General features: G+C 36.3%; 1 protein-coding gene across 1 annotated transcript; it reads right to left on the bottom strand.

Moving 5' to 3' along the window:
- Nucleotides 1–89,539: 89,539 nt before the first annotated feature.
- LOC145674953 (guanine nucleotide-binding protein G(f) subunit alpha-like) lies at nucleotides 89,540–269,037 on the bottom strand. Its single transcript, XM_081745252.1, has 6 exons — nucleotides 268,026–269,037; nucleotides 238,707–238,866; nucleotides 116,457–116,587; nucleotides 110,601–110,728; nucleotides 106,988–107,046; nucleotides 89,540–90,004 (listed from the first exon to the last, which is right to left on the bottom strand). Exons 1-6 carry the CDS (start codon nucleotides 268,043–268,045, stop codon nucleotides 89,798–89,800), a joined length of 705 nt encoding a protein of 234 aa, XP_081601378.1. The 5' UTR covers nucleotides 268,046–269,037; the 3' UTR covers nucleotides 89,540–89,797.
- Nucleotides 269,038–288,358: the final 19,321 nt, after the last annotated feature.

The following is a 288,358-nucleotide window of genomic DNA, read 5'->3' as shown; positions in this document are numbered from 1 at the left end:
ATGCTTGTTTAGCCTGTGCAATTCTGGAACTTACGTCTTTTTCACTTCTTTCGTCCGAGGATATTAGACTTCGTAAATAGGGGAACGTCTTAACGTCTTCGATTTTCTCTCTCTCTCTAGCCATAGGTTTGCCCTTTCCTCTCCTGCTCTTGTGCACTTTATCACTTTGGTTTTCTTCTGTTGAGATGTTAAAAATCGTAATTAATCATTTTCATTCGCTGAGATTTCTTCCCCTTCTTATGTTACACATTTCACCAGGGTGCTCACTTAACCGTGGAACCGTGAATTTCATTATCAAATCTCAAAAATCTAGAAAGTTTTCAAATGAATAGGAATAGCTTATCAAAAAAAGTAAAAGTCAAAAGAAATGCTATTTTCTTTTTAGTATTTATCTGTTTCTTGTATGCACAGTTGACATAAGGCTTAATGAAGACAAGTTTAGTTATTCCATTGCAACATGCCAACCTTCAGACGATTTTTGTTGCCGTTGTGCGGTCAGTAAAGATTAATTTTATGAACTTCCTTCCCTACCGTAAATCTTGGACCATAAAACATGCAGAAGCACTGAATTCGATTATTTAGTTTGAATGGGAACCCTGTACGAGTGACAGAATTACTTCTGTTATAGGGCCCTTACACTATCAGTTCTAACTGATCAGTCCAACTGAGCTAGAAACTTACTTAACCGATCCTACGATGAATTAAATTGACAGTGTGTGGACTACCGTCAGTTAATCGAGTTCAGTCCTTCAGTTTCATCGAAGGTTCTATGGAGTGCACTTCTAAGATCCCTGAAGTACCAAAGTTTTGGAACGTACACTTCCTCACCCCCAGTCCCAGATTTCTTGGATTCGTTCACTTTCCACAGATCTTCCCTAAATGCCGACCGTAGGTTGTTTATTTTTATTTATTTTTTTTTTTTTAATAAAAGTGTCGCGTGTCGCCTGAGGTTCCAACTCTTTTAATTTTGTAAGTAACACATCATATGCCTCCCCTCTTTTATACCTATTCGCATAATGCACATGATGCATATTCCAAAGTTCGGGATGAGCACGATAGCCTTCAATAAAAGTCAATAATGCCTTTCTCTTACTAGCTGTCATGATGAAAGGACCTGAACTGAGACAGCTTTGTGTTTCCTTCAGTTAATAGCACAGTTATAATAGCAAAAGACGGTTGGTTTGTTCAGTCCAAAATAATCGTTCTTCAGTCCAAATAACCGCATGAAGAACTGACTGAACTGAAAGAATTCCTTCAGTTCACAGAGTTTTTCCTTCAGTTCTGACGTCATGATCAGGGTTTCCTTCAGTTAAAGTGATATTGTATTAGTTCTTTCTCTAAACAGTCATGTTGTGAAAGATAAGCCAAATCTCAGTGAAATTTGAGTGGAACAATTCTCTTCCATTACAACCCTGAGTGATAAATTATGCACTCATTCTCATTCTGTGGTACTACTTGTATGATTCTTTCTTCTAAAAAATCTCTAGAAAATATTATAATCTTCGTCCTTCTTCTAATAGCTTCGGTTATCTTTACGTCTAATTTCAGCTATTTCTTTGTCTTCAAGTGGTTGCATAAGTTCTCATACGTCATCTTAACTCATATTGATACATAAAGTGTCTTCAAATGTCTGAAAACCTCTTGATTTTTCGAGCGCCTTAACTACTATAGCACCAATGATGCATTACGTTTCATAATTTTCACAAATCCAAAATACTATAATAAACAGTTAACCTGGAAGTCAACATTACACTTTTACTCTGTTCATTAACACAGTAATTTTGTCAAGCAGTGGCACATAAATGTACATATTTATTATATATTTTTTAAATAAATAAAATCCCCTTCCTGTGGGACGCCTACACGTGCAAAATGATATCTACTGAATTCTGTTCAGTAGAAATCTGTTGCAGCGAGGCAGCTTGTGCAGTTATTTAGAAGTAAACAAAGAAAACCAATAACCAGATAGTGGTTTCCTTTGGACAACAAAAAAGAATTTCTCCAGTTTGCATTCATACGTTTCATATTCAAAGTATAACATCAAAAAGTAATTTGATAGATATTATTTCGTAAAAAAGATAAATTAGTAAATTGCACTATCTTTTGGCTGTTGCTTATTAAAAATTAGAAATTGTACTACTATCTGTTGGCTGTTGCTTAATAATAGTTGTGCAGTGTCTCGTGGCGAAGGGGGTGTCCAGGAATAGCACCTCTTCATATGATGAAGCTATCCCTGGGGCGAAGGGCCCACTAGAGGTAAGAGGTAATTAATATAGTTATAATTAGTGTAGTTTTAACTAAGTTTAGTTCATAAGCATTGAATGAGTTTAGTACAGTGTATTTTTTATTTTTTAATGTAAGCGTAAGAGTAATATTTTTGAAATATCCATAAAAACGACAAAATAATTGTATGTCAGGTTTTCAATTATCTTTGTAATTTCATTGAAAATATTTTGATATATATATGTGTGCGTATTTTCATGTTAGAATTTATTCTAAATATTTATCTGTGTATGTTCTATGAATAGATAATTATGAAATGTTCATATGATTACGCTACTGCGTAATTGTATATTTAAATGTGTTGTTTTGTTCGTTCATATTTTTATTTTATATTTTCAATTTGTATATATCAATGTTTTTGTTTAACTAACTTCTTTGTTAATTTTACTAGTTATTAGTAATATGGTTTAGTACTTAACTCAAATGTTTACTCCTGCTTTTAAATATTGAATGTACCTTAACAGTGAATTTTGTGAAGTGAGTAATTAAGCTCTCAAAGCAGGATAGTCTGTGATAAACTTTCTGTTGGAAAGGAAAACAAACATTGTACTTACGAAGATGTAAACAATATCTTAACAAGATATTGTATTTTGTTTTGTAACTTGTTGATGTGTTATTACTATATAAGCACACACGAGGGCTATTTTCTCAATCTCTAGTAAAATACAAATAAGAACATGAATATATAAATTAATAAGAATAAATCGATTCATCAAAGTAGTCATTTAACAAGTTGACATACACGTTTCAACGACCAACTGTTGTCATTCTCAGTACACGTTTCTTTAAGACATCAACTGCTTGTGGAACTACACATTCTGATCTACTGTAGAAATAGTGTTAATAAATCTTGAATTACTGCCTTTAAATTTCCATGTCAGGTAAAGATGCCTGTGAGCTATATATCTATACAATGCTGCTTTGTTAATACTGCTTTACTTGATATAAAAAATAAAAACTAATATGGATTCCCCACTGAATCACGGGTCGTTTACTTTTTAAATCTGTTTTATTTGTTCACCTTACCTGAATTCAAAATTTCTTCTCAGTTCAATGGGGCCCTGCAACTGATATAAGAATCCTCAGCACATTTGTAAATTCATTAACTTGCTATGACGAACCGGTACAAATATTCCACTGAATCATTTTGACGCAACTTCTAAAGTGTATTGTTTTCAACTTTGCTGATACTCAACTAAAAATTGTGGCAATGCCAACCAAGATACATATCTATGCTCCAAATTTAAATATTCCTCTTAAGAAACTTATAAATCTTCGAACAACACTTTATTTTTCACTTGCTAAACATTGTCCTAATGTTGCTAACTCAAGACACCACACTCTGATATATCACATAGGAGCCGTTGTGATTAAAGTATTTATCATACCTTGGCAAGAGTTCCTTATGTCCTCCACAAAGTAGATTTCTTTCTGATTACTTAGCTATAGACGCCATAAGCTTTTGTTAGCTTTGGGATGGACTTTCATCTCTATAATTTTGAACTGCACATACATCTCGTCTCTCGTAGCAGTTTTGTTCAGGAAACTCTCTCCTTTCGCGTCGTAGCGTTCCAAAAATTTCAAGGCCGAGTCTATTTGCTGAGACTTGTGGTGATCAGTAATCAATTTTTGGAACTCACAGTGGACAAAGTTTCTTGTACTCAAGCATTACAGTCAAAGAGCCATAGAGAGCTGATCTTGAAATTTCAGGGAAGACAGCAGACATTTCAGAAGACGAAAATCTACGTCTTTAATCAACCACATCGTCACAGATTTCCGCCCGTGACTACCATTGCCATTTACCTTGGTACGTCCCTTTTAAAACTTTCTGTGCCCTCGTACACACAACTATCATTCATTAAGTCCTCGCTGTAGAGATCAGTCATTCGATGACAAATTGTGGCTGAAGCCTCGAGAAAGCGATTTACAGCATTAGATCGCACTTTGTGAGCTCTACGATTACAATTGATGTCTCTACGTTTGATAGTCCAAAACTATTAACCTAGAGGTTGAAAAAATAGTCATAGAGCCAAAATAAGATATACCATAAATATAGTTTGTAAGTGTGTTGGTAGGTAGGTAAATACAGAGACAGTCTTAAATCCTAAGAATTGTTTACTCGGGCTAAAATAGGATGTAGTGTAGAGGTAGGTAGGTAGATAGATGTAGAGGTCATCATAAGAATCGGTTACTTGGAATAAAATAGGAAATAATGTTGAAATTATAGAGGCACATAATGCTTGTAAATGAAAAAGTATCCAGTAACATTGGAGCAGATATAAAAATATGTTAATGTAAAAGTGAGTTATTTGGTATAATGTTGTTTGGCGCACTTTTAAAATTAGTATTAAAACAAGTAGTCTTATGAATGAATGAACTGGATTTTGTTTTTTGCTTTCATAGGGTTGTAAAATTAGAACAAATCGCAGTTATTTCCAGGTATATGCTGTTTTTTATTTCGTGTTGTAAAAGAGTATGTATTTTTTTTAAAAAAATGTTAAGTGGGTTAAAGTGTATATGACGTGGTTTGCTTAAGAATACTAACAAGTTAGTGTGTGTGTGTGTTTAAAGTAAGATTAGATGGTAAATGAGTAGCTACTTCATCGCTTTCTACGAAAAATTATATTCTCTCTCTCTTTTTTCCTATTGAAGAATAATATAATAAGCTTGTTTAACTAAATTTTAATTTCGTTTCAGCAGACTGGTAATTTAGAGGTAATTTTGTTATTCAAATTTCATTTATATTGCATATCAGTAAATAAGGTTACATGTGTTGTTTTGATGAAAGATAAATTGTACAAGTTTTTCAACTATGTTTATATTTTGATGGTTTTTAATATTGATGAGGTCATTATGGGTATATATATATATAAGGTTGTAATAAAAGTAATGTTTCACGTAGAAAGTTTTCAATATAATAAGTAATAGTGTGGTTTTATTCATATTGCTTAAATTATCTAAGTAATACGATAATATAATTTCCCTATATGCTACTTTTAAAAGAATTTAGTTTAGTAGGTTTTGTCACTTGTTAATCCATTGTATTAATTTTATACAATGCTCTTTGGCTATCAAATGGAAACCTATTCTCTGGCTTCTACCTTTGATCTGTGGTGTATTAACAACATCGTCAATTGCCTACATATATAATTATTAAGTTGAAATGTGTTTTGTGTATCTTCAGTCTAGTCTTTTTGGGTTTGCCCAGTTTGCGTAAGGTGTTTGTCGCCGCATGTTGAGAGTCCGTCTGTGTTCGTCATTATATATTCTGTTTATTTGTTCAGTAAAACTTTCAGTTGACATATTGTGTATTATAGGTCTCATTTTGTTCCGTTTCTGTCTTCAAATAATCTTGCTTTACTCCTTGGTTATTTAAATAATTAATCTTTTTTCGCTGAGACTAATTTTTCAGTTTGTTCTGGAGTTCTTCATAGGAAGAAACTATTTAAAAGGTATATTTATTGATGACTGACATCGTAAGTATTGTAATCTTCTTTAATTTCTTATTAGATTGGTGCAAAGTAATGCAGGATCTTGGTTCGCAGGTTCAAATGGCCATAATTTACATGAAACTAAACGAAATTAATTAGAAAAAGGTGATAGTGGGCGAGAGGTCTGACAAATATGTTGGACGATATGTTGAGTTTCGTATCCTAATAAGTGTTCTGCAACATCATCTGTACGGCACTATTGTTACTAACATGACTGAGCCCTTTATGTTCAACAATGCTGCCCATAAGCGTTGAAAGTTTGATGCATTTGGTCAATTTCTTGATAATTTTCAATCGTGATGGATTCGCGCGGATTGAGGGGTTCACTCCATCTAAAGATCACTACACAATTGCCATGATCTTCGGGTATAACTGTTGTTTTAGAAAGTGTTTAGGAGCAGAAGCGCAATCTAGCTATCGCGCGAAATGTCATACAAGATCTTCAACGCGTTCTAAAGCGAATCTGTTTTATTGTGCAGGAGCAGCGTTTACCATCATAATCATAGATTCAGTGGTAGAGCGTTCACCTCTGGTGCAGGGGTTCCTGGTTCGATCCTAGCTCACGCCAAGTGAACTTTATGGTGGACAAACCCGTGTGCGATTCTCCCGTTTCCTCCCACTCTTCATTTCACCATTCCATTCATCTCTCTCATCACAGTCTCCTTTAGCTTCGCCGGCATACGCGTGGGACGTAAAACTAAAAGATATCATTTCATTCATTTTATTTCATAATAATAGATATTCTGATATTATTGCAGGTAGTTTGCTGCAATAAAGAAGCTTCCATGCATCACGTTCTTGAGCTAATCTCTTCGTCTTGACGTAGGAATTTTCTCTTTAATACCGTCCATCAGATGTAGGCTCTTTCGCTCTCCGTTTTCCACTTCATTTTAGTTTCTATCATGTCCTTCATGATATAATGCCTTCTCAGCGAATGTTCCAACCAGTTTCTCTACCTCTAAATTGTACTTTTCTCCCTTCACTATTTCTAACACTTTCTCATACGTTTCCCGTTCAACCTAGGTAAGTTTCTCTACTCTTTTTCAAACTATATTTAGAAAGCCTCCAGTCTTTTGTTTTTCTTAATTAAAAGTACCAATTTGTTCGATTCTTTGTACATTCTTGTGCTACGAATGTGTCCATCTTTTAGACATTTCATAATTTTTCCAATGCCATGTGACGGAAATTCCGTACAACTTCTCGCATCGTTGTCCCTGGGTCTGGATGTTCTTTACTTTGTAACCAGCATTAAACCAATGCTCGAGACTTATTGTATCTTGAGGCTGAAATACCGATGACAGAGCTGACATGCTGCTCAGTTATTTATGCATGCTACACTGAAGTTTAAATTCGTGGAGGTAGATTCGACAGAAATGGTTTCAATACACAAACGGAAGCACAATCCATACTTTCTACGAGGTGTATAGCTAAAATAAGTAACACATAAGCTGTTGAACGATATATAACACGGTATATATAGATAACATCACTATGATCACAGTCATGTTTTACATTGAGGTACCCCAAATCCTGCATCACTTGTGCAACAACTCACTGCTTAGCAAATAGTTATGAAGGTACAACAGTTAAAATATTTTGTTAAAACTAAAATTAAAACTAGTAGTTTAGCAAACATTCTAACTAAACGTTTCGTTAAGTGTGATTTTGCTATAATCTTGGTATTTTTGTTTCATGTTTGTGTTTTGTCGCTTTTCCAGGAATGAGAAAGAAGAAAGATATCATCATAGCATTTATCTAGTATATAGGGGAAAGAAGGGACATGTTTAATCTGGTAATAGATTAAGTTTAATAATAATTATAATAATAATAATAAATAGCGATTACCAGGTTCTTTGTGATCCGAGATAAACCTAAACTCACATTTTCTAGTAATTACTGAGTTAAACCGTTGATTTGTTGATTCAGCATCCATTTTCGGCACCGGGGCTATATGAGATGTAGACTTATAAGGTGGAATACACATTTACGTAAAACGATCAAATTTCAAAGCCCTCCCACCGAGAATCGAACTCGAGATCACATGTACTAAAGGCGCGCACTCTAGCCGCTGACCAGTGGAGATGGCTAATAAACGATTGAGGGTTGGCGATTGGTTGCACTCTGTGCATCAAGTAATTCTTCTTCTTTTTGTCCTTAACCATAGGCTGGTTGGCAACATGGAAATTTTAAAACTTTTCCCTCCTTTGAAAAAGCTGTTTTATACTTTGATAAGGTCTCTTCTTCGTAACTGCATCTAGATATTCTATCCTTGGCTTCCTCTTCTTGGTTTTCCTTCTGCCTTTTCCTTTATCAACACGGTGATCCAATCGGAGTGCCGAATAAGATGGTCAAGCATGCTGTTTCTTCTTTTTCCTATTATCTTTATGATCTGCCGTCCTTCATTATCTTCCTTTAGTATGTCTTCATTCCTTTTCCTTTCGATCCATGATATGTGCAGCATTCTGCACAAACACCACATTTCAAATGCTTCGACCTTGGATATTTCAGATTTTTTCAGTGTCCACGTTTCTGATCCGTAAAGCACCACGCTCCATACCAGAGTCTTAATAAATCATTTTCGAACGCCCAACGACACATTTCTTAATATTAGTAGTCGTCGTTTTATATTGAATGCTTGTTTAACCTGCGCTATTCTTGAATTTACGTCTTTTTCACTTCTTCCATCCGAGGATATTAGACTTCGTAAATAAGCGAACGTCTTAACGTTTTCGATTTTCTCTCCATCTAGACATACGCTTGCCCCTTCCTTTCAAATAATTAGACACCATAAATATAAGCAAAAATAGGATTTTTATTTTTACCTTTATTTGAAGGTGGATTTCCCAAGTAAGGAAAAGAGCCTTAAAAATATACGCCGATCTCTGTGTATATATTAAAAACCTCTGTTATATTTCATAATTTTAAATCTAAAAAAAAAAAAAAAAAAAAAAAAAAAAAAAAAAAAAAAAATCTCCGCGGTCGTCGTCTTAGAGTTTTCGGTTCAGTTTTTATTTATTATTATTATTATTATTATTATTATTATTATTATTATTATTATTATTATTATTACCTAATACATAGTGTGTAGTACATTATGTCTATAAGGAAAATAGATGTTGCAAAAGAATAGGATCGGTTGTATTGTACCAGTAATGAGATCTGATGGCATGAACTGATGAATTATTATGAAGGTTTCCGAGCTTGTACCTTATTAATATTTCACTTTTTTAGCATTAATCAATGAAACCAATTCAGTAACAGGAATGAATAGTTAATGTTCTTTAATCGGAATTCATTTGGAAAAATTTAGTCTACAGTTGCACCGAAAACAACTTAAGAGTCGAAACACAAACAAACAAACACATACTCTATGAATAAAAAATACATATAAATGAAATATGTATAATATTCTTTTGTGACTTCTATTTCATTTAGTGTTACGTTAATGTATGTTTTATTTTTAAGGAAAACTGCAGAGGTGACTGCAGTACATTTTTAACTCGCCTAAGCCGGTCCCAAGCCCGGTTGCAAAAGCAGGAGGGAAAATGTACGGCCAACTTCACCTAAAGAAAGATTCGACGGCACCTGGAGTCAAATTTTACGAAGAGGACTACGACTGTGTAAGTTGAGCCTAAAATCAGTAAAGGTATAACAAATTAAAATATACATAATAAAATTGTTATTTACGTTGACTGCGTAGTTATTTTAAATACTCAGCCATGTTTCGTCCTTATACTAACATGGCAATGCCTACAAAATAGTGTGATAACGGATAATAGATAAGTTGCGTATAAAGAGAACTATGCATTCAAGATAAATGACAATGTTACTGTTTATTATTATTAAAGGTATATGCTCATTTTAAGTAGCTTTTACCCATGTTTCAAGGGACTTTCCACTATTGTAACTTATATTAAAAATATGAATCCATCAGTCGAGAATCGAATCGAACCCTGTGTAATATGCGAAATCAACTTCTACTTATAATATATAGGTAGATAGATTTATATGTAAAACTTACTAAAGAATTAGTTTAACTCCTTAAGCTAATATTATAGTTTAATTCAGCCATTAAAAAATAACATCGTTATTTTGATGTCACTTTTATCTAGGCTATTGCTTTTGTTTGTCTCTTGAGGCAAAGAAAACAAAATAGTCTACTTGGTAAGAAAAGTGGCTCACCTTGTGCTCTGCGTTTATTACTAGAACGGAATAGTTTCTTTTTCTCAGGGAATATCAGCACCATTTTTATTACTGTATAACCGGTCCATATCAGGTTCTGACTTGTCACACAATGTGTCCTCTTTTACTGGGCCGTCAGCATCGGTGGCACTCAACGTGCAGAGATTTTTTTCATTAACAAATGTTTATGTAGAATGGAATGCACACTGCCAGTTGAGATGCCACATGTCTCAGCTATATGGCAGACAGTCACTCACCGTTCTACTAAAATCACGGCATGCACTCTTGTAATCATTTCTGATGTGGTCACGTTGCAGCGGCTCATCTTTACAGGTCAGTCAACCACATTAAAATTCATGACATCATCTCTTCACTACGTCATATATAGGACTAGAGTCTCCAAGAGTTCCCACCATATTTGCATGTCCTTCGGTGATAAATTTTTCTTGAGTCAATATTTTATCACTGCTCGGACCTCTGATATTTCCATTTCTTCAAATGTGGCTACACTTCTTACTGATCACCAGCCTGTAACAAAAAAAGAGAAATTGTTATAAAGTCTTGAAACTTTGTGGATATTAGTCTAAAGTATGCTCAATATTATGTATAAAATTACAAGTCTTTATTATCACTAGAAATGGGTCAGGAGCGGACCATGCTCAACCACCGTCGTATATTTCCTATCGTAAATCTTGTTTTCTTTAATTAACAATTAGTGCAATGTATTCAGTGACTTAATTTTGATTTTTGATTACCCTTAATAATTGCGGCAAATGACCTGCCGATAAGGGCAGAATACCTGTGATGATGATGATGATTAATAATTGTGTGTTTTACGTCAATTCTCTATGTTTATAAAAAAAATAGCATTTACATTAACAGCGGACTTCCACAATATGTCTTTATGTTCAATGTGGATGTTCCTCAATTCATTTTCGGCTGTTGTAAACACTAATTCCACTGGCAGATTTAACATTCCGCAAATTTAGTGAATTTTTGTACTAAGGTCATTGAACACTTATTGTAGCTTGTGTAGTTTGTCAATTAGATTTATTCTGAAAGCTAGTTTAAATTTTTGTTGGCATCAAAGTGTGAATTTGTGAAATAATTTTCAATTGACGATTCAACTCCAAGTGAAGGCAATGTTTCCAGACCCAGTGTTTGAAGTAATGTAAAATATCCTCAGAAAACATTTATTGAGATCCTGTTTAGGTCCTTGATAAGACTGTGAATCTTAACGGTGAAGTTGTGTAAACTGGAAACAATCCGTGACAAAAATATAAATAATGTAATAAAATATAAATAAATATTTCCATTAATTTTATGTTTTTCTTGAGATGTTGATGAGAAGTTGTTGTTTCATCTGTGATCTAGGATGTCCTTATCTAAGCTGAGTTTAGGTCTTTTGGGTCTGATGAAAAAGAACTCAAAAACAATTCTTTCTGTCTTGTTGGAATAAGGGTATGAAAACGTAGTGCAATCTATGTTATGTCCTGTATCTTGTAGATGATTTGAGAGACCGGAAGTGGGAGGGTTCTCCCTTTCTTGATATATTCTTTAACCTTGGTTGAAATGTTCCTCTTTGTCATACCAATATAGGATTCATTACATTCACACGAAATATTGTAGATCCCTGAAACCAATTCATCTTTAAAATTATTTTTGTATGTTAATGAGAAACTTTCGAAAGTGGTACCAGATTTTACGAGAAATTAATTCCAAAGGCATTGCCTATTTTCTTTAACCTTTCAAAAATGCTTTGCCAGAGGGATAAGGAACCAATTTTTTGTCAACTTTATTGTTTTTTTTTTTTTTTTTTTTTTTAATAATAATATCCCCATGCTGAACTTTTCCATTTTTCTAGTCATTTTTCTTCTTTATTCAAAAAGTGTTTCGATCTTCTCATTGAGTTCTGTTCCTTTTGTAGAATACCTGAAGACTCTCAAAAGAAGTTTTTTTCCAAATAATCTCTTCGATGGGGTGCAAATGTGCCGATTCTTTGTAAAAAAAGAAAAAAAAATAAAATCTGAGTTTTTTTTTTCCATGGACCGAAATGAAGAATTTGTTGTGCTTCCTATAAATGTGGATGTCCAGAAAATTAATGCTGTTTTCTGAATTTTCTTCTGTGATGAATTTTATACTATTGCGAATGCCCTTCAATTCTTTGATTAGGTCTGAGAAAGTGTTCTTATCTTTGTAGATCAAAACATTCTCAACATACACTATCTACCAAAAAGTCACCGGTCAGTCTGCTAGGACATCGCCGTAAGGAATCCAGAGCAACTTGCACGACGTCAGTCATTTGTTTCGGTGCAGAACACATTATCAGTGATCGTGCGTCATGCGAGGAGTCAATTTGACTGAGAATGGTAGACAGATAAGAATTTAGTGAATTCGATACGGGAGTCGTCATCGGTTTTCATAATGCGGGTTTGTCGAATCGTGCCGTTAGTGCCCAATTACGCCACCCAAAATCAGCGGTGGGTTGATGTAATCCTGAAATGGAAACGTCACGGTGTCATCAGTGTTCCTAAACAACCCGGACGACCCAAGAAATTGACGGACAGGGACCGGAAATTGCTGAAACGAGTGGTATTCAGCAGTCCCCGTCAAACTGCATCTGCCATCCAGCCGGAGTTCCACACTGCATCGGGCACATCAGTTTCACTGAACACTGTCAGGACAGAACTTCTTGCACTTGGTTTCTATGGTAGAGCAGGTGCCCACAGGCCACACATCACTCCAACGAATAAAGCCAGGAGGTTGGCATAGTGGAAGGCTTATCGAAATTGGACCCTAGACCAATGGAAACATGTGTTATGGAGTGATGAATCACGCTACACGTGTTTCATGTCAGATGGTCGAGTGTGGGTGTGGCGACAACCCAGGGAACGTTTCTTACCAGACTGCATTATGCCAACAGTGAAATTTGGTTGTGATGGTATAATGATGTGGGTTCGGCTCAGGCCCGCTTGTTGTTGTACCTGGTAACGCGAAGAGTGCAAATTACCTGGAAGTTTTGGACAATTCAGTGCTTCCCACATTGTGGAAATTCTTTGGAATGGACCCATGTTACTATCAGGATGATAATGCCCCTTGTCATAAAGCTGTCAATGTTATGTTGTGGTATTACGGGAACAATGTGCAACGACTCCAGTGGCCTTCTCAATCGCCATGGAACATCTGTGGGATGAATTGGAGCGGCGTTTAAAGTCCAGACCAACTCGTTCAAATTTACCTGCCGCACTTGGAACCGCCTTGCAAGAGGAGTGCACTCATTGCTAAGAATTTTCTTTTCGAAATTATCCATAACTATATAGTTAAGTAGAGGAGAAAATGGGCTTCTCATCCCAAGATCTTTTTGATTGTGAATATATTCTTCAAATTAGATTATTATTGTCGAGATAGCTTTAAAGGAGTTTTATGACTTCGTAAATGATGAGATCGGATACCTTGTTTCTCTTAGTTTCCTCTGTGTACAGGATATAGCTAAATTGATTAGTATTGAACTAAACACAGCTTTGACGTCCAGCGAAGGTAGATGTAAATTAACTAGTGATGTGATGTCTGGAATGACTTCCATGCCATTCTTGATGGAATATTCAAAAGGTGTGGTGTCAGAAATGAAAGATGTTAGTGACTTAGCCAATTTTGTAGGTTAAAGAATTTTTGCATGACATATAAAAGTAAGAATCCGGTGACAGTAATAAAAGTGGTGCTGCTGACATTCCCAGAGAGGAAGAAAATATTCAATTAAAATATTAAACATAGAGGCAGGCACAAAGTAAGTCACTTTTCTTATGAATACGTGTCCTATAGCTTCTATAAATACGTGGATCAGTCAGAAAGTTAGTTGCACTTCTTCGTAAATATTTTCAGTTAAAGGCTATTTGATGAAATTGTGTGGCAACACTGCAGACATGTAGCTGTATCGTGTGACATAGCGGCTTTCACGAGGCAAGTGGAAGTGCTCTGATAATCAGTCGTAAACATGTCTCGACAGCTGCAAGTGGCGTCCAAATTGGAAATGCATGCAGTGATTCGTTTTTTGTGGGCGAAAAGGCGTAACTGCACTGAAATTTATCAGAATTTAAAAGTCGACGGCCAAGTAAATTGTCTAAAGGCATTGTGCAAGACCACATGCAGCACAACAAACGTGCGAACTTCTGACAAAGTTTAGGTGGGAAGTGTGGGATCACCGTCCTTATAGCCCAGACCATTCACCGTGTGACTTCCTTGTGTTTGGTTCCATGAGAGCCGAACTTTCAAGATTACGATACCACTCGGATGACGAGGTGAAAGCTGCAGCCCAAGAATAGTTATCGGGCATTGGATAGGATTTCTTTGCAGAAGGCATAGAAACACTTGTACCACGCCTCGACAAATGCTTCAATAACGGAAGTAATTACATTGAAAAGTAGATTGTGAATGGAACTTTACGGTACAAATAAAGTTATTGTAAAATTTCTATCCTGTTTTAATTTCTGAAGTAATGCAATTAACTTTTTGACTGACCCTAGTAGAAAGTCTACTTGATATTTCATAACCACAAATCCTTTATATTTTTTCTGTTATATTTGTCCATATTGAATCTTGATATGTCTTTCTATTTTTAGTTTTCAATTGACAACTATGAAACTCACCACAGAGAATCTTACAAGTATACATTACCCTTATTTGATTGACTTGTCGGAATTTAATGTCCTCAGTACCAAGGCTGTAGGTGATTGGGAGTTTTCTCTTGAAGTAAAATCCGAGCCATTCCTTCGATTTATATGTGAGGCTTCGTATCCTCACCAGGGTACAAACCCTGAACTGTGTGCATTAGCTATTTGGAGACAGGGAGTCAAAAAACTGCCACGTTTGAATATAGAGAGGAAAACTGGTAGTCTTTCACTGAGTTCAGGGCCAGACAGTCTTATAGGTTCTAGAGCATTTCATACGAGTGTACCACAAATCATGTGGCCAGGTTCACTAACATCCTGCATGTCGGGTGGAATTCGCGATGGATAATAAACGTTTTTAAAATAGTGACTGTACTATAAAGGGGAAAACGAAATTTTAAATTACGTTTTGCGATGTTGTTAATATGTTTTTCGTGTTGTAATTGATTGAGGTTTATTATCAGAAATAGTAGCTGCCAGAAGAAATGGAGGCATGAATAAATATAGTGGAGACAACGTGAGGTTTTCTATTAGTTGATGGAGTTGTCCTGGGGAGATGGAGATAAAACACAGAATTATTATGACTGAGAATTGTACAGTAGCAGCTGGCATTTAGGTTATTAAGACACTAGAAGAATAATCACAATATTAAGACAAGAGACTCCATCTTAAAACTCGTGTATTATCTAATAAAAGTATCGATAAATTCCCTAGCAAACATTTACTAATGATCAAGACACTTTGGCTAGACCAGTTACACACAAAAGGTATAATAACAATAACACTGAACTATTGTAGATATTTGATCAACACCTGGACGCAGAATAAAGCCATCCGAATAAGAGAGGAAAAAAAGAAATTGTATGACAAAGAGAAACATTGACTCTAGAATGTAACATATTCATATTAAAGACTCTAAGATAAGAATCAGGCGGTTTCAGAACTATCACAACACCTAAGTGAATCTTAGTATTCAATTAAACAAACCAACATTTTGCACAAAATCTCTTTGTTTATAGAGAGACGTAAACGTTTATAGAAAAGAAAGTTCATGAGAACCAAGGACTCAAATTAAATTTAGATAAAGGTAGTATAGACAAGCAATGGGATAAACAAAAAGGAATAGATTCGGTATATATTAATATGCAGTATAGAATGCAAGTCGGAAGCAAAGCTTATTATACAAGTCTTAGTCTTCCGAGAAGTAAATTAGTTTGTAAAAGAGTCAAAGTATTGTACACTTGTACACTCGCACAGTCATGAGACCTATGGTGACCTATGGGGCAGAGATATGGGTTTACACAAGGAAATACGAAATGAGCTTGAAAACATTCTAATGAAAATATATAAATCTGTAAGGCAAGATGGAATCTGGCGCATAAGATACAATGAGGAGTTAGATATATTAATAAAAAGAGAGGATATTGTAAGGTAAATAAAGATTCAAAGAGTTGAGTCACTGGGTGACCTGCAAAGACACGTCAATGCCAAAAAGAATATGTGCGAAAAAAGTCCCGAAACGGTATAATATCTCGCGAAATATACAGATCTGCAAAATAAACAAAAACAGGTGTTAATAGTTAAAAAAAAAAAAAAAAAAAACTATCCAATGATACCAAACGCAACCTCTTGTCCCCACCCCTTTCGGAATTACCGGGGGATAACTTTAAAATTTTAATTGGGAACCCCCATTTCTTATTGCACATTTGGATTCTTCAGAAAAAGGGACAGTGATTTGATCAAGAATTGAGAACAGTGCCTTCACAGATAGCGCTTAAATCGACACACAAAACACGGGGGTTACCAAAACGTTATGGAAATGGGAATTATCAGACCTGTACCTTTTTAGTGTGTCGATTCAATCGCCATCCATGGAGGCACTGTTTTCAATTCTGGGTCAAATCACTATCCTTTTTTCTGGAGAATCCAAGTGTGCAATAAGAAATAAGGGTTCCCATTTAAAATTTTGAAGTTACCCTCCATATCCCCGAAAGGAGTGGGAATAGGGGTTGCGTTTGGTATCATTGGATAGTTTTTCAAAACTATTTAACACGTGTTTTTGTTTGTTTTGTTGATCTGTATATTTCGCGAGATAATGGACCGTTCCGGGACTTTTTCCGCACCCTGTATATAGTTGTATCGAGTTTTGAGGTAATTGTCTACTTTTATAGACAATTGTTACTAAATTCCACTTGGTGTAGTTGAACACTTGCTTTTAGTTAATATTAAATGAAACACCAGATACAGTACGAAAATTAACAATGGGCTGAAGAAACTACAACAAAAGAAAATAAACGCTTGACGCCTACTCCTCATACTTACAGATAAAACAGGATTCGCTCAGTTCAGTAAGATAATTACTTCTCTTACCTTTCAGAAATAAAAGTAAAAATAGTTTTCTATTGAGCTGTTGTTCCTATACAGGGTGCGGCACGTAAAACCGGGCCGTCGTAATATCATGGTATATTGCAATTTTGGCGACAATTAAATTACTTTCAGTTTCCTACCAAGAGATGGCGTGTCGAGCCGGGATCAAGACACGTGACTTGCAGGTGCACATGTAAAGCAGCTGCAGCCCAGCCAGTGAAACGTGACCAAACCAGCTGAGAAGTAAGCCTCGTTGTGTGAGGTCGGGTGAGTGTGTGATAATGCCGTACTCAATAACCGAGCGTCTTGCCATTGTTGAAGCGTTCATTCGTGCTGGACCTTTTGCGAAAACAAAGAATTTGTTTGACGAGAAATTTCCAGAACTGTGTGTACCAGCAAAAGGCACCATACAGGACTTGATTGAAAAATTGCGGCGTATAGGATTTGTTCAAAATACTTCCAGGAACAGAACACATCTACTAAATACGGAGGATACTTTCAGGGTGGAGAACACTTTCAGCGCCTACTGTGAAGGTGAGTAATTATATTCAAAACATTACATTCCATTTTGTGTTGAATTTGTTTAATCATTGATTACTTTCATCTTATGAAGGTTTTACGTGCCACACCCTGTTAAACCATTCTGATACTGTAGGCACATAGTTTCATCTCTTGCAATTTTTCCATGTGGAGTCTCAATGTTCCAGAGGCAAATCGACTTCATTCTTTTGCAGAAACTGAACAAATTGAATAAATTGATTGATTTGATTTGATTTTGAGTTTAACGTCCCTTTCAGCAGCAAGGCTATATGAGACAGAACCTACTGATTAACGTGGAATCCGAACCGCATAAGCTTCCGGGTCTCCCACGCCAAAGGCGCCTAGAAACGAAGGAGCTCATGAGTGAATTGATACTAGGATGAGAGTAGAGATACCATACATTGTCGAACGGATTCTTTAGTTTGATTTGATGTGTTTCGAAGACGAATGGTAAGCTGGAAAACATATTTCTGAGGTGCTTGGTGAGATGTAGCGAATATTAAAATGAACGATGGCACAATTTCAATAATTTCGCGGTATTCAGTTCTCCTTTGCATTATATTAGAAAACGCTACTGCACATGCTATGGAAGCTATGATCACTTCTCTTAGGATCAATGATGCTGTTCAACTGTTAATAAAATAATAGTGATATGAATTGGTAGGAGGAATGAAATGTGGAGTATGAATGCTTCCTTCCTAGAGGTCAAAAAATGTTTTATCTGTAAAACTAAGTGCTGTCAAGTAAATGGTGCTTTTTCAAATTATATAAACAAAACGACAATTCATTTCGGTATATACACAATTTGCAAAATAGCTCAGATAAAGGGTGATGTTTACCAACAAACCCATTGAATTTTTAGAAGTTGTTTTTCGTATCTTGCCTCATTACTTATTTTCTGGAGTCAAAAGTGAATCTGAATCAGATCAAAAACTAGCATATGTTCAAATAATAATCGTTTATACTGTGAGTGTGATACTTGCTGGGGTCAATTGCTTTGGACACAAACCCGAGCAGTGGTTCGAATCCTGCTTTAAACAGTAAATAATGTCTCATATAGCCTCGATGTTGAAAACACATTCAACTCAAATTAACCAAACAATAATCATGTTAATAATAATAATACCAATCACAATAAAGTAATTTACTATTAACTGTACTGTTTCGGTGTTCCCTGACACCTTCCTCAGCAGCCTGGCAACTCACGTGTAATTCAGCTCATTTCTTAGAATTTTGTCTTGCACTATTTCGTATGACAGCAGACTGTAGGCAGGTTATACGAAATTTTCTAACAAAAAAAGAGCATCAACATCATCAGCCAAAATTAAGAAAATTGAAATTTCAGAGTTTAAAAGATTGGTTGGACACAATGGAGTGATGGTCATAAAATCAGATAAAGAAGTTACTTTTACTAATTTAGACAGATAGGATTACGCAAAAATTAAGAACTAAAATTAAAAACAACTACATTCCTATTCTTTCAGTGAAGTTCAAGGAAAGTCAATAACTTATTGGATGAATCGTAGTAGGTCATAGATGAAAAACTAGCTAAGTCTAAAAACACATCCCCCATTTCTGCTACTAATCTTTGGTTTACCGAAAGTGCATAAAGAAGGCGTCCCTATATGATTCATAGTTCCTGATAGGAACTTTATAACTTCCATTTATAGAAAAGCGAAGTGGTTATCCAATTATAGGCCTATTTTTAAACACGGAAGAAATCAAATATAAATAACAGTGTTGAAGTTAAAATAGAAAGTTGCTCATTAGTCAATGTCAACGACGTTGGACTTCGTGCACGTGTATAATTCCACTCCGGTCAATCTTGCTATCGAATGCACTCAGAAAAGGCTCAAAATCAATCCCATTCAACGATTTAGAAATAAGGGAAATTGTAAAAATTTTGGAGCCTTGCCTTACCACCAGCAATAACACTCACTGAAAAAAAAAAAGCCAGGAAGGAGTCGTCCAAGCCAACTGTGATTCAGTAAATTTGTAACGCTATGGAGGATGTGCAGATGATTAGAGATTCAAAAATCAGGAACAACACGAACAACACAGTGCAAGAAAGTCGAGAAACACATAATACCTTGTCGCCGCATTAGACGGAATTACCAGCATTTGACAGCGTTCGAAATGCGCCACCACGAGTCCGGTTGGATATTTCGTGCGATTGAAAATCATGTGTAACATTCTGTTGTAACTGTGGCCCGATGTTGGAGCTAGTGGATGCATGAAAACAACAAGCATGACATGAAGGTTCTGGTCTATCACCACCGATCACAACACGGGAGAATCGTCGCGTTGTGTGTGAAGCATTACGTAACCCTGTCATGACTGCCATCCAAATAAAATAAACTCTGTAGAACACCTTATGCCCCCTGTGTAGTTTTCCATTAACACCAGTGCATAAACGACAGTGTATGGAGTGGTGTCGCACTCGGGTAGCATGGAATCCTCATGAATGATAGGATCGTGTTGAGTGACGAGTCTCGATTTTGCAGCAAAATTTTTGCATAAAGTTGTCGGTAAGTTTTAAAAAGTTGTACTTTTTTTTTTTTTTTTGATAAATGGACTCATTCAGGAGTATATCAAGCAAATTGTGAATGTTGGGAATATTATATTAGAACGACAAAAAGAAACATAGAAACTGAGTTAAAGGAACACATTAGAGACGCATGAAATTAAGATACTGCTGTGAAAGATATCTCGAAACGTCCGTATTTAGACACAATAATGGATAGTTCAAAAGTGTTACATAGATCGTCATCTCACATTCAAAGAATTGTGTATGAATGACTTTTCATCAGAACAAGGATTCGAAGTTTGAATCTGGACAATGGGAGCTTTCAGTGGGATTTCAATATGAAAGTAATAATGTTTATTACTCAAATCAAGTTCAATATTCACAAAGAGGTGAAACGAAAGAATAAATTATCTATAGTAAGCATTTCGTAAGCCAAACATACTCCTTAGAATCCAGAAATAGGTTTAGTAACACAAATCAAAATACCAAAATTTGAATAACATACAAGGAAACCTCGCAACACAAGCAATTGAAAGTTTTTCACAGTAACAAAACTTTGGAAAGGTGATTTTAATGCAAGAAATTTACATGACCACACTAACAAGTTTTTTTTTTTTTTTTACTTTTTTAAATATTATATTTCATTTGATTTTTTTTTTACATCGTGCACACGAAATATTGCAAAATATGATTCTTAGCTTTACAAGTTAGAAAAGTTTTTTTTTTTTTTTTTTTTTTAATTTAAACAAGTTAGAAAAGTGTACGTAAGTTGCAGAGATCTACTGAGAAAGGTGTCATGGAGCGCCGAAACAGTACAGTTAACACATTTTAGTCGGGGCGCTTTTTTGTAAAATTTTATCCCTCAGTTCGGTGGTTCCTATCATGTTTTTCTACAGGCTATTTTTTTTTAAAAAACTCACTGATTACATTTGGGTTTAAAATTTCTAATTGAAGTCCGATTTTCATGGGGTTTGTGGCAAATTATCAAGGATGAATGGGAGATTTATGGAACTATGTTTATTGTTTTAAGTTCATCCGGGGTAATATCGACCACGTCACAAGAAAAACAGCAAATATTCGCAAGTGTAACACAATGGAATGAGGTTTTGCATTTTTAGAGCAAAATTGCAGAATACAAATTAAGTATTAGTGAGAATAGAAAGTAAATGTTAGTGGTAATACCCATAAATTACATGTTGAATAGCTATAGCCGGTTTTTTGCGGCAAACGACAAAGAGATTTCTTGGGTGACGTAACGAGTCGATAGCTGACATTTTCCACAACACCCACCTGCAGAGTCCGATGCTTCCCTGTCTCACTCCGAAGCGATTCTGTTTCTTCCAATTTATTCACTAACGACCATATTATGTTCCTCTTTTGGGCAGAATGTGAGACAAAATTTGTTTCTAAATGCCCTTTGCGTAGCAACAACAGATTCCGTTCTCCAAAAACATTTAACGATAAACTCATGTTGCTCCAAAGAATACACTATTTTCACTGTATCCTGATCATACTCACACAGTAGCACAGAACTGTACAGCACAATTCCCAATACAACGACCCAGCTTTTTGTTTCTTATTGACCTTGGCCATGTTGCCATCTAACGAAGAAAACTCAAATCTCCACATCGCAATGCACCTCATTCAAACTGTAAGGTACACTGGCGAATATTTTCTGTTTTTCTTTAGGCGTGGCCGATATTACCCAGATGAATTTAAACAGTAAATATAGTTCCATAAATCTCCCATCCATCTTTGATCATTTGTCACAAACCGCATGAAAATCGGACTTCAGTTAGAAATTCTAGACCCAAATAAAATACGTAAGTTTTTTTTAAAAAATCACCCTGTAGAAAAACATGATAGGAACCACCGAATTGAAGGATAAAATTTACAATAAACTGTTTCGGCGTATCATGACACCTTTCTCAGTAGATCTCTGCAATTCACATACACTTTTCTCACTTGTTAGAATTTTACTTTGTAATATTTCGTGTGTACGGTATAAAAATCAACCTTTATTTTTGTAATAAACTATTTAGAAAATTTTGGGTAATTTAATATTTATTTTATAAAATATATACAACAGAATATACTATATGCAAGCCATTTATATACTTCAATTGCTCTAACCCAATAATAGAGAGGAAAGGAAACGAATTAAGAAAATAGAATATCTTATGCGCGGTAATTGCATTACGTTGAAGGAATTTTATCATTTCTGAAAAGTAAAAGAATTCTGAAGTTCAACATTTGATTAAGAGTTTGAAGAAATTCTTTGATTTATTCAGATCGCATTTAGAAGACCCAAAGAATAGATGGCGAGAAGTGTAATGGAAGTTTTTAGTTTATGTTGCACTTATTAGCTAAATATGATCCCACAATCTTACAAACGAACAGTTTACCTGAGGATCATATTATACCAGTGCATCCCAGTTCCAAGTCATTCAATATCAGATCATCTGTTACCTGCTTCAAACCTAGAAGGTAGTTGGTACACAATATTGATACTAAAACTTTTGCTTAGTTTAACAGCAATTTTTTTTTTTTTTTTTTTTTTTTTTTGTGAGAGATCCGGATTCGATTCGCAGTGGAAGCTCAATGAATTCTAATCTTAAAGCAAACTGTACGTTCAGCACTCTGAGCAAACAAACAAATAAAAAACTTGTGAAAGGAAGATAAAATAACTATTGTTATTCATTATAAATGTTTCAAAAGAGTAAGAGAAATTTTAAAAATGACTTAGTAGATTTGAGTTAAAAAAAAAATATATACATTTTGGAAAGATTTGCACATGTTCTATAGCAACTGCGATTTTAATTAAAATCGCAACTGTAGTGTTATGATATTTTGAAAAGTTGCATTTGGACGTAAATATATCCTGAGACTAGTGATATAATAAAATTCCAATGATGAGTGATGTGTAGAAATTGAGGAATTAGCTGTATCTGTCCACTGTATAGCGCATAATTATATCTCATTATCAACGGTAGAGGAAGAAGTGAAAGAGAAATATTAAACAACTTTCCAAGCTTTGCACATGTTCTTCGGTCATAGTATCAAGAATTGTAATGCTTTCATCTTTGGCAAGTAAAAAATAAAATGTAAGTTTTAAATGGCTCAACTGCTCCAGATATTACTTTACTAACAAGCTATTACTTTTACAATGTGAAAGTGTAAGTATGAAATGAACTGCCGTATATTTTTTCTTGTACTTTTTTATATAAATTACGAACATTAACGAAAAATAAAAATAAACTAAAAATAAAAATGATAAAACCTTATCATTTTCATATTTCTCTTGATATTTTCATAATTTTATTTATTATTTTCGATACTTTCGTTTGCTCTCTTGCACTCTTACTCGTCCCACTATCTTCCTTCACCAAATTGCATCTACGATAACACTACTACATGATCTTGCATTTCAATATGGCGTCCATCAGGATACCTCTCAGCTATTTATCTGTTCTTTATATCTTTCTTTTTTCCCCAACTTCTTCCCCGTATGGTGAAGTAATTTAGCGAAAGATCTCTAATTCAGATTTCAGTGTTGTGATCATGTTTCCACTATTTTCTGGTAAGTAATTCCTTATGCAAAGCGTGACTTACATAGAAGTAGTACTAAATTTATATTTCATAAACGGAAGCAGATGCACTAAATCGGTTAATGTTGTGTTGAAGCACCATCCTTTCTCTAATGCTTGAAGTTTAAACTCGCCCAATCTTGGTAGTTCCGAATAGGGTGTTACTCCGTCAACATGTATAATCACGCTGTGCCAGAAAATGGATCGTGTGAAAGTGAAACAAAGGATTAACATTTTTTTTTTTTTTTTTTTTTTTGGTGAAAGTTGAAAAGTTGTCAACTAAAACATTCCAACTTATGATCGGAACGTGTGATGGCGTTTGTATGTCCATAGTACAAGTTTTTCAGTCGCGTAAACGTTTATCTGAAGGGAAAGAAAGTCTTCAAGGCAATGATTTTTTAGTTAAACCACGATCTTCAGTTACTGACACAAACATCAACAGATATACGAGGTGATCAAAAATTAACGATGCAATGGCTGAACTAATTGAACTTGGACAGGGAATTTGTTCGGAGAATTATCGCAAAAGAATTAAAGATGGGGAAAATCTGTTCCAAGGTTATACCGAAAAATATCTGGCAGAAACAAAGACAGCGCTTCAAGAATTGTGTACTGCTATGTTACAATACATCGAAAAGGAATTAGGCTTGCTGGAATCTGTAATACCTTCGACTAAACATATAATTTGCTTATAGCCTAGAGACTAAGCAGTAATCCATGGAGTAGAAATGCCCTGCTTTCCCAAGATCCAGAAAAGCACGCAGTGCAGGACGAAGATGTTGTTCCAGAAACCTGCGGTAGTACATTGCATTTACGATCTGGTTCGGAGGAACTACATGTCGTAATATGACACCACGTATATCGTATGCCACTATCAGCATCACCTTCACATTCACCAGTTCCTGACGCAGCTTCTTGGGTCGGGGAAATGATGAGTGGCGCCATTTATTTCATTGGCGCTTAAGTTCTGGCTTATAAGAGCGCGCCCATGTTTCGTCAAGTGCGATGATCCTGTCCAGAAACACGCCACCTTCCGCCTGTAACATGCCAAATTATCATCTATGCCATTTTTGAACATCTGTTAGGTGGTGCGGTACCCACCAGGATGCAATTTTTCGGCAACCAAGGACATTGAGCAACACATTCAACACTGTAGTGGGATGTTCCTACCTCGTTAGGCAATTCCCTGGCAGTCTACTTCCTGTCCATATACAGCAAAAATTGAATCAATTCAATGACTCGATTGTCGACCTCATGTCAACCTCCACCTGGTTCCTGTTGCACACTATCACGTCCTGCACGAAACGTTGCAACCCAATGCGCCACAGTCCGATACGGCAGTGCGTCATTACCGCATGCTTCAGGTAGTCCAGAGTGACATTCCCTGGCGTTTTTTCCACGAGTCACTTCGATCTTTATCAATGCACATTGTTCTACCTTGGAAAACAACCCTTTTAGAGAGGTGTGATTTGACAACCTACATTCAACGCACTCCACTACTATCACTGCAGTGCCTACACTAGCGCCGCCATCCGAGTTGTATAGCTCGACCCACCCTTTACATGTGTTGCTAACAGCAACTTAAACAAAAGTTCCTGTGCGGGGATAAAACAGTGTTGCTTTTTTCTAGAATTAGTAGAATATTATAGAAATTCCCCTATTTATCGTTTAGAAGAGGAATTTTCGAAAACACTGAAGCAAGTGTTCGCTCTCTTTTAATGACGAGTTTATATACCGAGTTTCATCTCTCTAGCTAAAAGGGTTTGTGAGATGCATATCCTTGACAAAAAATTCTCTCCTTAGGATATTATTTCACTTAAAGTTAAATTATAAAACTCCATGTCGATCCACATGCTATGTTCAAAAATTCACGTTTCAGGTTTCAAATAGTACAGTTGCTTGTCGTGACAAAAGACATAATTACAATATCAATTTCACTTTTATATATTGACAGTGACTTTACAAGCACACTTAAATATTCATTCTCATTATTCTCTGTGGAGGCACAGGTGCTCAGTGGTAGAGCGCTCCAGAGGTAAAGGCCCCTGGGGTCCCTCGTTCAATCCCCAGCCAAATAATTTTGTGGTGGGTTTTCTCGGGCTACTTCCGTTTCCTCCCACTAGCTCATTCCACGAATTCTACCATCATCGTTCACTTGCCCTAATCATCCATCTCCCTTAACCCAAAGGACATAATCGTGGGATGTTAAACTGTTCTCTATTATTTCATTGCACCACCTGACCAGGGGCGGATCCAGGACCGACTTCTGGGGGGGCGGTGGGTTGTCATACTGCTACGTTTAAGGGCTCCAAACTTTATGATGAGTTTTATTTATATATATATATATATATATATATAAAATAAGACAGTTTCCTTTTTCTGGGGGGGGGCGATCGCCCCGATCGCCCCCCTGGATCCGCCCCCTGCACCTGACACAAACTCATTACATTATAATCCAAAGCACTTCTTCTGCATTGGAATTGTAGACAAGTCCTGCTAGGACATAAATATGAATAAAATCAAACGTTAAATTCAAGGGATTTGATAAATTCTATAGCAACAAAAGTGTAGCCCACCCTTTTTTTTAAATCAATGTATAAGGAGGGCACGGTGACACAATGGTAGAGCGTTTACCTCTGGTGTGTGGAGTCTGTGGTTCGATCCCCGACCAAGGAAGCTTGTGATGGACAACATCGTGTCTCGGGTACTCCCGTTTTCTCTCACATTCTCATTCTACTAATTATTTGGTCATCATTCATTTGCCTTAATTATCCGTCTTCCTTAGCCTTAAAGGCATAATCGTTGGATGTTAAACTAAAATATTTTACTAAATGTATTATTTTAATATTTTAATATATACTAAATTTATTATTTTAATGATTCATCGGGTTTCAAACTACTTTTTATTTACAAATATACGACGTGCAAAGACGGGTTATTCATGAAAAGATACCTACACTCACCAAGTTTCTGGTATATTCTACAAATGTTCAATATGTGCGCCCTTGGTCACCCGGCATATATCCAAACTATAATCTAGTTCCTTCTTACGTTCACTAATATGTTTTCATTTATGTCCGTCACAGCAGCAGTCATGTAGTTCATGCAACGTTGTTGACATTGGGGGTACATAAACTTTGTCCTTAACATAACTTCACAGAAAGAAACCACATGGCGTGAGATCTGGCGACGTGGGTTTCCCCCCTAGGCAATTTGCCCCATTGCAATGACATTATTTGGCACCCTCTTACCCTCTTTCTCCAGAAAGAACAAATCTTAAAAGACACGATTTTAAGTAAGCTACTCCATCATGAACAACGAAGGGAAGGGAAAGTGCACTCACACTCAGAAAGGCCTAAACACTATAAATACAATCTCATTGTGTCTTTTTTTCTAACCAATAATCGATTATGTTAGACATAAAACAAACATACCTGCAGAGAAAAGATGGTAATCCTTTTTATAAAATTCAATATCGAGCTTCAATCTCAATATATCAATTTGCAATTCCAGTGTAACTAGCTCTTTTATCTTTATTTCTTGATTTTAGTTCTACATTTGTTAAATATATATATATATGGAATTTATTTATGATAAAAGCAAAACTAGTTTTCATATCAAAACTGTGATAACTAACTAAATGGAACAGGTGTTCGCTACTGTTCGAGAATTGTATTCTTGTATTTGATAACAACTAAGCAACTCATGTTGGGATTTGTCTGACCATTTGCTTTAGCACTGTCCATGTAACCTCAAAAGAATGCGACCCAAACACGATATATGAATGTAGTATTCAAATAGGTCAGCTTAGTAAATTTAACTACCATCATTGATAAGTTTGTTTCCAACAAGAAATATCTATTTTGAATAATATAGTTATGACAGGCTTTGCTGCTCCACATGCACGTAGGGTAGAGCCCGGCCCAAGGGCCTTGATTGAACCTAATGAATCATTTGGGCTAACCCTGTATGATTTCCAAAAGAAATCTACGAAGTTATGGAAAAGAATAACAACATAAAATTTTCTTACCAAAGGTAAACCCTTTCTTCCTTCACCTTTCCTTTTTGGAGCTCCAAATACCCGGGGTTTTCTACACAGTTACATTCACTTTTCTAGGACGTCATTCGATTGACAGCACTCTTGTCACCCAAAGTGAAGAAATAAAATCGTTTGTTCATTCATTTTGAGCTCTCTCGAGGTTTCTTCTTTCTTAATGTAGACCTTTGACCTAGATCGCCAAAATCCTTTAATTGAAGCTTTAGTTGTTAATGTTAAAAAGGTTCTTCTTGATTTTTAGGATCTGATGGAGTTTTAGGTTGTTACTTATATCTATTATTGAAGGTTTATATGTTAGTTTACATGATAAAATACGTTAGAATTTCCATTTCTTAGATCCATCCTTTATTGACACTTCGCACCAACACATATTTGCATACTTCTTGTTTATAAGTTAAACAAATAAAATCAAAGTATCAGTCTATCTCTTATACCAACAATCCCTATTTTAAGTATACATTTTAGATTCATTGCCAAAGAAACTCATCATTGTTTGCTAATGAAACTTCTCATTGTATTGTTACATATATAGCCAGGGCCGTTCCTAGGCAGTTTGTTGCCCCGTACAATTGCATCATTTTCCGCCCCTCCTTCTTCAGAAAGAACAAACCTTAAAAGTCACAATTTTAAGCATGCTACCCCATCATGATCAAGAAAGGAGAAGGAAAAAGCACTCGCATTCAGAGAGGCCTAAACACTACAAATACAATCTCGTTGTATCTGTTTTTTTCCTTTAAATATTAATCTACTATGTTAGGGACAGATAAAGAAAACACACTTGCAGAGTAAAGGTGGTAGTTCTTTTTATAGAATTCAATTTCGAGCTTCAATCTCAATAGTCAGTTTGCAATTCGAGTGCAATTAGCTATTTTATCTTTATTTTACGATTTTCCTTCTACATGTTTTGATTTTAAAAAAACTTGTTTCCACCTTCAATGATAAAGAGCTTGTTTGTGATAGAGACATATTAGTCTTCGTATCAAAACTGTGATAACTCATTAAATGGAACAGGTGTTCGCTACTATTCGAAAATTGAATTCTTGTATTTCACAATAATCAAGCAATTGATGCTGGGATTTGTTTGATCATTTACTTAAACACTGTCTATATGACCTTAAACTAAAGCGATATAAACATGATTTGTAGACTGACTATAAAATCCATGCTAAGTGCCAGAATGAAAATGTTGAGTAAAAACATCATATTGTACTTAAGAACTGGTAGCACATAGGCCCACTCGCATTCTTCTGGCGATTATTTGAACTACTTCCACAGTGAATACTAGATAGCCTGATTTTAACTGATCAGTGTTAGGCACATAGACCACATGTTGACATTAAACCCAACTTTTCTATTTTTGACACTTAATACGGATTTCATTTTCAATCTACATTTATGAATGTAGTATTCGAATAGAGACCAGCTTAATAAATTTAGCTACCATCATCATGAATTATTCTAATCCTATATTAAGCTACGAAGGAACTGTAGAATGTCTGGGGAAACCAGGAAGTCAGTTGATGTAGTTTGAATGTAGATGAATCCTGCTTAGCAGTTGTAGAAGCCAATAGAACGAAGAGTTGTGTGACCCTCATCAGGGAGTAATCTACACCCCCCAACACCCCCTAACACCCCTCCAAATTTCTTTACACACACCCCTGGATGGAAAAGGAATACTCCCCCAAATCCAACTGTATCAATCAGTATCATACAGTATAGGATATTTATTACATCAAGTTAAAAAAGGTTTAGCGTTTAGGAAAGAAGCAATATTCTTATTTATTTATTTCGCTTCAAAATACAAAGCGACCTCGTTCTCATGTACAGCTTCGAGAGCCACATGACCTCATTGTTTCGGGGGGTGTTTCGATCGAAACAATTGACAAAACAGACCCGCTCATACCTACCCTCCTGGGCTCCACGGTCGTTTCGGAGAAAAGAGATTGATGGACAGATGCAGCCGACTGAAATTGGCAATGTCTTGAGCGGTCATTCACTTATCTCCTATAGTAATAAGCCTATACCAGATTCAGTTGGTAAGTGCTACTCTGCAATAGGCTCGCAACCAGAGGGAGACTAGGGAGGGGCTGGCCCTCCCTTAATTTTTCATGTCCTCTCCAGACCTCAATACAAAATGCACAATTTAGATATTTGTAAGACAATTTTAATAACTTGGCCCTTCGTAACATATTCATGGCCCCCCAAAGCTCTGTGGCTGTTTCGCGTCTCCTCTGCAAGTGCTGTATCAACGGACGGACGTTAGAAGGGTGTAGTCAAAACATTTTTAGAAATGAAGAGATCGATCGAAGTAAGAATTATATATATTTTAGACTGAGTCTAGTGTTATGCAGGAATGCATTTGGCGCTAGCTTAATTTTTTGTAAACTATATTTTTATTCAAGTAAATTCATTGAGTGCAACAGGGCTCATAGCGAGTCACTTTTTAACTAAAATTTACTTTTTTTTTCAAGTTGGTCACTAAAAGTTACTTTTTTGAGAGGTAAAGTGACTTTTTCGTGTGATTTATGTTTTGCATTGGCAGTTTTCTAAGAAACATATAAAAACAAATGGAAAAAGGCAGAAACTTGTTACTGATTACTCTTCTGAAAGCTTCAGTACTTGCTGCCACATGTGAAACAGCTTTATTTTCACTCCAGCTTTTATTCTTTCTAAAACAGTGAATGGTTGGTGGATGCTTAAGCTCTCAAGATGGGGTTTAGAACCCTTCTGTGTCTATTCTTTCTTCTATCATAATAGTCTTAGTTTTCTCTCGTAATAGTTAAGGCTCCGCTCAACGTTGTGTGTGTGTGTATAGTTCATCATGATCGTGTTCTATTATGCTTTTTGTATGTTCTTTTTACGAGTAGGTGATTAATATTTCATGGCTTTGAGAACTCATAGTGCGAAGTTAAATATAATGTTTGGGATGAAGAAATTCGGAAATAGGCCAGAAATGGTTCCACTTACTCAGAAGCTTTTTACATCTGCTAAGTCTGCTTACCCTAACTACAAAGCTTAGTTTGAAAACCTAAGAAAGGAGGAAGCTCCAAAAGAAATAAAAAAGAAACAAAACAACAAACAAAGAGAGAGGTGATGCAGAAATTGACAAAGGAAAAAAGGGGCATGATGAGATTTTGATCACTTTTCAACTATTTACAAACGACCAGACCACTATGAGCCCAGGGATTATTAAAATTAGGATATATTAAAGAAGACAAAACAGAAAGATACAAAATATTTGTAAATTGAAAAACTGGATTTCTGGAAAACAACTAAATCAATTAATAATTTTTTTACGAAAGATATTCAGAGCCAATAACGTAGCCAGGAAGGGGCAGGAACGGAGATTAAGAGATCAAATAATATTAAAACAATTAACGTTAACAACAGGGTTAGATTATTAAAATAATGAAATTGGAACTATGTACAGTATAAATTACTAAACGAATGTGATTTCAGCATGAGGCGAGAGAAATTTTTCCCAATTAATATTTTGGAAAAATATCACCCACTGAAACTTGCTGGGGGCGAATAAATTGAAATAATAGCGGAATTTTGCAAAATAATTACAATAATTCGTATGTAATCAATTGAAGTATAATTACTGGGAATATAGTTGAGGTTAATTCCTAATACAGTGAAACCTCTCTTAACGGGCATCTCTCAATAGTGGACATCTTCATAAGAGGACAAACTTTCTTATTCTTCCATTCCATAAACATGTGTGGTTGGTGTTATGAGAGAGAACCCTTCATTTTAGGGACACCTCTCATTTACGGACAAATAATCGTGTTCCACCGATGTCCGTTTAAAGAGGTTTCACTGTATTACTTAGTTTCATATTAATAATAAATTCTCAAATGTGTGAATTTACTTTATTGAACCTACCAGTGCGAAGAGCTGAAATTATTATTATTATTATTATTATTATTATTATTATTATTATTATTATTATTATTATTATTATTAGTAGTAGTAGTAGTAGTAGTAGTAGTAGTAGTAGTAGTAGTAGCTGTTGTTGTTGTTGTAGTACTAGTAGTAGTAGTAATAGTAGTAGTATTGCAATAGTTGCGTAACAAAATATACTGTTTTCTTGTTTGTTTGAGTTTATTTAAAAATTATATCACTATTCTGAGAGCACCCCCTTTTTATTTTGAACACCCGCCCCCCAAGTAAAAATTTCTGGCGTACTTACTGACCCTCATGAAGGTTTGGTCCGAATGTATCATCTTCTGTCATCTAGCCAAAATTTGACCAGATGTACCACTGCTTGACGGAGAATTTAGATAAAGTCGGATAACATTTCCAGTAGAATAGTAATTTTACTGAAAGTGTCAGCCGCTTGATGGAGTTGTGGCATCTTCTTCGTTACATCTTGTAAAAAATCTGAAAATGGGAGGTCTCGGAAAATTTGAAGGAGTTCTTTGATTGAAGAACTGGAGTCGTCGGAGGAGTCCACTGTCAGCTGAGAAGGAGGTTGTCTTCTGGATGTAAAAATGAAATGAAATCTTTGAGTTTTACGTCAGACAGTTATGCCGGTTAGGCTAAAGGAGACGGTGATTATGATAAATGAATGAAATGGTGGAATGAAGAAACTGGGAGGAAACGGGAGAACCCCGAGAAAACCCACGAGCACGGTGTTTGTCCACCACAAAGTCCACACGGCGCGAGCTGGAATCGAACCAGGGACCCCAAGCACCGGAGGTGAACGCTCTACCACTGAGCGACCGCGCCCTCCTCTTCTGGATGTAGTTGTACTGGCATAAGTAGGTGCAGAATCAGTGCGTGTTGGTTGAGAAGAAGTAGATTTCGACACCAGCGGTTGGAGGTCTTGTTCAGTAAGTTTGACGTCAGCTGGAGCACGGAAGCGTTTGACGATAGAGCATCCTTTGAAATTGGCTTGATGGTCTTTACCACAATTAGCACATTTATATGTGGTTTCGTCTTTACTTTGGGTGCATTGATAACTAAAGTCGACATCTGCACATCACATGCATTTTGGTGTGGCATAACAGAATGACTGTGTATGCCCTAAACGTTGACATCTAAAGCACTGGATAATTTACTTGGGTCGGTATGGTTCTACAGAAACTTCGTGGAATTCCAAATAAGTGAGTTCAAAAATAGCCTTTGACGTCTTAGCTAAGGTAACGAGAAACAATGGGAGAGGATTTTTACTTCTCCCCGTCATCTATTGGACGTTCAAGACATCGTAGCCTCTGTTAGTGAAAACTGTTTTAATATTATCCAGCTGGGTGTCGATAGGAAGTTTGCAGATTACTACCTTAAGGTAGCGGTCGGTAGGTGCAGTGTCCATGAAATAGGAAAATTTATATTCCTGGCAAAACTTTTCCAAGGTTTGGTAATCTTCTTGATTAGCGCATTGAAACTTCATACCGTTCTTAATGACTGCACAGTAAGGTATCTCTTTACAGCGGGCTGTAGCACCGTGGCTCCTTTATCGGTGGAGTAGTCATAAACACAAAAAGATTTTATCTTTCGTCGGAGTGAGACTGGAGCCGCTGGAGCTGGGTCTTACGGATTTGGGAGTCCTCTGCAAGGGCCATTGCTTCCTCAGTGTCAGTGGTACTTGAAAGGGCCGCTAACTTATTTGAAGTTGGTGACTGTCTTCGGAGTGGGTGGGGTAGAAGGCCGACAAGACTCTCTTGAATAACTGCATTAGGCCGGGAGGTTAAGTTCTCACTGCTTGAGGTGTAGAAGCAACATTAGGGTAACCATAACGGATTTTGTGATCGTATGCCGAATGAGGTCCTTGACAGAAGTTGCATTTATAATTTCCATCCGTACGGGAGTCTTTGTGATTCGGAGTAACTAAAAGCATAGTTTCGACGTAGGTAATAACTAGACTTCGGATTTTTGCATATTTGCATGTTTTTTTTTTCCTGATGTGATATTGATATGCTCTAAACAGAAATTCGTTTAAGGTGTTTTAGAGTAAAAGAGCAGAGTTTTATAGTGCATATATTTGCATATTTCGGAGGTTAGTGCATGTTGATGTCGTTACCGCATATACATGTACATTTCAAGGAACGTCCAAATTTGATAATTTTTAACGTCCAAAAACTTTCCTCATAAATGGAATTTCAAGTTTCTAATATAAATAGACTCAAGATCTTTAAATGGTTCATTGCTGTCGGTTTAGAATTCTTCCAAGATCATGGGAAAGGTGAATAACAAAAGAGTGAGTTATTCATCCTCCCGGCAATGATGCATGACTGTCCCCTTTTTGGAAGAAAACATGAATAACGGTGTCAAATCATCTACAACCAAATTTCCACGTCTCCCACCTCGGAAGTTAAAGTTGCTACTGCTGTGCGTGTGTGGATTTGAAATTGTGTGGTACTGTGGTAGTATAAGAATACCAAAAGAAAAATCTGAGTCCATTTAGTTGTAGTGCGACATCTTCAAATTTGAATTTTAACTAGCTCAGAATTTTGTCCAATTTTTGCCCATTTTTGTCCATCCAAGAAAAAAATTTGCACCATTCAAACTAACAAAAGAGGGTCATTACAAAATTTCGTCCACTTTGATCACCTGTTACAACGAGATACTTTGTATCGATTGATAATTACCTGTATTTTTGGGCAGAAAGTGCTTCTACATAAGCACTATACCTGATATAATGTTAATTTAAAAATAACAAAAGAAGAATGTTTTTAATATATGTAAGAAATATACATTATTGTATAGTTGGTTGCTATGTAGTTGTTTATAGATACATAATTAACATGTTTGATTGCAAAACAGTTTGTGTGAATATACGTTAAAAGAGAATTAACGAATAAATTATTTTACTACTCATCATCGACTTGTAATTTCAGTATAAAAGGTGAGAATACTAGTGGATATAATTACGGAAGATATTTTAAGGTGTGAACAATTACGGCCACTAAAGATTTACTTATGTTATTAGCCGAACCAGGGTTGGCGACCATCTTTGGTGAGTCGTTGTAAAATTTTGGTTTACCTCACCCGGGATCTTTGTAAATTCATATCCTGAAGTACAAAGTAAGGGGTGAATTTACTTCAGTAATAAGGTTCATGTCTACGAACTTAACTATACTTAGAAGTGGTAAAATAATCACAAGAAAAATTATGCTCGGTGAGGCAATGGAGAAAGAAACTGGTGACAGTGGTAACGACGAACAAAATACAGCTCCTGTTGTACCTGAAGTGTTGACATTTGAAGACAAAATCTTAATGGCTTTACAGCGACAAGAACAAAAGTTAGCCCAGATGTCGGAAGAATTAAAGCATACGGTTCAGCAGAAATCCGAGGAATCCAGTAAACAGTACGAGGAATTAAGTAGACAATTGGAGCAGAAATCCGAGGAATCCAGTAAACAGTACGAGGAATTAAGTAGACGGTTGGAGCAAATAGACCAAAATTCAGAAGATACGAAACAATCTGTGATCCAGGCCGTGAAAGACCTTACATTACAATTTGATGAAAAGTTAAAAAGAGTATCAGAAGATTGCCAGGATAATTACAACCATGTAATCCAAGAAGTCAATTGTGTAAAAAAGGATTTGGAAGTAATAGAATCTTCTGTACGGCAACAAAAGATTCAGGTTACGGATAATTCTAACCAAATACGTACGAATACTCAGTGGATATCTACATTACAAGAGGAAATTAGGACATTGCAGATTAAGGACAACGCATATCACAACAACATGACTAATGATCGTTCGGAATTCCCTTGTTCTCAAGAGATGACCTCGCATTCACCCGTAACAGATCAACGTGGACCTCATATTATCTCATCTTCAAGTAATCCATCCGATGAGGACATTATTTTGGAAGGAATTCATCCAAGGAATAAAGATGGGCGGAAAAGAGATGGTGGAACCACAGATAATGCAGTAGGTAAAAATTGTCACTCAACACGAACACGAAATGGTGAAAGGAAGGTAAAGTTAAGTGTAAAGATGAGTGAAATACGTGCTATGAGTAAGTTTAGTGGTAAATGTAATGAAAATGCTACCTCTTTCTTAGAAAAATTTCAAGATGAGTGCAATATAATGTGTATAGATAAATCGCAATATATGAAACTAATCCCTCATTTATTACTCCCACCATGTTCTTTATGGTTTAAAGCAGTACGAGATCACATCAATACATATGAGGAATTCAAAGCAGCGCTGATTGCAAATTACGAAAACGACTTTTTGCTTGCAAACAGAGATGCCACGATTAGAAACCAACCTTTTAATCCTCGTTTGCACAAATCTGTTGTCGATTTTGTCGTAAATACATATAACGAATTAAAAGTCGTAAATCCGTTGCAATCGGAATCCAGAGTAATTGCATCAATTCGAAATTTGCTACCGTTTAAAATACAACAGATCCCGTTTTCTACCCAGTGTATGAGTCTTAATCACCTATTAACGCTTGTCCAATGTTATGAATCTCAATACCACGCTCAGAATCATCAAGCAGGATTAGGCAAAATTAAACACAATTCAGATCACCTTGTACCTGTTCGGAATCTAAATATCCGTAATGCAGACAATACGGAATATAACCTAAGTCGAGCAAATTTCAACAATCAGAACGGACAAAATAGGCGAAGATATGTTGGGAATACACCTAACCTAATTAATCGTGACAATAATTATGTTAGATCACTTAATCGAAGTAGACTCAAAAATAGTCGAAATACATGGCGAAATTCTAGAAATACCGTAAATCCTATGGATAGACGTAACCATAGTTCAAGAGATGGCACTTCATATCAAAATCAAGATAATGACGCAATCCATGTACAAAATAACAACGCGGAACATAATCACGATTGTGCAGTACAATGTACTTTATTAGAATCATATGCAGGTACGAATTTAAATTGACTGCAATTGATGAAGTAAGGGTTGAGCCCATATCAGCTATAGATTCTTATCAACATTTATCTTCAAATTTATGCGATAATGTCAAACTCACATCAGCTATTGATTCTTATGAACATTTATCTTCAAATTTACATGTTCATGTCAATTGGACTTCGTAATATAGACGAGTTGAAGGTTTGGAGGCCTACCCAGTATACAAGAGAAAAATGGATGCGTTTAGTGAAAAGACTAGTTGCACCTGACATTCTTGCTCAAATTAATAAGAATGAAGGAGACTAAAAGAAAAAAAATAAAAGGGTGTTTTCTGTTTGTGTAAAAATAGATTTATTTTCTTCCTTTTGCTCGTTCGAACGTAGGTTACGTTTAATTTTTGATTTTTACTCAATTTAATTTTCTTTAATTCTCGTTAACCAATGATAGTTTTCAAATGATTTTAATTCTTTCTTGTTAATGTGAAGAATTATAATTCGATTCGTAATTGATTAAAAGCAAAGGTTATTTATATTATATTGATCTGTGTTGAAACTTTGTTGTCAAAGATTATGTTAAATATAAGATTCATTCTATTAAGCTAATTATTCGACGGCTGTCTTTATGAGCTACCTTATATGTTATTCGAATAAGATCCTTTTGTATCATGACGCCTTATTGATATAATGTATATTTTAAAATATCATCTAACATAATTACTATATAATGCGCCCTGGAAAGATCAAACATCTTTTTCTTAATATGATCGTTTTTAATAATGATTGAAACTATTGATCATTGTGATTTATGTTTTAAAATGTAATTGACTTTTACAATTTTTGACTTCGCACCCTTCAGTGATTAGATTAATAAGCGACGACGTTTCTATAATAAAAGATAAATATTAATGAAATAAAAGATTTATTATAAATGTATTTCTATAAAGGAAGCTTAATAAAGTTATATACGAGGGTCGATCAAAATGTAAAAGGACGTAATTAATAGAATATCATTATTATAAACGGACCAGTGGTTCTTAAATATAAAAGCCAAGCTCGCTTGTAACTTTTATATTCAGTCCCGTCGTCGGGCGACATTTTATACAACGAGATACTTTGTATCGATTGATAATTACCTGTATTTTTGGGCAGAAAGTGCTTCTACATAAGCACTATACCTGATATAATGTTAATTTAAAAATAACAAAAGAAGAATGTTTTTAATATATGTAAGAAATATACATTATTGTATAGTTGGTTGCTATGTAGTTGTTTATAGATACATAATTAACATGTTTGATTGCAAAACAGTTTGTGTGAATATACGTTAAAAGAGAATTAACGAATAAATTATTTTACTACTCATCATCGACTTGTAATTTCAGTATAAAAGGTGAGAATACTAGTGGATATAATTACGGAAGATATTTTAAGGTGTGAACAATTACGGCCACTAAAGATTTACTTATGTTATTAGCCGAACCAGGGTTGGCGACCATCTTTGGTGAGTCGTTGTACTGTAGTGCGACATTTTTAAATTAAAATTTTAATTAGTTTAGGATTGTGTCGAATTTTTGAACATTTTTGTACCTCCAAGAATAAATTCTGTACCATTGAAATAAATCAGAGACGGTTACTGGTTTATTTCAATGGTACAGAATTTCGTCATTTGGATCACCTGTAGTGAGACGTTTTCAAATTCGAATTTCAACTATCTTGGTGGTAGAAAAATCTACAAAAAATAGGGAAAATTCTAAGCTAATTAGAATTCGAATTTAAAGATATTACAGTACTGGTGATCGAAGTGACCATAATTTTGAAATGACCCTCCTTTATTAATTTGAATGGTACAAAATTTCCTCTTGGGTGGACAAAAATGGATAAAATTTGGACAAAGATGTCGCACTACAACTAAATGGGCCCGAAAAATCTAGAAATTATCTTCTGAAACAATGGATTGAAGTTGAGATACATTAACAATTCAAGAAGAAAATATATTTTGCAAAGTATACTAAACAAGTAATATTTTCAAAGTAAGCAAGCTTGTTTTCCGAAGAGGACATTTCAATTTTGTTCGACAGCAAAAGCTCAATCTTCAGCAGAGCTCAATTTTTTTGGCTTTCTTATATTTTCATAGCATTTTCAAGTCTAATAAGGAGTTTATACAACTATAAAACAACCCATGTGTTGCCTTTTTTCATACTCAGCAGAATTAATCCCAAAGAAACCATTAAAGATTGTGTTTCGGGAAGAAATAAACAACCCTTTTGAAAATGAGCTCTAAATTATTTAAAATATTTGCTTTACAAAATCTAAAACTTTATCACAGCAGTTACTTTCTGAGATAAGGAGATAAGTTCCCAAGTTTTTCTTTAAGGAGTTTATGAGAGTATTTAAATATAAGCTTGTGTTGCTTTGATACGCAGCTCGGTCTCTCGAAACGTAACTTTCGTACTAAGTCTTCTGTTATGTTTTCGATAACTTTACCTTCTTCCCATTCATGGTCCATGTCTCACTCAAATTACTTTATTCCATTTAAAGTATCAGTATTATACGAGTACATTGTTAATTCTTACTGCCCTAAACGAACAACGTAACGCTAGAAGAAAATATTCTAGGATTCAACACAATTGGATATAAAAAGTAATTTCAAATGGATTTATTTTCTTTTAAACAAGAACACAAGGTTTTTGAATACAGGCTTTTAATACAGCAAAAACTGCCTTCAACCAGGTCCCTTATTAAACAGAAATTTATTTTAAACGGAAATATTTCACAGTTCCATGAATTTAAAGGTTAAAAAAATGATTAAATTCTTTTGAATAGGCGGAACCTGTGTTGCGAACAATGGATGTTAAAGTATACTCTTTAACGAAAATTTTCAAGTTCCGGAATGTAGCGTTTAGAAAAATTTTAGACATTCTGTGAGATGTTAGGTATATGAACTACGTTATCTGTAAAGGTCTTCGTTTACTTGTTACTCTACACATTTAACCTTTAGTCCACCGCCATATAATGCCCTAGATACTGTGCGACTTTTTGAACGAAGTGCAATTTACACAGTAATTTCCAAATACCAATAGCTCGTTCTCTAGCTGGTCTAGAAATATGGAACAAGGAGCATAATACTGTATGTATTTACACTCATGTCCAAAATTGTTGTCGTATGTCTATAAATATGTTGTTGTAGGAATATAATTTGATAACGAATTTGCCCGGTATTTCTTATAATGTTAGTATATGTATAATCGGCAAAGACATGTATGTGGCAAATTTCATGTCAAAAGAGCAGTAAATAAGAACAATAAAACGAAAATAAAACGTTCTTGTCTATTTAGCAACATTTTGTTTTGCTCATTATAATTTTCATATTTATAATTCTTTTCCTATGAAATTTACCACAAATATACATTTCCCGATTATACACATAGTAAATACACATAGTATAAAAGTACCCTGTAAAATCATTATCAAATTATATTCTTACAAGAAGACAGTTATAGATATGCAGCAATTATTTTGGACATGAGTGCACATTAGTTCTTTTTTTCAAAGATCTATCTACGTTAACTCTAAAACCTTTCACGGAAATTTTTGCAAGTCCTGTTCAAGTTCGCTAGGCAGGTTCTACTGTATGCTTATGTCAGATATGTTTATTTACTTCTCTGAGTATATTTGTTCTTTATTGACAGATACTTGGCACATTCTTTGATATATAGATATATATAGATATATATAGATATATATAGATATATAGGTTATATAAGTAGATGTATATTTTGATTTCCATACTGACTGTGAGCTGTGCGAATCCGAAGAAATCAAATGTATTCAAGAAGCCTTGGACGCTTGCGGAGTTGAAAACATTAAAAGCGACCTTGCGTTTATCAATACTCATTTCAGTTCAATTTCAAAGATCATGACGAGATTAGAAGAACGATGATTAGCACCTTGTAGTGCATTTGAACTGTTTGATTCAATAAGGAAACAGACGCCACCAAGACCAATCGGACACGCATTTCTTCGAAAAGCACAGTCAATACACGCGAAAAATCCTGGCATAATTTTCCGGAAAAATTGAAAAAATATGTTTCTATTAGGTTAATTTTACTAGTAATGATATCTCTTTTTTTTTTTAAACACGCGAAAAATGTAAGTTCGAAAATTTCATTATTGCGAATATTAAAAAATAGCACTCGAAAATAAAACTATTCCAATTATTATCTATATATTAAAATACTAGATTTACGCGTATATGTTTCTCCGCACAGAAAAGTTTATATGTTTGTCTCCAATCCTTTCAACAATGAGATCTCGAACCCACAAGTGCTAGAAACGTGCCGCTTTCATTTGTCGATTCCAAATTTTATGTAAATTGTCCAGTTCTAATTGAATATTTAAAAAAAAACATGGCCATTAGTTCTTTATTACATTTTTAGGGGTACACTAGAAACACTGTGGGGGCGCGGTGGCTCAGTGGTAGAGCGTTCAACTCCGGTGCTTGGGGTCCCTGGTTTGATCCCAGATCGCGCCGTGTGGACTTTGTGGTGGACAAACACCGTGCTCGTGGGTTTTCTCGGGGTTCTCCCGTTTCCTCCCACTTTCTTCATTACACCATTTCATTCATTTCTCATAATCACCGTCTCCTTTAGCCTAACCGGCATAACCGTGGGACGTAAAACTAAAGATTTCATTTTACTATAAATACTGAAATTTTTGAAAAAGTAAAGCATCATACCCTACGAGTTATATATTCCAACATCACTTAATTGTATACAGGGTTTGTATATCTGTCAGGCGTTTGTTTCATAGCCAAATGATCATGAAAACGAAGGATAACCATTTCTCCAGTCTAAGATTAATCTTCATTGTTTGGACACTTTTTTTCAGTAAATACCGTTTATCACTGACAATTAATTGTGTGTGTAATTTATTTACTTATTAAATAATACATGCAAATGCATGCATACACGATATGGGCATTCAGTAAATGGATACTTGAAAATTTGAATTCAATTATCTATACAAGCCGACTATGAGTCTTTTGCAGTCCAAACTTCTCCTCCTACCAATTTTACAATTAGGATTTAGCTTCTTACCGGATGTATAGCCTACCGAAGGATCACACAGATGTTATCGAAACTATTGTGCTATTGTTTCTTTGTATGCTTTGGCACAAACTTCTGTAGATATCGAAGCCCGCTAATGAAGCCATATCTAGAATCTTGGTGCTAGATCTAGCATAATTCACTCCGATTTAGCATCTAGCATCTTGACTTTAGCATCTTGGCAAAATCTCATTCTTTCCTCTGGAGAACAGAAAAAGAACGAAAATTTAGATGTCTCACTGACCATTGGGAATTATCCCTTAGTTGAAGCGATGGTTGGAGCAATAAAACCAGTTAGTATTTCCGCTGTTGTATTGTTGAATTCACAGAAATGTTCAAAAATAAGCAAAACGTGACTCTGCACAAGATGTTAACTTACCCATAGTTTTATTATTGTCAACTGAACCCTGAGTGTGAGGTTATCTGGGATGTTTCTGTCCCTTCTCACTTTACAACTTGAGAGGGGAGGGGCTAAAAGAAATGCTTCAGTGCTGCGTCGGAAGCGGCATGTTTTGTATATATTTCTTAAAATGTTATCCATTCATAAAATATAAATTCCCCCTTCCTCCTCTGATTCTCTTTCCAATACAGAGAACCGACTCTTTAAATGAAGAAAGAACCCTGAATCCTCCCGAAAATGCAAAAATGAATGATGCTTACAAATAACAAATCTGTGTATGAATCAAATAATGCAAATACATGAGAAGATGATGACGAAGATAACAGTGCTTGATGCAGCGCAGTCCACCACATGTAAATAGATTTGAAGTGTTCATATTTGTGTATGTGTACGTGTGTATGAGCTTGTTTCTGAGTATTTATATGCGCGTGTGTCTTGTAATTGTTATATTAATATCCACTGGATTAAGTGTAAGTATAAAATGGATTTGATGACTGCCAAATTGAAGTCACGTTGATAAGTCATTATTTTTTAATATTTAGTAATATTAAATTAGATTATAGTTTAGCGTCGTTTTCAGGAGCAAAGCTCTACAAGACGTGAACCTACAGTTTAACGTCGGATTTGAAACACATGAGCTCCTACCATGAATCAAACCTCGTTCGAGAAACATAGCTAACAACATAGCAACGGGGAGCTCAACATTTAGTAATATGTATATTAAGTTGTAAAATTATATTCGTTTAATTTTCACTAATAAAATCTTCACAATGTAAAGCATTCGCCACGCATGTTATCTTTCTTGAAAACAAAAAGCCTATCTCTTATGTTTCCGTCTCGGGGTTGGACTGCGGGATGATAGAAATCCGAAAGAGATGTTTTTATTATATTTTGTACAGTAGATCTGCTCCTTCATAATCTCCGTGTTTGATAAGAATGAACCTCCCTGGCTCACAAAAATGTATACGTAATATAACAAACCATGCACATTAAATGCCAGACTAATATAGCAAACATTGAAGATGCCCCCTACTAAGTTTTCTTCCGCCGCCCATGTCTGGAGGTACACAATTTCGCAACTCAGTGGATACGATGTGGATGTATTCAAAGTCCACTGATTTACCCATCAAATTTAAATTTTATAAAAATATTCTCAGTGAATACTAACCTGAGGAGAACTTTTTTTTTTAATTCGATCGCTAAAAAGTAGGTTTTTTTCTTCAAGTCTCGGTAATCGTCCGGCACGAAAACTGCAGTTTCTACAAGTGTTTTCCTAGCAAATTTTTTGAGAATGGGGTCCTCCAGGAGCGTTATTTAGGGGGTAATTCCTGCATTTGTTATATACATATATAGATATAGATAGATATAGATATACTGTATATATATATATAAAGATAAGTAGGAGCAGGTCTTTAAAATTAGTTCGGAAAGATAATATGAAAATCTGGCATAATTTGCAAGAATCTATCTAGTCTAATATAAATAAAATACATAGTTTGTTTGTGTGTTTGTCTGTCTGTATGCGGCCTGGGGACCAGACGAATGGACCGAGAGTTACCAAATGTTGGTCAGGGGTACCTTGGCTCAGGCCCCAGATCAAGACGAATCTTTTTTTTTTTTTAGAATTCGAACCAGGGGGTCTCAGGGGGCGCTTACAGGGACATGTAAAAGTGGTAGAAAAAGGCCAATATTACTGTCGAATTCAGTTTTCGCGGTCGCTCAAATCAATGGTAAAACTCTGATCACATTAAATTCCCAATTCAGCCTATTCGGGCCGGGGGTCGCCGCGGGGGGGGGGGAGGAGTTGAGATATCGAGACATATAAATGTAATCCACAATGACCGATATTAGTGTCAAATCTATAGTTTTCGCGGTCGCTGAGATCAATGGTGACAATTCCATTAGCGATGATATGCAAATTCAGCTACAATTGCATGCGGGCCGGGAGTTTGCGGGGGGGGGAGGATACCGAGACATGTAAAAATAATCCAAAATGACCGATATTAGTGTCAATTCCATAGTTTTCGATGTCGCTGAGATAAATGGTGACACTTTCATTAGCGATGACTTGCAAATTCAGCTACAATTGTATGTGGGCCGGGAGTTAGCGGGGTCTCAGGGGGGTGGTATCCGCCCCCCACTGACCCCCGGCCCAAATAGGGTAAATTTGGAAGTTAATTCGATCAGAGTTTTACCATTGATTTCAGCGACCGCGAAAACTATGAATTCGACAGTAATATCGGCCATTTCCTACCACTTTTACATGTCCCTGTAAACACCCCCTGAGACCCCCTGGTTGGATTCTGAGACATGTAAAAGTAATCCAAAATGATCGATATTAGTGTCAGATTCATAGTTTTTGCGGTTGCAGAAATGAATAATAATACTTCAACCGGCGTTGTCTTCCAAATGCTGTCCCCATGCGAAGAATATTCAGCTGTCTAATATAAATAAAATAAAAGAGTTTGTTTGTGTGTTTGTCTGTCTGTGTGCGGCCTGGGGACCAGACGAGTGAACCAAGGGTTACCAAATTTTGGTCGGGGGTACCTTGGCCTAGGCCACAGATCAAGAAGAAAAGTTGTTTTCAAATTTCGAACCAGGGAAGTCTCAGGGGGCGTTTACCGAAACCGGCTTGGGAACCAGACAAATTAACCGATAGTTACCAAATTTTAGTCACGAATACCTTGGTCCTGGCTCCAGACTAGAGTTAAACGATTTTGTTAAAATTCGAACCAGGGGAGGTCTCAGGGGTCGTTTACCGGGACATGTAAAAGTAGTAGAAAATAACCGATATTAGTGTTGAATTCATAGTTTTCGCGGTCGCTGAAATCAATGGTAAAACTCCGATAGCATTAACTTTCAAATTCATGCTATGCGGCACCGGGCCGGGGGTCACCGGGGGGGGGGGGAGTTGAGATATCGAGACATATAAAATTGATCCACAATGACCAATATTAGTGTCAAATCCATAGTTTTCGCGGTCGCTGAGATCAATAGTGACACTTCCATTAGCGATGATTTGCAAATTCAGCTACAATTATATGTGGGCCGAGAATCAGCGGGGGAGGGGGTATACCGAGAAATGTAAAAGTAATCCAAAATGACCGATATTAGTGTCAAATCCATAATTTTCGCGGTCGCTGAGATAAATGGTGACAGTTTCATTAGCGATCACTTGCAAATTCAGCTACCATTGTATGCGGGCCGGGAGTCAGCGAGGGTGGGGGTGGGGGAGGATACCGAAATATGTAAAAGTAATCCAAAATGATCGATTTAGTCTCAGATCCATAGTTTTCGCGGTCGCGGAAATGAGGGTAATACTTCCACAGGCTTTGACTTCCATGCAAAGAATGGGTATATTTAGCTAATACAGTGAAACCTGTCTATGTTGGCCATCATCGGTTCCATCGAAAAGTGGCCAACTTCGACAGGTGGCCAACTTACAGAAAATAAGTGTGATTTGTGTATTTTTTTAAGAATATGATTTCTAGTATTACTTGATTGTAAAATTTTAATAAGCAGTGGCACGACAGCTACTTATAAATAATGTATATAGAGTAATCATAAAAATATACAGTACTAGAAAATATTACTATAGTATGCAAAAGCGCCGATTTCTCTGTAAATTTCGGGGGGGGGCACTCAAATTGCACTCAAATTATACCAAATATTGTATACTCATAAATAAAATAGGGGCCACATGAGCTTTGGCGGGCCCGGTCCCCCTCGGTTCCCCCAGGATCGGCGCCCTTGATAGTATGTTTAATATATATGCATACCTTTCTCTTCCTGAAAACTAGTCGGGTACATTGGATTATTCGGATTGAAAACACAATAACACAAACAACCATGAAATAGAAGTGTATGTACGCAGTTTATTGAAATTGATATTATAGCACACTGAGTTATTCAGATTGAAAACAAGAAAAGTAAGTTATAAATTGAGAAATTCATATGCAATTTATATGACTTCTTTTCAGTTGTTATTGAATAGTGGTTCATTCTAGACATATTTGCTTTATTCTTTTTGGCAGATATGCACATTCTAATATTGTAGTTAACTACCTCTTGTTAATGAGCTATAAGTGTTTCCCTCGGAGCAAAAGATGCTTTGAGAAAATCTTGAGGGAATTCATATCTCAAAACCTCCGCTACCTTTTGACATGCAGTCAGGTGCCAATAAATGACAATTGAGCTTTAACCTTGAGAATTTTCCGGAATTACTAAAGCTTCCCACTGATGAAAAGAGCCGATATAGCTAATGGTTTTACCAAAACAGACAGGGTAAACAAATAGGCTACGTACAACCATTTCCTGAATTCCTGTACGTGTTTCTTCTTATTCACATCTTCCTTCACCACCCTTTTATGAGGGTAGTGTTCTGGCCATTGACCTCCAAGAACAAATCGTGCGAATCTACGCTTTTTTGTGTCCAGTCACAAATACAGAACATCTGCCTCTCATATGGGAATTCGAAAGAGTTAAGAAAAATAACAAAACTGTATTTTTCGTGGCCAAGATACGCAGGTAAATTTATCATTATCATCATAGGGTAAACATTGCTTCAGTGTGGCCAACTTCCAAGATAGACAGGTGGCCAACTTATAGAGTAGTAAGTAACGAATGTCTTATGGGAAAATGCAGGTTCAAGACGAACTAGGCCAAGATAAGCAGGTGGCCAACTTAGAGAGGTGGCCAAGATATATATATAATATACTGATCAAAAAATTAGGGAATCAGATGAAAACACATGTAAAACTTCTTACGAATAATGTGAGAACACTGTATCTTGTCCAGTTCAGATTAAAATCATGAAGGCCCAATGTGCAAACGAACCGTTTGGAACATCAGTGCACGTGATCAGTGACGTGGCGCTACCAGATATCATTTTGTAGTGTGGCGCTGCCAACACATTCTAGCTCCAGGATACATTTGTTCTCATTGTGTATAGTGCGTCACAAATCTACGTTGTGAAATTGCGCAACAACGTGATTTGCCAGAATCGTTGGCATGGCAAGCTGTCGGCAGGTTGGAAGCTGGTCAGTCATAGCGGGAGGTGGCACATGCCATAGGAGTGGCACAAAGTGTGATTTCCCGATTGTGGAATCGATTTCAAACAACTGGAAGTGTTCAAAGAAGACAAAGACAGGGTCTCCACTAGCAAGCAAAGCCAGAGACGATCGTTATCTCTTGTTAACAGCCCGTCGAAACCGGCGTCAGAATACAACTCTGCTCCCGCCAGCCTTCCGAACAACAATAGGGCGCACAATATCCACTCAAACGGTCCGCAATCGCCTTCGAGAAGGTGGTCTCTACGCACATAGGCCTATGGTGTGTGTCCCATTAACTGCACGACACCATGTTGATCGAAGAGCGTAGGCGGAGGAACATCGTGGGTGGGGACGCAATGAATGGGGCAACGTTTTGTTCTCTGACGAGTCTCGATTCAGTGTGGAGCCTGATAATCGACGTGTTTTCATCTAGAGAGAGTGTGGAACACGACACAATCCCATGTTTGTGCGAGAAAGATCCCAGTATCATGGTGGTGGACTGATGGTGTGGGCAGGAATCAGCATTGGTGGGCGTACTGAGCTCCACATCATTCGAAATGGCTCTTTGACTGCTCTCGGATGAGATATAGGGATGAGATCATGAAAACTCTTGTTCTTCCTTATGCTGGTGCCACTGGTGATTCGTTCCTTTTCATAGATGACAATACTCGTCCTCCCAGAGCTCGGTTAGTGGATGAGATGCTGGATGCTGAAGGTATCGCTCGGATGAAGTGGCCAGCATGCTCTCCGGATCTTTTTCCAATTGAACATGTCTGGGATATGCTTGGCAGACGAATTGCCGCTAGGCCAGTAAATCCAACAACCATTCCAGAGCTGGAAGTCACTCTTCTGGATGAGTGGCACAACATCCCCCAAGAACTCATCGATAATCTGATTGAATCCATGTCACGCAGGTGCGAGGCTCTGTTGGCTATTCGAAGTGATCATATGACATATTAAGGAACAATCAGTGTTGTTGCCTTGCCTGTTTGTGAGCAGTTCGAGAGGTGCACACATAACCGTCTTGTGTCATGAGTAGACTTCGGAATTTTAGGCACCAAAAAGTTTAATTTTAGGCGCCTAAAATAGGTACTAAAAATAGGAAAATAGGCGCTAAAAATTAAAAATAGGCTCTAAAAATAATAGTATAAATTATTACATACCCCTTTTTATTAACATCTTTTGTTTTCAGTGAATCAGGTGATTCATTCAGTACACAACTTGCTCATTCGTAATTTTGGAAACAGTAAATTACCAACAGTTTCTCAAAGTTTTCGACTGTCAATCTCTCTCTTTTGTCTGTAAGGATCATCTTTGCTGCCGAAAACGATCTTTCCACTGAGACAGATGTTACAGGAGCATACTTAAATTTCGATACATTTTTCATTTCCACTTCGTCGGGGATGGTTTCATCCTCTCCCATCAAAACTTTCCCTATACGAGCCAACACAAGAAATCCCTCATTCTTCTTCACTACACTTTCCCACTTACACTGCACTTTTTCCCCAACTTTCCCCGTAGCACTTTGGATTTTCTTTTCGGCTTCGTTAACTACTGACACCTGTTCACTAAGTGGCTTTCCCGTAGCTTCCAACTTAGTGATCGTCGTAGGTAAGAATGAAAAATTTGACTTGATATATACAAGATCTCTTTTGAGAATGGGATCTTTGAAAAGTTCCTTCAAAACTGAAACACTTGCAATGTTTTCCACACCAGGAAGTTCGCCAACAACACCAGCAATAGCGTCCAAGTTCTCTGCGTAATACAAAGCTGCTTCAAGCCATGTTCCCCAGCGCGTTAGGACAGGTTGTGGAGGAAGAGAAATGCCAGGCAGTTTTTCTTTAAAGACAGCGATTCTCGATGGGGCTTTGCAAAAAGTTTTTTTTCATGTTAGAAATGAGGGCATTGACTTGAGGAAATTCGTTCCTGATTGTTTCAGAAATTCTATGAAAAGCATGTGCTACACAGGTAACATGGATGAGGTTGGGGTAGAAAGGTTTTAGGTTCTTAAACGCAGCAATCATGTAAGAAGCTGCATCTGTGCAAAGAAGAAGAATTTTAGAATCATCCACACCACTAGGATACAGAAGTTGCAAACTTTTGTTCACGGTGTAAGCAATTGTCTGGGCACTCACTTTCTTAATTTCCTTGCTACTTAACAAGTGAGGAGTTGAAGGTCCATCTTCATCAAGTTTTCCTACAACAACATTCACTATGTATCTATTGCATGCATCAGTAGTCTCATCGACGCCTACCCAAATGCTGGAATCGCCAATATCCTTTCTGATTGTATCAAGTGTATTGTTGTATTCAGAATCCAAACACGTTTTCCTGAGTGTTGACTCACACGGTATCGATTGCTGGCACCACTTCTGTAAAAACTGTCGGAATGTTTCATTTTGAAGTGTGTTCCATGGGATGTTGGCAGCGACAAGGGCTCTAGCAAGATCCGCATTAAATGTGTTCGCAGTTCCAGATTCAGATCCAGATCCAGAAGGCTGAGTTAACTGTGTCTGTTTCTGTTGTTTCTTCGCTTTAGATTTGGCAAGATGTCCAGCACCATCAATGTGTTGCTTTAAGTGGCACTTCTTTTCCTGAGAAACCTTAAAAAAAAAAAAAAACGCTTAGAAATATATTTTCAAATGCTTCTTACAAAACTAGTGAAGATGGTGGCGTTTTAACTTTAATTTCGGTTTCAAATTCTCTAATTTTCTTCGTGTACATTGCGACTAGTATTTTCAAACGGGTCAGTTCGGGTCAGCTTATTGTTGGACACCCTCAGTAACGGGTCGGGTCAGGTCAGCCTAACTCGGGTCACGAGTCTGGTATCGTTAGACCAACTCAGTTCACCAGTCGGGTCGGGTCAAACTATCTCGGGTGACCCGACTCGACCGGTGAACTGAGTTGGTCTAACGCTACCCGACCCGTGACCCGAGTTAGGCTGACCTGACCCGACCCGTTACTCGAGGGTGTCCAACCAAAAGTCGACCCGAACTGACCCGATTGAGAGCACTAATTGCGACAACTACCATCACTGTTTGCTTGCCTTTCTGGTCGTAATGTGCTTTTTTTTTTTTTTTAATCGGTGAACGTTACATTATTGATTTAAAGTTGACAAAAAGGCAAACTTGTTGGTCTACCTCGTTAAAGACCAATATACCCCAGTCCCATTTCGAATCAGAACAGATCAAATAAAAGACTAATCGATGAGCATTTTACTTCAGAATAATCCCCAATTTACAGACAGAAGCAATAAAATTGTATATCAATATCTGAGAAATAATATTTAATTTTAAGCACTGTAACTAATTTAATTTTAAGCACTATATTTTATTTAATTTCGAATGCTGACACACTCCAACTTGGCAAAAATTAAAACATAATTTGGCAATATTTTGTTTGAGATTTGGATGCCAAAATAATTGCATGAAAAATTTCAAAATATCGTCCCTTTAAAATTTTCTTTAAAACTGTAATTTACAAAATTTTTAACTGATTTGAACCAAATTTTCCCCAAAATATGATTAAAATGTTTCAGTGTGAAAATCAGTGACCTGTCAAAAATTTAAAATAAGGGCCGTTTTAAAATTTCAAAAATTCAAAATTTTTGCAACTATCAACTGACAGAAACCAAAGTTAGAACGAAAATAAAGTATTAGCAATGCCTTAGTTGAGCGTGAACATCAGCATGATACAATAAATAAAATTGGCGTTTTTTAATTTTTTTTTTTGGAAATTAGTTGTCTCTTGCGGCCCTGCGACAAAAGGTGTATGGATATTCTTCATCAGGAGAGAGAGAGAGAGAGAGCAATCGATTAGAATTCCTTTTTTTTTTTTTTTTTTTTTGGCTTTGGGGAGAGAACATCAGAGACAAATTCTTCCTTTCTTAAGATCTGTCCTAAAATAAAATTATCCGCAATTGTAATTCTTGTTAGACGAGTGTCAGACTGTTCTTTTCTTGCCCCTGTGTGGAATTTATTTGTCTGTAACTATGGATGGAAATCAATAGCATCTTAAGACAATAGACAGTAGCACCTCGAGCAAAATTGATAAATAAAAAAACAAAGAGACAAACAAGTTTCTGCTTCGTAAAACAAGTTCTGAGACAATCTATGAACCTCAAACGCCGTTATTTAACTATTAACAGATCTTTTCTTTCTTTTTCGAGAAAAATAACAAAAAAAAAAAAAAAAAATGGCCTTTAAACATTTTTCCTATCTTTTATGCTTTTCAAGATATTGACATTTCTAGTTTTTCTTTCAAACTGAAATCCTCGTTTTTAGATATTTTCGGGATGAAAGGATATATCCAGTTTCCTTAACTTTTTAAAGATAATCAATATTGGCATTGCACATTTCTTCTTTCAAACTTTTGGAACTGTTGGCATTTAAAAAAAATTGAATCCCGCCTTTCTTAACTTCTTTCGTATTTTTTTTTTCTTTTGAAAAACGAGATAGCAAAAATATGTTTTCTTAAGCTCCTGAAACTGTCGAGTAATTGCTGGCATTAAACATTTTTCTCCGAAAAGAGGACCCCTTTTGGAGTTACTGACACAATATGTCAACTTTAACTTACATTGTTTTTAACCTTTACCGCTTTTTTTCGGGGGGGGGAGTCCTTCGGAAAGAACCGAGAATGCCATGTCCGCTTTTCTCAAGATCCCCGAGAATCCCTAAAACTGTTGAATGTGTAAGTCTAGACACTTTCTTCCATTAGCACTTTCAAAACCATCGTTCATATATTTCATTTAAGCAGGCTGCTAGAAGTCTTTACATTTTAAAGATTTTCCTGTGTTACAGGATTATTTTTATGTTTTTTCTTAACTGATCTAAATTCCATGTAAATTAGATTTTCACGAGTTCAGCAGCTCAGTAACGTTGTCTCTTAAAATAGTTAACCTCCCATTGATAAAGGTTTTACTTTAGCTAGCTATACAGAAACAAGGAGGGGGGGGTGTACAATTGATTTAATTAAATTTATAAATTCTGTAAATAAAAATAGCTTTTCTTACCTGCTTGCTGCACAATGGACAAAAGATTATTCTTCCATCGTATGTTAGATCTGGAAATTCTTGCAACCACTGGCGAATCAAGGTACTTTTTGAAGACTTCTCCTTTGGCATTGTTGCGTATGATACAAAACTTCTTTTTAAGAATCCTCAAGATCTGTGACTGGGCTGTAAGCCGTTGAGTCCAATTGTTCATGCGTTGTAGAGACGATGTATCGTTCTTGAACTACGTGTTTAAGATAAATCACTGCACTGACCCGAAAATGATACATGGATGGATACTCCAGTCAACTGAACCGCGTCACTTCATGAATCGTTTCTGTTCGTGGACTTTGGTTTTTCCCAAATATTGAAAGCGAAGACCCGAAGAGATTCTTGCTTCAATAGAGCTGTGTGTTGATTTGTGAATGTGTGTGTGTAAACTATTGTCCAAATTCCAGAGAGCTGAACGGATCACAGAAGAGCTGAAGTGAGCCGCTACAGAAGAGAAAAGGTGGAATAGTTCCAAGAATGCAGAACGGCAGGGAGGGGAATATTGGTTACTGCGATATGCACTTAGCAATAGCTTTGGTTTTGCCCCTGGGGAAAGAGAGACAGACAGAAAGAGATAGAGATCTTTCAGTACAGTGTCTGCAGGATGCAAAGGGATGGTTTGTCTTTGTCTTTCACAAATGGGCTTGACCTTGAGCAGAAATAGCTCAACTTTTAGAAACAATTTTTTACATACAACCACCCTCTGCGTTTCACTTCTTCATACGAGTTAGACTAAAATTAGCCTCGACAAACACACTCACTCTGCCTTCAGATTTGTCAATTAAATTTCACTCAACACTAAAAAAAAAGTTTATTTAAAAAATACAGGAATTTTGTATTTTTTGCAGTTTTAGGCATTTTTAGGCCAAAACGGCCAAAATAGGCGCTAAACTCCATTTTAGGCATTTTTAGGGCACTTATAAAGTGTTTTAATAGGCTTAATTCCTCATGATTCGTAAAGATCCGAAGTATTTTTTACTTCCTATAAAGGGAACAAAATAGGCATTTGCCTTAAAATCCGAAGTCTAGTCATGAGCCATGTGAACAAGGTTTTCCGTGCCGCAAAACCAGTATGTGCCCCATTTTTCTAGTGTATCTTAAAGCATTCCTTCTTGTATGATATATATGAGTCAAACACAAGCTTATTCATACACTATCTTAAGGTCTTGTGTGATATTTCAGCTGAACCCCTAATTTTTTTGAACATTATATACAGTATATATATATATATATATATATATATATATATATAGTGGCGGATCCAGGATATGATCAAGGGAGGGGCTAAACCATAGTTTGCAGTTTTATCTAGTGTAAAGCAGGATTGAAGCCCATTTTATGCAGTGTATACTTGAGTGTGAAGGGGGTGGGGCCTATAGCTCCCTTGGATCCGCCTCTCTCTCTCTCTCTATATATATATATATATATATATATATATATATATATATATATATATATATAGATAGATAGATAGATAGATAGATATAGATATATACATGATCGAAAATGGCCTCGAATCCATACTCGCTGAGATGAACAGACGATGCCGTTTAAATCCACAAATTCAGCCCCATTAGTACTCTAAGGAGGATGGTGACATGTAAAGATAATTGAAAATTATCGATATTAATGTCAAATTCATAGTTTTGGGGCTCCACAAGTTCATTGGTGACAGTTTTGGTGCCCTTTGTGTCCAAAATGAAACGTATTATCCCCGTGCGAAGAACGGATATTCTGCTAGTCTGTACTAATAACTAACGGAAGTTTCACTTAATATATTTCTCGCTGCTCAAATTTACTCACTTGTGCGGTATATATGTGTAAAGTAGAAATAAAACCTGTTGCTTTAAGTATTTTTCCGTTAGCGAAATACATTGTGTATACAGTAGAACGTCGATAATCCTAACGTTAAAAATCCGAACGCGGTCCCTAAAAGCTTTTTACATTTTGTCTTAACGCTATCGATAAACAAACAATGGCGTGTCCATCGACGTTATGTGAAGTCAGTTTTTTTTTTTTTTTTTTTTTTTTTTTACAAAAGTTCATTTATATGTAATTGTTTGTCATGTATTTTTATTTTTTCTTAGGCCTATAAGGTTTAAGTGTGACTTACAAGATCAGTGTTATATAGACTACAAGCAGGTTCTTCAGAAACATTAAATGTAAGTAGCCTTACGTACGGTATTGTAATTACTGTATGTACTGAATAACCACTGTATCGACAGAAGAACATACAGTACAGTTTATGTAGGCCTAAATGGCATTTTCTTGGTCATTTTCGAAAATCCGAACAATTTGAAAATCCGAACTACCTGTGGTCCAATTAGTTCGGATTTTCGACTTCCCACTGTATATGTTGCAGACATGTTACAGCAAGTAAGATTACTAGCATCAGGCCAACAAATAGTTTTTAAATTATATTTTCCTGTTTTTGCCAATATTTCCGAACAAATGATTTTTTCTAATGGTTTCAAAATTTCCGGAATTTTACATAGAACAATGAAAATATCTCTATGAAATATATGTTTGATTTAACATATTAACTAAAATGATTCTATGATAACAAAAATGATGATTCTGATAATACCCAAATTTTCCGTTTTTTCCCCAGCTCGGGAAAACCGTAAAAAAAACTTTTTTAACCCAAAATTTCCGTTTTTTTCACAGGCCTTTACAACACTAGTCTGAGCACAGTGCACCGAACACTCCTAACGATGGCGAATGTTAACACCACGACATCGGCAACTATAACTGAAATGAACACGTGACCATCACCACTAGACCTTGGCACAATGGCAGAGCGTTGCATTGTCTGATGAATCCCGATATCTTCTTCATCATGACGATGTGAGGGTGCGAATCCGTCGTGTTCCAAGGGAACAGCTCCTTGACATCTGTACTGCAGGACGGAGACAAACTGGCTGCGGCTTAATTATTATCTGGAGAACATTCAAGTGAGCATCCATGTGTCTAGTGGAGCTCAAGCAAGGCACCATGACGGCTGAGGCGTGCACGCTGCTTGCAGACTACGTAATCCCTTCATGACGGCCATGTTTCCCATCGGTAGTGGCATTTTTCGACAAGATAATGCACCATGCCACAAGGCCAGGAGTGTGATGGAGTGGTTCGAGGAACATAGGATCGAGTTCCAAGTGATGTGCTGGCCCCCAAACTCTCCGGATCTGAACCCAATTGATCACATCTGGGATGTGATTGAACGTGACGTGAGGGCGCATCACCCCCTCCCCGGAATTTACGGGAATTAGATGACCTGTTTGTGCATACGTGGTGCCAACTCTCTCCAGCGACCCACCGAGAAACATTGCGACCATGCCAAGACGCGTCGCCGTTGTTATTCGTGCCAAAAGGTGGACATACTAACAATTAGGTAGGTAGTCATAATGGTCTGGCTGATGTGTGTGTATATTTTAACTCGTATATTTTGTCTCGACTCGAGTCGAGACAGAGACTGTCGAGTCGAGACAGCAACATATTTTCGAGTCGAGACACGAGTCAAGACAACATTTTCTCGAGACGAGCCGAGACAGGCTTAAATCTCGACTCGACTCGACTCGTGCGCATCCCTAGTGACACGGAAGGAACATTTTCAATGTATAGTAATGTTTTGATTGATAAATGCAGTTTGTTGCCAGAAAACACCGGAAACTAAATAGTTGTGTATTGTAGCATGAATGCATCATAATTATACACTAAGTATATGTAGTTCAAGTAATACATTTTTTTTCTCTAAAGATAATAAAATTCCTAATTTAAGTTTAGCTTTTGATTGGCGCATATTTACAATTTTAGTGCATATTTGCATATTTTCAGTGCATATTTTTGTGATTTTTAGCGCATATTTGCATGTACAGTGAAACCTGTCAACTTGGCCACCTCTCTAAGTTGGCCATCTGCTTATCTTGGCCTAGTTCGTCTTGAACCTGCATTTTCCCATAAGACATTCGTTACTTACTACTCTATAAGTTGGCCACCTGTCTATCTTGGAAGTTGGCCACACTAAAGCAATGTTTATCCTATGATGATAATGATAAATTTACCTGCGTATCTTGGCCACGCAAAATATGTTTTGTTATTTTTCTTAACTCTTTCTTATTGCCATATGAGAGGCAGATGTTCTGTATTTGTGACTGAAACAAAGAAGCATAGATTCTCACGATTTGTTCTTGGAGGTCAATGGCCAGAACACTGCCCTCATAAAGGGGTGGTGAAGGAAGGTGTGAATAAGAAAAAGCACGTACAGGAATTCAGGAAATGTTTGTACGTATTTGTTTACCCTATCTGTTTTGGTAAAACCATTAGCTATATCAATTCCTCTCATCAGTGGGGAGCTTTAGTAATTCCGGAAAATTCTCAAGGTTAAAACTAACCATCTCAATTGTCAACTATTGGCACCTGTCGGTTCTTCAAAAGATAGCGGAGTGTTTGAGATATCAATTCCTTTTCTCAAAATATCTTTGGCTCCGAGGGAAACACTTTTAGCTCATTAACAAGAGGTAGTTAACTATAATATTAGAATGTGCATATTTGTCAAAAAGAATAAAACAAATACGTCTAGAATGAACCACCATTCAGTAAGAACTGAAAAGAAGTAATATAAATTGCATATGAATTTCTCAATTTATAACTTAGCTTTTCTTGTTTTCAATCTCAATAACTCAGTGTGCTATATCAATTTCAATAAACTGCGTACATACGCTTCTATTTCATGGTTGTTTGTGTTATTGTGTTTTCAATCCAAATAATCCAATGTGCCAGACTACTTTCCAGGAAGAGAAAGGTATGCACATATACTAAACATAGGCCTACTATAGTAATATTTTCTAGTACTGTATACTTTTATGATTACTCTATATACATTATTTATAAGTAGCTGTCGTGGCACTGATTATTAAAATTTTACAATCAAATAATACTAGAAATCCTATTCTAAAAATACACAAATCACACTTATTTTCTTTAAGTTGGCCACCTGTCTAAGTTGGCCACTTTTCGATGGAACCGATGGTGGCCAACATAGACAGGTTTCACTGTATATTTTGTGATTTTTTAGTGCATATCGATCCGAAGTCTAGTAATAACTCACGTTTGTTTTATCTTGGCACATTTCCCGCCAATGCACTTGGTTGACTTTTAAAGATTTTCTGCTAGCACTCACGTGAACGTTTTAATCCAATAGACGTCTTATTGGCTTTGTCTTGTAGGTGATGTTAATTGCCAGCAGTGTTGCCAATTTGGGGGAAAAGTCGCTAAATCTAGGAGATTCGCCTTCCACGATAGCGACAAAAAATATTTTTTCCTATTAGCGACTTTTTCGGTTATTTTGTAATGACGTTTTGGCGACTTACCTACAAATCTAGCGATTTTTGTGCTGCGAACAACTTGTCCTAAAATAAGTACTATTAGCTCGAATCAGTTCAGATATATATGTTTATTTTCCTTTTGCTTATTTGAATCAGTGCAGGTGTTGACGAGCTGGAAAAGTGCATAACATTTATCTCTATATTCTCACTTTTATTGCTGTTATATCTAACCTCCTCAAGGGTACCAATCCCAGCTTTTTATGTCTTTTAGTTTACAGAGCTTCCTTTAGAGGCACAAATAATACATTGCCGATAGCAAACAGATCTGTAGAAGCGAGAGTAGAAGTGAAGTGTGTAAGATTTTTTTCCAAGACCTTTAATTTTGTTCGTTTTTCTAAACTCATTTTTGATTTCGCTGAAGAAAAATTGATCATAAAGTTGTAGCGTAGATAGTACTATGGTTTGAATGGAATTGATCACGTATCTTATATATATATATATATATATATACACACACACACACACACACACACATATATATATATATATATATATATATATATATATATATATATATATATATATATATATATATATATATATATATATATATATATATATATATATATATATGAAAGAGGCAAAATTCCACGAAAATTTTTTTAGCGACTTTTTACCCAAAATTGGAGTCATTTCATATGCTATTTAGCGACTTTTTGTATTAACTTGTTGGCAACACTGATTGCCAGCCAGTCGATCAAATGAGGTCATTGCTATTTGGCGGGTAGTTAAAGTGCTTTGTTACCACACGCACACAAGTGTCCTATAGTGACTTGTGAGTGGTATGGCGTTTTGCTGTTTCCTAGCGTATTGTAACTCACAACTTAACCATACGTATGTCAAGTTAGCATACACAAATTTAGCCAACACGACTAAAACTATACAATAGTTAGTGCTACGTTAGTGGTGGTTAGTGCTAGCTTTCCAACGTTAGTGCTGCTATACTTAAAAAACAGAGCGACTTTTTTATTGTATGCCAACTTGACGTCAAGTTAGCATACGCATATACAAAAATTAAGCACTAACGAAAGTAAGTATACCAATCGTTAGTGCTACGTTAGTGTTGGTTAGCATAGGCGGAGCCACAGTGGGTGCAGCTGCACCCACATTAACTTCAATTTTCATATTTTCCTACCAGAGTTGGCGTGAGTCAATGAAAACTTGACCCACCACCCACCGTGACCCACGACCCACTGACCCACCACCCACCATGACCCACTCTGACCCACCATCCACCATGACCCACCACCCACGGTGACCCACTCTGACCCACCACCCACCATGAACCACTCTCATCCACTTTGACCTGCTCTGACTCACCAAAATCCATCGTCATCAACTCGGAACACGATCCACGGCCTCTTCTAAACTGACTAAAGAGTTTACACTTGTAATAAAACAAGAGTGTGAAATTGTCACTAATTTGAATTTCTAGTCAATCGCTCAAGCACCACTCTGTTACATTAACAGTGGATCTGACCTTTAGGATATAAAATGGTAAAGTGTTTGTCAGTGAGGAAATTGAAACAGTTCGAGGAGGGGAAAAATTAGTGTGTGCCTAAAATATACTTGTACTAAGAGAGTATTCTTTCAAGTGTTAATTTCTGAACGCATTCCACAAGAAACTTCTATTCGCAGGAAAATACCTCTGTACAATATGGAAAAGATTATGGTTTCTCAGTTCACAGTATTTTTCTCACAAAAGACTTGAAAAATCAGTTTTTCATAGGGTATAAAGGTGCTCGGTTACCCTCTGTGAGAGCATCTCCATAAAGTATGCTCATAATTGTAATTTGTGTAATCACCAAAACACCATGTTAAATTTAAGTTACAAATATGCATAATTGCATTTATTCAAAGTAGTTTACCTAAAGCAAAGAAGAGACTTACTAAAAATTAGGTACAAAGTTGAATAACACAAATAAGTCATTAGTAGACTTCGGAATTTTAGGCACCAAAAAGTTTAATTTTAGGCGCCTAAAATAGGTACTAAAAATAGGAAAATAGGCGCTAAAAATTAAAAATAGGCTCTAAAAATAATAGTATAAATTATTACATACCCCTTTTTATTAACATCTTTTGTTTTCAGTGAATCAGGTGATTCATTCAGTACACAACTTGCTCATTCGTAATTTTGGAAACAGTAAATTACCAACAGTTTCTCAAAGTTTTCGACTGTCAATCTCTCTCTTTTGTCTGTAAGGATCATCTTTGCTGCCGAAAACGATCTTTCCACTGAGACAGATGTTACAGGAGCATACTTAAATTTCGATACATTTTTCATTTCCACTTCGTCGGGGATGGTTTCATCCTCTCCCATCAAAACTTTCCCTATACGAGCCAACACAAGAAATCCCTCATTCTTCTTCACTACACTTTCCCACTTACACTGCACTTTTTCCCCAACTTTCCCCGTAGCACTTTGGATTTTCTTTTCGGCTTCGTTAACTACTGACACCTGTTCACTAAGTGGCTTTCCCGTAGCTTCCAACTTAGTGATCGTCGTAGGTAAGAATGAAAAATTTGACTTGATATATACAAGATCTCTTTTGAGAATGGGATCTTTGAAAAGTTCCTTCAAAACTGAAACACTTGCAATGTTTTCCACACCAGGAAGTTCGCCAACAACACCAGCAATAGCGTCCAAGTTCTCTGCGTAATACAAAGCTGCTTCAAGCCATGTTCCCCAGCGCGTTAGGACAGGTTGTGGAGGAAGAGAAATGCCAGGCAGTTTTTCTTTAAAGACAGCGATTCTCGATGGGGCTTTGCAAAAAGTTTTTTTCATGTTAGAAATGAGGGCATTGACTTGAGGAAATTCGTTCCTGATTGTTTCAGAAATTCTATGAAAAGCATGTGCTACACAGGTAACATGGATGAGGTTGGGGTAGAAAGGTTTTAGGTTCTTAAACGCAGCAATCATGTAAGAAGCTGCATCTGTGCAAAGAAGAAGAATTTTAGAATCATCCACACCACTAGGATACAGAAGTTGCAAACTTTTGTTCACGGTGTAAGCAATTGTCTGGGCACTCACTTTCTTAATTTCCTTGCTACTTAACAAGTGAGGAGTTGAAGGTCCATCTTCATCAAGTTTTCCTACAACAACATTCACTATGTATCTATTGCATGCATCAGTAGTCTCATCGACGCCTACCCAAATGCTGGAATCGCCAATATCCTTTCTGATTGTATCAAGTGTATTGTTGTATTCAGAATCCAAACACGTTTTCCTGAGTGTTGACTCACACGGTATCGATTGCTGGCACCACTTCTGTAAAAACTGTCGGAATGTTTCATTTTGAAGTGTGTTCCATGGGATGTTGGCAGCGACAAGGGCTCTAGCAAGATCCGCATTAAATGTGTTCGCAGTTCCAGATTCAGATCCAGATCCAGAAGGCTGAGTTAACTGTGTCTGTTTCTGTTGTTTCTTCGCTTTAGATTTGGCAAGATGTCCAGCACCATCAATGTGTTGCTTTAAGTGGCACTTCTTTTCCTGAGAAACCTTAAAAAAAAAAAAAAAACGCTTAGAAATATATTTTCAAATGCTTCTTACAAAACTAGTGAAGATGGTGGCGTTTTAACTTTAATTTCGGTTTCAAATTCTCTAATTTTCTTCGTGTACATTGCGACTAGTATTTTCAAACGGGTCAGTTCGGGTCAGCTTATTGTTGGACACCCTCAGTAACGGGTCGGGTCAGGTCAGCCTAACTCGGGTCACGAGTCTGGTATCGTTAGACCAACTCAGTTCACCAGTCGGGTCGGGTCAAACTATCTCGGGTGACCCGACTCGACCGGTGAACTGAGTTGGTCTAACGCTACCCGACCCGTGACCCGAGTTAGGCTGACCTGACCCGACCCGTTACTCGAGGGTGTCCAACCAAAAGTCGACCCGAACTGACCCGATTGAGAGCACTAATTGCGACAACTACCATCACTGTTTGCTTGCCTTTCTGGTCGTAATGTGCTTTTTTTTTTTTTTAATCGGTGAACGTTACATTATTGATTTAAAGTTGACAAAAAGGCAAACTTGTTGGTCTACCTCGTTAAAGACCAATATACCCCAGTCCCATTTCGAATCAGAACAGATCAAATAAAAGACTAATCGATGAGCATTTTACTTCAGAATAATCCCCAATTTACAGACAGAAGCAATAAAATTGTATATCAATATCTGAGAAATAATATTTAATTTTAAGCACTGTAACTAATTTAATTTTAAGCACTATATTTTATTTAATTTCGAATGCTGACACACTCCAACTTGGCAAAAATTAAAACATAATTTGGCAATATTTTGTTTGAGATTTGGATGCCAAAATAATTGCATGAAAAATTTCAAAATATCGTCCCTTTAAAATTTTCTTTAAAACTGTAATTTACAAAATTTTTAACTGATTTGAACCAAATTTTCCCCAAAATATGATTAAAATGTTTCAGTGTGAAAATCAGTGACCTGTCAAAAATTTAAAATAAGGGCCGTTTTAAAATTTCAAAAATTCAAAATTTTTGCAACTATCAACTGACAGAAACCAAAGTTAGAACGAAAATAAAGTATTAGCAATGCCTTAGTTGAGCGTGAACATCAGCATGATACAATAAATAAAATTGGCGTTTTTTAATTTTTTTTTTTTGGAAATTAGTTGTCTCTTGCGGCCCTGCGACAAAAGGTGTATGGATATTCTTCATCAGGAGAGAGAGAGAGAGAGAGAGCAATCGATTAGAATTCCTTTTTTTTTTTTTTTTTTTGGCTTTGGGGAGAGAACATCAGAGACAAATTCTTCCTTTCTTAAGATCTGTCCTAAAATAAAATTATCCGCAATTGTAATTCTTGTTAGACGAGTGTCAGACTGTTCTTTTCTTGCCCCTGTGTGGAATTTATTTGTCTGTAACTATGGATGGAAATCAATAGCATCTTAAGACAATAGACAGTAGCACCTCGAGCAAAATTGATAAATAAAAAAACAAAGAGACAAACAAGTTTCTGCTTCGTAAAACAAGTTCTGAGACAATCTATGAACCTCAAACGCCGTTATTTAACTATTAACAGATCTTTTCTTTCTTTTTCGAGAAAAATAACAAAAAAAAAAAAAAATGGCCTTTAAACATTTTTCCTATCTTTTATGCTTTTCAAGATATTGACATTTCTAGTTTTTCTTTCAAACTGAAATCCTCGTTTTTAGATATTTTCGGGATGAAAGGATATATCCAGTTTCCTTAACTTTTTAAAGATAATCAATATTGGCATTGCACATTTCTTCTTTCAAACTTTTGGAACTGTTGGCATTTAAAAAAAATTGAATCCCGCCTTTCTTAACTTCTTTCGTATTTTTTTTTTTTTCTTTTGAAAAACGAGATAGCAAAAATATGTTTTCTTAAGCTCCTGAAACTGTCGAGTAATTGCTGGCATTAAACATTTTTCTCCGAAAAGAGGACCCCTTTTGGAGTTACTGACACAATATGTCAACTTTAACTTACATTGTTTTTAACCTTTACCGCTTTTTTTCGGGGGGGGGGGGAGTCCTTCGGAAAGAACCGAGAATGCCATGTCCGCTTTTCTCAAGATCCCCGAGAATCCCTAAAACTGTTGAATGTGTAAGTCTAGACACTTTCTTCCATTAGCACTTTCAAAACCATCGTTCATATATTTCATTTAAGCAGGCTGCTAGAAGTCTTTACATTTTAAAGATTTTCCTGTGTTACAGGATTATTTTTATGTTTTTTCTTAACTGATCTAAATTCCATGTAAATTAGATTTTCACGAGTTCAGCAGCTCAGTAACGTTGTCTCTTAAAATAGTTAACCTCCCATTGATAAAGGTTTTACTTTAGCTAGCTATACAGAAACAAGGAGGGGGGGTGTACAATTGATTTAATTAAATTTATAAATTCTGTAAATAAAAATAGCTTTTCTTACCTGCTTGCTGCACAATGGACAAAAGATTATTCTTCCATCGTATGTTAGATCTGGAAATTCTTGCAACCACTGGCGAATCAAGGTACTTTTTGAAGACTTCTCCTTTGGCATTGTTGCGTATGATACAAAACTTCTTTTTAAGAATCCTCAAGATCTGTGACTGGGCTGTAAGCCGTTGAGTCCAATTGTTCATGCGTTGTAGAGACGATGTATCGTTCTTGAACTACGTGTTTAAGATAAATCACTGCACTGACCCGAAAATGATACATGGATGGATACTCCAGTCAACTGAACCGCGTCACTTCATGAATCGTTTCTGTTCGTGGACTTTGGTTTTTCCCAAATATTGAAAGCGAAGACCCGAAGAGATTCTTGCTTCAATAGAGCTGTGTGTTGATTTGTGAATGTGTGTGTGTAAACTATTGTCCAAATTCCAGAGAGCTGAACGGATCACAGAAGAGCTGAAGTGAGCCGCTACAGAAGAGAAAAGGTGGAATAGTTCCAAGAATGCAGAACGGCAGGGAGGGGAATATTGGTTACTGCGATATGCACTTAGCAATAGCTTTGGTTTTGCCCCTGGGGAAAGAGAGACAGACAGAAAGAGATAGAGATCTTTCAGTACAGTGTCTGCAGGATGCAAAGGGATGGTTTGTCTTTGTCTTTCACAAATGGGCTTGACCTTGAGCAGAAATAGCTCAACTTTTAGAAACAATTTTTTACATACAACCACCCTCTGCGTTTCACTTCTTCATACGAGTTAGACTAAAATTAGCCTCGACAAACACACTCACTCTGCCTTCAGATTTGTCAATTAAATTTCACTCAACACTAAAAAAAAAGTTTATTTAAAAAATACAGGAATTTTGTATTTTTTGCAGTTTTAGGCATTTTTAGGCCAAAACGGCCAAAATAGGCGCTAAACTCCATTTTAGGCATTTTTAGGGCACTTATAAAGTGTTTTAATAGGCTTAATTCCTCATGATTCGTAAAGATCCGAAGTATTTTTTACTTCCTATAAAGGGAACAAAATAGGCATTTGCCTTAAAATCCGAAGTCTAGTCATTAGTAATACAGGTATAACACAAATAAGCCATTAGTAATACAAGTATACATTTTCCGTAACTCGTAATATTCCACCTTAAAACAAATCTGAAATCAGATTTATTTCCTGTTGGTAACTTTTTGGCGGTAAATCATCTGCAGTGGAATGATGTCCATCCTTCAGCCAAGAAATAACTAGCTCGTCTACTTTGAGCATGTCTAGCGGTGGGCCATTAACATTGATGAGCAACAAGTTAGACAATGTTTGAGCACTTCTATTTCTAATATCAGTCATCTGTAAATTCATAAGGGGAAATCCCCGTTCGCACTCTGTCGTGGAAATTGATAATACTTCTACCCGATTTCTGCAACTTCTCATCGACAATCTACTTGTTAGACTTAAGTCTGATAACGATTTTTCTTGGTCAGGTTTGAAATACTCAGCAAGTAGTATCATCTCTCTATCACCGTACAACATCTTTTCCATATCGACCATGTCAGTTGGCAATGTTGACTCATGTAGATACCATTACCAAGTTCCCTCCCCCGTCTAGAAAGCGAAAGGAAACGAGGTTCCTGGAAAGTGTTCAGAGGTGAATGGGAATTTCCCTCCTTCTTCAACTTCAATTACCACACTGCTGTTTGCCATGTGCCAAATTACAATGAATTTCAATTAAATTATCATAGTATAATTATTTCCTTGTTGAATTATCAATAATTTTCAGTGGAAAAAAGGATGAAATTTCAAAATTTCAAATCAAGGTAAGTAGACCAACGTAAAGGGAAAAAAAGTGTAAAATTTTCCATACAATCATGCGTACAATCTAAACTTCAAATTTCCGTGTAATTAAGCTTACAGTACAAATTTTATGCCAATTTTTCTCACAATTTTATGGGTTGATTGCCCTGTGCTGTAAGCGCTCCAAATAATAAACATAAGCTTCAGCAATTATTATAGCAGAAAGCAATGGATATATGAAGCCAAGCACTGTATTTTTTGTTTCTAATTTTTTTTCTTAAATAACATCGATCGTTTTCGATCATTTTTACAAACCAACTCACTACCAATTTTCCATATATAGAAAGTCCCCCCCCCCCGCATAAAGGAGAATTTAAAAAAATGCTAGGACACACACTGTTTATTTTCAATAAAGAGTTAATACACTGAATTTCATCTCCGTAAGTTTAACGGCTTGCGAGATACTCATTTTTTTTCGCAAAAATTCAGATCCTCACTACCTCCTTAGGATATTATGCATTATAATAAAAGCAATATAACATCCCAGTTTGGATTAAGGCCTAACTATATACCAAAAGTAATTTCATTTGACTTAGCAATTTGACCGTGATGATCAGGCACACATAGTTACATTCAATTTTTTATATAATAATTTATATATTACAGTGATTCAAAAATGTATTTTTTCCAGTAGTTAGGTCTAAAAACTCACAGGTCTCGAAAGCCAAGTAGTAGTGTAAGTCCTATTGCTATTATTACTATTAAAAATATCAATATCCAAAAGTGCCTGTTCTTTTTTCACTTGGTTAGATATACTCACCTCAGGTAAGTAGACAGAAACAAGTGGAAAAGATAGGGAAATGAAGGTCTTGAAAGTAAAACGGAGACAAATTTACCAGTCCTCAGAAGATACTGTCTACAATGCAGTGAGCAGAGAGGGTCGGTAGATCATGCTGAGTCGGTGGGTCGCAGTGGGTCACGATGGGTGGTGGGTCACAGTGGGTCACGGTGGGTAGTGGGTCACAGTGGGTCACATGCTGTTGACCCACGACCCACTGACCCACCCAGAAAACTTGACCCACTGGCCCACCGACCCACTGACCCACTCCATCTCTGTTTCCTACAATAATCCTTTCTATTTTGTATATTTATTGTTTCCTATGTTTAGATATATTTGAGTGACGACGGATATATTTGACTGAAAGGGTGTATGTGAAATTCTACAGATTGATGTGAAAGTTTTCAGTGATTCCGGTTACTAGTTGCTCATGCGAACGGAGTTTCTCGATGATGAATTATGTCAAGTCCAAATTAAGATCGACTATGCTTCAACAGAGATTCAACTCTATAATGTTGTTTTATGTTGAAAAGTCTATTTAAGTTAGCAAAGATATTGAAGATGTCATTAAAGAATTCAAAGCCATGGTTCCATTCAACAGAAGAATGCCCTTATAAAAGCTCTTGTAATTGATGCCATTAAAAAAAAAATCCTTGTACACTTAAAAATTCTGATATTTCTTTGATATATCCATAACTTACACATATGTGTATCCATGTATGTAGTTTCTTTAAATATGAACATAAAAGTTTGTATTGTGTAGGCTACCATGTTAATATTTTTTACTATGTCTTATCCCTTCCCAGTCTGCACCCACATTATCAAAATCCTGACGCCGCCTATGCTGGTTAGTGGTAGCTTCCTAACGTTAGTGCTACTAGTCTATACTTAAAAAAATAGAGCGACTTTTTTCTTGTATGCCAACTTGACGTCAAGTTAGCATACGCATATGAAAAAATTAAAGCACTAACAAAAGTAACTATACCAATCGTTAGTGCTACGTTAGCGCTAGTTTCTCAACGTTAGTGCTGCTATACTTAAAAAATAAAGCGACTTTTTATTAGCAAAATTAATTATACCAACCGTAAATGCGAATACGAATCTGATATTCTCTAACTTGACTAGAAAGTTACTTTTTGGTAGGTGAAATTTTTAAAAAATAACATTTTGTTAGTTTGTTAGAAATTATTATTTCATTTATTGAATCTAATTGTTGAAACAATTTTTTTATAATATCCTTGTCAAATTTCTAATGTTAATTAAATTTTGAATGTTAGAAATTTGAATGAGGCCGTGGGTTACAACAATATTAGATTGTTAAATTTTAAATGAAAATAATTAGGCAAAAAGCCTTTTTTTGTGATTATAAACAAATGGTAATTAAATATTTTTTTAATTATGACAGTTATATCAAATGTGACAGTAATAGTATCTATCATAACATAAATAAAGTAAGTTGGCCCAGACAAAGTCGATAGTTTTAGCGTAAAATCAGTATTTTTTAAAAATAAAAAATCCTTTTTTGGTTTTATTATTCATGGCGGACAGATTTACCACACATCTAACACAAAGTTTGCATACTGGTTTCGTATTAGTGTGAACGGAACATTTTATGGAGATTGAAACAGCCTTATGCAATAATTTGGAGAACGATTATCACGAATCTAAACCGTATTTTTCTACATCCGTGAACTTGGCCCTCACTTAAGATACTAACAATAAAATTACACTTGTTAGTGCTTCTTAGTGCACCAATCCCTAATGTTAGTGCTTCATTAGTGTAGGTGATACAAGTAAAAATCTTTGGGAGGCTAAGTTCATGCTGATCCATACTTCAAGCACTAACGAAAAATTTAGTTAGTGCACCAACCCATAACGTTAGTGCTTCATTACTGTAGACTCTAGAGCCAAAGCAATGGTACATGCTGGCCCCACTTCAAGCACTAACGAATAAATTAGTGCCAGTCGTCGTTAATGCTTCTAGAAAACACTAATAGTTTCGTTAGTGCTTCACTATTATCACTAATGACCATATAGTAAAGTGGTTACTACTTTGTTAGTAGGTCTTATTGCAGAACTCCCATCATTAGTGCTTCAATACTACGGACGCTAGAAAATAAAACTTAGGGGAAGCTAACTACACGATTGCCCCTCCGCACAATAGCATTCACGATGAGAAGCAGTAATGTTCGGAGTTGATGCACTAGCAAGTACTAACGAAGAACTAACGATTGCACTAGAATAGATCATTACTACTTTTTAATTTGGCGAGAATTTGACCCAATGAAAAATTTCCTGCTTTTCTTACGGGAGTTTCATGATATATATAATTGGCAATATCTAAACTAATATTGAAACACTAACTGAGCTATTAGTGTTTTCTAGACGAAGCACTATCGATTGCACTAGGTTTCATCGTCAGTGCTTTCTTGGTGGCTAAAGCTTTTTGCTTCTAGCGTCTAACCTATTGAAACACCAATGTTGGGAGTTGGTGCTCTAAGAAGCACTAACAAAGCGCTAACGATTGCACTAGAAGAAATTATTGGTGTTTTTGAATTTGGCGGGAATTTGACCCAATAAAAAATTCCCTATGTATTTATTATAGGAGTTTCGTGACATAAATGGCTATATCTACACTAATAGTGAATATCTAACGAAACTATTAGTGTTTCCTAGAAGCACTAAGGATGCACTAACGACTAGCACAAATTTATTCGTTAGTGCTTGAAGTTGGGACCAGCGCGTAAAATTGTTTTGGCTCTAGAGCCTACACTAATAAAGCAATAACGTTAGGAGTTGGTGCACTAAGAAGCACTAACGATACACTAACGAATGGCATTAAATTTTTCGTTAGAGCTTGAAGTAGGGCACCAGCGTGAACTTGCCCCCCAAAGGTTTGTTACTTGTAGCACTTACACTAGTGAAGCACTAACGTTAGGGGTTGGTGCACTAAGAATAAGTAGCATCCACTAATGATTGCACTACAAGAGGTCATTAGTGCTTTTGAATTTGACACAATAATAACTACCTCATGTATTTCTTATGGGTGTTTCGTGACGTGTAACTTACCATAACTGCACTAATACTGAAGCACTAATGAAACTATCAGTGTTTTCTAGAAGCACTGACAATCTATATTATAAAAGAGAACGCACAAATCCTTTGTTAGCTCATCACGCTAATACGGCTGAACCAATTTCTTTTATTTTTGGGGGGTTATTAGGATTTGGACCCTAGATGGTTTTTATCATATCACTTTAATTTTTAATTACCAGTGTCTTGAGATAATTGACCATTCAAGTGTCCATACGTACAAATCCTTTGTTATTAGTTCATCATAGGTAAAAATAAACGTATGTATATGCAACCCGCATGACCGTGTCACTCGGCGGGTTAACATAAATGACAGGCGCTATAATGTTAAAATTTACTGCAATTTGAAAGCGAAAAAGTAAAAATTATCTAAGTAACAAAGTTTATTGCGTTCCGGGGTGACCGCAGCGAAGCGGGGTGAACGCTGCTAGTGCATAATGAATGGCGATAATTTTTCGTTAGTAGTGATGAGCGCAAGAGTCTTGGTCTTGCAGTTTTTGCAAGAGTCTTACATGCAAGACCAAGACCAAGACCAAGACCAAGGGGTGCAAGACCAAGACCAAGACTCTTGCGCAAGAGTCTTGCACAAGTACCGGCACTACTTGAATTTTTTTATAGAATGTAAAAAAGAAGGAGATATGGATTTCTTGGGTTCAGTAAAAATGCTGCTGGAGTGAATGTGTTCTCAGTAGTTTATGCAATCCGTGCGAGTCGATCTGCCCCTGTAGCTTATAGCAACAGTATGTCGTTTTCTGAATTGGTTGTTCGGGTTTTCTGTAGATATTACTCGTTTTCAAGCCACACAGGTGTCATCTCGCACCATGTGAGCTTCTTTTTTGTTGACAAACACCGTGTTCGTGGGTTTTCTCGGTATTTTTTCGTTTCCTCCTACTTTCTTCATTCCACCATTTCAGTCATTTCTCATCATCACTGTCTCCCTTATCCTTGGTGCACAGTCGTGGGGCATTAAACTAGATACTTCATTTCATTTCAAAACATATTAGTGGTGTTCTTCTTCCAAAACTAAAGACATGTAGTATTGAATATCGTAATAGTTAATTTTGCTAAAAAGTCGCTTTATGTTTTAAGTATAGTAGCACTAACGTTGAGAAGCTTGCACTAACAGCACTAAAGTAGCACTAACGATTGGTAGGCCCTATAGTTACTTTCGTTAGTGCTTTAATTTTTGTACATGCATATGCTAACTTGACGTCAAGTTGGCATACAACAAAAAGTCGCTCTATTTTTTTAAGTATAACAGCAGTAACGTTGGAAAGCTAGCACTAACTAGCACTAACGTAACACTAACGATTGGTATAGTTACTTTCGTTAGTGCTTTAATTTTTGTATATGCGTATGCTAACTTGACGTCAAGTTGGCATACAAGAAAAAGTCGCTCTATTTTTTTAAGTATAACAGCACTAACGTTGGTAATCTAGCACTAACCAGCACTAACGTAGCACTAACGATTGGTATAGTTACTTTCGTTAGTGCTTTAATTTTTGTACATGCGTATGCTAACTTGACGTCAAGTTGGCATACAATAAAAAAGTCGCTCTAACTTTTTAAGTATAGCAGCACTAACGTTGGAAAGCTAGCACTAACCAGCACTAACGTACCACTAACGATTGGTTAGTTACTTTCCTTAATGCTTTAATTTTTGTCATCAAGTTGACATACAACAAAAAAGTCGCTCTATTTTTTCAAGTATAGCAGCACTAACGTTGAGAAGCTAGCAGTAACCAACACTAACGTAGCACTAACGATTGGTATAGTTACTTTCGTTAGTGCTTTAATTTTTGTACATGCGTATGCTAACTTGACGTCAAGTTGGCATACAATAAAAAAGTCGCTCTAACTTTTTAAGTATAGCAGCACTAACGTTGGGAAACTAGCACTAACCAGCACTAACGTAGCACTAATGATAGTATAGTTTTGATCGTGTTTGCTAAATGTGTGTATGATAAGTTGACACACGTCATAACACATATCTTTTTCATATAGTACGATCCTAGAATTTCAATAGTTCAACGTTGTATTCTACATGCTTTATAAGTAATACAACGAAATGTCACACACACCCATAGATTTATTTAATTCTGAAGCTGCGTATATCATAGCTCTGCACCAAAACGTCATTTTAGTGGATAAATTCTAGTCAACTATTGTCAACCTTTCTTGTTATTATGTGGATATTGTTATTGCCTTAAGTTATCTCATAGATTTGTTAGATATTCTTGTGTAAACTGGCGTTCTACTGTATGTGGAATTATGTTCGTAAACAAATAAAATAAATATTATTTAGCCCTCATTGTAATTTAGTCAGAGGCGGATCTAACCTGGGGCCTGGGGCGTAGGCCCCCTGTTTTTGATTGACAAAAATAATTTGAGCTATTATTTATATACTTTTGTAAGTTTATAGTAAACTCGTGATATATCCATAGGCGCCGACTTTGGGGGGGCAGGGCACTTTTGGCCCCCCAATATTTAAAAGTGGGGTCCTCGACCACCCAATATAATTCAGTTGAGGAAGAATTACCAAAGAGGAGCAAGAATTTCTGTCGTAAATTACGTCGTACCTTTAATTCAATATTAGGAACAGCCTTCTTATTCGATAAAAAGCTTCGTTTTCAAATCGGCGTTTAACCATTTTAGTACTTCCACTTTTTGAGGTAAATTTTAGACTTTCACTCAAACAGCTACTGCTTCCTTACTATTTATTGTAGGATCGTGGTTCATACCTCGTTTATGTCAGGATAGCTCATACTTTCCAACGGCACCACTCTCTTGTCCGTATTATACACTAGAAATAAGAAAATTGGAAAAAAAAACGAGATTTTTCGAAAAAAATCGATATTTTTGTGCCCCTCTGGCCCGTGCCTGGGTTCACGTAGGGATCTGAATCTTAAAAAAAAAAATCTTGTTATGTACATAATACGTGCGCAAAATTTTGTTCTTGTATCTTGAAAACTGAGGTCGGGAGAAATTTTTGAAAGTCTGAAGGTGACCCATCTTTTCATATAAGTATATAATAACAACCTTCCACCGTCGTGCCTATATAGCATGGGGATGAAATGTAAAATGACGGTCGAAGATCGCTGCTACTCACCATCTAGAATGAGTAGGTACAGGATGACGGAAAGAAACCACATTAATTGACTTTGAACTAAAACTTTGTATTTTCATTAAGCTTGTGTATTATTGTGATTGATCGTCGACTGAATATAATCGCAAGATCACATATCTTTAAGCAGCTAGGAAGTTAACCACGATGAACTCAAACATAGCTGAGATACACGTACCTTTATACAGCTGATGACTGGAACTGCTATCGATGTTCTGGACGATCTCTGTATTGCTGCCAATAGTCTAGAATGGTCGACTATTGTGTACCATTATCTGCTATAATGGTCTGCTGAACTATTAGATCTCCTGATCTAATACTGAACGTAGAATCACAGAGAAGTGACTACTGTGACATGAGCAACTATGTGACTACTAGACGTACGATGATCTCTTAGACTCAACTCTGAGACAAATGCTCGAAGACTGCTCCCTAGAGACTGATCCTCGAATTCCCCCATCTCTAAAAACTATAAGGTTTTATACGAAGATTCCAGACATCTTGGAATTCATTCTCGTCGACTTTCTGTATATCTCAGCTATTGGTAAAACGTTGGTTTCACCCGAATTACATCGTGATCAAATTCTCAGACTTACAAATTTCTGCGAACTCAACGATTATATCACAGTCAAAGTGTGTCAATGTTACAATGTGACAATCTGATGACAATTCAAAACATTACAAATACAAATTACAATATCTTACAAATCGACGAGCAAGCGTCTAGCCGTAGAACATTCATTACATACACACAACATTGATGTCAACACATAAGCACACACACGTGTTTACGTTACGTGATAACACTTAGTTTCTTAACATTCAATTTTATTAAATATACTTTCCTTTACCAAAATAATATCTTTTTGAATAAAATCAATGACATGCCTCAACATGCCCCTCCTTTAAAATAAGAGAACTCCGTTCTCGACTCAATTTCTTCCCTGAAATTGGCCGAAAACTAATTACATATATTACATAAAATAATCATATATATTCAACCATCACCCTGTATATATCTTTATATTCATTTTTTACATTCAAAAGAAATCATCAAAACATTATTTATTTACAATCATTGTTTTCGTTTAAAAAGAAAATACTTTTCAAGAGTCCTCATCAGAGTATGAGCTCCTGCCATCTATTGAGTTACATATATAACTACTTGAAGTTGTGTTGCATTTCCTGTGCTCGGAATTGCTCATATATATACATTTCCGTTCTCGTTCTTGAAAACTTTCCACTGAAGTTAGTCGCAAAGTTCAACTTAGTGTTTATTGACTCTGCATAGTTTCCACTAATACCAGTGACCATATCACTGATGCTTTCCATAAAAATAATGCACTTCATTATACACTAGATTTGTTGTTGTAAACCACTAATACACTAATGAACAACGTCTCCTATCGCTGCATGATTTTGAAACACAAAAACAAAATTTAAAAATATTATTCACTTCACTTATGGTAAGTTTGCTATCTATAGAGTTAGCAACTCTTGATGCACTTCCTTCCGCAAAATGTTAAGTCAGCAAACGTTTTTGACACTGATCTTGAAACCTCCACGTCTCATCCTGTTTGTCGCGTTGCTTGGATGGTTAAAGTTAACTTCAAATACGTGCTCCGCATTGTTCGTGAAAATTTCGGCAAAATGTTCACAGGACCAAAATGTCGCAAGGACGCATGTATAGTTTTTCGTGTTTCAAGTTTGTGACTAAACGTTGATCCGTTTTTTCTGCTTCAAAACCGGATAATTCGTAATTTGTGCTACATCCCTCTTTGGTTTTGGTGCAGTGCATACCAACAATGTTTAAGTTACCTTGTGTTTCCTTTTTCTGCTCAAGATAGTGATCTGCTTTGTGTTTTGTGCAAATAGTGTGCTTTTTAGTGTGGTTTTTATTAATTTCTGCATAGATTGGAAATAATCCGCAGTTGTCTACGTTACTAATATCGTCATATACTTTTTTATCCTCTACTCTTCCTTCCTGTTTTTTCTTTCTACTAAATCTACGTAATTTAATAATTAAATAAATGATAATTATAGACGTTGCTAGTACTAAGGTTATTAACGATGTTAAAGCAATAGCCATTACGGTAAACTTCTTTTCCATAATACCTGTAAATATATAACTAAGTGTGAAATCGTGTTTTTATTTTTCTTAAAAACTTATATAACTATACCGCGGTCTATGACTCTCTTCTGAACAATATATTCATAATTTCAGCATAGACCTAATGTTAATGTTCATTAATGGTTCATTATTTTCTTTAAAATGCATAATCGATGCATATTCTAAATAATGAATAGTGTTCTAATCACTATGTAACCTATTCGGATACAAAACTGCTATCCTTGTTACATTTTCATTCGTTTGACGCTGTTATTGTCTTTTTTTTTTTCAAAGTCGGAAAATCCTACATTTTCGTGCATATTTCAGCTCTTAAATACACTTTATTACTAGTTTTAACGTTGTTTGTAGGTACAGTTATCTTTATTGATGTTTAATCTATCTTATTTTAACATTCCAACACTCTCTGTCCTTAGAATTCATTCATAACGCATCAAAATCATTGTGAATACAAGTAGCTAGTCTCCCGTGGGTGGGACTTGTTGCTATGCTGGCGGCCATCTTCTCGTAAACCACGCCCCTTAGCAACCGCTCTCTGCTTGCATGAGCGCACAGAGCCTCGCCAGGATGCAATCGTCTCGTAAGTAGTAAACAGAAAACTACTCAACAGAGTACAGTACCCTCATGAATATCAAAGATACTCATGAACTAAATACAATAACTTATTATAACACAAATAATCTATATACCAATTGATCATTTGATAATAATAATGAATCAATAATTCCTCTCTCATTTTAAAAAAACGTGAATTTAGAAAATGAATTTTGATAAAAATAATGTGTTTTCATACAACTTAACGTTGATTATTGATATGATGCATTATGATTTTATTCTATTTGCGACTATTTCTCGTGTCTTATCTATGATTTTCCTACTTTTCTATTAACACTATTTACTTCTTTTCAACGACTTTTTCGTACTTTTTCCGTACTTTTAACGACTTATTATTGTAGATTTGTAAGCTTACTTGAACTAGTTTATAACACTAGTATCTACTCTATCTATGATTTGTCTATTTATCTAGCTTTACTAATAGACAACTTTTCTATTTTTCTTCTTTTCGCTTTTGTTTTCTATAGCTTGAAGCTACTGATTTCACTAATATTCTGATGTTATTTAACTTAGCTATTATTTATTTACATGCTTTTATCTATGCTTGTCTATGATGATCTATTATCTATGCTTATTTTCTATTGCTTCTTTTCTACCAAAAACAAAGAGTTTTGCCGTACTAGTTCTACGTAACCATTTTTTTTCAACGATTTAATCGTTTTCACCGACTCAACTAGACCAATCCTAGTTTTATCTAGGATGACAACCAAAAGACTTTTCAACTCACAACTACCTCATGCTGTAGGTAAGTATGTCTACATATTACCAATTGTTTTAAATGTTAATTCGATATTCCTTTTCAGGTTTTATTGCAACTTAGATTTTTTTTCCAAAATAAACTCCATTCTTCTTCATATCCATAAATGTAAAACTTTTTTTTTTATAACCCAAGGCACATACGATATTCATTTACATACTACGCTTACTTTATTATTACTTTCTGATGATTATTATTATTATGATTATTATTATTATTATTATTATTATTATTATTATTATTATTATTATTATTATTATTCCTGATTTTGTATTTTATACTTCCGTATTGCTCTATACAGCTTACAATACAGTACTAATAACAATATTGTTGTCAAAATTAATGATATTATTACTCCAAAAATTACATACATGATATAGTCTGTTTTTAAATGTAGTTCTGGGATCGCAGTATCGACTTTCAATTTTAACAATTTTTCAGTTAAACTATTTAGCTCTTGCGTATGCAAGGTGAAATTTATTTGTCTCTCAGTCCAATTACCGATCAATTTAATGTGTTTATTTTGAATCTGAATTATCCGTTTAGATGGAATGACCAGCTCTCCAATTATTATATTATCAAATTTATCATAGTTTATGAAATTTGATTTAGCTTTGGTTTGATCAAGTTTTGTTGAAGTAACTTCTTGATGTACACCCACTTTTGTCATGTACGCTTCTTCAATAGAAGAATACATCACACCAGCGTGTGTATATCTGAATATCACATTCCCCAAAAATTTTTCCGAATTTTGCTGGCATCCTCCTAGAGATTTATTTAAAATAATATTATTCAAGCATCTCGATTCATGGTCCATAGTTATGCTCTCGCAAAAATATAGAAAACTTTTAAATTCGCATTTACTTTTATCCAATGAGTGAAATTTACCTTCAGCCAAATAAACTGCTTCTGGTAATTGATAAAATATTCTTGTGTTATTTATTAAGTAGCCCATTGATGTAACGTCATACATTATTGAAATGCTAGTATCATATATTATCGGAGTCTTTATTATTAAATCAACATTATTATCTTCGTAATGGTATTTTACTAGATATACGCTAGACATTTGGTAAAACATTCCAATGTCTGACCTATAAATAGTATTTTTCAAAACATCATGAAAATTAATTAACTTTTTAACATCAGCATTAGATAATATATGATATGTTAACTCATTATTTAAAATGCTATTTACTATTTTATTTACTCTCTCCTGTACAAGATGAACAAACAAGTTTGCCATTATCCTGCGTTGGGATTGATGTAAATAACAGTATAGCTCCTGAATTTTATTTTTAAAATCTTGCAACACCTGTTGCACTTTTACGACTATCCCGTGGACTACTGTTATCTCATTATTAAATGATTCTTTTAGATTTTTAATTTCATTAGTTAATACATTCTCATGCTTACTTAACTTATCAATAGACTGAGACAATTGTTTATTATGAATTAAATTATACGTCGATAAACCAATGGACGACAATCCCAGTAACCACGAAAATATAAATCTTTTATTTCTGTGATTATTATTACATCTTGTTATACCATTTTCATAAACAAAATGGCAAGGTAATAAATTCACTATATTCTGTCTAAACTCTCTCTCTTTTACTGCATAATCATTTAAAATCTCATATGCGTCAGTACATTTGTCGTGTACTGGCACCGATTCTTGAAAATTTAAATGCATTTTAACGGTCGTAAACACCATGTTCGTCGCATGAACAGCATAAGCATTCTGTGTCAATGCTAGTCCAATATCTGATAACGTTATTTGTTGATGTTCTTCTTCAGCTACCCCAATACTAATCAATAGTAGTAGACAAACGACAATCTTGAACATGATGATAACTGTAACAATTAAAACTTAGAATTACTATTCTGAATTTTACTTATTTATTTTAATTATTTCTATATCTCTTATTTTTTTTTTAACAGTTATGTTTTCATTTATTTATTTTACTTTGTATGTGTACCTTGGATTATTTTACCAATTTAAATATATTTACTAGATATCTCTCTAATTTAAAAAAAATTCTCTAATTTCCTAGTCACTTTACGCTCTGTAAACAATATACTTTTGCCAGTTAAGGGATTTTTTGATGGAAATCAACATTTACTTTGATTTCGGGTACACGGACTTTTGTTGATAAACAGCGGTCCACCTCGCTGTCTCACTGACAAAAACATCTTGTTTGCAGATACCTAACAAAAAAAAAAATATTAAACTTTTACTAAAAACTTATTCGTGTTTTCGTAGTTGCAAAAAAAATTTTTTTTTTTCGTCGTGATGTAGTCCTTTTGAAAAACTTTTTGGTTTTTCCCACGCGTTGTTCTTTTTTTTTTTCCATTAGACATCACTGTCTAAATCCGATTCTTCTTCTGGTCTATCCGAATCTTCCTCCTTTGCACTTACAAATGGTTTCAAACGTCTTATGTCAACAGAATCTGTCTTCTCTTGTCCTTTCTTAGTCTCGTATCTCACTTTATATGAGTTATTATTCAACTTTTGCACTATTACTCCTCGAATGTTATATCGCTTTCCAAAACAAGCTGGAATGCCTGCTCTTGGCATTTCACGAATCCAAACTTTTTGTCCCACGTCGAAGTTTGGTTGAGAGAATTTCTTCTCAATTTGTTTCTTTTGGGATTTGAACCGCTTCTGCAAATTCTGGTACGCGACCTTCCTTGCTTCCTTCACATTTCGTATCCGCTCTTCGTTTTCCACATACTCACAAGGTATGTCCAGATCCTGTTCCAAGAACGTTCTGGGTTCACGCCCTGTAAGCAAATAGTAAGGCGAGTGTTTTGTCCCGTCATGAATCTGTGTATTCATGGTAAACACAATTGAAGGTAAGATCTCGTCCCAGTTTGTAAACTCACGGTCTATATAGTGCTTCATAATTTGTTGAATTGACCCGATGGCTCTCTCCGATGTTCCAATCTGGTAATGGGCATCTGTATTGGCAAAATTTAACCGCATACCAAACCTTTCAGCCATCTCTTCCATCACTCGGCTTCGGTGTGTGCTATGCCGGTCCATCGCAAGAATTTCGGGAATTCCATGTTTTGTAATTAATTCTTCAAAAATTGCTTCCGCTATAATTTCAGAAGTTATAGCAGGAACTGCTCTTGCAATTACGTATCGAGTAGCGCTATCAACAAATACAATAACATATTTATTCCTGTGATTCTTCGATCTTTTAAATGGCCCAATCTCATCCATAGTTACATGCTGGAATGGCATATAACTCGGGTATGTTTGCGGATGCAGTGGTGTCCTACCAGCTTTACGTTTTTGGATTTGGCAACTGATGCACTGGCTGACCTTCTCTTGGAAAAATCTTTTCATGTTTGGGAAATAGATGGATTTCAATGCTCGATTATAACACTTGGTGTAGGAATAATGTCCTCCTCCGTATATCGAACAATGCAAGTTTTTGAAAACTTGTTCCCTCAAAGAAAAAGGAATGCATAATAGGAATTTCTTCCCATTAGCCATCTTCTGAGTTCTGAAAAGTTTTCCGTCCTTAATTTCATACCAGCGTGCCTGCTTTTCTGCTTTTTCATCTGCTTCTTCCGGATGTTCTATAGCCTTCATTATTGAACCGAAGAAAGGGTCTTTCCGTTGCAACTCAGCCACATTCACATCTTCGTCGAACGTGATGTTGACTTCAAGGTCTTCTGTCTTGACTGGTAATGCATCTAGATCGATGTCTTCATCAGTTGGTTGGATGTTCGTGTTTCTTGATAATACATCGCTAGGATTTTTCTCTCCTGGACAATGTACTGGCGTGTACTGGTACTGCGCCATCTCTAGACTATACCGTAACAGTTTCGGCGATAATTTTGGCGTTGTTTGAAGATACTTTATACACCTGCAATCAGTGTATAGCTCAAATTCTTTATTGTATATATAATAGTTAAATGCTTTGAAAGCACTAACCACGGCCAAAATTTCTAGTTCCACTATATGTCTTCGTGTTTCGTTTGGTCTCAATACTCTACTATAATACGCTATAGGTGTCCACTCTCCATTCAATTGTTTCTGCATTAGTACAGCCCCTATTGATTTTGTAGATGCATCTGTATACACTCTAGTTTCCAACTCTTCACGGAAAGGTGCCAATAAAGGTGCACTCATCAACGATTCTTTTAGTTTTTCAAAACTAAGTTGGTGTTCTTCCGTCCACACAAATTTATGGTTTTTTCTTAATAATTGTTGAAAGTTAGATGTCATTTCCGCGTAATTTTTACAAAATTTCCTCACATAATTAGTCAAACCAAGGAATGATTTCAACTCTTTCGCGCTTGTAGGTGGCTTACAAGCTTTTATTGCTTGAATCACTTTAGGACTGATTTCGTAACCAGCTTCGCTCACAATGTGACCTAAAGCCATTACCTTCTCTTCCATGAAGTGACATTTCTCTACTGATAACTTTAACCCATATTTCCTTAACCTTTGAAAGACTGAGTGTAACACAGATACCATTTTCTCCTGATTATTTAAATATATAAATATATCATCCATGTAAAATGACACCGCCTCCGGATGAACGTTAGCTAATGTCATTGCCATGATTTTTGTATATATAGCGGGCGACTGAATGTAACCCATTGGGAGCTTAGAGTATTGATACGCTCCTACGCCAGGGATATTGAATGCAGTATACTTCCTAGAATCCTTAGAAATTGATACCGTATGATAGGCACTCTTAATGTCCAACACACTAAAGTATTTGTGACCACCCATACTTGTAAGAATTTGATGGGTAGGCGGCAACGCCACGGAATGGAACCGTACATGCCGATTCAGCATTCTACAGTCCAAACAGGCCCTAATCGATCCGTTTGGCTTCTTTACGAACAACATAGGTGAGTTATACGAGCTATTACTTTCCTCGATGATGTTTTGTTCGAGTAAAATGTTTATCTGTTCTTTAACCTTATCCTTCATGGCTATCGGTATTGGATACTGTTGACGTCGAAACGGAACTTCCGTTTCCAACTCTATCTTGTGTTCTACTCCCTTGACTCTTCCTAATTCGTTTTCTCGCCACGCAAAAACATCTGCGTAATCGTAGCACAATTTCTCTAATTTCTTTTTGATTTCTGGTTTAGTATTATTGCCAAATTTTAACCGTGATTTATCGTAGTTTTTTCTCGCCTCTAATACTTCTTCAATTTCATCCTCTGATAATCCTTCTTTTCTTAATTCCGATTCATTCATGCATGCTTCTGCATCTCCAATTTTTAAATTTTTTGTCAACATGATCGTCTTATTTGACGGATTGATAACTTCTAAACACTTATTTTCATTCGACAAAATTACTCTAGGTACAAATATGTTATATTGAGACTCTAATAACTTATCTGGCTCTAATAGAAATTCATTGTTCTCCCAAGAATTAACTAGGTTAACCTCGACAGTTGTCCTAGTTCTTGGTAACAACTTCACCCTATGACCAAGAACCCATTTTGGCTTTAAACTTGATTTAATGCTAATTGCAACATTATCAGAAACTGTTCTGGTTTCCTGATCGTTTCGACAATGTTTAATTGGTTTCCCAAATCTTTGAACAATAATTTTACTAGTTCCATAATCAATTCTACAATTTGCAAAAAGTCATTCCCAATCAACATTTGATATGGGAAGTCTTTTATTATTCTAAAAGCCTGATGAAACGTTTGATTTAAAATTTTGAACTTAACTATGGCTAATTTGTTAATTACCAGCGTGTTCTGCGTGATCCCTTTGATCTTAGTTTGTTGTGGGATTATTTTTGCACTCGGTGGCACTAATTTCTCGTTTATAATTGAAATTTGCGACCCACTATCGAGTAACGCTTTGATCTCTCTATCATCTATTTCTAATGGTAAATATACCATGTTGTTGTCTAAATTAACTGAGGCAATTATTTCTCTTATTCGGACATTTCGATTGCCTGTAAATGCGCCTCTCCCATTTACAGATGTGTTCCGTTTAAAGTACTCGAGCCTGGTGTTTGATAATAAGTAGTACCATTTACTTGTGCTGGTACCACTTGCACAAATCTCTGCTGATTCGGGTTTTCGAAATTATACGACTGGTGACAACACGAATTCTGACAATTCCCTTGCCAGTTTCCTTGCTGACCACGTCCTCTATTGTTTCTCCAAAAATTTCCTCGATTACCACGCTTACTGTAATAACGGTTATTACCTCTATTGTTGTTTTGATTCCTATCACTATTACTGTGCCAATTCTTATTTCTATTTCCATTTCCACGGTAATTATTTCGATAACCACCTCTATTCTGCTTATTATTCCTATAATACTGATTTTTCCCTTGTTTTCTCGCGTTATTCTCTTGTTTCTCGTCGTCTTGTGTTTTCGCCGACAATGCTAACTGTAATTTGTCTATTTTCTTTTCTAATTCCGCGATTTGTGTAATACTCGGAGGTTCCTGTTTAATCTTACTTTCTTCTTTATGTTTTCTTACAACCACATGATCTGAATCAGATCCACTCTCCTCATCTTCTACCTGCTCTCTAATTTTCTTTACAAGATCTTTAATTGTAACTTTGCCGGATTCCTTTTTCACACGCTTTGCTATTTTACACTTATTCTTTTCTATCTTTTGCAAATCCTCCACGAATTTGTCTAAGCTAGAATATTCACGCGTTCCTACCTTTTCCATATAGTATGGATGTAGACCTCCAACTATAATACCTATCTTCTTGATATCATTCATTTTTGAATCTAGTCGTTCACAAAGAACGAGCATGTCATAAACGTAATTAATTACAGCTTCGTCTTCATGCTGTAACCGCTCCTTAATTCTATCTTCAATGTCTATAGTTACATTAGATTTCGTAAACTCGTCTACTATTTCAGACTGCAATTGTTTATACTGTATTTCTGCCATGTTTCTCCGTTTCAGGAACAACTTTATCCATTGCCTCCCTACTCCTTTGAAAATATTGGGCAGTAACTCCTTTCGTTTGCTTTCGGCGATGCCTGCCATTTGACAAGCATCGTCGAATTCATCGAAAAACGACACAATGTCATTATCGTTCTTGAGATCGAATTTAGGCAATTTATTAATATCTGCGTAAAACGTAATGTTAGACGCCATAGTAAAATTCTTATTTTCACTATTTACTAATTTCGGATCTAACGTTATGATTGAAGGAAAGTCTTCCGATACAGATTTCGTCACCGGACTACTTGGGAAATTAAAAACTGGTTCTTTACTCAAAACAATTTTAGGACTCGCGACTTTATCGTGACTACACGCAGTATTTTGTCTTTCTGGTGTCCTCACACCAAATAAATTCACATCAATATTTATTCCCTTACTCGCTTTCTGTGCTCTAGTCAACACAGTTCTTTCATTCATTTAACTTAATACTTAAAATCAACTTTAATTTACGAAGTGAGGGTGGGTGGTGAGGGTTAACGTATTACTTATTCTACTTGAGTCAATTGCCTTTAGTCATTCGAGATCCGAACCATATCTCGTCTTTGAGTGGTGAACGATTATAATACAAACTCTTAACATACTAAATAACTTAAATATAAACCGAACTTAACCATAACCTAATAAAATATCTTCTTAACACTAAAATTATTCCATTTCGGGATTCGAGTCATAGCTAATTTCACCATAAGACTGGTGCGACCTACTTTTAGCACTGTTCGGGAATCGAACCAAAATATCTCCACCATAAAACTGGTGCGAACTACTCTAAAATACACATCCCGGGTCTCGAACCAATAGCATCTCCACCATAACAACCTTCCACCGTCGTGCCTATATAGCATGGGGATGAAATGTAAAATGACGGTCGAAGATCGCTGCTACTCACCATCTAGAATGAGTAGGTACAGGATGACGGAAAGAAACCACATTAATTGACTTTGAACTAAAACTTTGTATTTTCATTAAGCTTGTGTATTATTGTGATTGATCGTCGACTGAATATAATCGCAAGATCACATATCTTTAAGCAGCTAGGAAGTTAACCACGATGAACTCAAACATAGCTGAGATACACGTACCTTTATACAGCTGATGACTGGAACTGCTATCGATGTTCTGGACGATCTCTGTATTGCTGCCAATAGTCTAGAATGGTCGACTATTGTGTACCATTATCTGCTATAATGGTCTGCTGAACTATTAGATCTCCTGATCTAATACTGAACGTAGAATCACAGAGAAGTGACTACTGTGACATGAGCAACTATGTGACTACTAGACGTACGATGATCTCTTAGACTCAACTCTGAGACAAATGCTCGAAGACTGCTCCCTAGAGACTGATCCTCGAATTCCCCCATCTCTAAAAACTATAAGGTTTTATACGAAGATTCCAGACATCTTGGAATTCATTCTCGTCGACTTTCTGTATATCTCAGCTATTGGTAAAACGTTGGTTTCACCCGAATTACATCGTGATCAAATTCTCAGACTTACAAATTTCTGCGAACTCAACGATTATATCACAGTCAAAGTGTGTCAATGTTACAATGTGACAATCTGATGACAATTCAAAACATTACAAATACAAATTACAATATCTTACAAATCGACGAGCAAGCGTCTAGCCGTAGAACATTCATTACATACACACAACATTGATGTCAACACATAAGCACACACACGTGTTTACGTTACGTGATAACACTTAGTTTCTTAACATTCAATTTTATTAAATATACTTTCCTTTACCAAAATAATATCTTTTTGAATAAAATCAATGACATGCCTCAACAATAAATAGAGGAAGTTCGGGTATTATGGAATAGTCGGATAATATGGAATACCTCATTATCTCGCCTGTGATGTGTTGCTTCCAAGCGGAAAGAAACTACTACCTCACGTCCCCATGATGCTCTACAGCTAGTCTCCATGTGATTGTGACATTCGTTGTGTTGGTAGACGTGAAAATCTGATTTCTTATTCAGGAATACTTTTACAGATGAATGGTTTACAACCTGTATTTTCCTATTGAAATGTAATAGAACAACAAATCTTTATTTACTATGATGTTGGATATACATAGGTAATTTGATAAGCGCCATTATCCTATACGCCTTCGAATGCGTTTAACAGCTCTTTCGTTTCCAAGCGTGGAGGGCAATATGGAATACCCGCAAGAAAAGCATGGTATTCCGTATTCCGTATGGTATTCCGATTACAAAAATATCTATCGGTATTGGGCAATTAAACATACATTTATGATGACAACAATGCTAGGGTCTAAGTGTATTTTTTATTAAAGCAAATTTTCTGATGATACAAGGGGTGAGCTTGGTTCCAGCGTTCATCATGTTTAATGTGAGCATACAATGACTGTGCCAATCCTGAAGCAGAGTATTATATTTATGACTTTTGCAAAATAATCACAATCAGGTATGGCTTGGCATTCAGAATTTTCATATATTGTCAATGTATTCATTGTATGTTCAACAGAAAACTAATTTCTTTTCTGTATAGCATTTGTATTCCATGCTCGACTATTTCATATTACCCTCCAAAGTGGTTTCTTTACAAATTATAAATTTTACCCAACCCTGTAACGAAACTTCTTTATCAAGATATGCATAAATAAAGCCAAATATGTAAGGCGTATACTTGTTTTCCTTTTTGTTTCAATGTGCAATTTTTAACTGAGTTACAAGCGAAACAAAAATGGTATTCCATAATACCCGAACTTCCTCTATATATACCTAGGCATAAAATATTTTAAAAATGTACTGCGTCATTCCTATTTAGCCTAGAGTCATGGTTCAAACGCCATTTTCTTCAGTATAATAAGCCCTTTCCAACGGTATCACTTACATGTCAGTATCATACACCTAAACCAGATAATTAGGGAAAAACTCGGAAGTATTTTTGCAAATCCAACCAAAACATTTTGCTCCTCTGGCCTAGGCCTGGGTTGACGTAGGGAGCTGATTTTTTTCTAAAAGTACACTGTTATGTACATAATAAGGGTGCAAAATTCAAATCTTGTATCTTAAAAACAAAGGGCAGAAAAATTGTTGAAAGTCTGAATTTAGGCTCTCTCTTTATACACACACATACGTATATATTTATTATAAAAATTTACTGCGTCATTACTATTTAGCCTAGAGTCATGGCTTAAACGTTATTTTCTTTAGTATTTGGTCTAGGAATTAATTCGTGCGGTTGGTACGCACACATTGAAGCTGTAGTACAAACACAAAATACATAAATACCTTAAGAAAAATATTGTCCATCGCTAGCCACCACTTTCGCCCATCTGTCAGGCAATGTACGGATTCCGTGGCGAAAGAAGTCCTCATCCTTGGAAGCGATCCAGTCAGAGACCCATGTTTCGATATCTTCTGAAGAAGTAAACCGCTGTCCAATCAAATCGTTGTTCATGCAATCGAACAAGTAGTAGTCCGAAGGAGCAACGTCTGGTAAATACGGCGGGTGGGGTAAAACTTCCCATCCGACATTTTCTAAATAGGTTTTGACCGGTTTTGCGACATGTGGGCGAGCGTTATCATGTTGAACAATAAGTTTATCATGTCTGTTCTCCCATTCTGGTCGTGTTCTGGCCAGAGCTTGCTTCAAACGCATTAATTGTCGTCGATAACGTTCTCCATTCATAGTTTCACCCGGTTGCAGCAGCTCATAGTACACCACACCTTTCATATCCCACCATATGCACAGCATAACCTTTGCACAGTGAATATCTCGTTTTGGTTGTGATGGACCTGGTTCACCTGGTTTCACCCAGGCCTTTTTTCGTTTAGGGTTCTCGTAATGGATCCACTTCTCATCACCCGTAATAATTCGATGCAGAAACCCCTTTCTGCTCTGTCGTTGAAGCAGCAATTCGCAAATGGTTTTTCGTCTTTCAACGTCTCTGTCTTTCAATTCATGTGGAACCCAATGTGACATCTTTTGAATCATTCCCATGGCTTTCAAGCGTTTGGAGACTGTTGTTTGATCAACGCCTAATGCTGCTGCAAGTTGTTCCTGCGTTTGACACGAATCCTGCTCGAGCAATGCTGTCAATTCTTCGTCTTGAAATTTTTTTTGGCTGTCCAGCTCGCTCTTGGTCTGCCAAGCCGAAATCACCACTTCTAAACCGTGCAAACCACTTCTGACACGTTCGCTCAGCTAGAGCATGGTCACCATACACTTCCACCAAAATACGATGACTTTCAGTCGCACTTTTCTGCATATTAAAGTAATGCAGCAGGACACCCCGCAAAAACACTTCATCAGGCACAAATTGCGCCATGTTCTCTTAACTACAAACTGGTGTTGTTGACGCTTTAATCCACTGCCCTATACTACGAACGACACGCGATGACAGGGGTTTGCAACACATGTGTGGATACACAACTGTGGGATGCTCCGTTCGTTGCGCCATCTCTTGTCCACCCGCACGAATTAATTCCTAGACCAAATATAACAAGCCGTTTCCAACGGTGCCAAACAAATGTACGTATCGTATTCCTGAACCGGAAAAATCGGGAAAACTGATTTTTTTTCGAAAAAATCAGCCCCTCGGAACATTCGCGCCCCTCGTGCCCGAACTCGGCTTCACGTAGAGATCTCAGAAAAAATTGAGAAATATCCAAAGGTACATACAATTCGAATCTATATCGTGAAAACTACAGGCGTGAAAAATTTTTGAAATTTGCCTTAGAAAAAGTAAAAAGTCACACCCTTCCGCCCCCACTTGGCGCAGCCAAGTTGACCATCCGGTTCCAAAACGCATCTGGGGTGTTCTTTGGTCTATCCTTGATTAATAAAAAAACGACTCAAGTACCTGTTATAAAACCTAAATAAGAGGTCAAAGACCATAGTACACCATGGTAACAAGAGTTACCAAAAATCCTAAAAGAGTTAATAGAGCACTGAAGCTTCAACCAACACTATGGCAACACTGATATGAGAAGTGAAGATCAATGTGGTGCAGTGAAGTTCCCAGAATTTGAACTTGAATTTGTTTTAATGCGACAAATTTGACTTAGGTCATGAATTTAGCAGTGGAGCGGATGCAGCAGACCGAGATCTGGAGGGAAGGGGGCCTTTATCCAGCAATTGGTAGAAAACGGATGAATATGATTATATATTTATTCTTGTTTTGGATCCCCCAATATTTTCTTCAAGTCGGCGCCTATGGATATATCTATCATAGTCTTGGTTCTGGCTGCCCGCCCCTCAGTTTTTACCTTTTAGATCCGCCACTGAATTTAGTATCTATATCAGTGATAGTCAAAGGAAAGTTAAAAAGTGTATGATTTGTTCCTGTTTCTTTCAACTCCATACGCATTGGAAACAGTATATTTGGTCCTCATAACATACCTGAATCGAAATTTGATTTTCAACTATCAAAGATTTTTTCTGTAACCTTTTGGTACCAAGCTTATTCTGGAAGGTAAAACCGTTGACACCCAGCAGAGTTTTGTTCTACAATAGGTTATAGAGGATGATCTAATAAAACTTCCACCTTTATTGATGAGCTCCTTCGTGGCTAAGCGGTTAGCGTATGCGCCTTTGGCGTAGGAGACCCGGCTTCGATTCCCGGCGGCAATTCGTGTGGTTCGGATTCCAACGTTAAACAGCAGGTCCCGTCTCATAGCCTCACTGCTGAAAGGGACGGTAAACTCAAAATCAACTCAACTCCACATTTATTGATCGACTATCAGTGCACCGTCAGTGGAGGGGGAGAGGAGTGGGGGTCGTTGCTTCCGCTCATCATTCTCCTGCCATTTCAGTTGACGTAGTTTGATCAGGAGCTCATCGCACGTACGCAGTCGAAATCTTTTTCAAAAGCATCAATTTTGTGATTACAATGCAAAGAGTTTTTCGCTTAAAGTTTGCTATTCCACGTAATGAAAATATTCCTGATGGGAAGATTATCTTGCAGTGGATTAAGACTTTCCGAACAACAAGTTCAACACTGAAAAAAGAATCTTCTGCAAGATCTAAAAGTATTCGTACGTCTGAGAATATTGGGAGTATGAGACAGTCTATTTTCTAATCCCCAAAACGTTCCGCAAGGAAGCATGTTGCAGCTATTGAGCTTCCTAGGCAGAGTGTAAGAATTTTACAAGAAGGCCTGGAGGAATTACAGAAATGTTTTCAATTTCACTTTATATTTTTGATGGGACTCCGTGGCTCAGTGGTAAAGCTCTTACCTCTATTGCGTGGGGTTCATGGTTCGATCCCCAGACAATTAATTTTGTGGTGGACAACATCGTGCCCGTGTTTTTTTTCAGGGTACTTCCGTTTCCCTCCACATTCTCATTCCATCGTCTCCCTTAGGATAAAGGGCATAATCGTGGGACGTTAAATTCAAACATTTCCTTCATTTAATTTCACATATTTTTGAACAAACAACTTTCTTTCCACAATACTCTTTTTTTTATTTTACTAGTTTTAAAATGTGGCAGGGTGCGAGCGATCCCGGGTTCGATTCCTGATGGTGACACTCGGTTGAAAAAGTTTAAAAATCTTTTTCAGGCCAGCTATCCTGAATGAAGTGTTCCTTGGTTTTCCTCATTCACACCAGGCAAATGGCGGGGTGGTACGTAACTTACAGCCCCAGGCTGCGTTCTCCCTTCCCTTTCCTCGGACAGTGTGCTCGCCGTGGGACGTGACGGGCTAAATAGCGTTAAATGCCGGAAGCCCAGAAATCTAAATCTTAACCCTAATTCTAAAACGTAACAGGTCTTGTTGGGTCACCCTGTATTTGTTCAATTACTTTGAAAGCATGGGTACAGAATGAATTTTCTTTTATTATTATTATTTATATATATACACACAAATCTTATAATTTCTTCAAGTTCCCATTGCTTTGAGTGAGCTTACCGGGATTTATAGTGTTAAAAAAAAAAAAAAATCATTACAAAAAATAAAGCTAAACAGATGAAGGAATACATTTGAGTATTTCGAAGCGTCCTGATTTCTAAGGTTCACTTTCTGATCGGTGACATGATTCTTGTAGTGTTTGTTTACTTGAACACTGCTGCCATTTTTGATCTAATCGAGACCTGTGGATTTTAAATTCCATTGCACAATCATACTGTGAACATCAATGAACACTATCCGAATATTATTGGTATCATTGGCGGTCGTGAAATGCCAATATAAAGTCCTTTCTTTCGTAGATATGTCAGCCATTATCTGAAATCCTGGGCCGAAACTGAGTCTTCGATCTTCCTGTAGATCCTTTTGCTTTGTAACATTCTGAAAATAAAATAAAAATAAGCTTTAATGTTGCTCTTATACACAAATAGCATCTTCATCACCACTACGACTACAACTAGAATCACGAACACCTCTAGACATGAATGAATTGGATCACGAACACAATTTCGGACCAAATTTTGACTCGACCCGCGAACAATGCCTCGGAGCACGAATGCACGTACATATGCGGCTTAGGCAGTGTTCGTAGGTTTCTTTAAGAAAATTTCCCTTAACTAACACAAATTTTCCCTTTTCTTATCAAAATTTCCCTAGTTTATTGAGTGTCCAATTCGTATGACAGAAGTTATGTAATAAGATTAATTTAGTTAATTAAAGAAAGTGCCAATCATATTTGTTTCGTTCACTTGTTTTTGTTTATATTTCTTTTACTTTTTTCCTTAATTTGTTTATATATGTACGAAAAAACAAAGAATGGGTACAAATTATGCTTTTTTGCTATTATATTGGTTTATTTTTGAAGAACACAGAAGAGTTTAAAGATTTGTCAACTAGTCTGCGCGAAAATTTCCCTGGATTTTCACATTTTATCGAAAAAAAAAACATTTTTCCTTTTTGCTAAATTTACGTACGAAATTTCCCTAGATTAGGGAAATTTCCCTCAAACTACGAACACTGGGCTTAGGCGCCATATAGTGCTGCCGTGTCGTGACAAAACGCTGTAACTTTGGCGGAGAAGTTTTGCGAAAATGAGCCGTAAAGTTTTCGTTCGAAAATGTGATCTGTATCGTGTAGAACCAGTGTAACTAGGCAATAATGGTCAACCAATCAATTTTCACCAAATTTAATCACACAACATGCATTTACGTAACATTACATGTAACCACATGTTTCCAAAGTCAAGATACACTGGTTCTACACGATACAGATCACATTTTCGAATGAAAACTTTACGGCTCATTTTCGCAAAACTTCTCCGCCAAAGTTACAGCGTTTTGTCACGACACGGCAGAGTGATGCCAACCCGTGGGAAAAAATCCTATATGATGGGATTTTTTGACGATAATTTCTCGAAATGGGATAAAGGGAATTTTCGTAAAATTGACAGGATTTATGGGATTTTTCATATATCTATTTCATTGACGGAAACAAAATTGTCTATGGGCGAGTGGACAGACGAGTGTTCAATAAACATGAAATCATTGCTAATTGTCCATTGTTTTAAAGTATAAAATGCGTATTAGTGTTAAAGTGATTTATATAGTGACTTGTAAAAGTAAAAAGAAAAATTGAACCTAGGAACTTTCGTTCTAGTCTGCTATTAAACAGAAATGAAAAACAGAATTAAGGAAATAAAGTGAAACAAGAAACGTCAATTTCCAAAACGTTCCATACGAAATAACTGAAGAATAAAGCTTGTCTAGATTGATTACGTTCAGTGAAAGATCATGGCACAAAAGTTTGATGGAAATACTAAACTCACGACAAAATTTACTTATTTTTATCAGCCTTTTCAATTCTCTCTTTCAATTAAGGAAAAATACGTGTTCATAAGCTGTCTGATAAACATAGACGATCGGAATCTAGGATAATTCACTCGTATATTGTAGAAAATGAGTACATTAATTTCACAGTTCATGTTTTCTAAGTTTAAGAAATTTTGTTATTAGTATAGCGTAGGAAACTAAAAAGCAAAATGGGAATTTCTGCGTCTCAAAATAGGATTTTATAACGTTTCAGGTTGGCATCACTGGTGCCATGTTTTCGGCTTGCTAACAGCAAAAGTTGTACTGCTAACAGCAGCAACATGTGCAGGCACTGTTGCCACACTTGGTACAATTGTACCAAATTCAGCCCTTTTTGTCATTCATCTGCCCGTTGGTACCACGCTGGCATTTTCAGCCCCTTTTGTGAAAAAGTTGGTACAATTCTGCCCAATTCAGCACTATTTAACAAATATAAATACACATTTTCAAAAGTGTCAGTAAGACTTTTCCTACATCTCACGTTACTCATACTGTGTGTTGGACTCATTAAAAAAAATGATGTTGAACATTATTCTGTGACGTTGCATCGCATAACGCCATGAACTTTGTGTGCGAAATTCGTAATTCGAACTATACCGGGAAAAAAGTGATGTAAGATGGGCGCATCCTGATAATTTATATTTTAATATTTTATTATAACGTACTGTGTTTACACGCGAACTCGGAGATGATTGATTTGTTCCTCGTTTTATGTATGTTGTCATATATAGCCATAATACTCTTTAGGTTTATTGGTAATTTTGAAATAGAGGCGCAATTTGTTTCCTTACAATACATACCGAAGATGATAACTGTTTTCCCTTTTAATCTGCGACTTCTGTTATACTTCCTACGTATGAGAAAAGCTTCTTATATTTCCATGGTTGTTCGGGATCCTCCTATTTGAATGTTTTTATTAAAGTAATTTTTAAAAAGAACACTCTTTATTTAGACTCATGGAAGAGGGGAAGAGTGTTCTAGAACGTTACATTTTTTAGAGCCATGTATTACAATTAGTATAAACAAATAAATTCAGCCCTTTTTGTTTCAATTTGGTACTATTTTTCAGCCCACTCCAGGGCTAGGACTGTGGCAACACTGTGTGCAGGGACGGCGCCAGAAACACTTGATTGGGTGGGCGGAAAGAGGCGGACCTAGGTGCTGGGTGGGCGGACAATGAAAATGAGAACTGGGCAATGTAAACTTTTTTTTTTTTTTTTACAATTTAATTAAGTTTCATTTTTTATACTCTTTAGTTAGCTAAGGCTCAAATTCAAATAAGGGAGCAACAAGGATGTGGAAAACAGCTGTCTTGCCCTATAGAAGGTACAATTCCGGCATTCGCCTGATGGGACTGACGAAATGCACGACTTAGGATAGGCTGAGGGAGTTCGTGGCTATATGCTTGACCTAATGAATTCCACGTGGTAGACACACTGGGCCTTATGCAGAGTCATTTGTTACCTTATGCCCAGCATAACGTAACATGGCCCGATGCTTTTGAGCACCTTGTATGTTGGTAGGAAAATTTTAAAAATTTATTTAGAGTGTAAGAGAAACTTTTATTTTATAGTGGAAGAACAGTAGGTCGAGAATTTTGCGTAATTTTAGTAAAACAGAGCGTTTCAATAGATAGTATATGAGGATTACATGATTATTAATTATATTTTATATATTTTACGCATTTATCCATGAATATATTATTATTTTAGACAAATAAGTGTATATTTCAGCTTTTTCAATGGTTTTCAATTCATTTCTATTCATATTTTGGCATAGGGAATCTTCACAAGAAAGCTAGAAATTTTATTTCGTAAAATCTTCTTCAAAATTCCAAATTAATAAAGTCAGCCATAATTTCTTCTTGGTGCATCTCTTTGTTTCGAAGAAAAATTATCTGATTGGATAATCCACAATCACAGCTGCGGCTGAGATTTCGGTTTTCTTTGATCTTCACACAGAAGCCTATCATCCTATCATTACGTCATGATTATCTTCCAATTAGGGATCATCTTCTTGTAACTCTTTGTCTTACGGCGTCAGCCATTTCAAGAGTCAGACGTGCAGTGTTTAGCGTCTGCAGAAAAGTGGAATAATTTGTGATCACGTTAAATTGTGTTAAATTCTTCGTTTTGGCGAATATTGAAAATTGTCATAAGAGATAAACGTACGGTGTTTGGTGTCTCAACAGATTATTAATCCAGAAATAGTCCAATTGTGAAGCGACTTCGTATAACATAATGGATACTAGCCTGTAGATGTCTAGTGTTATGGAATGAGCTCCTTAGAAAATTTTGCGTTCTCGATCAGCCAGAGAACCTAAGAGAAGCCAGGGGAGACGGTGAAGGAGAGAGAACGTTGAGTAGTGGTGCAGACATCGAGGAAGAAGAAGTCAAGCCACGCTCGATGCTTTTTCCTGGATAGGTGCTGTAGGAGTTAGTATCCTAAAACTGTTTTTGAGACCACGTTTTACGAGTTTCCCAGGAATCTCGGGTGGAAAAGTCGTCAGGAACCTTTTTTTTTTGTTATTAATATATCCGTTCAGTCGCGGTGTAAGAAGAGGATTCAAGTAAGTAAGGAATAGTGAAAGTGAAACTCAATCCAGGTATTTGGCGTCAAAATTTCCTTGTTCTGACAAACATGTGTGAATATATTTTCTGGTGTACGTGTAATATTCGTAATATGAAGCATTAAGTTCGTAAAGTTTCCCTCAACGCCGCACACATGTAGATTCAGGCAATGTGACATCGTGTTTTCATTCGATGGGGGGAAAAGAAAGCTAGAATCTCAGCACAGAGCGATTGTTGTAATCTCAAGAAAATGTGTGTACCACACACACATTTTCCCCAGTGATGAAAAGATGTTTTAGATTCCCCAAAAATCTAGAAAGTATTCATTTCGGTAATTCTGCTCAAAATTCAACCTTTATTTATTTTGGCATGTTTTCTTTGGTTTTTGAAATAGAATGATTATGAATGTTGAAGATGTAAACAAGTGTCAGATTCACGGCTACTGTCAAGTGCAAGGGTACATGCATTTTGCGTACCGATAACTGAAAACTTTCATCAATGGGCTAAACCTACGTAATATTTTTAAAATTCTGATACCCATCAAGTTAGAAATTGCAATTTTGTTAATTACTAGTAAATATCTTTTCCTTCTTTTTTTAAGAAATTCAATATATTCAGAGCGACACTGATGCAAAACTAACCACTGCGTCTTCGGCAGGATTGTGGTAACGAAACTAAACAAAATATAAATGCGAAATAAGTATGGTGCTTTATGAAATATATATGTGATTTTTTTTTTTAATATATATATGCTTGTCTAGGTTAAGTTAGATTAGTTAGATTAGGGCTTTAGGTTTAAGTGTGATGTCGATTGTACATGAATGTTTTGCCTGTGCTAGATTGTCATGTGGGTCCGAGCTGAAGAGAGGTCGCGAAGAGCGTAAATCCTCTACGCCGGCCACAATCTCGACGCACAGAGGAGTGTAAGCACCAAAGAATATGTAAACAGAAGCAAAATAAGCTAACCACAACATGTAGGCAGTGAAGTTATTATTTTCAGTAGTGTTTTGTATTTTCTATTGTGTCCTTTTGTTTGTTTTTGCGTGTCGATACAATGTCAATGTTCTAGAAGGCAAGAATATTAAATGAATATTAAAGAATATGAATATTTCGAGAATATGAGCAAAAGTAAAGAATGTTTCGGCTTTGAAAAGTATAGAAATCGATTTTATTAATTTTATTTTGATGGGTATGTCAGTTCAATGTAAAATATTTTCCTGTTAATGAATATTTTGTCCAATAATACATTCATGAATATTTTGGAAAAGAATAAAACTTACTAGCCGTGAATGCATCTTTCTTTTCGAATACGAAAATCTAGTTAGCTTGTAATTTTAAGAAGTCATAGAAATACGTAGTTGAGGTTTTGGTATGCATGCGAAGCATGATCAAAACAGAGAGCAGTATGTACAGAATAAGTTTGCTGGGGAAATGAAACAGCTGTGAAATTCAGGGAAGAGACTTTCCTTAGTGTGACCGAGTTGAAAACAACCGAATCTGTAGAAATTTCTCATTTTATCAGTTTCGATCAAAATCTCAGTTTAGACTTTTTTTTTAATTACAAAATTCTGTTTCGAGATTTTTTTTTCCCAAATTCAGATAGGGCTTTCACAGACAACATCAAGATCTTCTTTGTGCTCCGTGCCAGCTCCACTCGGAGGTCGGTGTCCTGTGTCTGTAGTCGTGATTCACAACCTATTTCCGGATGGGATGTGGATGATGAACTGCAGGCCTGGATATCGGACTGTGAGTCGAGATGGAAGAGAGTCTGGAAGCTTTACATTTCGGGCCAAATTTGAGTTCTATTTTCCGTAGATGATTGGCTTGGTGAGTGTATCAGTGACTGTTGATGACGAGCCCATACGGGCCCAGTAGGTTCGGTGTCACTAGTCAATGATACATTCAACATAGCATGCAATCTCAAGGAAAGGGAACATCATACAAGAAAACACAATACAATTCATTCAATAAATATTTTATTTATTTACATACTTTTTTTTTTAAAGTTAAAATGGCGACCCATTATCCAGGATTTCTGTTGTTTCAATCCTACGCGAGCGCTAAGGAAAACAAACAATCACAGCGAAGTATTTGTAATGGGGATCATTATGACAATCGCTGCATTGAATGAAACATGGTCACTTCTGAATCTGTATGTGCGTGATGTTGTGGGAAACAAACTTCATGAAAGTGGAAATGTCTGTGGGTAGCAGATCAAGTAACGAATCTCGTCATCCGAGTGAATACATATGCTGTTCTGACGAAATTGCAGGGTTTAGTGTTTATTGTGACAGCTGTTTTAGATGGGTACATGCCCAGTGTTATGGTTTGTCAGAGGAACAAGTGCAGGAGTTAGACAAAAGCAGTGAGCCGTGGTTATGTAAGCCTTGCCTGGCGAAGCAGGTGACAGTGTTGCCACTGCCGAAATCTCCGGAAACTGAGAGTGATGAAGGCGAACGTGGAACGCGGGGTAGTCCGAACAATTCTGACAAGGAGGAAGGAAGTCGAGGAAACGTAGCTTCCGGTCCAAATGTACAATTAACGGACTTTGCGGCCATGATGGAACGCTTCAGTCAAACTTTAACTGTAACCCTAAACGAAAAATTTGAAAAAGTAGACAATAAATTCCAGGCGATGAGCAATCAGGTAGATAGTAAATTCCAGGACATGAATGAAAAATTCGATAATGTAAAATTTGAATTGTTACAAACAATTAATGAAAAAGTAGCCCATGTGAACGAAGACGTAGAGGCTGTTAGGTCGGAAGTTCGCGATTTATATACCTCTGTTGGGAACTATCAGAATAAAATAGACGCGCGGGTAGATGCCGTTGAGGAAGGTCTCCGGTTATCGGTTGAAGCGCAGAATCGACGATGTGACGACTTGACTAAGGAGTTCTCACATCTCGAACTCAGTACCCAAAGGTCGTGTCAGGCACTTGAAGCCAGGATTCAGACGTTAGAGGGAAAACAAAACCAAAGAAAAGATAAACGGTGTAGTCGTAAACGAGCGCGAGACTTTGTTGTCGGTGATGAAATCGAGTCTGACGGGACCGAGTCAGACATCCAAGTGGATGTACCGGTCTCTTCAGTTGGGGAGACTCGTACTGTTCCCACGGTGACTGTCTCTGTCTGTCAGCCGACCAACATTCACGGCACAAATGTCCTTCCCTTTGAATTATCTACACGTACGTTGAACTTAAACAAGTCACATACGTCCTGTGTTGAGACAATAGGTTGTCAGGCGTTGTCCAGGAGGTCGAATCCATTGCTAGTTTCACCTCAGGTGTCAGGATTTTCCAATCCTAGTTGTCGGTTGAACCATGTGGTGTCCTCTAGTAATGTAGCAGACATGACTCCTTCGTGTGCTGGAGTTCAGGAGGGAATATGTGGTCACGCGGTGGTATCAATGCCAGACAACTTAATTTCTGGACAAAATTACCAACACTATTCCATTTTCGGTCAAAATCACTTGGCCACAATTCTCCCGTGAACCCCAGTAGAAGCGAGGAAAGCATTGGCAAGCGAACTCTAAATTTAAGACTTTCTGAACTAAATCACTTACCCACATTTTCTGGTGAATACGGTTTGGCTAGAACATTTCTAGAAAATTTGGAACAAACTTTTAAGGTAATTTCGGCATCAGAACACGAACGTCTAACCTTGGTACCTTGTTGCTTAACAGCTGGGGCCAAGACATGGTTCCAGACTGTATGTCAAGACATTAATAGTTATGCGGATTTTGTGCGTCTGTTCCGAGAACACTATTTTTCGGCGAGAATGGAAAGGTTGCAAAAGAAGTTCATTCAGGGAATGAAATACGATCGAGCGAAGTACAGCCGATTAACGGACTTTGCATGGAAAATTGTAGCAGAATATTATGCTGTGGCACAACACCCGGATGAAACCGAACTGATTGAGATAGTCTTGGATTGTTTACCAGCTGGTGATGCCAAGTTGTTGAGGGCTGTTGAGCCGAAGAACATTCAGCACCTTATGGTGAAAATAGCTGAGATAGAGGGACATCCAGAGCCTAGTGAACCGGTCACGGACAAGAAGTTTAGACGCTTTCAGGTGCGTCAGGCGAAAGTCGTCAAAAAGACAGAAAAGTCAGGGAAACAAACCACCAAAGATACTTCGTCTCAGACGGAGGAAGACGAAAGCAAGAGGAAGGAAGGAAGTTCCAATGGCAAAGGAGATGACCGATTTTCCGGAAACCGGGGTCGAAGAAGGAATTTTCAGTCTCAAAGACCATGGCCCAATCAAGGAAGACCGAATTGGGTAAGAGATGGTAATGGAAATCGGAATGCTCCGTATGGGTACAACCAACGCTACTATCCAGCAGCGATGAGTTATGGGTATCCGCGGGGTACATCTCAGACATGCGCGCCAAACGCGATGAACTCAGCAGGAGCGCAAGCCTATCCGGGATACGCGCCGAATTTACTTCCTGGAGGGGGAGTGGCGGCTCCCACGTCCACTTCTTCCCCAGGAGTAAACATGGCGATGTCCACTGGATGGCCTCCGCAATATACGACATTCGTACCTACGATGGCTCAGCCACCGGAAACGAACGGGAATAGTTTGGGAAATGCATATCGCAGCCCTCATTAGGGGAGAGTGTGGACTGCGATGTGGATTCCTCAACTCCCCAGAAAGAACAAGATCGGTTCGCGAGTAGTCAAAATTCCAATTTGGTAACAACCTCGTTCGATTTTAATTCTAACCTTCCAAATTCGAAATTCAATGTTTTGGCAGATTCCGAAAATCGGGAAACAAAATTGGGCACGCCTCTGTTCTCGATTCGTTTCGTGATCGACGAGAAGGAGTGTGACTCCAGTGCGGGAAAAGGTATCCTTCTAACGTATCCTTCGCCCACGTTAAGTTGTTCAGTTGGAAGTCTAACTCTGGTTTGCATTCTGGATTCTGGAGCGGACACGAATTTGTTGTCTGGAGACGTTTGGAGGAGGATCAAGGAGATTTATCCGTCAGCTAAACTTCGTCCAAAATCCAACATTTCATTACGAGGTTTCGCAGGAGACGAATCTTTTCAAGTCAAGGGTTTTCAGATTCTAAATTTCACGATTCAAGGTTACGTTTTCGAGGTTCCGGTATATGTGATTCAGAAATTGAAAACAGATTGTATTCTAGGTTTTCCCTTTTTTATTCGGTATCATGTTCTTCTAAATTGTAAAACGAAAGAAGTCTCTCTTGAGACTGATTCTGGTCAGACCATCTCCATCAACATGGAAAAGCAGCATTGTTGTCGAGTCACAGTTGCGGAAGTATCATCGGATAAAGAGGAAGACTCTTTATACCAACCAGCTATTTCGAAAGAAGATATTCAAAATTTTGTTTCTCAGAGAACTGATTTAGATTCGGATTCTAGGAATCGTTTATTTTCTTTGTTGATCAGGTTTCGTTGTCTTTTTACAGAGAATCCCAGAGTCGTGAAGGTTGAGCCGTATAGAATACAGCTTTCAGACGACGTTCCCGTGGTAGGAAAGTTGTATCCTGTACCTGTTCACCTGCAGAAAGAATTTGAGCAAGTGCTGGACAAATGGTTGAAACTCGGAATCATCATAGAAGGTCCTTCCCCTTACAGATGCCCTGTTCATATTGTGCGTAAGGCGTCTGGAGAGCTAAGGCCTGTAGTTGATTTCCGTGGTATCAATGAGCGTGTGATTGCACCAAAGATTCAAGTCGAACCGATCTCCGATCTAATCGCGCGAGTCAGTGGTGCAACCATTTTCACCTCATTGGACTGTACGCAGTCATATCACAGTGTCCCGATCCATCCAGACTCTTACAAATACGTCAGTTTCATTTACAAAGGTCGTCAGTATCAAATGACACGTCTAACCATGGGTTTGAAATCATCTCTTGCAGTTTTCCAATCAATCATGCATACTTTTTTCGGCTTAGAACCTTTCAAAAACTTTCTCATTGTGTACCTGGATGACGTCCTTTGTTTTTCATCATCTATTGACGAACACTTTCAGCATTTGGAAAAGGTCTTTGAAACTCTTCGTTCGGCAAATCTTTCGCTCAATTTTCAAAAGTGTAATTTCCTTCAATCACAAATTCCTTTTCTTGGCCACATAATTTCAGGATCTTCAGTCGAAATTAATCCCAAAAGTAACGAGGCCATCCGTCACTTTCCTCTGCCGCGGACTAAGAAAGCTTTACGAAGATTTCTTGGTCTCGTGGGATGGCGAAAGCGACATTTTCCTGACTTTGCGGGGTTGACAGCTCCATTTTATGATCTTCTGAAAAAGGACCGAAAGATTGAATACTCTCCGGAGTTACTGGAAAAATTCGATCAGTTGAGAGAACTTTTAAGTAGTCCTCCCGCACTTGCGCAACCGGACTTCAATCTTGACTTCCATTTGTACAGCGATGCATCTGCGGAGTCGTTGGCCGGCTATGTGGCGCAATATCCCCCGGGACAGGATGATCCGGAGGTTATTGCATATGCGAGTCGGCGAATAAAACCGCACGAGGCCTCGTTGTCAGTGTTCCAGTTGGAATTAGCTGCAGTTCTTTTCCTTTGCGAAAAATTTTCATACTTCATATTAGGTCGACGGACTACGGTCCATTGTGACAATGCAGCAGTCACATATGCTTTCAGTTTAAAGAACCTAGATGCTCGAACTACTCGTCTTCTGCTTAAACTGCAACGCTTTGATCTTCAGTTCGTTCACATCAAAGGCACGGACAATGAAATCGCAGACCTGTTGAGTCGCTATCCTCCAGAGATTCCTCAGGCAGAAGAGGATCATTTTGTAAATTTCTTGACCGCGGAGGACACGGACTTCTTGAATGTCACGGAACTGAAGCGAGAACAGCGGAAGGATCCGTATTGTAGAAAACTACATGCCATTTGGAAGGGTTGTCAAAACAATACTAGGGTACGTGTGGAGAATAATTTAGTTTACGTCAGAAATTCTCAAAATTCTGTTTGGTTGCTGGTCATTCCTTCCAGCTCAGTGAAAAATATTGTTTCGGCAATTCATAACAAAGGCCATTTTGGAGTGAAGCGATGTTTGTCGTTCGCTAAGGCCATGTTCCATTGGAGAGGTATGCGTGAGACTTTTACAAAGTATATTCAAGAGTGCCTTCTTTGTGCACGAACCAAGTACTCCTACAGGGTGATTAGAAAGGAGCCCTGTCATGTTGAGGCGTCTTCTTCCTTCGAGAAGCAATGCCTCGACCTGGTCGGGCCTCTTCCTAAGAGCCAGGGATATAAATATATCTTGTCCATCTTGGACGTCTACAGTCGTTTTGTGTGTTTCTTTCCTCTTCGGACGGCACACACAAGAGAGATTGTGGCGGTCCTGGAAAAGAGATATTATTATCAGCTACCATACCCGAAGTATTTGGTGAGTGACCAAGGTCCACAGTTCTTATCGGGCGTCTGGAAAGAGTTTTGTCAAAAACACCGGATAAAACATATACTTACCACGCCATACCATCCGGCTTCACATGGTATTATCGAACGCAGACATCGTGACCTTCATCGCATTCTCCGCCTATATTGCAGTGACAACCAGTCCAAATGGAGTAATTTTCTAAAAGCAGCCCAAGATTTGTGCAATCACTCTTGGTGTGATGCTCTCGGATGTACTCCAGCGGAGCGTTTCTTAACGTATTCAGCATCCAAGAGCTTCAAAGAAAACTTCATTTGGCCCAAAGAGACGGTGCAAGTAAATGAAGACAAGAAATTTGTAGTTTCTGTTCCGGCAGCAGAACCGAAGAAGGAGAGAAAGCTGCGGAAACAGCAAGACATCGTCACAGAAGGTTCTTTGGTGATGGTGAAAACTCATCATATATCGTCAATACCCAAAAAGGTGTTTGCTAAATTTATGCACACATACGTCGGACCTTACCAAGTGGTATCTTTATCTCGAAATTCGGCGAGATTGCAGACTCTGCAGGGAGAAAACATAGGAGTTCAGAGTTTTGACAATCTGAAACTGTTTCGCTGCTCAGAAGAGAAAAGAAAAGAATTATTAGAAGGATGAAAAAAAAACTTAGTTTATAGGTTAAGGTTAGGTTAGGCTTGATTAGAATGTATAGTTGTAATTAGAATTGAGAGAAAAAAAAGGATGTTTTATCTTGTATAGTCTAGTAATTTAGTAGTAACAAAAAAAAAACCCAACTTAAGAAGAACTCATAAGTTCAGATTTTTTTTTTCTCCGAAGCTCCCGGAGGATGTTACCTTATGCCCAGCATAACGTAACATGGCCCGATGCTTTTGAGCACCTTGTATGTTGGTAGGAAAATTTTAAAAATTTATTTAGAGTGTAAGAGAAACTTTTATTTTATAGTGGAAGAACAGTAGGTCGAGAATTTTGCGTAATTTTAGTAAAACAGAGCGTTTCAATAGATAGTATATGAGGATTACATGATTATTAATTATATTTTATATATTTTACGCATTTATCCATGAATATATTATTATTTTAGACAAATAAGTGTATATTTCAGCTTTTTCAATGGTTTTCAATTCATTTCTATTCATATTTCGGCATAGGGAATCTTCACAAGAAAGCTAGAAATTTTATTTCGTAAAATCTTCTTCAAAATTCCAAATTAATAAAGTCAGCCATAATTTCTTCTTGGTGCATCTCTTTGTTTCGAAGAAAAATTATCTGATTGGATAATCCACAATCACAGCTGCGGCTGAGATTTCGGTTTTCTTTGATCTTCACACAGAAGCCTATCATCCTATCATTACGTCATGATTATCTTCCAATTAGGGATCATCTTCTTGTAACTCTTTGTCTTACGGCGTCAGCCATTTCAAGAGTCAGACGTGCAGTGTTTAGCGTCTGCAGAAAAGTGGAATAATTTGTGATCACGTTAAATTGTGTTAAATTCTTCGTTTTGGCGAATATTGAAAATTGTCATAAGAGATAAACGTACGGTGTTTGGTGTCTCAACAGATTATTAATCCAGAAATAGTCCAATTGTGAAGTGACTTCGTATAACATAATGGATACTAGCCTGTAGATGTCTAGTGTTATGGAATGAGCTCCTTAGAAAATTTTGCGTTCTCGATCAGCCAGAGAACCTAAGAGAAGCCAGGGGAGACGGTGAAGGAGAGAGAACGTTGAGTAGTGGTGCAGACATCGAGGAAGAAGAAGTCAAGCCACGCTCGATGCTTTTTCCTGGATAGGTGCTGTAGGAGTTAGTATCCTAAAACTGTTTTTGAGACCACGTTTTACGAGTTTCCCAGGAATCTCGGGTGGAAAAGTCGTCAGGAACCTTTTTTTTTGTTATTAATATATCCGTTCAGTCGCAGTGTAAGAAGAGGATTCAAGTAAGTAAGGAATAGTGAAAGTGAAACTCAATCCAGGTATTTGGCGTCAAAATTTCCTTGTTCTGACAAACATGTGTGAATATATTTTCTGGTGTACGTGTAATATTCGTAATATGAAGCATTAAGTTCGTAAAGTTTCCCTCAACGCCGCACACATGTAGATTCAGGCAATGTGACATCGTGTTTTCATTCGATGGGGGGGAAAAGAAAGCTAGAATCTCAGCACAGAGCGATTGTTGTAATCTCAAGAAAATGTGTGTACCACACACACATTTTCCCCAGTGATGAAAAGATGTTTTAGATTCCCCAAAAATCTAGAAAGTATTCATTTCGGTAATTCTGCTCAAAATTCAACCTTTATTTATTTTGGCATGTTTTCTTTGGTTTTTGAAATAGAATGATTATGAATGTTGAAGATGTAAACAAGTGTCAGATTCACGGCTACTGTCAAGTGCAAGGGTACATGCATTTTGCGTACCGATAACTGAAAACTTTCATCAATGGGCTAAACCTACGTAATATTTTTAAAATTCTGATACCCATCAAGTTAGAAATTGCAATTTTGTTAATTACTAGTAAATATCTTTTCCTTCTTTTTTTAAGAAATTCAATATATTCAGAGCGACACTGATGCAAAACTAACCACTGCGTCTTCGGCAGGATTGTGGTAACGAAACTAATCAAAATATAAATGCGAAATAAGTTTGGTGCTTTATGAAATATATATGTGATTTTTTTTTTAATATATATATGCTTGTCTAGGTTAAGTTAGATTAGTTAGATTAGGGCTTTAGGTTTAAGTGTGATGTCGATTGTACATGAATGTTTTGCCTGTGCTAGATTGTCATGTGGGTCCGAGCTGAAGAGAGGTCGCGAAGAGCGTAAATCCTCTACGCCGGCCACAATCTCGACGCACAGAGGAGTGTAAGCACCAAAGAATATGTAAACAGAAGCAAAATAAGCTAACCACAACATGTAGGCAGTGAAGTTATTATTTTCAGTAGTGTTTTGTATTTTCTATTGTGTCCTTTTGTTTGTTTTTGCGTGTCGATACAATGTCAATGTTCTAGAAGGCAAGAATATTAAATGAATATTAAAGAATATGAATATTTCGAGAATATGAGCAAAAGTAAAGAATGTTTCGGCTTTGAAAAGTATAGAAATCGATTTTATTAATTTTATTTTGATGGGTATGTCAGTTCAATGTAAAATATTTTCCTGTTAATGAATATTTTGTCCAATAATACATTCATGAATATTTTGGAAAAGAATAAAACTTACTAGCCGTGAATGCATCTTTCTTTTCGAATACGAAAATCTAGTTAGCTTGTAATTTTAAGAAGTCATAGAAATACGTAGTTGAGGTTTTGGTATGCATGCGAAGCATGATCAAAACAGAGAGCAGTATGTACAGAATAAGTTTGCTGGGGAAATGAAACAGCTGTGAAATTCAGGGAAGAGACTTTCCTTAGTGTGACCGAGTTGAAAACAACCGAATCTGTAGAAATTTCTCATTTTATCAGTTTCGATCAAAATCTCAGTTTAGACTTTTTTTTTTAATTAGAAAATTCTGTTTCGAGATTTTTTTTTTCCAAATTCAGATAGGGCTTTCACAGACAACATCAAGATCTTCTTTGTGCTCCGTGCCAGCTCCACTCGGAGGTCGGTGTCCTGTGTCTGTAGTCGTGATTCACAACCTATTTCCGGATGGGATGTGGATGATGAACTGCAGGCCTGGATATCGGACTGTGAGTCGAGATGGAAGAGAGTCTGGAAGCTTTACATTTCGGGCCAAATTTGAGTTCTATTTTCCGTAGATGATTGGCTTGGTGAGTGTATCAGTGACTGTTGATGACGAGCCCATACGGGCCCAGTAGGTTCGGTGTCACTAGTCAATGATACATTCAACATAGCATGCAATCTCAAGGAAAGGGAACATCATACAAGAAAACACAATACAATTCATTCAATAAATATTTTATTTATTTACATACTTTTTTTTTTTTAAAGTTAAACGTTTTGACGTGAGATTAGTGATATGCTAAATAGTTCGACTAACATATGTTTCCTGCAGTAGTCAGGCTTTTAGTATGACTCTAATCATATGTCAAAACGACTCTGCATAAGGCGGACTACCTCTACTTCCATTTTTTAAAACATTAATAACGGTATGTACTGTGTAGTCGATGAAGCTCAAGACAGCTTTACCTCCTCTCCCTTCAAGAATGCACATGAATGCATAGAAATGAAAGAAGGTCAAACAACACATTCTAACAGATAATACTCTACTTTTCGTTAATAACATAAAATACACAATAAGTAGGTAAAGTAAAACAAGGATAAAATAGGTTACTGCAAACATTTTTATCTTTGAAGGATTTTATGTCTATTTATAAAGGAATTAGTAACATCTAGGAATTCTTATTGAAACTCCTGTAAAGAAAGATTGAACTCTTTACTTACCGAAATTAGATCATATTCAATAGACAATAATGTTGTCAACGGCTCGAGAGCCTCGGCTGACAGCTTAGTCACCACCGAGCCGAGCCGAGCCAAGCCGGTGGCTCACCTGAGCCGAGTCGAACCGAGCCAGTGGCTCAACTGAGTCGAGCCGATGGCTCATCGCAACCGAACCGGCTCAAGTCTATAGCTCAGTTGAACCGAGCCGGTTGACATCACTATTTGAAACCGGAAATCGTATATTTGTAACACTACCGGTTTGAATAGAACTGTAAGAGTTGAGACGAAACTTATTTTGCAGACAGCAAATGCATATCAAAATTCCGTTACTTACCAGATCTGAACGCTTTTGCTATAATGAGATTAATATTGAAATCTAAAGATGTAATACAGTTTCAGTTTTAGTAGATAGATAAAGCTAAAAATGGAACTTATTTTTTGGGAAGCTGAATTTATTCAAATAGCTGTTTTACTCTAAGGTGATCAAAATCGAAACTGGAAATGGTTGACTTATACAATTTCCGGTTTGAACAAACGGTTAAAGAAGCAGATGGAACCTATTTTGACAACAGAGAATCCATATCAATAAACGGTTTGTCTCAATCCTTTACTGTTTTTGCTCTGACATTGCCGACAGAGGGAAGACTTGTTTCGCGTAGCATCCCACAAAGCACACTACGTCCCTAGGACGTCCCATTTTATGCCAATTATATCATATAGTTCTCGGGATTATTTGGACAATAAGTGGACATCCCATGGACGTCGTAAAGGATTTCCACGTAGGATGTCCCGGATGGGACAGGAGTTCCCAGGAAATCTCACACCGGACATACCTAGGACCACATTATCCCATGATTTACCAGTGGACATCCCTTTGAGCTCCCGTTGAATATCCCGTTTTCCGGAATATTAGCGAACATCTGGATATCTCGTGGAGGTCCTGTGGATGTCCCGGGAGCCAATTCGGATGATCCCGGGATGTCCCGTTGTCACTATGAGATCAGTTTCGGACGTCCTGTGGATGTTCGCGTGCTATGTGGAATAGTTTGGAAGACTAAAACTAAGGGAGAAACTATACCACTAATTAATACAGACTCATATTAAAAAAAAAAAAAAAAAAACTTGATCCAAAGAATACTTACAATAAACAAATCTCGAATAAAGCATTTTGATTTTGTATATTCGTCCTTCACAGCTCCATCTGGAAATAAAAACAAAATGAGTATTTAATCGATAATATTTCAACATTATGAGAGTCAACAAATTGTTTAGAGAAACCTTAACTAATTTTGTGGGCAAATCATCTTTCAAGTGACGTCATCAGCCACATGATGCTGAAGTTAATCGCTTGTTCCACTGACAAGATTATATGCATAACACAAATCTACTCTACCTATTAGGACTAAGTTTTAGGTAAATAGTGTTTAAACCTTCTAGTTATCGAATTAAAATTACAATTATTTGAAAATGGTCAAGCATAATGTAAATATCGTTTACGCCCACTTTGTGATTTACTAGGCGGCGCAGAGTGCAGAAAAGCAGCTTTCCAGTTACCAGTTCTCTAATAACGGAAACAAACAAACAAACAAAAATCTTCCTAAAAGAGTGTTCGGATTTTCGAAAAAAAAAAAAAGAAAACTATGGTTTACCTAAACTTTCACATAAAAATCGGAGTCTAGAAACCTGCTCACAATAAGGATGCGCACGAGACAAGATTTGAGACTGTCTCGACTCGAAAATGTGTTGTAAAAGTGATGCCTCGACTCGAAAAATATATATTTTTCTATTGGAAGAGCTGTGTCTCGACTCGAATTTTGTCAGGAAAATTCTGTCTCGACTCGACTCGAACGCATCCCTAGCTCACAATGTATCACTTCACTAAATAAATATAAGTAATTAAAGGGTGTCTCATAAAAAACGCAACTTTTGAAACACCCGCTTTTTCTGTTCTAGTAAGTTGGCAGCACTGAGCGTTACACGATTTGCATGTGTTGTATTTGTGGTTAGTATTGTGCTCCCAAAATGTCTTGAGCCGTGGCAAAAATGCGAACTGAAGCTCACACCCTCACACACCCACGCGTTGAGCCAATAAGGGTTGAGCTGTTGCTAAGCGAGAGAAAGCGAGTGGAATTCCTTCAGCCGATAGCAGCGCTTGCAACGGAAGACTAGGGATCAAGTCAATGTGGTATGTTTATAGTCAGGGAACGCCGAATAGCGTATGATCGCCATCTGTTTTCTGTAAGGGTAGGAATGTAGCGCTTCACAACGAAACGGGGTGTTGTCATAGTGAAAACTTAAGTTATTATAAATGAAGTGAATATTGTGCAGAGATTGTTCTCTGTGGAATGTTTGGTCAACGTAATGCACTGAATAAGTCGACTGTGATCAGACTGACTGCTACATTTATGAAAACAGATTCGGTTGTGGACATTAAACACTCGTGTTAGTCGTTCTACCGAAAACATCGCCATCGTAAGTGATAATGTTGCTCTAAGTTCAGTCCAGAAATCAGATGACGATCATGCGCTGGTCCGCGCTGCGTGAATACTAACCACAAAGACAACACATGAAAATCGTGTGATGTTCAGTGCTACCAACTTACCAAAACAAAAATGATGAGCATTTCAAAAGTTGCGTTCTTTGTAAGACACCTTTAAGTTTTCGGTACCTGAGTAGACTTAATAATAAAGTGTAGTAGACAATATAAAGGATCACAGAGTAGAAGTTTCAATTTCGTCCGGTAGATGTCAGCCCCTGGAGTATGTGTGCTCCTATCTATCGGAGAAATGTGTAACTTCTACTGCCTTTGTCTCAATAGTAGAAAATCGGATATGGATAGCTACTATCAAAGTCACCATTACCCCTGAAGATTAACGGATTGTCTTAAATATCTAATTTGGCAGAGATACTCCCTCTAGCTACCTACTGCAAAAATAGAATTCAAAATTTGATTTTGTTCTAGAGTTCCTTCGTGGCTAATTCATTAGCGTACTCGTTTTTGGCGTAGGAGACCCGTGTTCGATTCCCGGCGGTAGTTTCGTGTGAAGTGGTGTACTCCATGAGTAGTGTGGATACTATGCTAAAGCATGTATAAACGAGCGGACGCTTCTGAAATGTGGGTGTGGAGAATAACGGGGAAAATTAAATGGGTTCGAACGGAAAGCGCATAAGGAATAGTTAAGGACTATTGAATAACACAGAAAATAATAACTTTTAGATAAAATTAGAAAGAGAATCTGTTCCAAACGTTGGCTAAGGAGGAAGTGTATTATGAAGACTTGAAGAGTGCAGTGGAACGAAAAGAAAGGGAGAGAATGAAAAGAGGCTACAATTGATGCATGATATTGTAAGAGGAGATTGCTACGTCAAGACGAAAATATTATTCAGGGAAGCCTACGAGATTGTGGAAGTAACCTACCGCTAATGACAGAATATTTATTATTATTATTATTATTATTATTATTATTATTATTATTATTATTATTATTATTATTATTATTATTATTATTATTATTTTAACTTTAATATAAGATAAAGCATTAATTCTATTCGGCTTTGTAATTCTTATAATCTGATAACTGCATAATAATGAATGCCACAAAAGTAGGTATTAAAACTTTTCCCTAAGAGTTACACTACGTGCTTGAGGCAACATGGCGTCGTTTATAAGCAGCCGTGTCTTGAACTCAAGTTTGATACAATATATTATTTTTTACAAGTGTTATTTTTAGTTCAATTTATGTTTGTTTCCAATTTTAAAAAGTGTGGACATTTCTAGTGTTAATAATTTTCAATAGCATGAAAAGTTAGCTATCAGAAAAACAGTTTAATACGGGCGACTTCGGGCTCTATGCTTGCGCCATTTTATTGCAACTCCGGTTGTGATTCTAACAATTAAAGTGTATAACAATTTTAATTTGAACCAATTTTTACTATTTAACAATCATAGAGTAATAGTCGACATGGCTTATAGCTGCGACATCCCTATTATCAAACCACCAGTGTGGTTATAGAACAAGAACAAGAGTTACACTAAGTTTTTGAGCGGAAGGAATAAACTATAACTATGCTACAAATTATTCTTAACTTATATTCAGAACTGAGTATCACAACATTCAATAAAGTACATGCCGTCGCTCTGACTTAGGCTTAAGCGTCTGTACAAACCAAATACATATAGGCACACTGTTTACTCAAGAGGTATTTACTACTCTGTAGGCACTTACATATTCCACAATAGAGATTCCGTTACTAATTGTTACGCAACTAATCCTCATATAATCATATTAACATAATAAGAGAAAGATATTCCAGTACATGAGAGAAACTAAGAGATTTCTTGAGTCCTAATCCATCTTGATCCGATAGCAATCCAATATTATTTGTTTGCACAGAATCTAACCTAGCAACATATATTCAATATATAGGTAAGTACATTATTCCGTAACAATACGTGTCCGTAGCCATGTATCCTAACTCCCAACAATATAAAAGCATATTTTTATATAATTTTATATGCAGTAAAACGCGAATAGATGTAACATATAAATTAAATATTGATAGTTTAAATCGATCAATTTTAACACAAAATGGCATTAGTCTCCATTTTAACTGAGTTCTCAACAACCCGAAGAAGTTTCAATAATAAATGTAGGTTAGAAAACTGAAGTTTTTTTTTTTATAAGTATAGAAAATAAACCACAAGTAATCAATTCGAATAACAACTAGACAGATGCTAATGATAGTAAAATGTACCTTCTGGTTTAAGTTTGTACGAGTGATATTCAGGGAAGTAATCTCCTAATCTTCTGCCTTGTCTAATCTTTGCTTCCAGAATGTCCTGTTTATTAAAAAATATGATCACACCCGATTCCTTCAGAAACCTGTAAAGGAAACATAATTTAGAACAAAAATTATATTGGATTATTGTACAGTTTTTAGGTAAACGAAAAATTTATGATTTCGTTATGGAAGTATTATCCACTTATATCTAGCAATTTAGATACAGTAGTCTCGTTTAACCGAATTTGATGGGGCTGATAGTGTTTCGGTTGTATGAAATTTCGGTTAAAGCGGAGCAAATGTTTTTTTTTTTTTAATATACAGTACTGTATATTTGATATATTTTTTTATTGTAATATTCGGTTAAGTAACAGTAGAAGAGTGTTCCTTCATCTTTCTTTTTATTACAAAACATGTTTATACAGTTCGTACACAAAATTACAAGTAACTAGATGTCCAAAAGTTCTCTTCCTTACAATTGGAACTCCTGCCCGTTGGAGCTCGGAGGTTTTGAGGTTTGTTTGTTAAAATGGTCCTCTCAGTTGCAGCTCGGTTAAAGAAACCTCTTGCCTGTTGCAGCTGGTTAAAGAAACCTCCTGCCCGTTACAGCTCAGAGATAGGGTAAGATGTCCTGCCCGTTACAGCCCGGAGATGGGTGAGAATTCTTCTTGCTCGTTGCAGCTCAGGGATAGGGTTAGAGGAGTCTGTCTCGCCCGTTGCAGTTTGGAGAGAAGTATATGTTGCACATTGCAGCTGAGAGATTGGTAGAAGATGACCAGTTCACAAGTGATTTCTTCTGCCTCTAGATGTTCTTTTATATAGCCAGTCTTCACAGGTGGAGCCTGTGGACAGGTCAAAAGCGTCTTCTTCGTATCTTTTCGGGTTCCATCGGTGACGACATCCATCGGCTGCTTCCTAGTGCTTGTGCCGATGTACGTGGTTGTGTTTGCTAACATGAGGTGATACTGCAATATTTTCAGCGTAGATGGAGTTGGGCGACTGGGTGAGTATGGCTAATAATCACAACAATGGACTTTTCTTTGATAAATAACTTTTACTGTTAGACTAACCGAACACTACTCATTGTTGATGTTTTTCGATAAAAGTCATTCACGAGTGAAGGCTTTCTTTAAACGAGTCGGTTAACTCAGTTTTGGTTAATCGGAATTCTATTAAACGATAGTCATCGGTCATCAGATTTGGAGTTTCGACTTTTCACAATTCATAAAACTCACCCAATCTTGACCAAACTTGACCCAATCTTGACGATGGTAGACCTTGACAAGTTTAGTACACATATGGAATGATTTGTTCATGGAATGTTAAGTTTGGTTTCCGAATTATGGAGCATCAAATTCCGGATTCGATAGTACAGCTTAACGGAACGCATCCGAAAGCAGTTAAACTTGGCATAGTGGTAGATTTTGACCTCTTATACAAACATGTGTAATATTATGGTGTTCAAACGTTCGAGTTAGGGGCCATCATATTTAGGGTTTGGAAATTTTCGCAAAATATTTTAATTTTAATAAAAATTTGCTTTAAAATCAGAGGACAATTTCTTTGCGAAAGGGTTATGTTCCAAAGTTGGGCGTCCGTTTCCAGCAAAATTTTTAAAATTTACAGGAAAGATATGGATAATTTGATCGTTTGTGTGCTTGATAATATATAAGAGTCTCGAAAAATCTGTTTATGTGTTATATATAAGCGGTTATAAAGATGGGACTATACGGCGAGCGGAGGGAACTACTTGGCGCAAGGTAACCGAACAGTTGCATACTGGGAAAGAAACGAGCATTTATGTTATCAACATGGCGAATGTACAAGGGCAATGAACTAAGTTTTAACATTTGTGAAGCAATACGTTGATAACGAGCAAAATGTTTTAAAAGTTTGTGAAGAGCACGGATTAATGAACCTAATAACAAATTGTCGAAAGTGTTCAAAGGAGATAACAGCGAAAAAACGTGGAGAAAGCGGACGCCCAACTTCGGAATAAATGCCTTGCGAAATAGGAGAGACTAACATTGATATTTAGGATCAGTTTTACGATATATATCAGAACGTGATTAGAACGTGTCTTATATGAGCTGACGAATTTTCATGTTTTATTTATTTATTTATATCCGCACCTTTTTTTTACTCCATGCATCTTCTCCCGCCCCGAAAAACAAACAGGGAAAACAAAACAAAGCATTTTTAATTTCACATTCACATAACCACTTATGCTGTTCGTACAAGTTGAGATTAAACTTCCTTGTAAATGTTCGTTTCTGACTTCTAATTACTTGCGTTATATTGAGAGTCTGAATCGATCTTCCGATGTCTTTCACAAGTAGGTTTGCTTCTGAAGTTCTTTTCGAAAACGGCTAATTCAACAGAGACGTTACAGAATTCATTGCTAGAATAGTTCACGTATATCAGGGACAGACGCGTAATTATGCAGTTACAGCAACAATATCCCAATGAACAACGAAGACCGGCACACACACAGAAACATAGAACACTACAAAGTCCGCTACCCGCTTTAAAATCTCACCCCTTCCCCAATTAACACTCTTTTTCTAAAATCTGCTCTCCAACTTTCTCATTCACCCGTACACACATGAAAAGGAAAACATTGTATCTATGCTGCCAAATTTCTACTCATTCAGATATGAGTGTATTAAATATCGATACCCTCAATTTGTCTTCACTCTTCACGGGGTCGCCTTTATTGTCTCCATAGCTGCCTTGACCTTACTTGGTTTACAGAACCAATTGTTATGACCACTTGGCAATTTCGCATTTAGGCAAGGCGCAAGGTTTTTTCCCCCTCTGTAGCGACTTGGTTACGGTACGCAACATTGTCACTAACAGGGGGGGAGGACGGTGGAGAGTTCCAGTTCCAAAGCATTATATTTTGGAAAAGCTGTTTTTGTTTGATAGATTTGTTTGCAACAGATCTGCAAGCATATGGATCCTTATGAGGCAATGCACGGCGTGATAACCCCTCCTTACTGCGCAGCCCCGCAGTGGCCCAGAAGCTGTTATGCTGGGGAGTTTGACAAACTCTCAAGCAGAAAGCAACTAGCCAGCTCCGTTTCAAACGCACTTGTTTAAGAAAAGATGATGTTGACAATAACACGAAATGTGATTTAGCACAAATAAAAATTGAAAATAATGGAAGGAGGTTTGTACAAACATGCAAACATTAAGAGAAATGGCCACTGATATATATATATATATATATATATATATATATATATATATATATATATATATATATATATATATATATATATATATATTGCAAATTCCTAATAAGCAAACAGGGTACAAGGGCTGGCTGTAGTGTATATTCTATGGTCTGATTGTAATAAATAGCATAATAACTTCTTTGATAGTTTTATCTCGCAGTTAGCAAACTGAATATTTATCAAAAGATCTGAAAATTATCTCTTAGACTGAACGATGGTGAAATCTGATAGTTCAAATTCTATCATTAAGTATCCTATAAATAATTTACTTAAAGTAAGCTATTATAAAACATACCGTATTTATTGTGGGAAAATATTTACCCATCTACATCAAGTAAATAATTTCTTAATTTAAATAACCGATTTGTTACTCTAATAGCGCGGAATTTATTGTAACAAGGTAACCTAAAAAGTGTTTGTCACTTTGGACGTCTCATTCAATGAAGTGCTCACAGAGAGGAAGATGGGCCAGTCAGTCAGCAGCCGTATCGAGTCATTGAATAACATCAGGGATTTGGGAAAAGTGTCCTTGAATGAACGCACCACCAGATATTGGTTGCAGAAGTACAGGTCAGGATCTTTATGGCCTCGTGACGAACTCACACTGGGCGATCTCAGATGTTGAATGACAATGACAGGAAAGTAGCCATGGAGGAGGACAGGAATCAAACGTGTGGTGAACGTAACGGACGCCTCACGGTTTACAAGAACACACTCAGATTTTTCCTGCACCACATGAGAAAGTCGACCCCACACGTTGTCAGCAGCCAAGAAGAAACAATGACTAACAGCCTATTTGTGGTTGCTGTCTCGGCACCGCAACACACTTATGTCTGATCAGTGTTTACGAGAGACGAAGTGTCCAGACGGTCCAGTATGACATTTCTAAGTAGTCACCATATTACCCTGTGCCTCACACGTCTATGCCTATATAAGATCATACTTTGTGAACCAGTCGCCAATTAATGTATTAAGAGCTCCTACCACCAGGCCGCACCATCACTGTGGACGTACAGTATACTTACAACACTTGCAACAGATGTAACATGCATTGCAGCAGAAGTAGGCAGAGTTGGTTAATCTCAAGGGTGTGCTTTTCTTCCACAATAGTGCGAGATGACACGTAGCAAGGACGACCAGGAGTACCATTCAGTTACTTGGCTTTGAGACACTGTCTCAGCCACAAGATTTATCGGACCCAGCACCATCAAATTACCATCTGCTTCATTACCTGGACAAACATTTTCATTGAAAATCCTTCGATAATGTGTCAGATCTGCAGCATGTAATCCGGACTTTGTTGCATTCAAGATTTCCCCGAATTTCATCGCCAGAGCATTGCGCAGCTGCAGGGACGTTAGCAAAGGGTGCTGGATGCTGATGGAGATGACTTCGAGACCTGAGTACCATGAGCTGTGTGTATTCTGTTTCTGACGATCACGAACTGTAGGAACTTTTTTGGCCACTTCGTACGGTACGTATGTTAAATATTATCTTTCTTGAATAACTAAACCTAGACGCATGGATTTATCTTACATAGATTAACTTAACCTCATCTTAAGCCAATAAATACAGTTGAATTTGCTAATTTTAAAATGTGGAAGTGCTCTGCCCCAAGGGCCCTGATTTCTGTATAACTTCGGGGGGTATTCAGATGTGTGTTTGGTTGCAGACAAGGGTCTAAGAAAGCATAATGAGGATTTTAAGAGAAATTGAATTCAAATTGTGCCAAATATTGTATATTCATAAAAAATACATATAAAAATTACACATTCATAAAAATATATGGGGCCCACATGAGCATTAGGAGGGCCCGCCCCCATAGGGTTAGCACCCTTGCTCTGCCCGTAGGTTTAATGGGCAGTCAGTGTGGTGTAGTCTAGCAACCTGAGGCGTTAGGCTGAGGCAAAAACCAGGGGGAATTTCGAGTAGCTCTGCAGAGCACAGGCGAACTCTCAAGTGTTCTTCGAGTTCTGTGTTCGTGTCCGTGTCATATCAGATTAGGCACAAAAGAGATTAAATATATCATCATAGACATACATGTCCGGTTTGAGCGGTTTTTCTTAAAAGAAGAAGACAGCCTTTGGATTACGAAGTCCCGAGTTCGATTCTCGGTGGCGGGGCCGCGGTGGCTCAGTGGTAGAGCGTTCACCTCTGGTGCTTGGGGTCCCGGGTTCGATCCCAGCCCCAGCCAAGTGAACTTTGTGGTGGAGAAACATCGTGTGCTTGGGTTTTCTCGGGGTTCTCCCGTTTCCTCCCACTTTCTTCATTCCACCATTTCATTCATTACTCATTACTCACCGTCTCCTTTAGCCTAACCGGCATAACCGTGGGACGTAAAACTCAAAGATTTTTCGATTCTCGGTAGAAGAGCTTAGAAATTTGAACGCATAGAGCAGTTCAGATATCACTTTAAACTGTAGGTCTATGTCTCATATAGCATGAGTGTTGAAAGAGACGCTGACCTCTAAACATAGCAACGAACCTAAATCTATAAATCATTTATGTTGTTAACTTCATTACAGAATTGCTTATTATACTACAGTAACAATGTACATAATAGAGTAAACTTAATAAAATAATCTGTTACCTGCTTCTCCATACATTTTCGAAAAGCTTAATAGCTTCTCTTAAACGATTTATAGATGTGTCTTCTCGAAGAGTTTGGTCGAAACTACTGGACGCTACTAGAAACACAATCGCATGTATTCCTTCAAATACCTGCAAAAAATATTATAGAGTATTTCTAAATGAACAACAGAAGTTTATTGCAAAAGAAAAACAATTTGACAGCATAATTGTACATCAGATAGAATTATAATTTAACATCACCACGAATAAATTACTAAACATCTTTGTTTTTATTTATTTTTCAAAACTTGATATAATTGCTTGTCGTGCAGCCAAAATAGACACGTTACACTGGTTTTCTGTGCCTGTTTCAACTGGTTTTATATTACATTTCCAAGTAATGTTTGTTTTACAATTCAAAATTATACTTTCGATATGGTTTTTCACAATGTACTTCCAGTGTGGTTTTGTAGGCTCAACATGGTTGATGGAGACAGTAGATTCACAGTGCTGCGAAGTCGTTATTGTGAAAACAGAAAGGTCTATATCTTAAACAAGCGAGATGAAACCACAGTAAAATTGCAAACTACTGTATGTGACTTGAATACTGGATCCAGTAATAGTAGATCTGTTACTTTCAGATCATGGGCACCCGAAGGGTAGGGCATGAGCCCCTCCTGGCACACGAAAATGTATTAAATTTCTTAAGATTATTTAAATACAAACAAAAAAATACCAAAGTAATATAGCAACCAGAGAGATGAGCCCCCCTAGAAAAATTTTCTTCGAGCGCCCATGTTCCAGATTCATTAGAGAGGGTACATTCTTCGGACGTTGAATTCATAACAAAAACATTTCTAACAATTTTGATATTATTATATAGGAATCAATATTTAAACCAGAAATTGTACTAGTTTATACCAGTGGTTCTCAACCGATGTGTCGCGACATACTGGTGTGTCAAGCAGTCCCTTAAGGTGTATCGCGAAATTTTAGAATTTAAAAATCATGAAGAATTTAATAATAATAATAATTAGTTAAAATCGAGACAGAGTGTACTAGTCAACAGCTCCAGCGGTAAGAATAATGCTCAGTGCTAAATAGAGTCGTTATAAAAACTAATTGATTTCACTATTATCATAGGTATTATTATTATTATTATTATTTATAATAAAAATACCAAACAAGTGTGTCCTGCACGTTCAGTAAAGTGTGCCGTTGGTCAAAAAAGGTTGAGAACCACTGGTTTATACTACTACTGGTTTCAGTGGAAGAATAAGAACTAAGATGAAATAAATCTATTCTTGAGATGCCAATTGCGTATTAAAAAAAATATTTATCACTTTCTGTTACCATTTTCGCCCTTTAAGAATTAATGTGAGAGCCAGAACTGGTTGTGGATTCTTACCATTTTCGGTTGTAATGGAGAAAGTCAGAGATGATACTTGTTCTTGTAGTACTGAATCCACATAAAAATCAGATTATTGGTATCTATGACCGTTCTCTCCTTATGGCGGTCAGTATTGGAATCGAAAATTGTATAGATACATTTCCTTTTTTCAATAGAGGAAACAAGGTCAGGATGAATCGGTTCCGGAAAACTGGTTCTCATTTTACTGTTTTTGCTCTGACACCTGTTGACAGACGGATATGGCCGTACTACAAGTCTCCATACTTTTCCATATAGCATAGTTTGGAACTGTAAGACCGTTTCTCACCCTCTCTTAACTGTTTTTCTTCTGTGGCTATTAATGTTGTAAGCCGGAAGTAGTATTTTCTGCTACTTCCGGTTACAACAAATGGATTAGAGAATACATTTAACGTATTTCTGGAACACTTAATTCATATATATATATATATATATATATATATATATATATATATATATATATATATATATATATACGGTGAAACCTGTCTATGTTGGCCACTATCAGTTCTATTGAAAAGTGGCCAACTTACAGAAATAAGTGTGATTGTTGTATTTTTAGAATAGGATATCTAGTAATACTTGATTGTAAAATTTTAATAAGCAATGGCACAACAGCTTCTTTTAATAATGCATATAGAGTAATCATGATAATATACAGTACTAGAAAAAAGTACTGTAGTATGTTTCATATACATGTACTAGTCTGGTACCCTGAATTATTCGTATTGAAAACACATGAGCACAAATAACCATTTTTGAAAACACATTAATACAAATAATCATAAAATAGAAACTGTACACAGTTTAGTTTTTATCTGATATTGTAGCACACTGAGTTATTCAGATTGAAAATAAGAAAAGCAAAACTATAAATTGAACAATTTATATGCAGTTTATATGACTTTTTTTTTTCGAAAATGACAAATATTTTCTGTAGATACCTTTCGAAAAAATAGCAAATCATTTATTATACAAATTTATTTATGGTGGTTCATTCTAAACGTATTTCTTTTATTCTCTTTTGGTATATATGCATATTCTAATTTTATAGTTAACAATCTCTTGTTAATGAGCTACAAGTGCTTCCTCGTAGCAAAAGATGTTTTGAGACGGATGTTAAGGAAATTCATATCTCAAAACCTCCGCTACCTTTCGACAAGCCGTCAGATGCTAATAGTTGACAATTGACATGGTTGGCTTTTATGAGAACTTTCCAGAATTACAAAAGCTCCTCAGTGATGAAAGGAGCCGATATAGCTAATGGTTTCATCAAAACAGGTAGGGTAAACAAATACGTACAACCATTTCCTGAATTCCTGTACGTGCTTTTTCTTATTTACATCTTCCTTTACCACTCCTTTATCAGGATAGTGATCTGGCCATTGACCTCCAAGAACAAATCGTGGGAATCTATGCTTCTTGTCTTCAGCCACAAATACAAACAGAACATCTAACAAAACGGTACTTTGCGTGGTCAAGATACGCAGGTAAATTTGTTATTATCATCATAGGGTAAACGTTGCTTCAATGCGGCCAACTTCCAAGATGAATAAGAAACGAATGTCTTATGGAAAAACGCAGGTTCAAGACGAACCAGGCCAAGATAATCAGGTGGCCAAGTTCACAGGTTGAATTAGGGCTGTTCCGATAATCGAGTAATCGATAACAATTCGATAAAATTTCAAAACCGTTTCATCGATAAAGAATTTTAATTTTATCGAATTATCGAACTTTCGAGACTCCCGAAATGTTTGAGACTCTCGAAATGATCGAGACTCCCGAAATGTTCGAGACTCCCGAAATGATCGAGACTCCCGAAATGATCGAGACTCCCGAAATGTTTGAGACTCCCGAAATGTTTGAGACTCTCGAAATGATCGAGACTCTCGAAATGTTCGAGACTCCTGAAATGTTCGGGACTCCCAAAATGTTCGAGACTCTCGAAGTGTTCGAGGCACTCGAAATGTAAGAAACATTAGACAACTTCGAGACACTCGAATTCTTCGAGAGTCTCGAATTGTTTGAAAGCACCGATTACAGAAATATATCAATATGATCGCATTTGTCTAGTCGCTTGAATATTTTGAAAAGTTCGGGATTATCGGAGTGTTCGGAAGAAACAATGAATTCGAGGTTATCATAGTTGTATATAATATGTATTACATATATGCAGAGTGTTTATTTTAAAACTTCTCTCCTTAGCAATGAAGTGAAGGAAAAGTTTTTTCCCCACAGATCTGTATAAGGTTTAAGCAGTCTGTCAGAAGAGAGAAAGAGAAAGAGAAAACATGCATCACCTGAATGGAATTGGAATCCAAGACACCATTAGTCTACTAAATCACTTTGCCGATTGCGCCAATAACGGGGCAGGCAAAAAAATAATTTTAATATGATTTCGAGGGTTTAATTTAAAGTTCTGTATAGAGATAGGTACTGATATAGGTAGAGGTAAGGAAAGTCGATAAGGCTGAAGACTTATCAAACTTCCGTTTCGAAAATTTACTCTCCGGCGCTCGAATGCCTTCGAGTATTTGATATTGTCGTGAAACAAACCTTGAGAATTTTGGGTGTGAAGCTCCCTATTACAGGCCGTTCTGTCTGTCTGTTTGCATGTGGCATCCGACGATAACTTTCGAACGGATTGTCCGATTTTGATGGAACTCATTTTAAAATGCTCTCTTTTGCTTTCACCAGACACCTATTGTTTTGGTTGCCATACCACAAGGGGATTTTTCCCGAATTGAAGTATTTGTTCTTACTTTGGGCGTAGGCGTGTGAAAGCTACGATAACGTTCGAATGAATTATCCGATTTTAAAGAGGATTGGTCTAAATGCATATGTCAGGTATCTGTTGCTCTTGGTTACTTTACGATATTTGATTTTGTGCATAAGATGCCGTGCGGCTCTGGGTATTACCAACCTCAGATTCAATGCGTACCTGGGAGGGGGGGGATGCGGCGAAGCGTGGTGCCGACAACACCACATTCATCTACGACTGAGGGCACACTCCCTACATGCCCTCATGGCATGGTGCTATGCACAAGGGAGAACTTTACATATGACAGAACGAAGACTAAAGGAAAATGAAATGAAGTGAAATCTTCCAGTTTAATGACCTACTATTATGGCTGTTAGGCTAAGGGAGAAGTATGATTAAGGCAAGTGAATGATGATGGAATAATTGGTGGAATGGGAATGTGGAAGGAAACGGGAGTACGACGAGAAAACCCACGGACACGATGTTGTCCACCTTACTTGGTCGGGGATCGAACCAGGGAGGGACAAAAGGGATGAAGGGGGAAGGGGAGAAAAACATACATGCTCTGTCTTACATTTCAATGGCTCTGATTCAATTTCCATATCAAATTAAAATAACTTCCGATCACTTCTTAAGGAAAAATAGAAAACATTATTTCCTCAAGAGTTCTTTTAGCTGCTTCGTATATTGTTGCAAACAGCCTTTCAAAGAAAGATGGTCGTGCAGTTACTTGCTTTGCAGTTGTTGAAAGAAATATTAGACCCTATCTCTCCTGTTGTGTCCTGCATACAATAGACTACTTATCATTGTTTCTTTCTTTTAAGAAACAAGAAGCCAATGTCTTTAAAACCGATTACGATTACATTGCACTTCGGTTGTAATCAGATTTCTCTATGGGAAACAAGGCTATACTGCTAATTCAAGCTGAAACAGTACTGGAAAGTGTGTTCAAGTTACTGAAGTGAAAATGTCAGCGAAAAGATCATATGGGATATTTGGATCATTCTGAAACTTGGATATTTGGATAGGGAACATACTAGTTCCTAAATAAAATCTTGACCGGACTACGGTAGATCCTATAGTATTGGAGCTATGGACCTATAAAATTCATTTATTCATGTTTTCGGCATCCTATAACTCCAAAAGGAAGAATTTGTGCACCCAGGTTGGTCTATACTTTTTGTTTTATCTTGGTCTCAGGATAGGGTTGCCATATTTTGAAATTAGAAAAGCGGGGGATTCTAAACCGTAAGTACTGATGTGAATTTGTGTATTAGAAATACTGACGATCCTTCTGACTTTTTTTTTTTAGTGATTTCTTTGTTAAGTGACACTTCCAATGTACTTTTCTAACAAAACTAAAGTAAAGAAAATTTAGTTTTTGCCTTTAATGTTTTATTAAGTTCAACAAATGTGAGTCTCGAATTGTAAAGTAAGTATTAAATAAGTATTACAGTAAAATATAAGAATTTCTCTAAGACAAGTTTTTTTTTAAAAAAAAATGCAAACGATATATGGCAGATGTTGTTCATACGGTTTTCTCTCTAAGGAATACAAAATAATTTCTAAACTTTTATCGTAAGAAAGCTAAAACATATTTAGGAGTCTTGGTCCATCTCTTATAAAATTTCTGATCATTTTCAAAGATTTCTACTTGAAATCATACTAACATACGAAAATACCACAGTTTCACATTTTAAAAGAAAAAATACTAATAATGAATCTAATCTAAACAATATGCTAAGGATCCGTAGGTTCAATTTGCAATCATTTCTGAATATATAAAGACTAGTTGAACATATAGATTACGTAACAACATAGACGTGTTCAGTTGAACTGGACAGAATGTTATCAAAGAAATACGCACCCATGAGATCATACATTAGTATTCATGGGTTGAACCAAAATGTGTATGATTACGCCAAATTTTTTACATTTTACATTCCCTTTAACTTCCTTTAAAAAATCTCGATGGCATAAAATCTTATCATAAAATTCTACGCATGATACGTCTTTTATATTGTACAAAACCAGTAGTAATAATTTGACAGTTCTTGCGTTCATCTTGTTTCTGTCATCTGTCCATTCGCGATTGAGATTAACACAGAAATGTAGCGGTTTACGTTGAATATAACAACACTTTATCAACAAAGTCGCCTTAGATTTTTCTCTAATCCGAAAAAGCGGGTGGTTTTTCATGATTAAGAGATGATTAAGCGGGGGACGAATATAAGACCTGAAAATCTGGTGGTATCCGCTAAAATTAGGTAATGTGGCAACTCAAACGTTGGCGGTGTTGTTTTGAAACACTCTATACAAAATAATGCACCACGTTATTCTAAATTGATGCAAAACTCTTACGTTTTTAAAACCTACATTATTCGTCCAGGAAGCAATCTAACGACGCCAAACGACGCTTCTGGATCCGCTAGTGTGTGGATTCATCATAATGTATATACAAACCAACTGTATAGAACATATGGTACACTGTATATTCACTGTCGAAGAAATAGATTTATTTCCGTTTTTCACCTTCATTAAACTTAGTGATGATTTCAAGGTTTCCCCCGCGTAGTCTTATCATACGTCCTAGATTCAAGCCCGATCCGGAAAATTGTCTGGGATTAACTAATGCCCGAAATTTTAGGGAAAATGGAAGACTGGGAAATTTCGCTGCAATTCTGTCTTGTGCTGATATTTATGAAAAAATCAATAACGATAAGGTGTTCTTCGCAAGAATACTTTACTCAGGAAAATAATTAAGACAATAATATAAAAAATATATTTTAAGTATAGAAAATGAGCATAAGCATTTTAGGAAGTTAAGATTAGACTTTTCTTAACTTCTCAATAAACAGACACACCATTCTTAAAAATATCCAGAAATTATGGTAATCCTACCCCGGGAGATTTTGAATACACGGACGGTGAAAGTAGCAAAAATACTGGTAAACCACGGTGAACATGATCAGAGATATGTTTGTGGGGAAATATTCCTCCTAAACAACCCCTGAAATCACCACTGATTTGACTAACATTTATTTTACTGAAAGGCTAAAGGGGGAGTTTGCGCCCAAAGCATAATCATATCTGATTGCGGCAATGTGTGAACTAGTGGCCATTAAGAGAAAGCAAACACGACAGAAAATAATACATTTGGCTTAAAAATAAAATTTTGCTATAACATTTTAGCAACACCGTGCGTGATTAATATTTTTGAGGTGTTGGGCGTATACTATATCGTATGAAGAGCAAATTACCATATTTGTACGTTTAAGACCGTATCTCTGGCAACACTAATACACTAGCTGTTAGCAAATAACAAACAAGAGATAAAATTCAGGGAAAAATGAACGCTTTCTGTGTGTGGGGGGGGGAGGGGACGAAAAAGCAATCCCTTTGTGCACGCTTTCCTTTCTACTCGCTTTCCTTTGCAATAACTTATCAGATAAAAAAAGTTGTTTGACTAGTTTGGCTGCAAGAAGGAATCATTGGAGAGGTGAAGGAACCGAACTGTCCATCATTACTTTTGATAATACCCGAAACTTCGATAATACTCGAAATTTCGATAATTTCCGAAACTTCGATAATACTCGAAATTTCGATAATACCCGAAACTTCGATAATTTCAAATACTCGAAAGGTTTCGAGTAACCGATGACAACTCGATAAATTTTCAGTCCCGAAGTTCGATAGGTCCTCAGCCTTATCGAACACCCCTACGCAGGAGGAGACTCCGGGTTGTCTTCTTGAAATTGGGCTATTTCTCCGTTTTGTAATTTCTGTAGTTCGTATCCCAACCAATCGTCTTTCAAAGATTCACCCCCATCTGAATCTGCACTACTAATATCTCCGTTTGACCACTTAACTTTAGAAACTACACTGAGTATGTTATCTATACTGTCCAAATATTGCAGTTTCTCTTGGAGGGTAAGGCTATTTTCAAACATGACAGGGTTGGTTTGAGTAGCGGTTGTCCGAATAACCTTAAGTTCACGATCTGTGTCAATCCTGATCATTTTAGGAAACTTATATTCGGTCTGAACGCTAACATCTTTCTTCTGAGAAACGTCGGTCTGTATTTCCATATTAAAATTTCCAACTACATTTTCCTCAGGTAATAAATCTTCAAAGGGAGCTGAGGGGTCAGCTTGAAATAGAATACCTAATTTCTCTTCGTCGTCACCTTGGCGACGAACAACTGTGACCTGTACTTTCTTGTTCCGTAGTTGTTTAGTTAAAGGTCGAATTAAGTTTCCTACGGCATGAGACAGTTCTGTTTGCAATGACTGCCTAATCTGGTCTATTAACGCTTCCTCGTTAGGTTGTGTCAGAGAGCGCAATTCATTTTCATTATTCTCGTCAGGGCTCTCAATTTTCGTTTCCCTTGGTACGGTTCCTATATTTGCATAAATTAGCTCTTTATTCGAGAAAGCCTGGGGTTCGAGACCAATATTTTCATAAATTGGTTCTTTACTCTTTGAGATTCGTGATTCAGTATTTAAGTTAGCATACCTAGTTCTAGGACCGATCTCAGCATAAACAGTTTCATCACTACTACCATCATAAAAAGATTGAAAGGTCGGTCTTTGCATTTCTAACGGCGTTGTAGGATCTGACAGTTCGTATTTAATAGGAAAATATAGCGCTACTGGGCTATCTGGTTCTTTTGATACACCAATATCTTTATTTCCTGAACTTAACACTAAGTTACTTAATCTATTTTCCTTATCAGCTAATTTATTATTATCTAAGGGTCTTTGGTTCGAGGGGACATCAGGTATTACACCTGCTGTTGTTTCTACCTCAATTGTTGCTTGAGGGCATTCCTGACCTGCAGTTATTAGCTCCGCAATTTCTAGTTCATCTTTTAAATTTACCTAATTCACTAGAGTTTTTAAATCTACCCCCGGTGGGGTCTCGTCAGTATCTGAATTTACATATATCGTCCTAGGAGCTGGTGTTGGTTTATCACTCGAACCAGCACTTTGTATTTCTGTATCATTTCTAGTCGAGATAGGACTAGACGCGGCAAGCGGCGTTAGATCGTAGCCACCCGCCGGCGCATCAGGAGTTTGCGGGCTAGCGGTCGTTGGTTCAAGATATCTGGGCTGACTCCACGTATCCAAGTATCTCGGTAACGGGTTCTTTTTCCAACGGCCAAATTGAGGGGGAGAATGCCCATGTACTTTTATTTTATTGCATTCAATACAATAATAATTATTCCACCAATCCAAAATATAACGGTGCTGGCCCGTGGGTGTCTTAGGACAATGGGATTGCCCTATATCTAATAGCTTTTCTTTTATTTTCTGCGCGAAACTCAGTTTTGATGAATAAATCTGTTTTTCAAGTCAGTGGCCTCTTAAACCAGGGCAGTGGGTAATCAACCTATTTCCTCTGATATAATAGGAATGTAATCACTGATAGCTACTTCCCTCGGAAATGCTACGTCAAATATTTACGTATTATGAGACTTATTATTATTTCAATATCTTTATTTAGCTTCCTTTGAACTTGAATACTCAACTTCCCTTTCTTTATAAAGTTTGCTTTACTTTTTAGAACGGGAAACGGAAAGTGACTAGACAGCTGTTTATAAAAGTCAATGTTTATTTGTTCACTTATGATGAGTTTACTTTTTACTTCTAGTCTTTAACTTGTTTTTTTAACTTCATTTTTTTTAAACTATTTTTTTAGATTCACACAGGGGGATTACGAACATCCAACCATTAGATCATGTACCTGCATTTTGATTTTTAGGTTTGTTGCATTTGCATAAATGAGAGTTTTAGGCAGTTATTCCCAGGCAGCCGTCGGACATGCACCCCTATGCAGGGGGGCCCTGCTGGACCAAGAGATTAAGATACCTGTGACCCCCAAGCTTTGCATGGGAAAGGATTTTAGACACTTATCGCCAGACAGACCGTCGAACTTTCATCCCGTGAAACGGGCGGTTCTGCTGTCTAGAGATAAACTGCCTGTGATCCTCCCCAATTAAGTGGTGGGGATTTTAGCCACTTATCGCCGGACAAACGAGTCGAACTTTCATCCCGTAAAACGGGAGGTTCTGTTGCCCAGAGATAAAACTGACTGTGATCCCACCAAAGCTAGCAGAAGCATAAGCAGATTTAGGGTTTTGCAAGTACATGAGACAAAAGCTGAATTCTGTCTTAACACTCGCGTTCCGATTTTACTTTTCTATCACTACACAAGAAAACGTCGTGAGGTAAACTGAGGCTTGCTCTGCGGAACCTAGCAGCTATCCCGCTGACTTATAACAACTTAAAGCGAGAGAAGTTGAGAATAGAAAATTTTCGTCGCTACTTCACTCCTTGTAAAACGCACTATTTAGAGCAGAAAATTTATACTTGTATATCAGAGTCATAAGCTGAACACCGCCTAGGCCAAGTACGCCACTGAACTTTACTGACTTTACATAGTACAGATACACCACTTGACTAGTCAGAAGAAAAACTTCGCGTACACTTTACACTTTTATGTATTGAAAACTCTTCGATAAAAAAAAATCACTCGCAATTTGCCCTAAAACGCAACTGAGATTTTTGGTTCCCCTATAAAGTGAACGAGCACCAGAGATTTGTTTAGAGATTCAAGAACACACAGTTCGTTACCCGGCGAACACCGAACACCATAAAACTGTTATGCTGTGTTTTCTGAGATTGTTGTTATATTGGTATACACTTTCTTTCGTGAAATTGTATTTGAGATCACTCCTCCACTCTCCACCCAGTATGACAAAGTTGGTTCTGAGTCCAACTTCCTTATAGCGTCAGTATTGAAACGTCTTTGCTTACTGGTTCGAAGATGATGAGAAAGTGCACTAAAAGTCTCAATAATGGGGGGGAGACTCGTATTTCAGAGGTAGAGCTTGTACTGGAAATCGAAACCCAGGTAACATATGAAGACTGTGAGCTGAATCTAGATAGGGAGGGATAGCTTGACTAAATTAAAGAGACCATTCCATTGTACGGTTTATTTATAAGAATAAAAAATAAAAATGAGAATACAGATGAATCTCACAAATCGGTTACTTGGAATTACAACTTGAACTTATTACTACATCACATTTATGGGCACAACCCCTTCATTACCAAATGGGTGCTAGAAGGTTTTACGCTAAGCCGCGATTTATTGAAAATAGTGAAATCGATAATCCGTACTCGCAACTTGCATTGGCCCAAAAGGAAAAGTGTTAATTCTTGAAGAGGGAATTTGGTCTCGTGTTGGAATTTAACTTCATATTTATCACTAAACAATCTCAAGGTGCTCATCCCGAGTCGAGGGGGGACTTAGAAAAATAATTATATACCTGATTTTACGACGAGCGTCCGGGTTAAAGGAGCGAAACACACTGGATGACTGCTGGGAAGAGAATCAAACGAGCTGGGCGACAGGCCTCGCTTATAAAGGCGACTTCGTTTCACGCATTTCTGCCAGTTCTGACGTCGCTCGAAAGCTACGTCACGAGCCTTGACGAGCTTGGAGAAGCTTCTTCACGCGCATGCTCAATAGTGGCCAAGACTTCTAGTATTTCTATGATTTTTCCCCCATCACGCCGGGGTTGAAGTATCTATTTTACATTTACATTTACATTTTTATTTCACGCATAGCTCCAAATACATAATGTTTTTATGTACTTATCGCTTGCGTGGTATTAACTAAATTTGCATCCGCGACCCGGCACTGTGATTTGAGTAAATCAAAGCCAGGGTCATACCACTATTACATGTGTGTGGGTTGGTGTCAATGAGGCATCAGATTGCTAATACAATCAAAGCCTCACCTGACTCCGTTCTCCCTTTCTCTCTTTTCCTTGCTGCACACACAATTTGAAAAGCGCGGGCGTCTCGCCCCATAATTTGAGTCCGGCTTAGGACTTCGAGGCATAACTGTGTAACAATATATATATATATATATATATATATATATATATATATATATATATATATATATATATATATATATATAACTTCCAACTATGTTATGCTAAGTATAAGAAATCTTAGAGAACGGCTATCTCCGTCCGTCTTTCCATCTGTCAACAGGTATCAAGCAAACACGGTAAGATCTGTTGACAAGAGGTTTTCGAGAATTAATTCAGCATCCCAAGAATGGGTTCCATGTCCTTCAACAACCTCTTACTTAAACCGGGGGTGATAGAAATCGAACACTTCCGGTTTCAACATTATGGGAACGGCAATAACTAGAGACAAATGGTTTTCGGAAATCGATTCAGGACTTCATGGAAACAAACTACCTCTATTCCTGTATTTTACTAAAACCGGAAGTGGTAGTCATTCACTATTACTTCCGGTTTCAATGTTGATATTAACAAACCTAAAACGGTAAAAGCTATCGACAAGCGTTTTCTGGAATTTACGTAAAGGGTCACGCAAAAGTGAGCCTGAACCCAAATTTTCGAAAACTGTCAAAACCAATTCATTTTTACATATATATGAAGTAAATAAAACGAAATTTACTTTTTCACAAAGAAAAACTTATTTATACTTAGAATTTAAGTAAAATTTTAAGTCTAAATTGTGAATTTGTAACATGTCAGCTGCGAACGATTTTATTCTTGTTATCGGCAATTTTTTACGGTATATTGTGCATGTTTGGCTGAAGTAACTTCGAGCTATTCAAGATGCTTCTTTTTGCTACAAGCTGCAGTTGAAAAAGTGTTTACAGGATAAAAATTGTTTATGATTTCATTAAAGATATAAACGTCAACTTGAGTGTCCTGCCCGTGACAGAAAACTACCAAAAGTTATTGTACTGAATTACTAAATTTGAGAATGTGGTTCGTACTTAGTAGAAGTAACAATTTGCATTTGTAATTCACATTTACCAAATTTTGGACTAATGCTGATAATATATTTCGATTTATTTCAATTTGAAACGTTGTCCTGCCCGTGACAGTGGGCGTGGCACTGGTGGGAATGCTTGTGTACATTGGTTATTCAGGATAGCAAATGATTCCATGTGTACTAAAATATCGTTGTCTAAGCAGAAACATTATTTTCTTAAACAGAAGATTATCTATTACTGTCAGTATGATGTTTTAACTTAAAATGAGTGTCATATAACTATTATCATTAGCGTCACCTTTTTGTTCGTTTCAAGGGAGAAGTGGATGGGATTGGAATACATATACAAAGGCCAGTATGGAACTTTGTGAAATAAAAGAAAGTAATTGTAGAATGTGCTGCTGATTTCGTAGCAGCTTTAAGCTCTTCGTTTCAAAATATATCTGTTTTAATATTATCATCAGCAGAAATTGAAAAAAAAAGACGCTTTGATTAAAAGACGGGAAAATGCTCTTGTCGGTTGAATGTCTCCAATGAAAACACTTTTTTTCCTGCAATTTGACAGCGAAAATTTGTCATTGGTCGAACTTTTAAATCAGAGCTTCATCCGTCTAAAATCTTTAAATTCCTGACAAACTTTTATTGTTATTATTTCGATTCTGAAAATGATAATTCCGAAAGCCATGAAGCTATCCTGAGCGACGACTTAGGTTTGCATGTTAACAAAGCTTGTGCTAGGTCAGCTGTTGAAGATATAACACAAATAACATTTTTGTTGATGGAATTTTTATGTTCTGGAGAGAGAAAGAAAACATGCAGACATGCAACTATCGCACAAAGTCCAGTGGAAGAGGACGAAGAAGTCAAGGAAATTCGTATGAAGACCGTAAGTGATTACGGTAAAATTTTCAAGACTCTTGAAGATGTGTCTTACGGGCGTCAAAGTAAGGGGGGCAAAATTCAGGAGGAAAAAATAAAAGATATATATAAAATGGAAGGAAAAAGTATTAAAATGTGCTGAAAATCAAGGAAAAGCAGCGTTTATTTTTGAAAATTTTCTTACGCGTCGCGCCAACCATGGTGACGTTTTGCGCCTGGTCTATCGACCTCACTCATATTTACGGGGGCTCCGTCGTATACTCTCGCCCCGGGCGCTGATTTTCCACGACCCGGGCACTGGATACCAGCACCTAGCACCTATTTTATATAGTTAGACAGTGTTTTGTACGAATTTCCCTACGGGGTGCTTGGAAATGGGCAAATAATTATTATTTTATGTGATAAAAACGAGACTCAAATAATATTGTGTAAATAGAATTATGTAGTAAATAGAATGTAGAATGTAAATAGAATGTAAATAGAATTATAGAATGTAGTAAATAGAATTATTTGTGTACAATGCTATAAGAGAACAGCAGAAATTGACTTATTTTCGATTTTATTTCGTTTTTGAAATCATTCTTATTGAGATTTTGTTTGTTGATTCACACGATGTCTTGCCCGTGACAACCTGTGTCCTGCCCGTGACACAATAAAGTTTAGTTTTTTTATTAATATAAATATTTGGCAAATTTCTCTTATGTGAAGTTTGTTTAAAAGAAAATAATCATTTATACATTTCCGTTTAAATAAAAACATTTTGAGGTAAGAATTCACAGAGTTTTGTAACATTCACTTGCTGTATCGAAAGTCACTTCTCTTTTTTGTCCCTGCCCGTGACAGACGTTTGGAAATTAATATTTTCTATTCTAAACAGAAAAAAAAAATACTGAAAACATCAGCTAAATATACTCCTAAATCTGTATTGCTCATATATCATAAAATTAGCAAAATTTATGTTGTACTTTTAGAAATATACAACTATAAAGTATCAAAAATGTAGTGTAAATGTCCTGCCCGTGATGATGGAATGGCCCTTAACCAAAAGACATGGTACCTCAGGCTTTCGTCAATTTCCTGAATGTCGGGTTGAAATATTCCTTGTAATTAAATTATTAACGCATTGGAAACAAGAGAGTCCAAAGCAGAGAAAATTGTATTACTGTATACATTTTGCGTGATTATTTCTTCCGGGTCCCAGTGATTATTTCTTATCTGAAAATGTTAAAGAAATTATAAACTAAATTTCATGAAAATTGGATAACTTTTACGAGAGTTATAGTGAAACAGAATGACAGATGGACATATGGACATACGGACAGACATATAAATGTCAATCGAGTCGAATGGTAGAAGCTTCACTACAGTTCCCTTCAATGAAACTTTTAAAAATATTTATCATGTCCGTATGTCTGTGTGTGTGTACGGGAGACAAAAGAAAAAAAAACTCGGGAACTATTTAATGGATCACCAAATTTTGGCCAAAATATATAAAAAAAAAGAGTTAAAAGTCATGCTCAAAAATTGTTGTTAGAACCATATACTCAAAACGGAAGTGGTGCAAATTAAGAAATTCTGGTTTTGCCATTGATCAATACAAAATCGGTAATAGATAGCGAGATTCCCCCCCCCCATCAATTAGGTACTTCAAGAACACGTTTTCCATTCTCAACTATCTACTATATATAACCTTAAGTAGCTAAGTCCACTACAACTTCCGGTTTCAGTATTAACTACATACAGCAAAAGAGATTTTAAAAGTGTAGAAAGAGGTGGGTTTGCTCAATGGATTAAGCGTCTGAAGAATAGGTTCCATCTTCTCCGTTAATCCTCTATTGAAATTGGAAGTAGCAGAAAGCTACCACTTCCGGTTTTAACGTTGAAGGTTACAGACTGAAAACTGCAAAAGATAGCAAGAATCAGTTTTCTTTAATCAATTATGCGTCCCAATAATATTAATCAATCTCTGTATATATAGCCTACTTAAACCGGAATTGGTACACATACTCCCGGTTTAAATATTAAAGAATAAAATATTACAATATAGATATCAAACTACTTCACGTGGTGTACAAGTGGCTCTACTATTAGTTTGTAAATGTGTTCAACGATTGCCATCGGAAAAGCTTTTTTTTTTTTTTTTAATTTTATTTTGATGTAGTACGGTGCATATTTTGTGAGGTTTCTTTATAGCCATATTTCTTGGGTTCAAACTCAGACGTGAATGAGTGAATTCATCTATTCCATTCCCGATTTAAAAGGAAAAAAATCCGGGTTAACTTTAGTTTTAAAAATCTGATTTTCAAAATTGAGAATTTCTCATGCTAGTTGCAATCGAAATTGATTAGGAATAAGGCGATAAAAATATTTTATAATAATAATAATAATAATAATAATAATAATAATAATAATAATAATAATAATAATAATAATAATAATAATAATAATAATAATATCTCTCGCTTTACCATGCACTACATCACTAGCCCTGTTGAAACAGTAAGATTTCTGCTCCGAACCGATGGGTTTCTGTCAGTACAGGGAGACTGTCTCCTAAAAGTATTTTTCAAGCAATGCTATATTTGGCTTAGTCCATCATGGTTTTCATAATGTATGATTACAAATTTATTTATTTATTTATTTTATTTATTTACGAACATAATAAAATAAAATGAAATAGCAAACATACATTATGAAAATTATAATGCAGTAGGCCAAACAGAGCATTGCTTCAAAAATACTTTGGAGACAGTATTATTTTTCTTTCTTCAATACCTGCCTGCCTTTTCTCCTGCTTGCCACTATTTGTTTTTCCATTTCTTACTACGATCATATCAATACAATATTCTATAGAAGCATTGTAGAATCTAAAGGCCAAACTTTACTCGATTACTGATTTACAAAGGTTTTGAGTTTATCGTCCCTTTTCACCACCAGATCTACACCTACAGTTTAAGGTGGAATCTTAATTATCGTAATGCATTTAAAACTTCGGCAACCAGGATTTGAACCCGGACCACGTGGACCAAAGGTGCATCAGGATAATAAGAAGTGTTATATTTTGCTTAAAAAGTTACTTGTACTCTGTTAACTATTCATATAGACTTCGGCCCGGATGAAGAAAGAAAAGTGCGAAAATGTTATATTCATTGCTTCAGCTTTGTTTTTTTTCTAACTGCAATACACATTCATACCTTCCTTCGATGTGGACAGCAATAACAGGTGCAAAAATGCTATTGCTTTGTGACAACAGACAGCATTTCCAAGAATTATTTTACCCCTCTGTGCTGTGTGTCTTCAACCGTAAATACCGCGAATCTTGGTAAATACAAAGCATCACATGATCTGTTCATCTTTAGGAATGATGGGAGGTTGAGCCACCCTTGAACAGAGATGGTCATCCTCCCTCATTTTGCTCTCATGAGGGCCGCCCTCACCCTCACCTCACCCTCATTTTAGTAGTTGAGAGTGAGGGCGATAAAGTAATTGACGTTGAGTGTGAGGGAGGGTGAGTGTGAGGGCGTCAATGGAGGGTAAGTATGAGGGAGGGTGAGTGTGAGGGAGGGTGAGGGGAGGGCGTCAATGGAGGGTGAGTGTGAGGGAGGGCGAGGGGAGGGCGTCAATGGAGGGTGAGTGTGATGGAGGGTGAGGGGCGTCAATTGAGGGTGAGGGTGAAGGAAAATTAGGAAAAATGACCATCTCTGGTAGATTATGCTAAAAAAGTAGTCAGACATCCTTAGGGGGCGCAGAAGGACAGGAGCGGGCGCTTTTTGCTGTCAACACTTTTACTCATAAACATATTGGAGTAAGTAAAGAGCTTGCAGCACATTGGGTAGATTATATGACAGTGACATTACATCATTTATTGTCGTACAGATTAAGAATATACGGTTAAATTGATATAACAGTGACTCACTCCTTCAAGAGAATAGTGTCATCATGCGTTCTAAACAACTCTTTTCTTGGCGTATGCCAACACTCTACTAGGAACAGGTTATGTTGAAAGGCGCCAATAAAAGTTATAAGCAATGGTGCATTTAGAGGGAAGTCACATCGGTTAAAATTAGTTCCATCGTTTCAATTCAATTTAACAAACTTCCTAATGTTTTGATTAGGTATACTATACAATGGTTAGTAAGTTGGGTAAATTTTGTTATCTTAATTTGAAGTGATAAAAATTTAATTTTTACTGTTGTAACTTCGCTTAAGGTTCGCCATTGATTACAAGTCTTTCACTATTTTCCTCCTAATACTTTCTACTCTGTTATTTTCTTGGTGCCTACCCAGAAACTGCACACGGATTTATAGTATACTTGCAAACTTTTTATATATTTAAAAAGACAAGTGCAAAGGCCGTACCAACCTGTGCTACGTGGCCAGCAAAAGTAGCATTACATCTACTCCGAATCAGAGCAAAGCGAGCTTGAACGACCTGCTCACGCGTCCTTATCGAACACGAACGTGTGATGATGGATATACGCATAAAGAAAAACAAATGTGAAATCTAAGGACTAACTTGTGATACTTGTTCAAATAGGTAGCTTTGTATTATGACTCCATAGTATTTAACTACATTTTTTACGCTGTTTTTATCTCTACATACGACTTACATGTTCTCTATTTACGTCTAAACGTTACTCCTCCTTTGTGAATTGGCCTCGTACTCTTAATCTGCGCTCCCATTTCTACCTAAATTTATTTAGCTCGATTACAGATTTTACAAGTGATATTTCTTTTTTATTTACCTTTGATATTTTCTATTGGCATAGATTTACCTCTTAATTGATATATTTTATATTCGACATGTTACTGTAGTCATTTTTACAAACATATCTTCTGCTTAAAGTTTACACATACTTAGCTGCCTAATCCAGGGAAAAATTAGAAATAATATGATACCAAACTTATTTTCATTGGTAAACAGTAATATTGGTTTAACATTGAACGTAAGTTTCTGCACGCACAATATTGTAAATATTAATATATTATAGCCTACTAGCAGCGTTCACCCCGCTTCGCTGCGGTCACCCCGGAACGCAATAAACTTTGTTACTTAGATAATTTTTACTTTTTCGCTTTCAAGTGATATGATAAAAACCATAGAAGATTGCAGTAAATGTTAACATTATATCGCCTGTCATTTATGTTAACCCGCCCCGCTTCGCTGCGGTCACCCCCGAACGCAATAAACTTTGTTACTTAGATAATTTTTACTTTTTCGTTTTCAAGTGATATGATAAAAACCATTATAACGCCTGTCATTTATGTTAACCCGCCGAGTGACACGGTCATGCGGGTTGCATATAAATACGTTTATTTTTATACCTATGATGAATACTAACAAAGGATTTGTACGTAATGGACACCTGAATGGTCAATTATCTCAAGACACTGGTAATTGAAAATTAAAGTGATATGATAAAAACCATCTAGGGTCCAAATCCTAATAACCCCCCAAAAATAAAAGAAATTGGTTCAGCCGTATTAGCGTGATGAGCGGACAAAGGATTTGTACGTTCTCTTTTATATATATAGACTAGCAGCGTTCACCCCGCTTCGCTGCGGTCACCCCGGAACGCAATAAACTTTGTTACTTAGATAATTTTTACTTTTTCGCTTTCAAGTGATATGATAAAAACCATAGAAGATTGCACTAATGTTAACATTATATCGCCTGTCATTTATGTTAACCCGCCCCGCTTCGCTGCGGTCACCCCAACCCGCCCCGCTTCGCTGCGGTCATCCCGGAACGCAATAAACTTTGTTACTTAGATAATTTTTACTTTTTCGCTTTCAAGTGATTTATAGCGCCTGTCAGTTATGTTAACCCGCCGAGTCACAGGGTCATGCGGGTTGCATATAAATACGTTTATTTTTATACCTATGATGAACTAATAACAAAGGATTTGTACGTATGCACACCTGAATGGTCAATTATCTCAAGACACTGGTAATTGAAAATTAAAGTGATATGATAAAAAACATCTAGGGTCCACATCCTAACAACCCCCCAAAAATGAAAGAAATCGGTTCAGCCGTATTAGCGTGATGAGCGGACAAAGGATTTTTTGTACGTATTGACACCTGATTGGTCAATTATCTCAAGACACTGGTAATTGAAAATTAAAGTGATATGATAAAAACCATCTAGGGTCCAAATCCTAACAACCCCCCAAAAATGAAAGAAATCGGTTCAGCCGTATTAGCGTGATGAGCGGACAAAGGATTTTGTGCGTTCTCTTTTATATATATAGATATGTAGAAAATAACCATAACACTCACCTAGTATTCATCAGTACTCTAGAATGACAGTCAGCTGCATTTCAGATCTTGTACTCAATCAATGTACTAAAAAATGAGCATTCTAGAGTATGTCATCCACTTGTTCAATCTTCTAAATTATTATAAAATATATCCTTTGAACCAAGCATCTATCTTCTATAACAAAACAGCCTGCTACGGGTTACTAAGGGGAGCTTTCTACATATGTCATCCACTTGTTCAATCTTCTAAATTATTATAAAATATATCCTTTGAACCAAGCATCCATCTTCTATAACAAAACAGACTGCTACGGGTTACTAAGGGGAGCTTTGAAGCTCCCGTAGCCTTTCCCTTGACTTACGGGGAGGTTGCGGGCTAGTTTGACCCTGTGGGAGAACTCTTCAACGCAAATTATCAAGTGTCGCGTACGTGGCCCTTAAGTAGCCCACAGAATAACTATGCATATGGCTCTTCGCCCTACTACAGAAAACACTCCAAAGAGATGAACCCTGCATTTGTGTCGTCCTCCCCACAACTCATCTGCCACGAACAAAGAAAACATATTATTTCGTTTGTACTACATCTGTTCTAATTTGTTCCAAAGCAACAGAATTAGTTCTGTTATACTCTCCAAGTAAATTGACAATCAATAGTGGTGGGGCTAGAACGACTTCGTCAACCTTGAAATCATCAGTTAATGTAATAAAGCATTTTAAATCGTTTGTGCTCCATTTGGTCTAATTTGGTCTACACTATCAACGTTTCTAATTTAACCGTTTCAGAAAAATTAAGAAAAAAATTGTGGTGAATCTAGAAAGAGGGCGCTCTGCCCACCCATATCCTTCAAATCAACGGTTTATATTGTATATATATATATATATATATATATATATATATATATATATATATATATATATATATATATATATATAGATAGATAGATAGATAGATAGATATAAAGACTTAATCGTTCGTTCTAATTTGTTCTAGAGTATCAAAGTTTGTTCTTTAACCGTTTCAAAAATAAAGAAAAATAATTGTGGTGGATCTACAAAGACGTCGACCTGGCCCCCACACACCGGCGCAAATCTGTCTTCAACATTGGGGGGAACGAGTAAGACCGTTCCTATATATATATATATATATATATATATATGACCCATGTTTAAAATATTGAGGAAGTTGAAAAACAATGATGTAGACGATCTAGGGAGTAGAATTGTCTTCAGAGGCGTATTTAGGGGGCTATGGGGCTCAAGATCCCCTGAAATAAATTTGTTAGTTTTTCGCATTTCACGTACAACAATAATCTTTCTTACCATTTCTAAGAATGTCATTGATTTTCCATTTTCTTATGCTCTGTGTTCAGAAATAATGCTGTATTTGTCAAATTTCATTCCATGTAAGAACTGCGTCATTTTGCTCTTTCTTTCGTTATTTCTACTTTTCTGTATCTTTTTCTTGATGTTATTTTCTTTGTTTCGCCTATGATATTTTATCGGCCATTGTCAGTTGTGATTCAAATCGACCGTCATCAGTAACACCAAAACTAAGAGGAGTTGATAAGAGAAACTGGTATTCCACACCAACTTGCGCGGATATCAACATGACGGGACTTTAGCTATTATAACAAAGAAACAATTATATCGTTTAGTTATTTTTAAAAGGAAATGTTTGAATTAAAGAAAATCAAAACGGTTGAATAATTAGCCCGGGAAATTAGGTAGGCCAAGAGGGTGCTTCCTTTTTCTTGTATAAATAGAATAAAGGATTAGATTCACTCCTAAATTTTTGAATCATATTATATAGGATTCTCAAACTCAGGTAGGCAATATCCATCCTTGTGTTGGGCATAGACCCTCCAAAAAAATCCTAAATTCGCCTGTCTTAATATTGGGAAGTGAGCAGATTTAAGGCTTATTCTAGGGAAGGGAGATGAAACTCATATTACGGTAGATGAATCTGACTTCTGAAGTGAACCTGTTGAAGAGTATATTATATATTAGGCGATGTAGATGAAAATGAAATGAAATCTTTAGTTTTACGTCCCACGATTATGCCAGTTAGGCTAAAGGAGACGGTGATGATGAGAAATGAATGAAAAGGTGGAATGAAGAAAGTGGGAGGAAACGGGAGAACCCAGAGAAAAACCAGGAGTGCGGTGTTTGTCCACCACAAAGTCCACACGGCGTCAGGCGATGAAGATGAAGTAGTAGTACTTATCAGTATTACAAATCACTGCAGTGAACACATTCTGAACTCTGAATACATGAATACTTATAATTGGTATGTTTCTAATTAGGCATCCACAAAAATCAACGTTAAAATTGTTTTATAATAATATAATAATATAAATAATGACTTCTCTAAAACTATGAAGGAAGAATATCAATTATGTATGACGCAACAATACTCTTATTTGAGCAAAATGATGATAATCTAAATAGCATTACAGGAATCGTTACAGAAATATAACGCATGTTATATTCCCTTTAGTTAACAGATGTAATCTTTAGATTTTGGAGAAAAATATTCCTTTAATTGAATTCTTTTTTTGCTTACGAAGTATCCTCTTTCAAAAGAAAAATTGGTACACGGGGAAATACGTAGGAGCAGACCATGGTTCGACCAGGAATACATTAAACTTGAAGAGAAGAGAAAATAGGCAAAGTTACGTTGACTACAATATTCGAAACAAATAACTACACAAAATTCGTTGACATCAGGCGGGAAACTTCGAAAACTTTTAAAACAAAGAAACGCGATTCTTCTTTCACTTCTCCCGCTCTCTCACGTACACACGCACTTCACGTGCGTGTGCATGTTCAAAGTTAACAAGGAAAAGAGACCGATACACCTGGTCTGGAAAATGTAGGTGTCCAGACTTTTTGTAGGTGTCCACAAATTTTAAAAAATCCCTGAGTTTAAAATCACGTGACCTCTACCAACCAATCATAATCGAGGTACCAAAGTACTCATTAAAGAAGATACCCAAATTTCATAAATCCATGAGTAGTAGAAAATGGATCGATCTGGCTCAGACCTGGATCAGTTTTAGCCAACTCACAAGCCACTGGGAAAATGACCACCGTGCACCGTGAGCCCACGGTCTTTTACGACCTCCATTTTAGGGGTGAATTCGTTCCCTTTTATGACCTCCATTTTAAGGGGTGACCTCGTTCTCTTTTACGAGCCCATTTTAAGGGGTGAACTCATTCCCTTTTATGAGCATATTTCCAACACATAACATAACATCAGACTACGTAACATAACGAACATACAGAAGGGCAAATTGAACTCGTTCTCTTTTACGAGCACATTTTAGGGGGTGAACTCATTCCCTTTTATGAGCATATTTTCCAACCAACCCCTATGAACAAACAGCAGAACATCAGACTACGTAACATAACGAACATACAGAAGAGCAAATTGAACTCGTTCTCTTTTATGAGCACATTTCAAGGGGTGTACTTGTTCCCTTTTTCAACCCCTATTTTAACATAGCACATAGCACAGCTAATAAAAGAACATGGTTTATTTCAGAAATTACACTGAGACTACGTAACACACAGCAGAACAGATAATACATAAGAATACGTAACACACAAGGGATGTATTCGTTCTCTTTTATGAACTCGTTTTCCAACCCTTATTTTAACATAGCATAGAATACATGGAGACTATGAGCAGATAACAAACACAACCACCTCCATTTTAGGGGTGTATTCATTCTCTTTTATGAGCATATTTTCCAACCCCTATTTCAACATGACAGAGACTACGAAACATGGCGGACATAGCACAGGGGGTGTATTCATTTTCTCCACCCCTAATTGAACATAGCAGAACTATTAAAAGAGTATGACTTATTTTTCAACCTTAATTGAAGACAGCAGAGAATAGATAATATTTAACCTCTATTGGAACATAGCAGTGAATACATAAAACATAGAAAAAGTTACATAAGACTACGGGGGTGTATTCCACCCGTATTTGACCATAATGAACATAGCAGAGAATGGGGGTGTATTCGTTTTGGATTCCACCCTTATTTGAACTTCGTTACCTCTTACGAGCATATTTTAGGGGTGTACTCGTTTTAATGTAACATAGCAGTGGGCCTATTTTTCCACCCTTATTTGAGCATAGTCCATTTTTAGGGTGAACTCGTTTTCAACCCCTATTTCAACATGACAGAGACTACGATACATAGCAGAGGTGAACACACAGCAGATACATAAGACTTGTTCCACCCTTATTTAGAGTATGGTATATTTTCCAACCCTATTTGAACCCATGGTCTTTTAGGGGGGTGAACTCGTTCCCTTTTCCAACCCTTATTTTAACATAACAGAGAATACACTGAGACTATGAACACACAGCACAACAGATAATACATAGCACAGCTAATAAAAGAACATGGCTTATTTTCCAGCAACATATAGCAGACATAAGACTACGGAGGGAGGGTGTACTCGTTCTCATTTTTCAACCATTATTTGAACATAACAGATAATACATTCGAACCCTATAGCAAAGATTCTTTTAAGGAGTGAACTTGTTTTAACCTATATTTGAACATAGCAGAGATGATTATTTAAAGAATGCGAAACTTCCGTGTTTTGTTATCAGTTACATAATAACTTCCGCCATATGTAGATAATTCTCATTACGTCATTTATCCGGATTTGAAAAAACATTGACCTAGTTTTCTCTTTAACAGACAATAACTTGTCATTCAACGATAGGAATCCCTGAACGTAATGTAATCAATCACAAAGGTATAAAAAAAAGAGGGGAATTCCCGAGGATGACTCATACTATTGCGCAATATGATGTAATGCTGTCAGACAGGTATAAAAGACTGACCGACATGTTTTTTTGTAATCACTTCCTGTTCACCATCCGAAGCGTAAAGTTCAGATATTTTTTGTGTGTGCGTTTATATTATTAGTGTGGTTTATTAATAGTGTGGTTTTGTTTTCTTTTGTAAGTAAGACATTTTATAATAATACTATTAATATTATATTATAAAAACTCAGTTTAAAATTATTATAGTAACTTTGAAGAGTTAGTTTTTTAAAAAAAATGGCAACAAAAAAGGTTAAATCAAATACTATTAATTCTGATACTCTATTTAATAATAATTTAAAAAAAAATTATTTTAAAATGTGATACTGATTTAAATGAGGATAGTGGATGTTTTTTAAAGAATAAAAGAAAAGACTGTTTAGATATATTACAACAAGAACAAACTAAGACATCGTTTAAAGTAAATTTTTCTTTGGGTACAACTTTTGTAAAACCAGTAGATTTAGAAACATGTAGATTCTTTGTAAATAGTGGTAACGAAATTATTTTACCGAGTACAGATGTGAATTCTATAATAGAAAAACTATTTAATAAAATTTTAGTTGAACAAGAAAATAGGGCAATTAAGAAATCAGGGTGGTCTTTATGTTCTGAACCAAACCATCACTTAGAAATTAAAATCAGTAAATATGATCCGCTTTCCGCTTCTTCTTTTATAAAATTACCTCAATGGATTTTATCCAAAAAGAAATGTGTTTTAAATATTCAAAATAATGATAATAGATGTTTTATGTACTGCATTCTAGCTGCGTTGCATCCAGTAAAAGAACATCCAAATCGTGTGAATAATTACATACAATATAGTAATACTTTATTACCATTATTTGAAAAAACCAATATACAATTTCCAGTCAAAATAGCACACATATGCAAATTTGAACATATGTATAATTCCGTATTTCCTAAGGAACAAATTTCCATTAATATATATGGCATTAACTATGATCATGAAACTATTTTCCCGTTACATATAAGCGAAAACACAGCTGTAGGTAAACATATTGATTTACTGTATTGTGAAGAAAATTGCAACAGTCATTATTGTCTTATAAAAAATATCAATGCGTTATTGAAGAGTCATAAAGAGAAAACTTATGTAAAATTGCCTCAATGGATTTTATCCACAAAATGTGTTTTAAATATTCAAAATAACGATAATAGAAGTTTTATGTATAGTATTCTAGCTGCTTTATATCCAGTAAAAGAAAATACAAATCGTGTGAATAATTACATACAATATAGTAATACTTTATTACCATTATTTGAAAAAAACAATATACAGTTTCCCGTCGAAGTAGAACACATAAGCAAATTTGAACATATGTATAATTCCGTATTTCCCAAGGAACAAATTTCCATTAATATATATGGCATTAACTATGATCATGAAACTATTTTCCCGTTACGTATAAGCGAAAACACAGCTGTAGGTAAACATATTGATTTATTATATTTAAACTCTCATTATTGTCTAATAAAAAATATCAATGCGTTATTGAAGAGTCATATAAAATTGCCTCAATGGATTGTATCCACAAAATGTGTTTTAAATATTCAAAATAACGATAATAGAAGTTTTTGTATAGTATTCTAGCTGCGTTGCATCCCGCAAAAGATAATCCATATCGTGTGAATAATTACATACAATATAGTAATACTTTATTACCGTTATTTGAAAAATTTCCAGTCGAAATAGCACACATAAGCAAATTTGAACATATGTATAATTCCGTATTTCCCAAGGAACAAATTTCCATTAATATATATGGCATTAACTATGATCTTGAAACTATTTTCCCGTTACGTATAAGCGAAAACACAGCTGTAGGTAAACATATTGATTTATTATATTTAAACTCTCATTATTGTTTAATTACAAATTTAAATGGTTTAGTCAGACATCAGTTAGGTAGTCATCAAACATTTATTTGTAGACGGTTTAATATCTTTTTATAACAAATCAAAATTAGATGAACATGACAAATTATGTAAAGAACACACTCCAACCAAAATTAACATGCCGAAACAAGGAGAAGTTTTAAAATTTCGAAAATTGAAATTGTTATTACAGAATGATGTGATAATAATTGCAGATATGGAAAGTTTATTAAAACCTATAAATAAACAAAGTGGATCTCATACAGTACAAATTCACCAACATATACCATGCAGTTTTGGTTATATTGTATGTTGGAGTAACAACTATATGAAATCAGATTTAGTTATTTATCGGGGAGAAAATGTATCGATGAAGTTTATGTCTGCTATGGAGAATGAATTAAGAAAAATCATAAACATATTAGATCAACAAAAACCATTAATACCATTAAATAGTTCTCAGTTACAGGAGTTTAACCTATCCACTGAATGCTGAGTTTGTGATAGTAAATATACGAGTGACAATAGAAAAGTTAAACATCATAACCATTTAACTGGTCAATATATCGCCACGGTATGCAACAAGTGTAATTTACAAATTAAGCGTCAAAGTAATTTTATCCCTGTCTTCTTCCATAATTTGTCTGGGTATAATGCACATTTATTTGTGAAAGAATTAGGTTGCACCCCTGGAAATATTTTTGTAATTGCTGAAAGCACTGAGAAATACATAACATTCTCTAAGCACTTTAATTTTAATGGTAGACCTATCGAGTTACGTTTTGTAGACTTATTTAAATTCCTGCCGTATAGTCTCGAAAATTTGGTGTCAAAATTAAAACCTGAGCAATTTGTCTATACAAAGCAATATTTTTCTGATGAAAAGTTTCCTTTAATTCTCCGTAAGGGAATTTATTTTTATGAATACATAACAAATTTAGATACATTTAAAGAAACTGAATTTCCTGGAAGAGAAGCGTTTAGTAGCAAATTGAATGGAACACAAATTTCCGAGACTGATTATCAATATGCAAAACTGATTTGGCGTGTGTTTAAATGTGAAAATTTAGGGGACTACCACGATCTATATTTAAAATGTGATGTACTTCTCACAGCAGATGTGTTGGAGAATTTTAGAAAGACATGTTTAAATGCTTTTTGTATTGATCCGATTAATTGTTTTACTGCACCTGGGTTGGCATGGCAAGCCATGTTATATAGAACAAAAATTGAACTTGAACTTTTATCAGATATCAATATGTATATGTTTGTAGAAAAATCGATTCGCGGAGGTATTACTCAAGCTGTGTTAAGATATGCCAAAGCTAATAATCCTTACGTAAATGATTTTGATGCGGAAAAAGAAAAATCTTATTTACTGTATATTGACATGAACAATCTGTACGGACTATCAATGATTGACTATTTACCATATGGTGGTTTTCGGTGGGAGGATAAAATTGACAATTGGCAAGACAAACATAAAATTATCAATTGGCCCACGGATAGTGAATGGGGATTTTTTCTAGAAGTGGATTTAGAGTATCCAAATTATTTACACGAATACCATTCTGATTTTCCGTGTGCTCCAACTAATGAAATTCCACCGAATGGTAAATATTCAAAATTACTATTGACACTTAAATCGAAATCGAATTATATCTTGCATTATAGAGTATTACAATTTTATCTAAAACAAGGTTTAATATTGGTAAAAGTACATAAAATATTATGGTTTCGTCAATCTAAATGGCTTGCATCTTATATTCAAGAAAATACTCAACGCCGTGCAAATGCTACAATTGAATTTGAAAAAGATTTCTATAAGTTATTAAATAATTCTGTATACGGAAAGACAATGGAGAATGTACGAAAACGAATTGATATAAAATTAATTAACAATGAAAAAAAGTGTAAAAAATTAGTAGCGCAAAATCAGTTTGAAAATTGGGTAAAATTGGCTGATAATTTGGCATTGTTTCATATGGTAAAAAAATCGGTAACCCTTAATAAACCAATTTACGTAGGAGCAACAGTTTTAGAATTATCAAAATTAGCAATGTATGAATTCCATTATAATATAATGAAACCGCGATATGGAGATAAAATTAGAATTGCATATATGGATACTGACTCTTTCATTTACCAAATTAAAACTAACAATATTTATAACGATATAAAAGATATGAATGAGTATTTTGACACCTCAAATTATCCTGAAAATAATTCCTTATATAGCACAAAAAATAAACACGTTTTGGGTAAAATGAAAGACGAATTAGGTGGAGTTCCTATGATTGAATATGTTGGGTTACGAGCAAAAAATTATGCTATAAAAACTGGTGAAAATAAAGAATTGAAAAAATGTAAAGGGATCAAGAAAAATATAGTTAAAGAACAAATTACGTTTGACGATTATAAATCATGTATATTTAAAAACGAAACGATCTATAAAACACAATTTGAAATTAAAAGTAAATACCATAATTTAACAACAAATCAGGTAAGAAAATTAGCATTAGATCCGTATGATGACAAAAGAAAAATTTTAAATTGTAATATACACACTGTTCCTTGGGGGTATTATAATAATAAAGATGTAAAATGTACGATTTGTATATTGTAAATACGATATAAATTTTTTTTGGATATATTAGTATTAAAAAAAATGTCACAATCAGTTCGAGAACAAATAGTTGCAGAATTACATAAAAGTGCAAGACGAAACTATCCTCGAATACCCGTTATAACGAAAGGGATTCATGATTTATGGCAAGCTGATTTAGTTGAAATGAATAGTGGAAAATTGAAAGGTCTAGCAAAAATTAATCGAAATTTCAAATATTTATTAACTGTGATAGATACATTCTCTAAATATGCTTGGGCTATTCCTGTGAAAAATAAAACTGGGAAAGAAATTACACAAGCATTTATAACAGTACTGAGAGAAGCAAACAAAAGCCCTAAATTTTTACAAACTGACAGGGGTCGAGAATTTTATAACTCAGAGTTTCAGACGACGATGAACCAAAATAACATTAAACATTATTCCACGTACAGTGATGTGAAAGCAAGTATTATTGAAAGATTTAACAGATCATTACGTAACTTAATGTGGAGACAATTTACACTGCAGGGAAATTATAAATGGATTGGCATTCTGCCGGAATTACTACATAAATATAATAATACTATTCATTCTACTATTAAAATGAAACCTATCGACGCTATTAAAAAAGAAAATGAAAAACATCTATTGACAAACATCTATTGCAAAAAGTTTTCTGTGATAAAAAGAAAAAGTAAATTTAAGATAGGTGAATATGTAAGAATTAGTAAACTTAAGCGTCCTGGTTTTGATAGAGGTTTTACACGCAATTGGAGTACAGAAATTTTTCGAATTGCTAAAGTTTTCTTCACTAATCCTCCGACATATCACTTAGTAGACTCAAATAATAAACCTATTGAAGGAAGATTTTACGGACACGAATTACAATTAACGAAATTTCCAAAAACATATTTAATTGAAAAAGTGTTGCGAAAGAAAAATAATAAGGCCTATGTGAAATGGTTAGGTCTGCCAAAAAGTGAAAATTCTTGGATTGATTTAAAGCATACTATATTGTAAAAAAAGAGAAGTCAAGAATTTATAGGTGAAGCATGTCATCACAAGTATTTCTTGTAGATTTTATAATTTCAAAAAGTGAATTTTATATTTTAAATTCTAGCAACACTGTAAATTTTCGTTGCTTAGTTAAATTGTCATCATCATCATCATCATCATCACGAGGTCTATCAGTATCACAAGTAAAAAGTATATTAAATCAAATTTGTTCTTCCACAAACGCTGTTTTTTTATGTAAAGGAGAAAAGAAAGCAAAATATTTAAAAACGCTATTTAAAATAAATGCAATATATCTGTAATAGAGATGGAATGGAAAATTCCTTTTACATGTATGGTAGCAGGTCCTACAGGTTGTGGAAAATCATATTTTGTTAAAACATTTCTTGACCATTATAGCAAGTTATTTAAAAATATTGTATGGTGTTATGGTGAATGGCAACCGTTGTATGATACTCTTTCAAACTGTACGTTTAAAGGAGGTTTACCTCAAAATAATGAATTTCAAGCACATGAGGGTCCACATCTTGTCATTATAGATGATTTAATGCGTGAGTGTGACCATCGGATTGTAGATATATTTACTAAGGGTAGCCATCATAGAAATATAAGTGTAATATTTATCACACAGAATATTTTTCATCAACAAAAAGGAATGCGGGATATTTCGTTAAATTGTCATTATATTGTTTGTTTTAAAAATCCTAGAGACCAAGCTCAAATTAATTATCTCGCACGACAATTGTATCCAGGTAATACAAAATTTATTCAAGAAGCATATCAAGATGCAACTCGAATTGCACATGGTTATTTACTCTTTGATTTAAAACAAAATACTCCTGATGAGCAGCGAGTTCGAACAAATATCTTTCCAACAGATTCTTTTAATTATGTTTATGTACCTGTAAAAAAATAATAATTGTAATATGGTTTATATTCTAACAACTATTTGTGCTTTAATAGCCGTAAAAAAAATGATTAGTAAGGAAAATGCACACATGTTAAAACTTTTAGCAAAGTCAAAACCGAAAGCACGTAAGGCAATTTTACAAAATGCAGATCCTGATTTAATTCGCTCTATTTGTGAATGTTCCTATAACGTATTACAGGGAAATGTTCCATTAAATAAAACAGAGATAAATAAGCTAAAAAAATATAAAAAGGAACTGAGATATTTGGCGAAAAAAGGTCCGTCATTAAAACAAAAGAAAAAACGAATAATTATACAAAAAGGTGGTTTTCTTACTGCTTTGCTTGCACCTATTATTGGAGGTATACTATCTAGTTTAATTAAATAATTATGCAAAACGCACAAAAACTTATTTTAATCTCACCAGAAAAATTACATCATTATCAAACGATATCTAATCTTGATGATGAAATGAAAGAAATTTTAAATAATAAAAGTTTAAATGCAGACGAAAAATGGACAAAATATAGAGAAGTCTTACAAAAATATTTAAATATTATTCAAAAACCGGCAGCAGTTACAACAACAGCAACTACCACTACTACGGAGGAAGAAGAAGAAGAGGATGATGATGAGGAGGATGATGATGAAATAATATCTACTCTCCCTGAAATTTGTAAACGTAAAGCAAGACCTTTATTACGTAAATTGAAACAAAATCCAAATATTCAATGGGACGATAATGGAAATGTGAATATTAATAATAAATTAATTCCAGGTGCAAATATAGTGGATTTGATATCCGATTTTGTTAGATGTCGTAAGAAAAATATTTCAGTTGCTGGCTGGAAACCTTTTGCTACATTATTAGCAAAAGCCAATATACCCTTAGAGTACATTGGTAATCCTCAACGAATAGATTATATTAGAAAACTAACAGAAGACGAAGAAGACGAAGAAAATGGTCCTCCACCCCGTAAACGCAAATGGTGTACTTATAAGCAATAATAATAATAATATTCTATTGTAATCTATTGTTATTTTTAAGTATATAGAAAGAAAGAAAGATGAATGAGCCCTACCTTAACTATTACATATATCAAGCAGGAGGTAATTATAACGTGTATAGAGGTACACCATATCAAGAAGGTTATGGCATTGGTAGTTTTCTAGGAGGTTTATTTCGTACTGTATTTCCTTTATTAAAACAAGGTGCAAAAACTGTTGGTAAAGAATTGATACGTACAGGAATTAATGTAGCAGGAGATGTATTGGGTGATAATAGACCTATTGAAGAGTCTTTGCATGATCGATGGCAAGAAGCTAAAACAAATTTAAAAAATGAAGCTCAAAATAAATTAAATCAAGTGTTGGAAGGATCTGGAAGAAGAAAAAGAAAGAAAGTTCATTTTACTGGTGCTGGTGTGAAACGGATAAAAAGATCCAAAGATATTTTTGATTGATTAACTATGGAGCAAAGTGATAGTTTTTATCTCACACTTCCTAGCAATAGTTCTATGAAATATTTTCCTCAAAATACTCTTGCTTGTTATACTACTAAATTATATCAACCTATTGTACTGGAGAAAGGAGTGTGGGAAACAGCTGTTGTTGAAGTGCATTATACAAGTTCATTTCAGAATGTTTCCAAATATACAAATAATATTTATTACCGTCTCATGAATACAAAAAACTGGAACATAACTCAAATCTTACCAGGCCACTATTATCATGTTGATGATATTCTATCTCAAATTAATCATAAAAGTGATATATTAAATTTACAGTTAAAAGTCAAAGCATCAGTGAAACGAATTGAAGTTAATAGAGTAATAAAAGATCAAGAGAAGCATATACAAGTACGCCTATCTCCTGAACTAGCCAGAATACTAGGTTTTGATCATATTCAACAAGAAGATATTGCAGTTGTTCATCATGCTCGTTATCCACCTGATTTACAAAAAGCGCTACCTACACTTATGTATATTTACAGTGATATTGTAGAACCACAAATGGTGGGTGACACCGTAGCTCCATTGTTACGTATTATAAATACAAATATTACAGAGCATGGTATTAATAATGTACATATTTTTGATAATCCTCATTATGTCACCGTGCAACGTAAACAATTTGATCAAATTATTATTGATTTAAGAGATAGTACAGGTAATCCACTTCCGTTCCAATATGGCAGTGTATGTGTAAAATTACATTTTCGTAGACGTAATATGGTATTATAAATTTTACCATGTGTGGATATTAATAGTAAGAAAAAGACAAAAATGCAGTGTGAGTGTATGAAATCAGAATTAGATTTATTTGCTGGTTTACCCACTCAAACCAGTATTATAGGTAATAAAATAGTTCCATATAAACCTGTGGCTTCAATAGCTGATAATGCACCAATAGAATTTGTAGTCCCCGGTCATGGGGATGACTATATTGACTTACCGCACACAATGTTATATGTTAAAGGTAAAATTACTAAATCAGATGGTTCTAATTTAACTTCTGCCGATAAGAAAATCGGCCCTGTAAATGATTTTCTCAATGCAATGTTCAGTGAATTGCAATTATATTTAAATAATCAACTTATTTCCTACTCTTCACATACATATCCATATCGATCGTATATTGAAAAACTACTAAATTATAATGCTGAAGCTAAATCAACGCATCTTCAAACATCAATGTGGTTTAAAGATACTGCAGGACATATGGACAGTGTGACCGATGCTAATGTAGGATTTAAACAACGTTTTCTTCTCACTGCTTTAAGTCAGTCATTTGAATTATTGGGCTATATTCATGCTGATATATTTAATCAGGAGAAATTTTTACTGAATGGTGTACAATTGCGTATTAAACTAATTCCAGCTAAACCTACATTTTGTCTAATGGGTGACGCAGATGCTGATGGAAAAGTTGTAATTACAGATGCAACATTGCTTGTGAAAAAGGTTGATGTATCACCAGCAGTTAAAATAGCACAAAATAAAGTATTACAAAATCCTAAATTTAGAGTAAAATATTCTATAACAAAAGTGCAGGTGAAGACTGAAACGCTGCCACAAGGAATTATGGATAGTACACTTCCAGATCTGTTTTCAGGCCTAGTGCCTAAACGTATTATTATTGGTTTTGTTAGTAATACTGCTTTTAATGGTAATTATCAAACAAATCCATTCAATTTTCAACATTTTAGTATGTCATTTTTTACATTGTATGTTGATGGAAATCCAATACCCTTCAAACCTTTACAGCCAGATTTTGATAATAAGCTATATGTACAAGCATATTCTACGTTATTTACAGGTTCAGGTATTTATTATTCTAATCAAGGTAATGATATTTCACTTGCTGAATATCCTAATGGTTATACTCTACTGGTGTTTGATTTAACTCCTGATTCAAGCGCAAGTGCTGCATTTCATACTAGTCCGCAACGGCAAGGAAGTGTACGTTTAGAGGTTCATTTTAAAGAAGCACTGCCATCTCCTGTAACAACAATTATTTATGGTGAATTCTCTTCAGAATTAGAAATTGATTTTCAGAGAAAAATATATATTAATTAAAGAAAATGTTAAATACAATTGAGCTTTATGAAGCATTACAACAAAATTTGCCTAAAGATCATTTTATTGGTGTATATGCTGCTGATGAGTTACCTTTGTTTATTCATACATTTCCAGCCGCCATAATTATAAACACTGATTCTAGTGATAAGCCTGGTGAACATTGGGTTGCTGTTTATATATCTAATATGTGTGTGGGAGAGTATTTCGATAGCTATGGTATACCTCCCTATATACAACATCATATAAGGTTTTTAAAACGAAACTGTCTGTATTATACATGGAATAATAGACGTATTCAAGGTGATTTATCTCAATTTTGTGGACATTACTGTTTCCTATATTTAGCATGTCTTGCATCTGGTTATTCGATGCAGGATTTTTTAAACAAATTCTCACTCACTACTATTGATGCTAATGATATTATGCTTTATTCATTTATGAGAGTATGATGATGTTATTTTTTTAAACTCCGCCATTGCCGGTCCCAAGCCCTGGATGAGAAAGGAGGAGGGTTGGGGGTCTTGCTACCCCCGTAAAAGAAAATAATGTTGGGTTGAAAACGAGTACACTTCTATTCTCTGCTATGTTAAAATAGGGGTTGAAAAATATGCTCATAAAAGGGAATTAATACACTCCTAAAATGGAGGCGGTTGTGTTTGTTATCTGTTCTGCTGTGTGTTACGTACTGCTGTACGTTACGTAGTTTTATGGGCTCTTCTATCTGTTCGTAATTAACATAGGGGTTGAAAAATATGCTCATAAAAGGGAACGAGTTCACCCCCTAAAATGGAGGTCGTAAAAGAGAACGAGTCTTATGTGTTATCTAATCTGCTGTATGTTACGTAGTGTCAGTGTAATTTCTGCTATGTTAAAATAGGGGTTGAACGAATACACCCCTTCTATGTTTCATATTCTTATCTGTTATCTGTTCTGCTGTGTGTTACGTAGTCTGATGTTCTGCTGTTTGTTCATAGGGGTTGGAAAATATGCTCATAAAAGGGAATGAGTTCACCCCCTAAAATGTGCTCGTAAAAGAGAACGAGTTCAATTTGCCCTTCTGTATGTTCGTTATGTTACGTAGTCTGATGTTATGTTATGTGTTGGAAATATGCTCATAAAAGGGAATGAGTTCACCCCTTAAAATGGGCTCGTAAAAGAGAACGAGGTCACCCCTTAAAATGGAGGTCATAAAAGGGAACGAATTCACCCCTAAAATGGAGGTCGTAAAAGACCGTGGGCTCACGGTGCACGGTGGTCATTTTCCCAGTGGCTTGTGAGTTGGCTAAAACTGATCCAGGTCTGAGCCAGATCGATCCATTTTCTACTACTTCCATGGTTCTAAGATCATGTGACCTCTATCAACCAATCAAATTCAAGGTACCAAATCGCTCATCTTACCCATAAAATGAAACGAATTTTAAAATACCCCAGAGCCTAAGATCACGTGACCTCTATCAACCAATCAGCATCGTGGTACCAAAGCATTCTTCTTACCCCGTAAAAGGGAACGAATTTCAAATATCTCAGGACCTAAGATCAGGTAACATCTGCCAGCCAATCAGAATCAGGTATCAAAGCACTCATATTACCCGTAAAAGGAACGAATTTCAAAAATCCCGGCCATAAAAGAGAATGGGGATTTCCCCGACTCATGACGTCATAACTAGTGATGGACAGTGGGAATATTCCCGGCCGGAAGGAATTTAAAAAATGGGAATAGTCCCCGGTTTTTTCCCTGGCCTATAAATTCCTGGGAAGGAATTTATTTCCATTTTTCTACTTTATCTTCCAAATTATAAGAACCATATGACTAATTACTTTATTTTAATATATTATGATTTACTTCTAGGTTTTAAAGAATTTGGAGGTTAAAAAATTTAAAATTCTTTGACAGTACGTATATAACTAGTAATATGTTTTTTAAGTTCCATTTCCATTAGCACTAAAAAGTAAGGTGATTGTTTAGTATTGGGCGGGCAAAACTAGCAAAAAGTAGGATGATTTACACAAGAAATGAGTTGATAGTGGTGTTCAAGTAGTCAAGAAAGTATCAAACAGAATTTGTTAGGGCAGTGGGGGATTTATACAAAACAAAAAGGTAAGTGGTAGTGATTATGTGAGAAAAGATAGTGAATTTTTGGTAACGAAGATAGAAAACAACGTGTCATACAGGGCTCTAACCCGCTTCATTCGCTAACGCTGGCTCCGCAATGCTGTCTGAATTTAATGTTAATAATGTAATTTAACGTATGAAACCATAAAACAACCGCATCCGAATAGAATATCGCAAAAAAGTAGGTGCAAAAACTGGCCCCCAATGCTAAAGAACAGCCAAAATTACGAAAGTACTAATTTACAAATGATGAAAAGTAACCACTTTGTAAAGTAATTTAGAATTATGTAGAAACAGAGATGAAGTATTATTAATAAACACTGAACCACCATTAGTAATAGACATCGGTCTGTCTCCTCTCTCTGACTCGAATTTCTGAAGAAGTACTCAGACTTCTTTTGCATGTGAATTTACGTATGGAATTTCGAGAAATAGGTAGAATGCAAGGTGGTGTATAGCAATGTTACGTGCTAAAATATAAAGATAAGTAAGTACCTTGAAAATTTTGTGAACATAAACTGTATGCGCAAATGTTGATAAATTGGTGAGAAAGGTATCATCTAACATTTACCCAATTTAATTGGTTTATAACAGTTATAAATTTAATGTGTTTAAAATATCAGTAATACAGTCAAGTTGAGCAAATCCACTTACATATAAATTTAAAATGTTACTATATAATTTTTTCACAATATTTAATTGATAGAACATATTGTAAATAAATATCCATTTATGCGTACTCTCTAAATATAATAAAGTGTTAATAAAGTAACATAGTACCGCTCAGAATATACATTTTAAAGAATCCTCTGGGGAAAACAGTAATAATATCCTGTGATATAAAAATGAATTTAACTTTGAAATCATAATATAGTAATAGAATGCAATTTTCTTTCTCATTGTACATAAATTCCCTGATAAATTCCCATTTTGGGAATCTTTCCTGGGAATATTCCCGAAAATTATCTTCCCGGAATTTACCCATCACTAGTCATAACACGTGACCTAGAAATTTGAACTTCCCGCATGGGCGGGGCCTAAAGTCACGTGACTTCTCTCAACCAATCAGAATCGAAAAATTTTTTGCTGACTTGGCTCGATATAATGCGGCAACTACTAGCAACGTGGTTAATAGCAATAAAGTGCAAGGGAGAAACATGCAGTCAAACATAGTAGTAGATATCCCCCTGAATAGACGGCCGAGTCAGCGAAATTCGATCTTGTTTTTCTAGAAATCGATATCATTTCCTGGAATTGGGAGGCAAGTTTCGACAAGCCTTTAGTTGTTATGTTCATAGCCTTTTACGTCTACGAAAATTTTGGTGATGGGAATCTGCTGTTGCTATGCTCATAGTCTTGGACGCCTAACATAAGTGTTCTCATCTTATATTGTCTAGTTATTTGAACCCCCGTCACCCCCTACTCCTCCTGGAAAGCCAAAGAGCATAAGCGATTTAGCCCCTTGGTCCTATTCCCACGAAATGTCTGTAGGTTATGAACTGAAAGCATGATATTCAAATGATCGAAGCTTCTCAGCAGATTGTATGAAATTGGTGTTAGTTGCTAAGGTAAATATTATATTTCATGATATTTTTTAAAAAACGTGGGATTAGAAACAATATATGAGTCTCATAACGAAACACATACCCATGCAAAATCGTGTTGCTTAGCCCCTTGGTCCTATTCCCACAAAGTGTCTGTAGATTATGAACCGAAGACGTGATATTCAAATGATCAAAGCTTCTCACGAAATTGACTTAGTTGCTAAGGTAAATATTGTATTTCACGATTTTTTTAAATACGTGGGATAAGAAACAATATATGAGTCTCATAACGAAACACATACCCATGCAAAATCGTGTTGCTTATCTGCTTGGTCCTATTCCCACAAAGTGTCTGTAGATTATGAACCGAAGACGTGATATTCAAATGATCAAAGCTTCTCACGAAATTGACTTAGTTGCTAAGGTAAATATTGTATTTCACGATTTTTTTAAATACGTGGGATAAGAAACAATATATGAGTCTCATAACGAAACACATACCCATACATTCCTCCCCCCAGACCTGCTGCGAATGGATTCCATTGATTGAGCATATTCTAATAGCGGAAGCTTCTCATAGCATATTATATTGTTTTAAAACGTAGGATGTGAAATGTGTTATATGGATATTCACATGATGTCTGTTATGACAAGTAATTAAAATCACTTATGTAGAGAAATTAAAGATCAGATTATTCAAAATGAATTTGCTGCTTATGTTAAAGCCGTGACGAGAAATTGCAATATAACATATTCCCATAGCACAAACAACTACGTCAACGAAATTTAGAATTGAAATACAGTCCCATATAGATATCTGTATAAACAGAATGAAACATGACTTTCCCAAGTCTTGATGTGAAAGATATTATCTTATGTATTGAAATCGTAACGAGATATGTTTTCGATTATGGTAGGCATGATCGAACTTGTTATGACATGTTTTTTGTAAGACAAACACACACACACACGCGCGCGCGCGCGCGCGCGTGTGTGTGTGTGTGTGTGAGTTTGTATACAGAGAACATTTGTGATTCAGTGTAAACGTGTGTGTGTAGATCCTCTTCACTTCATATTTGTAATAGTGAGTGTGTGCGTGGTTGATCCGTTGGATGACTAGAGCTGTGAATAAGTGTTATCATAAGACGATTTTATTAAAATAGGTAAGTAAAAAAATATTATTAAGAATATTACGGTCTATGATTATTCCTCAAAGAATAAAACAATATGTTAGGTCTTCATTTAGCTAAAAAATATACTTCAGACAGTGCATTTTCTTTGCGTTTCCGTGTTTGATAGTGATAAAATTCTAACGTTAAAAACACATATTTATAAGCGAGTTTGTATTATGCTTCTGTTCGCTGTACGTTGATTTCTGAGAAAATGATAAGATGGAATTCTTGAATGTTTTCTGACTCGCATTGCAATTAGATATCAGCTGACGCAAGAAATGTCTGTAGACTTGGTGTTTTAATTTTGATAATATCATGCATACCTGTCTGTCTTTCTGTCTGTAAATGAAATCCTTGAACAATGAAATGAAATCTTTGAGTTGTACGTCCCACAATAAAGCCAACAAGGTCTGTCTGTCTTTCTGTCTGTAAATGAAATCTTTGAACAATGAAATGAAATCTTTGAGTTTTACGTCCTACGATTCTGCCAACAAGGTTAATGGGAAATCTTTGAGTTTTACGTCCCACAGTTAAGTCGGTTATGCTAATGGAGACGATGATGATGAGAAATGAATGAAATGTTGGAACGGAGAAAGTGGAAGGAAATTCACGTACACGGTGTTTATCCACCAGAAACTTCATTTGATTGGAACAGGATTTTGAACCTGCGACCTTTCATGTATACGGTGTTTGTGCATCACAAAGTTCACTTGATGGGAACAGGATTTTGAACCTGTGACCCCATACACCAGAGATGAACCCACTATCAGTGAACTACCGTCATCCCCAACCCCACCCTCCCCGAGCTAAGATCGAACGAGAGGAACAATGAAATGAAATCTGAGTTTTACGTCCCACTCTTATGACGATTAGGCTAATGGGAAATCTTTAAGTTTTACGTCCAACAGTTATGTAAGCTATGCTATTGGAGACGGTGATAATGAGAAATGAATAAAATGTTGGAAAGGAGATAGTGGGAGGAAATTCACGTACACGGTGTTGTCCCCCCCACAGAGTTCACTTGATTGGAACAGGATTTTGAAACTATGACCTTTCACGTACACGGCGTTTGTGCACAACAAAGTACACTTGTCGGAAAGAGGATTTTGAACCTGGGACACCCATGCAATGGGGAGTCAGACAAGGGAGCCAAAAAAAAGTTATCAAAATTTGGTTATGGTATTAGACAAAAACATGGCGTTTTTGGGAGTTCAACCCGGGACCCATGCACAACAAAGAACCGAAATCCATAAAACGAGAGAGAGAGAGAGAGAGAGAGAGGGGTCAAACCACAACACTCATGCAGGGTCGCTGTGTTTAATGATGATACTCTGAACTCAATAACACACCATCTAAGGGGCTGAAGTTGGGGGGTCTCCAGGGTGGATATCGAGACACTTAAAAATAATTTAAAATAAACAACATTAGTGTCAAATACATAGTTTTCGGGGTCGCTGTGTTCAATGATGATACTCTGAACTCAATAACACATCATCTAATTGGGTTAAAGTTGGAAGGTCTCCAGGGTTGATATCGAGACACGTAAAAATAATTTAAAATGAATGATATTAGTGTCAAATACATAGTTTTCGGGGTCGCTGTGTTCATTGATGATACTCTGAAACTCAATAACACATCATCTAAGGGGGTTAAAGTTGGGGGGTCTCTAGGGTTGATACCGAGACACGTAAAAATAATTTAAAATAAACAATATTAATGTCAAATACATAGTTTTCGGGGTTCCTGTGTTCAATTATGATACTCTGAACTCAATAACACATCATCTAAGGGAGTTAAAGTTGGGGTCTCCAGGGTTGATATCGAGACACGTAAAAATAATTTAAAATGAACAATATTAGTGTCAAATACATAGTTTTCGGGGTCGATGTGTTCAATGATGATACTCTGAACTCAATAACACATCATGTAAGGAGATTAAAGTTGGGGGGTCTTCAGGGTTGATATCGAGACACGTAAAAATAATTTAAATTGAACGATATTAGTGTCAAATACATAGTTTTCGGGGTCACTGTGTTCAATGATGATACTCTGAACTCAATAACACATCATCTAAGGGGGGTTGAAGTTGGGGGGTCTCTAGGGTTGATATCGAGACACGTAAAAATATTTTAAAATGATCGATACTAGTGTCGTGATAGCTTTCGTAATCATTCAGACATCATACCATGTTAAAAGAGAGAGAGAAAGAGAGAGAGAAATATTTCAGTTTAACGTCCCACATGTATGCTCCTTACGTTGTAAAACGGACGATATTAGTGTCAAATACATATTTTTCGTGGTCGCTGAAACTCTGAACATACATTTGTTTCACTCCCATGGAATACGAAAAAAAGTTACAATTAATTTTAACTACATAAAAGGTATGTTATTTTTTCCCTTGAAATTTCTGCTTTTTCCGTATAATGAATTGAAATTTATGTGTATATATACTGTTTATATTTATTTGGAATATGGTTATAAGTAACCAGTTCATTTCTTTTTTTATTTTAGGTTGAATACAAATAAAGTTAAGTGTATCAGACTTTCCTTATCCTTACCGATATTATTATTCCATTGTTAATAACATATATATATAGCCCTTTTTTATTTATTCATATATTCTTTTAAAGCGCTTTTATTTATATTCTATTTGAAATAATACTTATATATCCACTATTTACATATACATATTGGAAAATTTTTGTTTTGTATTACGTATATACATCCGAGGAGTAAAAATGGAAAACAAGTGTACGCAAGAATTATTAAAAGAAATTACCGCATTTATTAAAGACATAGAAGAAGAAGAAGATGTGATCGAAGTAAATTTAGAGACGCAAGTTCTTCTAAGAGAAATAGATGCCGTAATCGGAATAGAAGAAGATCATCATGAAAGGAAGGAAGATGATGATGAAATGAAGAAAGGTACACAAAAGGAGGAAGAACTCATAGAAGAAGAAGAATAAAAAGAAGAGATGATCATCAATACCGAAGAAAAAGAAGAAGAAAGAGATGCAGCTAGTGAAATTCAAATTGCAGGAGAAAAAGAAAAATATGAAGAAAAAGAAGAAGAATTATTAGAAATATTGGAAAGTGCAGGTAATAGAATGATAACATAAGAAGAAGAATAGGAAACATCCGACCGTATTGCCCAAATTAAAAAATGGTTACAAGAAGGAGCAAAAGAAGAAGAAAACTTCGAAGAAAGAACAAAAGAAGAAGAAGAATTGCTAAATCTAACGATCTCCCAAATAACAGGAGAGACTTTCAATGAGGAAGAGAAGACAGAAGAAGATGAGTTCTATGAAACTGAACTAGAAAAATGAATTACCAATTTATTTTCTAATCCTCAAAAAGAAGAAGAAGAACAACAAGAAGTAATATATCCATCAATTATGGAAATATTAGCTGAGGATAATACAGAACATACAGAAATAGAGATCGATTTAGACGAAATAGAAAAAAGAATGGACGAGTTGCTATCCGTATTTGAAGCAGAACGAAACTCAAATGTACAAGTAGGATTTGGAAATAACAGCCGTAATGATGTAAACAATAGATTTCATATAATAGAAGAACGCAGAAGACAATACAGAAGATACAATGTGACTGGTACAATGCTAAGATTCCGTCTAGCCCCCGTGCGTGCAGGTGAAAATCATTTTACTGCAATTGAAACAAGTCTACGTCCTTTAATAGATTATTTGCTACGTGATGTGGACCAGCATGATTACGTAGGAATAACAATCTCAAATGAGAGAAAAGGACACCGCCCTTTTTGGTTATCGTTCAGAGAAGCAAGAAATCTCTCAGCAGAAGTTCTATGGACAAGTTATGAGAAAGTACTGCAAAGTAATGCGGCTTTTCTTATAAATGAAGATTGCATCGTGAATTTTCATCATGTACGCATGCCGAGAGGACAAGGGGGATTGAAACAACATGTTATGAATACTGAAGAATATGTAAAGGCAAAACGTGGTATTGTCACAATTAAGAATAAAGGCACAAGATGTTTAGCACATGCAATCGTAGTTGCCATATGACTGAAAAATACAAGGGAAGGAATCAAACTCAGTACAATAGATATGTATAACATCAAAGTAAATATATCATAGAAAAAGAAGCAGAAGACCTATGTGAATCTACTGATGTAGATCTTAGTCATGGTGGTGGAATTCCTGAAATTCCTAAATTTCAGGAATATTTAAAGGATTATAAAATCACAGTATAAAGGGGGTTTTCAGGAAGTGATGTTATGCTTGAAGCACCACCAAGCGATAATGAGAAAACTGCTTTAAACTTACTCTTCATAGATAACCATTACAACGTCATTGAAAGCTTGACATCATGTTTTAGCTGCAAGTTTTATTGCGAAAGCTGTCATAAGAAATATGAAAAAGCATGAACATTTGAAACATTGTACAGCTGTATGTTTTCGTTGTCATCAAAAGCCACCATGTGACTTTAAAGAAACCCATATTACATGCAATGATTGTAATCGAGATTTTAATGGTCAGTCATGCTATGATTATCACAAGTCAGCGCCGTATCAAAATGGAAAGCCTTTATGTTCCATTGTGAAATGTTGTGCCCAGTGTTTGAAAATGTATGTAGTAAAAGAGAAAGGTTCTCACGTATGTGGAGAAACTTATTGCAAAATTTGCTATGCTATAGTACCACCCAATCATGAATGTTAGAGGAAAGTGAATGAAAGTAGAAAATCAAAAAAGCCAATGAAAAAATTATCGTGGAGAAGAAAGCTATGATTGTGTTTTATGATATTGAATGCACACAAGATACGAAAATAGAAGAGGAGGACGCAAACATATATGAGCATATACCTAATGTCTTGGTTAGTCAGAATACATGTTACAGATGTTATGAAGACAACGACATCAAAAATAATTGTATCGTTTGTGGAAAACGAGAAAATATATTTGACGGAGAAAATGTAATAGAAGACTTTCTAAAACACCTTCAACAGCGACGTCCAAACATTAAATCAGTAACATGTGTAGCCCATAATTCTATGGGCTATGATGCACATTTCATCATTAAGACCATGGTTGAGAAGATGAATTGGACTCCAGAGTTAATCATAAATGGAGCGAAATATCTATCTCTTAAAATAGGGAACGTAACATTCATTGATTCACTAAGCTTTCCTCCTATGCCCTTAAGTAAATTAAGTGGTGCATTTGGTCTTCAATCGTGCAAAGGATATTTCCCACACTTTTTCAATCGACGTGAGAACCAAACATATGAAGGTACACTTCCAGACATTAGATATTATGGAGCAGATACCATGAAAGTAGACGAAAGACGCAAGTTTCTCCAATGCTATACTGAACATCGAAACGATACCTTTAAAATGAAAGAAGAACTCATCAAATATTGTGTACAGGATGTTGAAGTATTACGCCAAGCATGTATTTCCTTTGTGAATACATTTGAATCTGAAACAAATGTAAATCCCTTACTTGAATGCATTACAATCGCCAGTGCATGTAATTTGGTATATCGTAGAAATTTCTTAAAGGAAAATACGATTGGTATCATACCAAAGAACGGGTATCGATGGAGAGATGTCCAATCAGTTGAAGCAGTACAATGGATAGCTTGGGAAGAGAAAACAAGAAGCATACAAATTACAAATGCTGCACGTACTAAAGAAAAACGAATTGCATCAATGAAAGTAGATGGTGTATGGACAGATCCCAACACAGGAAGAATACACGTGTGGGAATATGAAGGCGATTTCACACATGTATGTATCTACTGTTACCCTAAGGACAGACATAAACCCATCTATAGCAATGCTACAGATACCATGGAATTTCGATATGAAGCAACAAAGAAGAAAATCCAGAAATTAAATGATTTTGGCTGTGAAGTGCATGAAATATGGGGCTGTGAATTTAAAAAACAATTGGCAGGAAATGAAGAGATAAAGAAGTATGTTAATAATCATCCGTATACAAAGAAATCACCATTAAATCGTCGTGACGCTTTTTATGGAGGACGTGTGAATGCCATACGTTTGTATCATAAAGCACAAGAATCTGAAGGAGAAACCATTGAGAATAAAGATGTTATTTCGTTGTACCCATATATCTCTAGGACTAAGAAGTTTCCAATTCATCACTCTACTATCTATCTGCCTGGAGATTAAAATATTCCCACCATTGAAAAAGTTGAAAGATTAGTTAAACTAAGTATTCTACCTCCAAAAAATCTCTTGCACGCAGTACTTCCTTACAAGTCAAATGATAGATTGATTTTTCCACTTTGTCGTACATGTTGTGATGAATTAAACCAGTCATCTTGTATCACAGCGATGAAAACCGACTTCTACATGGTACATGGGTAGCAGATGAAGTAAGAAAAGCATTAGAAAAAGGATACAAAATAATAGATATTCATGAAATTTGTTCATATGATGTTGTTCAATATGATGAAGAAACAAAAAGTGGCGGCTTATTTGCAGAGTACATAAACAACTTCCTGAAAGCAAAAACGGAAGCTAGTGGATGGCCATCATGGTGTGAAACAGATGATCTAAAGCAGAAGTACATTCAGCAATTTTATGAAAAGGAAGGAATACGTCTCGATGAAAATAAAATTCAACATAATCCAGCACTTAGAAGTTTAGCTAAATTAATGCTAAATTCATTTTGGGAAAAATTTGGACAACGTGAGAACATGGGTCTTGTAAGCATTATTAATGATCCAAAGGAATTATATGAGAAAATAACATCTCATGATATAGACGTCCATCAAATATTTCCAGTAAATGATGATATGATATATGTATATTGGCGATACACAGATGAAGTTCCTGTTTTACTATTAACAGTAAACGTCGTCATAGCCCCATACACAACAGCTCTAGCAAGATTAGAATTGTAGAATTATTTAGAACAACTGCAAGAAAGAGTATTGTATTTTGATACAGATTCAGTCATTTATACGCAAAAACCTGGTGAAACTACAATTCCAACTGGTGACTTTTTAGGCGATTTAACAAATGAAGTACTCGAAGTATGGTAAAGAGGCCTATATTTCGGAAAACGTCTCGGCTGGACCCAAGAACTATGGATTACGTATTTTTGATCCCAGTACGAAGAAGGAGTTTCAAGTATGCAAGATACGGGGCTTTTCATTAAACTATGAATCTTCAAACCACCTAAATTTTGATGTAATGAAGAAAATGATAGTAGCTAATGAAGAGGATGCGGAAGAAGAAGAAAAAGAATCTCGTCCCACTGAAGTCAAAATTACCAATGAGAAAAAAATTTGCCGTAGGAAAGACCATACTACCGTGAGCATGCCCGAAACAAAAATTTATAAGATAAATTATAAATAACGACGTAGAATACCAAATTCATATGATACTCTTCCATATGGCTACACTACTTCCAACAAAAGAAGAAGAGAAATGTAATAAGGCCCTTTATAAATATACGTATGAAGAAAGAATGATCATACTCTTTAACATGGACACGACGTGGAAACATCCCTTTTCATGTATTGTTGCCGGACCAAGTGGATGTGGAAAAACTTCCTTTGTAATACGATTCCTGTTCAATTTATCACTTATGGTTAATACATCATTTCGTCATATTTATTGGTACTATGCAGAATGGCAAAATGCATACAGAGAAATTTCGACAAAAGTACAATTTATTGAAGGATTACCTCGAACAAAAAACTTTTTACCTTAAACTGTACCACATCTTATTATTATTGATGATCAAATGTGTGAAGTGAACCGCAATATAGTTGATTTCTTTACAAAGGGTTCTCATCATAGAAATCTTAGTGTACTATTTATTACACAAAACATATTTCATCAGGGAAAAGGAAGCAGAGATAAGAGCTTGAATTGTTCTTATCTCGTATTATTTAAAAATCCAAGAGATAAATCACAAATTAAACATTTGAGTTATCAACTAACTCCTGAGAATCCAAAATTTCTTCAAGAAAGTTTCAACGATGCAACAAAATTACCATATGGATATTTGTTTATTGATTTAAAACAGGATACGCTAGATGAACTTCGTTTTCAAACAAATATCTTTCCTGATGATATTTATCATTACGTTTATGTTCCTACGAAATAGAAAAAGAGGTGTTTATAATGTTTGTTTTAAACTGTGTTTCTTCATTCTGACAATATGTCTCCAAGAGTAAAACACGGAGATCTTCTTCGTACGCTGAGCAAAGCAAATCCTAAATTACGTAAAGCTATACTGGCCAATGCAGACTCTTCAGTGATTCGAAGTATTTGCGAATGTTGTTATAATGTATTAAAAGGGAATGTACCTCTTACAAAGACACAGAAAGCAAGATTAAAGCGATACAAGAGGACGCTTCGATATCTTGTGAAGAAAGGAAACTCCATCCAAAAGAAGAAGAAGCATTTATTAGTGCAACAGCAGGGTGAATTCCTACCGGCATTATTAGCTCCTATTTTATCTGGTGCATTATCAAGTTTACTATTCCGTTAGTTCAATGGAACACGCAAAGAAGATGATTTTAGTTCCACCTGAAGTTCTTAATCGTATACAAACACCAGCATCATCATCATCGTCAGCCTTGGAGAAACGTGAATCTGATTTGGATCAAGAAATGCAAGAGATTTTACAGTTATCATCGCTTAGTGATGAAGAAAAGTGGAATAAATATAATATTATTCAAAAATATTTACATTTAATACGAAAACAAGAAGAACCTGTGACACTTTCGATTACGTCAACTAAATCAGAGAATCCTGAAGTAGAAGAAGACATTTATTATCTATACCCAAAATGTTTCGTAAAAGAGCTGAATTACTACTACATAGAATGAAACATGATGATAATATCACGTGGGATAATAAAGGAATTGTTTACAGCAGAGGTGATAAACTAGAAAAATGAAATCTTTGAGTTTTACGTCCCACGGTTATGCCGGTTAGGCTAAAGGAGACGGTGATGATGAGAGATGAGTGAAATGGTGGAATGAAGAAAGTGGGAGGAAACGGGAGAACCCCGAGAAAACCCACGAGCACGGTGTTTGCCCACCACAAAGTTCACTTGGCGGGGGCTGGGATCGAACCCAGGACCCCAAGCACCAGAGGTGAACGCTCTACCACTGAGCCACCGCGCCCCCAAGGTGATAAACTAGAAAAATCTCACATTGTAGACTTAATTTCTCATGTGTCGCGACCCCGGAAACACACAAATCCACCGGGATGGGAGAAATTTTGTAATTATTTATCTTCTAATAACACACCTCAAGAACTTATAGAAAATCCAAAACGTTTGTCATATATTTTACGACGAACTGAAGCATCACAAACAGCATCATCGTCAAGGGAAAAAATACCTCTGAAATCGTTTTCAGAAGACGACGAAGAAGCAGAAGAAGAAGAAGAAAAGGAAAAAGTAGTATCTCCTATAAGGAAAAGGAAACGTGCCTGTAAACGTCCAGTATGGTCAAGGTGGAAACCGTAAACAAACAGTTAAGCAAGATTTACTACAACCCTTCACATTCTGCCTCGTTTTCAACTGTTAAAAAATTGTGGATAGCTACAAAGAAGAAAATTTCTATACATTGTATAAGAAGATGGTTACTGCAACAAACAACATATATGTTACACAAACCTCTACGTCGTCGTTTTAAAAGAGATTTCTATGTAGTGAATAACATTTATGATGAGTGGTAAAGTGATATTAATGATCTTCAGTCTCTTCATAAATTTAATGATGGATATCGTTATATTCTTACAGTGATAGATGTGTTCATTCGATATGCCTGGGCGGTGCCATTAAAATCTAAAAGTACAAATGATGTCTTAAAAGCATTGAAAATTCTGTTCAAAGACAGAAAACCAATTACGTTCCGAACAGATAAAGGAAGTGAGTTTGCTAATAAAACAATACAGAAGTATTTAGAGGACAACAAAATAAAACATATTACAACTAAAAATCCTGATATAAAAGCTAGTATTGTAGAACGTTTTAACAGAACTCTAAAAGAAAAATGTGGAAGTATTTTACAAAGTATCAAACGTATAATTATTTAAATGTATTACCTCTTCTTGTGAAATCATACAATGAAGGTTATCATTCAAGCATAAAGATGTCACCTGCAAATGTTTCTCAAAATAACCTATTACAAGTATGGAATAATCAATATGATAATAAAATAAAGAAGAAGAAAAAGAAGAATCCAAATTTCTCACAACATCTTAAGACTAGTGATACAGTACGAATTAGTAAAACTAAACGTACATTTGATAAAGGATATATGCAAAATTGGACTTGGAAAATATTTAAAGTGAAGAAGATCATACCAAGAGATCCACCTGTTTATGAAATTGAAGATTTAAACAAGGAACCACTGGATGGATTATTTTAAAGAGAGGAATTACAACCTGTGATGTTATAAAAGACATTTTACATAGATTAAATCATACGTACAAGAAGAAAAGGCAGCAGAAAAGAAAATCTTGTTCATTGGAAAGGATATCCTTCTTCTTTCGATTCTTGGATACCTGCATCATCCGTAAAGAAGATCGAGAAGTACAATGGAACCTGATGGAAATTTCTACGTTACAATTCCCAGTAATAGTTCTATGGAATATTTTCCTGACAACACCTTAACATCATACACTACGAAACTTCATCAAAGAATAGAATTCCATGAAAAGTGGGAAGTGGCTATTGTTGAAATTCATTATCCTCATTCAATATTAATTATTAATGAAGAAAATAATAAATTTTTTTACAAACCTGTAAAAAATGATGAATGAAATTTATAACTATTCCTTTACGTTATTACACTGACATATCAGAATTGATTAAGGTAATAAATACGTACAACAGATTCACAAATTTACATATTTCTTATACTCGTGAGAGTAATACCTGTTTTATACGACGTCTTCATAAAGACATAGATGTAGAAGTTGCATTATGTGCCGTGCCGTCTTCGGCCGGATAGAGGCCGACGAATATGGACGCGACACAAGAGTAATCAATCTAATAAAGGATAAAAACACTGCAAAATAGACTGAGTTAATCATAATTTGTTGTAAGATCACTATAGGATGTGTGAGAATCATTGGTTTGGTTTATTATGTTCTTCTTTTTAAAGAAAAGAAAAAGTAAAAGAAGTTAAAAAAGGAGGAAGAAAAACTCATAAAAATATGTGGAAAATTGAAGTAATGACAGTTGGAAAGACTGTTAGAGTAAAATATTGCAGTCGCGATAGGGGGCGTGGTCAACGTATCCGACTCTACAAGCTAAAATAGGGTTCCGTTCCTACTTTACCTGTATTCGTATTGTATACTCGGAAGATTGTATAACTGGAAGCTTGTCCAGCCAGAGGATTGTTCAGTCTATGGATTGTAGTTTCGTTTCAACAGGATTTCTCTTTATTGAGAATAGTTCACCGTTGTTCTTCTTGTAAGTGTGATGTGTGTATTATCGACGTCTATCGATAAAATCATATTGGTGATATGTCAGTTATATATTACAAAGTGATCAGTGGAAAAAGGAATGTTTTATTCCTTGATTATTCAATTCTCGCAAGCTAACTTAGTGGCAAGTCAAACGGGCTCTTTTTCTTTCCTCTTTTTGTGGCTACTAAGTTATGAAAGTGAATCGGAGAGTGAAAGCTTTCTTTGAGAGTGTGTTATATGCTTGCGAATTCATAGCACAGATAGCTATTTGCTTTTTAAGCTTATGTTCTCAATTTCTTTTAATTCTGTGCAGAGAAATAGTGAATTTAAAGGGCAGTGTTGTGCAGGGCCTATTGTGCCAAGTGAAAGCCCGATTAGATCACATTAACAGTAATTCCTATTGGGCATTAGCTAGTTTAGTTGGCTTAAAAACCAGTAATAAATCTTTCTTGCTTTATATTTTTGTGAGAAAACTAAGGCACGGAAAGTTTTTTGTGAGGAATTACGTTACATAAGAAAACTGGCGTTTTTCCACCAATTTGATTTTATTCGAATAACAGAAAAGCTTAGACTGAAGCCATATTACCTAAAGAGAGAGAGGGTAACACATTGAAGGTAAATCCGTATTCCAAACAAGTCAAGGTGAGTGAAATTTCTGACTTATTCCAAGTAGTCGCTGTGGCTTGTTTAATTTTATGTTTGTCCGTTTGTCTGACTTGTGATCCACTCCAGGTCGTATTGCTAATGCAATTCCAACCTTTTTCCACCCTTACAGAAATTCCCAGATTTTTCTGCAATTTTGATCTTTTCCGGAGAGCTAAGTAGTAAGGGGAACAAACCACTTTTTTTGGTAAAATCGTTTTAGTTCCAATATTTCCAGATTAATTTGGTTTCTTTTTCAGTTTATAGTTAATATTCGTTCCATATTGAGCTTTCAGGGTATTTTTGCCGTAAAAAAACAGACTGCAAATAATTTTCCTCTAGCATTCTCATTCCACGTTTATAGAAACGAGTAATTAGAGATATGAATATATTATTGACTGAGAATTGCGTTAAATGTTGAATAAGATATGTGTAATCAAGAATTGAAGTTTTCAACATTTTTATTCTACTGTTCTAAATTTGAGACTTAGAGTTCAAACGAAAGAAGAATTATTTAATACAGCATAAGAGAGATTATATATAATTATTTTCTTGAAATTAATTGTCTCAGTAACTTGGATCTTGTTAGTTTTCGAAGAGAAAGAGAAATTTAGAAGCGCGCTAGTAAATTGTTAAAATTTTGCTTAACTTTGAATTCAGATTTGAAGTAACGTTGATAGAATTATTATTGAGAATAATCTTTGGCATTAAGAGGAAATTAACTTATTTCTAACTTATTAACTTATTAAGTATTTTTTATATTTAGTTTGGAATATTATTGTTATTGTCAATATTTATGAATAGATCTCAGTCTCCAATAATTTCTTTGAGTATTGAATTATACTTTAAAAATAATTTTTGTAGGAATTCAGAAGTTTTGAAATTGAAATTGAAAAAAATATTTTTTCCTCCAACATTATAATTCCAGCAATTTTTTTGGGAATTTGGAATACAGAATTAATTATAGATTTACTTTTTGAAAATTATAGATCAATTCAATTCAATAAAATCGTTTTTTCATTGAATTTAAGAATTTATGACAGAAATATTCTTCCAGGCTTTGAAAAATTTTTGTATATATTATTATAATTATTGGAATATTTGAGTAATTTCAATTTTCCTTCCAGCGTTGTTGCTTTGGTCGAGTAGATTTCCATGTTAGTATTATTGTAGAGTAGAAAATAGTAATATATGTATATGTATAGTTATAGTATACTATTCTTATATAGTTTTGTTGTTCTTTATAACATTGTTTATTTAAATCCTGATCAAATAATTGAGTCTCGACAAGAATATGTTAGTATTGATATGTCGAATACAGATTTCTTAACAGTAGACGCTACTGGTTATCCTAGTTTAGATCAAAATTCAAGTTTTAGTCATATTGGCATGGAACTTACTCCTCCATTAGCGAATAGTTTTAATGCAAGTCCTTTAGTGTTCCTATTAATAATAATCAATCACTGATGAACTCAGTTGATCTAGATAGAGCCAGTCGTATGGCTAATCCATCCAATAGTCATATTGAGAGAAATAATCCTAGAGTGACTTTTTCGGAACCGCCTTTAAGTAGAAATATTCCGAATACTTCTTCTAGTAGTAACTCAGGAGAACGAGTTGGTATACAGAATAAATATCTTAATCTAGGAAACTATTATATAAGAGTTTCTAATGTTTTGAGTTCGACTCCGAAAGTGGGTTTAAATAATCCTAGTCTCGGAATGTATGATCGTAATCCGAAATATAGGAACCAGAATAGTTCTGAAGGTGATAGGGTTAATAACTTTCCTACGAATAGACAAGATCATGTATATTCAGATCTTAACTTAGAACACAAGCTGATGACTAAATATACCTATCATAAATGTTTAACATATTTAGAGAATAAACTGTCAGAATTTAAGAACATTAGTGGAAATAATAGCATTCAAACTATTGATATGTTATTTAAAATCGAAGAAATATTAATGGATACTAGTTATTCATTTAATATGATTCCATCAGTACTTCCTTCTAAATGTGATGGTATTATATTAAAGGAAGTTACATCAGCCTTGAATAATAACTTTTATTTTAGGAATAATATTATGTATAGATATATTAAACCCACAGTTTTGCATTCACTAATAAGTGAAAAGGTCTATAGAAAACAGGGGTTGACAGAATTAATTAACGATTATGTTAAATCCGTAATGATATCTATGGATATTTTACAACTCGGTTTAAATGAAGGACAACTAGTAGGTATCATATTAAATGGCATGAAATGGAATCAACGATTTCGGATGTTAAATTATTATTGTCCAGCTAATAGACAGGAATTGTTAGAAATATCCGAACAATATGTTTCGCAAAATAGAGAACAAATGGAGTATATTAAATTGTAGAGGAGTAATAAAGGCAAGGAGAAAATGTCTTGTTCGAATATAGGTTCTTCAACAAATACGAAAGAATATTGTAATAGTAATCCGAATTCTACTTTACCCAATGTACAATCGAATCTCATGAAGAATAGTTTTAGGGTTTCGGATACTTCAAGATTTTCTGGGAAATTTGATAAGAATTGATTTGCTCCTCCAGTTAAAAAGAATATTAGTGTCCCATCAGAAATGGACGGATTTGTGGCAACATTCGTCATTGGAAAAATAAATAATATTTTAACAAATATTTGTGTTGATGGGGGCTCTAGCTTCAACCTAGTTAATCGAGATCTAGTGAGAAGATACAAAGTGGAAGAGCATGTTCGTAAGGTGGAAGAACGAACCATCAATGCGCCTTCTGGTCTTAACTTTGTTACGGATGAAGAGGTGACTTTGGTGATAAACTTATCCGGATTTTTTCAATCTGTGATTTTTAGAGTAACTGATAATCTTCCTTGCGACTGTTTATTGGGAATTCCATATCTGCGTTTAACGTCGGCGATAGTAGATTACGATAAACATGTTGGTTCTGTGTAATGGAAAGAAACGTGTGCGACTTAATTATCGCAGGGATTTTGTTGAATCATTCCGAAAGGGATTTAGATCTGGTGAACAGCTTAGTCAACAAGAATGGATTGGTGGAAAGTTTCGAAAGAAGAACTTAGCAACTAAATCAACTGGAATATCTTCTATGTTTATTAGGGCAGATTCGTATTCAATCCGTCATAATGAAAAGGGTGTGCAATGTGACCTTGATCTTAAAGATCTGGAAAAACATTTATTGACTGTAAATGCTCCTGATGCTTCGCAGCTTCTTGGGCTACGAAATTTAATTGAGGGAGAGTTATCGAGAGACAGCATTAGTGTGGACCAGCAAATTCGGAAGTTGGATACAGATCAGGGTTGTCCAGAAACCTCTTCCATTACGCATAGGTCAGTGGATAGGGATCAAGATTGCTTACATCAGCGATGGTTTCGACAAATGTTGGTGACATAGGAGATAAGAATATTTCCAAAGAAGATATAAAGTGTGACACCGGTTATCAGACTGTTCCAGATTTAAACCGTTCAGAGGAGGATCTCAAAGTTAAGAAACAGAAAACATCGAAGAAAAAGAAGAAGCTAAAGAAAAAGAAGAAGAAGCTAAAGAAAAAGAAGAAGAAGATAAACATTATGGATGGTGCAAATGAACAACAGATTAAGCGCGATCGTAGTATTGTGTGTGAAAAGGAAAGAAGAACGTTATCTTAGTTCCTACAGCGACCTCAAAGTTAAGAACAGTGATCCAACTAGATCCTCGGAAGCTTCTGACGTGGGCGTCGAGCAGTCACAGAAATTTCACGATTTGTTAAAGAAGAATAAGAAATATATCGGGGAGGAAATTAATCGAGATTCAGTTAACAATTATGATCGATTCCCGCAGGTGAAAAACCCAGAAAACATACAGGTGAAAAACTCTAATCGAGAATCGTGGAGTTTTCGGAATCCTGATATAGATTCTTTCATGAGTTCGATAAGAGATCAGTACTCTGACGTAATTACCAATAGAATCGGATGTATTAAGGGTTGTATAGGCAAAATTTATCTAGCTTAAAACAAACCTTTTAACCAAAATCCGTTCCCTGTTCGTAAGAATAAAGAGTAAGAATTTGATGCTCAAATTTCAGAATTAGTTAGGCAGGGTATTTTAATTGAAGTTGACCATTCGAACTACGCCAGTAGTTGTTTTTTAGTTAAGAATAAGGATAATAGTTATCGAATTGTAGGGAACTTTGTTAAAGCTAATGAACTTATTGTAAATGATCCTTTCCCGTCTCCGAACATAGAGGAATGTTTAGCTGGCCTATCAGGCAAGCAATTCTATTCAAAGATAGATCTAAAGAAAGCATATTTTCAAATTGTACTAGATTCAAGTTCACGTGACATCACTACAATTGTTACGCCAAAGGGTCTTTTTCAGTCCCACTAGGTATTAAAACTGGTAGTAACATTCTTAACCAAGTGATGCATAAAATACTTGGAGATTTGGAAGGGGAAGAAGTACGATCATATTTTGATGATGTCCTTATATTTTCAGATACTATTGAACAACATAAAATACTATAATAAAGGTATTAGAAACATTTCGGGAATTTAACGTTGCCATATCTCCGGATAAATATTTGTTCTTTCAGACAAAGATTAACTATCTAGGTTATTTTATTACCGGAGATCAGATGGAAATCGACCCGGCTAGGGTTTTAGCAATTAGAAATATACCACCTCCACGGAATAGGAGAGGTCTTATGAAGATCTTGGGGCTTTTCAGTTATTACGCGAAATTCGCTCCTGAGTTCCAGGAACTGATGGGACCTCTCAGTGAATTAAAATCTCCTAAGAATAAATTTGTCTGGAGTCCAAAACACAAAAGGATTCTAGACAAATTAAAACACATATTGGTGGAAAATATTGTATTAAAGACCCCAGATCTAAATAAACGATTTGTATTAAATGTGGACGGATCAGAAAAAAGCATAGCTGCTTGTTTGTCTCAAGAGAACAGTAACGGAGAACTTCAACCTGTTTGTTTCTTTAGTAAAAAATTATCAGAAGCAGACAAACATACATGCATATACGAAATAGAGTTTATAAGCCTAGTAAAAGCTATATCCCGATTCAAACACTTTTTGGTTGAAGAATTTGAGGTCCTGACGGATAATAAGGCCCTGACTTGGATTTTAAGCAACTCAAAGCGCCTATTAAAGTATGGCCCTCTTGTTGAGACTTTACGTCAATTTTCATTTAAAATTAAGCACGTTAGATCTGCAGATAAAGTTATAGCTGACACTCTCACAAGAGTTTATGACCCTTTTGAGTTTAGTTTAGTAGACGGATCTTTGGGGTTAGCGGCCTTTGATAGCAACTTGAGATTAGCTCATAGATGGAAGTTGCCTCTGATTCAAGAACCAATCGAAGATCTTCAAAGAGAAGACCCAGAATTGAAAGCGATAATAGAGAGATTAGAAAATGGCGACATCATTCCTGGTTTTGTTTTAAACAAAAAGATTCTTACGAAGAAAACTAATTCAGTCCATAACCCTTTTAAGATGTTTATCCCTAAGGCTCTACGAAGAGTTCTGATAGAATACTACCATGATGATGAGCTTGTAGGAGGTCATGCTGGTACATATCGGACTCTAAAAAAGCTAATGAAAAGATTCACGTATGGAAATATGAAAGAGGAAGTGGCTGAATTTGTAAGATGATGCCATAGGTGTCAGCTTTCAAAGGAAGAGAATAAAACGAAAATGGAGTTACTGATATCAGAATATAGTAAGACGATCGGATCACACTGGTACTTTGACATTATCAGTGTATTGCCTAATTCAAAGGGATATAAGTACATATTAATTGGGTTTGATAACGCTAGCCGCTTTATAGTGCTAGAGAAATTGAGATTGTTTTCGTCAGCCTCGATAATGGACAAAATGTCTGATATCTTCAGTCTTATAGCATATCCAGAAGCTATTTCCACCGATAACGCTTCTGTGTTTATATCAGAATTCTTTAAGAATTTTTTGTTCGGACATAAAATAAAACGGTGTCACGTCAGAAGGGCCCGGACAAAAGGGCGAGGACAAAAAGGCCCGAGTCAAAACGGCCCCGCGTCAAAAGGGCCCCGGTCATAAGGGCCCGAGTCAAAAGGGCCTCACGTCAAAAGGGCCCCGCGTCAAAAGGGCCCGGGTCAAAAGGGCCCTGCGACAAAAAGGCCCGAGTCAAAAGGGCCCCGCGTCAAAAGGGCCCCGGTCATAAGGGCCCGAGTCAAAAGGGCCCCGCGTCAAAAGGGCCCGGGTCAAAAGGGCCCCGCGACAAAAAGGCCCGAGTCAAAAGGGCCCCGCGTCAAAAGGGCCCCGGTCATAAGGGCCCCACGTCAAAAGGTCCCCGCGTCAAAAGGGCCCGGGTCAAAAGGGCCCTGCGACAAAAAGGCCCGCGTCAAAAGGGCCCCGCGTCAAAAGGGCCCCGCGACAAAAAGCCCGAATCAAAAGGGCCCCACGTCAAAAGGGCCCCGGTCATAAGGGCCCGAGTCAAATGGGCCCCGCGTCAAAAGATGCCGAGTCAAAAGGGCCCTCGGCAAAAGGGCGTGACTCAAAAAGGCCCTGCGCCAAAAGGGGCCCGAGTCAAAAGGACCCCGCGATGAAAGGGCCTCACGTCAAGAAAGCCTGAGATATAGCCTGAAAAGCATGAGAAATATAAAAATGCTTATTAGATTAAAAGTATTCAGTGGACACCACCTGATTTGTGTTGAAAGAACGTACATGTATATCTGTATACAGTGTTAATCAAAGTTATTACGACAGCCCAGTTACGATTCATGTGAACAGAGAAAAGTGTTGCAGGTAGGTATTGATCAGTGCCGTGTCATGGTGCGGGTGAGTGGGGCAACGGCCCTGGCTGCCGAAGTAAGGTGGCGCAAAATTCGGGAGTATGAAATAAAAGGAAAGAAGGAAAGAAAAAGAAAGAGGAAAAATTACTTGGAATATTTTAGATCAACAGCAGATAGTGTTACTCGTGTTAGGAAAATCTATGTACACCCAACCACAAAAGTCTCTCCCCCCTAAGTACTCTAATTCCATATCTTGGGGTCCAGGTAATTTGCAGTTGTGAGAACGCCTGGACAGATGCAACCCAATTTACACGTAACTTTTCTCGGCACTGACAACAGTTGGTAGCACTGAATCCAGTCTTTTTGCAAGTGAAATTGTGAGTAGATGATGCAAGAAACATTTCTCCATTCTGAGATGAACCTCTCTGGTTCAGAGCGTGTTTTCCAATGAACATCTCAATATTGTTGTGTATGTAATGTATTATTTCACTATATACCTTATATTCAAAGAAATAAAAACACTGATCACACATGAATCAGAAAATGCTTGAAAGTAGACGAAAATATCAAATCTAGAACAACTGCTGGAAATAAGTTAGTAAATGATTGCCTTCATTGAGAGACCTTCTCCAATTCTCCTCATTCCAACATTTTTTCTTTCTGGAGGAGAGAAAATCTTGCTTGTCACACTGAATATCCCTTTGGGCTCCTTATAGTATAATTTGTACCATACGGGTGTTTCATGGTACATTGCGTTATTTCTCATCTATTTGAGCTTTTTCGTCCGTTTTGTTGTTTATCAAGTACAGAGGCATTGTAGAAGACATTACGTACGGTTTCAGACCGTCCTGCGTCCAGATGTAGGAGGTGATGACGTCACAATTTTGAAATATATATTTTCTCTTATGAAGCCTATGTTCATTATTTTTTAGCGGGCTTATTTTTGAGCGTAGAAGATTGAAATTTTGCACAAACATTCAATCCACCAAGTAGTATTTACCAGATTTTTCTCAGATTTCTGCGTTAAAACAGGGGGGATCCAGAGGGGCAAAGTGTTGAAAAAAGGATATTTTTACTCCCAAAATCTCGTTTTTCGTCATTTTCCCGCCTTAGATAATGATCGAGACAGGTGAGTCATAACGTCTGAAAGGCAGTTCTATTCTGAAGAAAATGATGTGCAAACCATGATCCTAGGATAATTAGGGATGTCTCAGGGAATTTTTACGAAATATCCCTCTGTATACGGGAATATGGTACATTGTCGGTATATATATTTTTGGCGGGCTTACTTTTGTTCCTAGAAGATTAAAATTGTGCACAAACATTCAGCCTACATAGTAGTATTTATCAGATTTTTTTCAGATCTCTACGTTAAAACAGGGGGGTCCAGAGGGGAAAACTTGAAAAAAGGGATATTTAGACCAAAAAATTCCCGTCATTCGTGATTTTCCCGCCTCACATACATGATGGAGACAAGCGAGTCATACCGTCTGAAAGGCAGTTCCATTTTGAAGAGAATGACGGTCGGATTATTATCCTAGGGTAATTAGGGATGTCTCAGGGAATTTTTATCAAAATATACTTCTGTATAGGGGAATATGGGGTATTGTCGGTATATTTTTTGCGGGCTTATTTTTGCACGTAGAAGATTGACATTTTGCACAAATATTCACTCCACCGAGTAGTATTTACCAGATTTTCCCCCCGATTTCTGCGTTAAAACGGGGGGTTCAGGGGGGGAGAATTTAAAAAAGGGAAATTTAGACCCAAAAAATTCCGTAATTCGTGATTTTCCCGCCTTAGATACATGATGGAGACACGTGAGTCGTACCGTCCGAAAGGCAGTTCTATTCTGAAGAGAATGACGGTCGAATTATTACCCTTGGGTAATTAGGGATGTCTCAGGAAAATTTTTCCCTGAGATCATGGTGTTTTGCGGTAATTTGGGGCATTGTGGGGATTCTTGATAAAATTTCTCCGGCCCTTACTATTCAAGATAGAAACTTGAAATTTGGTACACACATTTAGTCTATCTAGTACTATTTATCAGATTTTTTTGAGATCTCTATGTTCACACAGGGCCGCTCCAGAGAGGCCCAAAATTTGAAAAAATTCCCCCCTGAAATTTTCCTTTTGACATCACTTTTCCGTCTTCTGGTATATGGTATAAGCATGCAAGTGATACCATTTGAAAGCCATCTCTATTCTGAAGAGAATGAGATATGAACCATGATCCTAGGATAAACAGTGACGATGCAGTAGCTGCTTGACTGAAAGTCTAAAAAATAGCCCAAAAAGCCAGGATCCCCAAGGGGGTATGTATTGAAATTGAAATTGAAACATTTGAAAAAGTTAGAACCTGACCGTGATTCGAACGCGGGTCTGCCGAATATAAGTTCAATGCGCTAAACACTTACCCACCTCGTCACTTCATCTTCCGCCTAAACTATTAGCTAGTTAAAAGCATTGCATGTAAGACTATACACAAAATACTCGTACTAAAACTCGTATAAGGAGACGTTCCTTATAAGTATCACAATGACTTACTCGAGGTTTCCTTCTTTAACTCAAAAACAAGTGATATAGACCTTCGTCAATGAGGAAAATATCGCGAAGCGTTCTTCAAGATGAGGCTACCTCATTGTTTTTAACTGGTCCCGATTTATATTACTGCAATTCTTCCTGACCGTAACTTCTAATTTCTAAAGAAGAAAAGCCGGCAGAGATTATTTTCGCATTCTTTGAATTGCATCAACACGTGTAAAAATAGTGTGTGCTATGTTTATGTAACATAACTACTAGTTTATTTTCTTATCTTTGTATCAAGTGAAAGCAGAGAACTGCCATTTCAGTGACCCGGGTTCGAATCCCAGCGTGACAGTTCTTTTTCTTTATTCGAAGGTATTGTTCACGTAATTGATATTATTATTATTATTATTATTATTATTATTATTATTATTATTATTATTATTATTATTATTATTATTATTATTATGCGTATAACTGTATGAATTTCGATGGCAACTATCGCCGAATATTAAAAAGTGAATATGGTAGAACTATGAAATAAAGTAAAGAGATGCGCGCAATTTTATCATAAAATTATATGGCGCAACGAATTTTATCTTATCGCAAAGGGTTATCGTCGAATATACACGGTTAAACGAGCACTCTGTTGATCAAATTAATAGAAGTTGCTAGACAAGTATTGGCCACCGGCAGAAAAAAATACAGAGTAACTGGAAGTCGAGTACGTACTATTGTACAGGAATATGCTCAAAGACCTTTAGAGAACTACAGATGGTGATCAGAAAAATGGAAACACCTGTAGTTGGCAACACGTCAGTTCTATGGGTTGGCAGTGGTGTCGTGGCGCCCGCAGAGCCGGACCGCTGGTAGTGGTGTGTTAGGTCGGTCTCCATACTACGTCAGGCGCAGTGGAATAGCAATGTCCAGTGGCTGCAGCAGACGGAGGTAGTGTAAAATGGAGACCCCTCAGATTTTCAAAGAGGGCAAATTGTTGGTGCGCAGTTATGTAGAGTGAGTGTGACGGCAGTGGCTACAGTGTTAAGTGTGTCGCGTGGGACAGTGTGAGGTGATAGGTTGAAGGTGATAACGGCCTACACAACACACGGGAAAACCACATCGGGGAAGCGGAACAGTGGGCGGAAGAAAATCATGAGTGACAGGTCACGCCGGGTATTAAAGCGCATTGGCACGCAGAACCATCGTGCCACTGCGGAGTAAGTGACGGAGGAGCTCAATCAGCACCTCCCCCATCCTTTTTCGACAATCACAGTCCGCCGCGAGTTACATAACATGAACTTACGGGGTCGTGTTGCACGGGCCAAAACGGTCATCAGGGACCATAACGCTTTCGCATGCCGCAAATGGTGCCGCGACCATGCAATTTGGACCGTTGAGGACTGGAAACGTGTGATATGGTCGTGAGTCATCCTTCACCCTATTCCCAACCACGGACCGTGTTTATGTGTGGAGAACGCCCAAAGAAGCTTATGATCTGCAGTGTCTCCGCCCAACTGTGAAACATGGCGGCGGCTCGGTGATGCTGTGGGCCGCAATATCATGGTTTTCATTGGGTCCTGTGGTCACACTTAGCGGACGAATCACTGCCAACGATTTTGTCGCAATTTAGGAGACCACTTGCATCCTATGGTCCGGATGTTGTTCCCGGACACCATCTTCCAGGATGATAAAACACCCATTCATACAGCTGGCGTTGTTGCAGTGTGGTTTGAGGAACATCGGGATGAAGTTCAACACCTCCCTTGGCCCTCCCAATCCCCAGATCTCAACACAATTGAACATCTGTGGTCCGTCTTGGAAACCCGACTCCGGCGACGATTTCCACCTCCATCCTCTCTCACAGAACTGGCCGATGCCCTGCACGAGGAATGATGTAAAATTCCACTTGCTACCATTCACGACCTCTATGCCTCCATCCCACGTCGCATCAAGGCTGTTCTGAAGGCGAAATGTGGCCCGACACCATATTAATCTGGTAAGTTGCAATTTCGTTCAGTTGTTTCCATTTTTCTGATCACCATCTGTATCTTCGTGGCTTGGCTCACAATTTTAATTTGCAATCCACGTAAGCAGTTTGAGACAAATGTCAATCGTATTTGGCATTTGTAAAGTTAAGGAAAAATGATAATAAACTTATTCCAATATAAGTTGGAAGAATTTCAAAACAGATTAAAGTAGCCAGAATTTTTCAATGTAAGTTCACATACTTTATATATCTGCGACTTGGGACTAAAAGGTCTAATGTCAACACGAAGTAGTTTGGAGTATATATACTATTCATATTATCATTTGCTTTTCTTGCAAAAGAAAATATCCATTTATAGGCGTTAAAATTTGACGAACATCTCATTTTTTGCCAAAAAGTGACACTCTCCCTTTTACACCCGAATCACATATTATATATATAATTTAATCGACAAGATATGAAGATTTTTCTTTGTTTGTAAGGATTCATGTTAAGTAAGTACTTTTCAAATATAATAAATGTAATATGTTTGTCTCAAAAATACTTTTTGTTAGTAATGTCTTTTTCTTTCACTCTTTTTATCTTATTAAGACTTTATGCAACATTGGTACTTCTAAAATATAATGATCATAATGTAATGTTAACCAATGTCAAGTTGTTCAAAAAATATACTGTAATGTAAAATAAATATATACGTATAAAATCTGATCAGATGCAACAGAAAATACAAACAAATGCTATTTGTTTGTAATGTTTGTCATTTGTCTTTCAACCGTTTTAAATCCTTATTATAAGGCTTCGTGTTAGGTTAGCACCGTTAATATATAATAAGAATAATGTAATGTTCACCGAAGTCAAGTTGTTAATATTATATATATATATATATATAATTTGATGAGATTTAGTGGAGAAAATATATATAATAGTTTTTAGTAAAAATTTTTTGTTTATAATATACTTCTTGTTTCATTATTTTTTATTTGATTCCATGCCAGTAAGGCCTGGACAAAGAACGACGTGTACCGAAGGGGTTGTCCTCAATGCAATATCGTATATCAGTGGCTCCCAATCATGTTTACCTGGCACCCTCAATGCAAGCCCTTAATACTTCACACATTTCTTACCGCTTGTTGGCTACACGTACTTTTTTCTGATCTTTTACCTGATTTCAGATGCACCATTGAATTTTCAATTCGATAATAATAATAATAATTATAATTATAATAATAATAATAATAATCTCAATATATTTATATTTCCTCTAGCAAGACTTCTGAATACCTTTCTTTGTAGTCCAATATTATTATTTACCAGCTGTATTCCTAATTAAACCACAGTTCGTATTCAAAAAATATTTTGCATTCCTACTTTTAATTTAACATCTCTCTTATATCATTTGTAATATTTCCAATTAAGAATGTAGTTTATTTCTGTCAGTAGCTTCTGCACTTTTGTTCTTGGAAATAACATCCCATCAATGTGGGTTTTCATCACTCCAATAGTGATAATGTTTTCGGTTCACCAGATCATATAAGGTAAATATCACTTCATCAAAGAATACCAGAGAGAGGGGCACGGTGATTCAGTGGTAGAACGCTTAGCTCTGGTGTGTAGGACTACTGGTTCGATTCCCGGCCAAGTAAGGTTGTGGTGGACAATATTGTATACGTGAGTTTTCCCGGGGTACCCTCGTTTCCTTTTGATTTCACCCGTTCTTTCATAATCATTCACTTGTTTTAATCATCGTCATCCTAAAGGGCATAATGTGGGACGTTAAACTGACAGTCTGAAAGTTACTAGAGAATACCATGTCATTTACGACAATATTGCTGTCATCGATATTTCATATCATTACTTCGCAAAACTCAATGCGGTGATCAAAGTCGTCTTCCGTTATTTCATGCACTAAACGCATTCTCATAGGGTTTAAACTTATACCGCCTTATGCAGAGTCGTTTTGACGTAAGATTAGCGTATAATTGACGTACAATTAGTGAATAAAGGTTTGACTACTGCAATTAACATATGTTAATCGAACTCTTTAGTATGGTATTAATCATACTTCAGAATGACTTTACATAAAGAGCATAGCGTACAAAAATTTATTGCGCTGAACTCTGGGAAACACCTAGCTTGTTAGCAACTGGTTATCAATGAATGCGGAATTTCCACAAAAGATTGTAAATTCAAAGAAACTGCCAAATTGCTACATTGTTTCGGCCTTCGTGATCGCATGCGGTACCTTTCTGCAAACCATTCAATGGTCTCTTAGGCAGTTTACTTCGAAATTGGGTTACGTTCGGATAATGTAGCATTAAATAACTGTTGTACCTCTGTATATGATCTCTTTTTATCCTATAACCGGTGTCACGTCAGAAGGGCCCGAACAAAAGGGCGAGGACAGAAAGGCCTTAGTCAATAGGGCCCCAGTCATAAGGGCCTGAGTCAAAAGGACCGTGGTCAGAAGGGCCCCGATCAAAAGGGCCCCCTGACAAAAAGGCCCCACGTCAAGAAATCTGAGATATAGCCTGCAAAACTTCAGAAGTATAAAAATACTTATTAGATGAAAAATATTACGTGGACATACGTGTTTATTTGTGTTGAAAGAACATACATGTGGAAAAATATAGAGTTAGTAAAAATGTTACGACAGAGCAGTAATAACGATACGCTTAGACGGAGGTAAAGTAAATATTGCAGATGGTGGATTCTGCGATACTTGATATCACACAATATGTTTTGAATTGAAAGAAGTTGGTTTGACACATCAATTTAGGCTAGAATGTTCCCACAGATGAGAAGAAGAACTCATTTTTTTAAAAAAAATCTATCTTCATTCGTTTGCGAGATAGGGTGCTACGTTTGACATTTGTATCTAGTAGACCAAAGTATCTGGGCAGGCAAAGAGACACGTAGACGTAGAAAAGTAAAAGGTTGCAGATGTGTTGATGCGAAAACTGCACTGAGTGAGGGCGTGGACATAATGACAGCCATCCTAGATTCCGCCATATTGGATATTGCATAATATTTTTAAATGGAAAGGAGTATGTTTAGCACATCAATTTAGGATTGAATTTACCTACAAACGAGAATATGATTCATTCTTTACCAATCCTCATCCTTTTACGAGGAAAATGGGGTATGTTTGACATTAGTGTGTAGTACACAAAAGTATCAGGACAATAAAATAATAATGTGGCGGAGGAAAAGCAAATGTTGCAAGTGTGTGTTGTTGCAAAAACTACATTGAATGGGAATGTGGGCACTGTTGATCACATAAATATTCAGATATTATTAAACAAACTACTATAAAATGTCCTCCAAAATTATTTTATCCCTCCAAGTTAATACAGTTAGTATTTAATAGCAAACACACAACGATTTATAACTTTCTTTAAGCATTTCGGCATCGTTGTTACAATTTTCCTGGTGTAGTGTGGGGAAATATTGTTCCAATCTGTACGTAATGCTTTTCTCAAACCTTCTTTCACCATAACTCGTATATATTGACCTTACGTTGCAATTCTTTCCAAAGATTCTCAATGGGATTAAAGCCGGTACTGTGTGGTGGAGTTTAGCGCAATTTTGGACAGTTTTAAAGCAATCTTTTCTTTACAACATATACTTTGTTTGGGATCAATATCTTGATAAAATTAGAAATCCTTCTAAGAACGTTAAGATATATTTCTTCTGTATTTTAAAGTAGGCTGGAAGTTCCTGACATTTATTTCTGTATTTACTTGTCGAAACACTATTATTCTACCATCATATTCATGCAGCTTTAACTTAAATTCGTCGATAAAAAACATTCCCACCAGTTTTTGGGTTTATTTTCAAAATCTCTAGAAAATTTAAGTATCTTATATTTCTTAATTGGGGTAATACATGGTTTCTTTCTAGCAATTCTACCATTATATCCTTCCCGTATTAACTCTACATGGTACAATACACTGACCAGAAGAAACATCGTTATCATCCACTACTATTTGAACGACGTTGTTGAGCTCTGCCAAATATTCGAAACTGCACATTAAAAGCATTCTATTGCTTTATAGTCGTAAAGTAACAATTAATCACAAATATACTTACTATTAAAATATGTTATACATATGTGGTAACTTTTGAATATTTTAAAAACGCAAGCAAACGAACAGAAACGTTAAGAACACAATGAAGTACTATTTATTAGTTACCTGTCTAAATACTTTCTTCTACTAGAAACAAATGTCAAACTTAGCACACATTATCGCGTAAATGAATAGAGATCGGTCAAAAGTCGACTCAGTAAGGGATGCGCACGAGACGAGTCGAGACAGAACTTTCTTGATAATACTCGAGTCGAGACACAGCTCTTCCAATAGAAAAATGCACATTTTTCGAGTCGAGACATCACATTTACAGTACATTTTTGAGACGAGACAGCCTCAAATCTTGTTTCGTGCGCATCCCTAATTCAGATTATCGTTTGTAGCAAGATTCTAGCCTAAATTTATGTGACGTAAGTACCCCTGTCTATTTGAAAATATTTTATGGTATATAATATGCGGAATTCAAGTTGGGTGCCATGATCATTTAACGCAATTTTAACACCAACACCAACCTGTAACATATAACGACTTATCAAAAAGATAGTCGTAAACCTGGTTCGTTTGCTGAGATAAAAATTCGAAGTGGTAGTATTTCTTCCTCATGTAAAAATTAGCTTCGATATGTAAATACCATTAATCTCACCTTTTTTAATAAATATGACAACGTCTATAAATGGTGTTAAACTGGTTTATTATTTGATATAACTTAAATATCCTTTTCTTTAAACTGTTAAGTACACAAACTCACTGACTAGGTAACCATAAAACATGTCCATATCAACAACTATCCCATAATAATCACTTACATATATTAAAAACATTCTTCTTTTGTTAATATGAAATGAACATTCTACTAAGTATAGTGCATATGTATGAGTACTTTCTGCCCAAGGTACAGGTAAATATTACACAAACCAAAGTATTTTGTTATATAAAATGTCGCTCGACAAAGGGACTGAATATAAAAGTCATGAGTAGGCTTGGCTTTTATCTTCAAGAACCACTGGTCCGTTTACATTAGTGTTCTTTACATTGCTTATGTCCATCATATTTTAATCGCGCCTTGTATATCAATTCATTACATTTTACAATTACATATATAAATAAATACATTCATAACAATTCTTTCATTTCATCAATATTTATCTTTAATTACATTAATTATATTTATTTCATTATATTATTATTACATTTTCTTATTAAAAATATCGTCGCTTATTTAATTAGTCGTCGAAGAGTGCGATTTCAAAAAATGTAAAGGACAAACGTGGGTTACAAATAATATTAATCTTTACGGGCGCATTAAATAACATACAAGTCAGATGTTGCATTTAAAGGTATACATAGTAGCACTAAGATGTTATAATAAAGAAGAATCTTGTTCAAGTTAGTCGTTGAATAATTAGTTTTATAGAATAGAGCTTCTTTTTAACATAATCTTTGACAATTAAATTTTCAACACAAATCAATCTAATATAAATAATCTTTGCTTTTAATTAATTATAAATCGAATTATAATTCCTCATATATTAAAAACATTTGAAAATTATCATTGATTAATGAGAATTAAAGAGAATTAAATTGAATAAAAATCATTTGAAAATCAATTTTCCAGTCTACTTAAAACTCTATTTAAGCATTTCAAGTATTTTTAAGAATCGTTTTCATTATTGATATTAACACATAAACTTAAAAATGAAAATTTACAAGAATCTACAACTAACATGAATTTAACCTAATTTCAGTAACGGTAATCAGGTTACATTCGAACTTGCATACGGTTCTAATAATGTACACTGTACTGCGCTATCATGATTAGGTTCTACATTGTTTTGTACATGTCTTTCATCGTGATTCTGACTTTGGTATGAAGTCCCATCTCTTGATCTCCAATTACGTCTATCCACGTAGTTCGCTGCATTTCTGGAATTTCGCTCAGTACTTCGATTATTTTTATATCTACTGCTGTTGAGTGATCTGACATCATAATTACCATGATTAGCTAGGTTAGGCGGATTCCCTACATAACCTTGTCTATTTTGTTCATTTGGATTGCTAGAGTATACTCGGGTTAGGTTAGGTTTCGTATTATTCACACTTCGAATATCTAAATTCCGAACAGGCACCAAATGATCTGAATTATTCTTATTTTTACCTATTCCTGATCGTAGATTCATGGATTGTGGATTCATAGCATGGTATTGAGTTTCGTAGCATTGGACAAGCATCAATAAGAAACTCATACACTGTGTGGAAAATAAAATCTGTTGCAATTTAAATGGAAGCAAATTTCGAATCGATGCTATTATTCTCGATTCCGATTGCAAAGGATTAACGACCTTTAATTCGTTGTAGACATTTACAACAAATTCTACAACAGATTTGTGCAATCGAGGATTGAAGTGTTGATTTCTAAGGGTGGCATCTCTATTTGCCAGCAAAAAGTCATTTTCATAATTTGCGATCAATGCCGCTTTGAATTCCTCATATGAACTAATGTGATCACGTATTGCTTTAAACCATAAGGAACAAGGTGGGAGTAATACATGGGGTATTAATTTCATATATTGTGATCGATCGATACCCATTATATTGCATTCGTCTTGGAATTTCTCTAAGAAAGAAGTAGCATTCTCATTACACTTACCACTGAATTTGCTCATAGCTCGGATTTCACTCATCTTAACACTTAATTTTACCTTCTTTTTCTCATTCCTTGTTCTTGTTGAGTGATAGTTCCTATCCGTGACATGCTGTGTCGTCAAACCATCTATGTTTCGCTCATCAGTACTCTTCGGACAACTTTCTTCTAGTATAATATCTTCATCAGACCCCGGCGAAGGCGAGTTCATCTCTGGTGAGTTGGGAAACTCAAAGCGATCACTACCCAAGTTATTACGGTAAATGTTGTCTTTAGCCTGTAACGTTCTAATCTCTTCCTGAATAGTAGCTAACAACTGTGTATTTACACGTATGTTATTAGAATTGTTGCTAACCTGGATCTTTTGCTGTTTAATGGAAGATTCTATTACTTCTAAATCTTTTTTTACTGCACTAAGTTCTTGGTTTTGGTGATTGTGCCTTTCTTGACAATCATCGGATATCTTTTTTAACTTTTCCTCGAACTGTGAGGATATGTCGTTCACCACCTGGACAATTGTTTGTTTCGTTTCATCTGATTTCTATTCTATCCGTCTACTTAATTCTTCATATTGCTTATTAGATTCGTCGAACTTCTGGTCCATTCGTCTACTTAATTCTTCATTCTGCTTGTTAGCTTGGTCAAACTTCTGTTCCATTTCGTCAAACTTCTGTTCCAATCGTCTGCTTAATTCTTCATTTTGCTTGTTAGCTTCGTCAAACTTCAGTTCTATCTTCTGTTCCATGGTCTGCTTTAATTCTTCATTTTGCTTCTTTATCTCGGTAGACATCTGCATTAATTGTCGCTGTAAAGCTAACAAGATATCTTCCGATGTCAATCCTGGTGTTACACTAGTCTCATCACTGTCACTAGTATTTGATTCCTGCTGCATTGTTTCGTTGTCCATTTTTCTAATGATTACTTTACCACTTCGCAATATGGTTAAGTTCGTATTCATAAAAGTAAATTCAACCTTACTCTTCTTCTTCGGGAACTGAATTTACAAAGTCCCGGGTGAGGTAAACCAAAATTTTTACAACGACTTATCAAAAAGATAGTCGTAAACCTGGTTCGTTTGCTGAGATAAAAATTCGAAGTGGTAGTATTTCTTCCTCATGTAAAAATTAGCTTCGATATGTAAATACCATTAATCTCACCTTTTTTAATAAATATGACAACGTCTATAAATGGTGTTAAACTGGTTTATTATTTGATATAACTTAAATATCCTTTTCTTTAAACTGTTAAGTACACAAACTCACTGACTAGGTAACCATAAAACATGTCCATATCAACAACTATCCCATAATAATCACTTACATATATTAAAAACATTCTTCTTTTGTTAATATGAAATGAACATTCTACTAAGTATAGTGCATATGTATGAGTACTTTCTGCCCAAGGTACAGGTAAATATTACACAAACCAAAGTATTTTGTTATAAACATTTGCTTTTCCTTTGTCCATTTGTCTCTTTGTTACTGCCCTGTCATGATACTTTTCTCTATTAGATACATATGTCAAACACCCTGTCTCATAAACAAATGGTAATGTGTCAAAAATGAGTTCACATTCGCATTTGTGGAAATATAAGCCTAAACTGAAGTGTAAGATCATATCCTTTTCCATTAAAAAATGTACGATCCGCAATATAGTGTAATTCAAAATGGCTTCCACGGTAACCACACTCCAAGCCAATGCAATTTTTGCAATAACACCAATTGCAACATTTGATTTTCCTCCGTCCACGCGTGTCGTTATTATTGTTCTGTCCCAATACTTTTGACTAACCCTGTATGGAGATCCACATGTATGTTCTTACACCAAAATTAAAGAAACGTTTTCAAGATAATATTATTCATATAATACGTATTTTTCTACTTTGATTCAGGGGCAGAAATTTAATTTTAGAACTAAGGAAACAGTCATTAATAGATAGTCGGATTAGGCTAGGTCTCGAGAATACAAACTCAGAAATATGATATGATATGATTTTCACTTTAGCATCCCTTTCAGCAGCGAGGCTTATGAGATGTGGACCTACTGATTACGTGGAATTCGAACCACATGAGATCCCGCCGGGAATCGAACACGGGTCTTCCACGTCTACAAACTCAGAGAGACGCGGTTGAAAGCAAACTTTCATCGAGAACCGACTTAAGTAATAGGGATTGTTGCAGAACAAACAGCAACCAAACAAAATTAAGAACACCATTCAAGTTTCCTTTTTGTCTGTAATAAAAACTGATATTCTTCCTTCTATTGGACAATCACTTCTTCTTATTAAGGTGGCACTATCCCCTCGTGCATCTTTGATTTCCACTTCTGTTTTGATTTCAGGCTTTCTGGCCGTGGGACTATTTCTACCGGGGCTCTTTCGACTCAAGCTCTTTCTCGCGGGGCCCTTTTGATGTGAGGCTCTTTTGACTCGGGCCCTTTTCTCGCGGGGCCGTTTTGAAGCAGGGCCTTTTAGACTCAGGCCCTTTAGACTCATGCCATTTTGACCCGGGCCCTTTTGTCGCGGGGCCCTTTTGACGCGGGGCCCTTTTGACCCGGGCCCTTGTGACGCGGGGCCCTTTTGACCGGGGCCCTTTTGACCCGGGCCCTTTTGACGCGGGGCCCTTTAGACTCGGGCCCTTTTGACGCGGGGCCCTTTTGACCGGGGCCCTTTTGACGTGGGGCCCTTTTGACCCGGGCCCTTTTGACGCGGGGCCCTTTTGACTCGGGCCCTTTTGACGCGGGGCCCTTTTGACCCGGGCCCTTTTGACGCGGGGCCCTTTTGACTCGGGCCCTTTTGACGTGGGGCCGTTTTGACCGGGGCCCTTTTGACGCAGGGCCCTTTTGACCGGGGCCCTTTTGACGCGGGGCCGTTTTGACTCGGGCCTTTCTGTCCTCGCCCTTTTGTCCGGGCCCTTCTGACATGGAATCAAATAAAACATATTACTTTAAGTCCATACCACCCTGAAGCGAACGCTGCGGAGCGTTTTATCAAAACGCAAAAATCCTCCATTCGAGCTTACTTTGACGACAAGCAACATCTTTGGTCGTCTCTAATAGCAGACCTACAATATACGCTCAATATTAGCGAGCATTCCGGTCTTAAGTTGTGCCCTATTGAAATATTTTTAGGACGTCCTTCTTACACCCCATTAAAAAATCGATGGGACATCTCGGAAGCAGATATTACCGGAAAGTCAACAAGAGCCTTATGGATGGATGCCATAAAGAATATGGAAAAAAGCTCGATTAGAAGAAAACGACTTATGTTGCAAAGAAGAAGAGAAGTAGCGTTCCAGGTAGGCGACAAAGTATTAATTCGATCGCATGTGAAATCTTCTTTGAAAGACAAAGTTGCTAAATCACTCAGTGATAAATGGAATGGACCATCTATAGTCAGGAGATTCTTGACACCAAATACTGTTCTAATTTCGGACGAGAAAGATACTCCTGATTCTTATAAGCGGAGTCACGTCTCCGAGATTAAGATTTATCGGGTCCAAAGGAATTAAAAGTCAAATGAAATGCTGGAAGCGAAAATTGGAAACAATGGTAAAGAAAATTGTAAATATTAAATATTTGTATATAATGAAATGTAATATAAGTGCTACTACTTAATTGTAAATAATTATTTATATTTTATAAATCACGGCCGTGATTATCAAAAAATCTTGTAAATAGAGTATTGTGTATAATAATTAAATTTTATCCCTTGTATATTATATAATAAAGTAGTATGACTTATATAATTTTGTAGATTCATGAGATATTTAATTGTATTTTGTATGTTAATGATATTTTTCTGTATTTATAGATTCCATTATTATTAAAAATTTCTGGAGCAGAATTTTTTTAAGGGGCTTGTGGATGTGCCGTGCGGTCTTCGTGAGGCCGACGAATATGGACGCGACACAAGATTAATCAATCTAATAAAGGATAAAAACACTGTAAAATAGATTGAGTTAATCATAATTTGTTGTAAGAGTCACTATAGGATGTGTGAGAATCATTGGTTTGGTTTATTATGTTCTTCTTTTTAAAGAAAAGAAAAAGTAAAAAAAAGTTAAAAAAGAAGGAAGAAAAACTCATAAAAATATGCGGAGAATTGAAGTAATGACAGTTGGAGAGACTGTTAGAGTAAAATATTGCAGTCGCGATAGGGGACGTGGCTACTCTACAAGCTAAAGTAGGTTCCGTTCCTACTTTACTTGTATCCGTATTGTATAGTCGGAAGATTGTATAACCAGAAGATTGTCCAGCCAGAGGATTGTTCAGTCTATGGATTGTAGTTTCGTTTCGACAGGATTTCACTTTATTGAGAATAGTTCACCGTTGTTCTTCTTGTTAGTGTGATGTTTGTATTATCGACGTCTATCGACAAAATCATATTGGTGATATGTCAGTTATATATTACAAAGTGATCAGTGGAAAAAGGAATGTTTTATTCCTTGATTATTCAATTCTCGCAAGCTAACTTAGTGGCAAGTCAAACGGGCTCTTTTCTTTCCTCTTTTTGTGGCTACTAAGTTATGAAAGTGAATCGGAGAGTGAAAGCTTTCTTTGAGAGTGTGTTATATGCTTGTGAATTCATAGCACAGATAGTTATTTGCTTTTAAAGCTTATGTTCTCAAGCTTGGCGGGGCCTATTGTGCCAAGTGACAGCCCGATTAGATCACATTAATAGTAATTCCTATTGGGCATTAGCTAGTTTAGTTGGCTTAAAAACCAGTAATAAATCTTTCTTGCTTTATATTTTTGTGAGGAAACTAAGGCACGGAAAGATTTTTGTGAGGAATTACGTTACATAAGAAAACTGGCGTTTTTCCACCAATTTGATTTTATTCGAGTAACAGAAAAGCTTAGACTGAAGCCATATTACCTAAAGAGAGAGAGGGTAACACATTGAAGGTAAATCCGTATTCCAAACAAGTCAAGGTGAGTGAAATTTCTGACTTATTCCAAGTAGTCGCTGTGGCTTGTTTAATTTTATGTTTTGTCCGGTTGTCTGACTTGTGATCCACTCCAGGTCGTATTCCTAATGCAGTTCAAACGTTTTTTCACCCTTACGGAAATTCCCAGATTTTTCTGCAAATTTGATCTTTTGCAAAGAGCTAAGTAGTAAGGGGGGAAAACATCACCTTTTTTAAAAATCGTTTTAATTCCAATATTTCCGGATTAATTCCAATATATCCAGATAAGAACTCTATGAACGAAAGGACTATCCCCCTCTCAAAACTCCGCCCCCTTCCCGTACGGAATATCTCGTACGGAAACAATGAAATAACTGTGACAAGGCTCCGGTAGAAGACCAAGAATGTGTAAGTATAGATAAAGACTCTCTAAAAATATTCTATCGAAATGCTCGTAGCTTACGTGGTCGAACATGTGATTTCTTTTGTGGTGTATTAACTAACAATTACGATCTAATTGCAATCACTGAGACATGGATTAACGAATCTCATTATGATGCTGAGTTATTTGATAACAGATATACTGTGTTGAGGCAAGACAGAAACTCTATCAAAACCTGTAAATCAAGGGGTGGGGGTGTTCTTATTGCAACCCTAAGTAAATATTGCATGTTCTTATTGGACAGGTGTGATGATAATTATGACTGCTTGATTGCCAAAATAAACAGTGAGGGGAAAACAATATATATTTGTGTTGTGTATTTCTCACCGGGATCTAATATTGAATTGTATAATGATTTATTTACTCGACTTGAAATTAATTGTCCTCAAGGTTGTCCTGTTCTCCTGATTGGTGATTTCAATTTATCGGAAATAAACGGTACGGAATTTAATTTTGAAACAAGCTCTTCTAAATGTAAGAATTTATATGAATTTATCTCCTATTATAATTTGCAATCATTATATAATTTGACGAACGAAAATAATCGTACATTAGATCTGGTTCTCTCTAATATAACTAATATAGAAGTCAGTAGGGAACATTGTCCACTAATTCCAGAAGATGTACACCATCCATCCTTAGTAATAAACGTGTTGCAGCAGGAGAGCGCGAAGATTAAAAAGAAAACTAATATATCAGGATATAATTTTAGGAAAGCTAATTTCTTAGAGTTGTATCTTGAATTCTCATCTATTGACTGGAACTGCCTAAATAAATATGAAAACGCCAATGACCTAGTTGATAATCTCTATTATATTATTTATAGTGTATTTGACAAGTGCGTGCCACTTAAAACAACTCAAGAACAGCTTATCCGTGCTGGTTTACACATGAAATTATCAAAAAAATCAAAACTAAAGCAAGTTATTATAAAAAATACAAATGTAATAAAGAAGTAAATTATCTCAATAAATTCAATGAATTGCGTAGGGAAATAAAGAAAGAAACTAAGCTGGCATACAGAGCGTTCATACAAGATTCTGAAAATAACATTAATAACAATGCTAATGAATTGTGGAATTTTATAAAAAATAAGACTAACATCTTCTTGGGGGAAAATTAAATTATGAGGGACGCGAACTTTATCATAATGATGAAATAGCCAATGCTTTTGCACAGTATTTCTCGTCAGTATATGTGCCAGATACAGGTTTCACTGACATTCCTACGAACAATTTATTAACTTATGTAAGTAACAAACTAGAGTCACTTACCATTGAGGAAGTCACTCAATCTGAAGTAGTAATGGCAATCAAAAAATTAAAGCCCAGAACTGCTGTTGGCCCTGATGGAATACCTCCATATATCATAAAGTGTTGTATAGATGCGTTTACATATCCGTTAAGGATTGCATTCAATCTCGCTTTAAAAACATGCGTTTTTCCGGATAAATGGAAATCATCTATAGTTTGCCCAATACCAAAAACCAATGATAAACACGAAATAAATAACTACCGGCCTATATCAATTTTACCTACTTTTGCAAAGATATTTGAACAAATATTATACCGACGGATAATTGACCACATCCAACCCGAAATCTCACCTTATCAACATGACTTTATCCCACACAAATCAACAACAACAAACCTTGCACTTATCACAGATTTATAGCAAATTCGTTAGATGTAGGATGTCAGGTTGATGTAATATATATAGATTTTGAAAAAGCATTTGACAGAGTCAATCACAAGGTATTATTACATAAGCTAGGCGAATATAATTTCTCTTCTCCCTTGATCAAGTTCTTTTCATCATATTTAAATAATCGTAAACAAACTGTTATCTACAAGGAATATAAACCATCTGATTATATTGCATATTCTGGAATTCCCCAGGGCTCTAATCTAGGTCCGTTATTGTTCCTTTTATTCATTAACGATCTCCCTGATCATATATTATTAAGTAACAAATTGCTTTTTGCTGATGACCTCAAAATATACGGTAGGATAAAGACCATCCATGACTGTCTCGATTTACAACGTGACATGGAAAATATTGCTAATTGGTGTTCTCTTAACATACTTAATGTAAACATTAACAAATGTAACATTTTATCGTTTACCAGAAACGAAAGTCTAATAGAGTTTGATTAGTCAATGAATCAGATCTTACTAAATAGATTAAATTCAGTCAAAGATCTTGGAGTTATATTTGATACGAAACTGACATTTAATAACCATGTAGAGAACATAGTTAACGAATCTCTCAAGATGTTAGGGTTCATAATTAGAACTGGAAAGGAATTTAACAATAGTACTACACTAACAAAAATGTATTATGCCTATGTCCGATCAAAACTGGAATATGCTGCTGTGATTTGGAACCCATCACAACAGCAATACAGACACCAAGTGGAAAATGTCCAATCTAAATTTATCAAATACTTGATGTACAAGACAACTGGAATCTATCCATATTATGAAAATTATCTAACATTAATAGACAACTTCTGTATCCCTACACTTGAGCAAAGGCGAAATGTGACAGATTTGATTTTTCTCCATAAAATAGTACAAAACGAATTTAATTGTACGGATCTCATATCAACATTAAATTTTCATGTCCCGACACTTAAAACTCGTGCTAATAACTCTGGTCTGTTTTATTGCAAAAAAGCAAGGACCAACGTATTATTGAAATCACCAATTTGGAGAATGTTTTCTACTTACAACAAAATATGTATCAAACACAAAGAAATTGACATCTGCAATATGAACTCTATGATTAAGAAAACTATTGTAAATGTATTATGTAATACAAAAACACTATAATTGGGCTTATGCCTGTTGTGTTGATCGCAAATAAATAAATAAATAAATATATAAATAAAATTAATTTGGTTTCTTTTTCAGTTTATAGTTAATATTCGTTCCATATTGAGCTTTCAGAGTATTTTTGCCGTAACAAAACCAGACTGTAAATTATTTTCCTCTAGCATTCTCATTCCACGTTTATAGAAAGGATTAATTAGAGATATGAATATATTATTAACTGAGAATTGCGTTAAATGTTGAATAAGATATGTGTAATCAAGAATTGAAGTTTTCAACATTTTCATTCTACTGTTCTAAATTTGAGACTGAGAGTTCAAATGAAAGAAGAATTATTTAATACAGCATAAGAGAGATTATATATAATTATTTGCTTGAAATTAATTGTCTCAGTAACTTGGATCTTGTTAGTTGTCCTAAAGAAAGAGAAATTTAGAAGCGCGCTAGTAAATTGTTAAAATTTTGCTTAACTTTATGAATTCAGATTTAAGTAACGTTAATAGAATTTTTATTTAGAATAATCTTTGACATTAAGAGCAAATTAACTTAAGTTTTTCCAGTTGTATTTGCTTAGCAAATAGAATATTTTTTGAAGAATAATTTTTGAAATTATATTTCTATTTAGAATTCATGAAAATTAAAGAAACTCTACTGCATCTTAGAATCATTCAGATTTTTCATTACTATATATTTTTTAATATTTTTCTTGTTATGTTATTTTGTTAGTGCATCTACATTATTCTAACGGAATAGTGTAAATACACAACCCTAATTTTGTTAATAAAATTGTTATATAAAATTGAATTTCTTTTGTGGTTATGCATTTATATATAATATTTTATTTCCTATATATGTTTGAATTTTCTGTGGTATTTGGAAATATTGGAATAAGAATTAACTGTCACACTGACGAATTGTACGATGGAGAATTAAATCTTCCGGTCCAAGTCCCATCGACTAGGTATTATCGGATTGCATTCGGACTGACGATTATTATTATTCTTTTCATCATCATTATTATTATTATTATTATTATTATTATTATTATTATTATTATTATTATTATTATTATTATTATTATTATTACTTTGAATGATAATAGTTGTCGGACTGGAAGCTTTCTATAGATGCTAGGTGGAAGTGGCGTTGCAATTATCACCAAGTGTTAGTGCGATGTTGGGGTTTGATCCAAACGTTGATTTAAAGGATATGCAACAAGGCCAAAGCATTCCAAATTTACCTTTGGGACTTCCATCTACAATGTATGGGTATTGTGATATAATTCAATCTGTATTGGTTGGAGATACAGTAGCACCATTATTACGTATCATAAATATGAATCCTGTGAATCATACATTTGGAGGTAGTGTTATAGAAATTTTTAATTCTCCACATTATGTGCGTATAGTGAAGATGCATTTTGAACACATCAAAGTAGATATAAAAGGTAGTACAGGCTCTCCACTGGCATTCACTTTCGGAACTGTATGCATTAAACTACATTTTCGACCAGTGCGTCAACATCGGCAATTATGAGTAATCCATATTTACAATATTATCGAAAACAAGCTCTTTCTGGAACTGGAAACATTTATGTTGGTTCCCCTTATCAAGTTGGACATGGTATTGGTAGTTTCCTTGGAGAATTGTTTCGTTCTGTCATGCCACTAGTAAAAGAAGGAGCTAAAGCAGTAGGGAAGGAATTATTAAAATCTGGAGCAAACGTTATTACTGATGTCATCATCGATAATCAACCTATTAACGAATCCTTTCACCAACGAATGGGTGAAGCGAGATCCGTCTTGCAAGACAAAGTAAAAAAACTGAAATCTATGCTAGGATCTGCATATCAACGAAGGAAAAGAAGAATTACACATCATTCCATTTTTAACCCTCCATCCTTACACATCATCAAGCGCAAGAAGAAGAAGGACAAGAGGAAACGTACACAGAAAACAAAAAAAAATCAGTCTTATAAGAAGAGGAAGTTATCACACGATATCTTTGATTAAATCATCACCAACATGGCTTTCTTACATCATCAATCCTGCAAGTGTGTAAAAAGTGAACTAGATATTTTTTCTACAAAACCAACGCAAACCAGTATATTGGATAATCATGTTGTTACATACAAACCAATCAGTTCACTAGCTGATAATGCTCCCATAGAGTTTGTCATCCCAGGAACAAGTGATGAATACATAGATTTACCACATACTCTTCTTTACATCGAAGCTCAAATCGTTAAGCCTGATGGATCAGCATTTGCTGAAAGTGATAAAGCTGTGGCTCCTATTAATGACTTTTTAAATTCTATGTTCAGTAAAGTGGAAGTGTATTTAAATAACAAACTGATTTCATTTTCATCTCATAATCATCCATATCGATCATACATTCAAAAACTGTTAAATTATGATGATTCTGCTAAAAATACTCATCTTCAATGTGCATTCTGGTTTCAAGATACTGCTGGACATATGGACGCAACATCTAGTGGTAGTAGAGGATTTCAACAACGTTATGAATTAAAAGAAAAGTGCAAAATTCGACATGCTTGGACATCTTCATTGTGATATTTTTAATCAAGATAAATTTTTAATCCAAGGAGTAGAATTACGTCTCAAGTTAATTCCTGCAAAGCCAAACTTTTGTCTCATCGCTAGTGATTCGTCTGTTGAGGCTAAAGTGAAAAATTTTAGACGCTCCTTTACATATTAAAAAGATTAATGTTAGTCCTACAATAAAACTAGCAAATAACAAGCTTCTACAATCAACAACAGCCAAATATTCTCTCACAAGAGTGCAAATGAAGTCATTCGTCCTTCCAAAGGATCTTCAATCAAAAACAATAATTAATTTATGGGAGTATTACCAACTCGAGTGATAGTGGCATTTACACAAAATGATGCCTATACAGGAACAATAACTTCAAATCAATTTCATTTCAAACATTTTGACATCAATTTCTTCTCTATATACATTGATGGAAAACCTGTACCTTCAAAACCATTACAACCAAATTTCGAAAACAACCTCTATGTTTCCTCATATCATACCTTATTCTGTGGATCTGGTATTCACTTTTCCAATCATGGCAACAATATTCCTCGCCTTGCCTTTCCTCAAGGATACACTATATTTGTTTTCGACATTACTCAAGATGGAGAAGCCAGCGCTGTGCAGCATTGGAACCTTATACGTCACGGCTGTGTTCGTTTGGAAGTTCATTTTACGAAGAGTCTACCAGCACCTGTCTCATGCATAACGTATGGAGAATTCCAATCTCTCTTAGAAGTGGATCATCAGAGAAACATCATCATGGATTTTTAAAGGTACGTTATTTAAATATCATATCATATATGTGCATGTCTGCATTTTTATACATGATGTCCTCTACACTAGATTTATTGAATGCTTTGCAAACAAATTCTTTATTTCACAATCATTTCGTTGGCGTATATGCAGCCAACCAATTACCAACACATGTTCCACTACCTGCAGCTATCATCATAAATACAGAAACCTCGAACAAACTTGGCACACACTGGATTTCCGTATATATTCATACTGACGGACGTGCCCACTACTTCGATACATTTGGATTTCCTCCATATGTAATGCAACATATTCAATTTCTACGTAGAAATTCCATTTCTTATACATTTAATAATAAACAAATTCAAAGTGTGAAATCGTTCCTATGTGGACATTATTCATATCTTTTCCTGTGCTTCAAACCTAAAGGAAAGTCCTTAAATGTATTTCAATACACTTTCTCATCAACTCCAGAAAAAAATGATCGTCGCTTGCTGTATTTACTTTTACAGGTAATCATGTCTTCATTCTTCTTCTTCGTTTGTTTTGATTACTTTCTCTTCATATTATTGCCGGTAGTCATTTCTTCTTCTTCTTCTTATATATATTATAATGTGTTGGTATATATTATCATTTGTTGTTTTATTTGTTCATGATTATAGATAAAACAATTTTAAGTTATGTTTTTCAATTTTTTTCATTTCAGAGAGTAAAAGATCGTCATCGTGTATATGGACATCATCATTGTACAGTATGACTTCTATCTACGTTTCATCACCATCATCAGCAGCAGTAGTATCATTAATTGAACTGTGTATAGACAGCATCAGTGAACAGTATATGGCAGCTGTGAAGTGATCATCACCTGAACAATGAAAAAAATTCTAACGTTCTTTTTTAGAAAATGTACTATACTTACCGTCCTTTTAATTGTGTAAATAGTTTCATCAGCAATAAATACTTTGTATTCTTTTTCTCTTTGAAAACATGTTTTATTTCTTATTTTCTCCGTTTCCTAATAAATAAATATGTTTTATGATCAATTATGTAATTAAATACACATATCATAAAACATATTTTTAAGTCATTGAATTAAAGAATTTCATAGTGTTTTTTTAAAAACATTCTAAAACTGATTTTTTTAATTCAATGATGTAATCACATAACTACATAATAATAATGAATTCAAATACTTAACCAGTTATTCTTTCGTAGATTAAATCAAGTATGTGAATTCAATATTATTATTATGATAGGACTTTCGTTCTTAAAATTTTAATATTAATTATTTTAGTTCCTTTTTCTTTAAAAAAAAGAAAAAAGTCCTATCATACTTAAGACAAAGTTGTATAAAAATAATAATAATTTCAAATACTAATTTTTATTTTAACATTCATTTCAAGAATTTGAATTCATTATGATTATGATTATTATTATTATACGTATCACTTATACGAGGAAAAAATATGTTAGGATTTTTTTCTTATAAAAAAAATTAAAATCCTATCATACTGCGGTGTATGAAACGAACACAAAACACACACACACAAATAAAACATTTCACTTTCAGTATATATATATATATATATATATATATATATATATATATATATATATATATATATATATATATATTTGTTACATTTGATATTACGTTGATTAGTATACATGAAAAACAAATCAATTTTCTTCTTTTTTATGAAGAGACGTTCACATCATTGATACCCTCCGAAGGTTGAGTATCGGTTTCCCCCACCATGGCTGTGTCGATACACTATCAAATAAGTCAGCCATAATTTAATGTAGGTTTTTGTTTGCAAAATACTTTTATTTCCAATTTTAATCGTTCACCATCAATGTTCACATCACTGTTCTTATCAAGAGAGACACTTGGAAAACTGATGTTCATACCATTAATAATACTCTGTTCATCTACACAGGTATGGATTCCGGCAAGTCCTCTGCATGTAAGACACTTCTATTGTACATGATTACGAATAGTATCTGTACACAAGTCAAAATATTCACGTAGCATAACACTACAAACTTTACTGTTTTTCACAGCATGTTCAATACATGGTAATATTTCCAAGAAATAAAGCCAATCACTTGAAGTTAAGTACACAGTGTTTCGAGGAGCATGAAGTGTTCCTTTCTTCTCTAACATCACTAATTTTTCACCCATTAGTTCTCGCACCATCAGTTCTTTTTTTTGACCAAGAGATTTTATAAATGTAATTTCCACTTGAGAATTTAAATAGTCCGTAACAAATGGGGTCAAATGTACAAGTTTCTCCCACTCTGCCAAATTTAACTCCACTCCAAACACAAGTCCTTTGCCAACACGAATCACTGGTTCAAATGTATCACTATCCAGTCCAATACAAATTAATTTGGTTTTCATTGAATTAAGTCCATATTCAACATTTAACAAGTACTCATTCTTGGTATCCATAGTTGATGCACAAGCACTCAAAGACATGTTACTCCAGTCGCTGGCCAGCACAGAATAACGACACTATGCATACAGATGACTGCGCATGCATGAAGAGGAAGGGGGGCGAAGAGGAAAATTCATGTTTCATCTAGTTTGTTCATGCTACCATACACTTACGATGAGTAAACCTGTTCAGTAAATTCAAGATCGTGCATGTTACGTCCAGATACATTAATCTTCGTTCCTTTATATATTAAACAGACATTCCCACTTTTTAAATACGTTAATAATGCACCATTATCTGCTTCCAATTTTGCAGTACAACGTCCAGGTAAAATCACTTTTTCGCCTCCTTCAAATGTCACACATGCCTTCCTGCCATATACCGTTGTAATTATCTCACAGTTTACAACACGAAATGGTACTCCAATCTCCAAATCTCGCATTTTTGTAAAGGGTACCATTGATGGCTTATGAAGCTTATCTAATAAACTCATTGACGATAACATCTTTAAATTTTGACGTTTCTTCCTTTGCAACAGCTGCTAACAGAATGATCTACACAAGCACATACGTTCTGCTTACGCTCTTCGCAGGAGGGGTGGTGGGGTTTGGGGATTCAAATTATTAGCCAATACACGACAAGAACACGAAAAAGGCATGTTTTATCTTGTATTTTACATCTGGTAGGCGTAAAAGACTATGAGCATAGCAACAGCGGGTTCCCATCACCAACATTTTCCCACGTGATTCTGTGGTAGCCATAAAAGGCTATGAACATAAGAACTAAAGGCTTGTCGAAACTTGCCTCCCAATTCCAGGAAATGATATCGATTTCTAGGAAAACAAGATCAAATTTCGCTGACTCGGCCGTCTATCCAGGGGGATATCTACTATAGTAAACATCAACCATTGTGATGTTAATGAAGATATTGACAGCGTTTTACAAATAATGAATATGTTACAGGAGGACATGAGGACACTAAAATCAGAAAATGAAGTATTGCAACAAAACATGAAGTCCGTAGAATTATTTGTTGAAACTCAAAACATCTCCAACCAGTGGACAAAAGTAAGTTAGAGCACGCTCAGACCCAAATATTCTAATGTGGTATCGGGTAAAACAATTGTATGCGAAAACAGATAGAGTGTGTTTGAAACGTCGGAAGTGAAGGAGACGTGAATTCAAATGAAAAACCGGTAAGAAACTCACAAAAGAAGAATATTGCAAGGATGCAGAAGGGAAAAACTATTACACAACCAAACGTGCCGAAAGTTACAAACTATAAAGCTAATGCAAGAAGAAAGCCTAAGACAGACGCGTAAGTGTACACATATATGGTGATAGTCACGGTCGTGGACTGTCCGAGAAAGTGAATAGTAATTCTAAACACAAGTTGGCAGTGCAAGGAAATATCAAGCCTGGAGCTAAAAGCGTTGTTGGGTTGTCTGGTATTAATCCTAACATCGTAAATAAGGAAGATAATTGTGTAGTAATATTAAGTGGAACAAATGATGTGTCCAAGAATGAAGGTAGTGAGGCGGTTAGTAGAATTTGCTAATCAACTCTCTATGTTGAATAACTGTAAAACTATTGTGATAAATATCCCTTATTGCCATGATCTTACTGAAGACTCGTGTGTTAATAAAGCTGTACAAAGCGTTAACTCAAAATTAAAAACAATGTGCAATCACTTTAAGAATGTTGTAATTGTAGATATCAGTAAGTTAGGTAGAGAAATGTACACTCAGCACGGTATGCATCTGAATCAAAAGGGTAAGGATGAATTAAGTACTAAGATTTGCGAAATAGTTGATAAGGACGTAGCCAGTAACTTTGAAAGTAAGAAAGAAATAGCGATGCCATGGGTAGCACAGAAAAAGTAAATTCACCTGACTCCGTGAATAAAATTGCTTGGGACCGGGTGAAAACTTCAAGTTTAACGACGTCTCTTCATTTTGGTGATATAAGTCGTATAATAGAGGCAAGAAATAATAATAATAATAATAGCTTTTCTATGAACTATGGTACTAACAAAGCCCTGCAGAATGTACTAAGACTCAAGTTAAATTTCCAATCAATAAGAAACAAGTTGGCTGAACTTGAAATTTTCTTAGATACATTTCCCTGTGATATATTATACATCAATGAACACTGTCTTCCAAATGAAGAAATACATTTGTATGTTCCAACAGGATATAGGTTAGCCGCTATATTCTGGAGAGATTCAATACTACAGGGTGGTGTAGATATATATCTGAAAAATTCGTTTAATATTGAATATACTGTGTTGAATTTAGAATGTTTTGGAATTGAACAGAGGTTTGAAGTAGTTGGGTTATTACCAAAAAGCACAAAAGTAATAGGCCTAATTGTTTCTATATACCGAACCCCAAACTCAGATATCAATATTTTCATTCCTAATTGGTAAGATTTAAACAGTTACCATAATAAATACAAAAATTATTCTTTATTGGTGACGTGAACATTGACGTTCTAATTAATTCACCGGTGCAAAGTCTTTTCTGTGATATCCTCAGCTTTCACAACTATTATTACGTTAATGATCAACCAACTAGAAAATCTGCATGCCTAGATAATGTACTTACTAACGAAGATAAGACTAAAATGACGTGCGGTATCATACAGCCGCTGATCATGAAGGTTTATGGCTTCTGATTCCTGTGACAGTGTGCATGAATTTTAACTATATTAGAACTAAAATGTTTAGAGTAATGGGGAAGCCGACATACAAACATTACGAAGTAATCTAAGAGGAACTAACTCTCTTAGTGTAGTTTTAAACGGTAAAAATATTTCTGAAGTATTTCATAATTTCATGTGGACTTTGACTAAATGATGTGTTGTCCTGTAAAAGAAAGAACTACTTCCAACAAGAGCGTTAACAAATTGACCAGAGGAAATACCAAATGTTTTACACCTCGCCTTCAACTGCTCAGGAATAAAGTAATGGCTCTTTATAACATAGCTAATACGACAGGTCAGCCAGTAACAAAGAGAAATATAACATGTAAACAAAATTGTACAGAAAAGAAATTAAGATGGCCAAAATTGCTGGGAATGAGAATTTCATAAATAATTTTAAAAAATAAGTGCTCTGCGAACTGGTCTATTATTTACAGGCAGGTCGGAAAACAGATGGTTGAAGACTCGATAAAGGTATTCCCAAATAAATTCAATGAATATTTTGTAAATAGTGCAAACAAAAAGTAGCACTCTCATGACTTGACCTAACTTTTGGCGCCCCCCTAGTGGCGCAGGCGCCAAACCAAACTTTTGCTCCCGGGCGCCCAGGTCAATGACTTAGGGTACTTAGGACCACCCACTGGTAGGGGTACCTTGGCCCACCCCCTAAATTTTGGCATGGGCACTTAGGACTACCTCCTTAAATTTTGGAATTTGTCAAATTTAAAGATTTCGTGTGGTGCCCTAGGACCATAGTATGTATATCTAGTAGTATTGGGGGTCTATGTCGTTCCCTATCATGGGTAAAAAATTGTCAACAATCCAAATTTCGGGGTTTTTAGACCTAATTTATCCCCTTTCATGAGATATTATTACCTTATATGGTTATGTGGGTGTATACAGAAGTCCATTCCCTTTTATAAGACATGAGTATGTTAATCCATCTCTTTAAATTTTTGGGAGACGTACCTTGGCCCACCCCTTAAATTTTGGAAATTGCCGAATTTAAACATTCGGTATAATAGAATAGTACCCTACTATGTGTCATGATAAATTTGGGTGGTTCACCTCGTTCCCTTTCATGGGTAAAAAATTGCCAAAAATTAAATTTCGGGTTTTTTTACGTAATTTATCCCCCTTTGATGAGGTTTAATTACCTATATGGTGATTTAGACGTATACAGGTGTTCATTTCCTATCATAAGACATAGGTACATTTATGCACCACTTTAAAATTTTGGTAGGGGTACATTGACCCACCCATTCAGTTTTGCAAATTTACCAATTTAAGCATTCGGTATTATAGCAAAGGACCTTAATATGATTCATGATAAATTTGGATGGTCCACCTGGTTTCCCTTTAGGGGTGAAAAATGTTGAAAACTGTTACGACCATGTGTTTTGTTTCTGGCCCAATTTATCCCCTTTGATGAGGCCTTATTACCTTATATGGTTATATGGTCATGTATAGGGGTCAAATTCCTATCATAAGACATGGGTAAATTGATGCACCTCTTTAATTTTTTGGAAGGGGTACCTTGGCTCACCCCATCAGTTTTAGAAATTGTTCAATATAAGCATTTGATATCATAGTACAGAATCTCAATATGTACCAGTATAAATATGGATGGTCCACCTTGTTTCCTTTTCGTGGCTAAAGAACTACCAAAAATCAAATTTCGGAGGTTATTGACTCCCATTTCATCAGGATTTAGCACGTTATATTGGTATGTACAGAAGTCTGTTACCTTTATATGTTTATGTTCCCTTTTAAATTTGGGAATTATCAAATAACAAAATTCGGTAACATTTTCTAGGATCCATTTTAAATGTTGGTGTCCCTTTTATGGCCAAATATTCAAATTTTAAATGTTATTGACCTATTTTATCTTTTTCATTATTGAATGCGTACGGCTTTATTATTGAACGAGTACAGGATTTTTTACTTTTTCATAAGTCACATGTGTATTAGTGTACCAATCTTAAATTTTGGGAGGGGTACATTTCTCATTGTTAAATTAGAATTGGGTGGTATCTCATCCTTTGGGTAAATCATTGTCAAATATGAGAATGGTCACGTGATCTCTTATTGACATATGATGAGATTAGAAGTTCAGGACATTGGTACATCTAAACTTTGTAGGATAATTTGAGAATTGTCAAAATGAAATTACGTCATTGGTTTTGATTATTCCCGCCTATGGGCCAAATATAAACGTAAGCAATACGATGTACCATGTGATTGAATTGTGTACAGGGATTCATTTCCTTTTGAAAATTTGTGAAAGTTATCAAATAACACGTTTCTAGAAAACAGTTGGTTCTGCTAAGGTAAACAATTGAGCAAATTGAGACAAAACTACAACATGTAATCATATTATTAATTCTAAGACTTAAGTATATCGAGAGAGATACGTAGGACCATTCTTTAAATTTGGGAATAGTGATAATAAAATTTTAGTATGAGGCGCGAAAATTTGAAGCAATACTTTGAACTTTAGTCATAGCTCATAGTCTAAGATCATTAGTGGTCGTTTATTTTACGTTAAGTTTTCAGAAATCTGATAGGTAATCTTATTGAGTCTTATGACTCATAGACGAAAGGCAACACATATTACAAAACTGAAATTTAATCACAAGGGGACGTAATTTGATTCGTTAATCACTAGCAAAGTTATTGTTGATGCAATTTGATTGTTTGATCACTATGTTTCACACAATTTGATTGGTTGATCACTATCTTTCTTGCAATCTGATTGGCTGATGATTTTCAAATCTTTGCTGCATTCAATTTTAAGTTTTGTTTAACATTTATCGATTACTGTTTAAAAATCTTGGTTTGAATACTTTCGTTCAACATTTTGCACTGACTGATAAATATGATCAAAACTGTTTATTTGTTAATCGAATAGTTAAAAACCGGATAATGTTTGACGGTTAACCGTGAAACAAATTATTTTAGTTGAAATTTTTGGTTTGAAAATTTTTTCGTTTGAAACGTTTGAAAAATTTTGTTTCAAGTTTTTGTTTGAATTTTTTGTTTCAAAATTTTGTTTGAAAATTTTTTGAAATTTTTGTTTGACAATTTTTGTTTCAAAATTTTGTTTGAAAAATTTTGTTTTAAATATTTTGTTTGTAAATATTTCGTTTGAAACTTTTTTGTAAAATTATTTGTTTCAAATTTTTGTGTGAAATTTTTTGTTTCCGAATTTTTGTTTGAAAAATTTTTTACTCTTTGGTTTGACATTTTTTAAGTTTCTGTACTCATTAGTGAAGAACCGTTTCGTAACTGTTTAGAACAAAAATAGATGGCAACATTTTTTTTCATGATGCAATAGTACACGTGAGAACATGGGGTTGTATTTGAAATGAAAAAACACAAATCATTCAAATGGATCATTTTATTACACTTCACTGGCTAATCACATACATCCATAACTGATATAGAAACTGGATATTGTCGATACAATGTGTTTTGAACTTCTTGCACTAGTTTGTCTTTAGCGCACAGGGAGTAATCTACACCCTCCAAACACCCCCTAACACCCCTCCAAATTTCTTTACATACACCCCTGGATGAAAAAGGTATACTCCCCCAAATCCAATTGTCTCAATCAGTATCATACAGGTTATTTATTACATCAAGTTAAAAAAGGTTTAGCGTTTAGAAAAGAAGGCAATATTCTTATTTATTTATTTCACTTCAAAATACGAAGCGACTTCGTTCTCATAAACGGCTTCGAGAAACACATGACCTCATTTGTTTCGGGCAGTGTTTTGATGGAAACAATTGACAAAACAGACCACTGATACCTACCCTCCTGGGCTCCGCGGTCGTTTTCGAGAAAAGATGGACAGATTCAGATGACGGAAATTGGCAACGTCTTGAGCGGTCATTCACCTACCTCCTGCTCTATAAGGAAAAGTGTGACAATATAGTAATAAGCGTACACCAGATTCAGTTGATAAGTGCTACTCTGCAACAGGCTCGCAACCAGAGGGGGCTAGGGAGGACCTGGACCTCCTAAATTTTTCATGTCCCCTCCAGACTTCAATACAAAATGCACAATTTAGATATTTGTAAAAGAATGTCTAATGACTTGGCCCCTCCTAATATATTCATGGCCCTCCAAAACTCTGTGGCTGGTTTCGAGCCTGCTCTGCAAGTGGTGTATCAACGGATGGACGTTAGAAGGGTGTAGTCAAATCTTTTTTAGAAATTAAGAGATCGATCGAAGTAAGAATTTTATATATATTTTAGACTGAGTCTAGATTTATGCAGGAACGCATTTGGCGCTCGTTTTTGTGAAGTATATTTTCCTTCACGTAAATTCATTGAGCAGAACAGAGCTCATAGCGAGTCACTTTTTTAAAAATTAAATTTACTTTTTTTCAATTTGGTCACTGAAAGTTACTTTTTTTCAAGTTGGTCACTAAAAGTTACTTTTTTCATAGGTAAAGGGACTTTTTCGTGTGATTTATGTTTTGCATTTTCAGTTTTCTAAGAAAAAAATAAAAACAAATAGAAAAAGGCAAAAACTTGTTACTCATTACTCTTCTGAAAGCCTCAATACTTGCTGCCACATGTGAAAGAGTCAACTTTATTCTCACTTCAACTTTTATTCTTTCTAAAGCACAGTGGACGGTTGGTGGATGCTTAAGCTCTCAAGGTGGGGTTGAGGACCCTTCTGTATCTATTCTTTCTTCTATCATAATAATCTTTTAGTTTTCTCTCGTAATAGTTAACACTCCGTTCAACGTTGTGTGTGTGTGTTTGTGTGGTTCATCGTGTTCATATTGTGCTATGCATCTTGTATTGTTTTCTTAAGAGTAGGTGATGAATTTGAATATTTCACGTTTTTGAGAACTCTGTATGCGAAGTTAAATATAATGTCTGGGAGTAATAAATTCAGAAATAGGCCAGAACTGGTTCCACTTACTCAGAAGCTTTTTACATCTGCTAAGTCCGCTTACCGTAACTACAAAGCATACTTTAAAACCTAAGAAAAAAGGAAGCTCAAAAAGAAGTAAAGAAGAAACAAAACAACAAACGAGGAGAGAGGTGATGGAGAAATTGACAAAGGAAAAAAGGGACATGATGAGATTTTGGTCACTTATTCGTGTGCTTTCGGCCATTTTTTCGTCACGTTTCAAATATTTACGAGAGACCAGACCACTATGAGCCCTGAAATCATTAAAATTAGGGTATATTAAAGAAGACAAAACAGAAAGATACAAAATGTGTGTAAATTGAGAAACTGGATTTCTGGAAAACAAGTAAATCAATGAAATTTTCTTATGAAAGATATTCAGAGCGTAAAACGTAGCCAGGAAGGCGCAGGAACGGAAATTAAGAGGTCAAGTAATATTACAACAATTAACGTTAACAACAGGGTAAGAATATTAAAATAATGAAATTGGAACTATGTACAGTACTAATTATTAAACGAATGTGATTTCAACATGGAACGAGGGATTTTTTATCCAATTAATATTTTGGAAAAAGATCACCCACTAAAACTTGCTGGGGGTGAAAAAATTGAAATAATAGCAGAATTTTGCAAACTAATTACAATAATTCTTATGTAATCAATTCACATGTAATTACTGGGTGAAAAAATTGAAATAATAGCAGAATTTTGCAAAATAGTTACAATAATTCGTATGTAATCAATTCACATGTAATTACTGGGTAAAATAGTGGAGGTTAATTCCTAATACAGTGGAACCTCTCTTAACGGGCATCTCTCAAAAGTAGACATCATAAGAGGACAAAATTTCTTATTCTTGCATGCCATAAATGTGTGTGGTGTGGTATTATGAGAGAGAACCCTTCCTTTTAGGGACACCTGTCATTTACGGACAAATAATCGGTTCCACCGATGTCCGTTTAGTAATAATAATAAATGCTCAAATGTGTGAACTTACTTTATTGATCCTACCACTGCGAAGAGCTGATATTATTACTATTATTATTATTATTAAACGCCTAAGGCGAAACAACCAAGAACTGCCGAGTGGAACAAAAACTACAACCTTATCTGACTCTGACAACAGGAATCGTAATACTTTAATGGAAGGAAAGAATGCCACGGGCAAATTGAAAGTAAACAAAAAAGGTCCTCGTACGTCTGCACTGTTTGTGACGAGACTCGATCCTAGTGTTTCGTGTAAAGATCTTTCTGCATTTGTGAAGGAAAGTGCTAATGTTAATGTTACTAAATGTGTACAGTTAAAAACAAAACACAGTAGTTATTCCTCGTTTTATGTAGCTGTAGAAGAAAATGATTTTGATTGTGTCTATAATCCGAATGTCTGGCCAGATGGTGTGTTATTTACTAAATTTATGGGTCGACTAAAGGAAGAAATTGTGTGCCATGAAGTTAGAGCTGAGAAGGTGGATAGTAAAGGTAAATAAATAGCATAAACTAGTATAAAATAAGTATGACGCACTTGCGATTATATTATCAAAATGCTAATAGAATTAATAGTAAAGAGAAGGTATTTATAGATGAAGTAAATTGTAATGACTTTGATATTTATTGTATCACTGAAACTTGGTTAAAAGAAATGAATCAACACTGTAAAATTGTCAAATAATTACAATACTATACGTAAAGATAGAAACTTGGCACTAGTAAACAAGACTAAGGGTGGGGCTGTATAGTTATCATAAAAAAGGAATATGCATATGAAATTATAACTCCCCAGATGATATTCTCGATATTATTATAGTTAAAGTTTTAATCCCTGACAACAAGCCATTATTATTCTGCTTGCATTATATTCCCCCTGACTTTCCATTGAAGAATTTTATTAACTATTGTGAATGGTTAACCACTTTTCTAATAACAAGAAATTGTAACCTTATAGTTTTAGGCGATTTTAACGTAGGTTGAATAGATTGGACTACTGGAACTATAACCACATGTAACTATTACACTATGGAAAAAGCTGACAAAGTAATTGAACTAAGTAATATACTTAATCTAAAACAATTGAATAGGTCGTATGATCCTAATAGGAAAGATAAAGTTCTTGACCTGTTGCTAACCAACATGGATAATAGTTCCATTGTGTATGATGTCCCACCTTTAATAAAAATTGACAGCTTCCATCCACCTTTTGTTTTTGAATGGGAAGTAATTAATAATAACAATCAAGACAATATCTATAACCAAACAAAAGTTTTTGATTTTAAGAATGCTGACTTCTTAGGTGTATATCAGGGTATCAAAGCAATGAATGAATTGAATGTAGATACAAGTGATATTAATACTATGACCAACAGTTTCTATGATAGTATATATAATGTTCTAGATATTTATGTACCTAAGAAAGTAGTCATTAATAAACCCAAGTTTAAAGACACCTGGATGAATAGGGAACTGAAAACTTTAATAAATAAGAAAACAAAATGTTTCGTCAAAGCAAGACAAACCAATGACAGTATGTGGTACCAAAGGTATTCTACATTACGTAAAATTGTAAAAAAGAAATATCTAGAAGCGAGAAAGGCCTATTATCTTAATTTAGAAAACAGCATTGTTAGTGACAATAAGGTCTTCTGGAAAGTATTTAAAAACTCAGATGACAAAAAATTACCTAATGAAATGAAATATAATGATACAGTAGCTACTGCACAGACTGATGTTGTGGAGCTGTTTAAAGAAATGTTCAGTGAAAATTTTAATTTGGGACTAAGTCATGTAAATGGCCATAACATGTATTCTACATTACCTATTTGTAGCGGAGATATAATTAATATACCTAATATTTCTGAATCGGATGTCCTTAGTGCAATTAAACAGATTAATGGAAGTACCTCTCCTGGTCCTGATAACATACCGTACTATATAATAAAAGCATGTGATACTGAGTTATCATCCATTCTAGCAAATATATTCAATGAATCACTCAGATGTGGAGAGTTTCCATCGACATGGAAACAAGTATATATTGTACCTGTACATAAAACAGAAGATAGAAGTAATATGAAAAATTATAAGCCAATCACATTAGTTTATGCATTTAGTAAGATATTTGAAATAATAATACATAACCATATATACTTTAATGTAAAAAATAAACTAACTGAATTTCAGCATGGGTTTTATAAAGGCAGATCAATTGCTACGAATCTTGTACATTTTACATATTTTACGTACTTAGTTCTTAAAAACAGACTACAGGTTGACACTATATATATATTGATATGTCAAAGGCTTTCGACTCTATAGAACATGGACTTCTAGTTCGTAAATTATCCAATGTTGGTCTATCTTCTCAGTATATTCGATGGTTCCAAAGTTATTTATCAAACAGAGAATATAGAGTGAAAATTGGTCATATAACTTCCAGTAATGGCTGCATAAAGAATGGTATACCTCAGAGATCTCCTTTAGGACCACCTCTTTTTTCATTATTTATTAATGACCTGACGGAAAAGGTTAAATTCTCAAATATATTATTATATGCGGACGATTTGAAGTTATTTAGAATAGTGAATAGCGAATACGATAACTACTTACTCCAAAAAGACTTGGATAGTATTAGTATATGGTGTAAAAATAATCTACTGAAAATAAACTGTGATAAAACTAAGTTTATTTCATATACCAATAAGACTCAATACTATGTTAGCAAATACCGGTAATTTGATTCGAAAAACATAAGAATATAACACTAGTTAACAAAGGTTTTGTTCCATAAAAGGAAATACCTGTTCTTAAAGGAACTTTTTGCGCTGAATTCGAATATGCACTCGGTTTTTCTCCATCACGTACGATTTTCCCGTAACAGAGGGATTTTCGGGAAAATCCCTCAAAAATTTCCCTTTTCGTTTATTTTACACCCCAAGATCTTGTCCCCTTGCATATACTAACATAGAAATTATACCTAAGTATACTTTGATTCATATTTAACAAACCCTCCAAGTTTCGTAATAATCGCTTTATTCTTTCTAGAGAAATAAATATGTTTGTATGTATACTGTGTGTACTGTTTATTGCACCTTATAGTAATGCTTTCAGATCTCTTAAGTTGAGGTAAAACGTTTTGCTTTATTACCACAAACACATATATAAAATATAATACAATATAATTTACAAGTGTGACAATTTACAATAAACAATAATACAAATGTACCAAAAGGTCATGAAAAGACAATCAAAACTATCACAATATATGAAACTTCCATTAGGTTACAAAAACGTACACTACTTCCTTCTTTTGTAAGAAATGTTGCATTCTCTAACAAGACCCCAACAATAGTCCCCCATCATTGAAGGATCCCATCGTCCCTGGTACCTTTTCTCCATTGCCATTATATCTTGGTGGAATCTTTTCCCCTGTTCGTCGCTGAGAGCACCTAGGTTAGCAGGAAAGAAGCTGAGGTGGGAGTGCAAAAAGTGGATTTTTAAAGACATCCTACAACCCAACTCTTTGTATTTCTGTATCATGTCCTGTACGATTTCTGTGTAACTCTCAGCTTTGTTATTGCCCAGAAAGTTGCGCACAACACACTTAAATGCTGTCCAGGCAGCTAGCTCAGCACTGTTTAACTTGCTGTCAAAGCTATCATCAAGCATTAATTTCCTAATTTGGGGACCAATAAACACTCCCGCTGAAATCTTAGCATCACTCAGGTTAGGGAACTTATCTCGCAAATACTTGAAACCTTCACCAGATGCGTCCATGGCTTTGACAAAGCTTTTCATAAGTCCTAACTTGATATGAAGTGGCGGTAGTAATATCTTATTAGGATCTACCAAAGGAGCGTATTTGACGTTGCATTCTCCAGGTACGTAATTCACTCTAGGTTCGCATTCCTTCACTTCATAATGTTTGTCATCAGCTCGGCTATCCCATAAACATAAAAAATATTGGTACTTCGTGTAACCGCACTGCAGTCCTAATAAAATACCAACTACCTTGAGATCACAACATATTTGCCAACAATGGTCCTTGTAATTTATAAGATTTAGCAAAGTTGACATGGTGTCATAGGATTCCTTAATCTTCACTGAGTGCGCAAGTGGTATAGAAGGTTTTTTATTTCCATTATGTAAAAGGACAGCTTTAAGGCTGATCTTTGACGCGTCGATAAATAACCTCCATTCTTCTGGAATGTAAGGAATTCCTAGCTCCGCCATCAACCCATTTATATCCGTACATACGCACACATTATCTTGCATTGAGAAAAGAAATATACGTTGGAAGTACATTCTATTTTTATACACGTTTCTAATTTACAGAGAGCAATACAAGTGTGTTGTTGACTATTGTAAATATTTATTTTTATGTCTGTGTTTGTAGTAATAAAGCAAATCGTTTTTACCCCAACTCAGGAGATCTGAAAGCATTACTATCAGGTGCAATAAACAGTGCACACAGTATACACACAAATATATTTATTTCTCTAGAACAGCGTTTCCCAACCGGTGTGCCGCGGCACAGTGGTGTGCCGCGAATGGGTCGCTGGTGTGCCGCGAGGAAATCGAAACAAAATTATTAATTCTATAGCAATCAAATTACAAGACATAGAGAAAAAGGTATATTTGTATACTACTATGAATCTAAAATTTAAAGTTTCATACTGTGTTACTTTTCTGTAGAACATTTTTAATTTTCTGTAGAACCTTTTTCTGTACATTTCTAATTTTGAAAAAAAGTATTTGTTATCATTGTTATGACCATTATTGCAACTTTATTGTTGCAGACTATTTCGTAACTTGAAATTTTAAAATATTCAATCCTTCCGGCGCGGTTTTGGAAGGATGGCGCTGCTGTTGTGTTTACATCAGTTTGTTGGCAAGCGCGGTGGGACAGGGGAGCGGAGAGTTTCATTCTGCAGTGTATCCAACGGTTTTTAAAAGTTGCAGTTTGGATGTTATGCATAGCCTAATCTCTTTCCGCTTAATAAAGAACGCCGTAAGTTATATGGTTGTAATGAACCATTCCTGCAGTACTGCAGATGTATTGTGAATAGTGATATATGAATGAAAATTACCAATTTAAGAACAACACAACACAATTGACAGTTCAGTGAGCTTCTACCGTGTATTAAGCAGATTGTATAAAAAATGATTGCGTTTTATTCGATGTCATTCGATGTCTGTAAAAGGCTGCTCGCTAGTTTGTTCGCAAGTTATGGAGGGTGTATTTTTGTTGTAATTTTTTTTTCTTTTGCTTGTTACTTAAGATGTTCTGCAAATAACTTCAATAGCTTTTGAAACTGTTTGTCTTAACGTGAGGCAGGGGCGGATCCAGGCTGTATATTTCGGGGGAAGTCGTTCGAAGTCAAATCAAGGTGAGAGTGTATTGCAAAAAAAAAAAAAAAAAAAAAAGTAAAACAACTTTAGAAAAGGAGAAGTAGCTATTGTCTGCAATTTCTAGAACAGAAATGGCCACCTGCGATTTCGAAGGTGGACATTTTTTTTTTTTTAGCAAGAACGCCAATGTAAGTAATTTCTTGCAATTTATTGCTTTATTTGACTTCTGCAACGTAAAACAAAAAAAAGTAAGGCCTACTTACTTTAGGTTTTATTTTACCTTTATAATGCAAAGGTGAAAATTCTTAGGTTTTATTTTTAAAATAAAAAATATCATATTCTGAGGGTGGGGGCAATCGTCTCGATCGCCCCTGACTTGAGCATATACGTGAAGTGGTTTATCACGAACAGGACAAAAAGAACTGTGATAGATTGATTACAAGTAATCCGGTTAGAAACACTGCTGCTTGCATTTTAGTTCCAAAACCGGCCGCCCGCACTCGTTCGCTGGTCAGGATATACCTACATTTGTTTGTTCGTTCGTTATTTAGTGATCCTCCTTCTTAATGAAAGGTTGGATACAATTTTCGAGAAAGAAAGTGTATTTTTAACAACTTGAGCCCTATATCTGATTGCAGTTGTTTTCTATTTTTAAATTAAAATGAAAAATAAGCATAATGATTTACCATGGGGAAAAAACAGTGATCGAGCTTTCTTCTCTGTTTGAAGGATGTCAGTAATCAGAAAAAAATACTACACTATTTTATATTTTCAAATAATAATAATAATAATAATAATAATAATAATAATAATAATAATAATATGTGTGCCGCGAGAATTCAAGTTACCCTGAAGTGTGCCGCAAGTTGAAAAAGGTTGGGAAACGCTGCTCTAGAAAGAACAAAGCGATTTTTACGAAACTTTTAGGGTTTATTAAATATAAATCAAGGTATACTTAGGTATAATTTCTATGTTACTATATGTAAGGGGACAGGAGCTAGAGGAATAAAATATCTGAAAAAGGGAAATTTTTGAGGGAATTTCCCGAAAATCCCTCTGTTACGGGAAAACTGTACGTGATGGAGAGAAACCGAGTGCATATTCGAATTCAGCGCAAAAAATTCCTTTAAGATCAGGTGATTTTTCTCATGTAAGAAACAAAAAGTTTAAATTTGTTAACTAGTGTAATTAAGAAATAATGTTGATGAAGGTGATTTGTTTCGGGGCGGGTTGCTTATTTTGAAGAAAAAATCACTTGTTTCAAAACAACCAATAAAATATATCTATTTGCAGGATAGATTTGGTGGTCAACTTCATACTGTTTTTTCTGCTCTTAAATATCGATTCAATACTCAAGCTAATAACGTGTTTTCCTTTCTTATTGATTGGTTTGAAGAGAAAATTGTTTGTTTTGAAAATTATTAAGAGGCATTTACAAAATAAGGTTGGGTGGGCCAAATTTTTGGTGGTATTTCAAATTTCGATTCAAAATCAAACTCAATCATTTATTTTTCGTTCGTTATTGATTGTTTTGAAGAAAAACTGAGAACCATTAAAGAAACTTTGTTAGTAAAGGTGGTCACCTTCACAGGGTGCCTGCACTTCAAATTTCGTTCAAAGCATAAAACGGTTAAAATAATAAGAGAAACACAATCAGTACTCTACGCAAATGTTTAGGGGGTTCAGGGGCTTTAGGAACACAAATTTATATAATATCAAGTGTTTATATATATAAACGTGCTAATATGATAAACGTGTTTAATTTTGCATAATACCTTGCTCAAGGGGGGTTTCAAAGTTCTTAATCCCTTTCCTTCAGTACGCCACTAAACATCAATTATAAATCATTCGTTATCCAAATTGTACTTCTTGTACTGATTCAATTCTTAATTTCAAAGTTTAAAATTATATGAGCACTTATTATGCTATTGGAAAAGAGCACATATTTTATGACAGTGCAAGGCAGTTTCTTCTTTTAACAATTAAAAGAAAGGAAAACACCAATAAAAGTAATAATAATACCTGACACGAATTCCGATAGTAAATCATATTTCATTATCTTATTTGAAACTTTGAGAAAATTGAAGCTCTACACCGAATACAAATTGGATAATAAGCAATGCTTTATAATTGCTTGATACATTTCAAATTGAGAACAAAGAGAGTGATACTGTTTAAAAGAAAGATTGGATAAAAACAAGAATTTTAGGAATGATCTAAAAAATGGATCAAAATATTATGATCTTGGCTAATATTAATTTTTGGATCAGTTACCATAAAATATTCGAACGGTCTCTAAATCGAGTTTTCTCCAGATATGTAGTTCTCCAGGTATAAGGAGTACAAGAAAAATTTCGATTAATGAAATATTTTGGATCTTTTTAATAACGGGCCACAAAATTTTTGGACGGTCCCTAAATCGACTTCTCATATTTTTTACGCAATAAGCATATCACACTGAGTTAAGTGATATCTTGGGTTGGGTTACAGTATATGTAGTTCTCCATATATAAGACATACAATAAAATTATTGATTGAATGAAATATATTGGACTTTTTGAATCAGGGGCTACAAACGTTTGGACGGTCCCTAAATCAATGTTTCGTATTTCTTTCGGAATAAGCACATCATGCTGAGTTAAGTGATAGTTTTGGTTTGGCTGCACTATATGTAGTTCTTCAGATATAAGACGTACAAGATTTATTTTTTATTGAATGAAATATATTAGATTTTTTGGATCAAGGGCAACAGAATTTTTGAATGGCCCCTAAATAGAGTTTTCGTATTTTTCAGGCACTAAGCACATCATACTGACAAGGTGAGTTCAGTCATAGTTTAGGTTTGGGTACACTATATGTTGTTCTCCAGATATAAAGCCTACAATAAATTTTTTGTCTGAAATATATTGGATCTTTTGATCCAATAATAGTCCTTCATCCTCCATTTATACATTAAGCAAGTAACAGTATCACATGTACATTACGTGATACACTTTGTATTTTATGGTGTGATGTTTAATAATAAATTATTAACAGAATACCCATTCTTCGCACGGGGAGAATAGTTTCATTTTGAGCATAAAGGCCAATGGTATCTGAGTATGGATTTAAACTGCATCGGAAGTGTTACTGTTCGTCTGAGTGACTCCAAATACTATTTCATCGACTCTAATATCGGTATTATTTTTTATCATTATATATATAGGGTGTAACTTAATTAATGTAATGAACGTCTGGAGGTGATTCTTGGACTCGGAAGAAGAATTTAAATGAAACGAAGTCTTTAGCTTATCACAATATAACTACTATGCTAATGGTAACGTATGATCAATGAACGGCTTCCTGTTCAACTTAAGAGTGTCTAAAAATGGAAAAAATAACTTTGATCCAGAGTAGGTTTATAACGACTGTGCATAAGACAGTCGGGGGCAAAAGATCATGTATGATGAACTAGAGTATAAGGGATTCTTCACATAACAACAGTGATTCCCACAAATTATGTGAATATAATTTGAGCCAAAGTAAGCTGCATTAAAAGATTTCCTCCCCGTAATGCGTAAATCCGTGGAAGATAATAACTACGAGTACAGAAGGAATGAAATTCGACGATACTCAAGGTGTTGCGCGTGTTGCACAAGGAAAGAAAGAAATACAATTTCAAATTATCGATTTATTCTGTTTCGTACAAGGTAGGATAACTGTGAAATACTCAGAGGTACCTTGTACAGTATTTGTGCAATGCAGTATGTGTACACGAGACAGCTATGAAGAATAACAGTTTACAGTCTGATATTGCCGACCGTTGACCGCATTGCAAAGATGACATCGGCGAAGCAAATTTTTCCGCGTGTGGTCAGCACATCTGAAATTTCGTAGATGATTGCCGCAGCTATATTAAATCGAGCTACAAGTTCTTCGACTGTCGTGGCCGGACTTTCATACGTATCCCCGAAATAAAAATCAAGCAGCGTGAGGTAGAATGAACGAGGTTGTCATAACACAGGTTTTTCTCTCCCAATCAAACGATCTGAGAATGTTTCATTTAGGCAAGTCTGCATATTCCTGTCAAAATGTGCAGGTGCACTGTCATACTGAAATCACATCTGCTGTCTTATGTTCAAGGGCACATGTTCTATCAATTTTGGGAGAAAATTACGTAAAAATAAAAGATACGTACTCCCACACAGGCAGGCCGGTAATAAATAAGATCCTACCACAAAATTATCCACCATACCACACCAAATTTCTGCTGCTGATCGTTTACTAGAGTTGCATGTGGATTTTTACGCCATACACATGATAGTTTCAAGACGGTCTCTGATCATTCGACGTACGCTGTCTTCAAGTTCAGCTGTCCATATGGGGCTATTTCCTCCGATTTCACGTACGAGAAACTGAAGGGACCCCTCTCTCGAAGTCGAATATGGAGGCGTGAAAAAATACAAGGAAAGTTACTCTCTTTTGAGAGCGACGGTCACGATATAAACGCCTCGCCTCTGGGCTATTGCTCCTTGCTACTCCATAAATGAGTTGCATATCTGCCAGCTCGTGGACAGGGTAATCTTCCATTGCGCAGGCGTGTACAGGTTAACACAATCAATGTTACTTAAACACCAACGTCTACACTTTTACACGACCTTAAATACCTGGACACAACCCTCTACCGTTGAACGCAACACTTCCCATTCTGTTATACAGCAATTACACATGTAACAGTAGAGCATCTGACTATGTATATCACTCACAAGTTGAGTAGATGCTTATTACAACTCAGCCATGCTAATTGATGCCATTCCACAATAAAACTGCAAGACAGCCTTCTGCAAGCCACTCGCAATTGGCACACAAGGGACGATAGTTCCGTATGTATTCCTCCGTGTAGGTATTCCATACAGCTCTAAAGTACAAATGGTGATCAGAAAAATGGAAACACCTGAACGAAATTGCAACTTACCAGATTAATATGGTGTCGGGCCACCTTTCGCCTTCAGAACAGCCTTGATGCGACGTGGGATGGAGGCATAGAGGTCGTGAATGGTAGCAAGTGGAATTTTACACCATTCCTCGTGCAGGGCATCAGTCGGTTCTGTGAGAGAGGATGGAGGGGAAATCATCGCTGGAGTCGTGTTTCCAAGACGGCCCACAGATGTTCAATTATGTTGAGATCTGGGGATTGGGCGGGCCAGAAGAGGTGTTGAACTTCATCCCGATGTTCCTCAAACCACGCTGCAACAACGCCAACTGTGTGAATGGGTGCATTATCATCCTGGAAGATGGCGTCATTGTCCGGGAACAACATCCGGACCATAGGATGCAAGTGGTCTCCTAAAATTGCGACATAATTGTTGGCAGTGATTCGTCCGCTAAGTGTGACCACAGGACCCAATGAAAACCATGATATGGCAGCCCACAGCATCACCGAGCCTCCACCATGTTTCACAGTTGGGGGGAGACACTGCAGATCATAAGCTTCTTTGGGCGTTCTCCACACATAAACACGGCCCGTGGTTGGGAATAGGGTGAAGGATGACTCATCCGACTATATCACACGTTTCCAGTCCTCAACGGTCCAAGTTGCATGGTCGCGGCACCATTTGCGGCGTGCGAAAGCGTTATGGTCCCTGATGAGCGGTTTGGCCCGTGCAACATGACCCCGTAAGTTCATGTCATGTAATTCGCGGCGGACTGTGATTGTCGAAACAGGGTGGGGGAGATGCTGATTGAGTTCCTCCGTCACTTGCTCCGCAGTGGCACGACGATTCTGCGTGACAATGCGCTTTAATACCCGGCGTGACCTGTCACTCATGATTTTCTTCCGCCCACTGTACCGCTTCCCCGATGTTAGGCATGGTACCGAGAAAGAGACTAGAAAGAGAATTATCGAGACGATACCGAGACCGAGACGGACTTTTATATACCGAGACGAGACCGAGATCGAGACAGACCTCTATAAATCGAGACGAGACCTTGGTCAGTCTCGAAAGTCTCTGTCTCGTCTCGAGTATTGATATCTGTTTTGCCTTTACTCAAAATTTGTTTCGTTGCTGTGTGAGCTAATATGGGAACGGTTGACTGATGTACAGTGGCGTATTTATTGGTAGGTATAGGGCTCAAGCCCCTCCCGAAATATATTTATGATCATTTTTTCGCATTACACGTACAACACAAAGGTTTCTTACCCGTTCCTCAAGCCTCTCCCGAAACAAAATCCACTGCTGTTGTACATAATCTCCTCTCTCTCTCTCTCTCTCTCTCTCTCTCTCTTTATATATATATATATATATATATATATATATATATATATATATATATATATATATAGGCGCAGATCTAAGATATGAAAAAGGGAGGGGCTTGAGGGCCGGGAGGGGAGAGGAGGGACCATACTTTGCCTCTTTATCCAGTGTAAAGCAGGAATGAAGCTCATTTTATTCAGTGTATACGTGAGCGTTAAGGGGGAATATAGCCCCTTGGATCCATGTGTATATATATATTCAAAATGCTGAAATTTTGTACCATGTTGTGTGAAATATTGAAGGAAAAATTCTTCTAGATACCCTACAATACTACTAGATAAAGAAGCAGTGTTGCTAACGCAAAATAAAGTTTTATTTTCTCAAATTGCATTATGTAAAGTATTACCTATTTCCAATTTAGATATTAAATAAAACCACAATACCACATACATTATTCCGTGTAACAAAGGACAATACAGTATCACTAACATCAACATTTTGGAGATGACTAATAACTCAAATGGAATGGTGCAATGCTCATTATTTGTATCTTAGCATCAAATGCTATGATCATGGCATAATGCACTTCGAATGAATGAAGGAACAAAGTTATAAGAAATGAAAAAAATAACTTTTTCTGAAGACTTTACTTCGAAAACGTGCTGACATATCACGTCTTATCATGTAGATTCTTCCAAAAGACTTAAGTGATCATAATGTCATTTACAACAATTGTTATTTCAAACCGTTTCAGAGATACCAAACGCTTGGATAGTGATTGTTATACTGCTTAAAATATCGTATTTATGTTAAATTTTTATAATGATTGGTGCTTTAGTTTGCTTCTATAACATTACAACAATAGTTTCTGGTGGTTTTCATTACAAGTCGCAGTTCCATTATTTTAAGCAGTGTTGGCATCTTAAATAAATGCTAGATATTATTCTAAATACAGTGAAAATAACGTAGCTAAACTGCAAAATATTTTTAAATTACACGTAATTTGTTTTATGGTACAGGAATGTTTTCAAAAGACGATATTTTTCACAGTCTTTATAGTGTTAATGTTAATGTCAAAGTTTTGGTTCCAGCAATACATGTAAATGCAAATTGTAACTGAAATTAAATGTAACTGATAACTTTTTAGTAACACTAGTTGTTCCCCTTAGCCTTAGGCCTGATATACACAAAACCATACTTAATTAAAAGTTCTAATTACACCCTACTTACATTTCACTTGTTGTTTTGTTTGACTACCGACCACCTCAAACTCGATCCATACCATATAGCTATATGCAAATTATTTAAGGACTTACAGTTAGTAATGCACACTGTGTTGATTTTTGATTTGGTTTGTTTTAGTTTAACGTCCCACGATTATGCTAGAGCGTCTAAACCAGACGTAAAGCTAATGATTATAATGGAATTCGAACCACTTCGGTCGTTCAACTGTACCCCCACCGGAAATCGAATTCGGGACCACGCGAAACGAAGTCAAGTGTGCTAGCCGCTAGACCAAATGGAGGTCCTCATATTGTGTTGATTTAAATCATTGAATCAGTGTTGTCAGATTCAACACAAAGATCAAACTCTAGCGTTTCTGTGCTCCAAGAGTAGCGGATTTGAACTATTTGTAGGCCAAATGTATAAAATAGAAAGAATTATTTGGCAATTAATGACTGGTACTAATAAAATTATTTTTAGCATGGGCTGGAAAATGTGCTGGACATATTGCAAGAAATTATGATCGATGGACAAAAACAATTCTAGACAGGATACCACGAGATAGAAACAGCCTAGGAAACGTCCTTATACAAGAAGGTTTGACGAAATCAAGAACAACTGGGGAGTGACCTGAAAAAGAATTGGTCAAGATAGATAGTTGTGGAGAAGACTTGGAAAGACCTTCATCCAGCAGTGGATTGATAATGGTTGATTATGATTATGGCTATGACTTTATTATATCTGGACCTCAGAGGTAAACTAAACCAAGTCACAATTTTGCAATTTTACAGGAGAAGCGAAAATCCGGTTCCTTAACTAAGACCTATAGTACTGTTTTCAAACTATACTAACAAGGGACATCAACCAATTGTCCGGCTCCGATTTCAATGAAATTTTTATTGCTGATTAGAGGACATGTATTCATTACTTGTGATGACAGAAATTTTTGCCATGGTGCAAGTTTTCTATTTTTTAATAATTTTTAAAGCTTGTGATGTGGTTAATAGAGATTACTACAGAAGTCCCTTACTACCCTTTGTAAATGGAGTGTTAATGAAAGAACAACCATGCAGATACGTATAGGGCCTAGGGGAAAGTCGTATGGTACGTATGGCCTTGACGGAAGCCATCTTGAAATCCGCCATTTTGAATTAAGGTCAAGTTTTTTAAATAGGAATAGGGCAATGTGATACATAATTTCGGGCTAGAATTTAATCAGGAAGACAATGGTGAAGTTAGTTTTAAGATGCGACCATTTGGTGAAAAGTTATAGGTATATTAATTGTTTATACTTACTATGTGCGTAAGTCCCTTACCTCCGCTTCTAACCCGCGTATTAATGATAATAAGTGGATAATGGTTTCGGTAATACATATTATGCCTAGAGGGAAGTAATACGATAAGGGTATCATTGACGGCAGCCATTTTGAAATCCGCCATTTTGAATTAAAGTGGAAGTTTTGAAAACTGAAAACCATAGCATGTAGCACCACATTTTAATAGTAAATTTTCCCCAAAAGCCAATGGTATGCTTATTTTTGTTCTATAGTTAACCAATATGAATTTATGACTCTTCTAATGTGCACGAAACGTCCATTATTCGATCTTTGAAATTGGCAACACTCCTAATTTTCATCGGATGTTTTAAGATTCCAACTGGCACTTTGCAATTGTTTCCATGGCTCATGTTTTCTAAATTTATTTTCCTTTTTTAAGAGTTGCGATTTGTCAGTTCATGAATAGTGTTGGGATAAGCATCCAGCAATCTTTCTGAATTTTGAAGACTTGAAAAGTAATTACTAATTTCATAGGCAATGTAATTATTTATTTCCTATACCTGCCCTTCAAAAACTCGTTTACTGACATGAATCATCGCAGAACGAAAGAACTCCAACTTTGCATTCAGACAATACCGTAGACTTAGCTTGTAATGGATAATAGATTAGACGAGAAATAAGTTGAAAATTCACCTCAAAAAAGGAAACGAAATATGATTGTTGTGTAAATCAATGGTCTTTTGTTTTGTTTTATATTTATTTGTTTATTGTATATTTATTTATTTATTTATTTATTTTCTATGGCAATATTTTAGCTAGTCAGACAAAAAAGTCATTCGTTTTCTAGCGATTGTTGTCGATGGTTCATGTTTGTAAGATTTATAATCAGTATTGATCGGGAACTCGATTAAGTTATACCTCTTTATAAACAAGTTACCTGTTTTCATATTTTGTTCACGGTATAAACAGTGTGTTGGGAACAGTCATATTATGTCTCTTTGATATTTTCTATCATTGCTGCTGTTCCTTTAAAGTTATAAAGTCGTATTTTTTTTTAAAAAAAAAAAATACTGTTTGTCGTTTGTGCAACATGTAGGCTACATTTCATGATAATTTTGAGTTCTTGTTACACCAATTTCTTATAATTTCATTTGTATTTCTTTACATCGCATAGGTCCATAGGTACCTCATGTACTCTGGGTTAACATAAATAATTACACTGCCTAGGAAATTAATAATTACATGGCAAGTCTTCAAAATTCAGAAAGATTGCTGGATGCTTATCCCAACATTATTCATGAACTGACAAATTGCAACTCTTAAAAAAAGAAAATAAATTTAGAAAACATGAGCCATGGAAACAATTGCAAAGTGCCAGTTGGAATCTTAAAACATCCGATGAAAATTAGGAGTGTTGCCAATTTCAAAGATCGAATAATGGACGTTTCGTGCACATTAGAAGAGTCATAAATTCATGTTGGTTAACTATAGAACAAAAATAAGCATACCATTGGCTTCTGGGGAAAATTTACTATTAAAATGTGGTGCTACATGCTATGGTTTTCAGTTTTCAAAACTTGACTTTAATTCAAAATGGCGGATTTCAAAATGGCTGCCGTCAATGATACCCTTATCGTATTACTTCCCTCTAGGCATAATATGTATTACCGAAACCATTATCCACTTATTATCATTAATACGCGGGTTAGAAGCGGAGGTAAGGGACTTACGCACATAGTAAGTATAAACAATTAATATACCTATAACTTTTCACCAAATGGTCGCATCTTAAAACTAACTTCACCATTGTCTTCCTGATTAAATTCTAGCCCGAAATTATGTATCACATTGCCCTATTCCTATTTAAAAAACTTGACCTTAATTCAAAATGGCGGATTTCAAGATGGCTTCCGTCAAGGCCATACGTACCATACGACTTTCCCCTAGGCCCTATACGTATCTACATGGTTGTTCTTTCATTAACACTCCGTTTACAAAGGGTAGTAAGGGACTTCTGCAGTAATCTCTATTAACCACATCACAACCTTTAAAAATTATTAAAAAATAGAAAACTTGCACCATGGCAAAAATTTCTGTCATCACAAGTAATGAATACATGTCCTCTATCAGCAACAAAAATTTCATTCAAATCGGAGCCGGACAATTGGGTGATGTCCCTTGTAAGCAGTTACAAAGTAATAGGTTGCTTTTAGGCTTACATTATTACACCACTGGAAAGAACATAGTATATTTTAAAAAGTATAGTTAACTCAATTTCGACCAAAAAGTGACTTAGCATAGTCTACCTCAAAAATTTAAAATTCACACATATATATATATATATATAACTTTTACTAGGTAAGGTAGGGTAAAAACGGATCCAAAATTTAACGAAATTCGTAAAGCGAAAAAAAAATATTGTTGATCCTTCATATTGCAGCAAAACTACGAAAATTAATAGAAAAGAAAACTAGAAAGTTAAGAATCACTTCTTTTGCCGGGACAGAGAAAATAGATACAGATAGCTCGAATTACCTATATACTTATATAATATGTGTGTCCATGTTTCGCAAGTAATTTTCAATCAATATGAAATTTCAGCGTAATGAACGCATGATTAGTTTTCTCTAATAAAGATAACATGCAGCGCTGAGAGCTCAGGAATAAGCTTAATCTATGTTACGACACTGAGTATATGCTAATGTAATACATTACGACATTATGAACTTGTATAAGAAACAGAATGTACTTAAAGTGAGACGCATACTATACGAAGCATCGGACTTTGAATCTAACTTGTTTGGTGATCCAACCAGAGACCACAGACAGCAAAGATGAGTGTCGTAAGCTTCCACCACAAGGTTAAGGAGGTGCCTGTTTTAAAGTGTCAATTAAACACTGGGATGTAAAACGGTAATAAAGCATTTGATCAATTTGAAACAAAATATATTGTAGTAATAATTTACTCTATTTGTTAAGATAATGACCGTTATATTCTGTTTTTAAAATGACAGTCAAAGCAGAATGTATTGGATAGTAACTGAGAAATTGTAAAATTTCAATTTCGGTACGATTAAATACATTCGTGTTGCTATGTGTTGCGTTATCCGTTAGGAGGTATTGAACAACTCAGTTTCAAAGGAAGGAAATAAACTACTGTATAGTACTGGAGTTACTTTAATAGGTTTTAATTGTATAGGCAGTACTGAGGCTATATGAGACAAAGTCTATTACTGAAAGTGAAATATAGGTTACTATTAGTGTTTTATCCCAGGTATATTATACCCACACTGATGATTGAACCTGGAACACACGCATGGAAAGCATTAGCGATAGCAAATTAGCTACGAAGAGGTACATCATACCATAATTCTAAATCAAGAATGAAGGCAAAAAATAAGAAGCGAAAACGACAGACTGTACGATAATAATACTTTCACAATTTTAATTTCACACTATTTATTTCGAGACTTTCGAGACGAGACCCGAGACGAGACCGAGACTTGGCCTTCGAGACCGAGATCGAGACAGGCATCTGCTGACCGAGACGAGACCGAGACCGCTACTTATCTACCGAGACGAGATAGAGACTGTACAGTCTCGTCTCGTCTCGTCTCGATACCATCCCTACCCGATGTGGTTTTCCCGTGTGTTGTGTAGGCCGTCATCACCTTCGACACTGTCCCACGCGACACACCTAACACAGTAGCCATTGCCGTCATACTCACTCCACATAACCGCGCACCAATAATTTGCCCTCTTTGAAAATCTGAGAGGTCTCACATTTTACACTACCTCCGTCTGCTGCAGCCAATGGACACTGCTGTTCCACTGCGCCTGACGTAGTATGGAGACCGACCTAACACACCACCACCAGCGGTCCGGCGCTGCGGGCGCACGACACCACTGCTAACCCATACATCTGACGTGTTGCCAACTACAGGTGTTTCCATTTTTCTGATCACCATCTGTACATTAGAATGTCGAAAAAGACTATCCTTTTTTTTAAAATGTACTTTCAACGAGCTTCCTTTTAGAAAATTTCTCCAGCAATGACAAAATCAAAATGTAAGTGGTCTACACTAGGATAGTATTTTGGTATATTCACAATAGCAATGAAGTTTTTCATAGCTCAGGGAAAAGTTGAGGTTTGCCAACTCGAAGGAAGGGGAAAATGCCATCAAAAGTATTCCTGGGAGAAGATTCACCTAACGGATAAATCAAGTATACTGTTCCAGCGCACTTCTTGGTATCCTTATGCAACGTGTACAACATCCCTTGTTTCTCCACTTTTGTTGCTTCTGTGCACAGAAGTACCATATTCCACGGAATTACATATTACGAGGAGGAAACCGTTTAATGCAGCTTACCTTTGCCCCATATGTATTCACACAATATTTGGAATCCCTGGGTCATATGGAGAATTCTTTATAATCAAGTGTGCAAGCGGGACATAGAGCCCGGTTCCTCTATTTACACCTAGAATTCTTTTCCTTTGCTTCAAGAGAACTTGGTTTCTCCTTTATACCAGCGTTAGGGTCGAGTCGAGCCAAATCTGGTGTGTAGTTTCGAGTATTCTCTTCAAGTATCTTGCATAGACAATATAGGTTATCAATGATACTAGTACTACTACTATTAATAGTACAACTTTTATTATTATTATTATTATTAATAAATAATAATTATAATTATAATTATAACAACAGTGTGATTAAACATGAAAGATACGCGGTCTGTATTTGAATAATAAAAAACTAGTTGATTGCTAACCTCGGTAGTCGTGAATCCTAGGAGTCAAGGATATTGTTCACGAGCTTGTGAATTTGGGTTGAGGGTTTAGGTTGAGTATTCGGGCTCGAGCCAAACATTGTTAAAAGTTATAGGGCACTGGCCAAATATCTTCAAAACTGTTCGCCCCGAGTTTACAATTGTCGACAACTTGAGCAGCTCGGCTCACAGCGCACTCACTATCGACCCGAACCGAGAAGTGAGCCGAGCCAACAGCTCACCGAACCGAGTCAGCTAGATCCTTCGGCCCAGATGAGCCGAACCGAGCAGATGGCTCATCCCAACCAAGTCAGCTCGAGCCGATGGTTCACCCCAAGCGAGCCGGCTCGAGCCATTGGCTCAGTTATTACTTCCCAACTGAGTTTCTTATTAAAACTCTCTTGTGGTCTCGATATCGAGACGAGAAGACATGCGAGCAGTGTTTCCTCTAGTGAGCAACATTAAAAGTATTCCATATTACTACTTAGCTTACATTTCTCATGGCTTTCGCTTTCTAGTGTAATCAGGCCATGATTTCAAAACGAGTTAAAACGTAATAATAATAATAATAATAATAATAATAATAATAATAATAATAATAATAATAATAATAATAATAATAATAATAATAATAATAATAATAATAGTAATAGTAATAATAATAATAAACATAAGTATTCCATACATATAGAAATGCTTTCGACCAAGCACACAAGAAATTATATTTTGTCCATTTAGCACTATCATTCTTTTGCCACTCACAATTATTAATATTCATATAGTAAATATCTTATAATTCTTATATTTTAAAATCAATTGACAGGGTTCTGATTGCTTTTATGAGAAATAAATCTTTGGTTTTATAGATCCTACGCAGTGGCGATGATCGTGCGTCGTTTCGGTCCTATGCCGTTTCGGTCCTGCGCCGTGTCGACCCTGTGCCGTTTCGATCCTGTGCCGTGTCGATCCTGTGCCGTTTCGTTCCTATGTCGTGTCGATCCTGTGCCGTTTCGGTCCTATGCCGTGTCGATCCTGTGCCGTTTCGGTCCTATGCCGTGGCGGCTCTATGCCGTTTCGATCGTACGTATTCTATGCATATAACTTGCAGAGGCATAGAATCGACAGGAGTTTATAATTTGTAAGAGCAAAGATTAAACAGATAATAAAAATATTATTTTTTTAGTCACATGATTAAAAGTTAAATTATTTCAGAGCAGCGGCGTGAGAGCAAAACGGCACAGGACCGAAACGGCATAGGATCGACACGGCATAGGACCGAAACGGCACAGGATCGACACGGCACAAAACCGAAACAGGTTTCTGAGCTGAATTGTCGGTCGTATGCCGTGTCGATCCTGTGCCGCATCCCCCATCCAACGCCGTTGAATTCATTCTTGTAGTCCGTGCCTTAACGAAGAGTGTAGAATATTCTAGCAACACTGTAATGTCTATAGATGACACCAATGGCAAGTCTCCCGGAGCGCCTTCGTGGTCCTAAAGAACATTGTTTGTGAATGTGGTAAGTTATATTTTATGATATATTTCCACGAACAACAAACACTCAAAAAAAAAGGGGGGTATGTAATATTATGTACATGTTTACTTGCAACTATAGATACTAGAACATATGTTTTAATTACGGAAACAGAAAAAATCAAGAAAGCATATGTACTTGGGTCGTACGAACAAGAGAGTTTGTGTTCACGAAAAACACCAAGGCTGTAAACAATTTATTGCAAGTAAACGACGTGAATACTTTCAGTTTGTTCAAGGTTTGTTCTTGCAATAAATCGTTTACAGCCTTGTCACCAGAAAACAGTTTGTGTGTCCTTGAGCTATTATGGATGCGAGAGTTTGTGACAAACACAGCGGAACTATATTCTCTACTGCATGATATACCGTACTGTAGTGGGGTTTTGCCGTCATTCTGTTGGAGATGGATCCAGCAACAGTTGTTAGCGCTCTCGTTAAGAGATTAGGAACAGCTGATCGCCCGTTGAATGCAACAGAACAGGCTGTTTTCAGAGAAATTGAGGAAATCCTTGCTGGCGATATGGACGTAGTGAAAATTGTTAGTACTCGAGGATTTGACGCCACATATCCATACAGTGCCTGTCATGATGATTCGGATGTCGATGACGGTGCAGATGCCATAAGTAAGTTCGCAGGCCATGCCTCCGAAACCAGCAGCGAGCAGTGGATCCTCATACGAAGAATAGTCCCCCTCCCCGATTAAGAGGGCAAAGACAGCAGATGAGAGAGTCGGCGACGATTACAAGAGACAAGTGTATGAGTTCATGATGCGCAATCCCAAAACCGGGCAAATGCGAGCAAAGTCGGCGAAAATACGCACTGTTTTGAATCAGTTCCGACGCCTTTCCAAAGCATCATTGTACAACTTCATTCAAAAGATGGCTCTGCCAAGGCAGTCTGGCATAAACAGAGCAGTGCTTGCCAAATTTCTGGAAATGGTGGACCGTTGTGCCATTATTCATGACAGGACTCTCCGAATTCGGGCAATGGAAGCCAAACGAATGATTGATCCAGACAACAAGCTGAACTTCAGGGCTTCGCAAACCTGGGTCAAAACCTTTAAGCGGAGGAACAGGATTGTCAGTCGTGCAAAAACACATGAGGTCAGTCGCGCAAGTCGGAACAGTGGCCATGAGGACCAGCTAAAAACCACAGCTGATGCGTTCGTCACCAATGTTTGGACCTAGATGGAGGAATTGCAATTATTACCTGAAAATCTCATGAACGCAGACCAGAGTCGGTTCGATAAGGAACTGCACAGTCACCGCACCTTGAATCCAAAAGGAGCCCGTCCTGTTCGAGCGGTTGTGGGATCTGATGCATCCACCAGCCATTCATATATAATCATGCCCGTTATCACCGCTGCTGAGGAAATTCTGACGCCAGTGTATGTCCTGGTGTTCGAACGGCAAATTCCCCCCACAAAAAGCCCCCGGGTCCGCCAAACATCAGATTCTTTGCCGGGAGGACAGCGAATATGTCGAAAGCGCAGCTGTCGGAGTTTTATAATAAAGTGTTCTGGGATAGCATTCCCAACAACAGGGAGAACATCTATCTCTTGCTACACTCGTGGACCCCAAACAAAGACGACGAGCTTTTCGATAAATTTGTTCCTGCAAATGTCACATTCAGGAAGCAATTGATCCCGGCTGGATGTACAGGACTGGTGCAGCCCTTGGACGTGTACTTTTTCCGTCCTTACAAGAACTTTGTCAAGTTCGTCACTGACACAATTGTCTTGTCGCACGAAACGAACATCTGGCACCGTGACAATTTCCTGCGTCTCCAGTCGTTCACGCTGTACCAATTCTGCGCTCCCCTGTTCCGCAACATAATTCGCTTTACTTTCTATAAAGCGGGATACCTGGGCATGGCACCGGAAGCATTCCAGACACCAATTCAGTATTGTTTCGCCCCATTATCACAGAAATGTGTTATCACTGCGCGTCGCTGGCTGTCGTCCCATGTGCATATTGTACTAACTGTTTTTGTTTGGATCATTCGATACTTTCTGCTCTTCATATCAATTGTGTGGCTTAACACTGTCATTTACATAGCTATCTCCCTTTCCCAAACAAATACCATTTGCTATTGCACACACAAACAGGTCATTCCTTCTGTTTGCCATAGTCTCTCATGTTCACTTTGCAGCCCCATAATTTTGCCCTACTGGCGGACTGCAGGTAATAACGTGGTCACTTCAAGATTGATGCTCTTTCAGAATATACTTTATAACCCGCAACGCAAGTGCCGATCACGTACTATTTGCTTGGAAGCTTTTCGATGTATTCTTATTCTGGCAACACTGTAATTTATATGGATGGCAACACTGACAATTCTTCTCATACTGATTTTTTTGTGTCAAACATCGTGTTCTGTGATGGGAATACGTTAGAGTTCATTATCTCTTGCCAATACAAAGAGGAACAAGCCAAATACTAAGTTTTGTGTGGTTTTCGTACGCCAGGCTCTGAACTTTACAGTCCCAGAACTTTTTCGTTACTGGCGGACTGCAGCTAATAATTTGGTAACTTACTAACTACCTGATGCTCTTTCAGTATATGTAACTCTTATTGCGCAATTCGAGTCTCGATATCGCGCCCCTTGCTTGTGAGGGAACTTTCTCTTATCATATTGTTGTTTATAACCAGAGCAACAGTTCATTCCATTGTGTTGGAACGTTTGGGGAAGGGGGGGCAACATCAAAGGAGTCCCGTATTCTCATCAAAAGAATATGGCAAGCTTAAACTGTGGCAATTACGAGTGATTATTTTTGCATTTTTTCCAACTCTACGAAATCGGTTTAAATAGCTTCGTGGTTCACGAGGTGCTGAAATTTAAAACCCGCGTAATTTAAAGGTTAATCACGACTTTTGGCATCGTTATATTACCGGTACTACAAGTATCTGTCTACTGTCTTAAAATCGTTGTTCATTGCAGAGTTAAACAGAACCATTTACATTACTATCCAAAGTAATACCTATTGCCTTTGAAGTACAGAATGTCACCTTCAGCACACTACTTCTGTTGGGGTGGGCGATCGACCACCCTCGCCCACCCTTAATGCCATCTCCGTGTACTTAATTTATTTAGTCGTGGACAGTGTTCACTTTTTTAAAAATTTTCTTGTAATTTTCTGAGATGTTTAAACAAAATCATGTTTAAATCTTAAAACATTACTTCTTATATTGTCAATAGGTGGCAGCACTTACAAAGCCAGCGTAATGTTACAATATTCGTAAACATATACAATATTTGTAAATTATAAAACAAGCTTACGTTTACAATATTAGTTTACTCAAAATATATTCTACATTTCCCTATCAAGAGACAACTTTTTAACAAACTGTTGAAAGTATTCCGACTAGCGCATGTAGAGATGAATAAACTTGGTATATGTTCAGATAGCAGGAAATTCAAGCTGTTACAATATATCAGTTGTGGTAAACTGTATACTTTTTGTAAACGTGATTTAATATCACGTCAAATTATTTCATGAAATAAGTTTAATTTAGAGGGTCGGGCCCAGTGTGCCAGAGCTACTGATTTTGCAGAAGATCCCCTGCTTTTTCTACGTTCTAATGATCTACTGCGAAAGAAAATGAAGAGTGAACAATCTCCTGCTTTTTCCTTACTTCGAGAAATTAAAGAAATATTATTAATATTGAATTTTCATTTTTTTCTTTCATAAAAAGAGGAAATTTCTTTGTATGTATACACAAAGCTTCGTAGAGCATATGGTTCTAGAGGTTTGCTGTATATAATATGAAAACAAGGATACAACTATACGTCATTTTGTATATGCATGATGGTTGGCGATCTTTATGACTTACTGTAAGATTTACGAGTATCTGTTGTTATAGATTGGGACTTGGGTTGGAAGAGTAGCTTAGATCACCTCTCCACGATTGTCAGCGAAAAATCGTCTTACGTCACGATCACCTGCGAGTGTATCATATACAGGAGCTGATCCAGGACGGACTTCTTGGGGGGGGGGGAGTTGAAATACTTATACTTAGAGCTACTTTTAAGAGCTCCAAACTCTGGGTTGGGTTTTATTTATATATAAAATTTAAAAAGTCCGCCCCCTGGATCCGCCACTGATCATATAGCTACCTGGTATACTATCGCTAGGTGCATGATAAGACATTTTCCCACCTCACTTTGCTCTTTCACTACGTCTTACTTCTTAGGTATGTATGAAACATTATTAATGTAAAGGCGGCATGAGGGTCTTTCTACCTCCAAAAGATTACCTAATCATCGGATAAAATTTTCTTTAGGAAACTTATCTTGAAGTAATTAAAATTCAAATTTATGTTTTGTATGTATTGTTTTATTTTGAAATGAAAGCAATAATGAATTCTGGACTGCTTGTTTGTCCACTGTCCCCTTAAGAATGGCTTTTTTTTTTTTTTTTTTGTTCTCCCCTGGATTTCCACTCAAACTCCGCAACTTTATGTGTCTACTGCTTTCTCCTGCTTTTTATCTTCGAGTCTTCTGCTTTTCTAACTGATCGGTCTGGCAACACTGGTCGGGCCGTAAGTTTTAAAATATACAACCATATTTCTCGGGCCTATAACTTTGTAAATATACTGTATAGTAAGGGACACTTCTGGATGGTACAGCCATATGGGGATTTCTCGCTTTCTTCTTCCCACATAGAGCCCACACAGACACACCGTTGAGAGTAGTGCTGTCGAAATCGGTTTTTGAAAAAACCGAAAACCGGTTTTTGAAAAAAGTGAAATTTCATAAAACCGAAATGTCGGTATTGAAAACCGCTTTTGCGGTTTCGGTTTTGAAACCCGCTTTTGCGATTTCGGTTTTGAAAACCGCTTTTGTGGTTTCGGTTTTCAGAAAATCGGTTTTCTGAAAAACCGAAAACCGCAAATGTCTCAAAAATTCTACAGCACTAACATCAAGTAACGACGAGAAAACAGCAAAGAATCTTTCCCCACACCGGCTCACAGTTGCCAGATGGAGGGAAATTTCCCTCGGCGGCTTAGGGAAAAATGATCAAAATTTGCAGAAGGAAAAGAAGGTATTTTTTCTTAAAATGTCCTAAAGTGTAGGGAAATTCTATACTTTTACAATTGGCAGAATAAAAAAAAATAAGTTGCAATTTCTCAAAGAGGCACGGCTATCGTTATTGGGAAGTAAAAAGATACAGAATAAAACATGATCGGTGTTTCCGTCTAGTATAAACTATTGCATGTGTCTGGGACTTGCGATAAGAAGCCAGTCGACACATGCAAAACCACAACATTCACATTTATCGGAGTGGCAACAAATCAACAATAAAATTGTGTATTGCGATAGAGATTTTCTTTCTTTCTTTTCTCTTTCTTTATATTAAGAAAGGGAGGTGGTGCCTTTTTGTTAACAAAAGAAAGAGTGGCAGTACTATTTTTAAAAATATGGGGAAAGAGTAATAATAATATAAAAGATGTCAGTCTAAGTGGATGATAATTCAAATTGAATTTCATGAGTTGCATGTGTAGTGATCTTAAATAGGGATATACCTTATTTCTATTGAGTGTTGGCTTATTACCCTATTTTAGCGGGTACCACTCGATTTTCAGGTTATATATTCGTCCCCCGCTTAAACATATCTTAATCACGAAAAACCACCCGCTTTTTGGGATTGGAGAAAAATCTAAGAGGACTTAGTTGATAAAGTGTTGGTATGGCATATTCAACGTAAACCGCTACACCTTTGACAATCTCAATCGCGATTGAGTTAAATTTGGACTCGCGCTCAGGCTCAGGCTCTGGGCTACTTGAGCAGTGCGCGTGTGCAGAATCATTTGCTAATAAGAGATCTGCTCTAATGCACAATGGTTTTCTTTGTATGGTTCATGTGTTTTCTATGTAATGTATTGGAGGTTCTATACGAATGAATATTCGTTTGTAGATGTTGTAACAAACATACTTGAATTATTCATGCCTTCACAAGCTACAAGAATGCCGAACGACAATTTCAAGAGTAACTTTAAAGACTCTTATAGAAGCGAATTTACGTTTCTTAGCCAGGGCAGAACTCAGTTTGAAGCAAAATGTACACTCTGGAAAACTGTTTCGTTTGAAAAGTAGGATGCAGGGAAGCAAATTGGACCTCCCCTGATTTTTATATATTTTGTAAACTAGATCACGAGGAACACGAATCTGAAGGCGTTTTGACATTCCGACTTCCGGAACTCGAGATATTAAAACTTAAAGTTTAATATAGACGCTATATGAAAAAAACACAATATTCTCTATACGAAACATATTATGTCCTGTGAGATATATAAAGGTAACCAAGAAAGTTCTGTCGCTTTTTGTGGAGTTCTGTGTAAAATTGACCCTCATACCGTGAGTTTAATGCGAATGGAGATAAGGCGAAGGTCAGTTGTTGGTGTGGGTATATCCGACATTCTACCTGGTTGTGGAAGTTCAGTTACAACGTAAACGTATGTAAGGACGGAGTGAATATAAACCTCCACAAAGCGTCATAGGGGCGTGTATGCTGTACGAGTTCCAAGTTGGATCAAACACCACTGTAGCTGGGCGGAAGATACCTCAGGCCTTTGGTGAGGGTGTCGTGATTACGCAGACAGTGCAAGGGTGGTTTAGCAAGTTTAAGAACGGTGACGAAACACTCACGAAAGACGCACCACACGTGCCGGAAGACCAACACATGTACAAAATGAGGATCTTCAGGTAGCAATTGAGCCGAACAGACATGTGAGGAACTGGTGCTAACATTCAATGTTAGTCGAGAAACCATTCGCCAGCACCTCCATCAATTTGGGAAGCACTATAAGTTGGGTCTATGTGTCCCAGATGATTTGTTTCCGGACCAGAAGGCTACGCGTGCAGACATTTGTGATTCTTTGCTGTCTCGTCTGAGGAAGGAGCCATTTCTGGACAGGATGTTGACATGTGATGAGAACTGGGTCTTGTACGAAGCTCCACGGCGCCGTCATCATTGGTTAAAATCCCAAGAACCGGTTCCAAAACAGCTGAAATCAGCAATGCAGCAGAAAGTCATCCTGTGTGTTTGGTGGACTGCTCACGACATCGTGCATCGGAAACTGCTACCGGGCGGTCAGAGAAGAACATCAATGCAACTGTCTACTGTCAGCAGTTGAGCCGTGTTCAAGAAAAACTCAAAACCCTGGAGCCAACACTTCTCAATCGCTAAGGGGTTCCCCCATTACGGGACAACGCTATGCCCCACATAGCTAGAATGAGCCGGAACACCATCCTACACCTTGAATGGGAAACACAATTGCATCCGCCATACTGTCCGGACATTATACTGTCCGGTTATCACCTATTCCTTTCCTTGGACACTCACTTTAGAGGACTCCAGTTCAACTCCGTAGTAGAGGTGCTAAATGAACTTGATACCTTCTTCGCTTCGCGGCAAACCAAGTTCTACCGCGAAGGAATCCATGCCCATTCCGAACGTTGGCAGAAGGTCATTGATACTGATGGATACTATTTCTGATCTTCCAGGTACGTCTTTGGTGACATATCGATGCTCTAAGTGATAGGTCAAAAAGCGACAGAACTTTCTTCGTTACTTTTATACATGTTACATAAAACTACTGTATAAGTTCTAGTATCTCGAGATCGGGAAATCGGAATGTCAAAATTCGTTCAGATAATTGCTAATTTTGGTCCAGTTTACAAAATATATAAAAATCAAATGGTGTCCTTTTTGCTTCCTGGTTACTTTATGTTCGAATATCTCGAGTTCCGAAATTCGGAATGTCAAAATTCCTTCAGATTCGTGTTTCTCGTGGTTTAGTTTACAAAATATATAAAAATCAGTTGGGGTCTAGTTTGCTTCCGTTTTCACTTGATGTTCGAATATCTCGAGTTCCGAAATTCGGAATGTCAAAATTCCTTCAGATACGTGTTCCTGGTGGTCTAATTTACAACATATATGAAAATCAGGTGGGGTCCAGTTTGCTTCCCTGCAGCCGAAAAGTACATTGAAAGTGTCGTCAAAGAAATAACTAAAAAAAAAAAAAAAGCTAAGGATCGAACGTCAGTATTTGTCACCCTAATTTAGCTGTGACTTGTACAACCATCGAATTATCCCTTTCGCACTGTGCTGCACTATTACCATAATAGTCTTGGAGCAAATAAAAAAAGTTAAAACACACATATAAATCAATACATTTGTCTCGATCGATAGATGCTTTCACAATTGTTAAAAGGTGTAATTAAAAACAGCAAACATTGTTTCTGCTTTGAAAAGGACAATCCCTTATAAAACCGCAAAAACGGTTTCGGGCGGCTTTCGCTTTCGAAAAGAGCTTTTTCGGTTTCAGTTTGGAAAACCGCATTTGCGGTTTCGGTTTTGAAAACCGCATCTGCGGTTTCGGTTTCGAAAACCGCATTTGCGGTTTCGGTTTTGAAAACCGCATTTGCGGTTTCGGTTTCGAAAACCGCTTTTGCGGTTTCGGTTTTGAAAACCGCTTTTGCGGTTTCGGTTTTGAAAACCGCTTTTGCGGTTTCGGTTTTGAAAACCGCATTTGCGGTTTTCGGTTTTCAGAAAATCGGTTTTCTCAAAAACCGAAAACCGCAAATGTCACAAAAATTCAACAGCACTAGTTGAGAGTGGCTGAAGGGAAGTGAGAGAGCACTGCAGCAGCTGGCGATGGACGATTCCTGTCCTTCATATAGTACACACAACTTATTTAACAAAACTTTTCACACTCTGTTGAACCTTCATCGGGTCTGCATACGAACAATTTATGTCCTATTTGATCTCATTGTCAGCCCAGTTGTAAACATGAATTCGACTCATTAAGATTCAGACAGTTGTCTCCATATTGGGCTCTTATACAGAGGGGAACTTGTATCGGTCTCATGCCTGAAGAAATGTAACAAAATTTCGCTACTCCAGCTTAGAACAATCCTGTAACAGTGCCACCTCTTGTTTGTTCATTTTCCAGCGTCCTGTGCGTGGCACTGTATGTCAGCCCCGGTTATGAATACCTCTAAGATGCTCAAGAAATATCAAACATGTAATAATCACCAAGGGCGCCCATGTTGTGGTTTCCAAGGCGGGGCAAGTACAAGCAACGTTTCAAATTTTGCTGTAACTAATGTAAAAATTCTATTGGGTTTTCGATATTCCCAAGTACAATTTCCTCTTAGGGAGGGCGAACGCCCCACCTTGCCCCCTTGATGGGCGCCCTTGATAATTACGGCTGTAGTTTAGATTTATATACAACTTTTCCGCTTATTTATTGAAGGAGCCTTGTTTAAAGCAGTTTTCACGTCCAAACATATTACTTCTGATCCTACCCTAAAATTAGATTTTTGAAATTCCCCTTACCTCGTAAACAGATGTTATTTCGAGATTGTATATAACAGGCAGGATACTATAACTGACCACTGGTGCACATAATATTGCAGATATCAAACACGCAGCAAACTGTGTCCCGTACAGGTACACCTCTGCTGGTACGCCCAGGAAACCAACAGTTGAGAATACACTGCAAATATAGTAAGCAAATATTATTTTTCGACACAGAATTTATTTCCGAAGTAATTGTTGAAGTCAAGGACGTACACAAGGAATGGTTCCTAGGGTCTGAACCCCCAAAATCCAGACTTTCCTGTAAATTTAGTCTAATAAAAGGGGGTAATTTTACAAATTTTAATATAACTTATTCTCAAATTGAATCTGGAAAAGCTTTGGAGCCCTCCTGAATTCCTGTGCAAGTGCCTGGTTGAAGTATATTACTTTATACGTTACACGTACCTTACTAATAGTGACATTGCCATTGGAAAGACCTTCATTTTCCTACTGGCTAACAAAACTTCATTTGCCGTTTTTACTTGTTTTCCACAGAAGCTGTAGAAAATGCCAATTGAAAGAGAGATCACCAGCATTGCCACAAAGATAAGATAATCATAGTCCAGTCCCTGTCCATAAGAGCCGTAGGAATTTTGAGGTGGACTAAGTTTCTCTTCAGATCCAAGTAAGACACATCTCAGTGATGGAAAAAATCTTGGGTGATCATCTGGCAACCCGGGCATAAGTTGGCAAATTGGAAATTCAATATGGCGGCCATGCGAAAATGCCATATTTACCTAAAACACGAATATCTCATCATTAAATGAAGCTAGAAACTTCATTCTTGCACCGAATTCAAGATAATGAACATCGTAATCAAAAAACATTCGTAACGTCGAAACATAGTGCCGCCATTTTTAAATATGGCGGCAGGTTTTTCGAAATTTCAATTTTTTTTGGTACACTATTATCATTTATTCGAAGATAACTACAAAACTATAAGAGATACCATAAACGTACCTGAAATAAACGGGATAGAGCATAATGAGAGCTTTCCAACGGTACCAATATATTTTCTCTATCTTTAAATTTGACGGAGTTATTGAAATTTTAGTAGCTCAAGGTGTTTGGCTTCAGATTAAGTTAAGAAAGGTTAAGCGCTACAGCAAAACTATCCATGATTTTTCTGCACAAGTTTTAATGCTGATAAATTACTCTAAGATCTTACAGTGAGATTTCTAGGTAAAAGTGCAAATGGTTAATAATAATAATAATAATAATAATAATAATAATAATAATAATAATAATAATAATAATAATAATAATAATAATAAATCGTGGTTGTTAAAATAATAATTCAACAATTTCAGTAGAAAAAAAGCAATATAATTAAAAGTGATATAAAGTTAGTACACTAATACAAATAATAATAAAAGCACCGTATTTATAATATAACAAAGCTTTATGAAATTACTTGATTTTGGTTTTCTTACAACCCTGTGATGAAATATCTTGATCGGTCTTGTTGAGGGCAACTAATTAAATGTTATTAATAAGTTCGTTGCATATTTTGTCTACATGGATTGAGTTATAGTTCGTAACGTTACCGATTATTACAAATCATTTTGCACTTACAGAAGGTCGTACAACTAACAATTTTTTTAGGCATTTGCATCGTCTTGTAGAACAGCTCTTGCAAGTACATGTTCGAATAACATCTTCTGGTAGCTCATTAATGCTAGTATCCGGTGTGAGCGATGAATCATCTGCATTGTATGTCCATCCAAAATGCGTTGGATCTAATGGTTCTTCTGCGCCTAACACTGTAGAATACGAATATACCATGGAAAGGATCTTTTCAGGTGACCCTGTAATGACGAACTGGTGCAAGGTAATTCCAGTAAGCTATGAAGACTACTTTGATTCATAATTTCAAATCGGAGAGTGTCAAATGTCTTAGATCTTGAGCCTGATTTTACAACCCTGACCAAATATTCGAAAGTTCCAAGCACTCAGCAAGTTCCAAGCACTCAGCACTTGGAGGAAGACTTCGTCCAAATTTGCACAGATACTTTTCCGGTTCTGCCTTAAGAGCGGACATTTTGTTACCTATCTTACTGGTAACATCAGACCCTGTAAGAAAGTGTGCTGCAAGAAGGGCATCTGTTGCTGCACCTATTTCATTGACAAGTGTGTGAATTGGTATAATATCGGATCTCGCTTTTCGCATCCATAATTCTGAAAGTCCATTTTCATGTAGGATCTTGTAAAAATGAATCAGTAAAACAAACATATCTGTGTCATTTGAGAGCACTACAACGCGTTGCATCCCATGCTTAACCGCATGGAAAACGTGAGGTTTAATGCGTATGTCAGTCTCCTCAACAGCTACTTTGAGAGTTCCTGATATTTCCGTGAATCTCTTATCTTTGATTGATACAGCTGGAATAGGGCCACCGTCAAGCAAGACGCCACTGAGAATAGTTTCCCAATCTTGATTTATTGTAACTGTCTTCAAAAATTCAGCCAGAGCAGCCTGAATCAAAACTATGTTCTCAGATGATGCCCAAAATCTGTCCATCTGTACAGGAAGTGTTGTGGTAATGTTTATTGATGTCAATGGTAGTGGCTGTACAGAAGATCTTCTTTCCCTCTCAGCACTTTTGATTGATGTTGGAAGATAGCTATCAAACACATAGTCGACACGGCTGAATTTGCAGGCATTATTTACAATGATGTTAAGTGATGTGAACAAGTCTTTAAATGTGACATTTCCTTTAACTTTCAGTCTTCGAAACTGGTTCATTGCATCAACTACAACACAGGTTTCGAGAGGATCATTTTTCTGGAAATTTATGGCCGTGGTATCTAATCTTTTTATCAAAATATTCATAAGCTGAGACTTTGAGGGTTTCGTAGTGGCGCCGTTTTCATCTAGTACGGGTGAAGGTGAAATATCATAACTAAGAATTTCTGCCATTGACAATCCTCTCTCCTTGGCAATTTCTACTTTTCTTTGAACCAGTAATTGATCCTTAATAACGCTTCTCACAGTTTTCTTTTTCATCTGCATGCTAGGTTGTGTTATACTTAGAAATGTGGGAAGATTTTGTCTGTGAATGGGTGCCATCAGTGATTTCGAGCGAGATATAAACCTTTCCTGTCGGAATGTGGCAAAAGCTTCTTCGGCAGTCATCAAAAATTGTAAAAGTTTCTTAGCACTCGATTCCGGGACACACTCATTGGTTAAAAGGCTGTGAAGCTTCACTTCACCATTCACAATATATGGATTTTTTCTGCTCTCAATGTACTGGAACATGTTTTGGATGCTTTCTTCCATTTTGTTCCTGAGCCTTCCCGTTAATTCATGATGCATTTTTAACTCATAATCACGTATAACATTAAGAACAGACTGAAATGCTTTTCGTATGAGCAGTACTTCATGGTAAGCAAGCTCCCATTCTGCAATATATTCCTTCCTTTTTGTTTGGCCAATAATCCCTCTACCTGATTTTTGAGAACGATTTATTGTCTGTTCGAGAGCCATGTCAATACCCACAGCGTTAAATTTTCCACTTGTCCTTCGTACAACAAAATGTCCTTGTTTGAACTTGTTATATATTTCAGGATGGCGTGTTTCAAGATTCAGCATTTGCTCAAAGAATAGTGAACCCCATCTCAAATAGTTTATTCTGTCAAATACCTGAAAAACTGGAAGGATATATTTTAGTGTTTGAAGATAGAGACTCCAATTACCTTCTCTGTCAGCTCTTATGAGGTTCTTTAAAAGACATTAGATGTAAGAACCCTTCAAGGAATTGACACTGCTCAGACATCCTTATCTGCTCTTCAGTGAAAACATTTAAGGCTTCCAAAACTTCCTGTGATGCTGCAATCAGCTCTTTAAACTTTGCTTGCGCATCTTCTGTTGTTGAGTGATTCATAGCAGTAAGAACTTCTGCAACTCTTGTAGATAACTGATAATCATCGTCAGAAGTATGCAAAAATGCTTTCCATTTTAATCTCTCCACAACTTCTGCTAACATTAACATTCCTTTGAGTGACCTTAAATAATTACTCCCTTGAAAGACACTTTCAGCAACTTTAACACCAAACACGTGATTTTCGATGAGAACATTTTCTAATCCACTCCCATTTATGTACTTACCAATACAACAAAGTAAAATTTTGGTCATATGGGAAGATCCCAAGAGCAGCATTAGGTTTGGAAATTCATTTGAAACTAACTGAATTTCTGCTGCATTATGAAAAACGCCTTCATCACATGAAATTGGCAGAGCTGGTTGATCGAGAACTGAAAGCAAGCTTTGAAAGTTTTTCATACATGAATATAAAGTATCATAAGATGTTACTGGATAAGGCAAAATAGGGAGAAAACCAACTTGTTGTAGTGGAACACCAGCTTCTGAAATAACATCATGAATTCCAGACCATGCAGGCACGTAGACAGGATTTCGTAATAGGGGGGGTCCGAGATATGAAATACTGTGGTTATCACACCAGAGTTCGATTATTCTAAACTAATTTACTAGTAACATATATTGGTTCGTTTAGTCAGGATTTCGTAATGGGGGGGAGTATGATATGAAATATTGTGGTTATCACACCAGGGGCTTGATCAATTTAAACATTTTACTAGCAACATATATTGGCAGTGGCGTATTTAGGGGGGGGCTTCCGGGCTTAAGCCCCCCCCCGAAATCTTACTTACTATAGTAAAGTATATGAAATATCTTGCAGAATTTTCACATTTTCAGGCAAAGCCCCCCCCCGAAAGTTAGCAAAGCCCCTCCCGAAACAAAATCGTAAATACGCCACTGTATATTAGTATGTTAAGACTTTAAAATTATGACATATTAGTAAGGGCGCCGATTTCTCTGTAAATTGGGGGGGTCCATTCAGATGCAGAAGGCATATATGAATATTTTAAGACAAGTTGCATTCAAATTATGTCAATACATTGTATATTCATAAATACAACAAGGGGGCCCACATGACCTGTGGGGGACGGGCCCCCTCGGCCCCTCAGGATCGGCGCCCATGCATGTTAGTAAGTATTTTAGTAACAAACTATGAAGAAATCTCGAATAAAAGAATATTTATAAAAATATGTTTTTAAAAAATTACAATATCTACGTTCCTTCTTTTGTTCATCCAAATATAACAATTTTCCTTTCATTATGCTCTCAACTATTTAAAAAAGTACGTATCCAATATTGTCTTGTAAAATATTTTATAATATCTGCGTTCCTTTCTCTGTTGAATCAAATGATAACAGGGCTTGCTTTCCACATAGCTTTTTTGTTTTATTATTCCGTCAATTACTGTCTGTTCCAAATGACAAGTTAAAGGAGCAGTAGAAAACCTTTTCTGAAATAACATGTTTGATACTGGAAGGATGCGATTACGAAAAATTATTTTTATTTTTAGCTTTATATTTTATCTTTATTTTTAACGCTGATTCTTCCTATTTATTGTTTCTTTTTGTTTCGTTCTTCCATAATTTTTTTATTTCTGGTCTCGAAGGGGGGGTCCGGACCCCCCGGACCCACCCCTTGGCTACGTGCCTGAGACCATGTCAATGTTTTTTTGTTTGTCAATCCTCCAACAGCTTGCAACATACTTATCACTACCTCTTCTTTCTTTATCTCATCACACGGCAAAGTGTAAGCATCTTCAATGATTTTAAGATCCTGTGGAATGTTCAGCGGTGTTGATGGTTTCTGATAATCTCTAATTTGTTGACATGGTAAAAGGACACCAGTTCGTTTTCTGAGTTTGTTAAGAGCTACTTCAGATAGTTGTGGCTTACTAGGATTTACACTTGCAGTTTTCTGGAATAATACCATAACAGTATCATGCGTACCCTGTAGACCGGAAAGGCTTGCCTCTTCGTGGTCAAAGTTATCCATAGCACCTACAGTAAAGTTACTACTGACAAAATGACTTGGAAGTGCAAGGTTCTGTGAGCATGCCATCATAGTGTATTGTGCAAGATTATGACGAGATTCCATAACTTCATTATAGCTGACTGATAACCCAGCTTTATTGAATAATGTTATCAGCTGTTATGTTGTTATAATGTTATCACAAGTTCTCGTGTACACGTCATCTTGGAAGTACAAAGTTGCTGCAAGGAATAATTTAGCACGATTCGTTTCACTTATTCGATATTTTTCTTTGATATTATTGTGTTTCAAATTTCCACAAATAATACATGGAAGACTGGCAGAATCCACCTTAGGAGATGGAGGGTTACGAGACAGTACGTCCCCTCTTAATCTTTTATATCTTGATGTTGACGAATCTTCCATGACGTCTTTCTTTGGTTCTACTTGCAGATTGGCTTCGTTCTCTCGCTTCTTCTTCAGCAAACGATTTTTATGAGTATAGTTTTTGTAACACTCATTTGGACAATGATATTTGAACTCAAAATCTCGTCCAAGGACACTGATTCGCTGGAAGGTCTCATCTTGCCATATTTCAGCTGCATCCAAGACTGTTTGTCTTCCTTCTATTGTAGTTGTGGTTTTTTCTTTATTCTTATGCTTTTGGCATATGATGCATTTGGAACCATCCACTTCTGTTCGGCTTCCGCTTCCACGGCCTAATTGTAGGCCAACAGGATGTTCATCATCATTCATTTCAATAAATGGGTCAGCTGAGTACTGAAAAAAAAGAAACAAAATGTCAATGCCTACATTTAACGTGTAGGTGGGTTAAACACTTGAACATTACACCAAAATCACGCGTTTAAAAATTCCTTTGGTAGGTGAAAATTCAAGGAATATTTTAATTAAGATGCGGATTTAATTATAATAATGTCCCTTATTGAATAGTGATAAAATTATTAAAGAAGTTCCTTAGTTAGTAATATAAACCAAGATTTTGAACACTGCTTGTTGCAAACATTGCGACAAAGGCTTTGGAGTAAGAACAACAACAATCGTCCATGTAATCAAAACGAAACTTGATTACTTTCATTTGGAGAACTTATTTCTTTTCCAACACGCAGAAGATATATCAAAAAAGCCATTCCACTGACTTAAATAAACTACCTGTTCCACTCGAAATTCATAGATTTAAAGTATTTACCCACTATTTACACACATTTAGCAGATAAACATTCTTTGCACTATCATCCTCGTGTAAACATTACTCACCAATGTTTGCAACCCTCAGGACAAAATGTTACTAACTTTTACACAGCATCATTTTGTGAGACTTCATAATATTACCCCCCCCACACACACACACAGATTCGAAACCACAAGAGGGTTGAAATGGATTTTTCCCCCACTTGAGGTCACGAAAAAGTGAAATTTACTTAAATTCCCTTTATTTCCATTTGAAAAGTAACTTTTCCCCCTCATTTCTCCGCACATTTCACACCCTGCACACACACACACACCTCCTTAAAATGTTATATACTAACGTAAACCCCATTCATTACTACCAAACCAGTGTTACTTCCAACGAAACCATAAATTTTAAAAGGGCGTGTCAAAAAATAACGAAGAATGTTCTTACCTTTTTGAGGTGATGTGAGGTGATTTTAGTTTAGCATCCCTTTTCAGCAGCGAGGCTATATGAGACGTGGACCTACTGATTAACGTGGAATCCCAACCACATGAACTCCCGCCGGGAATCGAACCCGGGTCTCCCACGCCAAAGGCGCGTACGCTAACCGCTTAGCCACGAGGGAGCTCTCTTACATTTTTGAATCTCAACTACAAATATGGTTTTTCACAATGTATATGGAGGTTACAGTAGATCTTAGTCGTACTTTTCTGGCACAGTCTACATAAAAATAAGGCGATGCCGATTTTTAATTATTACTTTGGATGAAAATCATGAGGAGATTGGTTTCACCTTACTAAATTTAATCTGAAGCCAAACACCTTGAGCTACTAAAATTTCAATAACTCCGTCAAATTTAAAGATAGAGAAAAGATATTGGTACCGTTGGAAAGCTCTCATTATGCTCTATCTCGTTTATTTGAGGTATATTTATGGTATCTCTTATAGTTTCGTAGTTATCTTCGAATAAATGATAATAGTGTACCAAAAAAATCGAAATTTCGGAAAACCTGCCGCCATATTTAAAAATGGCGGCACTATGTTTCGACGTTACGAATGTTTTTTGATTACAGTGTTCATTATCTTGAATTCGGTGCAAGAATGAAGTTTCTAGCTTCATTTAATGATGAGATATTCGTGTTTTAGGTAAATATGGCATTTTCGCATGGCCGCCATATTGAATTCCCAATTTGCCAACTTATGCCCGGGTTGCCAGATGATCACCCAAGATTTTTTCCATCACTGGGACGTGTCTTACTTGGATCTGAAGAGAAACTTAGTCCACTTCAAAATTCCTACGGGTCTTATGGACAGGGTCTGTATTAGTCCAGTCCCTGTCCATAAGAGCCGTAGGAATTTTGAGGTGGACTAAGTTTCTCTTCAGATCCAAGTAAGACACATCTCAGTGATGGAAAAAATCTTGGGTGATCATCTGGCAACCCGGGCATAAGTTGGCAAATTGGAAATTCAATATGGCGGCCATGCGAAAATGCCATATTTACCTAAAACATGAATATCTCATCATTAAATGAAGCTAGAAACTTCATTCTTGCACCGAATTCAAGATAATGAACACCGTAATCAAAAAGCATTCGTAACGTCGAAACATAGTGCCGCCATTTTTAAATATGGCGGCAGGTTTTTCGAAATTTCGATTTTTTTTGGTACACTATTATCATTTATTCGAAGATAACTACAAAACTATAAGAGATACCATAAACGTACCTGAAATAAACGGGATAGAGCATAATAAGAGCTTTCCAACGGTACCAATATATTTTCTCTATCTTTAAATTTGACGGAGTTATTGAAATTTTAGTAGCTCAAGGTGTTTGGCTTCAGATTAAGTTAAGAAAGGTTAAGCGCTACAGCAAAACTATCCATGATTTTTCTGCACAAGTTTTAATGCTGATAAATTACTCTAAGATCTTACAGTGAGATTTCTAGGTAAAAGTGCAAATGGTTAATAATAATAATAATAATAATAATAATAATAATAATAATAATAATAATAATAATAATAATAATAATAATAAATCGTGGTTGTTAAAATAATAATTCAACAATTTCAGTAGAAAAAAAGCAATATAATTAAAAGTGATATAAAGTTAGTACACTAATACAAATAATAATAAAAGCACCGTATTTATAATATAACAAAGCTTTATGAAATTACTTGATTTTGGTTTTCTTACAACCCTGTGATGAAATATCTTGATCGGTCTTGTTGAGGGCAACTAATTAAATGTTATTAATAAGTTCGTTGCATATTTTGTCTACATGGATTGAGTTATAGTTCATAACGTTACCGATTATTACAAATCATTTTGCACTTACAGAAGGTCGTACAACTAACAGTTTTTTTAGGCATTTGCATCGTCTTGTAGAACAGCTCTTGCAAGTACATGTTCGAATAACATCTGGTAGCTCATTAATGCTAGTATCCGGTGTGAGCGATGAATCATCTGCATTGTATGTCCATCCAAAATGCGTTGGATCTAATGGTTCTTCTGCGCCTAACACTGTAGAATACGAATATACCATGGAAAGGATCTTTTTAGGTGACCCTGTAATGACGAACTGGTGCAAGGTAATTCCAGTAAGCTATGAAGACTACTTTGATTCATAATTTCAAATCGGAGAGTGTCAAATGTCTTAGATCTTGAGCCTGATTTTACAACCCTGACCAAATATTCGAAAGTTCCAAGCACTCAGCAAGTTCCAAGCACTCAGCACTTGGAGGAAGACTTCGTCCAAATTTGCACAGATACTTTTCCGGTTCTGCCTTAAGAGCGGACATTTTGTTACCTATCTTACTGGTAACATCAGACCCTGTAAGAAAGTGTGCTGCAAGAAGGGCATCTGTTGCTGCACCTATTTCATTGACAAGTGTGTGAATTGGTATAATATCGGATCTCGCTTTTCGCATCCATAATTCTGAAAGTCCATTTTCATGTAGGATCTTGTAAAAATGAATCAGTAAAACAAACATATCTGTGTCATTTGAGAGCACTACAACGCGTTGCATCCCATGCTTAACCGCATGGAAAACGTGAGGTTTAATGCGTATGTCAGTCTCCTCAACAGCTACTTTGAGAGTTCCTGATATTTCCGTGAATCTCTTATCTTTGATTGATACAGCTGGAATAGGGCCACCGTCAAGCAAGACGCCACTGAGAATAGTTTCCCAATCTTGATTTATTGTAACTGTCTTCAAAAATTCAGCCAGAGCAGCCTGAATCAAAACTATGTTCTCAGATGATGCCCAAAATCTGTCCATCTGTACAGGAAGTGTTGTGGTAATGTTTATTGATGTCAATGGTAGTGGCTGTACAGAAGATCTTCTTTCCCTCTCAGCACTTTTGATTGATGTTGGAAGATAGATATCAAACACATAGTCGACACGGCTGAATTTGCAGGCATTATTTACAATGATGTTAAGTGATGTGAACAAGTCTTTAAATGTGACATTTCCTTTAACTTTCAGTCTTCGAAACTGGTTCATTGCATCAACTACAACACAGGTTTCGAGAGGATCATTTTTCTGGAAATTTATGGCCGTGGTATCTAATCTTTTTATCAAAATATTCATAAGCTGAGACTTTGAGGGTTTCGTAGTGGCGCCGTTCTCATCTAGTACGGGTGAAGGTGAAATATCATAACTAAGAATTTCTGCCATCGACAATCCTCTCTCCTTGGCAATTTCTACTTTTCTTTGAACCAGTAATTGATCCTTAATAACGCTTCTCACAGTTTTCTTTTTCATCTGCATGCTAGGTTGTGTTATACTTCGAAATGTGGGAAGATTTTGTCTGTGAATGGGTGCCATCAGTGATTTCGAGCGAGATATAAACCTTTCCTGTCGGAATGTGGCAAAAGCTTCTTCGGCAGTCATCAAAAATTGTAAAAGTTTCTTAGCACTCGATTCCGGGACACACTCATTGGTTAGAAGGCTGTGAAGCTTCACTTCACCATTCACAATATATGGATTTTTTCTGCTCTCAATGTACTGGAACATGTTTTGGATGCTTTCTTCCATTTTATTTCTGAGCCCTTTGTACACAACGAATTGTTTTCTGTTTTCCAAGTAAGATTTAAATAGATCAATAAGTTCGCTGCTGAAGCTAAATTGTTTAAGCTTGCTGAGCAATCTATTATGATTTACGCTGTCGAACGCTTTCGCGAAATCTATGTATATTACATCTACTTGTCCCCCCAAGTCTAGTGTTTTACTTATAAAGGTAGATATTAGACTAAGATTTGTGACCGTTGACCTGCCTGTAAGAAAGCCATGTTGTGATTCTGATATAGATGGTCGCACGTGTGCTATTATCCGCTGGTATAAGACTGTTTCATAAATTTTAGCAAAGGTGCTTAAGATTGAAATGGGCCTATAGTTTTTAATTTCTCTCTTATTATTATTCGATTTCGGGATAGGTGAAACTCTCGTTGTTTTCCACTCATTAGGAAATTTTCCTGATTTAATTGACAGGTTAAATATGATTTTCAACGGTGTTAGGAAGTGATCTATACAACTCTTTACAATATAGCTTGGGATTCCATCGGGTCCTACTGCTCTTTTGGATTTCATCTTTTTTATTATATTAGTAATTTCCTGTATTTCTATCGATGATATACGCAGTATATTTAGACCGTTATCTACCCACACTAACTGTTCTGTTGTATTGTCTTTACTTCTACTGTATACAGACTGAAAGTAGTCCGCAAACTCCTTAGCGATTTCGTCGTCTTTGTTTATCTCTTTACTATTATTAGACATGAATTCGGCATTTAAATGCCGTGTCTTACTTTTTACAAAATTACATAATTCGGATGGATTTTGTTCTAAGGATGCCTCGGACATTAGTACAAAATTCTTATATGCATTCCGTACCTCGTTTTTAATTTCCCTCCGTAATCTATTGAATTCTTGTTGATGGAAACTTTTACTCCCCTCCCTCTTTTTTAATTTCGTATGATGATATGTTTTTGATTTAATTTTCTTAATTATATCCAGAGTAAACCACGTTGGATAATTTTGCGAGGATTTTGTTTTCTTTGGAACACAGCGGTCAAATATGCTATATATAGTGTCGTAAAAGCATTTAACAGCTTCGTCTACATCATTGTATCCTGTAAGATAGTCCCAGTTTACCCGCCCAAGTTCAGTGTAAAGTTTTTTGAAGTCTGCCTTTCTAAAATTATATCCCGTTACATTACGCTTAGATTTTGCTTGTTTTAGACGACTCAATTGTATTTCAACGTTCAGAGTAGGGTGATGTTCATCTTCTTTGACAAAGGGATAAGGTTCTTTGCTAACTTTTACGTGGTCTAAACTACTTAGAACTAGATCAAGAGTTTTACCGAATTTATTATGTACATTATTAAATGACTGTAAATTGTTAAATGACATGAAATTTTTAATGCATTGTAGTTTGGCCGGAATTTTGAGATAACTATTGTAGTCATTGAAATTTCCGTCCGGTAAATTGAAGTCACCAAGTATGAGAAGGGTACAACCTGATGGACATTTTGAATCAATTATGTCGAACACTTCCTCATATTTTTCAGTGGGTGACTCCGGTATAAAATATTCTATATATAGTTACTTTTTCGCATAACAATTTAACCAACAGACATTCTACATATTCATTTGATAAGCAATCAATCATTACTACTTTATACTTTTTTAAGACCGCTAACAGTACTCCCCCTCCCTTGGTTTTCCCTGTTCTTTTGTTATCTCTATCTGTCCTATACACATAATAGCGATCGTCAATAATCATTGAGTCATAGTGTTCTTTTTGAAGCCAAGTTTCACAGATTGTATAACGAAATACTTTGGATAGTTTAATAATTACCTGTACCTTGGGCAGAAAGTGCTCATACATGTGCACTATACTTAGTAGAATGTCAATTTAATATTAACAAAAGAAGAATGTTTTTAATATCTGTAAGAGATAGATAGTATTATGTCATTAGTTGCTATGTAGTTGTTTTATGGATACCTAATCATCTTGTATGTGTGCATGACAATTTGAATGAAAATACATAAAAGTGTATCAACTAATAAACCATTTGATACCGTTCATCGACTTTATAATTTTGATAGAAAAGGTGAGAATAATAATATGTATAATTATTAAAGATATTTTTACATGCAAACTATTACTACCACTCGAGATTCATATACCATCGATTGAACCAGGTTGACGACTACCCTTGGTGAGTCGTTATAATTGCAATTAGGTCAAAGTTGGACGATAACACATTACAAAGGAACGATGACATCTTTGTCCTTAAACCTCTGCAATTTTGCATATAAATGTTTATGAGGGTACACTTCTCCTTCTGTTTGTTATTTCTAAGAACGTTGTCTCTATTTAACACAACAGAAGTTTCAGGAATAGACAAACTGGTTGATCCCCGCCCACATTTAGAAATCAAGGGTGGATAACTTAACGAAATGTGCAATATTTACATTTTGTTATCTGTTACGGTTACTATTTTGTAACCCATTTCTGCACCTAGTTAATAACGTTTTTAGTCAGTGTAACTTTTAAAATGGTACGCTCTGAATTATGTTACGCTGAGTAACGTTACTCAATGGAACATTCTGCATTTTGGTATTGTAGTTACGGTCACCAAGGGATTAGTGTTACTCGAAATACCCACGTAGGTCGTACCTGCTTGAGATTGTTAAGATAAAACTGGTTCCACTGAATACCAGTTCTCTCTCGAACCCAATGGGTTTTGTTCCTTGATTTTAGCGATATGAAACGTATTGAAATTCTGCAGAACATTTTTGTGTAAGTAGACATATTTTTGTTATGATGAGTACCATTTCTATGTTTCTCTTTTCTTTATCGGTTATCTTTTGTACCTGTATTTCATCTTCTTCAATTCTGATGGTCTTGGAGTTACGCTTGAGTAACGTTTAAACATCCTTGGCGACAGGGAGTCTAAGGTTGGCTTTAAAATAATCTCCATTATACTAGTAAGTAAATTCCACGTTTTTCAGTCTGATTTCTTTTTCCTCATACTTAAGATTCAGTAAACACCTTAGGCCCCCCAGGCACATGTCCTTTGAGAATAGCATTACTTTGATTGCTCTGTATTTAAAAAGAGGAAAAAGAGAGATGATCAAAGAGTGAAGTTTTTAATGTAAGCTTATTGATAAGATTTTTACTTCTTGTGATGACACTGCCGATAGTTGAGTTGATTTGGAGTTTAACGTCCTTTTCGGCAGCGAGGCTTTATGAGACGGGACCTACTGATTAACATGGAATCGAAACCACATGTGCTCACGCCGGGAATCGAACCCGTTTCTTCCAGGCGAAAGGCGCGTACGCTAAGCGCTTAGGCATGAAGGAGCTCACTGCCGGTAGTCACCATATATGTTTATTTTACAACAGTCTTGCACTGACCAATGTGGTTGAAGCTCGAGCTCACTTCCCAACAAGGATCGAACCCGGAGCTACATACACCAAAGTTACACATATACTGGCCCCCAGGGAAGCAGGAAGGCCATTTCATTTGCTTGCAAGCAATTTAGTTTATAAATCAAATACATATCAGACATCAGTGGCGTAGCGAGAAACTCATCAAGGGGGACCAACACACAAGATTTGGTAGAAAGGATCTTCTGAGGGGGTGCACCAATAACTACCAGTAGGCCTACATTTGAATTGAATTGAATTTTTTTAAGTGCCTTTAGCACCTGTGGTGTGAATGAGGAAATACCCTGGAAATCCTAAGTATCTGTTCTCGGTGAATCCTTTTGTTGAACGTTTAGAAAATTGACTTAAACTATCGATTTTGCAAAACTTCCCTTTGATTTAAGCCCAAATCGAAACATGGCAGAGGAAAATTTCGGAAAGTGTTGCTATTTTCACTTCTAGCTTCTCACTTTAGGTAGTGTATATTTACAAGGGAGGGGGTGCACGTGCACCTTTGCACCTTTAAACATATTTCTATTTTATCTTATTTTTGTAAAAAAAAAAAAAAAAAAAAATCTGCCAGAGAAAGAAAATTGTCAAAAAGTGCTACCCATTCAGAAGACTATTTTCTTCTCATGTGAATGTTTTGACTTCTCGTGGCAATGTGGTAATCTACAGTTTATTTTGTCTCATTTTCTCCCTTTGATTTTTAATGTTCAATTTATTGTTTAAATGCTTATAAGTTAACTTGCAAGAAAGTGTCATAGTCGAAGGTTGTACTACTTGTAGAACTGATATTAAAAAGTAAATAAAAGAATTATCATGGAAACAAATTTTCCATGTTGTATTCAGAAAACAAACATAGGGTTCTTGCGGTTCTGAAATTAATATATCGCAGGCATTTGTTGATATAGTAGCCAACATGTTGGTTCTCACCAGGTACATTCGTGAAGTGTCCCCTCGAGTCGAGATTCGTGTAAAATTGATTTAAATACAAAGTTCTCTGCTGTCTAATGTGTATTGTACTAAATTTAGCTGCCCATGCCGGTAATTGGCATATTTATGGGCCTTCATATATCCGGAATTCTATCATACACTACCATAACGCTCGGACACAAAATGTATTTTAGTTTCTTTAGATGTTACTCACTGGACATGAATATGGGCATATGAAAAACAAATTGGATCAAGTACTGCTTCTGACACATGTTACCCATCCCGGCCGCCATCTTAGATCCGCCATATTATATTTTACTTTTGGTTTCTCAAATGGAAATAGGTGCAAGTGTTACATCGGACATTTACGTTTACATTCACTGGTGTAATATATTTTACCGTAGCTTGTACCATTTGGAAGGTATTACATGTTCATTCCCTCCAGCCACTTTGCGAATAGACATTGCAGGTTAATATTAGTTACGCTTACGTTTTTGATGTTGACAAATCAAAACAATTTCTAACTGGTAAACTCCTTAAAACAATCTTATTACATTTCCATGAGTGATTGTTATTACTTCCATGTTATACTATAATAAGGAAGTATTGTATTACTGTCAAAATGCCTAATGTAGATCCAGATACGGCCAAATTTTGGTAAAGACCTACCATTTCCGTATTGACATCTGTGTGTCTGCATGTATATAAGTTCAGAGAATATTTCATCAACGATAACACATAAAAGATTGCATATACACACGGGGCCCTGCACAACTTTCTATTTGGTTCAATATGAAGTGCTTGACATTTACAAGCTACGATAAAACTCAGTACACCAATGAAATTCCGAGAAAAGTTTACATTAATTTGATGTATCATTTGAACCTATTGCCATTTGAAAAACCGAAAGTTAAATCCAAGATGGCGGCCAAAGTGGGTAACATATGTCAGAGAAGGAGTACTTGATTCAATTTGTTCTGCATATGCCCATATTCATGTCCAGTGAAATCTAAAGAAACTAAAATCAACTTTGTGTCCGAGTGTTATAGTAGTGTATGATTGAATTCTGGATATATGAAGGCCCATAAATATGGAAATTACCGGTATGGGCCGCTTAAATTAGTACAATACACATTGGGCCACGGAGAACTTTGCATTTGAATCAATGTTACACGAATCCCGAGGGGACACTTCGCGAATGTATCTTGTCAGTCTCCGTACAACTTGGAATCGCTTAACATTAGTTTTACGGGAAGAAAAAACGACATCATTTGGAACAACTTTCCAGTTTCGATCATCTGTATTTCCTCCTTATTTATTCGGTGTAAGGACCTCAAACTTATTTTGTTGGATCTTGCTTATCGAAAGGTTTTTAAAACTGCCTTACTGCCCCCAAAGTCTGAAATTCAGGGTGGGGTGGGGGCGGATGCCCTCCTGCTCCATTGACGCCCCTATCTAGCGGCTGTCATATGAAACTATCCCACGGCCTTTAACGTGGTTTTAGTTATACTTATTGCGGACTCTTGACTGCGAAAATATTACGTTTGGAAATAAAATTCATTTGCTGAGCAAACCTGAACCTTATTGAAAATGGACTTGGATCCATAGTGCTCTGAACGCCTCAAATATTACTTTTCTTCAATGAATTATTGACTTAAAAAACAACCAATTACATAGGCTTGCAGAAAATATTCTAAAGTTAGCACAACATGAAGTGTGCTTCAAACTATCATTACTTTTCGAAAATTTATTATTTTAAGATAATTTTATTAGCATGAGTGTTCTGAAATAGTAATCAAATTTTTGCAATTAAAATTCACACCCGCCTCCATGAAACGCGATCTTAGCCCCTAAGAGCATAATTAGGAAATTTTCAGAAGCAGTAACTCCGAAAGACTTGTTTTAAGCCTAAAGTAACCGCACAAGCGTATTTCTGCTAAAGTTCTAGCCTTAAAACACGTAACATGACTCCATTTGTATTTCAAATTTTGAATTCCAATCAAAGATGGCAGCCATGATGCTTGATAGCACTATCTGATGTGTCAGACCACTTAAAAGTTTCACCTTTCTTCAATCCGTTCTCAACGCACAAAGGTGGTGAGGACTTTTGTTTCACCATGCATATTGATAGATTGTGTGAAATCTCCACAGTAGATAGATTTTAAAATCTACCTAAAAAGCTAATTACAACCAAGAAAGTACTTATGAGAATCACTGGCAAGAGGGTGTAATAAAAAGGGGTTGGAATATGAAATAAGTTGAGAATTACTAATCTATACTGAAATATTCTGTACCCAGCACAGTGTTATAAATCAGGATAAAATAAATGAAAAGGTCGGTTGCTAGTAAAGAGCAAAAAGTCCTAAGAAATAAGTTATTACATGATTTTGAAACATGTTAAAAATCGTGTTTTAAACTGTTAAAAATGTTTAAAACGTGTTTTTTTCGTCTGTGTTTTAAATCATGTTTAAAACGTTTTGAACATCTTTTTTTATGTTTAAACACATGTTTTGTTCTTTTTTTTAAAAAAATAAAACTATTTTTCCAACTCTTGTCTGGTGCTTAAGTAATATAAAACAAAACCATGTACCAAATTGGTCGCCAGGTTGGAATTTTCGATCGCCAGATCGCCAATGATGACTGAATATTTCAGTTTGGCGATAGACATTTGCATAAATTATATCTTAAAAAAAAAAAAAAAAAAAAAACTATATGATCTTGTTGCTGGATTCAGACTTGAGGTTTCGTGGCGTGCCTGTAATATATAGCAAATCAATATATAGAAGTCATTACATATGCCGGCATGAAAAGGTAAGAAATATGGCGTTTGAAGCGAATAACTGACAATGTACAGGGCCAAATGAACACATTCTCACACCCAAAATTATATTTCAGCCCCTTCACCTTCCGTCAAACAAAATATATTCGTAGTTCTTTTGTTGTTGTAAAGGCGAACCTGTCCTTTGCCCTGTCGCTTTGTAAAATATAGCGATCTTTATTCTTTGGACAATGGGCTATCTGCGCACCATATTTCGATTATATTCAGCCAGTAGTTACGGAGAAATAAAATAGAACATATAAGGCAAGCCGAGCCGAGCCTATCGCCGGCCGAGCTCGGCCATCACATGTAGTGATCTTTATTTCTTAGATGATTGGGTATTTTCGCATCAAGTTTGGTTTAAATTTAGCTGATAGTTACCGAGGAATAAAGTAGTACATACACACACACATAATTACAGTACATCTGGAGTAAAAGTACAACATCCGGTCAGCTTACGCCGGGAACTAAAAAGAAAAGTTCTAACACCAGGATCACAATTAGAACATACTATATGTAAGCGGAATCCACTTTCAACATCGCAATACTAATGGGGGGGGGCTTGAGCCGGGTGATCCTCCCTGACTACGCCACTGTCAGACATGACCTACAGCTTAAGGGGATGTCTTCCCATCATCAGAGGCTTCAGAATCTTCATAAGATAACATGTAAAATTTAATTCATAAATATCTTAGAAAATACTGCATTTAGGAACTGGTAATTTTGTTGCCAAAGAGTAATACAATTCAGATGGCTGTCACAATTTTGCACCTAATTACTTAGATTAATTGTAATGCATTCTTCCGTATTGAGTTACTGCAGGTAAAGAGTCAAAAGACCACTTGCAAACCTCATGAATTACTATGGATGACATTCTTTGAAGAACAAATGCTGAGGAGGGATGTACTATGATAATTTGAAAAGTGAAACCCGTGTCTACCCCTCCAGTTTCATAATCATTTATGCCTTGAGCAGTCTCCCTTCCCACTCCCACTTCCTACTGATTTCCCACAACTTTACGACGCAACTATCTGAATGTGCTTCTTCGGCGTAAGTTGGTATGATTCACGTGTCAACAAAATACTTCGTAGAACAAAGATGATGATCTTTGAAACCTCAGTACGGAATGTCTTTCCAATTGCTTTTCTACATCTTTTGTTGGTTGAAACGGATGGATTCTCCTTCGAAGCAGTAGCTTTAATCTCTTCCACTCACAAATGTACAACCAAAAAAAGTCTAAATGTTTCTTATATATTTGCCTATTTCTTTTGTTTTCTGGAAGGATAGATTTCTTTTCATTTTATAATATTTATCACAAAAACGCACACAGTACGATGTTTCTGTGGTTAGAACGGATTAATTGTGTGCAGGGATGGCAAAAATCAAGTTTTCGTTGGTTTTTTTTTTTTTTTTTTTTTTGAATAACTAGAGTTTGGTTTATCAAAACTCCATTATATATTTACCATATTCGCGTGTATCCGTGTGTGACAAAAAGTAAATAAATAAATAAATAAATAAAGTATTTCATGGATCATCACCAAATTTGGTAAAAATACAAAGAGTCAAGAATTAGGAAGTGAGTTTGTTATTAAAATAGTCTTCTCAAACCGAAAGTGGTTTAAATAAACCATTTCCGGTTTGATCATTGATCATCATAGATCGAAAAACGTAATACGTATTAAGATTCGGGTTTCTGTTTCGTAAGAACATATTTAATCTCTATTATTAACTCTCTACTAAAACCGGAAGTGGTTCATTCAACTATAATTTTTCGTTTCAATAAATATTGGTCTACATAGAGCAAGAGCGGTAGATGAAAGCAGTTTTCTCCATTCGGATAGCTCCCAAGTGTCTCAAAAGTGCAGTGGCGTAGTCAGGGGGGCTCACCCGCCTCAAGCTCTCCCCATTAGTGTTGTAATGTTGAAAGTGGATTCTGCTTACATGAAGTATGTTCCATTTGTAATGTTAGAACTTTTCTTTTTAGTTTCCTTAGTAAGCATAAGGGGGCTTGTAGTTTTACTCCAGATGTAATTAAGTATGTGTGTATGTAGTACTTTATTCCTCGGTAACTACCAGCTAAATTTAAACCAAATTAGATGCACAAGTACCCAATCATCTAAGGAATAAAGATCACTACATGTGATGACCGAGCTTGGTCGGCGATAGGCTCGGCTCGGCTTGCCTTGTATGTTCTATTTTATTTCTCCTTAACTACTGGCCAAATATAATCGAAATTTGGTGTGCAGATAGCCCATTATCCAAAGAATAAACATCTCTATACTTGGTGGCCGACTCGGCAAAGGACAGGCTCGGTTCGGCTTTGTTTGTATGTGGTACTTTATTTCTCGGTAACTATTGGTCAGATTTAAATCAAATTTGGTTTCCAAGTATCGCTTAAAGAATAAAGATCATTATATATTATGTCTGGGCTCGGTCGCCGACAGTCTCGACTCTACTTGTCTTGTACGTTGTATCTTCTTTTTCAGTAACTACTGGCCAAAATATTTTAAACAGGGACGCAAGTGGAATGCAGGACAAAAATATCCTTCTCTCCTCTTGCCTTATGTTTTCTTACTTACTTGACAAAAGTTATATTATTTTGCTTGGTGAATTCTTTTCCTTCAACCTTCAGAAAATCATGCTTTTGCAAAGCTCTGCTTTCTTTTAAGCCCCAAACAGAAACATGATGGCAAAAAGTTTCGGAATGTGTTGCTATTTTCACTGCTCGCTTCTCATTTTAGATAGTGTATATTTACAACAAACGGGGGGAGTGCACCTTTGCAGTCCCTAAATCCGGCTGGGGACTAGCTCCTATAGCCTTCCCTCGGATCCGCGCCTGTATACAAGGGCGCCGATTTCTCTGTAAAATGAGGGGGAGGGGCCTCATATAGATGCAGAAGGTATATATGAGGATTTTAAAACAAATTGCATTCAAATTATTCCAAATACTATATCTTCTTAATTACAATAAGGGGGCCCAGTGCTTTGGGGGGTCCCGGGTCACCTTGGTCCCCCAGGATCGGCGCCCATGCCTGTATATATATATATATATATATATATATATATATATATATATATATATATATATATATGAAATGCTTGTGTGTGAACGCCCCCTTGATGAGTTTCTCGCTACGCAACTGCAAGAATACCTTTCATGTCCTCTATTGATCTTCAATTAAAACGGGAAGTCGTAGGAATGAACCACTTTCGGTTTCAATAGTCATATCCATAGAACAGGAATTGTAACAGTAAGAAGCGGTTTTCTGCATTCTATTCAGCGTTCTAAAAATAGCTGCCATCTTCTGTCTTGGGCCTCTATTCAAACCGGAAGTGGTCAAAATTCAGAAACTTCTTGTTTTAACGTTGAGAGTTATAGAATAAATCTATAATAGATAACAAGAAGCTGTTTTTTGCAATCAGTTAAGCGTCCAAAAATATACATTTCGTCTGTATTCTAATCTCTCTACTAAAATCGGAAGTGGTAGAAATCTACTACCTTTTGGGGTTTCAATATTAATTGTGAAAATAAAAATATTGCACTACAGAAACCTACTTTGTTTTATGAACTTTTTTTTTTTAATTTTGTTGAGTAGCCCTAACGTGTATTTTCTTTTAAAAAATGAAATAAGTCAAACTCGAGGTCATACGTAAACTAGTTTTACAAATGATTTACCAGTAGAGCACAAATTATTTACCACTCTGCTCATTCAGTACTGTCTAACGAGGAAGGTCCATAAACCGTGAGAGTTGAATTTTGATGAAAATTTGTGACAAGATTCAGTTCAAGTTGCTAAGTAACGTAGTAATAGTCACTCGATGCGCAAATGCTTCGTTGAGCTGCTACACCGACGCCATCTTGAAATTCAGTAGGCAATGTCCAAGAATACCCTTTTGGCACAAAAATGAAAAAGCTTTTGATAGATCTGACTTCAGTATTGTAAACCAAGGCAGACCATCTATATGTGGGAGTACTTCCAGTGCATGATCGCCATCTTGAAAGGCGCCATATTGAATCGCCGTCAAATATGATAAATAGCAAGGGGGTCATGTGGGGTATCAATTAGCACTGAAATTTACTCCTGAATCCATTTCCGTAACCAAATTTTACATACCTGTTTTCACTTCAGAGTTAAGAGGTCTCATACCAACAGGAATATATAAAAAAATGTGCTAGTTAGACCTGGGTTATGAAACACGTTCGTGCGAGGACTTGCAGGATTTTAACTAATGCAGTAGTTAATGCAGTATAATAGCTACTATAGCAATCAAATCTTGAGACTAGTAAGAGAAATCGTTAATTACATTGAAATGTCTGTAGTGAAAAATGGAATAGCATTATGCTACAAGTTATACCTATTTCAAAGTGCGATGGAATAGACTGCTGGTCGATGAAACACCTGCCTAATAGTGCTGACGGGCAGAGAATACCAAAAGGATTGTACGGGATATATATTAGAAAAATGATATGAAGTGGTGCATATTATTTGAATGACCAAAATGGTTCGGATTCCACTATAATCAGTAGGTCCACGTCTCCTTTAGCGTAGCAGGCATAAGTGTGGGACGTTGAACTGTATGAAACCAAAAATCTATTTTAGGCAATTTTACATGGTCCATTATAGTGTGTTAAGTTTCTTCTCGAATCTTGACATCTTACGCAAATACCATAATTGTTGCAGAATATTGCATTCTTTTCCAATACTCATACTTGACTACCTATAATTTACCGTGTATATTACGAAGGTAAAATACCGGTACTTTAATGTATTTATTGCCAGTTCGTCTAAATACAATCGATTTATTGCTGCCGCATTAAACAATGAAGTGGATTTAAATTATCAGTTCACCGCCAATTCTTAGAAGATACACCTGGAAACTCAGAATTCACTTTTCTTATGTCTGTTCTGCTATTAGTGGTAAGAGAATACACACACCTGCTGAAAATAGATGGCAATAAATATTACAAGATTCAATACCAAGCTGCAATCCATAAAACAAGCCTCTTTCTTGCTTTTTCCTAGAATATTAAATAAATATCTGCATCTTTCCACCTTTAACGATAAAACACTTGCTTATAATAAGGGCAAGATTAGTTTTCATATCAAAACTGTGATAAATAACTATTTGTAGCAGGTGTTCACTTGTTCGGTGTACAAGGTATATGGAAGAATGTCCATAAAGAAAATGCATTCTGTAGTGTATCGTCAATTTTGTGCGCCAGTCCTATAGGACATGCTTGCACATGCATGGCAGAAATGTGGGTACGTAAGAGGAGCAATAGTTCATTATTTACAAATGTTCTGGAGACTAGTAAAAAAATAGTGTCTGTGGTCATGAAAATTGTGACAAAAGTGCATTTGTTAAGTGTTTGCACTGCTCCATGATGCTTTGTGCTAATCACTTCGTTTTGGATATCCATCATCACAACTGAAGATCAAAAGGTTAGTAGATTAATATTTGCTTATGTGCACCAGTTTATATTATTTTTCTAATAATTTTTCTATTATTTTTCTATTAATTTTCTAATAACTTCAAGACATATTCTTGTAAAGTCATATGTGCCGTTGCAACTAACTTATATTACAGCATTTAAATGCTATGCATAATCGCAACACACACATACTTATATAGAGAGAGCACTTTGAAATAGGTATAACTTGTAGCATGCTGCTATTCCATTTTTCACTACAGACATTTCAATGTAATTAACGATTTCTCTTACTAGTCTCAAGATTTGATTGCTATAGTAGCTATTATACTGCATTAACTACTGCATTAGTTAAAATCCTGCAAGTCCTCGCACGAAAGTGTTTCATAACCCAGGTCTAACTAGCACATTTTTTATATATTCCTGTTGGTATGAGACCTCTTAACTCTGAAGTGAAAACAGATATGTACAATTTGATTACGGAAATGGATTCAGGAGTAAATTTCAGTGCTAATTGATACCCCACATGACCCCCTTGCTATTTATCATATTTGACGGCGATTCAATATGGCGCCTTTCAAGATGGCGATCATGCACTGGAAGTACTCCCACATATAGATGGTCTACCTTGGTTTACAATACTGAAGTCAGATCTATCAAAAGCTTTTTCATTTTTGTGCCAAAAGGGTATTCTTGGACATTGCCTACTGAATTTCAAGATGGCGTCGGTGTAGCAGCTCAACGAAGCATTTGCGCATCGAGTGACTATTACTACGTTACTTAGCAACTCGAACTGAATCTTGTCACAAATTTTCATCAAAATTCAACTCTCACGGTTTATAGACCTTCCTCGTAAGCTTGACTAAGTCAAACGGAGTAGCGCGTCTGAACAAAGGATTATGAATTAGGGAAACTAATATATAACAGTGCCGTATACTGGTTTCATGGCTTGGGCTATCACTAACCTTTATGACACCTGTACATTATTATTATTATTATTATTATTATTATTATTATTATTATTATTATTATTATTATTATTATTATTATTATTATTATTATTAATAATAATAATAATAATAATAATAATAATAATAATAATAATAATAATAGCTCTTCTTCTTTGGAGTAATGAGCAGTTGCTAGTCGGGAGTAGTTTCTCTTTAGTAACGCCTATGCTCTTCCTGCTGGTCTAAAAACCTAGAGCCCGCTCCTTTGATGGACGTGGTCCCGGGACGATTTTTGGTGGAAAAGGTTGAAGGCATTATGATGGTTTAGATCCTACCTTAGACTGTTGGTCTGCATCTCCTGTAGCCTCAGTGCTACACCGGAAGGATGTCAGTGTAGCTCTGGGAACACTGCTTTCGAACAAACAAGCAAATAATAATAATAATAATAATAATAATAATAATAATAATAATAATAATAATAATAATAATAATAATAAAGAGGAAGAAGAAAAAGAAATGAAATGAAATTTTTCAGTTTTACCTCACACGATTATACTGGTTAGGCTAAAGGAGACGATGATGATGGTGAGAAATGAATGAAATGGTGGAATGAAGAAGTGGGAGGAAACGGGAGAACCCCGAGAAGACCCACGTACACGGTGTTTCTCCACCACAAAGTTCACTTGGCGTGAGCGAAAATCGAACCACAGACCCCATGCACTAGAAGTGAACGCTCTGCAACTGAACCACCGCGGCCTCTTATAAGAGAAAGAGTACAGATGAAGTGTAAAATCAAATTTTTGTGCTATATCAATCATTTCCATGTCGAACAAATACAGTTTTATTGAGAAAGTGTACAAATATATATAGAGTTAGGATGTTTTGAGGGGGCCAGACCTGTTGGACCCCGTTAGTGTGTCACTGTGTGCCAGTTATAAAGAACGCTGAAATAGGCGATTAGCAACAAAGGAGCCCAGTCTACAAGAGCTAAGATGTCCGACGCAGTTCCCAAATACTCCCAAAATGCGTTGTCATTCTTGTATAACTTCATGTTACCTTCGCCCACGCCCAAAAGTGAATGCTGTATCACTGAGCCACGCGGTCCTTTGTCGTTGAACAGGATCGTGTGAAAATACATAATGGAGAACGCATAAATGCGATTGGTATTTTGTTCAAGAGTTCAAGTTAAAATATTCTTCACATCTAGCCGCGAAATACAAAGTGCATTTGCTCCAGAAGTGGTGAATGAACACACTATATGGTATTGGTTTGTAAACTTTCGTGCCAGTGAAAACATTGAAAACTAAACCCCGCGTCCACCGACTAACAACATGTTCTGATGAGCTCCTTAGGATGACTGTGAAAGCAGATCTTCGGAAAAGTATTCCTAAAATTGTAAACGAATTTGATACAGATCATGACACTATTGTTTGAGGTTCCACACAATCAGCAAGTAGAAAAAGTTGGATTAAGTGCTACATAAGTTACATCGGCTAATATCGCCGTTAAAACGTATGCCATTCTTTGAGTGTATGGAATAACCAAGAAGTTTTCCTGCATTAGATTGTGAAAAATAGATCTGCAATTGTAAACAATCAGGACTTTAGACAACAATCGAAAAACGGTCAGGACAGTAGTTGGATCGTGATCACTTCAGGAACATATTTTCCAATACCACCACCCACCTACAGAAGGTGCTGATATGATAATGTTTTATGGTGGAGGTGATAGATTATGTCTTTCTGTGTCGATGAGAAATTATCACTGCGGATCGTTCAACGGCAAGAAAGTGGAAAGAAACAGAACAATTCACGCACGCAAGGTTTGTTCACCACAAAAGCCCACTTGGAGCGAGCTTGGATTGAACTGAAGATCACACGAACCAGGGGCAAATGCTCCATCACTGAGCCACCGCAACCCCCTGTCATTGAACAAAATCGTGAAAGTGCATCACGGAAGGCGCTTCGGCTAATAAATATCGAGGATCTTATACCTTTTACCATTGGTTTCTCAGTCCTCCTAAGATAACGTAAATTTTACTTCATGAATATCTAATGAAATATGGTACTCAACAACTACAAATGCTCCAAATGTACACAGAAAAGCAATAGAAGTTGGATGATTGTTTCAGTTTTACACTTAATTTTAGATCAAGAGTAACGAACATTTTTTGGTAACATTGAAGGTTGTCGGCTCCAATTTGATCTTTGCGAACAGACGTGCTGCTCACAGGCAGGGATTTCCCTCCCCCCTCTCAAGACCTTTTCCAATTCATTCTCGTTCTGCCTCCAACACTTTGTAGAGAATATTTTCAATGATCTTATCTGGAACCACTATGCCATTTCTAAAAGAACTGAAAATAATTTAAAATACTGCTGCTAGACCAACATTATCTTTAAAAAAATGAAGTATAAAATAAATGTAATTCTTGCTCTACTTCCACTAAACACCAACTGGCGCTTCTAGAAGTAATACAAATCTTTATTGAGATTTTAATTCTGCGGACCCAAATATTAGTTCTTGCCCTTCCAGGGAAACTTCCTAGTTACGGCGCTGTCATCTTCATAGCTATATACTGTTGGTAGCCATACACTCAGCAATTATATACAGCCTGCGGAAGAAAAATACACAAGTATGCAATGTACTTCATTATAGCAAAGGAGAAACTTTCTAATAAACACGAGTCGTAAAACAACTTTCTTCAAAGCAAAGATGGCACCTATACTGAGACGAACAATACTGTCTCGAGATGCGACTGAGATTCGATGTGTCGAGACGAGACAGAGATAAATTTATAATTCGAGACGATATCAACCCAGTCCAGGCCAAGAATACTATTGCAAGGAGTGCGTGTTCTGTATAAATCGATGTGTTTAGCAACCTTAGAAAATAATACAGAATTTCATTTTTCTAGAAACAACGGGCATAAAGTAAAATCTCGGAGATACCCTAGTATAATAATAGTGGCTATAAATTGGCTCCGTATCTGTTAAGATTCTACTATACTGTACGTAGAGTAACACAAAAATTTTATTTTTTACATTTTTGCTTCATTCGGTGTAAAAATACTAAAACTGAAACCTAAATAATATAAAATTGTTTCATGGTTTTCCCGAGAGAATTCTGAACTTCTGGGCTATTTTCCATCAGCCTAACCTCTGGATTCATTCCTGTTCAGCTGTTGTACAAAGTTGCAAGTTAATGATACATATTGATATGACATATTCGACAATCTCTGCTTAATAATTCCAAGGGGATATTGCCACTTACGGAGTTAGCTACAAAATGTTTAGATGTGTTGTTCCTTTCGCGGGTTTCCGCAGAAAAGGAAAAAGCGTTCATATTTTATCGTTAGTATGTACAGTACGTATATACAAGTTCAAATGAGTTGGACGTGTTCTACCTTTTCTCGCACTGTCATTGAAAGACAAACTTCATATTATCTTATTTTATCGTTGTAATGTACATATAAAAGAAGCTACATCTGAATTAGTAATATTGATCTATTTTCGGATTTCCCTTTTGCGAAGGATCTCCCTTTTGCGAAGGAAGAACGCTAACCACTAGCCTACGCTCGTTAGAAATAATAATAATAATAATAATAATAATAATAATAATAATAATAATAATAATAATCATAATCATAATATCTTTACTCAATATAGTGAACCAATTGGGGATCTGCCGGGATTAAGAATCAGCAAACTCCGCTGAAATACCCCGTGGCCATGCATCACACAATTTTCTAGCTATTTTGTGGGTTGTATAGAACTGTAAAGTTTTGTTTTAGTAATAATAATAATAATAATATGATTTTCACAGGCTTGCGCCCCCATTCATGGAGCAGGTTTCACATCAAATAATCCTACTCTTGTGGACAGCGAAGAGCGCTATGAAAACAAAGCAAGATGAAGAATGAAAGACATTGTCTATTTTTCCCTCCCCTTTGCCACTTTTGGCTCACTCTATGCTTCCTCCTGACCCTGCTACCCCTTCCACGGTTCCACCTGCCTTGTGACTGACTTTCCCCTGTGATATTCACAGAAATCGATCAAGTTCCTTTTTCTCCTTACTGCTTTAGATTTGCAATAACAACATATGAAAGTGAAATTTCTTTCTGCTTCACCACCTGAAGAACGAAGTTCAATGTGACCCTCTGAAGAACAATACAATTGAAACCATGGCCAAGGAACTCTCCAAAGATCTGATAAGATCTGTAACTGATGAACACAATACCTTTACCAAACCTATCTGATCAACTGTGTTACTCATGTGGCAAATAGTCTTTGTAACGAAATAGCTTCTGTTCCGCACATTTTCGTTCCATTAGATACCCGCATAGGAAAGAATCTCATCCTGGTGGTACGAAAGCTGGATTTTTTTGCCCAGAGGAGTTATAAAGCATACCAGAAACAGATTTGTTCCTTCAATTAGTTACGGTACAATAACGTTACATGCTCGAATAACGTTACGGTGTCGTAACAAAAATTGGTGGTATACCTTGTACCTACCTACATTAAATAACCAATAATTTTGTTACAGAGAGCTATTTTCGTTACGTTACAGTTACGTTAAGTTATCCACCCCTGTTAGAAATTGCAATTCGGAGGCTCCCGCTCTCGTCTGTGGTGCAGTCTTTGTAGTTCATTGATTTCAATACTTCACTTGTTAGTAGCTTACCTGAAGAGCCAGCTTGGCATCAGATGGTTCTTCCTCTGCCCCGAGGGTGACTGGAGCCAGCACCCCTTTGTCCTCTTGTCCGCTGCCCTGGTTCACTTGCCGGAAACTGCTGCAGTGTTGCTATATCACTTTCTTCTTGGTTGTTTGGTGTCCAAAAGGTAACACTTGAAGACGTTTCAGTTTTCATTGCTTGTAAATCACCTAAGGTATATCCTTTGTTATCAATGTACAGTTTGTCAAATTGTAACTTTACTCGTTTGCCACGGGATCTTTCTTCTTTCATGTACACTACGAGTTCTTTACGTATCATTCTAACGGCCGGTGAAAAGTCCTCGTGTATTATAAGAGGACAACCCCGACATCGATATGCATTCTTTAGTACTTCCGACTTTCTTTTGTATGACGCGAACTTTACTATTATCGGTGCACTTGCTCCTTTTGATAATCTATGAGCCCTCTCGATTTCATAAGAATTAAGTTCAAGTTTTAACTGTTCTTTGCAAAAGGATTTCACAAGATGTTCTGTATCTTCCCAAGTTTCATTGTCCTTACCTTGAATGTTCCTGAATACCAAATTGTTCCTGCGAGAATGGTTTTCTAATTTATCTATCGTGATTCTGTTTAATTCTACTTGTTCCTTCAACAGTTTATTTTCTTGCTTTAGTTCTTGAACTTCCTTAGAGACGTTGGCCAACTCTTTTCTAAAAGAGTGCATGTCGTCACAGAGCCCAGATATTTTCTTGTCCATGTCTTCTAGTTTCTTGTATAAATCATCTAGCGATTTTGGGCCTGGGTTTAGTTCGACATTTCCGATAATTAGAAGCACTACCACCACTGTTCCCGCTAACAACGCGCAACTTAGTGTTTTTGCTTCACTGGTTTCTTTTTCTTTTAGATTGCAACACTTCACCACACACCTTGCATTGTATGTTCCTATTCTTTGTCGCCAGCACTCCACACTGACACCCATCCTTTCACGCAAGAATGATCACGGGAGCTCACACAACACACATCCACTCTGGTCAACGACTTGTACAATATGATTGTTACTGACAGGAGAACAAACTTAAAAGAAGAATTGGTAATGTCTTGCAGTATGTTATCCTTTAACTAAGGATGAGGTTAAAGGAAATGTTTAAATTTTTGCATTAATTTCTATATTTCAGTGAATACGTTAGCTAGAATGTGCATCTAATCAAGGTATATCCTCATTTTTGTATTAGTTATACACCTTACTACCTAGAATATACTGCTTACAAGTTTCATAATAATAATAAAAGACTTGTGCTACATTAAAAAAAAATAAATATGACATAAATGCGAAAACTGTGATAATTAATGCTACAAAATATCAAAATTGTTGCGAAAAAATTTCGTCTCGTCTAGACATACGATATAGCTACCAGCTATCACTACTGATGTTTCTAGACCATAAATCAATGCCTCTTAGTTTCTGGTAGATATATTCTTCTGCATCGTTTTCTTGTTTATATGAGCACAACTTCTCAAGTGGGTAAAATAATACATAGTGTTTCACACAAACAAAAAATATATCACTGCTTTCTTTTTCATTTACAGCACATTACGTTATCATCAGAAACAACAGCGTAGTGAGAAGCTATGTTGTGCAGGATGGCAAAAAAAAAAAAAAAAAAAAAAAAAAAAATACTACATTTATCACAATTCGGTTTAGTTAATACGAAGTGTACAGTATACAAAAGGTTCAAATCGAATCGATTTTCAAAATGTATTTAAGCATATAAAAAGTCATGTCACCACCACCGTTTGTGTTCTATTGAACCAGCCGCATTATAGACAATCACGCGACATAAAAATTTTCACTGCAGCAAACTGCGTTCCAGCACAGGTATAGGAACCGTTCCAACCTGTAGCTCTTTTCATAGGCCATTAATAGTGTGTTTTCTAGTCATTTTAGCAATTCAAATTCGGAGAAATCCATTAGCTGGCATCACAGCTTTTCACAAGAATATTATGGAAGGGAATAACACTTTCTTTCTCTATGTATGGTAATATCGAAGTGAAGATCTGAAGTCTGACAGCGATTACCATAATTAGCGGGGCGTACGCAGAGGGTGGGTCCTGTGGGTCCGGACCCCCTCCGAAATCCCGACTTTTTAGTAAATGTAGTCTACTTTTAAGGATAATTTTAGAAATTTTCATATAATTTAGCCTCAAATTGTATTTGGACCCCCCGAAACGCTTTAGACCCCTCCCGAAATAAATTCCTGCGTACGTCCCTGGCGGGGAGGGCGATTTAGAAACGAGAAAAATATGAATACAGAATTTCAGTTACAAAAGAAACTGCCAACTTTACAAAATAGAGATAGAAGGCAGTAGATGGTATTGGTGTCCCTTCTTGCCGTTGAGTGACGCCCGTGCACAGGTTAGATTTTGGTTGATTTTCTTGAGTTTAGAGTTACTTTTCAGCATCAAGCCTATATGAGACGTGGACTTACAGTTTCACGTGGAATCCGAACCACCGCAAAGCGTTCAAATTGCAAAGATGTCACACCGAGAATCAAACCCAGGACCGCGACACCACAGATGTGCAAGTTATGAACTATAAAGCGAGGAGATGTCAATAGAAATATTGTGAAGCAAAAAAAGAAAAGTAAAGTAATGAAAAAAAATGAAATGAAATCTTTGTTTTACGTCTCACGGTTATGCCGGTTAGGCTAAAGGAGACGGTGATGATGAGAAATGAGTGAAATGGTGGAATGAAGAAAGTGGGAGGAAACGGGAGAACCCCGAGAAAACCCACGAGCACGGTGTTTGTCCACCACAAAGTTCACTTGGCGGAGGCTGGGATTGAACCCGGGACCCCAAGCATCAGAGGTGAACGCTCTACCACTGAGCCACCGCGCCCCCAAAAGTAAAGTAATGAGTCTGAGATGCTTTCTACATTTTTTTTTTTCTTTTCAGTATGTGTCGGTTACAGAATACATCTTTACCGTTCCTTCACAACCTTCCGACTAACGTCTGAAATGTTTTCTTAACATTTAGTGTACATTGCATAAACTTATAATTTTCATTATTTGAGTGTGCGTGTGCCTATATATGGCAACCAGTGTTTCTTCCAGACATGTTTTTTTGGGGGGAATTGCTCCCCGCCGCCAAAGCTCTCAGGGTGCCCCCCGGACGAGACCAAAATAATACGTCTACAATATAATAATAAATAAAACAGTACCAGCAGTGCCCCCCGGAATACTACATGTGTCCCCCGGAACACTTTCTCTGAAAGAACGACTGATGGTAACTAATGACAATTAACCAATTTATAACCCTTTTTGTTTTTATCAGTTATAGTATTACTCCAAACTTATAAGTACAAGAACAATAAAAAATGTTTTATCTACATTTATGTATTTCCAGGAATATACCGGGTGTACATAAATGAACATAGCAGTTTGATTTCTTTTTATTATCACTTAGATGAGGTGTACAAAGCTATTTGTAGTCTCAAACTAAAGAGCAACAAAGTTTTAGTTATACACATGCGCTCATAATTATACACATGCGCTCAGTTATTTTCCTGTAACAACATTTTAATTGCGAAGTTGGAGCGCACAGCATAACAGTAAGATCTATGTCTGCAACATTTGTAAGTAGTAGGGACGCATATGTAATCGTCTTCTTAAGACCCTCCATACTTTCATCACTGTCATTGCAAGTTCACGACTGCCCTTCGTAACAGATTTTTTAGGACTTCCTAAGAAAGATTCCCTAACGCGCTCAACATTCTCTTCAGGCGACATTCTTGGTCGTCCTGTACAGGTACTTTTACCCTCAAACAGACAGCCGATCATTTCAAACTGGTTATACCATCGACGAATGTTGTTGAGTCTATTTCAAATCAACCAATGCTGAAAAATTCATGGTCTCAGATTCTGTTTTGGGAAGTAACGTATCGAAAGTAACGCGTTACTGTTTAAGTAACGTTTCCTAGTAACGTGTTACATTTTTTCCAAAGTAACTGTAACGTTAATGCGTTACAATTTTTTAAATAACGTACCTAGTTTCGGTTAGTTTTTTCGCGTTACATTTCAGATGAGTAACTACAATATGCATATATATATATATATGAGGATTTTAAGACAAATTGCATTCAAATTATGCCAAATATTATATATTCTTAAATAGAATAGGGGGCTCTCATGAGATTTGGAGGGCCCAGGTCCTCCCAGGATCGGCGCCCTTGCACTAGGCTTAGTTCTATAATTTACAGCAGTGATAACCAATTTCTAACGCACCGCAGGCCAGAACAAAATAGGTACACAGAGAAAAATCCGTTCTCCGGACAGCGGTATATTGTACAAATATACGGTATCCTCTTGCTTACTATAGAAATCAGAACGGAGCATACGTTATCCGTATGCTGCATAGGCACTGCCCTTAGATGTTACATCACGCCGTTGCAGGATGTCTGACATCTAACAGTTTTCCGTATATCACATGCATATACTTATGTTACCTTCGCCAGCTATATGTTATATACGTCCATTTGTATGTGAGATCCTGACCGCCTACATTGTTTCATACGGAAAGTACGTATAAATGGAACACTTATATAGAAAGTATTATAAAACATGCGTTTTCAGTTATACGTCTGTTGTACGTTAAGTCCAAAAACTACAGGAATTACGCATGTAACCTATCTTTTTAAGTACGCCACCTACAATTTTTTTTCTCAGTGTATCCAATTAGGGGACCATTTTCTAGATTCAATATGCAGTGACAGAAGTTCATATAAAGAGTCCTACATGTCTTGCAGTTCTTTATGCTTTGCTGACGTAATATATTAACGTTTAAAAATCAAAGGTACCATATTTTGAAAAGTGTTTAGGACAGCCCATGTACGGCATTCTGTGCAAAAATGTCTCCCAGTGGGAGCGTATGTAGTGTTCATTGTTGATATTGCAACGAGCAAGAATTGGACATACCAAACAATCGTACGTAGGTTTCAAAGTATGGTATTTCTGACCTTTAAAACGTTAACATATCAACAAGTTTCGTTTTCCTTATACATTTCTGAAACTGAATTGATCCCATATATATATCTATCTTTCAAACAAAATGAATGTTACCTCATCTTCCACACTTCTGTTTATACTATGCAATATCTATTACAAATTGCTTTTTGTGTATTTCTTTTTAAGAATTATGATTAAATATATCACCTGCAGTAGCTCTGTCGCTAAATTTTATAATTTAGACAGAAGTACCTCTGACACACGGCACAAATTTCTCGTGCTAAAATAATAGGTCAACTGTAGACGCTCACTCAAATTTGAGATGCCTGAAAACCTTGAGTAGTAGCGCATATTAACATACTATAATATAGAAGCATTTCCGCATGCTGATACCATTACCTATAAAGTTGGTTATACACTGTTTCCTACTCTTAACATTGTTACATAGTAGTTAAGTAAGTACTATGATACTTTGTAATACAAAAAGTGTTTATGAATGAACAAACTACATCATGGCTTTAGCTATAACTTACTAGCCTACATATTGGTACCTTCTGACTATTCTGCTCAATGTCAAATACAATTTATAATCTGTCTTTGAAAACTACGGGGAAAAAATCCATTACCGTATCGTTTACTTTTCCTTCGTGATTTTGTATTTTAGGTATCGGGACTAATAATGTATAATAATAATTTTTGTTTTCATTTTCAAACAATCTCTGAGCATACCTTATCTAATACTAAAATACGAGCATTACAAGCATTAACGTTCTGTGGTATATATATACAACAAGAACTAAAAAGTTAATAATATAAGAATATCTATAAATTAAATGTGTTACGTGTGAAACTTCCCTGGCTACATGGATCATAAAATTTTGAAGAAAACAAAAAGAAAGAAAGACAATAGTACAGAGTAGGCCATAAGACACTTGAACAAAATGCATTTGGAATGAATTATGTTTGTCAAGTACGAAACTATGGAATTATTACAGGTTGTATCATAGCATTAAGTTATATTATCTAAATCAAGTGTTTAAAATGTCCTCGCATCATTTTTAATGTACAAATTACATTTTTAAGCACAGAAAAACATTACATCATGAATGCTGTTCGATGATAGTTGATTAAATTTGTCATAAATATGCTCAACCCCCCTTTTTAATATATATATATATATATATATATATATATATATATATATATATATATATATATATATATATATATATATATATATATATATATATATATATATATATATATATATAGGAAACTCTACCGACAAAATTCGGGAGGTGATTCCCGACACCGAAACAAGAAAAAAAAAGTCATTTTGCACTTTTCTCTAGGACACATAGTTTCGGAGCTACATGATGCCGAAAACGGGGCAAAATACACTTAAGAGAGCTATATCTCCTCTATTTCGAAACATAGAGGCAAGGCGGCATGGTCACTTCAAAGGAACGAAACCTGCTCTATTCAAAGATGGGTATGTCGCAATCGTGAAATCAGTGCACAAGGGATTCCCCAACGGTGCATAGGGACTCCCGGCTAAACTATCAGGTAAAGATACGTCAAAATAGGCGTGAATGAATAGATTTCTCACCTGGTAACCATAATTAGTTGTAACCATGTCGAGATCTCAGAGACGAATTGATGGACGCGTCATATTAGGTATGTGTGGTTGCATAACCACCAGGTACGGATGGTGACTAGGGATGGCCGGATCCGGATCTGGCCGGATCCGAAGATCCGGATCTGATTGGGTCCGGATCCTTTGGATCCGGATCTCGGATCTGGATCCGGATCTCGGATCTGGATCCGGATCTCGGATCTCGGATCTGGATCCGGATCTCGGATTTCGGATCTGGATCCGGATCTCGGATTTCGGATCTGGATCCGGATCTCGGATTTCGGATCTGGATCCGGATCTCGAATCTCGGATCTGGATTCGGATCTCGGATCTTGATTCTTATCCAAACCCACATCCCATCCAAATTATGATAAACATGAATATCTAAAATTCGCCGAAAGTAATTTCACGAAGTCCTGACAGTGAAGAAGAGAACAGAAAATTAAGACGAATATTGACAAGTCTATTTGTTTCCTTCATTCTACTCTAAAGATCAAATGTTTGGCTTACTTAAGAAAAAAAATGATCCGGATGAGAGCTCAAATGTCGAATCTAGTTCCACTCGGTTGCAGGACCGAGATGAATATTTAAAATTCCTCAATGCACCTATTTCATTGACAGTTAAGAAAACATAAACAGTTAAGACAAGTATTGACTACTTTTTACGTAAATTTATCTTGCTCAGTCTGCTCAAAATATCAAATGTATACCCTACAATTAGATTTAATAATTATTTAGTAAATCACAATATGAGCACCGAGAATAAACTATGAATTTTGGTGCCTCTTATCTAGATTTGAAATTTCGGATTCATACATAGAATCAGGCTGAAATATAAATATTTGAGATCTGGAAACCGAAACATGTGCTAGTACCAAGATCGTAGCCGTTTGTACAGTGGCGTATTTACGATTTTGTTTCGGGGGGAGGCTTTGCTAACTTTCGGGGAGAGGCTTTGCCTGAAAATGTGAAAATTCTGCAAGATATTTCATATAGTTTACTATAGTAAGTAAGATTTCGGGGGGGGGGGCTTAAGCCCGGAAGCCTCTCCCCTAAATACGCCATTGCGTTTGTACCTAGGTAATGCGAGTGGAAGGCACTTGCACTAATTCCGCATGTAGTTTGAGGAACACGAGAAATTAAAAACAGATAAATATTCTTTTTCAGGAGTAAGTCGCGCTTTAACATGACTTTTCATGAGTGTTGTGTTCAAATATGAAAACTGTAATGACAACTTGTTTGAAATAAAAACCTTTTCATTTTTAACAATAAAATTAGGTACTTTCACATTGGAGAAAAATTAGCAAGGCACATACCACTGATTAGGGTGCTGATTCTTATGGAAGCTTTCACTTGAACCGGAAGATTTCCGCATGTTAGTATCGGATTGCCACAATTCACCTTGCTGAAAGACGTGGTTTATCAGGAGGTCGGACAAGATTCTTTTGAACGTAGCCTATAGACTGCTTCTAGTCTCAATTATTTCCATATAACAAGACTAGCCATATACATAGTTGGTTCGAAATAAGTTAAAATATCACTAATTGACCTTAAGGGGATAATCGTGATTTAAATATTCGTAAATCAGAAGAGATGTGAAAGTTAAGCGGTAAAATAAATCCGATAATTCCGGAATAAAGAGATTTATATGCAACCTAATGATAGCAATAAAACTCTTTATGTAACATTTTCAAAGCTAAAATTAACAGTTATCTTCTTGAAGAGGGTTTACGGCAACATATAATATTACAAATCCAATTATTATAAGTAGTACCTCTGACAGCCCTGCATTTCACATCACCATCGCCCTTCATCCTGACAAGTGGGCAATTCACTTACCCACAATGACTTTTCAGGCGTTCCAGTGACATCAATATCTCAGTTTGGGTTTGGGATCATGCTTCGGTGAACCTTGACTATCACCATCAGCAGCTATTAGAGAATCAGAACTTATTTCTGTATTAGATAATGTGGGTAACTATAGCTTTTCGTCTATAGAAGTCGGAGAGTGTATGGTATTATCGCAGGAAATATTTGATACATAAAACTTAGATTGTCAGTATTTAGGAGCAACTTTTAAAATAATCAGTTACTGTAAATGTGCTACAGATTAGCCGAGAAAACCCGACAGCCATAGTCGAGTGGTCTGCGGCATTAGGCTGTGGATCCTTTTACTGTAAATGTCTTGCATTCAAATCCCGCTTCAAATGAACGTAAGCCCGATGGTAGGAACCAAAGGACTGTCGTGCCAAGAATTTAATTTGCTTTAATTATCATAAATGCCTTCTTTATTATTAAATTTTATCCAATATTTTCTTTTCAACCAGTTTGCAAAACTCAGAGCTAGCTACTTGTTTTCTTTTTAATTCATATTCATAGTTAGCACAGCTAATCACTAAGGAAAAACAATCATTTCAATAAAATTCGCCTCGCGTCTTTCGTAGCTCTAAGTTATTTTCAGCTTTTTTTTTTAAAAAAAAAAAAAAAAAGCTGAATGGCGTTTTATCACTTTCCCCTCGCTTTCCCTATTTTTTTTTCTAGTTTTACCTATGTTTCTTTGCACGGATATTGTGCCTATATGCACGTGCTTAATGTGTTCGTTTACAAAAGCGGGCCATTTCCCTGCCACTATAGAAAGTAGAGTGCCCTGTATCAGAGAAATATTAATTGACGTATGTAAGTGAATATATCTGTGATGAAGTCATAATTTCTCAGTTTTTGCATCGCACATAGTTTCCTCATCCTCATTAATCTCTTCACCCCCGCTTCCTGAATTCCAGTTCTGGTATTCTTTCTTGAGCAAGGCCTATGTAATGGGAGACTGATGTCTCATGTAGGCTTATTGCTTACCATCAGCAATAAAGAAAGTAGGGTTTAATTTGCACTAATTTTAGAACATTACGTTAATTAAATAATAATAATAATACGGAGTGAGCTCAGGCTACTTGTTAGGATTCTTGCTTCGCAATTGGATTATACCGAGTTCGAATTCGGAGACCAGCTATCCTGACTGAGGATTTTCCAGGGTTGTTCCTCAGTTATACTGGGCAAATGCTAGGTTAGTACCTTGATCTAAGGCTCTGGAGACCTTCCTTCCATTCCTTTCCCAATGTTTTCATCTGTTGATTATTACAGTGTAAAGTGGCCTCTGAGGATGTATCTGGTAGCTTATAGTAAATAAACAATAACGACTTAATATATCTTCACGAAACGTGTGGGTTAATTTAACTATAGCCTTACAGTCGCAATAGATAGCTAAAGTTTTAATATTAATTACCTGACTTTTAAATACTATTTTCATATTGTTTCAGCTTTCAATTATCTCATGTATGTTCCTCCGAGAATTAAACCTGAGATCACATGAACAAATGCGAATATGTTAAATATTTTTGAACACTAATATACAAAACACAAAACGCTTCAATGATACGATGCATGGATATGTTTTGGTTACGTCCTGCAATGTATGATTAAAGAAACCTGGAGGGTGAAGAAGAAATAACAGAAATCTCTTTTATATTTACTCCTTCAACAAACTCCTGACCTCAGAAGGGCAAGCCATAAGTTAGGTAATAAAGTCGTACAACGAACACTTTTATTAATACTAATAATACTACACAACCATATCGCTCTCCTGAAATTCTCGTGTGTATGTTTAAAGATCTACTGTTGTTCCACGCCAACCAGTCTATATTTTTTGTTGTACCTTCGAAGTGAAAGATTTGTTGATGGTTGGACTCTAGTGAGTCAGAAACTACTATTAATAAAGAGTTTGTTTTGTCCAGTATTCCTGCGATTAGAGGGTCTTATTTAAAAGATATTTCATTTGTATATGAGAAAATAAGAAAGTTTATATAAGAAAGTAAATATTGCAAGGTTAAAATAACATAAAGAACGAAGGTAGCACAAACGTGTTATGGAAACATTTAAAAGCACAGCATCCTACTATATTAGTGAATCCGAAAAAAGTTTTGACGAATTTTAGATATTCAATTTTATCATCACAATTTCAGATGTAGATTTGGATACGAATCAATATCTGAGATTCGGATCCAGATCCGAGATCCGAATTTCGGATCTAGATCCGAGATCCGAGTTTCGGATCTAGATCCGAGATCCGAGTTTCGGATCCAGATCCGAGATCCGGACCCAGATCCGAGATCCGAGTTCCGGATCCAGATCCGAGATCCGAATTTCGGATCCAGATCCGAGATCCGGACCCAGATCCGAGATCCGAATTTCGGATCCGGATCCGAGATCCGGATCTGAGGTTCGGATCCGAGATCCGGATCTGAGATTCGGATCCGAGATCCGGATCTGAGATTCGAATCCGAGATCCGGATCTGAGTTTCGGATCCGAGATCCGGATCTAGGTCCGGATCCGGCAAGATCCGGATCCGGATCTCACTGGATCCGGGATATCCGGATCCGAAAATTTTTGGCCATCCCTAATGGTGACCAACAATGAAGTTGTGGATATGAAGTGTGGGTGAATACACTTCGGGAGGTGACTCCACAACTGAAAACAAGGAAACAAGTCATGAACAGAAGTCGAAAGAGGCGGTGTGTTCCAGCAGGAACCGAGCAAAAGATCACCTACACACCGTGGGTAAAGTAGAATATCTCCCAAACGAATTGAGATAGTGACGTTGGTCCACAAAATGAGAAAGAAAATCATACTCAAGGGAACTGATGGCGCAAACTGAATGAGCAGATGGAAATGCGCAATGGGAGCCCATACTGGAAAAAGGGATTCCGCAAAGCAGACATGGTAGGGGCAGTGAAAAGTGAAATAGACGTATGTACTTGACGTTTACGTATGGCTTACGTACGAACTGTGGGGTGAGAGCTGGAAAAGTGGGGATTCCCCATTGCAGCATCGGGGACCAATTCAAGGGAACACCGACGGACATGGGTGTTGGTGCAGCGGTTCCGCAACAAACAGAGTATGCAGACATTGCAGGGCCGAGAATCGCTGTAGGCCCTACCGACTAGGCAACAGGCATGGAGGACATGGACAAAAGTAAGCATGCGTACAGACAAACGTGGACTGTATTTTCAAGGATGATACACTACAGCTCGTACTGGTGTCCGTGATGAATAAGTATCACAAAGAATGACACTAAAGATTTCAAAAGTCTTACAACAGTCTTACCTGTGACAACACTAAAGAAGATGTTCAAAATGACGTCCACCACTCTAAACACAGGCATTCAGATGTCGTCGCACAGACCGGCGCACACGTCGAAACGTGTCTGGTTCTTCCCGCAAAGCGTCAGAAGCGGTTCGGACGCGTTGTCCCAACGTTTTGATATCAGGTACCGGAGTAGCATAAACAACAGTTTTGAGATGCCCCCATAAATAGAAATCCAGAGGGTTTAAATCCGGCGACCGGGTAGGCCATGACATAGGACCGCCACGGCCGATCCACTTGCCCTGGAAAACAGTGTTCAAGTAATCACTCACGGAGCGACAGAAATGCGCCGGGTCACCATCGTGCATATACCACATACGTTGTCCTAAGACCAACGGCACATCCTCCAGAAGTGTAGGAAGTATCTCGCGGAAGAAGTTCAAATATATAGGCCCAGTGAGTCGTTGTGGAAGAACAGCTGGTCCAATGAGATTGTCACCCAGAATCCCTGCCCAAGCATTGATACGAAACTGGAGCTGGTGGCGGGCCTGTACCATTCCATGTGGATTATCCGCAGACCACAGATGGCTATTATGAAAATTCTGGATACCATTCCTTCCAAATTGGGTTTCATCTGTGAACAAAATGGAGGAGAGAAAACCGAGAGTTGTTGCCACCAAATGGAGAACCTGATTACAAAAGTCCAACCTGGGAGGAAAATCCCCTGGCGATAGACCCTGTACCAGTTGCAAATGTAGGGGTAAAAGTTGTTGGCATGAAGGATCGACAATACCCTCTCATGACTGATATTATGCTGACGAGCAAGCTCCCTAGAACTTACACTCGGGTCATCGAGCACATGGCATAAAATACGTTCTTCGACATGCACAGTGCGTTCCTCACGTGGTCTTCCTGTGTCATACATGGCAGGGTGAAACGTTCCGGTTTCACACAAAAGACGAAACAGCATTGCATATGTTTTATGATGCGGTTGGCGTCTATTGGGATATCGATCGTTGTATAATGGGGCTGCCTGCCTACCATTTCCATGTGCTTCTCCATGCACAAAAATCATTTGGGACTGTTCCTGATTGGTATAATGAGCCATTGTCACAACACACTACACTATGAATGTGATTCACAACACACAACGTAGTAGTTGCCCACTTCAACTTCACGGATTACTTTGACAGACAAGGTAGGTCGTTCAATGGTGATGTATTGTTTGTTGGTTGTACACTCAATGTTTCTTCAGTGCTAACTCCTTGTGCATCGGAATGACCTGGACTGGCAACTTGGGGGTTATATCCAGACAAATCAACGAAGCACGTATGTAGTGTGGTTTAGCCGTATGGTAGCTATGGCCCTCTGTTTGTGACCGTGCAATGTTCCCGAAAATAGTCAATGTTTTGCTATCAGCAGTGTTCGAATAAAATAGGGGGTGCAGGGGAAATCACAGTCACGTAAAAGCTTATCCCCGGCTTATATCATGAAAATAACATAGTATCCCTGGCAGGAATAATTAATACCACTGCATTGTTGGTTACCATCAGTACCTGGTGGTTATGGATGTTCACCACAGCGATATGAAACTACCGCTAATTTTAAAGTTTTTTATAATATCTTGAAAACAAATAACATTATTGGAAAAACAAAAATATAGTGCAGAAGATAATATTCCGCATGTGATACCGTTATCACAACTCATCTATCTTCTTTGGGTGTGCCCAGGTGGGCTCGGTTCGACCCTGCTTAAGTCAGCCATCGGCTCGAGCCGGTTCGGTTGTGATGAGTCACCGACTCGGCTCGGGCGGTTGTGATGAGCCATCGGCTCGGTTCAAGCCGGTTCGGTTGAGGTGAGCCATCGGCTTGCCTTCGTTCGGCCCAACTGAGCCGAGGTCTCAAGACGGCTCGGTTGGGTGAGCTGTTGGCTCAGCTCACTTCTCGGTTCGGCTCGGTGATGACTGAGCCTTGAGCAGGACCGCTTCTTATCTGTATTTATATATATCTCAAATGTATACGTGTGTGTTTGTGTTTCAGCATGAGTTTGAAACACTTGGAGCAGTTTTAAACAAATGTCCTACACATATTACTTACAGTCTGGAAAAGAGTACCGTTGGGAAAAGTCCTCGTAGCTAATGATGTCAACCGGCTTGGCTCAAGCCGTGAGCTACCGGCTCGGCTCGGATCGATTGGAATGAGCCATTGGTTCGGTTCGGCTCAAGTGAGCCATCGACTCGAGCAGGCTCGGTTGTGATGAGCCACCAGCTCGAGCCGACTGGTTGGACTTAGCTCGTTCGGCCTAACTGAGCGAGGGCTCGGCTCACTTCTCGGTTCGGCTTGATGGTGACTCATCCGTGAGCTGAGCCGCTCGAGCCGTTGACAACACTAGCCACAAGTTCGAGTGTCGGGATCGCTTCAAATTGTGTTAATATAGACATTTTTAAATATAGTTGGAAACACTAATTCTCCAGATTGACTGTCGGCACATGTTCAGCAACGAACCGTAGAAACTTCCAGGCCATTGCTTTTTAATCTGCTCGTTTTCAGTTTTATGATATAGCTTAGCTACCGAAATCTAAATCTTACATCAGGGTACAAATTCAACAAAATCACAGACAGCTTATCTTCTTTTTGAATTTTTATATCCCCTACATACGAACGTAAATTTCCGGAACGCGCGTAGCACACATCCAAACACTTCTGAAAATCACACTGCACTATTGACAAGTGACGGTCGTGAGGTGCCGCAAGCCAGTAGGGCTGCAAGCTTAGAAATGTCGTGATTCCCCAAATGTCGAGAGTTCCCCAAATTACCCTATGTCAAAGAAAGAAAGAAAAGGTAAAGCTTGGTAAGCTGAATGTAGGGGGTGCGCAATTCTACTTGCGCTGTAATCTCTGGCTACGGATCTGGTTTCAGTATCCTCCTATATCGTATAAATTCTGCAACAAAGCTGCAACACTTTTATCCGGAAATAGAATATAGGGTCTAGAATTTTAAGGTACTGCTTCAAAGCTTCAGTTTCCAAATTTGACTTGGCAACGCACAAGTCGCAACCGACTAGATTAAACTTCGAGATGTTTTGAGTAACGCGTTGGAGCATCAAGGAACTTTACTCCTGAAGGTTTGTCACGTTCTTTCCAGATAAGTTCAATATTCGTGATCAGTTGTTACAAGATGTAAATCTTCAATGTAGAAATGTAATTGACAGTGTCATTTTGTATTTTACACCTTCTACCCTTTCCCTTTCTGTTCTATTTGTAATAATTTTGTCTCCATTTTTACAGGGTGTTCAAAAAGTTACACAACTTAATGAGAAAATTGTTCTTCACATAACTGGCACATCAAATACCAATTTTCTCTGACTATACAGGCAACTAATCCAGCACATATGGGTTATCAATTGCCGGTGCCTGGGAATTTTAGGTATTAATGTATCAATCCAAATGGAACCATGCCGCATCAGTTCAATGCCAATCGTTGAGTTGCTTCCGTTCTTATGGAAGGCCCTTCTTCTTAGGGACGTACTGGCCAGGCGGGAAACCGGGAAATTTCCCAGTAGACCCTCCTCCTCGTACCGTAAATAGCAATATATGTACAAAAAAAGGCATACGTGACGTGTGCCTTTTTTGTACATATACCGCTATTTACGATACTTGGCGGAGAGCCAACTAAAAAATTCACCGTCCAGGGCCTATCGCACTTATCGTATAACGGAACGGAGGACAATAACACACCGAGTACCAGCAATACAATCAGCTAATCCTAGACCAAAGTTGCCAGCCCATAATACAGTAGAGCGTCGATTATCCGAAGTAATTGGGGGACATGGGTGTTCGGAAAACTGGTTTGTTCGGATAATCGAACTGTACATGTTTATTTGCCAAAAAGAAGTACTGTACAGTAAATTTATTCATAAAAACAGGCATCTCTTTAAGTATTACAAAGTAACGTACAAAGGCAACTTTAGTAGGAATATATAGTATGTGGTACAGTTTATTAAACAAAAATATGTAATATTACATACGCATTTTGCATGAACAATACACACAGTACACAAAATTAACGTTTAAAAAAATCCTTTAAGCGAGCGAGTACACAGTTCGGTTAAGCGGTCGTTCGGTTGACCGACGCTCAGATAATCGACGCTCTACTGTATTTCGAAAACAGCCTTTCACATAATTCAACCCTTTCGTAATTCACTATGCTTCAATTTTGTTAATATTGAAGTATTCAGCTAAATTGAAATCTCAAATGATGCCATTACTTGCAACTAAAAATAATTTACATTTTACAACACAGTTGTTTTCTGTATAGAAAATATAAGGGCCGGGTGGAGACCACTGGGAGCCCTGGAGCGGGAAAATGCAAGGTGGCACCATCAAAAACGTTTATGATGGGCTCTCTCTCTCAACAAGTTCAAAAGGATCCATGAATTATGTAGGAGTTACTCACGTCATGTCCTTTAAACTTTTATGGTGAAAGTGTTTTCAGTAATTTTTAAAATTTTTGGGGCCCCTTTGGTCACGGAGTCAAAAGACAGATGACAGCAAATCTTATATCTTCCTCAGCCGTTAGTTAGCATTTTTACTATTTATGCTAACCAACGGCTGAGGAAGATATAAGATTTGCTGTCATCTGTCTTTTCTCAATGTCTGATGAAGAGGACGTTAAATCCTTGAAACTGTAACAAAAAACGTATAATTATTAAATAATTCATTTTGTTTTGGTCAGAAAAATGTGTTTTAATATATATATATATATATATGTGTGTGTGTGTGTGTGTGTGTGAGAGAGAGAGAGAGAGAGAGAGCAATATAGTAGTGTCTATATGCAATATATATGCAAGTTAGTTGGGAACCTGGGGTCCCGCAATAGTGTTCCCAATCGGGCCCTGCACCTTCTAAGTCCATTAGATTACCTATCCCCCCCTTACTTTGAAGCAAGAAAGCTTTAAGTTTTTAACTATATGACATCCCTCAGGAACAGCCTCTACTTTCAATTATGTGTTTGAAGACATATTGTGCTGCTTAAATACATTAAATATGATAATTTCTTTATTAGTTCTTATGCAGTAGTAATAAATTTGGGTCCGACACATGTTTTTATCTTTTCTATTATTATTATTAGACAATAGACAATATTACCTACTCACCAAACAATACGCATTTCTTGGAAATGTCGTCAGAACGAACCTTGAATTTATTGTACCCGAAGAAAAGTTTTCATCTGCAGCTATAACGCCTACAGGTAATCTAAGACTGAAATCCGGGGCTGGATTCACGTCGGGCTCGTGGGGGAGGGGGCAGTAAAAGTCTTCTCTGATGATCTAAAGCTGCCGCAATATAGTGCCGCTAGGGGGAAGGGCAAACGACACTTCGTCCTGTACTGACGCAAAGATTTCTTTGAATTTAGTAGAGGCGTCCTCCTCATCATCTTAGTAAAAATAGAAACTAACTTCTACACACAAAAGTATCGGTAACATTAAAAAAAATGGGTCAATGATTTTTGGGCATAAGAAATATCTCACAAAGGGTGTTATTGCTGGAATTGTAAACAAAGTTCATCAAACTAATTTCGTGCAAATAACTAACTAAGTCTTTTACGTAAATTTTATATATCTCCTTATATGTTATAATTATAAGAAACTATAAGTTGAAAATCACTTTTTAAACCTCATCACCGTTATCACTCTTATAATTTGCACTACGAGACAAGACGAGATTTTTTTTCGAGTCTTTTGAGCAACACTAGTTCACCCAAGTCTTAGGCCTCAAACATAATTTTAGCGCTAAATGATCCGTTTGAAAAACCTATAAATTGATAAAAGTTATCACAATGAAGAGCATTTATGAACGTTTAAAGAATCTCAAATCACAATATATTCCAATAATAAATATGGTTTAAATGTTCTTAGATGTTCTTATGGTGTACATGTTCTTACACCTCTCGTGACGCAGGATGATTCTTCTAGATGAGGGAATATATTTTGTACGTAAATTTACAGAACGAGACGAGAAGTGAGTCGTCGAGAATCGAGACAATAAAGGTGATTTCGAAAATTGAGACGAGACGAGACTTCTATCAAATTTACGAGACGAGATGATAAACCTTATTTCTCGTCTTGTCTCGTCTCATGGGCAACACTAGTTTGCACCGAAAGATGTAAAGGAAACTATTCAAATTTTATTTGAACATATTCATGGTAATATTAAGCGTGGAGTAGTCAATGATTTGTTCCATTTTAGATGATCCCGAGTAAGTTATACGATGGTATGTTTAGGTTTCTTTGTTTAGGACGTATGTTAAAGAAATAATTCAGCAAATGGGCTCTAAAATTGTACATCTGATCCTCGCGAGGGCTTCCTCACCCTCAAATAACCTCGTCCTCAATGATATGAGGGCGAGCGAGGGCGATGGACAACTCCCTTCGCGAGGATGTGTGAACATGGGGGTGGGCTAACTTCCACTATGAGGACGAGGGTGCGTGAGGCCGAGGGCGAACGATGGCGATGGACAACTCCCATCGCAAACGTGAGGGTTCGCGAGGGCAAGGATAAGTTTCCAGCACGAGGGTGAGGGTGCGCGAGGGCGATGGAAATTCCCTTCGCGAGGGCGAGGGTGAATGAGAGCGAGGGCCAACTGCCACTCTGAGGGCGAGGGCGAGTGGAGTCGGAGCAAAATGAACATCTATGTGATCAACAATTGCTAATTTTATACTACAGTTCCAATTAAAGAACGAGTTTTTTTTTTTTTTTTTTTTTTTACACATGTCTAACTTTACATTATGATTTCTACCACTGGAGATAAAAATGTTTTTTTTTTTTTCAAAGATAAACTCTCAAAAACGTTTAAAAGATCCCTTAGATAAAATCAGTCAGAAGAAAAGCTGTAGAATATTCATGTGGTTATCTGAAGAAAATTGCATTCCTCTAGAGAATATTCCGAATCAAGATTGAAAATCTAGTGTCGAAGCCAGTAGACCTCAAGTGTGTTTGGATGCTAATAGCAACGATGATTTCCGTCGCGCGGGAAAATGGAAGATTTCGATAAATAGGGGTGAAAGTAGTACTGCGAAAATACTGCTAACTCTATTGATCATCTTCATAGATTTCATGCCGGGTCGAAGGATTTCGCACCTCAACAGGGATTGCCCGGGCCACCCCCTGGCATTATCACTGGTCAATGGATGTGAAGATATGGCATTGAACAACTGCGTGTCTTCTTTTAAAATATGAAATTTAGGCGAAGTTTTAAAATTCATTTCATGTCGATGACTTTCTGCTTGGAGCTGTGTCGGAGTGGCCAATTTGAGGGTCCTTGGCGCGAATCTTATAAACCTATCAGTTACAAAACATGATAAGTGACAAAACGAGTGAGACAACATGAGACAACAGATGAAAGCGAATAAGTGCAAGGGGCCGTTACGGACTAGAGGGGGCTTTTGCTTACGAAGTTTTACTGGCTCACAGGGCCGTATTAATATGAGCAATGGGGCCCGAGAAGATTTATTTCGGAAAGACGATCTTAGGCTCCCGCAACGTTTTCTGTAGGAAAACTTATGAAAGCATTTGCGATCCCGAAAATTCGACCTGCGCCTCGCGATCTCTGCGGGGCCCCTCGGGTCTCGGGCTTTTGTCGATCGCCAAGTAGCCAACATGGCCAGTCCGGCACTGGCTTGGTGTTATGCAATTATAAGAACTTCAAATCTGGAGTGATTTTAAAAACACTTGTCATTATCAGAAACACTTAGACTTGTCCTTTATTTATTTAGTTGTGGACAGTGTTCATTTCTTTTTTCTCTTCTTGTATATTATCTGTGTGATGTTTCAAAAAAATCATGTTTACAACCTGCCTTAGCATGTTATTTCTTCTGTTGTCAATAGGTGGCAGCACTTACAAGGCTAGTGTAGTTCTTTAACATTCTTAAACATATATCAACTTATAAACATTATTAAAAAAACTTACATATTCAATATTAGTTTACCCGAGATATATTATATATTTCCCCATCAAGAGAAAAAATTAATAAAAATATTAAAACATATTTTACTTGGTGTAGCTAGAATCGAATCTTTTCGTTATATGTGAGGATAACACGAAAGGCGAAGTGTAACAAATATATCAGTTTAGTGGTAAACTGCAAAATTACTTTTTGTAAACGTGAGTTAATTTCACGTTATTCTGTTATTTGATAACGTAGGCTTCATTCTAAGGGTAGTAATAGTGAAAAGAATTTCAAAAAAGGAACTATTTTGATGGTAATAAAAGAGTGAATGTAAATTTTAATATTACGAATCTGTCAAGTTAAAATTAAGGTAAAGAAGAATAATTGATGAGATTGAAAACACTGATCAACATTTTGGAAGAAGTTCCGGTTGTTTCCAAAGTAATAGGTGATCCTAAATGGCTATCGGGTACAGACAACGACGCAAATACACTAGTTGTCTTCCGGGGCAAGAACTCACCTTAGCGCTTCCCTGACAAATCAAACCAAAACGCTCCCTCAAATATTTGCCCAATTTCGCGCCCAGGACACAAGCATCATTTGCCCCCTAGTTACGTCACCGT

This window comes from Thermobia domestica, chromosome 18 (assembly GCF_964235325.1).
Source record: "Thermobia domestica chromosome 18, izTheDome1.hap1.1, whole genome shotgun sequence".
NCBI classification, from domain to species: Eukaryota; Metazoa; Arthropoda; class Insecta; order Zygentoma; family Lepismatidae; genus Thermobia; species Thermobia domestica.
This window is presented reverse-complemented; position numbering and strand designations above follow the sequence as displayed.

What these genes read in the sequence shown, in the direction of transcription:
- LOC145674953 (XM_081745252.1), bottom strand. Translation starts at nt 268,045, where the DNA reads ATGCCAAGCTGGCTCTTCAG. An exon ending in AAATAACATCTGTTTACGAG is followed by an intron (nt 116,588 to 238,706) that starts GTAAGGGGAATT and finishes TATTTTTTGCAG; the next exon opens with GTATTTGAAGGAATACATGC. An exon ending in GTACAAACTTAAACCAGAAG is followed by an intron (nt 107,047 to 110,600) that starts GTACATTTTACT and finishes TTTTATTTCCAG; the next exon opens with ATGGAGCTGTGAAGGACGAA.